The sequence below is a fragment of the Pelobates fuscus genome, chromosome 1 (assembly GCF_036172605.1).
Source record: "Pelobates fuscus isolate aPelFus1 chromosome 1, aPelFus1.pri, whole genome shotgun sequence".
In the NCBI taxonomy this organism is placed as follows: domain Eukaryota; kingdom Metazoa; phylum Chordata; class Amphibia; order Anura; family Pelobatidae; genus Pelobates; species Pelobates fuscus.
The window spans coordinates 160,368,382-160,656,739 of record NC_086317.1 but is presented as its reverse complement, the minus strand read 5'-3'; the positions used below and the strand labels follow the sequence as shown (position 1 = coordinate 160,656,739).

General features: G+C 44.0%; 1 protein-coding gene across 1 annotated transcript; it reads left to right on the top strand.

Annotated features, from left to right (window-relative positions):
* The first annotated feature begins 101,353 nt into the window (after nt 1-101,353).
* Nucleotides 101,354-280,898, top strand: CDK18 (cyclin dependent kinase 18). Its single transcript, XM_063451355.1, has 16 exons — nt 101,354-101,485; nt 176,674-176,813; nt 182,721-182,854; nt 188,820-188,948; nt 200,164-200,220; nt 203,477-203,591; nt 204,343-204,437; nt 206,432-206,494; nt 237,738-237,861; nt 253,917-254,037; nt 256,319-256,416; nt 261,840-261,945; nt 269,778-269,820; nt 270,741-270,831; nt 277,789-277,866; nt 279,125-280,898. Exons 2-16 carry the CDS (start codon nt 176,690-176,692, stop codon nt 279,157-279,159), a joined length of 1,413 nt encoding a protein of 470 aa, XP_063307425.1. The 5' UTR covers nt 101,354-101,485; nt 176,674-176,689; the 3' UTR covers nt 279,160-280,898.
* The last annotated feature ends 7,460 nt before the right edge of the window (nt 280,899-288,358 follow it).

The following is a 288,358-nucleotide window of genomic DNA, read 5'->3' as shown; positions in this document are numbered from 1 at the left end:
GTACTACTAGTGACAGAAAATGTATGCATGTAGTCCATTGACAAAATTTTACAGGACATAAAAAGTTTAGACATTTTATGTCCATTGTCAGAACATATAAAGTTTAGACATTTGGTGTCCATTGTCAAGACATACACCCTGTTCCAAATTATTATGCAAATTATATTTTTCTAATTTACCTAAATAATTGATGTAAATAACAGTCAGCATAATTCTCATGTTATCAACTATTAAGATTACAATTCAAATTTTATTGAACAAACCTCCTAATGATAACAGTATTTTTTTAAAACATAAAAAACGTACAATGCACTGTTCCAAATTATTACGCACAGTAAGTTTCAAAACCCTTTTTTAAAAATGTTTTATTCATTCTTTATTTTTGCAGTGCAGGATTATGGTTACATGCTCGAATAGAACAATATAAACTCGTGGTTTGTTATACAATAGCTGGAAAGGTTGCACCGTATTTTTATATATATTTAAATGGGTTGCATCAGTATGTGTCAAACGTTTCTGCAAATGAGCTCTCTCAAGTTATAGTGATTCTAGTGACAACATATTAGTCGCTATATGGTTGGGTGCCCACCAGGTGAATTAATCTCAAGATATTGGTCAGACTAGGTAACTGGCGGGTGTAAAATTAATGTAAAATAAAAAAAACATGCTTGGTGCATCTTATGAGCGTGATATTGTAAAACTTTCACAGGTCAGCTGTAAAACTTTGATTAACTAAGCACAGAGACGACCTGTCTACATAATTATAACGATTATTGCCTGACTATGGTGTACAAGCTGGGGTTCTGCTGGCTTCTGGGTAGTACACAGTCCACACTGGGGTTAGACTGGTACCAGGAAATTAGTTGCACTATGGGCTTAAACAGTGAGGGTTAACGTGTGTTTAAATGTGTAAAAGCATTGCAACTCGTGGTCCCATGTACTGCGCAACATGGAACTCACGATTACTGTTAAGTCCGGGTGGTTCACCCTACGCCCGATGCATAGAGGGCGTTGCTGGAATGATGGCCTGTGTGCAGGTCTCCGGCGGTGTCTCCTTGCCAGACCCCTATCTCAATGGGCCCCCATGGGCTGGGTGCTGTGGTGCGGCTGCGGAGCGTTGCGGAGTCTTAAATTCCCCCTGCATGGCATAGTCTCTTGGGTAGCGTGGTGTCTCCAGAGGGGACATGGGTAGTTGGGTGCGGGTGCCCCGCTCTCTGTGTTTATGCTGGGAGGCCATCTTAGATTTGCCCTGTGGGCCAGTTGCCCCAGTATGGCTTTCGGCTGGATCGTCTGCTTTCCATCCTCGCGTTGTGACCAGTGGGGACCGGGAAATCCCCCACCGGTCCAAATGGGGGGGGGGGTAAGCTGAAGAGAAGTCGTATAAGGGCTTTCGCGCCGAGGAGAGCGGCCGCCTCTCCCCGGCTTCAGTCTCAGTAGGCCTTATGTGTGTCTCCGTGTTCCTGGCCTTGACGGGCTCCGGGGTGGTATCATTGGATTCCGGAGGGCACCCCCGACGTGGGTGGCGCACTCCTGAGTGGCTTTGGGCTAAGTAGCCGCTGTTTAAGCCCCGTATTGTGCCCGCTCGGCAGGAGCTCGTGTCAGACGCGTCTGCACGGCTCGGTGGTCAGGCTCTGTCCCCCTCAAAACCCTTTATAGGTTGTAAAGAACTGAAAATTGTCATTTGTTGTGTTTGCAGCATATTTACTGAAATCAAAAGCTATTTCAATCAAACTAACAACATTTTAACAGGTCACGTTATATTTTAATATAGGACCCCTTATTTGATAGCAGCTTTACAAGTCTTGCATCCATAGAACTTGTGAGTTTTTGGACAGTTTCTGCTTGAATTTGTTTGCAAGATGTCAGAATAGCCTCTCAGAGCTGCTGTTTGGATGTAACTGCCTCCCACCCTCATAGATCTTTTGCTTGAGGATGCTCCAAAGGTTATCAATAGGATTGAGGTCAGGGGAGGATGGAGGCCACACCATGACTTTCTCTCCTTTTATCCCCATAGCAGCCATTGAAGCAGAGGTATTCTTTGCAGTATGAGATGGTGCATTGTCATGCATGAAGATGATTTTATTACGGTAAGCATAGTTCTTCCTTCTGTACCAGGGAAGAAAGTGGTCAGTCAGAAACTCCACATGCTTTGCAGAGGTCATCTTTACACCTTCGGGGATCCTAAAGGGGCCGACCAGCTCTCTTCCCATGATTCTGGCCCAAAACATGACTCCACCACCGCCTTGCTGAGGTCGCAGCCATGTTGGAACAGGGTGGCCCTCCACCAACCATCCACGAATCCATCCATCTGGACCATCCAGGGTTGCACGGCACTCATCAGTGAACAGGACTGTTTGAAAATTAGTCTTCATGTATTTTTCTGCCCAATGCAGCCATTTCTGCTTGTGAGCATTGGTTAGTGGTGGCCAAATAGAAGGTTTATGCACAGTTGCAAGACTCTGGAGGACTCTACACCTTGATGTCCGTGGGACTACAGAGGCACCAGCAGCTTCAAATATCTGTTTGCTGCTATGTAATGGTATTTTAGCAGCTGCTCTCTTGATCCGATGCATAAATCTGGCAGAAATCTTCCTCAATGTGCCTTTATCTGCACAAACCCGTCTGTGCTCTGAATCAGCCACAAATCTCTTAATAGTGCGATGATCACACTTAATTTTTAGTGAAATATCTTATGTTTTCATACCTCGTCCAAGGCATTTAACTATTTCACTCTTTTCGGCAGCAGAGAGATCCTTTTTCTTCCCCATATTGCATGAAAATGGTGCTCTGCTTAATAATGTAGAACACCCTCCTTTAGTAGTTTTTCCTTAAATTGGGCTCACCTGGCAATTTAATTATCACAGGTGTCCAAGATTGTTTTCAGTGATCAAAAGAGCCTTGAGACACAATGCCATCCATGAGTTAAACTGAAGAACAAAACATTTAATCTTTGTGACACTTAAATAGAATTTGCATAAAAATTTGGAACAGGGTGTAAGTTTTGAAGTATTATGTGTGAGGAGTGCAGTGTGTTGAGGGTGATGTGTGATTGTGTGTGTGAGGTGAGCTGTGAAGGGTGCTGTGTTTGTATGGATTGTGTGTGGGGAAGATTAATTAAATGACGTTAAAAATTTTAAAAAAATTTAAATAAAAACAAAACACAAAAAAACATTTTACCCATTTAAAATAATATTTTACCGTGCAGCCATTCCTAGTGGTGAGTGAACTCTAGCCCGCGGGCTAGAGTTCACTCTTGCAAGATCTGGAGCGTTGCCATGGTAACCACTCCCCCGGGTCCTCCACGATCTCCTTTCTTTGCCGACGGCCGACTTGTAACTGTTTGTGAGCCGTTGAGGGAGATCTTTGATGGACAGGATAAAGGCATCTGGTGCTCAGATAGTGCCAGCCTTCTAAGGGCTGACAGGGGAGATCCTGTGATCCTCCCTGCCTGCTTCGGCCCATTGGATGGCCCTAAGTTCATGGGCCATTTGATGGACTTGCAGTTCCCAGCCAGTGCAGGCAGCTGCAGCGACCGCAGAACCGACATTCCCAAATTATTGTCTGCTCTAAATAATGCATCTATAGTAAGTAGCTGGTAGTCCAACATATGTACACATAGTAGGCCTTGTTACCAGGTGCCCAGGCTCCCTAACGTTCCCCATATCAGCAAGAAAATCAATATAACTCAAACCATAATAGTGTCCAAGAAACGGCAGCAAACAATGTGCCCAACATGCGTTTCGGCGCAGAAGATGTGCCTTCGTGTGGGGCTCTGAACCGAGCATCTGGGATGCTTCAGTTTTAAACAGTTTAGAGATTTCTGGCATTAAAATCCAGCTGTCCAATAAAAGAACAGGAGGGAGTCCAAACATCAGTTTATAGAGAGATCCAATGCTGTATTGTTGTGGGTGGGAACAGAACAGCCTGGCACATCCACTCAATCTATGAGTAAGGTACACCCATTAGAACAGTCACTATAGAAGTGGGAATGGCTAACATAGCCAACCTGCTAACTCGGCGAGTGGGGGTTGCCCCATGTATAATATCCCCTGCCTCCAGTTTTTCACTTCTCTTTTCTTCGTTCCCTATTTTTCCATTTCCCTTCCAATTATGTAAAGAAAGGGATTACAAATCACATCGAGTCAGCATACAATTCATAATAATCATAGAAAAGTACTCTACTCAATGTAAACTGTAAGTAAGGTATGCTGTCTGTGACAGACCCCTTTTGAGAGTGACAGATACCATCTCGGAGAATTGTCGTTGTATTTGGATTATTGTGGATTTCGGGTACTTGTGGATCCGTACGGTACGCGCCGCCACGTGGAAAGAACAATGGGTCGCGGCCATTTTGACCGCATGGACTAATGACCGAACAATCACGAACTTTCCACACGACGAATGTCAACCTTACCGGTAACGTACGCCCATACTGGTCGACAGATCCAAAGTACCGAAATAGAGACACCGGATCCAAGAGAGAGTTTTTGTTTATGTTATATGGTTCCTGAGTAAATGGTGCGAACGTGTATCTAGCGAACGGCCCAACCGATCTAGGGGATTTTCACGTATATTGTTCCCCTAGATCTCCGTTCCCTAATACACGTAGCACATTGTATTTTTGTTATATATTGTGTGTATTATTAAACCTGTAATTTTTGTATAATATTCTGCTCGGTACAGTGGGAGTGACTCCCACTGTAAATGTATTATCTCCTCCGGATACGGGGAGGAGTTGTTGTACGGCATAAAAGCCCGAGTTGCAGAATAAACATTATTCCTACTTTGACCCTCAACACAGAGTCTCGTCTCGTGCTTGGAGGGGATGACCATTACTTGGATGTCGTAATTATGGGGAACCTGTTATGCTTTAGCTGACTTCGTGCTTGGGGGAAAGGACACCTTCTCAGCGGCGTAAACCCCTACTACACCGGGGTGCCGCTACAATTGGTGGCAGCGGCGGGATCGTTCTTTCACCCCAGAAGGACAGCTACCGAGAGCAATCAGGATGGAGGCCTACTACGGAAGGTTGAAACGATCTACCCTAAAAGACTTGTTGGAGAGCCGTGGTCGTTCGGCTAGCAACAAAAAGAAAAGAGACATTTTGGCAGAATTGGTCGCATTGGACTTAGCTGAACAGAATGGCGAACTGGGTGTCGAACCAAACCCAGAACCGGAGATCACCTTGGTCCGAACCCCGGAAGATGAACGATTCGACCACGAGGTGAGGGTAAGGTTGGCTCACTACGGACCAAACCCCTCACCTAGGATCGTAACCCAAGTAATTGCGGCGGTCGATGCCAACCGGCGCCAGACTTCAACCAGCGCCAGTCCAATTGCTGGGACTTTTCAAACTCCCGAGGAAAAGAGGAAAGTCCACTTTGCCGCTTTTAAAAATTTCGTAGAAACAGAGGGGGAGATTGACCAATACCTGGCGGATTTTGAGCGTCAATGTGCCCTACATAAAGTACCCTCCGAGGAGTGGGTTAAAATTTTGTCTGGCAAATTATCCGGACGAGCCAGTGATGCTTTCCGGGCGATCCCGGACCATGAGGTGGGAAATTATCGATTGGTCAAGGAAGCTCTATTGTCCCGATATGCAGTAACCCCCGAAGCATATCGGAGACGCTTCCGGGAATCCCGAAAGCAAACCGGTGACTCCTACACCGAATGGGCCTGCCGACTACAACGCACGGCTAGCCACTGGATGGATGGGTGCCAAGCTACCACCGCGGAGGAGGTATTACAATTGTTTTTGTTGGAGCATTTTTTTGAAAAGGTGGACAAGGAGCTCAGGGAGTGGATTCGGGATAGGCGACCACTTACCCTACCCGAAGCCGCCCGGCTGGCTGACGAATATGCGGACGCCCGAAAACCCGACCCCTCGGTCCAAAAGGCAGCTCCCCGAGTAGAAAGCCGCCCCGTCGGCCCTACTCCAACCACCTCCGCTAATCCACCTAGCTACAACACCCCCTCCCGCTTCGCCCAGTCCAGTGCCCCGGACCGCCGGCGGTGCCATAGGTGCCAACAGGTGGGCCACCTGAGAGACAAATGCCCACTAGATCCAGCTCGACAAGCTTCTTGGAGGAAGCCCGCTGAAGGGAACACCCGGCCCTTTACCTCAGGGGCCCATTGCATTGAAGCCCAGCCCCTGGGGGAAGAGCAATGGGAAATTTTGCACGAGGCCAACCCCCTATATGCGGCTGCCGTAGACAACCGTCAACATCACCGACAAACAGTCCGAGTGAATGGACAAGTTGTCAGTGGATTACGAGACACTGGGGCCACCCTAACCTTGATCCAACACGACCTGGTCCCAGAAAAAGAACACACTGGCCAAACGGTGGCCGTCAGAGTGGCCGGGGGTGCGGTGCATCGTCTTCCCACGGCCCGAGTGCATTTGGACTGGGGGGTGGGAGCTGGCCAAGTGAATGTGGGCCTGATGAAAGGACTACCAGCGGAAGTACTCTTGGGAAATGATTTAGCCCCGCTATTGTCCGCTTTTGCCCCTCAAGGCCCTGCTGGAGCCTGCCCTGTCACCACCCGGGCTCAGGCTCGTGCTATTGGAATCGGCCCGCCAGTCGCGGAGACCCAGGTAAGATCTAACCCTCCGACTGTGACCTTAGGACAGACCCCCTTAGACTGGGATACCCCTGAGACTTTTGGGAGGGAGACGCGGGAAGACGTCACTCTACGGAAGTATAGGGATAAGGCAGATAAAGGGGAACCGGGGACAGATGGGGAAAGCTACAAGTGGGTGGGGGATAGACTGTATAGGATCCCCCAGGAGCCCGCAGCAGGTAAAAACCCCGTCCCGCAGAAGCAACTAGTGCTACCGAAAAAATACAGGCAAGAAATCATGAGGATCGCTCACGATATACCCTTAGCTGGCCATTTAGGAGTACGTCGCACGGGCCATAGGATTACCCAGAATTTCTTCTGGCCAGGGTTTAACCGGGACGTGCGACACTATTGCAGAACCTGTGACACTTGCCAACGGGTGGGTAAGAGGGGAGATCGCCCGAAGGCTAAATTAATGTCGATGCCGATCATTGGGGAACCTTTCTATAGGGTCGCCGTCGACATTGTAGGCCCCCTAGCGCGACCTAGCCCGTCCGGTAAGAAATACATTCTTACTGTGGTGGACTATGGGACCCGGTACCCCGAGGCAGTACCCCTGCCGAATATTGAAGCTGAGACGGTAGCCGATGCCTTGGTTAAGATATTCACTCGGGTGGGGTTCCCTAAAGAAATCCTATCCGACCAAGGAACCCAGTTCACTGCCGTACTCACACAGCAGTTATGGAAAGTGTGCCACATTAAACCCCTGCTCAGTTCCCCGTACCACCCCCAAACTAACGGTCTCTGTGAGCGCTTTAATGGGACTCTCAAACAAATGTTGAGGACCTTTACGGACGGTTGCAGAGACTGGGAGAGATTCTTACCCCACCTGTTATTTGCGTATAGGGAGGTCCCCCAAGAATCTACGGGTTTTTCCCCCTTTGAGTTATTGTATGGGAGGAGGGTGCGAGGACCCCTCGATCTCATTCGGGACCACTGGGAAGGGGAAACCGAACAGGCAGGGACGCCTATTGTGCCATATGTCCTGGAACTCCGGGACCGCATGGAGCAACTCTCCCTATTGGTAAGGGAGAATCTCCAGGCGGCCCAGGGGCGACAGAAACGATGGTACGATAGGGGTGCCCGGCAACGACTATTCCACATAGGGCAGAAGGTATTGGTGCTAAAACCGGTAAAGGACAACAAACTGCAAGCTGCGTGGCAGGGTCCCTACAAGGTTCTAGCCCAACTCTGTGATACCACCTACCTTATTGCCAGCTGTGCAGATGAAAGGATCCAACGATCCTTTCATGTGAACATGTTGAAAGAATACCAAGAGCGACAGGAAGATATTAACGCTGTTTGTGCCCCAGCTACTGATGACCCCGAAAATTTACCCCTACCTGACCTGCTAGAAAGGGAGACTCACCCCGACCCAGTTAGCCTAGTGAAGCTGGGAGAGCGACTGAACCCTACGGAGCTAGAGCAAGCTAGACAGCTCCTATGGGAAAAACAGAGTACCTTCTCCCAGGAGCCCGGATACACCACCCTGGCCATGCACAAAGTAGAAACCCCAGGACAGGCCCCCCTCCGACAACCCCCTTACCGTATTCCGGAAGCCGTCCGGGACGGGATGCTGAAGGAAATACGGGAAATGACCCAGCTAGGGGTCATTGAGCCATCAGACAGTCCCTGGGCCTCTCCCGTAGTCCTAGTACCCAAGAAAGACGGAACCACTCGGTTCTGCGTCGACTACAGGCGACTAAATGAAAAGACTACCACTGACGCTTACCCCATGCCCCGGGTAGACGAATTATTAGATCGAATAGCCAGGGGTAACTATCTCTCTACCATAGACCTCTGCAAGGGTTATTGGCAGATTCCCCTGGCCGAGGATGCCGTCCCCAAGTCGGCCTTTGTCACCCCGTTTGGCTTATACCAATTTAAGGTCATGCCATTCGGGATGAAAAATGCCCCGGCTACGTTCCAGCGAATGGTGGATCGGCTCCTCGATGGCTTCCAGGAGTTTGCGTGTGCATACCTGGATGACATTGCGATCTACAGTGAGTCTTGGGAAGAACATTTAGTCCACGTAGGGGTAGTACTAGATAAGATTCGGGCCGCGGGCCTGACACTAAAACCCGAGAAATGCCATTTAGGAATGGCCGAGGTCCAATACCTGGGACACCGGGTAGGGTGTGGAAACCAGAGACCGGAGCCTGCCAAGGTTGAAGCAGTAGCGAACTGGCCCACACCGAATACCAAGACCCAGGTATTGGCCTTCTTAGGGACCGCCGGGTATTATAGGCGCTTTGTCCCTGATTATAGTACGGTAGCCAAGCCCTTGACTGACTTGACCAAAAAGAATTTACCCAGACAGGTCCTGTGGTCTCCCGCTTGCGAAGCCGCATTCCAATCCCTCAAACATGCTCTTGTTAATGCTCCTGTCTTGGCTGCCCCAGTACCTAACAAACGTTTCCTTGTACATACAGACGCTTCCATGTATGGACTGGGGGCTGTGCTGAGCCAGATCGGGGAAGATGGAAAAGAGCATCCGGTCGCATACCTCAGCCGAAAGTTGTTACCGAGGGAAGTGAGTTATGCGGCCGTAGAGAAAGAGTGCCTGGCCCTGGTATGGGCATTGAAAAAACTAACTCCCTATCTGTATGGACAAGAATTTTCCTTGGTAACCGATCACAACCCATTGGTATGGCTTAACCGGGTCGCAGGAGACAATGGCCGATTGTTAAGATGGAGCTTGGCCCTGCAAACGTACAATTTCACCATCAGCTATCGACCCGGTAAGCTAAATGGCAACGCCGATGGGCTGTCTCGACAACTTGACAATTCTCCGGATAAGTAAATTCCGGTCATCCCTAAGTTCATCCGAAAGGATCAAGCCAGGTCTGCCGGAGTGTACCACTAGGAGGGAGCCGTGTGACAGACCCCTTTTGAGAGTGACAGATACCATCTCGGAGAATTGTCGTTGTATTTGGATTATTGTGGATTTCGGGTACTTGTGGATCCGTACGGTACGCGCCGCCACGTGGAAAGAACAATGGGTCGCGGCCATTTTGACCGCATGGACTAATGACCGAACAATCACGAACTTTCCACACGACGAATGTCAACCTTACCGGTAACGTACGCCCATACTGGTCGACAGATCCAAAGTACCGAAATAGAGACACCGGATCCAAGAGAGAGTTTTTGTTTATGTTATATGGTTCCTGAGTAAATGGTGCGAACGTGTATCTAGCGAACGGCCCAACCGATCTAGGGGATTTTCACGTATATTGTTCCCCTAGATCTCCGTTCCCTAATACACGTAGCACATTGTATTTTTGTTATATATTGTGTGTATTATTAAACCTGTAATTTTTGTATAATATTCTGCTCGGTACAGTGGGAGTGACTCCCACTGTAAATGTATTATCTCCTCCGGATACGGGGAGGAGTTGTTGTACGGCATAAAAGCCCGAGTTGCAGAATAAACATTATTCCTACTTTGACCCTCAACACAGAGTCTCGTCTCGTGCTTGGAGGGGATGACCATTACTTGGATGTCGTAATTATGGGGAACCTGTTATGCTTTAGCTGACTTCGTGCTTGGGGGAAAGGACACCTTCTCAGCGGCGTAAACCCCTACTACACCGGGGTGCCGCTACACTGTCAAACATCCTGACGTTCATGTATAAGTTTGTATCAATGAAACTTACTTGTAATGATCATAAAAAAAAAAGATCCCTCTGGACAGCATATAAACAAACAAAATAAAACAAAACGGGAATATAAAGCAATTAAACCAAAATAGCAATCCCAAAGATGCTAATAGTTGCCACGTACCTAAAAACTAAAAGACCTAGCATCACAAACGCTAATAACAAAATAAACCAAAGTAATGAGAATAATAATTAACCTCATAAAAAATTCCAATAAACTATGAAAATATAAACCCTTCATTAAGTCCATTAGGTGAAAATATAAACCCTTCATTAAGTCCATTAGGTGTACGTGTGTTCAATTTATAGATCCAAAAACATTCACTATTTTTCAGAGTGATTTTAAGGTCTCCTCCGCTCTGCCCTTCTGTCTCTATCCCTGCAAATCTCAAACTTTTTTGGAGAGTCCCGATGATAGGCACATTGGTGTATTTTGGTTTTGTGCTGCGCTAGGCATGACTAAACCTGGGCACCCCCTAATCTAAATTTGCCCCACCCCAACTCTTCCTGGTTAAGAACCCACACCTTCCTCTTTAGACTCCACTTTTTCCTATTCCTTTTAAAGGGAATATTTTAGGGCCCTATAGTGCCCCCCACCATCCTGTTCTCCCCTCTCCCCCACTTGACAATGAAGGTGTTAAAACTCCTTCAGTCACTTACCTGAATCCAGCGCTGATGTCCCTCAGTGCTGGGTCAGGCTCCTCCTCCGCACTTACATTAGACTTCCCCATAGGAAAGCATTGTATTAATTCTTTCCTATTGGGATTTAGCAGACGCTGGATGTCTTCATGCACAGCGTGAGGATAACCAGGATCAATTAGGCGAAGGAGTTAACCCCTCAAGGTCATTATTGCAGTTTCTGAGAAACTGCATTAATTAAACTTGCAGGGTTAAGGGGAGTGGGACACTGCACCCAGACCACTTCAATAAACTGAAGTGGTCTGTGTGCCTATAGTGTCCCTTTAAGCACACACTCTAATAGGCAGACATATTTGCAGATACACACTGATAGTTACTTACACACACACACACACACGCAATGACAAACACACAGACGTCACTGACTAGCTGATTTGACACATGCATATTCCCCAACAGACACACACTGGCAGATACACACTGACAATCACACACACTCAATGACAAACACACAGACACAGGCACACTGATCTGACACACACTCATTCATTAACAGACACACACATGCACACTGACAGACACACACTCATTAAAAGACACACACAGACTCAATGACAAACAGACTCTTGTTGATTTGACAGACACACACACTCATACACTCACATGCACATACACACACTCAAATACACTCAAACTCACATGCACACAAATTTACAGACACACACACTAATTATTAATATTATAATACTTTTACATTTTTCACCCAGTTTTCCTACCTGTCGTTGGGGGCCCAGTGGGGCTGCTGTGAGAGCTGTGTGTGCGGCTGTGTTAGAATCAAAGGCGGCGAGGGAGCTGTAATCTCACTTGGGGGTGGCATTTTTTGCTGCCCCTTGGTCAGTGCCGCCCAAGGCAAAGGCCTAGTTTGCCTTGGGCTAAATACAGCACTGGATAGGCATTTATATGTCTTGCAACCAGGGTGTCCCTTTGTGAGGTCACAGAATGGACATGCTCAATGATACATTTCTCGAATGAGTGGAATGTTTTACCTACATATCCTACTTGGCAGGCACAAGTTAACGGATATATCACAGTTACAGTTAAAAAAACATCACAGTGTTACAGTTAACCAAATGTTTTACTTTGGATATTACTGATCTACTAGTGTTAGAGATGATCTTAGAACCTTTGCACAATGTATACAATTCTTAAATAAAGATTTACAAAAGAAAACAAAAACTCACGCTGAAGCTTATATTAGTGTGAATGACTACATTTCAGTACAAATTTTATTGCAGTTCACACTAAATGGATAACATTGTGTTTTTGTTGTGACAATGCCCTTTTTTTGTTTTATAATGTGTACTAGTTTTCCTATCTAATAATTTCTTTATCCAATAATGTCTGTTCATCCAGAAATACTTTTAATTGATGATAAAGGACAACTGTCAGCATAGAATAAGTTAGTATCTAACTTACCGTAACAATTAAAGTGCACCAACAAAGGGGGGATTTATGATTCAGCTTTGGTCTTTCACTGCTAGTAAAATGAACAGCAACAATTGTTTTAAAGGACAAGTGTCGGCATAAAAATAGGTCATGTTTAACTGAAAGATTGCACCAAGCATGGATATTTTACAAGAGTACCTTATTGAGCCCCCTGTACCCATATGGCTCTATTATTTCATTAAAGCATTGCTGTATAAAATTTCTACACCTGATGCAATCTTTCCGTTAAACAGAACTTATTTTATTGTCAACTGTTGTCCTTTAAAACAATTGTTCTTTTTACTGGAAGACCAAAGTTGAGTCATGCCTGTTGCTTTGCTGGTGCAGTTTAATTGCTACAGTGTATTAGTTGGTTGCTATAGTCTGTTTAGCACACTTGTAAGTTTGCTACATGCTGCAGTAAAAACCAAAAGCTGAGACTTAATATATTTTCTTTTGTTGTGGCACTTTAATAGTTGGAATACGATATATTATATATAATATTATAATTACAATGGTTGCCATTATGTGGTTTAATAGTGAGCTTGTAGGGGATTTTATTAACAGACTTAAATTTGCATTATGATGGGACAGCCCTTGGTAGTTTCTCATGGAAGTAGAACTAAATCTGCATTTCCTTCGGGACAAGTTTGTTTGAGTTAGCCTTTCAAAATGTTAATTTAAAAAATTCTATCAAAAAATTTCTATACTGTGAGTGTAGAGCAAATACTGTTAAATGTAAATTTTCTATAGTTGTCAAATATCTAGTTACAAATGTTAATTTAAACTACATTCAAATTGCATGTTGTAATTTATTTTGAAAATGATAATATACATATATATGTGGAAGGCATATGCCTGTAATCGTGGGAAGGATTATTAGTCTTATTTAAACCCCAATAATCCCTGCTTACCCGTCGTCACCGATTTCGGAAGTTCACTAGCCAAACAATTGTCCCGGATGTCAAACTTCCCGTAGCTCAGCCAGAACCAAACACAGGAGGTAACTATAATCCTTTACCTGCTAGATTTACTAACATCATTAATTCAGTACATCTGATTCCACAAAATTTAAAACGTGACATATTGGAAGGCAAAGTTGTTAATTTGGCTTCTCTCCTCATTGCTTCACAGGATATAATTGAAAACAGGTCATACATGTTTGACGATTTATCTGTGGTAATGAAGTCAAGAGACTGTAATATGGACTGATGCAGCAGGAGCCATGGGTTACGCTGGTATATTCGGCAACAGCTGGGTATATGATACCTGGCCACCAGAAACCTCTACCCTAGAGAATTTTAATAAGACCTCAGCAATGGTTGAAATCTTCCCAATAGTAGCTGTAGCCAACACATTGGGCAAATAATGGAAAGGTAAAGCAGTTAGGTGCTTTTCGGACAAGGTAGCGGCTTGTAACATTATTAAGAAAGGCCGCTCTCAATCCCTTACTATAATGAATTTAGTAAGAAAACTTACCTGGTTAGCAGCTAATCTACAGTTCTGTGTATATTGTATCCACGTACCAGGCGTTCTGAACAATGCAGCTAATGCTCTGTCACGTTCTAATTTACAGGAATTTTTTAGACTACATCCTACAGCGAACATTCAGTCCAAAGAACCTCCATAATTTAAATATCTAATCATGCTTAATTTAAATAGGTAGTTAAAACACAGTAGATCACTCGCACAGACTGGTTTGTCAATAAACACAAAAAAAGCTTATGCTAGAGCATATGATCTGTTTAAAAAGTTTGTGTCTGACTTTAATGTAATAAGTGTTTTTTTTTCTGTAGAATCCATGGTTGCATTCACAACTTTTTGCCACACCCAGTGGTGTATTTTAAAATGGTGCTGCCCTAGGTATGACAGATCTTGGGCACCCCCTTAATTTAAATGTACTCGCCCCTTCCAGCACACACTCTCAGATACACTGACATACACACACATACACTCACTGATTTGACACAATCTGACACACATACAATCATTTAGACACATGCTGACAGACGCATACAATCACTGATAGACGCATACAATCATTCAGATACACACATTCACTGGACACACACATTCACTGACAGACACACTCACACACATTCACTGAAACACACACACGCTCACTCAAATTCACTGACACACACTCACATTCAAAGACACACAAACACATTTCCCCACACTCACAATTATTATTATTTTTTTTAAATTGAAATCCACCCAGCCTCCCTACTTTTGGGATAGCTGGGTGGATTTCACCTGGGGACCAGTGGGGCTGCTGAGCAGGAAGGCGGCCAGGTGGGCGGGCGGTGAGGGAGCACTTTCCCCTAAGCTCTCTCTGCTCAGCTCCCTTGCGCGCCGCCAAGTGATGCCTGGAGTTGGAATATGACGTCATATTCCGGCTCACGGCATTACTGCGGGTCGTGCAAGGGAGCAGAGCAGAGAGAGCTCAGGGTAAAGTGCTCCCTCGCCGTCAGGCCGCCTGTCCCGGGGGAGCCCAAAGGTGGCCAGCCAGCCAGCTCTTGGGTTCCCATAAAATGAGGCAAACAAGGTATTTGGCTGGGCCTTGTTTGCCTCGGGGTAGACACATCCCTGGCCACATGTCTTTTAGACTAGCATACAATACCATTAAACTATACTTGACAGGCATACAACATTAGATGTTAACACTATACCCAAACAAAACTCCAATCTTATCTTCATATCCGGTCAAAAGCATACTGAAAGGTATTCAGAGACTAAAAATTCAAAAAACCCTTAAAAGACTTCCCAAAGACAGTAACATCTTTAGGAAGATCTCTGAATTATTAGATAAAAGCCCTTTCGACAATCCCACTAATCTGGTAATCAAGTCAGCAGCATATTTGGCATTTTACGGTTTCTTGAGGCCCAAAGAATTTTCTGTGGAAAAAGCATCTGACTTTAAGCCATGCCTTAAGCAAAAATACTTATCAAAGGTAAACGACCATTATGTACTGTCAATCCCTCATACCAAAACTAGCCAGACAGGCCCCCAAGTAGAAATTAAGTATTATCCTATTTTTTCCAAATGGTGTTCAGTACAAGCACTGGACAACTTAATTAAAAATCAGATAATACAAAAAACAGGTTACCCACTATTATCCCTTCAAGGGAAACCTCTTACCACCAAACGATTCATGCTATACATATGCACACTATTAGTCAGACTAGGCCTCAATCCAGCCTCCTTCTCAGGTCATTCATTTCGAATTGGGGCAGCCACAGCAGCTTCTGGTAATCATGTTCCGACACATATCATTAAGAATATGGGACGCTGGAAATCCTCTGCATACAACAGGTACATTCCAAACCCAGAGAAGGAAATCAGACTTGCTTTCTATAATATGTCTAAATAAATGTTACTTGTGGAATACATAAAAATAGTTTTCTTAAAGGATCACTATAGGGTCAGGAACACAAACATGTATTCCTGATCCTATAGTGTTAACACCACCATCTACCCCCCCTGGGCCCCTCATGCGTCCATAATATAGTAAAAATCTTACTATATTCAAGCCAGAAGCTGTATACTGTATCTGCATGCTGTTTGCCTCAGAAAAACAAGCAGTCTGCTGACATTATCAGAAGTGGTAGCCTGATCCAATCACAGTGCTTCCCCATAGGATTGGCTGAGACTGACAAAGAGGCAGATCAGGGGCAGAGCCAGCATGATTCAAACACAGCAGTGGCCAATCAACATCTCCTCATAGAGCTGAATTGAATCAATGAATCTCTATGAGGAAAATTCAGTGCCTGCATGCAGAGGGAGCAGATACTGAATCTCAGGATGCTGTGCACAGTGCTGCCCTGTGCTCTGCTGACAGCAGATCTGAGTGGATGGAGGCATATTATGCCTCCATCAACTCCGAAGTCCCTCTGGTTCACTCTGAGTGACTGCAACTGGAGGTGTTCCTAGCTTTCAATGTAAACTCAGAAAATACAGTGTCTACATGAGAAAGGGTGCAGGCAGCTATAGTTCTCACCTGAACAACCTAATTAAGCTGAAGTTGTTCAGGTGACTATAGTGTCCCTGTAATTTTTACCCTCCTTATTGCAGGTCTAACCTCTCGTCGGTTCCGGCACACCTCAACCGACTTTTGTGCTTATCGAATTACATTCATTTAATCACACGTCCCACTAGTATCCTGTACACAAATATACATATATATTATTTTTTTAAATTGACATTTTTATTTTTAATTTTTTTTTATTCTTTTTTTAAAGCTATAGTCTTGTTATCATTTTGGCATCATGACACATTGTTACAATATACACAGTTATTGTGAATTTAAAGAATGAAAAATTACTGCAAGTTCAGCTGTTATCATATTGAAATTATATTTCTACCACGGTATTTGCTTCAAAGAGATAAGTATATATTACATTGTTAAAATGGCATATCTAAAGCAGATAGCCTTAGTTGTATATTTCATAGAGGGTGTTGGAAATAAAGAAATGTGGCAGTAGTTCATTTATAAATGTTTTCAGTCCAAGTGTGTGTATGAATATATCCATTTATCTACAGTTGTAATCGAGATTATTCAACCTCCATTGAAAATCAAGTTTACTGTAAAATGTACAGACTTTCAGTTGTTTGCAATGAACAAATCAAACAAAAGCAATTGGAATAGCTCAATACAACAAATGCTTCAAGTGGTTTCCAAAAATGTAACTAAGCACATAAAGGCATGTACTAAACGCGGAAGATTTCCATGCCAGAACTCCAAGATGTACACACCTACTGACCCAAAACACAATATGCTGGCTTCAATATGCTCAAAATCATATATATAAGCCACAGAAGTTTTGGGATTCTGTTCTATGCAGCAAAGAAATAAAACTGTAACTATTTGGCCCAATGGATCAGCGGTATGTCTTGAGGAAGAAGAATGAAACATATGCTGAAAAGAACAACCTGCCTACAGTTAAGCTAGGTGGTGGCTCGGTGATGCTCTCGGGCCTCTTTGCATCATCTGATACTAAAAACCTGCAGCATGTGGGAGGCAAGATGGATTCATTGAAGTATCAGAAAAATCCTAGGAACAAAAGTCATGTCGTCTTTGAGGAAGCTAAAGCTTGGGCGTTTTTGGACCTTCCAACAAGACTACAATCCCAAGCCTATCTCAAATTCACCAAGGCTTGGTTGTAGAAGTCCTGCAAAATTCTACAGTGGCCATCACTTGACTTGAACCCCATAAAAAATCTCTGGTGAGATTTGAAGAAGGCGGTTGCAGCACGCAAACCCAAGAATATTACTGAACTGGATGCCTTTGCTCAATAGCAATCGGCTAAGATTCCTCAGGAAAGCCGACAGAAGCTAGTGTCTAGCTATACATCTTGTTTAGGTCAACAGCAAAAGGGTGCTCTACTAAGTACTAAAGATGCTTGCCATGAAGGGATTGAATAATATTGAGACTGGGGAAGTCATTATAAGTTGCATTTTCAGTTTAATTTGGGGAAACCACGTGAAGCATTTCTTATGTTGAGTTATTTAAATTGCTTGTATTTGATTTGTTCATTGCAAACAGCTGAAAGTGTAAATTTTGACAATAAACCTGATTTTCAAAAAATATATATATATACGGTATTTACCTGAATCTCATGCGCACCTTTTTTAGAAAATAAAGTTTCTAAAATTTGAATGCGCATTAGATTCAGGGCAAAATTTTACCAAAATGTAACCTCCAGGGCTGTGTTTCGTCCAGTTACTGGGGGAAATGACTGCCTGCTTGTTGTAAGGGTTCCTGAATGGCTGAAGGAAAGGAAATAGTGGAGGTAACCGGTCGGGTAACCCATGGTCCAATACAAGTACAAGGCCAAGTTGACCCTCCAGTGGTTACAGCAGAAAAAGGTAAAGGTTCTCGAGTGGCCTTCACAGTCTCCTGACCTTAATATCATCGAGCCACTCTGGGACTATGCAAGGCAACCAAAGACTTTGCATGACCTGGAGGCATTTTGCCAAGACGTTGCCTACTACTTTTGTACAGTTCCCCCCTACATATGAATGCTGGGGACTTATGATGAATTCAAAATATAGGCCACAAAAGCCAAACTAGTCAATTCTGTTTTCAGTTTGTCCTTAAATTTGAAATTTACTTTCAATTCACAGAGCAATTCTCACTTTAGTGAATAACCCTGTGTGTAAGTGTGTCAGTAAATTGTATGTCTAACCTTCACCACCACCCCACTATTATAGCAATAAAGACTACATACAGCCTCTACAGCCATACTGCTCCCAAACTACATACATGGCAAACTCGTCTGGGAATTTACAGTGTATCTATGACATTGCAGTTGGTTTGGGAAACATGCTTCTTTCTGGCTAGTCACTGGTCTGAATGTCATGTTCACTGTGTACCTTCACATTATTGGAATCTTCTGATACAGGGAGGACCAATTACGCGGTTGCTATGGCTATGTTGCCATGGTGCTAGTTTAATGACCGGTCTTTCTCTTTTTCCATCTTTTATTTGGTTGCTAAGCACAATTATTTTGATTGATATGCAGATTCTATGGGTGGAGAGACTGGATGAAGAGTCAAAATATCCATGCAATCAGAACATAACTTATGAGATCTCGTGATTGTGCTGCAGCCCCTAAACTACAGCAAATACAGATTCATAACTACTTCCAAAAGTCAAAAAGGGCGGGAGAATTAATATAACCATTACAAGAAATTACCACAAGCATCACTTTGCCCTAGAGGATGTTAAATTGGTCACGGAAAACAGATCTGTAAGCACTTGGTACTAGAAGTGTAAAAGGTGAAGCCACCAGGGCTTTTGCAAGACACTTGCACATAATGGATAAAACTATAACAGAGCAGGGTTCTGCTTTTTCTATGCACTGAAATACACAGTAAATTCTTGATTACCATACACAAATGCTCATCAAACCAGTCAAGGGCAGCAATATTTCACATTTGAAAGAAGGAATAAGATTTGCCTTACAGGAATGTCAGTTGGCTGATAGCATTCAACATGTTAATGAGGCCTGCGTATGAAAAATGCAAATCAAGGGAATTGTGGCATCATTCCATTTTAATAGGAGTTCTGCATAAAAAAGGACTGATAGTAATTTATATAAAACCAGTATAACACTAAGGAATACAAACTAAATAGCTCACTGTAGTGGTTAAATGGCCCTTTGTGCTGACCCCAGTTTAATATTATTTAGGTGTAGGGCCGGGGCCCAAGAACGAAATGCTGCCCCCCTACCCACCCCCACACCAACGTCCATTATGTTATACAAATACAAAAAGAAAAGTCCTGCGCTCACTCCCATCACTCCTGGGCGGCAGCAACGACTACAGTACACATCAGCTAATACATATAGTAAAACCAAATAATTTTTTTTACCTGCGCTCTCTCCTTAATCCCTACGTATATTTAAACCAGGGGTCAAGTCCTGGGGGGAAAAGTGTGGGAACTCCCCCTCCCCCCAAAAAACAAAACACTTGTATGCAAATATAAACGCGTGCACACACACATTCAGACACTCACAGACACACACATACTCAGACACACACAGTGGTGTATTTTAATTTTGTGCTGCCCTAGGCATGACTATACCTGATCACCCCCCTAATCCAAATTTACCACCCCTTCCTGTCAAGGGCGCACCGCTTCCTGATTAAGAACCCACCCCTTCCTCTTCAGACTCCACCTTTTCCTGCTCCTTTTAAATAAATACTATAGTGCCAGGAAAACAAAGCTGTTTTCCTGGCACTATAATTCCCTATAGTGCCCTCCTCCCTCATGTCCTACCCTCCCCCACTCGACACTAAAGGGGTTAAAATCCTATGGGTATTTAGCAGATGCTGAATGTCCTCATGCACAGGGTGAGGACGTCCAGCATCAGTTAGGCAACTTTTGGTCACCTAACCACCCGAAAGTCCCTCTAGTGGCTCTAGGTGGTGTTACCCCTCAAGGTAATTATTGCAGTTTCTGAGAAACTGCAATAATTACACTTGCAGGTTTAAGGGGACTGGGACACTGCACCCAGACCACTTCAGTGAGCTGAAGTTGTCTGGGTGCCTATAGTGTCCCTTTAAGCAAACTCTCTGACAGACACCCACACTGGCAGATACACACTGACAGTAACACACACACTCAATGACAAACACACAGACGTCACTGATTTGACACACACACATACACTGACACACACTCATTCATTGACAGAGAGACAAAAACAAACACACTGACAGACACACACTAATAGTCGCACACACACTAAATGACAAACAGACTCTCACTGATTTGACAGACACTTACAAACATACACTAACAGAGGCACATACACGCAAACATACACATGCATACACTAACAGAAGCACATACACTCATACACACACGTGCATACACTAACAGAAGCACATACACATGCATACACTAACAGAAGCACATACACTCATACACACACACGTGACTCATACACACATAGGTGCATACACTAACAGAAGCACATACTTTCATACACACACACGTACATATGCTAACAGACGTAAATACACTCATGTGTGACTCATACACACATAGGTGCATACACTAACAAAAGCACATACTCTCATACACACACACACATACATATGCTAACAGACGTAAATACACTCATACACACACACTGACACTAACACACACATACACTAACAGACATACACACACACATACACTAACAGGCACACACATACACTAACAGACACACACATACACTAACAGACATACACACACACTAACAGACATACACTAACAGACATACACTAACACACACATACACTAACAGACACACACACACATACACTAACAGACATACATATCTACAAATTATTAATATTATTAAAATTAACATTTCCCACCCAGCCAGCCTCTCTACCTTTTAGGAAAGCTGGCATGGATGGGTCCATGGGGTCCAGTGGGGCTGCAGTGAGGCGGGCGGCTCTCTCCCTGTCACACGCGGTGAGGGAGCTGTGTCCTCTCTGCTCCCTCTCGCCGCACGGGTTGTCTGCTGATGCAGGGAGCCGGAATATGACGTCATATTCCGGCTCCCTGCATCAGAAAACGGCGCGCGGCGAGAGGGAGCAGAGAGGACACAGCTCCCTCACCGCGTGTGACAGGGAGAGAGCCGCCCGCTGGTGGGGTCCTGCGTTCCTGCAGGACTCAAACCCTTGGTTAAACAAATGGAGGTCATTTAGTTACTCCAATGGCCACTGGAGGGAATGTATATTTAAACAAATGGAGGTCATTTAGTTACTCCAATGGCCACTGGAGGGAATGTATATTTAAACAAATGGAGGTCATTTAGTTACTCCAATGGCCACTGGAGGGAATGTATATTTAAACAAATGGAGGTAATTTAGTTACTCCAATGGCCACTGGAGGGATGTGTACTGTAGTCGTTGCTGCCGCCCAGGAATGATGGGAGGGAGCGCAGGACTTTTCTTTTTGTATTCACTTTTTGCATCACACAGCTAGGTTACAATGTTGCCGCCCATCCCGTGTGTTTTCTATTAAGGGTTAACAAGTATATAGGGGTGTATATAAAAAATACCCCTTTCTGTCTCATTAGAGATATTTTTGCCAGAAGCTCAAGGAAGCAAGGTAAAGGGTCAGATTAGGACCCGTCTAGGGGGCTCTGCCTTGACGTTGGCAGGCGGGCATTCCCTCCAGTGGCCATTGGAGTAACTAAATGACCTCCATTTGTTTAAATATACATAGGGATTAAGGAGAGAGCGCAGGTAACTTTTTTCCTTTGGTTTGTCCATTATGTTATGCAGTTTATGTAGTGAATGCATTGTGTGTGTGTGTGTGTGTGTGTATGATGGATGCAGAGTGTGTGTGTCATGGATGCTGTCTGTTTTTTTTGTGGATGTAAGGTGTATTGTATGCAGTATGTGTAGTGGATGCACTGTTTGTGTGGTGGGTGTAGTGGATGTAGTGTCTACGTCTGTGTAGTGGATGTAGTGTCTGTGTATGTAGTAATGTCTGTGTAGTGCATGTATAGTGTGTAGTGTTGGAAAAGTGCTGGAGGGTGAGTAGTTTAAAATAAATTGGTAATATTGGGACAGTGTGTAGGAAGGTGACAGTATAGGGGGCAATGTGTAGGAAGATTGTAGGTGGCAGGCTATGGGGGTGACAGTGTGGGGGGGCATGCTGTGAGGTGGCTGTTTTGGGGGTGCAGGCTGCGAGGGTTACGGTTTTGGGGGGCAGGTTGTGGGGGTAACAGTATGGGGGTGCAGGCTGAGACAGGCAATGGGGGGCAGTATGTGTCAGACTGTGGGGTGCATGCTTTGGGGGGGCAGTATGTGGTATATTGTGGGGTGCAGACTTTGGGCTGGCAGTATGTGGTATTTTGTGGGGGTGGGCTGTGGGGGTGACTTTTTAAATTTTTTTCTCCTCTATAAATAATTTGGGGTTTCTCTGGTAAAATGCTCTTAAGAACCGGATCATCTTGTAAAATATGCCAATAATTATTTACAATTTTATTTACTTTTTTATGATTTCCATGAAAACTGCAAATGAACAGGATGTTGTTATTACTCCATTTTTTATTTTTGTCTTTATATATTAGGAGGTTTTTTCTTGGTATTGTTAGAACCTCTTCTAAAGCAGCCTGAAGTTTGATTTCATCATATCCCTTTTGTAAAAATTTAGTTTTTATCCTGCCTGCCTGTGCTATGTAATCCTGGTTGTTTGAGCAATTACGTCTTATTCTTAAGAACTGCCCCCTAGGGGCATTTAATAGCCAGGGTGTGTGGTGGCAGCATTCCTTCCTAATGTATCCGTTCGCATCCACTTCTTTGAAATGGTTTCTCATAGTGATGCATGCATCTACTATATTGATATCCAGATCTAAAAAGTTAATTCCTTTTTTGCTGATTTGTGCTGATAAAATGATGTTCCATTCAATATTATTTAAAAATGAGATAAAAGCATCCAAATCTGTACCAGTGCCTGTCCAAATAAAAAATATGTCATCTATGAATCGGCGATAGTACACCAAGTTCGCCCCCCAGGGGTGTCCCTGGTATACAAATTGCTCCTCCCAATACGCCATGAACAAATTGGCGTAGCTGGGGGCGAACTTGGTGCCCATCGCCGTCCCTCTAATCTGAAGATAAAAGACATCATGAAACCAGAAGAAATTGTTGGTTAAAATTAAATGGATGCCCTCTAAAATGTAGTCTACTTGTGCTTCTTTAAAATTGTGTATCTTTAAAAAGTATTGCACAGCTTCTAATCCTATTTGGTGCGGTATAATACTATAGAGGGAGGTCAAGTCACATGTGATCAAAAAATTACCCTCTTTCCAAGTGACTTCTATTAATTTCAGAACGTGTATTGTGTCCTTCAAGTAGGCAGGATTACGAATTACTAATGGTTGCAATAAGTTGTCTAGGTATTCTGATACCTTCGCCGAAATGGAATCTATTTCCGATATGATGGGCCTGCCGGGTGGGTTTTCTTTATTTTTGAGTACCTTGGGGAGGTGGTAGTATACTTGTGTTTTGGGATATGGAGTAGATAGGTACTTTGCTTCATCTATTGTCAAGATTCCCTTTTCAAAACCCTTCTCAATATAGTCGTAGAATTTCTACTTGATGTCTTCAATCAGGTTTTTGTCCAATTTTTGATATGTACAGCGATCTGAGAGGATTTGTTCTGCTTCTTGCAGGTAACTCGACTTTGGGATAACTACTACAGACGCAACTAGAGAAATGGCAGCCCCTAGAAATCTCATGGTTAGGACGGGTTCAGACAATAAAGATGATGGCCCTCCCACACGTCCTATACCTGTTTAGAACACTACCTATTGCATTACCAGATACCCTACTTAAAAAATTCCAATCCTTGTTAACTCGTACATCTGGAAGAAAAAACCTCCAAGAATCCCACGTAGGCTCACATGGCTCCCACCGTCAAAGGGAGGACTGGGAACCCCAGACGTTAAAACCTACTATAAAGCATTAGTCCTAGCACAAGGCCTAGAGGTTCTAACACGCCCCATATCACCAGTGTGGCTGCATCTGGAAGATGCATGCATAAACCCTGACACGGTAAGGTATGTATTTTTGCTGATGATACTAAGATATGTAACAGGGTTGATGTTCCAGGAGGGATAAGCCAAATGGCTAATGATTTAGGTAAACTATAAAAATGGTCAGAGTTGTGGCAACTGACATTTAATGTGGATAAGTGCAAGATAATGCATCTTGGACGTAAAAACCCAAAGGCAGAGTACAGAATATTTGATAGAGTCCTAACCACAACATCTGAGGAAAGGGATTTAGGAGTGATTATTTCTTATGACTTAAAGGTAGGCAGACAATGTAATAGAGCAGCAGGAAATGCTAGCAGAATGCTTGATTGTATAGGGAGAGGTATTAGCAGTAGAAAGAGGGAAGTGCTCATGCCATTGTACAGAACCTCACTTGGAGAAGTAGAGACCTCACTTGGAGTATTGTATGCAGTACTGGAGACCGTATCTTCAGAAGGATATTGATACCTTAGAGAGAGTTAAGAGAAGGGCTACTAAACTGGTTCATGGATTGCAGGATAAAACTTACCAGGAAAGGTTAAAGGACGAGACAGGGGGGATATGATAGAAACATTTAAATCCTGCAGAATCATCTAAGTCCTGCAGAATCTTCTGAGCAGAGACTGAGCCCCTTAAAACAGCATTAACACCCAGCACTCCCAAGCAACCAAGTCCTGCAGAATCTTCTGAGCAGAGACTGGGCCCCTTAAAACAGCATTAACACCCAGCACTCCCAAGCAACCAAGTCCTGCAGAATCTTCTGAGCAGAGGTATCATCTTTGGAAGATCTACTCGAGAATTCCTGCATTACTGTTTCCTTTAAACTCTTATTTTAAAATTGTGTTCTATTCCATCTCCCTCCCTATACTATCACTACTTAATTGATAACTATATCTCCCATCCTGATCTTCTGTTTTCGTTTTTCTTAAAGCTGGTAAGATCATGTCATTTTATGTTCATTCTCTAAGACTCTTTGTTAATTGTTTGTTTAGCTAGTGTTACTACTCTCACTGATAATCTAGTCAATTTATGTTCATGGTTTATGACTTTAACCTATCTGATCCTTCCTATCTTTTTATCCCAAATGTTCTATCCTTTAGTTTTTCATCTCTAATTAATTACCTCAATAGCCCCATGTCTCCTCACCCCGTAATATTGTGTTTTATTTCAGTTTTTTTTTTCTAACCTCAGACCTTATATTTCAGACTGGGCCCCTTAAAACAGCATTAACACCCAGCACTCCCAAGCAACCAAGTCCTGCAGAATCTTCTGAGCAGAGGTATCATCTCTGGAAGATTTCCCACCCCTTGGTCATCAACTTACTTATAGATAGTGCACATCAGCTGGTTTCCTTAACACACCAATCAAGTCACTAAACCTCTCCTCACCTGAAATCATTTAACACACTGCATCCTTACAATGGTTTAAACACTCATTGATATTTGTGTGTGTTTGTATATATGATCTACATATCTATATACCGTATATACTCGAGTATAAGCCGAGTTTTTCAGCACATTTTTTGTGCTGAAAAACCCCAACTCGGCTTATACTCGAGTCAATGTCTGTATTATGGCAATTTACATTGCCATAATACAGACTGGGGGCTGGCAGCGAGTGCTTACCTCTCCTGCAGCTCCTGTCAGCTCCCTTCTCTTCCGTGCCGGTCCGTTCAGCACCTCGGTCAGCTCCCAGTGTAAGTCTCGCGAGAGCCGCGGGGTCATAGTCCGGTTCTCGCGAGACTTACACTAGGAGCTGACAGAGGAGCAGCACGGACCAGCGCGGAGGAGAAGGAAGCTGACAGGAGCTGCAGGAGAGGTAAGTGCTCCTTCCAGCCCCCTCCCCCCCACTGAACTGCCAATGCCACTGGACCACCAGGGAAGGAGAGCCCCCCTCCCTGCCATGTATCAAGCAGGGAGGGGGGCCGAAAAAAAATAAATTAATAATAAAATAAAATATTAATAAAATAAAAAATAATACAACAAAACAATTTATTAAAATAATAATAATAAAAATAATAAAAATGCCCACCCCCCACCAATGCTCTGCATCACACACACACACTGCACTCATACATACACACTGCACTCATACACACACACTGCATTCATACACACACTGCAGTCATACACACTGCACTCATACACACACACTGCAGTCATACACACTGCACTCATACACACACTGCATTCATGCACACACTGCACTCACAGTGGCGTACACACACTCCATGGGGCCCCTGTGCGAAACTGATCCGTGGCCCCCCCCTACCCTGACCCACTCCCCCCTGACTGTGGGCCCCCCCCGACACATACATACAGACACAAACACATACACACAACCCCGACAGACACATACATACAGAGACACACACGCAGACACATACATACAGAGACACACACAGACACATACATACAGAGACACACACAGACACACACATACAGAGACACAGACACACACATACAGAGACAGACACAGATACACACATACAGACACAGATACACACATACATACACAGACACACATACAGAGACAAACATACATACATACATACATACATACAGATACACACACATACAGAGACAAATACACAGACATACATACACACAGAGACACAGACAGACACATACAAAGACATACATACGGATACACACACACAGAGACACACACACGGATACACACACAGAAACAGACACACATACAGAGACACAAACATACATACACAGACATACATACAGATACACACATACATACACACACACACACAGACAGACATACACACATACAGAGACACAGACACACACATACATACACATATACAGAGACACAGACATACATACACACAGACACAAAGACATACAGAGACACAAATACACAAAATGTTTCCTACCATGTGTGACTTTCCCTGGGGTCCAGTGGTGGCTCAGCCTGATGGGAGTCAGAGTTCCCACTCTGACTCCCTCCTCCTTTCGGTTTCCTCCCGCGCGGGCTCTCAGTTTGCTGGGAGGAGTGACGTGCGGTCACTTCCTCCCAGCCGTGATAATGTAATCACAGGGGGCCCGGTCGCGCTCTTAAAGTGCCCAGCGCAGACCAGGCCCCCTTACAATCCATGTCCATCGGGTGGCCCTGACAGCATGGGCCACCCGATGGACCGCTTAACATGCGGCCCGGGCGGTTTGCTGCACGGGCCGGGGCCGCAAAGCGTGGCAGCTGCTACCCGGTCGCGGGGGTCCGCAGGGCGGCCGGGCCCCCTGGAGTGCTGGGCCCGGTCGCAGCTGCGACCCCTGCGACCGCGGTACGTACGCCACTGTGCACTCATACACACTGCATTCAAACACACACTGCACTCATACACACACACACTGCACTCATACACACACTGCATTCATACACACTGCATTCATACACACTGCACTCATACACACACTGCACTCATACACACACACTGCACTCATACACACACACTGCACTCATACACACACACTGCACTCATATACACACACACTGCATTAATATACACACACACTGCATTCATTATATACACACACTGTAAATAAACATTCAATTAATATCATTTTTTTAGGATCTAATTTTATTTAGAAATTTACCAGTAGCTGCTGCATTTCCCACCCTAGTCTTATACTCGAGTCAATAAGTTTTCCCAGTTTTTTGGGGTAAAATTAGGGGCCTTGGCTTATATTCGGGTCGGCTTATACTCGAGTATATACGTAATACACATTTTCTCTAATGTTCTCCCTTCTATTTTTCACTTTAACACTAACTTCTCTCATTACTAAAATATCCCTATCCTTTCGCTCACCTGTCCCTGGCAACACCATCATCATTACTTCCACCTTACTCCCCTCCCCTCTCTATTCATCCCATGCACTCTACACATACCTTTCCAGCCTATCTCCACCAACTCCTCTCAAATCCTCTACATACATACCCTCCTACAAAACTTTCAAATCCTACTCACCTTCACTTCCTTTCTATCCTTCTGCTCCTAGCAGCTGGTGATGTCTCTCCAAACCCCGGTCCCCTCTCAACAAACTCACCACATACTAACCCAAGGATCCACACTAATCTCATACCCATCTCATGTTCCTCTAAATCCTCCTTCAATACTGCCCTCTGGAACGCACGCTCTGTTTGCAATATAACAAAATCCACTGCTGTCCATGACTTCTTCATCTCTCATTCAATAGATTTACTAGCCTTAACAGAAACCTGGCTCTCCCCCTCTGACACTGCCACCCCTGCATCTTTGTCCTTCGGTGGTCTCCAACTTACCCACAACCCAAGAAACTCTGAATGTAAAGGTGGTGGTGTTGGGTTTCTCCTCTCCCCTCACTGCTCCTTTAAACCTCTTCCCACCCCCCCCTTCCCTCTCTTTCCCGTCATTTGAAATACATTCAATTCACTTTTCAACCCCTTCTCTGCTAACATTGCTGTTATTTACCGTCCCCCTGGTTCCCCTCTTCTCTTCCTTGACCACTTTGCTGCCTGGCTAGCCTATTTCCTCTCTTCTAACATTCCATCCCTAATTCTCGGGGACTTCAATATTCCTATAAACCCACCTTTGACCTCTGCAGCCACTAAACTACTTTCAATTACTTCCTCCCTCGGGCTATCGCAGTGGGCAAATTCTCCCACCCATGTAGCTGGCAATACCCTTGACCTAATCTTCACTTATGCATGTACAGTATCTAATATCTGCAACACTCCATATCCACTCTCTGATCACCACCTCTTATCATTTGCTCTCACGTACCCCCTCACCCAACAACCTCAGCCTAACCCCCCTCAACTCAGGAGGGACCTTAATTCTCTTGATCTCCAGCAGTTGTCAGCTGACATTCGTTCACAACTGCTGTCCATCCCTTCCCTCTCCTGTCCTTCACTGGCCATCTCCACATATAACTCTACTCTTACATCTGCCTTGAAAGCTGCAGCGCCACTCCAAACAAGCACCTCGAGGAGGACCCGCCCCCAACCATGGCATACTAAATCAACGCGCTACCTGCAAAGAAGCTCCCGTTGTGCTGAACACTCCTGGAGGAAGTCTCGCACCCAATCAGACTTTCTCCATTATAGATTCATATTGTGTTCATACAGTGCAGCCCTTGCCCTTGCCAAACAGTCCTATTTTTCCTCTCTCATTAGTTCATGTTCCCGCAACCCCAGGCGTCTCTTTGACACCTTTAATTCTCTTCTTTGCCCTGCTGTGGCCAGCCCCCAAACTAACCTTACTGCTGATAACTTTGCATGTTACTTCACTGACAAGATTGAACAGCTAAGGAAATAATTCTCCCCTCCTTGCCTTTCTGTTTCTCAACCACACATAGATCATGCCTTTCCTACCCTTCAGACATTCTTCCCAGTTACTGACCAAGAGGTGGCTGCTCTTCTTTGCTCCTCTCGCCCCACCACTTGCCCACTCGATCCTGTCCCATCTCATCTTATCAGATCTCTCTCCACTTGTCTCGTGCCTTCTTTAACACACATCTTCAACTGCTCTCTCTCTTCTGGCATCGTCCCTGCTGACCTTAAACATGCCACTGTAGTACCTATACTAAAAAAACATCCCTCGACCCATCCACCCTCTCTAACTACCGTCCCATATCCCTGCTCCCTTTTTCCTCAAAGCTTCTGAAAAGACTTGTCTTTACCCGTGTGTCTCATTTCCTCAATTCCAACTCTCTCCTTGACCCCCTTCAATCTGGCTTCCGCCCTCTCCACTCTACAGAGACTGCCCTTATCAAAGTTACTAATGACCTAATCACAGCTAAATCCAAAGGCCACTACTCCATACTAATTCTTCTTGACCTCTCAGCGGCCTTTGACACCGTTGATCATGCTCTCCTTCTTCAAACTCTTCAATCGCTTGGTCTCTGTGACTCTGTCCTCTCATGGTTTTCCTCTTATCTCTCCCAACGCTCATTCAGTGTCTCTTTTTCTAATGATACCTCCTCCCCTCGTCCTGTCTCGGTTAGAGTCCCCCAAGGCTCTGTCCTTGGTCCCCTTCTATTTTCTCTTTATACTGTCTCTCTTGGCAAACGTATTACCTCTTTTGGATTCCACTACCACCTGTACGCTGATGACACCCAGCTATATCTCTCCTCCCCGGACCTCTCCCCTGCCGTCCTGCAACGTGTCACTGCTTGCCTTTCTTCCATCTCTGACTGGATGTCCTCCCGCTTTCTGAAACTCAATCTCTCAAAAACTGAGCTCCTTGTCTTTCCTCCTCCTAATACTGATCCTCCTCTTTCGCTCTCCCTTCAAGTTTGTGGTACCAACATCAGTCCATCCTTGCAAGCGCGCTGTCTTGGCGTCATACTTGACTCTGGTCTCACCTTTGAGCCTCACATCCAGCATGTTGCCAAATCCTGTAGATTCCATCTTAAAAACATAGCCCGCATCCGCCCCTTTCTTGCACCAGATACTACCAAGGAGCTTGTCCATGCTCTAGTAATTTCCCGCATGGATTATTGTAACCCTCTCCTGATTGGTCTTCCCAAAAGCCGTACTGCACCCCTACAGTCCGTAATGAACGCTGCTGCTAGACTGATTTTCCTCTCTAGTCGTTTCTCTCACACCTCACCCCTCTGCCAGTCCTTACATTGGCTTCCTGTATGCTATAGGAGTCAATTCAAGGTACTAACTCACACCTATAAAGCACTGAACAACTCTAGCCCCTCTTATATCTCCTCACAGATCCATAGGTATGTTCTTTCTTGGTCTCTCCGCTCTGCCCGTGACCACCTCCTGTCCATTGTCCGCACCCGGAGGGCCAACTCGCGCTTGCAGGACTTCTCGCGGGTGGCTCCCTTCCTATGGAATAGCCTGCCTACCGCCATCAGACTCTCCCCTAGTCTTGCATCTTTTAAGAAGTGCCTTAAAACCCATCTCTTTAGGAAAGCTTATGGCCTCCAAGACTAACCCTTACCTCACATACCTGTCTCTTGCCCTCTCCTAAAGGGCAGCCCACCTTATTTGATTGCAAATTCCTGTCCCAATATGTTTTACACCCCATCTCCTATAGAATGTAAGCTCGATTGAGCAGGGTCCTCTTCAACCTATTGTTCCTGTAAGTTTATTTGTAATTGTCCTATTTATAGTTAAATCCCCTCTCATAATATTGCAAAGCGCTACGGAATCTGTTGGCGCTATATAAATGGCAATAATAATAATAATAATAACATAGTAAAGGAGGAGACTATATTTAAAAGAAGAAAAACTACCACAACAAGAGGACATAGTCTTAAATTAGAGGGACAAAGGTTTAAAAATAATATCAGGAAGTATTACTTTACTAAGAGGGTAGTGGATGCATGGAATAGCCTTCCAGCTGAAGTGGTAGAGGTTAACACAGTAAAAGAGTTTAAGCATGTGTGGGATAGGCATAAGGCTATCCTAACTATAAGATAAGGCCAGGGACTAATGAAAGTATTTAGAAAATTGGGCAGACTAGATGGGCCGAATGGTTCTTATCTGCCGTAACATTCTATGTTTCTATTGGAATTTTATGAATGGAAATGTGCTCCTTTAAATGTATTTTTAACTACAATGTTCTAAAAAAACGAATATTTGTTGATTTTTATGATATAATGTTTTATTATATTAGATTACCACAAATTGAAGTATGTCTTTTAAAAAATATATTATAAATTGATCTATGTCCTTTTAAAAAATTACCAGAATACCAGCAGGGTGGAATTTGTCTTGATATGTGTATGTTGGTAAAGGTGTACATGATAAACATATATGTGGGTTTCATACACACACTCCTTATGTATGGGTTTCATATACACAATCCTTATGTGTTAAACTGTGGATTGTATATTTATTAATAAAGCTTCCGTTCTCCAAAATGTGCCGACATACAAGCACGGTTCATATAGGGGCAGCTTATTATAAGAAAATAACACGAAGTTGGAACGCACTTGCGTTGCACCCGATCATAAATAGAACCCGGAAGAGGAAGTGACGTGAGGGAGTTGGAATGCACATTGCGTTCCAACAGCCCGAAAACGGAACCCGGAAGTGAAAAATGAACAGAGGGGGATCCTGGAATCACTGAACAAGCGGGTGATTTAAAAGACGAGAAAACCAGCGAGATACATAAAAACCAACTGAGGAATCCTGTTTTATCAGGTGAAACGCGTTTTGGATACTTTTGAAGATTTATTTGGACCATACAGCCGATCCAGAACCCTATCTGGTACATTTTAATTGATTTTATATTTAGTGTATTTTTTATTTTACCAATAAAGTTCTTTTTTTGGAAACAACTTCTCTGACCTGGCATCTCTACATTTCTGAGACGGTTAAGGGTGGAAAAAAGCAGAACACGGGGGCGGGGCCTGACAGCCAAGATGGCCGGTCGAGATTTCTAAGAGCTCCTGCACCAGCGGGTGCAAATACATTATTTCGGACCGAGACAATAGCCTCAGCAGCTCCTGGAGCTCAGAAACGGATGCGGAATCAAACGGGGAACTGAGGGATACCTTTCCTGACCCGGTACACCAAGCGATCTCTACAACCGGCCATGCGGCCTACTCCAGAGCGGGGCCTGGAGCCTGGGGGAGTCGGCCGATCCCCCGGCAGGGCGCACGCTCACATTCTTGAACCCATCTCAGCCCTACTCCCCCCCCCGGACCGGTGGGGGTTATCCCGGTCCTCGCTGGGGACGATAACCCCCACGACTCAGCCTGTAACCCAACGAACCCAGGATGCCCCTGAAACCGCTGCCGCAGTAGCTTCCGCGCAGCGCAGGGTGAGCACGGGGAACCCAAGTGACAACCACTCGGAACACACTGACTACGCCGCAAGGCTGGATGCGATCTTCAGGGCGTTTTGGAACAAACTCGAGAGGCGCTTACATCAGCGCACCACACTTAAACGTGGCACCCACTCACCTACACATCCATGTGGAGCGCATAAAATGGCCACTGCGACCAAACCTCTGCGCCCGAAGGGCCTGCAACACCGCCCAACCTCACACGCTAAACTGCGGGCTAGCACTACTGACCGGAGCAGCAGATCCCCCTATGGTCGGAGAACTCAACTGGACTGGGCACACACCCAATCAATAGCCCAGCACCAACACAGACCCGCCTGCCCACCTCAGCGAGGCTCTGCCAAACGCCAACCCGGCAAAGACCCACCAGCAGCGGCACAGAGGCGAGAAACGACAGGGAACAAGCTCAAGCCCGACAAGCTACGGAGAGACCGATCCCTGGTCACCAGGCCACACCGCTTATCATCAGATGCTCAAAACTTGACATGCCCCAGTGCGGGCAAAGACTATGCCCTACCGATACAGGGCATAGGGTGACTGTGGACTGTGACATGGATACTGCAGGGGGTTCCATCTTACTCTGCTGGATGTGGAACTGTTGTCTCACAACCTCATGTTGCCTCCTGTCTTCCTGGCACTCTGAGTCCAGCTAGGTCTCGTGGTGACTTACCTGATGTCCGGTAATATTTTATCAGAGGACTTGCTGAATGTCGGCTGCAACACACAGCCCCTACAGCTATAATCAACTGATCTCCTGTAATAAGTTGCAACACCTTCAGTATATTAATGTGTAATGTGTAATTGCCTGCAGGTCTCTGCTATGCTAGCCAATGCCTAAACGACCCAACCATCTGGCAGGTGCAGTCAATCCCACATAGGTTACGGTAAATATAGAACGCAATACCTGGCACCATAACAAATATGCCACACAGCTCATCAGCACTTAACGCCCATGAGAGCAGCACCCACGACATAGCTAATGACCCTAATACTGTTCGGTTAACCGCATAATAAGTTACCACCTGGTGTTCTTTGGGTAAATGTACTGCTCAATCCAGCCAAGCCAATCTAGCTGCAATCCACAGTGTAATGATACCTTCATTAGTTCCCTTCCAAGTTAATCTACCCACTGTGCCCCTATATACGTTATCCTGCCTATTACCTAAAAATGTGCAGCATGTTTTCTTCCAAGCATGCCCCAACTGTGCAGACATGTGTACCTAACATATTTTATTGCCATATTGCAGTTTAAAGACGTGCTGGGCTATGGATAAAAACTTGCCTCACCAAGCAATCTCTCTCCTGATGCTCATAGCAATGTGTAACAAGCCTACTACGTCTAGCCGCATAGTCTAAGCTATCATATTTTACCTATTATTTAAACGAGCTCAACGTTAACATTTTAAGTTACCCACCATTATTTCATGCCTAGCTGAACTTTTCAGTTGCAACTAAATGGTTAAAACCTGTTTAAGCATAAATATTAAAAATGTGCATGTTCCTCAAATGTCACTTCAAGTTTTAAACATACTGTACTGAAACTCGTCCATGATGTTGTGACCTATAGAAAGCTTGTTTGTGATTTTCATAAATGCACGACCAAAATAAAGATTTAAAAAAAAGAAAAAAGAAAAAAGCAGAACACTGCACAGAAGGAGGATCTGTACATCCTTTAATGGTCCACAGTTGCACACCATCGAGTCATATGAGGTTATGACTCCAGACTTGTGAGTGACACCACTCTTGCACATATTATATATTTTATCTGACAATACTGTATTGCACTATTGTTTTATAAAAAATGTTTACAGAACATCTACCACACAGCTATTTAAAAGCTCCATCTTATGTATGTATGCCATAGGGATACTGACCAGTCTCCTGGTACACAGCGCCATACACAGCAAACTGCAATGCACTGTGTGTTCTAACACCCTTCTGTCATGGTCAGCTTTACGTTTTTCAGTGATATGAGCTATAGTAGCTCTTCTCTAGGCTTTCAATATTATTTGTTCTGGATAACCCATCCATTATAGGTGACCTTTCATTTAGCAGGATACAAAATGGTAGATCTGATGCTGTTACTGAACACATACTTGAAAAAGCCCTGTGCTTCTTGGTTGATTGGGCTGATTGTTGGTACATTGAAGAACATTGGAATGCTGGCAAAATACTAGGTTTAATTGTAAAATTCAAATCAGCAGAGAACAACTGCTCTGGTGTAACAGTCACCTGGGGACTTATGTAATGGTTTACCAGGAGTTGGAGCCCAGTTGCAGGAGATGACACAGGAAGAAGGCAAAAACCAAAAGTTCAGTACAGATTAAGGGGAAATCCAAAGGCAGGGTCAGACAAGAAGCAGAAGTCAGGGCTGGCAGCGGAGTAACGTAGTCGGTAAAGCAGGCAGAGGTCAGAGTCCAGGAAACCAGTCAGTAGCGAAGCAGAGATCCGGCAGGAAACACCAAACAGGCAAAACATTTTTACAGGCTGTTAATTAGGTGCAGCTGACCCTAATTGGAAAAGGGTTGCAGGTGGATCAGTATTGCTTATTCCAGGCAAGGAGTCAGGAAGCAGAATAATGCAAACAGAAACGGAAGCCCCCTGGTGGCTGGAAGGAGGATCTTTGTAGTGCTCAATCTACTCTGTACACATGCTCGATTTTAAGTAGTTAGCAAGTTCTCTTGGAAACCCAGTGTTTGTGGTAGCTGGTCCGAAACAATTTGTTAGCCATTCTTGACACATTCAGGCTGGCCTATAATGTATAAGTTGTTACATCTGCTCTTCTTTTCAAGATCCTAGAGACATCCAAGAGAAAAGTGATGGTGGAATCATATTGAGTAAGGGCATGGTGCATATAGGAAATATCCTTAATGGAGAAAATTCCCTTTTCTACCTCTGTAATATGTTGAAACTGTGCAGCAAGCTGTGATAGAGTGGCTTCAATAGTTTAGGTAAATTATGTCAGTGTGGAGTGAAGCAGTGAAGCAGATCGGAAATAATAGTAAGTCACTCAAAAAGCACAGGAGATTGTCTAACTGATGTGTTCTATCTACGTGGTTAATTGGAGAACTGAGATGTATCCACTCTCGATGTATTGCTAGCTGGGAATACCCTCCACATCGGCTCTGGTCTGAGGGTGTATGTAGTTAAAGGGACACTATAGTCACCCGAACAACTTCAGTTTAATGAGGTTGTTCAGGTGAGTGCTACAGCTACCCGGAGCCTTTTTCTTGTAAGCACTGTATTTTCTGAGAAAATGCAGTGTTTACATTGGAAACTTGGAACACCTCTTGTTGCAGTCAATCAGACGGCCACCAGAGGGACTTCCGAGTTCAGAGGCCCTAAAAAGGCCTCTCGTCCGATGCATTCTGGGTGAATGCATCAGACGGGCTATCAGCACACAAAGCACTGTGAACGCGCTTTGTGTGCTGATAGCCTGTCAGCACGGCTGTGGGCGTGGCTTCAGCTGACAGCTTCAGCTGACAGCTGAAGCCCGAACCCACAGGGACGCTTACCGTCCACAATAGTGGTTGAAGGGGGGGGGGGGAGACCTACTCTCCTTCCCCCCCCGGCCCCCACCCCTGTGCGGCGGGTGGGGGCCCTAAAATTATCAATAAGGGGGGGACCTACTGTCCCCCCCCGGCCCCCACCCCTGTGCGGCGGGTGGGGGCCCTAAAATTATCAATAAGGGGGGAACCTATTGTCCCCCCCGGCCCCCACCCCTGAGCGGTGGGTGGGGGCCCTAAAATTATCGATAAGGGGGGGGACCTACTGTCCCCCCCCGGCCCCCACCCCTGTGCGGCGGGTGGGGGCCCTAAAATTATCGATAAGGGGGGGGACCTACTGTCCCCCCCGGCCCCCACCCCTGTGCGGCGGGTGGGGGCCCTAAAATTATCAATAAGGGGGGACCTACTGTCCCCCCCGGCCCCCACCCCTGTGCGGCGGGTGGGGGCCCTAAAATGATCAATAAGGGGGGGACCTATTGTCCCCCCCGGCCCCCACCCCTGAGCGGTGGGTGGGGGCCCTAAAATGATCAATAAGGGGGGGGGACCTACTGTCCCCACCGGCCCCCACCCCTGAGCGGTGGGTGGGGGCCCTAAAATGATCAATAAGGGGGGGGGACCTACTGTCCCCCCCGGCCCCCACCCCTGTGCGGCAGGTGGGGGCCCTAAAATTATCAATAAGGGGGGACCTACTGTCCCCCCCGGCCCCCACCCCTGAGCGGTGGGTGGGGGCCCTAAATACAAAGGGGGGGTGGACCCTAGTTAACCCTCCCCCCCCCCCAAAAAAAAAATATCTCCCTACCTACCCCCCTCACCCTAAAAATAATAAGGGGGGGGGGAACATTAACTAAAAATCTGTAAAAAAAAAATAAAATAAAAAGAGATAAAAAAAACTTACCATTCGATGTTTTCTTTCTTCTAAAATCTTCTTTCTTCAGCCCAAAAAAGGGCAAATAAAAATCCATAATAACCGACGCAATTAAAAAAAAAAAAAAACGAGCGCAAAAAAAATAATCCATCTTCACCCATGGAGGGCTCCGCGCAGACTGAGCTCCGCAGGGTGGGGAAGGCTTATAAAGCCTTGCCCCGCCCTGCAATTAGGCTAAGAACACTCTGATTGGTGGGTTTAAACCAATCAGAGTGCTCTTTGTCATTTTACAAGCGTGGGAAAGTTCTTTGGAATTTTCCCACGCTTGTAAAATGACACAGAGCACTGTGATTGGATGGATTTCAAGCCATCCAATCACAGTGCTCTGTGTCATTTTACAAGCGTGGGAAAGTTCTTTGGAATTTTCCCACGCTTGTAAAATGACACAGAGCACTGTGATTGGATGGCTTGAAACTCATCCAATCACAGTGCTCTGTGTCATTTTACAAGCGTGGGAAAATTCCAAAGAACTTTCCCACGCTTGTAAAATGACAAAGAGCACTGTGATTGGATGGCTTGAAATCCATCCAATCACAGTGCTCTGTGTCATTTTACAAGCGTGGGAAAATTCCAAAGAACTTTCCCACGCTTGTAAAATGACAAAGAGCACTGTGATTGGATGGCTTGAAATCCATCCAATCACAGTGCTCTGTGTCATTTTACAAGCGTGGGAAAATTCCAAAGAACTTCCCCACGCTTGTAAAATGACAAAGAGCACTGTGATTGGATGGCTTGAAATCCATCCAATCACAGTGCTCTGTGTCATTTTACAAGCGTGGGAAAATTCCAAAGAACTTTCCCACGCTTGTAAAATGACAAAGAGCACTCTGATTGGCTCAAACCCACCAATCAGAGTGTTCTTAGCCTAATTGCAGGGCGGGGCAAGGCTTTATAAGCCTTCCCCCACCCTGCGGAGCTCAGTCTGCGCGGAGCCCTCCATGGGTGAAGATGGATTTTTTTTTTTGCGCTCGTTTTTTTTTTTTTTAATTGCGTCGATTATTATGGATTTTTATTTGCCCTTTTTTGGGGCTGAAGAAAGAAGATTTTAGAAGAAAGAAAACATCGAATGGTAAGTTGATTTTATCTCATTTTTTCTTTTTTACAGGTTTTTAGTTAATGGTCCCCCCTCATTATTTTTAGGGTGAGGGGGGTAGGTAGGGAGATATTTTTTTTTGGGGGGGGGGAGAGTTAACTAGGGTCCCCCCCCCTTTGTATTTAGGGCCCCCACCCACCGCTCAGGGGTGGGGGCCGGGGGGGACAATAGGTCCCCCCCCTTATTGATCATTTTAGGGCCCCCACCCACCGCTCAGGGGTGGGGGCCGGGGGGGGCAGTAGGTCCCCCCCCTCATAGATAATTTTAGGGCCCCCACCCGCCGCACAGGGGTGGGGGCCGGGGGGGACAGTAGGTCCCCCCCTTATTGATAATTGTAGGGCCCCCACCCGCCGCTCAGGGGTGGGGGCCGGGGGGGACAGTAGGTCCCCCCCTCATTGATAATTTTAGGGCCCCCACCCGCCGCACAGGGGTGGGGGCCGGGGGGGGGACAGTAGGTCCCCCCCCTTATTGATAATTTTAGGGCCCCCACCCGCCGCACAGGGGTGGGGGCCGGGGGGGGGACAGTAGGTCCCCCCCTTATTGATAATTGTAGGGCCCCCACCCGCCGCACAGGGGTGGGGGCCGGGGGGGACAGTAGGTCCCCCCCTTATTGATAATTGTAGGGCCCCCACCCACCGCTCAGGGGTGGGGGCCGGGGGGGGACAGTAGGTCCCCCCCCTCATAGATAATTTTAGGGCCCCCACCCGCCGCACAGGGGTGGGGGCCACATTGATAATTGTAGGGCCCCCACCCGCCGCTCAGGGGTGGGGGCCGGGGGGGGACAGTAGGTCCCCCCCTCATTGATAATTTTAGGGCCCCCACCCGCCGCACAGGGGTGGGGGCCGGGGGGGGACAGTAGGTCCCCCCCCTTATTGATAATTTTAGGGCCCCCACCCGCCGCACAGGGGTGGGGGCCGGGGGGGGGACAATAGGTCCCCCCCCTTATTGATCATTTTAGGGCCCCCACCCGCCGCTCAGGGGTGGGGGCCGGGGGGGGCAGTAGGTCCCCCCCCTCATAGATAATTTTAGGGCCCCCACCCGCCGCACAGGGGTGGGGGCCGGGGGGGGACAGTAGGTCCCCCCCTTATTGATAATTGTAGGGCCCCCACCCGCCGCTCAGGGGTGGGGGCCGGGGGGGGACAGTAGGTCCCCCCCTCATTGATAATTTTAAGGCCCCCACCCGCCGCACAGGGGTGGGGGCCGGGGGGGGACAGTAGGTCCCCCCCCTTATTGATAATTTTAGGGCCCCCACCCGCCGCACAGGGGTGGGGGCCGGGGGGGGACAGACGGTCCCCCCCTTATTGATAATTGTAGGGCCCCCACCCGCCGCACAGGGGTGGGGGCAGGGGGGGGACAGTAGGTCCCCCCCCTTATTGATAATTGTAGGGCCCCCACCCGCCGCTCAGGGGTGGGGGCCGGGGGGGACAGTAGGTCCCCCCCCTCATAGATAATTTTAGGGCCCCCACCCGCCGCACAGGGGTGGGGGCCACATTGATAATTGTAGGGCCCCCACCCGCCGCTCAGGGGTGGGGGCCGGGGGGGGACAGTAGGTCCCCCCCTCATTGATAATTTTAGGGCCCCCACCCGCCGCACAGGGGTGGGGGCCAGGGGGGGACAGTAGGTCCCCCCCCTTATTGATAATTTTAGGGGGGCGCACAGGGGTGCACAGGGCGCACAGGGGTGGGGGCCGGGGGGGGAAATTTAAGGGCCCCCACCCGCCGCACAGGGGTGGGGGCCGGGGGGGGACAGTAGGTCCCCCCCCTTATTGATAATTGTAGGGCCCCCACCCGCCGCACAGCTCAGCTCGCGAACGCGCATTCCGCGCACATGCGCGGTAAAGCGCTCAGGTTCTTCATAGGGCGGCATTCAATGCCGCTCTATGAAGAACGCGATTGGTGCAGCGCAAAGCCATCCCATTGGGCCCCGCGATTTCGTCATTTTGACGAAAAAGGGGGCGCGGCCTAGCGGGGAGCTCGGCGCTGGAACGGAGGTAAGTTTTTAATATAAAAACACCGAAATTTTTTTTTTAATTAATGAAAGTTCATATAAAAGCAAGAAGGAACGCTGGGGGACCTGTCTTTCTTGCTTTTATATGGTGACTATAGAGTCCCTTTAAGGACTACAAACCTTCTTTGTAAAAATAGCAGGAGATGCCACAAGTGGTATAAAAATAATAAGCAATTTATTGTATCATATATTTAAAAAAGTAATAATAATATAATATAATATCTATACATAAAATACCACTAAAATGGCCAAAAAAGTCCAATGTCAAAGTCTCTTTCCTCACAAGGTCCCCAGGACGCGTTTCGCCGATCTGGCTTCTTCAACTGGTGTTTGGAGAAAAATCTTTGCTTCTTCTTTGGACCGGTTCCTGCTATAAGTACCCCTTCATGGGTACTGTGATTGATTTCCGGCTTGTTGAATCGCGGGCGTTCACCATGGAAACGGTGACGCCATGCGTTCCAAGCCTCGCTTTCAGTTCGTCTTTTGATCCGCCCGTCACTTCCGGTTTCCGTCTATGTGACGATACGTCATCGCTATGCACTCGGCACTCACGATCTCTGCATTGCCGGTTGGCATGGCAACGGGGGAATTGGTACACATAATGACATATGATTACATTCTTATATTAAACACATTTCCTTTATATCTTTTGAAATAAATGGTCTATCTTTCGCCTCTCAGTCTAGTATATTGCTCCTAAACTCCAACCTCTCCCATAGGGATATTGTTACCTTTATATATAGAATACTAATATTTAAAAAGGATTAGAGTTTAGTATGTGGGGTAATCCAGCCCCTAAAGGTTTCAATTAAACATATCTATATATAAGGAAGAATTAGAAATATTGTAGGGGATAGTACAGTCCATAAGTCCTCAGATTCAACAATACAATCGATAAAACCATTATCTACAAATTCAGCTGTGCTGATGTGCTGCATAAAAGAAAAAAGAATAGTGGTTTAAAAAGTTCTCAAATACGACCACAGGAATAAAAGGAGAGAAGGGTAGAGTCTGCATTCCCATTTTAAAAACCTGTCATCCTAAAATTCTTTCTTTAAAAAATGGCACATCTCAAAATCCGCATTGAGACCGTAGGGGATTAAGGTGTTTAATTTAAAAATCCATTCCATTTCGTTTTTACTCATCTTGGTATTTGTCAGGGTACCTGTAGTCTCTACCTCAGAGGAGGTGAGAGACTTAGACGTTTATCCTCCCAGAGGGGTTGTTTCTTCCGTTCCTCGCGGTTCTCTCGGCCATTTACAAGCCGACCGCGAGGGATCCACTTCCTTATATGACGCGACGCTCAGTAGTCGACGTCATGACGCCAACCCGGGTCGACCTGTCAGTCAAGCCCAGAGCACTAATCAGGACTCGTCGGGGGCGTGATTACCCTCTAGAATCAAGGTATAAAGTAGGCTTTCGGCATCTGCTCATTGCCCTGTCGTGGTTCTAGCCTGTCTAGTCACTCAGTGCTCTTGTATTCTAGTTGTCTCTTTGGTTCTGACCCGGCTTGTTTGTACTACCCTGTTTATCTCTGTTACACTTTGACTCGGCTTGTTTCTCGCTTACCTGTCCTCTCGTTCCCTCGACCTCGGCTTGTTCCTAGACCATTCTCTACTTACTCCTTACGACGCCATGGATCACAGAATCGACCAGATGGCTCTAGCACTACAGGCGTTACTATCTCGTTCTGGTAATCAACCAGAGGAGATGCGTAATACTTCTATCTCTCCTGTGAGTTCAGGTCTAGAGGTAGCCACTGTAGGTGCTTCTTCCCTTATCACTCCACCTGTACGTTATGGTGGTTCTCCAGAGAAGTGTCGTGGTTTCTTAAACCAAATAGGTATCCATTTCGAATTACAACCCCGCTCCTATCCTACAGATAGGGCGAAGGTTGGATTTATTATCACATTACTTGTTGAGAAAGCTTTGAGATGGGCCAATTCATTGTGGGGAAATGATAATCCGTTAGTATATAATTATAATGCCTTTGTAGCTGCTTTCAGAAAAACTTTTGACCCTCCAGGTAGAAAGGTCAATGCAGCTAGATTACTGTTGCGCCTTAGACAAGAAAACCGAACACTTGTGGATTATGCACTAGAGTTCAGGTCCTTGGCGGCAGAGGTTAAGTGGAATGAACAGGCTTATATAGATGTATTTTTAAACGGGTTATCAGACATAATCCTTGACGAGGTTGCTACTAGAGAGCTTCCTGAAAATTTGGAGGATTTAATTTCTTTTATTTCTCGCATTGACGAACGTTTAAGAGAGAGGCAGAACACTCGAGAGAGAAACCGTAGACCTTCCTTTAAACTAGCTCCTTCATTTCAAAGTTCTGAATCCACAACCTCACTTTTTCCAGAACCTATGCAGATAGGCAATACTCGCCTCTCAGAAGAGGAGAGACAGTACAGGAGAAGGGAGGGGTTGTGTATGTACTGTGGAGTCAGAGGTCATTTACGCCTAAATTGTCCTAATCGCTCGGGAAACGCTCGCACCTAAGTTTCTCTAGAGGACAGGCCTTGGGTGTTTCTATTTTGTCCTCTAATCTTAATTATAAAGATCACAGGCTTCTGCTACCCGTTTCTTTAACTTGGGAGAAGGGAGTACTAGAAACTATGGCATTGATAGATTCCGGAGCTGCTGAGAGCTTTATCGACCAAGTTTTTGTTACCAAACACGCTATCCCAACCCAGTTAAGGGAGACACCCTTGGCCGTCGAGGCCATAGATGGTAGACCTTTAGTTGAGCCTGTTATTTTCCGTGAAACCATACCCGTTAAATTAACTGTTGGTATCTTACACGAGGAAGACATATCTTTATTGCTTATTTCTTCTCTTTCTGTTCCCATAGTCCTGGGGTACCCTTGGTTAAAAAAACATAACCCTATTATTGATTGGGAATTAGGGGAGATAATCTCATGGGGTCAGGGTTGTCAGGACAGGTGCTTACGGACAGTGTCACCGCTTTGCGCAGTTAACACACCGATTAATTCTACCTACTCTACAGAGGTACAAATACCGCCCCTGTACCTGGATTTAAAGGCAGTATTTGACAAAAAGAATGCTGATACTTTACCTCCACACAGGTCTTTTGATTGTAAGATTAATCTACTACCTGGTACTATGCCCCCCAGGGGTAATGTATATCCTTTGTCCACTAAAGAGAACTTAGTCTTGGAGGAGTATATTCGTGAGAACCTTGAAAAAGGATTCATTAGGAGATCCTCCTCTCCTGCCGGGGCTGGGGTTTTTTTTGTTAAAAAGAAGGATGGTACACTAAGACCTTGCATTGATTATCGAGGTTTGAACAAAATAACCATTAGAAATGCCTACCCAATTCCTTTGATTACCGAGCTCTTTGATCGTCTAAAAGGCTCCAAGATTTTCACCAAGTTAGATCTCAGAGGGGCGTATAACTTGGTGAGAATTCAGCAGGGACACGAGTGGATGACGGCGTTCAATACCCGTTATGGGCACTATAAATACACAGTAATGCCTTTTGGCCTCTGTAATGCACCGGCAGTATTTCAGGACCTGATCAATGAAGTTCTTAGGGAATTTCAACATGACTGCGTTATTGTATATCTGGATGATATACTTATACACTCTAGAGAGATTGAGACTCACCACAGACAAGTCAGAAGGGTATTGCGCAAGCTTCTTCAACATGGCCTGTACTGCAAATTGGAGAAATGCAGCTTTGACCAATCCCAGATAAACTTTCTTGGTTATGTGATTTCTGGGGAAGGGTTTAAGATGGACCCGGATAAGCTCCAGTCCATTTTGGATTGGCCTTTACCCAGGGGCCTCAAGGCCATTCAGAGGTTTATTGGATTCTCCAACTATTATAGGCGCTTCATTAAGGGTTACTCTTCAATTATAGCTCCTATTACCAATATGACCAGACAGGGGGCTGACACTAAGAACTGGTCTACTGAAGCCCTTCTTGCCTTCAAAACACTCAAGGAACTGTTTGCTTCTGCACCAATTTTAGTTCACCCTGATACGACTCTGCCTTTCCTACTCGAGGTAGACGCCTCAGAGACAGGTATAGGTGCTATCCTGTCCCAAAGGTTAGGTGTGGATAAGCCCTTACATCCATGTGTTTTTTTTTCCAAGAAACTATCAGGCCCTGAGAGCAGATATGACATTGGTGACAGGGAACTACTAGCAGTTATCATGGCTTTAAAGGAGTGGAGACATTTATTGGAGGGCACCTTACATCCTGTTACTATTTTGACAGACCACAAGAACCTGTCCTATATTGGGGAGGCCAAGCGCTTGTCCTCCAGGCAGGCTCGTTGGTCTTTATTCCTCACGCATTTCAATTACGTGCTCACTTATAGACCTGGTTCTAAGAATTCTAAAGCCGATGCTTTGTCTCGACAATATGAACCTTCTGCGATATCTGAGCCGGTTTTGTCTTCTATAGTACCCAGGTGCAATATTATCGCCAACACGAGTCTTAAGATTCACTCTCCGTTGCTTGGTCAGATCATGAAGTTGCAGCATCTGGCGCCTAGACAGACTCCTGGGGCAAGGCATTTCGTTCCTCCTGAACTCCAACTGGAACTCTTACAGTGTTTTCACAACAGTAAGGCGGCTGGGCATCCGGGTATTCGCAAGACATGTTCCTTGATCTCTAAAGATTTCTGGTGGCCTTCTTTACGGAAGGATATTAGGGATTTCATCGGAGCATGTGAGGTCTGTATGAAGACTAAGCAACCTCATACGCTTCCATGTGGGTTGTTACATCCCTTGAACATTCCAGAGAGACCATGGTCCTGTTTGGCTATGGACTTCATTGTAGATTTGCCTGTTTCTAAAAAACAGACTGTGATCCTCACGGTGGTTGATAGGTTTACTAAGATGGCTCATTTCGTGCCCTTAACTAAACTCCCGACTTCTCCTGAATTAGCGGAGATATTCGCGAGAGAGATTTTTCGCTTACATGGGATACCTTCCGAAATTGTTTCCGATAGAGGTTCCCAATTTGTTTCACGTTTTTGGAGATCCTTCTGTTCTCAACTAGGCATCAAATTGAATTTTTCTTCTGCCTATCACCCTCAGTCTAACGGAGCTGCTGAACGTACCAATCAAAAGATTGAACAATATTTGCGTTGTTTTGTTTCTGAACACCAGGACGATTGGGTCGGTTTGATTCCTTGGGCGGAGTTTGCACACAATAATCTCGTTTGTGATTCTACTCGTTCCAGTCCCTTCTTCATGAATTATGGCTTTCATCCTTCCATTCTTCCCTCGGTTTCTCCTTCCCAAGGGGTACCGTCGGTTGATGTTCATGTTGCCAATTTGAGGAAGTTGTGGGATCAGACTCGACAAATTCTCCTACATAATTCCATGTTGTTCAAGAAACACACTGATAAGCACAGAAGGGCGGCTCCGGTTTTTGTTCCAGGTGATAGGGTATGGTTGAGTACTAGAAACATTCGTTTGAAGGTTCCTTCTATGAAATTCGCTCCTCGTTACATTGGCCCTTACAGGGTTCTGACTCGAACTAACCCAGTTGCGTATCGCTAGCTCTTCCAGCTGCCTTACGCATTCCTAACTCCTTTCATGTTTCTTTACTGAAACCGCTAGTCTGTAACAGATTTTCCTCCACTATATCCTCTCCTCGCTCTGTTCAGGTTGAGGGACAGGAGGAGTATGAAATCAACTCCATCATCGATTCTCGAATCTCCCGGGGGAAGTTACAATATCTTATTGACTGGAAGGGATATGGTCCTGAGGAGAGGACTTGGGTACCTCAGGAGGATGTACATGCTCCTCGCCTCCGCAGGGCTTTTCACTCCCGTTTTCCATCTTGTCCCGGTTCCTTCCGCCCGGTGGGCGTTTCTGAGAGGGGGGGGTACTGTCAGGGTACCTGTAGTCTCTACCTCAGAGGAGGTGAGAGACTTAGACGTTTATCCTCCCAGAGGGGTTGTTTCTTCCGTTCCTCGCGGTTCTCTCGGCCATTTACAAGCTGACCGCGAGGGATCCACTTCCTTATATGACGCGACGCTCAGTAGTCGACGTCATGACGCCAACCCGGGTCGACCTGTCAGTCAAGCCCCGAGCACTAATCAGGACTCGTCGGGGGCGTGATTACCCTCTAGAATCAAGGTATAAAGTAGGCTTTCGGCATCTGCTCATTGCCCTGTCGTGGTTCTAGCCTGTCTAGTCACTCAGTGCTCTTGTATTCTAGTTGTCTCTTTGGTTCTGACCCGGCTTGTTTGTACTACCCTGTTTATCTCTGTTACCCTTTGACTCGGCTTGTCTCTCGCTTACCTGTCCTCTCGTTGCCTCGACCTCGGCTTGTTCCTAGACCATTCTCTACTTACTCCTTACGTTAAGTCCGGCCATTCTAAGGTCCGGTATACGTACCTACCACCTGTTTGTACTCTGCGTGTTGGATCCCTGTCCCGATCCTGACAGTATTAAAGTCACCTCCTCTCCAACCTCTTTCGAATTTTTTTATACCTAAAAATTTGGAGTTTTTTGTTTCACAATTATAGTATCTTTTATAGTGTGCAGAAACGCTGTGGTTCTCAAAACCTTTAGTGATGTTTCTGCCATGCTCTTCTATGCGGATATGATATAATGCCCTTGTGGTTTTTCCAATATAGTATAATCCACAAGGACATATCATTAAATAAATTAAATTATTGGAGTAGCAGGTTAAAAGGTCTTTTATTTGATATTCTATTCCATCTTTATTTGTAAAGCTTTTTATATGTCTTTTTTTGTTTGTTGTCCTCCTGCATGCCAAACAGCTTCCACACCCATAAAAACCTTTATCTGTATTTAAGAATGTTCTGTTATTCTTTTTTTCTTTTATAAAGCTAGATGTAAGGGTGGTGTGGAGATTTTTAACTCCTCTATGGATAAAGTGTGGTTTTTCTGGGAGAAATTCCTTTACTGCCGGATCCTGTAGAAGGATGGGCCAGAACTTGGAGATTATCTTTCTAACTTTATGGTTATCAGTGCTGTAGTTGCATATAAAAGGCATTTCTTTTAAGTCATTTTCTTTTTTCTCTCTATATTTCAAAAGGCCTTCTCTTTCTATTTCCTCCACTTCTTTTCTAGTTGTTTCCAGTTTAAGTTCCTCATAGCCTTTATCTATAAAATCCTGTTTAATTCTGTCAGATTGTATTTCAAAGGTTGAGAGATCTGTGCAGTTTCGGCGTATACGGAGGAATTGTCCTCTAGGGACATTCTCCAGCCATGGTGAGAAATGGCAGCTTTCTCTCCCTATGTAGCTATAAGCTTCTACTACTTTAAAGTAGTTCCTAGTTTTTATCTCATTGCCTTCTATATATATTTCCAAATCTAAAAATATTATTTGGGACTTGCTCCAGTTGCTCGTGAGCTTTATTCCCCATGTATTATTGTTAAGGTGTTCCAGAAATAGAATAAGATCCTCCTCCTCTCCCTTCCAAATGAAAAAAATATCATCAATGTAACGGCCATAGGTGACCAAGTTCTGCCTCCAGCTATGTGGGCCATATACGAAAACCTTTTCCCAATGGGCCATGAATAGATTAGCATAGCTGGGGGCAAACTTGGTCCCCATGGCCGTCCCATTTATCTGCAAAAAAAATTAATCACCATACCAAAAAAAATTATTTTTAAGGATGATCTCTATACCTTCCATAATGAAGTCTATTTTTGTCTCAGTCATAACCGAGAAATTGTTAAGAAAATATTTCACTGCGTTGCATCCATACTCATGTGGAATATTGCTGTAGAGCGCAGAGACATCGCTAGTAACTAAAAAACACTTAGAATTCCAAATACAATTTTTAAAAATATTTAAAATCGCTATAGTATCCTTTATGTGCGAGGTAGTTTTTTTCACTAGGGGTTGTAAATGTATGTCCACGTAATGGGATAATCGGCTAGAAATCGAGTCTATCCCTGCAACTTTCGGTCTCCCCGGAGGATTGAGGGTATCTTTGTGGACTTTAGGGAGGAAATAAAAAACAGGGGTTTTAGGATATTTAATGTTAAGAAAATGATACTCTTTTTCATGAAGTATTTTCTGTTCTAGACCTTTATTTAAAAAATTTAAAAAGACTTGGTTCATATCATTACTGGGATTCGAATTAAGTTTCTTATACGTATGCTCGTCCCCTAAAATTCTCTCTGCTTCTTTGCAGTAGAAATCTATACGTATGCTCGTCACCTAAAATTCTCTCTGCTTCTTTGCAGTAGAAATCTTTAGACATTAAAACTACCGGTAAACCGGTAAACCGGCCGATAAAGGGGGGGGGGGGGGGATAGTTTTAATGTCTAAAGATTTCTACTGCAAAGAAGCAGAGAGAACATGGCTGGAGAATGCCCCTAGAGGACAATTCCTCCGTATACGCCGAAACTGCACAGATCTCTCAACCTTTGAAATACAATCTGACAGAATTAAACAGGATTTTATAGATAAAGGCTATGAGGAACTTAAACTGGAAACAACTAGAAAAGAAGTGGAGGAAATAGAAAGAGAAGGCCTTTTGAAATATAGAGGGAAAAAAGAAAATGAGTTAAAAGAAATGCCTTTTATATGCAACTACAGCACTGATAACCATAAAGTTAGAAAGATAATCTCCAAGTTCTGGCCCATCCTTCTACAGGATCCGGCAGTAAAGGAATTTCTCCCAGAAAAACCACACTTTATCCATAGAGGAGTTAAAAATCTCCGCACCACCCTTACATCTAGCTTTATAAAAGAAAAAAAGAATAACAGAACATTCTTAAATACAGATAAAGGTTTTTATGGGTGTGGAAGCTGTTTGGCATGCAGGAGGACAACAAACAAAAAAAGACATATAAAAAGCTTTACAAATAAAGATGGAATAGAATATCAAATAAAAGACCTTTTAACCTGCTACTCCAATAATTTAATTTATTTAATGATGTCCTTGTGGATTATACTATATTGGAAAAACCACAAGGGCATTACATATCCGCATAGAAGAGCATGGCAGAAACATCACTAAAGGTTTTGAGAACCACAGCATTTCTGCACACTATAAAAGATATCATAATTCTGAAACAAAAAACTCCAAATTTTTAGGTATAAAAAAATTTGAAAGAGATTGGAGAGGAGGTGACTTTAATACCAAGATGAGTAAAAACGAAATGGAATGGATTTTTAAATTAAACACCTTAATCCCCTACGGTCTCAATGCGGATTTTGAGATGTGCCATTTTTTAAAGTAAGAATTTTAGGATGACAGGTTTTTAAAATGGGAATGCAGACTCTACCCTTCTCTCCTTTTATTCCTATGGTCGTATTTGAGAACTTTTTAAACCACTATTCTTTTTTCTTTTATGCAGCACATCAGCACAGCTGAATTTGTAGATAATGGTTTTATCGATTGTATTGTTGAATCTGAGGACTTATGGACTGTACTATCCCCTACAATATTTCTAATTCTTCCTTATATATAGATATGTTTAATTGAAACCTTTAGGGGCTGGATTACCCCACATAATAAACTCTAATCCTTTTTAAATATTAGTATTCTATATATAAAGGTAACAATATCCCTATGGGAGAGGTTGGAGTTTAGGAGCAATATACTAGACTGAGAGGCGAAAGATAGACCATTTATTTCAAAAGATATAAAGGAAATGTGTTTAATATAAGAATGTAATCATATGTCATTATGTGTACCAATTCCCCCGTTGCCATGCCAACCGACAATGCAGAGATCGTGAGTGCCGAGCGCATAGCGATGACGTATCGGCACATAGACGGAAACCGGAAGTGACGGGCGGATCAAAAGACGAACTGAAAGCGAGGCTTGGAACGCAGGGCGTCACCGTTTCCATGGTGAACGCCCGCGATTCAACAAGCCGGAAATCAATCACAGTACCCATGAAGGGGTACTTATAGCAGGAGCCGGTCCAAAGAAGAAGCAAAGATTTTTCTCCAAACACCAGTTGAAGAAGCCAGATCGGCGAAACGCGTCCTGGGGACCTTGTGAGGAAACAGACTTTGACATTGGACTTTTTTTTGGCCATTTTAGTGGTATTTTATGTATAGATATTATATTATATTATTATTACTTTTTTAAATATATGATACAATAAATTGCTTATTATTTTTATACCACTTGTGGCTTCTCCTGCTATTTTTACAAAGAAGGTTTGTAGTCCTTAACTACATACACCCTCAGACCAGAGCCGATGTGGAGGGCTCTGGGTTTGTAAGTACATATTTTACTTTTTGAATATCACCACTGGAACCCACAATATTGCACCATAGATGTCTGTGTTTTGATCTAGAAAACAAGTGACAAAGGAACAACCACCCAAGAAGGGATAGGGTCGCCTCCACGGACCCTACAGGCGATTACAGTGAGCTATACATAATTAGCTCCTGAAAGTGTGAGTGGGCATATTTCCCCTATTTTTTGTACACTACTTATTCATATTACAGTATACACCAGTGGTAGTCAACCTTTTTTTACCTACCGCCCACTAATGCAACTTTTTGGTTGAAAAAATTTCCTTACCGCCCACCAGTTTTCGCGCAAATGCAGAATATTTTTTAGAAAGGAGGGTGTTTTACAAAAAATAAATGTACGTACATTTATCTTTTTATTTCTACTTAATGCAGGTTTATAAGGTTTTTAACTTTATAAAGTTTAATGAGAAAACAATAAAGTAAATTGAAATTACCTTTACTAGTGATTAATGAGATCCTTGAGGTTGATGCTGCAAGACTAAATATTTGATATCTGGTTCGATTTTCGTAAGGAACAAACGAAGGTCTCTTTCAGTGATATTCAGACGACTTCTCTGTTTGCGCATAATATGATTTCTCATATTATCTCTATGATTTTTCTTGTGCGTCAGCTCATCTCCTCTCCCTCCTCAATTCCCCATCCCACCTTTTTTTCCCCTTTTTTCTATTTTTTAACCTTCCTTGTAGCAATGCCCAGTAGGAAGGCTGAGCTAGGTAGCCCACTTACTATATAGTCCACTATAACAGACAGACACACGTACAAGACACACGTACAAGACACACATACAGACACACATACAGACACACACACACGACACACATACAGACACACACACGACACACATACATACACACACACGTACAAGACACACATACAGACACACATACAGACACACACACGACACACATACATACACACACACGACACATACATACACACACGACACATACATACACACACGACACATACACACACACACACGACAAATACACACACACGACACATACACACACACACGACACATACACACACACATACACATACATACACACACATGACACATACAGACACACACAACACATACAGACACACACGACACACATACATACACACACACACACGACACATACATACACACACGACACATACATACACACACACAACACACATACAGACACAAATACAGACACAGATACACACACACACACACATACACACACACACATACACATACACAAGACACACACGACACATACAGGAACACAGACAGACACACATACACACAAGACACATACACACAGACACACACAAGACACACATACCAACAGACAGTCACACATACATACACACACACAAGACACACATATATACAGACACACACACACACACACACACACACACAAGACACACATATATACAGACACACACACAAGACATACATACAAAGACACACACACACACACATTATATTTAAGTCACCCTCCTGTTTCCTACCTTTTAGATTCAGGAGGGTGACTTTCCCTGGGGTCCAGTGGTGGCTCAGGTGGATGGGAGTCAGAGTTCCCACTCTGACTCCCTGGTCTTCCTCCCGCGCGGCTCTCAGGGTTAGCTGGGAGGAGTGACCGGGGAATCACTTCCTCCCAGCTCTGCGATGTCATCACAGGGGGCCCGGTCGCGCTGTTAAAGCGCCCAGCGCTGACCGGGCCCCCTCACAATCCACATCCATCGGGTGGCCCTGACAGCATGGGCCACCCGATGGACCCCTCCATATGCAGCCCCGGCGGTTTGCCGCGCGGGCCGGAGCCGCAATTTGTCACGGCGGTACCCAGTCGCAGGGGTACCGCCGGCTCGCACCCACCCGCCCGGTCGTCAGGTCGTCAAAACCTGGAAATCCCTACCGCCCACCTGAAATCCTAAAACGCCCACTAGTGGGCGGTAGGGACCAGGTTGACGACCCATGGTATACACTATGTGTGGTTATTTTGCCTTTTGTCTTTAAGGTACAGCGTACCTCCATTAGGACTCCTGTATTAAAATATTCTAAGGTAGAGGTATTGCTTTATATTCCGCACTTTATATCACGGGTTACATAGTACTAGCGCTTCACCTACACCTTTCTATTTTAAAAATGTACATGTAGGTTAGGTTCCACACGGGGAATGCCAAATGAACATAGCACCACCCTCCGAGATAAATAAAATTGCAGTACATTTATTTTAATTTTTTTTAAATGCAGTTGAAGATCAAGGGATTTCGTACATTTAGCACTTCTTCTTTATCTGGAAATAACGTAAAATATATTGGGTAATATATTGGCCACTATACAATGATAATAAAGCCAAGAGTGATATATTGGCCACTATACATTGATAATAAAGCGAAGGGTGATATATTGGCCACTATACAAATAATAATAAAGCCCTTGGTACTGGATATATGCTGCTGCTGGGAGAAATATAAAGTAAAATGAGGAGTGGTCATACAGAGCAGAGGAGAGGGAGGACACATCTTTTTCTGCATTATGGCCAATGGGTTAACTTGGCACTGGCAGCACATAGTCCAAATTAAAGGGAAACTATAGTGCCAGGAAAGCAAACTCATTTTCCTGGCACTATAGCTTCCGCCTCTGTCAAGGCCCCATCCCCCCGTGGTAAATGTACAGAATATCGGTATCGGCTCTAAAAATTCAATATCGGTCAAACCCTAGTCCAGAAACTATTTATGCTGTCAGGGTTAGTCATCACTGCAGTAAGCTGGTAGTCTACCGTCTAGAAAGGATAAAGAGACTGAATCCCTCCTACATCTTGATTTTATTCCCAGTGTATTCCTAGAGTTGGCCTGCATGTGAAGTCACTGCCAGAAGCACATGGCTTAAGGAATCCTACACAGTAACCCTAGTGGTACCGCTAAAGCATTAAACTCATTATGCTGTCTTTTATGTCATAAATCATTATATTAATATCATTACACACACCAACACTACACACAAATATACACCCACATTTAAAGCCAACACTACATTCAAAAACACCTATGTATATAAATGCAATCATTAGAAACCCATCCCTGTATTAAAATACAGGGGTGTATTCAAAACCATTGCATTCAAACACCAACACTACACACAAAAGTACACATGCAATGAAAGCTAACCCTACATTCAAAAGCCCCCATGCATGCAAACGTAAGCATTGCATTGAAGTGCACCACTGCTTTCAAATGGCAACAGTACATACAAATACACGCCAACAGGCACACACACATACTTCACAAAAAACATGATGACAATCAAATGCACAAACACTGCTCACAAATACAACCCTGAAAGGATACACAAATGGTTGATCCCCAGCTGGCATAGCATCATGAGAGTTGTGCTAGAGGTAGACCTGACAAATTTCTTCTGTTAAGGCCCTTACTACATTGGGTCCACCACTTGCAGAGAAATTTCAAAGGTAAGTGTTCTGTTATAAATTAATCATTTAGAAGATATCCCTACTTGAGATGTGATGATTGAAGAAACTTTAATTCCAGAAGGTGTTATGAAATTACCCAGGAGGTTTGCTATCAGTAAAATAGCATCAAACCCTGAGAGTAACCGGAGAGGGAGAATTTTGAAACTGACACTAAACAATTAATTAGAATGAAGCATCTCAAGTAAAATGTTATCCAAGAGTGAAGTCCAATAAAGCATAGGAGAGGTTATTGGTAAACCTGCCTATAACGTCTATACAAATCAGAATGCTTGAGAATAGTTCACGAGTAATTAGCCGAAGTCTGATCACCGGTGAAACTTCCAATAATTTTTGTTTAAATTGAAATCTAAGAAGAGAAGTCTGTGTGTACATAGCCGAGGACTAAGTTCTGGGGAAACAGTCAGATTGAACAGGGAGAAGCTCTAAGAAGTATCAGCAATATAGGAGAAGCTGTAAATGATTTATGGACATGTGAAAAAGATTTCAGTGGTTTTAGCAGCAGCTGTCATGGAGTCCAATTTCCTTAAAGAACTTTTGCCCTCTTTATTTGCAGGCCTACCCGAACGTTAGTTCCGGCACACCACAACCGACTTATACCACATCTGACCTATACCTTTATTAATACTATTGCTCAGCTTATTGTCCTGACCACAAATATTAAGGTGTAGCCTGTAATTGTAGGAGGGGTTACCCGGCCTATAAACATTCGGGTGACCCCTCTCACTGGGTCGATACCACATGGTTAAGCCCTCCCACCACTCGGCTTTTTTCAAGCTATTCATTTGAATTTACAGGCCAACCCAAACATCAGTTTCAGCACACCACAACCAACTTATACCACATCCAACCTTTACCTTTATTAATACTATTACTCTGCATATTATCCCTGACCACAAATTAAATATATCGATACACATGATACATTGCAGTTTTATACAAATTGCAATTTTACCATTGCAGGGCTAACACACCTCTAGTAGCAGTCTTCCAGACAGCCACAAGAGGCCCTTTCCAGTTTAGAACCGAGTCAAACTCGGTTCTCAGTCAAATGCTGCTCATAGAGCAGCATTTTATTGGTACAGAGATTTTCCGCGCATGTTTAGTAGCCTCTCAATGGATTGGCTGTACATCAAGATTGAGGATCTCAGCCAAAGTGTCAGGACCTGTTGCGTTGTAAGCAGCGAAGTGAGGGAAGCACAGTATGTAAACATATATATATTTTTTTAAATAAAGACATGGGGAAGAGGGGCACATAAACTTTTAATATAGTAGTAGACTACAGCATGATGAATACACGTTTGTATTCCTAGTGATATAGCGCTCCTTTAATCTTCACTAAAATGGATTGGATCATTTGTGAACCCTTCAGAATTATCTGAATTAGTTGGCCTCAAATATGATTTGTATAGGCCCTAATAATAAAGCTAATTTTATTTAAAAAACAGAAGAAATATAAAGGAAAAATTAGTTATATAAATGCCATTCTGTTCTCCTGTATCGCAATAATCTTAATTGTTAAATGAATAGCAGTTTTCTCATTGTCATCTCTTGGGCTAGATGTTTTGTTTGTTTTAACTAGTTTTATTTGGAGAGAATAATAAACAGTAAAGTATATTGCAGTACAACAGTACAATTTCGTAGAATCAGGTTTATAGGCAAAATTAGTAACAGATAAGGTATATTCTGGTATAGGAATCGTTATAACAAATGTTGTAGATTCATTCAACTTTTCTTCTTGAACTCGAAAAATTATTTCAGTAATTAAGTCAGCAATAAAATGTTTACTTTTAGACTTCAATGTTAAAATCTTAGGATTTTTTGGGGGGCGGAGCTTAGCAACTGAGCTGAACAGTCGCATGGCACATGAGCTCCTGCAATTTCAGGCCCAAATCTACCCATTTGGCATCCCTTTCGGGGGATGTTGGTGACAAGAAAGCAGGATGGGCCGCAAGACAAAGAATCCCAGACCGGACAAACCGCGGCAGGGACCAAACATCGCCAAAATCCTGAGGCAGATACAAGAGGCATCTGGATCCAAAATGGCTGCCTACCCAGAGACCTATTTCGAGCTATCGGACGATTTCTCCTCGGAAGAAGAAGCAGCTGACTTACCTCCGGTACAAACACCAGTGCCGGTCGCCCAGAAAGCCGATGCCTCACCGGTGACGACGGCGGTCCTGAAGTCGCTTCTTGCAGACCTCCAGAAGACCCTCCAGTCGGACGTTGCCTCGCTCCAAGCCGACATTCACGGCCTAACAGGACAAATCGGAGCCCTGGCGTCTGCTACCAACGACCACACTAACCAAATACCTGCACTGCAACAAGCAGTACAGGGACTCCAGCAACAAAAGGAGGTATATGAGCACCGGTCTGCAGCACTTGAGGACGCAAGACGGGCCAACAATTTGAAAGTCCAGGGCATCCCGGAGGACACTCCTGTGGCCAAAATACCACATTTACTGCAACGCCTATTAGTGGCCCTGCTTCCACCACGGCAGGCTAAGACGGTTCATCTGGACGGCTTTTTCTGAGCCCCGAAACTGGCTAAAGTACCAACCACGGCACCTCGAGATCTTATCCTGCAGTTCACTGCTCACCCTATAAATTCGAAGCAATGGAACTATCATTCTATGCAGACCTCACTGGGTGCACACTTGCCTGGTGGAGATTGATCAAGCCATTTACTACACTGCTGCAACAACATGGCATACAATATAAATGGCAAAAGACCTGCACTCTGTGGATCCAGCATGGAGAATTCAAGCACACAGAAGCAGCAGCTTTGTTACCCACCCTGGGACTGCCGAAGGACTCTCTGCACCCCACTACGACCCAGGGAACTGCCTATCCAACTCATCAATGGAGCCCAGACAGGGTGACCCCCTTCGTCCCATGTGGATCCAAACAAGATCAGACTGTGTCAGCAACGACCTGAAACAGGCAGCCATGTAACAACACACCAGTGACACTCTGCTAATTTAAAATGTTATGTAGTTCTAGATGTTAGTATAACTAGTTATGCAAAATGTGCCTTATGTACACCACTGACCCGATGGTCCATCCACCATAATAATTTCTCCCCCCCACCTGACTTAATTTTATCAGGGCCCCCGCGACGCATACCGCCATAGCCAGGTGTAATACTAAATAGCACGATGTACGCCTCCTCCTTGAGGAAGTAGCCACTCGAAATTTATATATACGAAAGTACTGCCCTGGATGTACCACACACATAAATTGTACCACTGTATAAACTATGCCACATCCACACAAGGGCTTACTCTATGTCTTACTTACCACCAGCTTAACTAGGTATTTACTATGGATGACAGTTTACTATAGCTAATCTGGGCATGTACTTCCAGGTACTGGTTTAATCCTCTATCACTCAAAAAAACACAAAATGTGCAATGTATTACAAGCCATACCAATGTTAACAAATGTTTATTGTTCTGATGGCACCAGCTGTTACGGCTGTGCGAATCTGTCTGTTACCTCACGCACGACCTAAATAAAGAATTTAAAAAAAATTTAATAAAATAAAAAATATTAGGATCTTTTGTTTTAGAATAATATATATATATATATATATATAAAAACACAAAGTGTGAAAGAATAGACGTAAAAAGAAAGAGTTTAAATAAATATAGAATGTGTGGGAGAAATAAAGCATCAGAAGAGAGATCCAAGCATGGAATTTATTTGATCAATTCTTTATGAAATCCATACAGGTTATATAACTACTTTAACATGCTAGATGAATCAGGGAGGATCAGTTGCAGTCCTCAACTGACTTGATGAAGGGACCTCTATATATTGTTGTGACTGTTAAGCGTATCTGTAATTTCTTCCATGCTGTGAATAAATTGAATCTTGAACAAAAAGATTTCAAAACACATAACTTCATAGTCATTTCTTGGCAATATATTATCAAGCAGCAGTACAGATCTTTATGCATAGTTCAAGCGACTTTGAGTGTAAGCGAGGACGACAAGGAGTTGTGTTTAGGAGGGCTAGAACTGAGTTAGGGTTGATAGTTATCTCTAGGACTTCACTAATATAACTAAATACTTGTCTCCAGATGAAGATGAACTTGGTGTAGATACCAATGTGACATGCACTTATAGCTATTTTCCTTACCCTGAACTCTTTACACCTATTAAGAAATATAAAAAGACACTAAAAATTTAGCTATGTCTGACATTATTGGTAATGAAATGTAAGAAAAGCTCCAATGAATTCTCATGGTGGAGATCGCAGTGGAGATTCTTGGATTAGAGATGTATAACAATATATGGTCCGCAAATAAATGTATCTTGTAGTCAAGTCCACCATGATCAACCCCAGACATATCAAGGTTCTCTCAGATCGTGCTGGCCAAGGGTTTAGTATAAAATGCAAATAACAGAAGGTTTCCTTTTTTTTTTTTTATCTCAAATTTAGCAGAGACCAGACCCATAGCATTTACCCTTGTCGTATGTTTGACATATAATGAAATTAATTAATTTGTTTGGAAGTCCAAAGTGATGTATCACACACCAGAGAAAACTCCAATCTACATGATCGAAAGTCTTCTCTGCGACTAAACACGGTCTGGTGTTTTTTCCTTTAAGTATTGCATTGAAGACTTTCATGAGATGTGTAGTTAAAGGAACACTACACTTACATTCTCTCTCTCTCGGGCATGCAGCTCTGTGTCTCTAACTGAGATCATCAAGATCAATGATCTCAGCCTATACAATGCTTTTCCATATTTAGGCATTAAGAGGCTAGAGCACATGCACAGCAAAATGCTACACCAATCAGATGATCTCTCTGACATCATTTGTTTGAATTAGTGAAATTTTACTCCACGATTTCGCAGAAACTTGTGTCAGGGTATCCTTTAAAAATATTTAAATTTAGTTACTTCTAGACTTCCAGTTACTATCTACTTTTTCACTGTTATAAAGTAGTCATCAGCAAATTTTTCAACTACAAACTCTAGGGTCAATGAATAGTTCACGGATCCCTCTGAAATAACTGGAGGCTCTCTCTTTTCCACGTTTGTTTGCCAACAAGGTATCTGGTTTGTTGGCTTCTTTTTTTTTTTGAATTCTTTATTTTTGCGTGCAGTGTTAAATTACAAGTTTTCTTATTGACTTCATAACTTATGACAAAAGTTGTGATGACAGGTTAAACAAATAAGGTCAAGATGTGCTGCACATTTTTTTTTTAAAAGAGAACAAGCTTATTCATAATAAAGCTTTACAATAACATAGAGGACATAAAAACATGTGAATTGTCGGTGGATGGAACTAGAAGTAGGTAAAGAAATCGGTCATGTTTAATGAACAAGAATATTATAAAGTCTTAACCTTCTCACGGTTGCCAGTTACGTTTAACTTATAAGATATAGGCATTTCCAGCTGTCTATGGTGGTTGTGCAAGATGACAAACTATAATTAACTTAATGTATTATCGGTTGTGTGAGAAAAGCGTGATGCGAAGGAGAAGATATGGGCCAATAATTGAGTATACCTCCAGGCCTCGCTTGCGAGAGTACCTGTTGTATGATATGGGTAAGCTACGTGTCTGTCCCGGAGTGCGTAATAGCTGATGTTGTTTATTGCTGCGATTAGGGGATTCGCACAGTTTGGCACATATGTCTAGCTGAGTTAAGTTAACGTTTGTCGGAGGAGATAAAACAGGCTGGTGGCTCATTGAGACTCCATGACATATTGACTACAGTCTAACTGTGCTTGTCTATTGGTTTGGGTCTCGCTACAATCTGGTATATTTGCTGTCAGTGCACAGAAAGGCAAGGTATGTGCTAGTCAGGCTATTCGAAGACCATATTATTGCATATCAGTCTACATTGTCACGAAGAGTGAGAGTAGTACCCGTTTTGTAAATCGTCAACTTGACGATGAACATAGGCAGGACATGTTAAGTCATTGTGGCGAAACCAACCTCGCCACTGGGCCCTGGAGAAGCCTGTTTACTAGCCTCCTACCTACTGACTATGGCCCCTGGGTTATTTGGGGCATATTGTACTTTATATGGCGGCTACTGGCCCTTTAAGCACAGTGAATGGTATTTTATTGTACTGCTGCTGGCCCTTTAAGAACTGTCTGGGGACATATTGAGACTTTGGGTAACAATACCCTTTAAGACTATGGCCCCTGAAAACGTATGGACTTTTATTTGGTGTGTATGGCCCTTTAAGAACCGGCTGGGGACATCTTGTAACTTTGGTGAACAATGTCCCTTTAAGACTATGTCCCCAGACCTGTAAAATAACTTGTTCCTGGCTTTCCCCCACTTGGTTCAGTAAATAGGGCTTACTGAACCAAGTACCACACAGGCGGACCACCCAGAAGCTAAAGTGTGCAGGCAATTTACCTCCCAGGCTGTGAGGTTACTGCAGGTTAATTGCCGAGCGCTGGGTGGCCGCCATTCGGCATCCGAACACGTGGCGGCGGCCATTTTGGTCATTTGAATGCGGTCAGCGGTGTATGCTAAAGATTCTGTGGAACTAAAATCGGCTACACATTCTGCCGAACACCGCTGACCCTTACCTTCTCCCATACGGAACTTGCAGCTCCAGAGACTAAGTCCCGTTCGAAATGGGACTTAGTCATTTTTTCGCATGAAATTGACCGACCGCACAGCCCAAATCTATGGAACTGTTTTGGGCAGGAAATTGTGCTTGCGGTCGGTCATAAAGGACTTCCAGCTAACTTTTGATCCACTGGAGGGATTTGGCTGATTTTTGGAAGTGTTTATGTTTGATGTATGCTGAGTCTGAATATGCAACTTTTATTGAAATTGGATGTATGGTTTTAAAGTTACAGTGTGTATGTGAAAACTGTATTTTTATTGTATGTAATAATTGGTTTAACTGTTTATCTGAGGGGAGGGAATGTGTGGGTTGCACCAGATGTGTGATTGGTGATTTTATGCCTCCCCCTGGGTGTGGCCTGTAAGTGTACAAGTGTAATAAAAGCCAGGCTGGATGAGCCAGTCCAGAGTTCCTGTTTTAACCTCAAAGTGATGTGTCGTCTCATTATTGGGGGAAGGATTTATTGTATGCTGTTCCAGTTGACTGCTAGGAGTACAAGCCTATTCGTATGGTTCCTATTCAATGGTCTACAGCATTCATATGCTTGGGAGAATTTAAAGGTTTCTCGGATTCGGTGATTGTGGTGTCTGCCAGAGTGCTTGGAGTCCTCAGGAAGCACTGGGAGCATCCATTAACGGAGGTACCAAGTCGGGGTGCCAGTGGATCCGTTACAGTCATCACTTACAGTGCCTGCCAGGCAGCGTGAAGTGGGTCATTTGATGTTAGATGGGCTAAGTCGAGTATGGAAGATGAATGACTGAGTGAATGGTTTTGGTTTGCCCCATCGTGTTTTGTTATGTGTGCAGTTATCTTACAGGGTTAACACAAATGTTGTACACAGTAGAGTGTTTGTCAAGATTGTTATACGTTGAGAAAGTGAGAATGTTAACCCAGTTATTGTGAGACGAACATTATACCTGCCCACGTCACCAAGCAATATACCGGGTTTTAGCTATATCTGCATGTAGGCAATGTCCGAGGGTTAAAGCATGTGCAGCGGGTCATATCCAGCTAAGTTGGTCAGACACGTTAAATCTAGACACAGTAAACAAATTACACTACAACATTAGAGGATCGGCATTAAATGCAAGCTGTAAATGTCCCTGTGAGTTCAGTATCTGTGGTGAAGATAAGAGAGGCCCCCCCATCGGGAACTATAACATCCTCTTACGAGTTTAAGCATTTGAAAACATAAATAACATATTAAATCATATTAGAACTATGTGGCTTAATGGTATACGAGGAAGCGAATAATGAATAGGGTAGATCCAATAATTCACATAGCTATATGCAAAACATTGAAAAGGACCCCATACATTGCCTACCTCAAAGCTGCAAAGTAGGGGGTAACCCAGAGAAAATACACAGAAAAGGAGACCCTTGAAACAAGGGGATCCTGAGAAGCAACTTTGGACACGGAAAAGGCACTTGAATGCCCGGTAACAGGAAAGAGAGAGAGAGTAATAGGAGAGTGAACAGGTGAAAGATAATGAATCATAACCTGTACCCCCAACTTGCTTGATGTACCATACTTTTACAAAATAATAGTAAAAATAGATAAATAGCCCCACACGAGGACTATAGAGGGGTAACAAACAAAAGAACCCCCAAAAATATCTCTCCAATAGCTGCCTAGTATATTATGTGGATACAACCACCTCGACTAAGGCAAACACACTAGATACCTGCTACCGCTGGCAAACCGAAAAGTCACCTAATAAAAAACTATAAAGTGCTACCTAAAAGTGTGAGGCAAACATAAGAAAAAATAAATAAAGTGAAGGAAACGGTCGACGCGCGTTTCAGCGTGTATGCACGCCGTCGTCAGGAGCTAGTCAACCACTGTGTGCTCCCAGGCTTCTTAAGTATCTGACATATCGTAACCAAATGGCCTGCAGCTGATCGAGGCAAATTGAAAGTGTCGTTCTGTCCCACCTCCTATACCGCGTCATAGCCGAATAGTGGCTATGCGTTGGTGGATATGTGGGTCAATCATAAGGTGATCCCACGACGGATCCGCCTATCCTTATTACTGCACACACTCGGCGGCGGTCATAGGTTCAACAGCATGTCCGTCGAGTGTGGGCGGGCAAGGGGGAGGGAATACAGTAACTTGCAATCCGATCACCATGAATTCTTCAATGCTGGGCTGTCCAACTAAGTGGGAGTGTGAAGCTCCGTCAAAGAGGCGGGGCTTCATGTCAATCACTCAAGTCCGGAAAGAGAGGATTATTCACTAAACTAGCATATCGCACATACACCGATTATGGTGCTTAACGAAGGCTAATAGATAAATAAACCACTTGTGAGTGCCCACAATGGAAGATCAAATTACGACATCTAACCCAAGCTTAGAGGTAAAATGAATGCTGCAAGGCCAAGTTTATAGCTCCACTATCTTAGAAGGTTATAGTAATGCATAATGTGGGTTAATACATCAACCCCATATGCTTCAAAGAACTACGAAAAAAGAAAGAGAGAGGGGCCATTAGTTAAACTGCGTTAAATGACAATCCCTCAATTCAAGGGATAGTACTATTTAGTCAGACAAGGAGCTAGTGATTACACACAATGTTGTTCCGAAGAACAGATGACAAAAAACAAAAAAACTTTATTATTTACATATATACACCATTGCGCAGTCAGCAATTTAGGGATTTAAAAATAGTTATGAGAGGGTGACTAGCCTATTAACCGTGGATGTTATAGTACCCTTTAAACTATAAAAATGAAGTAAATGAGAACCCCTCATTGAGTCCTTTAGGGGAGAGTGTTTTTAATTTATAAATCCAATAGGACTCCCTTTGTCTCAATTTGCGGTCCCAGTCACCTTTGCGTTGGGGCTGGGGTATAAGTTCTATACCCATAAAACGTAGTCTGCTAGATGAATTAGCATGATGTATCTTCAAATGTCTGGAGATAGGGGTTTCCAATCTCCTTCTGACAGAGTTCACATGTTCCCTGATGCGGAATTTAAAGGGGCGGAAGGTCTTCCCCACATACTTAATTCCACATGAACACGTCAGAAAGTAGATGACCCCCTCCGTACGACAGTTGAAGAAAGATTGTACATGATGGAAATCGTGATTGGAACTGTCCGAAAACATCTTAGTGTCTTTGGGTATAAATTGGCAGGCACTACAGTGTCCGCAACCATAGTGCCTTTTTAAATTGCCAATTGGTCCAAAATGGCTAGGTACCAATAAGTCCCTAAGGTTTTTCCCCCTCCGAGCTGTAACTGACGGAAAGGGGAAGATCACTGATTTTAGTTGTTCGTCTGCCGTCAGGATTGGCCAATATCTGCCAAGAATCGACAGCATGGTATGCCAACCTGCATCAAAGGTTCCGATACAACGGATTTGGTGACTAATTATTGGATTGTTGTCTTTAAGAAGGTCACTTCTTTCTGACTTTAAGGCCCTTGAGTAAGCCCTTTTTAATACCCTGTTGGGGTACCCTTTATCTTTGAATGATTTTCTTAGGTTGGCTGCTTTGATTTTAAAATCATCCACCGTAGAACAGTTCCTGCGTAAACGCAGGTACTGTCCAGTCGGTATGCCAGCCTTTGAAGGGTAGGGATGATGACTCTGCCAGTTCAAAAAACTGTTTGTGGCAGTCTTTTTACGGAACAGGGTAGTGGATATGTATTCATCCTGCAGGGACAATGTAATGTCCAAGAAATTTAACTGTTTACCCCCGATTTCACTAGTAAAATGTAGATTTAAGTCATTATCATTAAGCAGTTGTACGAACTTATTAAAGTCTTCTGTAGACCCCAGCCACACTACCAGCACGTCGTCAATGTAGCGTTTCCAACAATATACCTGAGTCATATATTGGGTCAGACGAACATCTATTGACAGACTATGCTCCCAAGTACCCAGGTATAAATTAGCATAAGATGGAGCACAGGATGTGCCCATTGCTGTGCCAGCGATTTGGTGGTAGATGGTCCCATTGAACAAAAAGATGTTTTTGGTAAGTACAAAATTCAAAACAGCACATACAAAATCAATATATTCTTGAGCAAATTTGGACTGTTGTTGTATGTGGCTTAATGGTAGCCTAATGAAAGCTTTCTTGCTGGTTCGGGATAAGCTACGGGTAAGTTAAGGACCTCCGGCTTTGCCTTGGCGTCAGGTACCACAGTCGTCCGCATGCAACTGGGTTTATGGTCGCCAGTCTCAGTTTATGTAGTGACCGCTACGTATGGGTCGGGTGTTAGGCCTTGAGGTATGAATGGGACTGTTCTCGTTGGGTCCCAGGAGTGTGGTGGCGATTTGTTGCCTTGTTGGCCCATCTGGGTGAGGGAGTCCGGTGGTAGGCCCAAGGCCTGCAGTAGCTGCGCTGAGTCGGCTGGGTCCTGTATCTTGTGGGATTCTGTTCCCTGGCGGACTGTGAGCGTGTGGGAAGGCCGCCAACGGTATTGAAGGTCATACCTTCGGAGTAGTGCGGTGAGCAGTCGGAAGGAGCGCCGCCATGCCAGGGTCTCGTTCGAGAGGTCTGTAAAGAAGTTTAGTGTCATGTTGTTGAATTGTAGTGGTGTTTTGCCGCTAAGGGCCTTGAGGACTGTCATTTTGTCCTGGATGTTGCGAAAGGTGACAATTAAGTCTTTGGTGGCCGTGGTCGGCGCTCTTGGGGGTCCTGAAGATGCGTTCAGGGCTAGCGCTGTTTACCTGCGAGGGTACCAGTATGTCGGCGAGCAGTCGTTCGACTATCTGTGGGAGCTCTGCATCGGATATTGCTTCCGAAACTCCTCGTACCTTCAGGTTGGTACTCCGCCTAGCGTCCTCATATTCTGCAAGGCGTAGGTCATGGCTTCGCTGTTGTGTTTGCAGGTCGCTTACAGCCCGCTGGAGTTCCCCAATATCTCTGGTGTTGGTTGTGGATGCCTTTTCGAGGGCGCCCATGCGGGTCGTCAGGCCCTTCAGGTCTCCCCGTACCGCTGTGATGTCTTTTTGCAGTGTCGTTTGTAGGTCAGTGAGTAGTTGTTTTAAGACCGCTGTAGTTACCGGGGCAGAGTCCGGGTCGGATTTGTGCTGCTGTAGGGGTTGTCCCGCTGCGGGTGGGGGTAGGTACTCTTCTCCGGAGAGGTCATCAGAGAAGTCAGAGCACCCTCTGTGGAGCGCCGCCATATTGGACCCACTTGGGCCTCGTGCCTGTCTCCACATTTCCCCAAAGGAAGCCCCGGGGACGGTTTGTCCGTGATTATTTTTCTCGTTTTGCGGCCCATGTTGTCTGGGACACGCCGGGAGCCTTGGTTTATGTTTTGGGGGTTGTTGGGCGGGTGTTTTCCCCCGATTTTCCTCGTTTGTAGCCCGGAGCTCTCGAGTAGTGCGTCCGCTCGCTCTGGCAGTTAGGCTCCGCCTCTTGTTGGCTTCTTAAAGACGAGTCTGTTTACTCTCTGTAGGTTTTTAATAATTGTGTCTGATTCTAGTTTGTTAAATTCTATCTGTAAATTAGATTTTGCAAAATACATGGGTCTAGCGTATTTTGATGTATTTCCTTGAGTTCTCTGGGTTTATGCATTAAATTGCTTATCTTATCTTGGACCTCCAGGCATCACTTTAAGGTGTTTAAGAGGTTTAGAATTCCAGTGGGAGAACCTATGTGACATTCTGGGTGTTCTGTCAGAAATGAGATCTGAAATTGCATTAAAGTCACCACCCACCAAAAGAAGGATGGGGATCCTATGGCAAGAGATATGCAAATGATTTCTGCAAAAAACTTGCTGATAACTTGTGGATGACTCAAGACAAGGTGCAACAGCAGTAAAAGAAAATTAATGTAAATAAAGCTCCGGGGCCTACTGGTATACATCTACGAGTACTTGAGGAGCCAAATGTGGAAATAAGTAAACCACTGTATTTAATCTTTCAAGATTCTTTTCTTTAAGGAATTGTACCGGAGGATTGGAGGAAGGCATATGTTGTTATAGACAATAAATTAGGCAACAATATGCAATGTCAATCGGCATTTGCTAAGGCGAGTATGGTATTGTCATGTATAAATTGGGGCATAAATTCTAGGGCTCAAAATATAATTTATATTTATAAATCAATGGTAAGACCACACCTTGAATATGCTGTGCAATTTTATAGACACCTGTTCTAAAGAAGGAAATCATGGCACTAAAAAAAGTGTTGAGATGGGCTTCAAAATTGACAAAAGGTATAAAACATTTAAGTTATGAAGAAAGGGTAAAGCATTCAAATCTCTTTAATAAAAGAAAATAGGAGGAAAACCACTATTTCATATGCACAACACCCTGTGTTGAAGAGAATACCTAACAGTATTTAACACAATGTCCAATGGTTGGGAGTATAATAAAAATCTAAAAAAAAATACATGGTGTAACCTAATAAAATACAATATAAAGTGAGTAAGTATATGGTTGAACTCACAAATATGGAGCCGTGCCAGGCTCTATGTTATCAGCCTCAATGTGCCAGTACTGGCTTCGGTAGATGTCCACAGGTAAGGCAAGTAAGTGAGATGTAGTATCCAAAAACAATTGATTAGAGAAAATATAAAATCAGCACACAAACAAAAGCAGTGTGTAATAACAAAGATATACAAAGAAGTCCTTATAAAATACAGCATAAAATATGCGTTTCAACATAGAAGTCTTCCTCAGTGCCATGTTGATAGATGCTGGTTGCTTTCATTTTGTATGATTAAGTTGATTGTCAAAATCAATTCACCTGCCGATATACTTCCGGGTCACGTGGCACTTCTGGTCACGTCCGTACGTAAGTGGATAGCGCACTAGAAAGCCAAAAGTGTGTACTAGAATATTTATACACAAATGGAAATAAATAAATCCAAATACCATAGAACATGCTATAAAGGAGATCTTTATCCAGACGCCTCTGAAAAGAATAAAACTCATATAGGGCAATATCGTACTGGTAAATATCCCAATTTCCAAATATGTATATACAAGTAGTTAAATATCCTACTCACGATCTAGGCACGAAGCAGCGATGAGTCAGGGAGGGGACGGGGAACCTGGTAACCCACGCAGCCTGCCCAAGATGGCTGCCGCGCAGACCCCTTGACAAACCCGCACGAACCAGGCGGCCCAGACCTGGGGAGAGGCCTTTGAAGCCCGATTTGAGGCAGTCTGCCAGGTCTTCTGGGACCGCCTGGCTGAACGACAGAAGCCACATACCCCTCCTGAGTCTCGGAGGACAGGTGAAGTGATGCCTTTTACCTGCCCCCCTTCTGGGCCGGGAGCCCAACAAGAGATTCCTCCAAGGCACAGCCCAACCACCCACAGGGCGAACCGCAGACCGGCAAACCTCGGGGCCCATGATCCTGCAACCCAGAGCAGCAGGTTCAGCGGACTAAGTGTAAGGGCTCCCAATGCAGCCCGGAGCAGAGGCCACAGGAAACAGAGGCAATACAAATGGCAGACCACACACCTGCGTCACGGACTGCACTATCAGACCTGCCTGAAGCCCATGGAAGAACACAGGACCGACCGCCCAACAGGCATCACACGATCCTTGAGGCCCACTAACAGCACAGACAAAAGGAAGAACCAGGGGCTCACAGTCCAACAGCCTCACTCACCACTCCACGACAGCTTCACACCACGGCACCCTAGGCGGAGCAGCACCTTTGCAAGCGGGCTATGCCATCAGAGGGTCCACGCTCAGAGAGGTCTGCTGCGCACACCGAAAGGATCCAGAAACCACAAGCAAGGTGGGGGTCCGTTCCGGAGCCCGGGCGGAGAAACACAGGAGCGCATCAGCACCCAAGATTGGCGGGGCCCTCACACAAGGCTAAAGGAACTCCCGCTATTAAGTATTTGCAGCCTCCCACCTCTCGGCATCGGCTAAGCGGCCCACAGAGACACCCATGAAACACATGCAAGGCCTTGGATACCAAATGATATGCGGACACTCATGTAAGGACAGACACTCCAGCAGACATTGTTTTTTTTTTCATATTTTTTCTTTTTTCTATTGGTCAGCCTGTGTCCACAGCTGTCAGTCAGTTAATCTCCTAGCGATAGCATGTTTATACATAACCATAATCGGTCTTTGCATACTCTAGCCCTAGCTACCTAACCTGATTGTTTTAATCTAAATGTAGCTTCCCCAGTGACGACAGACACCTGATCTATATGCTTTGTTGTGTTCTTGCTATGACTCTTACTCTCTGCATGCTTCTATCATACATAAACACGCAGACACCATCCTGACTATTTAGATACCACACATATTCATAAACTTGAAGCAACATTTAAGCAGGTTATAGACCTTCACACAGGGATGAATGTTGCCGTACCAGTCTGTTCCATACTACTTACACAGACCATGATAGACCAAGCCCACACAACTCTTATACATAGGGTCTGGATCACGCACTACAGCTTCTCACACACACGCTAAGACCCGCAAAACATTACTAACTACCCTTCTCAAATATAAAAATGTGCACAGTTACTCATGCCATGCAATTGTTTGTACTTGTCTACTAAATTCCTGGCGATAGCTGTTGTGGCATTGCTAGAAAAATGTTACCTGTGTCATCTATGCACGAAAAATAAAGAATAAAAAAAAATAAAAAATATCCTACTCACATTTTAATGAGCCTGCATTCAAACTGGCTCAAGTATATAGGCATGAGTAGGATATATAGATCAAATCCTTCAATTGATGTATTCCTCCCCGATATATTTGGGTATTGAAGAGCAAAAAAAAATAGATATTAGGAAAAAGATCCAAACATTTATTACAAAAATAAATAGTAAAATCTTACATTCAAGAAGTGTAAATTCAGCACAATCAGCACAACACGTTTCGGCTGGACGCCTTCATCAGGTGCATACAAAACATATTTCACTTGCCCCCTCTTTTAAACCCCACATTCGCGGCAAAAATTAATTAAACCCCGCCCACATTCATTGCGTCGTGTCACTTCCGGTGACCGGAACTTCCAGTTTCGGTTGTTCCGTCTTTATTTCTCTTCCGTCTTCTTGTTACATCAGGAAGTGTCCCACTTGATTAGGGTGGTCTCTTCTTCACATTATTCTTTTAATCAATGTTATCTAGTCATAATACCGGAAGTATTCCGGCGGCCATTTTCGAAGTGGTAAACATGTGATATATAAAGAGAAATACATATAAAATATCAGTATTATAAATAGAATATAAACATAGATCACAATATTAATGGTATTTATAAAAAATGTATATATATATATATATATGTTGTAAAAAATATGTGCATACCCTCCACCATTATTAGAAAGCAAAAGCACAATCAAATATAATTACAAATCTCAAAATCAATTTTCTTCTGCAGATAAAAGTCCCAGAAAAGGGGGGGCGGGGCCGGGCGGCCATGCTGACAGGCTGCAGGTCACCACGGCTCCTGAGGAAAATGGCTATTTCTGGCTAGAAACCGGCCTCCTAAAGCTGGTAACACCCTGGAAACCCGTGGAACAAGACCCTGAAGTGTCCCAGTGCAGCTGGAGCTCCTGAAACTGGGTGATTCTGGGTCCTGGTGAGATGCTCGGGGACTTGGGACTGAGGCCTACCCGGGAGGGGAGTGGGGCGGACGGCCGCTGCCTCGCTTTACGTCCCGGCCACTACTACCAAGCGACCGACCTGGGGCCTGCCCGGCTCCGTTCACCCCCCCCCCCCCTTTGGACCGGGGGGGATATCCCGGTCCCCACAGGGGAGATGGCTGTCTGGCTGATCCGGAGCCGCAACACCGGAGCGAACCGGCTCACCCTCTAAGATGGCCGCCAACACAACTGCCCCACATGGCATGGGAGGCAGGGGACCTAAGCTACAAGAACACAGTACCACACAGGACTCCCCAGTCCCAGGACCAAGCTGCATGCTCCTCCCCAGCATAGGAAGTCGAAGCTGCATTTGAGCCATCACCAGGAACAGCAAGCACCTCGGAAATGCCCGACACGACGAGCTCACTTACCCCACCATAAGGTCCCAGGGTTCAAAAGACCGCAACACCCTGCTATGAGTCAGATTCAGACCCTGCTAGCAGACCAGCTCCATCTAACTGGCCACGGACCCAGAGACTCACTATACCACGACAACCTGCAGGAAAGTGAGGTACCCCTGACAGACATTGGCTGAATGGGACCCCAGACCAATACTGCCAGGGATGCATTGCAGAAGCCCATGTGGGGCAAGGGGAGAAAGCGCAGAGCAAAGTACCTACCAGACTTACAACAGAAGTGTGTAACCCACTCTTTCTTAAGACTCCACTCCCAGTGGTATTTTATCTATGTTCTATGCCTCATTTTTGTTCTATAATCCACTGTTAGCATTGACATACTACTACTCAGTTGTAACAAAGCCTACTTACATGTATCCATGCGTTAATTGTGACATCGATATAATAGATTATATACTGATTAAGCCTAAACACAGTTTGTTTAAACTTACTCTTAGAAAAGCAGATTACTTAAGCCTGACAACAGAAAAAAAAATGTGCCTGTTAATCTTATGTCCCACATGTTTAGCTGGGAAAAGCCTGAGGTCTGCTTTCGGGGCACCTCATGCATGCCTGTACCATTTATATGCACTACAAAAAATAAAGAATTAAAAGTCCCAGAAAAAAATTTAATCATTAAGAAGATGCTCTTCTCCAGCTCCTTAATGATTTTATATGGAATGAAGACTACTTACTAGTCACTTGTGACGTGAGTAGTCTATACACTATCATCCAGCATGAAAAGGGCTGTGAGGCTGTGAAATTCTATTTAGAACAATCTCAGTTTTTCCAACAAGATCAAATACATTTTATCATGTACCCCCTCTGAATATTGCCTACGTGTTCAAGCATGCAGGTTTTGAGGTCTTCTGGTTGTCATTCCTACATACTGTAGGCTGCACGGGCTCCAGAGGAGGTACACAACATTATTTGAGTGACAGGTCAGCACATTTTGAATTTTATATTTCTTTTTGGTAATATTCGAACTAAACTCAAACTGTTTAGATTTATTTAGACTAGTCCTTTTACACGCTGTACACATTTTGCAAGGATAGAAACCTTTGGATAGATTAAACATATTCTGTTTGTGTTGGTCTTTGATAAAGTTTCTAGCTAATTTATTTTTCATATTTTTTGCTCCCTTGAAAACTATGTTGGATTTGTCTCCTAAAATACCCTTTAAATCTTTATCTGCCTGTAATACACACCAATATTTATTAATATTTTTAATACGTCTGGAATCCTAATTAGGATCCAAAATGGTTGGGATCCCTTTTATTATATCGCTTTTATCATTGATTGGTAAATCACTTTTATAGGTAAGGAGACTATCTCTACTTAATGATCTTACTTCCAATTTTAGTTTTTCAAGGGTTTGAGTCTTATAATGCTTGTCTTTAAAATGATTGGTTAAAATACCAGCTTGAATATCAAATTGGTTGACGTCACTACAGTTCCTCAATATTCTAATATATTGTCCTTTAGGGATGTTGTTCAGTCATGGTGGATAATGGCAACTCGATAAATCAATATAAATGTTGACGTCGACCTTCTTAAAAAAATTTGTGTTTTCTGTATAAATTTCTAAATCTAAAATGTGTATCTTTTCAAAACGATACTCACAGGTTAAAATAACAATCCTCTGATTGGAATTTAAGAACAAAATAAAATCCTTTAAGAGGTCCTAACTGCCCTTCCAAATAAAGAAAATGTCATCTAAATACCTGCGATAGAGGACCAAGCTCGCACTCTAGACGCCTTGTGTCCCTAGGATAGATTCCTCCCAAAAGGACATGAAGAGATTGGTGTAAATGGGTGCGAACTTGGTCCCCATCGCAATACCCACCAGCTTAGGAAAAAAAATGACCATCAAACCAGAAATAGTTATTGTGCAAAATAAAATCTATACTATCCATAATAAAATAAAGTTTTGATTTTTTTTTAGTAAGCTGTGATGTCACCAGTTTATATACCATCATTTCACATAAATTAGGCTGCGAAGCAGTGAGACATTTTTTAACCAAATATTCATACCCTCCACTACAAATTGACTTTATTATGGATAGTATAGATCTTATTTTACACATTAACTATTTCTGGTTTGATGGTCATTTTCTTCTTCAGCTGGTGGGTACTGCGATGGAGAGTTTTTTATTTTGGAGTAACCAACGGAGAAGAGTCCCTGCTAGGATTAGGGCTCCGCTACACTCCCCAATGTGTGTTCAGAAACATCTCCTGAGTACAGTGATACCACCCGTGTATATGTGTTCAGCAACATCTCCTGAGTACAGTGATACCACCCATGTATAGGTGTGTCAGGTGTTCTGGGGGCTAAAAGACCTTATTTGGAGGGTGCGCATTCCAGTTTTCCAACTTGGAATTTTCACAGCTGATCATGATGCCATGTCCTATTTGGGACATTTGTGAAGCCTGCCAATGTAATTTACCCCCATCAAACCATATATTTTTTTAAAAGTAGACACCCTAAGGTATTTGAAATGGTGGTATTTTAACACTTTCCATGCACTAATTCTACCACCAGTCTTTGTCAAAGTTTTGGTTAGTCATTTTTTGTTATTTTTCTCTCACATTGTACTTTAGGCATGGATTCTCAGTTCCTTTTATGTGTTACTGACAAAGAACACCCCGATATGTATTCAGCAACATCTCCTGAGTACAACAGTGCCCCCAATGTAAACGTTTTATGGGTTTTTACACTTACAGGGGTCAAATGTAGGGCTTTCCCCTTTTCCATATTTGCACATTGAAATATGCCAGATTGGTTTGCTGGGCCTATGTTGCCTTTGAGATGGTATGGCAGCCCAGGGATACAAATTCAGGGAACCCCATCATGGTATACCATTTTCAAATGTAGACAACCAAGGGTATTCACAATATGGTATTAACAGTATTTTGTAGTAGCCACTTAGTCACAAATGCTGGCCAAAGTTAGCGTTATTATTTGCTTTTTGCATTTTTTTAAATAAAAACTGCACTTTTACTGGTGATATCATCGTGATAAGTTTTACTTTTTAAAATACTCATATTTGTGTTCAGCGAAGTCTCCCGAGTATAACAATACCCCCCATGTAAAGTTTTTATTGTGGTTTGGAAAGTTACAGGGTTAAATATAGGGCTTGCCAATTAAATGCTCTGGACTGTCTGCCTGGGTTGTCATGCAGGTCCCTCAAATTATAATTAATATACTCAAATAATTATGTAGTTAATAGTTAAATATATATGTAGAATGTGTGTATATATATATTTGTAGTCAGGGACAAAGGCAGAGAATTAAATTAATCGGTTGTGTCATGCTGAAACCGACATTCGGGTAAGCCTGTATAAATAAAGAGGGCTCACCAAATAGATGTTTTTTAAAGGGTGAGATGGTGAAGACAGCTCTGAAGTGAGGGCCGGCTAGGTATTTAAGCCGGGTATCCCCTCCCAAATATACATGGAATTAAACGTAATACTTGTAGTCGGGTAAAAAGGCAGAGAATGAAATGAGTCAGTTGTGTCGTACCAAAACCGACATTCGGGTAAGCCTGTATAAATAAAGAGGGCAAAAGGTTTCAATGAAAATACACACTTGATTGCATTTTATACAACATATTATGATACCAAATTTTTAAATGCTTGCCATAATTCTAATTCTGGTTGTGGGATATATCTAACACATACAGAGGATTTCCATCTTCCTAGTTTTCTGATTATGTGAACAGGTATGTTCCTGCTTGATGCGGCTGAAGCAGCTCCTATCCTAAACGAATGCCCTGAAAATGCTGTAGGGTCAAAACCTAATTTCAGGAATAGGGTCCTAATATACAGCATGGATTTGGTTGTAGTTAGGGGTTGCTCATGTAAGGATAGTAATGGTTTATTGCTTGAATTAGCTGTGAAAGTCTTATTATATTCACTTAAAACTGAGACCGGCACCATTTGTTTCCTGTGGGGTAAAATGGGATTTCTACTGCCGGACCTGTTTGGTTAGCTTTGCAGTGTTTGATGATAATCTTGTAATGATCTCTGTTTTAATGAGATCTCTGAATTTCAAACATTGTAGTGCCTCCGCTGAGGAACCAATGGTAAATTTGTGGGGGTGTAGGAAACCATAAAAGGCAATGTAAATGGCTGCCTTAATAACGGAATTAACCTGGGAGTCGAATGGTTTGCTGTCTAGCATGTCGAATAGGGCTCTAAACCTATGACTGTCAATAGGTTGTCGTTTAGGTGTGTGAATGAGTCCTACCCTTTGAATACCCTTCAGTATAATTTTATAGGACAAGTGGATATGAATGGTTTGTAGTCTGGGTAAAGAGTTTTATGGTATTGTATGAAAGTTTGAGGGAAAGGTGGCAAAAGGTAGCGAATGCCACCATTGTATGAACGGAGTATGAAGTTGGAATCAGATATGCAGTAGTGAATCTATTGAACAGTGTCATGGCTCTGTCGTAATTTTTTTGTGTATTATGGGACAGTGCAGCCTGTGCCAGCCAGCTGCTGTGCTCCACTATGTGTCTAATCCTAAATCAGGGCTGAGAATGCCGGAGTACTGCAAGGAAGAGGTCTGGCTGTTGGGTGGAGGTTGAAGAAAGCCTGCAATTGAGAGAGGGATGAATCGTTAGCGGCTTAGTTATGACAACCCGGAATGTGCTTGCATACCAGGAAGAATTGTTTTGTGGCAGCCAACCATGTCAACCATTTAATCAGCTTCATGATAATGAGTGATGAGGAGCGGCCTTTGTTGATATCACAAGCCACCACATTATCTGAGAAACGTTTGACAGACTGCCCTTGCCATAATGCCCCCCAAGTAAATGCGGCTGCCACAATAGGATAGACTTTAAAGAGAGCAGATGTCTCCTGAAATGATGGTAAGTTAAAAGCCTCCGTAGGCCAAACATCCCTCAACCATCTGTAACCATAAATGGCAACAAAGCCTTTGTGTGCAGCCGCATCGGTCCAAATAAATGGTGAATCATCAGACAATGGAGGTACAAACATTGTTGCCACGTGATTAAATCAGCTCTGGTGTTTAGAGCCAGAGTAATCCTGCTGTGGCTATCCGGGGCCCCAGGTAAGAGGCACAATAGCCTAGAAATGAGGGACCGACCCTGACGGATGATCCGCATGGCAAAGTTAAGAGTGCAAGTGTTTTCGTGAACAAGCTCCAATCCTCAATTCATGCACGTCATTTTTGATTCTCAGGAGTGTGGTGGGTCAGCGGTCTTGCCTTGTGAAAGTGGAACCCCTGGGAAGGAAAACAATGCCTGTGCCTTGTTCAGGCTTTGTGGAACCAACGACCCATCTTCAGTTGCCAAGAAATCATCCAGGTAGTGGATCACAACAGGACATTTGACTATATTGAGGAGGAGCCAACATAGTGTCAACAAAGACATCAAAGAGCATCGGGCTGATTTTGTCCCCAAAGGTCAACCTGGTAGCAGAGCAGTAATTTTCTCTCCATGTTTCTCTCCATGTAGATGCCATTTATTTGCAAATCATTTTTTTTATTAATTAGTTTGAATGTGTTTTTCATATCCATCTTAATAAGCCATGCTGCCCTGACCATCCGCAGTATGGCTAGAATGGCGTTACCTACTGAAGCCTAATGGAGAGAAAATTAGAGGGAAGGAATTAGAGAGTTGATGCTGCGAATAACAGAATAATGTGCAGAGAGGTCAATAATCAGTCTCTTTATTGGTGAATCTGCTAGTAGCAATGACAATAGGATTGGTGCGCCAGTTTGCAAACGGGGGATTGTTGAATGGACCTAGCATGAAACCCTGTGTGATTTCTTGCTGTAAGAGCTGATGTACGGTGTTGGGTTTGAGAATTGCTGATTGGTGGTAACATTCCAGTGATCCTGCTGGTAGCGTGACAATACCGGTGTGAAAACCCCATGCTCAAGAAGTCCACCAGATGAGATGAGGGGTGATTTTTTAGGTAAAACGCCAGGTTGTCAATATTAATCTCTGTGCGTAATTATTCGGGGAACAACCTATATGGGCACATAGACCTAGCGTGAGCTCGGAAGCATAAGGAACAGATGTGCAACAGACGGCAAGCGCTGAAGCCTCAAGTGCCTACAGAGACTACAGATCTGTGCCTTATCGAGGAACACGATAGATCTGCCAAATTTATCCTTCAGACCATGTTGTTTGGGTTTGGAGCTATCAGATGAAGTCCGACTAGTGGTAGAAGAGTCAGCTTCACTGGGACACAGATTGGTGGAGTGGAATATGGAAGCACAAATGGCACATGACGGGGGTCTGAGCCCTGCAAAGTGGCGACAGAAAAGTTTAGTATCTAACTGGCTCCAGTCCGAAGGAAGGTTGAACAGGGCCAGTGCTGCCGCCGCTTTAGCAGAAAAAGATCTATGATTGTCATAGAATGCATGACCACCGTATTTATGCCCCAAGTCCACCAATTTGTGTAGATACAGATCCATCTCCTCTCTACAGTGAGGATGTTGTGAGCAAATTACGTCCCGATAAAGACCAAATGTCAATACAAATTCTGGAATGGAAAATTTTTGGTTTAACCTCGGATCTCTGGCTTTGAGAACGACTGAAATGTAACCGTAGCAGAACGTTTTGCTCTCAACTATGTCTTGGGAAGTGATAAGCAGAGATACGAGGTTAACATCTTTCCCGTCCAGAATGTCTTTACGCAGGACAGTGGACACTAGGTGTGACAGAGTGATAATAAGAGTGGAGATGGCTGTGGGAGGTTTAGTTAGACTAACGTTACCCTGAGAGCCTGAATGGGGAGCTAGCGACTCAGGGGAGACAATAGCAGTAGAAGGGGCAACCGCAACAGGGGTTTCCAATTTTTCAAGTCTCTGGTTGACCAAGTGCATGGAAGTCACATAGGATGAGATCATGGAATGCATTTCGGCTAAGTTTTCAGCAATGCTCCAGTGAGAGCAGGAACTCGATCCCGGTTGCCTGGCTGAGCTGACAATAAACGATACAGCTCTTCCTTCCTGGCCGTAGCTGAAAAAGGGATGCCTCGCCTACGTAGTTCAGCTGAAATTTTTGGGATAGTCCATGAACTAAGTAAACCCGGGGTAGCAGGGTCTTGAATCTCCGTAGGGGAGCTCGGTCTGGCCAGTGTGACCATTGTACAGCAGGGGGGGGGGGGGAATCTAGATCTTCACCAGTGTCAGAAGCTTGAGACATGCTTCCGAAGGCGAAGTAATTACCTACGTGGGGGAGGAGGAGGCCCTGCTAGGTGCCAACTGGCATTTAAGAGGCTCTATCTATGATTGGGTCAATGAATGAACTAGGGATCGACTGATATTGATTTTTTAGAGTCGATACCGATAATCGGTGAACTTTCAGGCCGATAGCCGATAACTTACCGATATCGATATTCTGTACATTACCATTTAAAAAAAATAAAAATATGTCTACACAAATCTACTGTTAACTGAACATGTTTATTATTTATTTATTTGCAAATCATTTTTTTTATTAAGGTAAATACACAAAATATACATGTTTTCAAGAATATAAGTGTGTGTAGTGGATGCAGTGAGAGTATTTGATTAGTGAATGCAGCGTGTGTGTGTGTAGTGGATGCAGTGTATGTTTGTGTAGTGAATGCAGAGTGTGTTTGTGTAGTGAATATATAGTGAATGCAGTGTGTCTGTGTAGTGTGTTTATAGTGGATGCAGTGTGTGTGTGTGTATATAGTGAGTGCAGTGTGTGTTTGTGTAGTGTGTATATAATGAATGCAGAGTATGCGTGTTTGTGTAGTGTGTGTATAGTGAATTCAGTGTGTGTGTTTGTGTAATGTGTATATAATGAATGCAGTGTGTGTTCGTGTAGTGTGTATATAATGAATGCAGTGTGTGTTTGTGTAGTGTGTATATATAATGAATGCAGAGTGTGTGTTTGTGTAGTGTGTGTATAGTGAACGCAGTGTGTTTGTGTAGTGTGTGTATATAATGAATGCAGTGTGTGTGTAGTGTGTGTATATATTGAATGCAGAGTGTGTGTTTGTGTAGTGTGTGTATAGTAAATACAATGTGTGTGTAGTGTGTGTATATAATGAATGCAGAGTGCATTTGTGCAGTGAGTGTTTGTGTAGGTATGTTAAGTGTGTAAAATGGGGGAGGGGCACATTTTTTTTGTAACTTTTAATAATAATGCATATATATGATTTAATTATAAGTGTATTTTGAGATATATGTGTATATATCTCAAAGTATACTTATAATGAAATCACATATATGCATTAAATATGTACAATATATTATAAAATGATTTAATTATTTTATAATATATTATACATATAATATATGTATAAAATATATATATATATATATATATATAGTGGCAAGGTCAGAGAGGCTTTCTATGTTAGTAATAGATTGGAGCGCTCTCTATTCCCAGCATGATTGGGTTAATTGGTGGCAGTCACCCCTTGAATGTTATCAACCAGGTGAATGTAATTAACCAGCACAAGGGTTTTAAAAGGTTAGCATCTGAAGACATCAGGGAGTCTAACAGCTGGGAGAGAGGAGGTAGTTAAGTCAGAGACTCCGAGAAAAAGGTACTGTGTGAAGACCATCCTGCCACAAGTGGTGACAGAAGTGGCGTTAGCTGTTTGAACCCGGTATTAACATGGAGGATGTGTTAAAGGCCTTGCTGCATGCTACCACAGTGTAACAGGAAGCTAACCGGCTGATAACTGCTCAAATGGGGGCTGTGTTGCAGGCACAGCAAGAGGACAGGACGGTCCTGAAGGAGATTGTGCAGCAACTCTCAAAAACTACCAGAGAGGAGCAAAACAGCGGTTCAAAGCCAATATGTGCAAATCAGTATCTGCAAAAGATAACGTCGCAAGATGAAGCATATCTCATTGCTTTTGAGCGAACTGCTTTTAGAGAGCAATGGCCTTATGCTCAATGGGCTGGCATAGTTGCACCTTTTCTGCTTGGTGATGCTCAAAAAGCTTACTTTGACCTAGAGGAAGAGGCGGCTGCGAGCTATGAGGTTCTTAAAGCAGAGATTCTTGCAAGGACTGGCGTGACTCCAGTGATCCGGGACCAAAGGTTCTACAATTGGAAATTCCAGGAACAGAAGGCACCCAGGTCACAAATGTTTGACTTGATTCATCTGGCAAGGAGATGGTTAAAACCAGAGAGTTCAACACCTGCACAACTAATTAAGACATTAGTTTTGGATCGGTTCTTGCGAGGATTACCCCAAGGTCTGCGATAGTGGGCAGGACAGGGTAGCCCTACCACTTATGATTCAATAGTGGCGCTGGTTGAAAGATATACAGCAGTGAGAGAGTTAAAATCTACAGCACCACATACAGTACAACAGAACCAAGGACTGATTCCAGGCTCAGAGACCTTGAACTATGGCACAATTCAAAAGCCTTTGATACAGACCAGGAGAACCCCAGTTACCTGCTTTGAGTGTGGGGAGCTAGGACACATAAAGGCTGTGTGTCCACATTTGCAAGAACCTATGGAATGTGGGTATAATTCTGTAAATGAGGACTTTTGTGGACTGATCTGTTTGGTGGGGAAACATGCATATATGATAAAACTGTTTTGTTAAATGGGAAGGCAACCATGGCTCTTGTGGATTCAGGTAGTGACATTACCCTTGTGACAATCAGTTTGATTCAGCCTTCTCAATTGATCCCAGAAAAGAAGGTTAAGGTACTTTGTGTGCATGGCTGTACTGTATCATACCCTACTACCTCTATAAAAATAGGCTATCTTGGCCAAACATACCCAGTATTGGCAGCAGCAGGGCCGGCGCGTCCATAAGGCGGCACAGGCGGCCGCCTTAGGGCGCACCGGCTCTGGGGGCGCCAGATTTCAGTGACCGGCAGGAGGGAAGCGCTCCCTCCTGCCAGGTCACCTTCTGGATCCCCGGCGGGCGGCAGCGTTCTAATGAGAGGCTGCGAGGGAGCTCTAACCTGTCTGCTCTGCTCCCTCGCGCGCCGTGTGCTGATGCTGCGGGAGCCGGAATATGACGTCATATTCCGGCTCCCGGCATCAGCAGACAGCCCGCGAGGGAGCAGAGCAGACAGGTTAGAGCTCCCTCGCAGCCTCTCATTAGAACGCTGCCGCCCGCCGCACGGAAGCCCCACTGGACCCCAGGGACACATCCACACCAGCTCTCCAGGTAGGGAGGCTGGGTGGATATTAATATTTAATTGTGTGGTGTGTCTGAAAGTGTATGTGTGAGTGTCTGTGTCTGAAAGTGTATGTGTCTGAAAGTGTATGTGTGAGTGTGTGTTTGTCTAAATGTGTGTGTGTCTGTGTATGTGTTTGTCTGTGAGTGTGTGTCTGAAAGTGAGTGTGTGTGTCTGAAAGTGTGTGTGTCTGTGATTGTGTGTGTGTCTGTGTCTGAAAGTGTATGTGTGAGTGTGTGTTTGTCTAAATGTGTGTGTCTGTGTATGTGTTTGTCTGTGAGTGTGTGTCTGAAAGTGTATGTGTGTGTGTTTGTCTGTGAGTGTGTGTCTGTGAGTGTGTGTGTGTGTGTGTGTGTCTGTGAGTGTGTGTGTATGTGTCTGTGAGTGTGTGTGTATGTGTCTGTCAGTGTGTGTATGTGTTTGTCTTTGTGTGTGTATGTTTTTCTGTGAGTGTGTGTCTGTATGTGTTTGTGAGTGTGTGTATGTGTGTATGTGTTTGTGAGTGTGTGTATGTGTTTGTCTGTGAGTGTTTCTGTGTGTGTGTGTCTGTGTATGTGTTTGTCTGTGAGTGTGTGTGTCTGTGTATGTGAGTGTGTGTATGTGTCTGTGTGTGTCTGTGAATGATTGTATGAATGTGTGTGTGTGTGTGTGTGTGTGTGTGTGTTTGTGAGTGTCTGTCAAATCAGTGAGAGTATGTTTGTGATTGAGTGTGTGTCTGTCAATGAATGAATGAGTGTGTGTCAGATCAGCGAGTCTGTGTCTGTCAGTGACGTCTGTGTGTTTGTCATTGAGTGTGTGTGGCTGTTAGTGTGTATACACCACTGAGTGTAGCGTGGCGGAGCGGAGCACAGTACAGGAGCTTCTGTTTCCTGTACCCGGCCAGACTGAGAGGAGGTTCTCACTGAGAGAACTGTCAGTCCAGCCAGGTACAGAAAACTGAAGCTCCTGTAGAGGGTCTGCTCCGCAACGCTACAAGACAGGTAGGAGGCACACCAGGAAGGGGAGTGTGACCGCTAAGAGAGTGGGGGTGCACCAAGGGACAGAGAGGGGAGGAGAGAGAAAAACCAAGGGACAGGGAAAAGAGGGGGAGGGGAGAGGAACACTAAGGGACGGGGAAGAGGGAGGGGCTGGTTAGGAGGCACATAGGTGAAGATGTTAATTTTAGAGGGGGGGGGGGGCGGAAAAATTCATCTTCGCCTATGTACCCAAAAATCCTTGCACCGGCCCTGGGCAGCAGTTGTGCCTAAATTGCCACATGCTCTTATTCTCGGGCGCAATTTCCCAGGCTTTGAAAGCCTTATTCAGACACAGTGTGAATCCATAAGTGAGAGCCCTTTATGTATTTTTCCATTTACACACCCTGACTTGTTTTATGATCAATTTAAAAGGCGCAAGTCTAGGCGTTAACGAAAGGAAGATAAGCATAGGGGAACTATGAATTTACAAATGGTTTTGATTAATGAAGCTAAGAGTACTGAAGGTGTGGTCTTACCTAGTACAAGTACTAATTCCACACCTTCAACTGAAATATTCATTGAATCCCATGTCCAAACCCTACAACAGGTTAATATTGAGGACTTGGGCATTGGTTCAAGTCAATTTGGAAGGGAACAAGTTAATGACTAAACATTGCAAAATGCCCGTAACCAAGTTATAGAAATTAATGGTACTATGGTTGATGGGAAATCCAGAGAGATGTATCCCCGTTTCATTCTTAGAAATGACTTGCTTTATAGAGTGATCAAAGATGAGGGGCTAGAGATTGAACAGCTTTTGGTACCCAGATCTTTCAGAAGGAAGGTGTTAGATCTGGCTTATTCTCACTTATTTGGGGGGCACCTGGGGGTTGAAAAAACTCAGGAAAGGATTCTAAGGAGATTTTTCTGGCCTGTGGTATATGAAGAGGTCAAGAGGTACTGTGCCTCATGCCCAGACTGCCAACTAGCAGCCCCAAAACCTCACTTAAGAGCACCACTAATCCCATTGCCTATAATTGAAACCCCTTTTGAGCAAATTGCTATGGATTTGGTGGGACCATTGGAAAAGTCAGCTAAGGGTAATCAGTACATTCTGGTTGTATTGGATTATGCCACACGCTATCCAGAAGCTATTCCGCTTCGCAATACTGCTTCCAAAAACATAGCAAAGGAATTGCTCCAGGTATTTTCTCGGGTAGGGTTACCAAAAGAGATTTTAACTGACCAAGGTACCCCTTTTATGTCCCGACTAATGAAAGAGCTATGCCAATTATTGCAAATAAAAGCCTTGAGGACATCTGTGTACCATCCTCAAACCAATGGCTTAGTAGAAAGATTCAATAGAACCCTAAAACACATGTTGCGCAAGGTTGTAGGTCGAGATGGGAAAAAATTGAGACACTCTCTTACCATACTTGCTGTTTGCTATTCGTGAGGTTCCCCAATCTTCTGTAGGGTTTTCCCCTTTTGAGCTCCTTTATGGTAGACACCCAAGGGGAAGAATGGGAAGAACAAACAGTACCTGGAAAGAATGCGATTCACTATGTAGATCAACTCAAAGAGCGCATTACACAAATTTCTCCAATAGTCAGGCAATACCTGGAAGAAGCTCAAAGGAGCCGACGGTTATCTACAACCGTCAGGCAGTAGTAAGGTCTTTCCAACCTGGGGACCGAGTGATGGTACTTGTTCCCACAGCTGAGAGCAAACTCCTGTCTCATTGGCAAGGCCCGTAAGAGGTTATTGAACAAGTAGGGCCAGTAAACTATAAAATTAGACAGCCTAATTGTAGGAAAGTTGAACAAGTTTACCATATAAACTTATTAAAGCCCTGGAAGGATAGGGAAAGCTGTATGATTGTTGTAGACGAATCCCCAATTGTTGACGTTAGTATATGCGCTGATCTCACCCCTGAACAGCAGATGGAAGCCAAAGAAATGATATCCAAAAATAAAGATGTATTTTCTAGCATTCCTGGCAGAACTAGCAAAATCTGCCATGACATTATCACAGAACCAGGAATTACAGTAACATTAAAGCCCTATAGAATTCCTGAGGCAACAAGGGGGGCGATACAAATGGAAGTAGCAAAAATGCTTGAACTAGGAGTTATTGAGGAGTCACATAGCCAGTGGTCTAGCCCCATAGGTTTAGTACCTAAGCCAGATGGGTCAGTACGTTTTTGTAATGATTTTAGAAAACGTAATGAACACTCTAAATTTGATGCCTATCATATGCCCCGAGTGGACGAGCTTATTGAGAATCTGGCACAGGACAGGTTTCTAAGTGTTCTAGACCTAACAAAAGGATATTGGCAGATCCCGCAAACAAAATCAGCTAAAGAGAAGACTGCGTTTGTGACCCCTGAGGGTCTGTACCAGTATACGGTCTTACCATTTGGGCTTCATGGAGCCCCAGCAACCTTTCAGAGGTTAATGAACAAACTGCTAAGACCTCACTCCAGGTATGCTTCAGCATACTTAGATGATGTAGTCATCTATAGCCAAGACTTGGACTCACATTTGGAAAAGGTAAAAGCAGTATTAAACCGCATAAGGAAAGCTGGTCTTACTGCTAATCCCTCCAAATGTTCCATTGGTTGTATGGAAGCCAAATATCTTGGCTATACTGTAGGGAGGGGACTGGTAAAGCCGCAAATGACTAATGTTGAGGCAGTTGAAAATTGGCTACGCCCTCTAAGAAAGAAGCAGGTTAAAGCTTTCTTAGGAATAGTTGGCTATTATAGACGCTTCATTTTCCACTTTGCAACCCGAGCTGCCCATCTCACTGATTTGATTAAAGCAAAGGCGCCAGATACAGTGAAATGGAATGATAATGCAGAAACGTCTTTTACAGATTTGCGTACAGCTCTATGCATGCACCCCGTTTTGGTAGCCCCAGATTTTAAGAAGCATTTCTTTTTGCAAACCGATGCTTCCGATGTAGGCCTGGGGGCGGTACTATCTCAGATGATTGGTGATGAAGAACCCATTTCTAAGTCGCAAGTTACTGCCAAGAGAGCAAAACTATGCGACAGTAGAAAAAGAGTCTAGCCATTAAATGGGCAACAGAAACATTGAAATATTATCTATTGGGCAGATCTTTCACCCTTATCACTGACCATACTCCACTACGGTGGATGCAGAACAAAAAAGACAAGAATGCTTAGGTCACCCGTTGGTTCCTCTCTTTGCAACGATTTAAATTCTTTGTAAAGCACAGGGCTGGTCTACTGCATGCTAATGCGGATGCATTATCTAGAGTGCATGACTTTTCGGCTAAGGCCGCTTCACACACCAGTGTTAAGCTGGGGGGAGGATATGTGGCAAGGTCAGAGAGGCTTTCTGTTAGTAATATATTGGAGCGCTCTCTATTCCCAGCATGATGGGGTTAATTGGTGGGAGTCACCCCTTGAATGTTATCAACCAGGTGAATGTAATAACCAGCACTAGGGTTTTAAAAGGTTAGCCTCTGAAGACATCAGGGAGTCTAACAGCTGGGAGAGAGGAGGCAGTTAAGCCTGAGACTCTGAGAAAAAGGTACTGTGTGAAGAGCCTGGCAATCCTGCCACAATATATATATATATATATATATATTAGTTTTTTACTTTTTAGCAGCCTGGGGGACTGCCTGACAGCTCCATAGTCTCCTATTACGGCCAGGGGCGTATTAGCCGCGAGGCAAACAAGGCAATTGCCTTGGGCGGCATTTTCCAGGGGGCGGCAAAAAACGCCGCCCCCAAATGCCCAGGGCAAATGCCTTGTTAGCCTTGTGGCTAACTGACAAGCCCTCTGGGCGGGCGATCTGCTGGGCGGCGCTGGCGGGCGGCTTGCGAGGGAGCACTTCCTCTGAGCTGTCTGCTCAGCTCCCTCGCGCGCCGCAGAGTGAGGCTGGAAGGGGGAGCCGGAATATGACGTCATATTCCGGCTCCCAGTCTCACTCTGCAGCGCGCGAGGGAGCTGAGTAGACAGCTCAGAGGAAGTGCTCCCTCGCCAGCCACCCGCCAGCGCCGCCCAGCAGCCACTGGACCACCAGGGAGAGAGGACCCCCCCCCCCCCAGCATTCCCAAAGGTAAGGAGGCTGGGGGGGGGGGGTAAATAAAAGTGTGAGTGTGTGTGTGTATGTGCATGTCTGTTTGTGTGTGTGTGTTAGTGTGTGTGTGTGTGTGTGTATGTCTGTTAGTGTGTGTGTGTGTGTGTGTGTCTGTTAGTCTGTGTATGTCTGTTAGTGTGTGTGTATGTCTGTTAGTGTGTGTGTGTATGTCTGTTATTGTGTGTGTGTGTATGTCTGTTATTATGTCTGTTAGTGTCTGTTAGTGTGTGTGTATGTCTGTTAGTGTGTGTGTATGTCATTGTGTGTGTATGTCTGTTATTGTGTCTGTGTATGTCTGTTATTGTTAGTGTGTGTGTGTGTGTCTGTTAGTGTGTGTGTGTGTATGTCTGTTAGTGTGTGTGTATGTCTGTTAGTGTGTGTGTATGTCTGTTAGTGTGTGTGTATGTCTGTTAGTGCGTGTGTGTATGTATGTTAGTGTGTGTGTGTGTGTCTGTATGTCTGTTAGTGTGTGTGTGTGTGTCTGACTGTGTGTGTGTCTGTTAGTGTGAGTGTGTGTGTATCTGCTAGTGAGTGTCTGTTAGTGAGTGTGTCTGTTAGTGTGTGTGTGTTTCTGTTAGCTAGTGTATGCGTATCTGTCAGTGAATGTGTGTGTGTGTATTTAGAAGGCGGGGCGGGGGAAGGGTTGGGTGGGGGTGGCACGGGCAGGCGGGCGGGGGGCGCCTGAGTTTTGTCCTGCCTAGGGCAGCACAAAACCAGGATACACCACTGATTACGGCCACGTGATCACATGGCCCTGGAGGGCCGGAGCTGATGCAGGGGGACTGCTGGGGTCTCCGGCAGTCCTCCCTGACCGTGATCGCCGGTCTTGGTATTGCTCCTATTTGCAGTGTCCTTAACAACTGTTTTTTGTTGGACGTACCTAGTACGTCCGCAGTCGTTAAGGGCATATGTATTTATAACTGTAGCGTTACTTACCTTGTCCGGGGGCTGGCCGAGGTCCTCTGTTGACGGTGGGCGCTGACCGCGGAATGCGGTCACGTGTCCCGCCTAGCTCTGAAAGCGCGCCGCGCGTCACGAGCACACTCTTAAAGGGGAAGTGGGAGCCGAAAAGCAAAACGGTCTCCCATTGGCCCCTGTCACCCCTACACTCCCCATACTTTCACATTTTGGGGGCGTGGATATGACAGGGGCCAATCAAGAATAAATTGAAGGTATTTAAACTTACCTCTCCCTTTACTCCCTGCCCTACCGTGGTTTCTATTGCAGTTCCCTTTAGCGCTTGTTGTGTTCAGTTGTGTTTCTTCGTATTTGACCTTGGCTTTGTTTCTGACTACGTTATCTCTTTATCCTTATCTGTTCTGTTTGCCGGATGGCTGTTTACTGTGTACCAGACCCCAGCTAGTCCTAGTTTACGCTGTCTCTTTGTGCTCTTGAACTCGGATCATTCCTGACTCTGTCTCCTCTCATATACGTCGAGTCCAGCCATTCTAAGGTCCGGTAGACGTATCTCTCCTCTGTGTTGTCTTTTGTTGAGTTGAATCCTGCGAGTTGGGGTATATTTTCGTTACATTACGATAGGGCCATGGACCCCGCAGATTTAGCTCAGCAGATGGCTTCTCATGAGGCTAGGTTTGTAGAGCAGGACCACCGTATGGATCAGATAGCTCAGGCTCTCCAGACGCTCTTGTCTAGAACTATTCCTGCAACCGCACCTAACCCTCCTACACCTCTTCTTCCCGAAGTATCAGCTATGCCTAATACTTTGCCCCATTTAACACCCCCTCCCAGGTATGGAGGGGAAGCTAAGACATGCAGAGGTTTCATTAATCAAATAGAATTCCACTTTGAGATGTATCCACGTTCCTTTCCCACTGAAAGGTCTAAAGTGGGGTTTTTGATGCATCAATTTACTGACAGAGCACTTGAGTGGGCAAATTCTATTTGGGAGGCCAATGGACCTAAGGTGCATAATTTCAATAGTTTCCTTACGGCTTTCCGTAGAACGTTTGACACAACTAAAAGGTCATAGAATGCCCCCAGAACATTAATGAGAATCAAACAGGGCTCTAGGTCTGTGGCTGACTATGCCATTCAGTTTCATACCCTTGCTTCACAGGTAGATTGGACCAACAATGGGTTAACTACTGCATTTATGGAAGGTTTATCTGACACTATATTGGATGAGGTAGCAGCTAGGGAGCTTCCTATTGCATTAGAGGACCTTATTGACTACCTCATTGATATAGATAACAGAATTCGTGACAGGCTCAATACCAAGAACAGGAATAGACGTTTAGTTACACCTAATAACCCCAAAGTTGATAAACCTGAGAGTTTCAGAGTATCTGAGGAGGAACCCATGCAATTAGGGGTTGCCAAACTCTCTGATACTGAAAAATTGCATAGAAGAAGGGATGGACTCTGCCTATACCGGGGTAGGAGAGACCATATGATAAAAGAATGTCCAGTGCTTCCGGAAAACTCTCGCACCTAAGATCTTATAGGGGACTGGCCTTGGGTGTGATATCTAAGTCTCCTAAATTGCCTCCTAACCGTTTGCTTCTCCCTGTTTCTCTTCATATGGGAGAGAGTTGTATAGCTGAAAACATACTAGCCTTGGTTGATTCCGGGGCTGCTGAGAACTTCATAGACTCTGGTTTTGTTACGAAAAACAACATTCCCATCAGAGAGAGGGAGATACCCTTGGCCATTGAGGCCATAGATGGTAGACCTTTAAGTACTCCAGTTGTTACCCATGAAACTGTACCATTATTCATGTATACAGGGGTTTTACACTTTGAAACTGTTCAGTTCCAGGTTATCACCTCTGCCTCTTCTCATATCGTGTTAGGGTACCCATGGCTACGTTCTCACAATCCCATTTTCGACTGGGAGTCGGGGCAATTAAAATCATGAAGCAAAGCCTGCCACAAATCTTGTATGATTAAAGTCACCCCTTTAAATTATATTAATGTTCCTACTACTCCTCCTTTGTCTACTGTTATACCTCCTCAGTACTTGTTTCTCAAGACTGTATTCGATAAAAGGGAGGCTGATAAATTACCGCCTCACAGACCCTATGATTGTGCTATCAATTTATTGCCTGGCCCTATACCTCCAAAGGGCAGGGTGTACCCTTTATCTATTCAAGAAAACCGTATCATGGAGGAGTATGTTAAGGAATCACTAGAAAAAGGGTTCATTAGGAGATCCTCTTCTCCGGCTGGAGCGGGGTTCTTCTTCGTATCTAAGAAAGAAGGTGATTTAAGACCGTGTATCGATTATAGAGTTCTAAATAAAATCACTATCAAAAATGCATACCCTATACCTTTAATCACAGAATTGTTTGAAAGGCTGTAACATGCTACTGTATTCACTAAATTGGACCTTAGAGGTGCATACAATTTAATACGTATTAAGAAAGACCACGAATGGAAGACGGCATTCAACACTAGATCCGGTCATTACGAGTATACTGTTATGCCATTTGGTCTTTGCAATGCCCCAGCAGTATTTCAAGACTTTATTAATGACGTCTTAAGAGACTTTATTCACACATTTGTAATTGTGTACTTGGACGACATACTGATATATTCTACAGATTTACACACTCATCACAGACATGTCACAACAGTCCTGAAGACCCTTCTTGCTAATGGTCTTTATTGTAAACTAGAAAAATGTTTATTTGACCAATCCGAAGTCCAGTTTTTGGGGTATTTGATTTCCGCCAAAGGTTTTCGTATGGATCCCCAGAAGCTTTCTGCTGTCATAGAGTGGCCTCTACCACAAGGTTTGAAAGCCATTCAGCGTTTTCTTGGTTTCTCTAACTATTATTGACGCTTTATTAAGGGTTTTTCTTCTATTGTAGCGCCTATCACCCGTATGACAAAAAAGGGTGGTAATACTCGTGTCTGGTCTCCCGAGGCACTTCAGGCTTTTGAATTTCTTAAAACTACATTCGCCTCTGCACCTATTTTACAGCATCCTATCCCCTCACTACCTTATATTCTTGAAGTTGATGCTTCTGATATCGGGGTAGGTGCTGTTTTGTCCCAAATAGAGTTGCCCGAAAAGCCATTGCATCCTTGAGCTTCTTTTCTAGACAAATGTCCAAAGCTGAAAAGAATTATGATGTGGGTAATCGCGAACTTCTTGCCATTATCTTAGCTCTTAAAGAATGGAGACACTTGTTAGAAGGAACTAAGGATCCTATCCTCAAGAACCTATCCTACCTTGGTGAAGCTAAAAGATTATCTTCTAGGCAGGCTAGGTGGTCACTGTTTTTGTCCCGTTTCAATTATATTATTACCTATAGACCAGGTGATCGTAACATTAAAGCAGACGCTCTGTCCAGATAGTTCGAAACTGCTGACAAACAGGAGATTGATGTTACTCCTGTCATCCCCCCAGACAGGATAATAGCTACTACTATTTTGTCTATTTCTTCATCCCTCTTGCAGGCCATACAGGCGAAACAAAGCATGGCACCTAGCGAGAGGCCTATTGATAAATTGTTCGTTGACGTTCCCGAAAGACGGGATATTCTGTCGTTATATCATGATACTAAGACTGCTGGACATCCTGGTATTTCCAAAACGATGTCAGCTGTTTCTCTGTATTTTTGGTGGGATTCCTTATGCAAAGATGTCACTGACTATATAGGTGCTTGTACTACTTGTATGAAATCTTCTCGTAGAGTTCCTTGTGGGCTTCTGCATCCGTTACCCATTCCCGAGAGACCTTGGTCTAACCTATCCATGGATTTTATTGTTGAATTACCCCCTTCGAATGGTTACACAGTTATCCTGATGATAGTAGACCGGTTTTCCAAAATGGCTCACTTTGTGACTCTTCACAAGTTGCCCACATCCAGGGAACTAGCTCTTATCTTCGCTAGAGAGGTATTCCGTTTACATGGTATTCCTGTATCTATTGTGTCTGATAAGGGTAGCCAATTTATTTCCAGGTTCTGGAAAGCCTTTTGTTCAGAAATGGGTATTTCTCTCTCATTTTCATCCGCTTACCATCCCCAGTCTAATGGAGCTGCAGAACGTGCCAACCAGTCTCTGGAGCAGTACCTTTGTTGTTTTGTGTCCCACCATCAGAACAATTGGTCTGACCTTCTTCCTTGGGCTGAGTTTGCCTGGAATAACGCCACTCATGATTCTTCCGGCAAAAGCCCTTTTTACGTTGTCTATGGCCAGCATCCCGTTGTTCTTCCGGCTGCATTCTCCTCACAGGGCATGCCAGTTCTGGATGAGCATTTGGCTGGTTTGCGTAATACTTGGGAGCAGGTTCAGCATTCTTTGGTGGATTCCGCTGCTCGCCAGAAGGCTCAGGCTGACAGGCATCGCAGAGCGGCTCCTTCTTATGTTGTGGGAGACAGGGTTTTGCTTTCCACGCGGAATATTCGCCTCCGGGTGCCTTCTATGAAATTGGCTCCCCGCTTCATTGGTCCTTATCGTATTCTGCATAAGGTTAATCCTGTTTCATATGCCTTGGGCCTTCCTAAGAATCTGCGTATTCCTAATGTCTTTCACACCTCATTGTTGAAGCCTTACGTACGCAACCGCTATACCCGGCATACTCCCCCTCCCCTTCCTGTCTCTGTGGAGGGTCATGAGGAATTCGAGGTTTCTGCTGTTCTTGACTCTCGTTTCCTTAGGGGTCGACTTCAGTACTTGGTGCATTGGAAGGGTTATGGGCCTGAGGAGCGCAGTTGGATTTCAGCTGATGCTGTTCATGCTCCCTGCCTTGTGCGTTCTTTCCATTCTCGTTTTCCTGTCAGACCTGGCCCCACCCGCCCGGAGGGCGTGTCCTCAGTGGGGTTACTGTAGTGTTACTTACCTTGTCCGGGGGCCGGCCAAGGTCCTCTGTTCCCGGCGCGCTCAGAGCACCGATGACGGCGGGCGCTAACCGCGGAATGTGGTCACGTGTCCCGCCTAGCTCTGAGAGCACGCCGCGCGTCACGAGCACACTCTTAAAGGGGAAGTGGGAGCCGAAAATCAAAACGGTCTCCCATTGGCCCCTGTCACCCCACACTCCCCATAATCTCACATTTTGGGGACTTGGATATGACAGGGGCCAATCAAGAATAAGTTGAAGGTATTTAAACTTACCTCTCCCTTTACTCCCTGCCCTATCGTGGTTTCTATTGCAGTTCCCTTTAGCGCTTGTTGTGTTCAGTTGTGTTCCTTCGTATTTGACCTTGGCTTTGTTTCTGACTATGTTATCTCTTTATCCTTATCTGTTCTGTTTGCCGGCTTGCTGTTTACTGTGTACCAGACCCCGGCTAGTCCTAGTTTACGCTGTCTCTTCGTGCCCTTGACCTCGGATCGTTCCTGACTCTGTCTCCTCTCATATACGTCGAGACCGGCCATTCTAAGGTCCGGTAGACGTATCTCTCCTCTGTGTTGTCTTTTGTTGAGTTGAATCCTGCGATTTGGGGTATATTTTCGTTACAATAACATCATTCCAAATGTATTTTGATATAAATATATATGTATATAAATATGAAAATACAGTTAGAACAAATTTAAATCAGTATATCCTTTTTTTGAGATTTAAATAAAAAATAGATTTTTTTCAATTTATTACAAGCCAGCTATTCCGGTCATGTGATCGCGAGGACACCATGATCACATGGCACGGGAGGGCCGGATCACGCAAAGAGGGTCTGCCTGAGCTCCCAGGTAGACCTCAGGATCGCGATCGCCGGCAGCGGATCGCCAGCAATCAGGTAAGTGGCTATTTGCTATAGGTCGTTGATGATGATTTTTTTTCAGATGTACCTGGTACGTCCGAGGTCAGGAAGGGGTTAAACAGCATTTGGATAAATACTTGCAATGACATAATATACAGGGATATATTTTATAATTAGTGGGGTAATAGCTTCTTGAGCCAAGGAGATATCCAACTGCCATTGTGGGGTTTTCATTCTCCATATTTTCATTAGCCCATATTCTTTTCTGTTGCTCTTTTTCCTTTCTCTGCTTGCCCTCTCCACTAAATTTGTACACAGCAGAAATTTGGTTTACCTAGAAATATGTTTTGGTGAGGATGAAGTAAGTTTCAGTTTTGACAACTTTCATCAATGCAATTTTTTCAGGAAAAACATTTGGGACTTGTGCCCAGTATTGCAAGGACAGGGGCGGACTGACACCTCACAGGGCCCTCGGGCAGTGGGTGATCAAGGGCCCGCCCTCCTGGTTTTCTGGCCCCCTGCTACTCTTCTCCCCCTTCTTTCTGCTGCTTTTACACATATATTATGTGTAGGCTGCCCAGCACACAGAATGGCTGCGTGAGAGCCACACATACCTGAGGTGGGAGCAAAGGTGGGTACTGGGGGCAGAGATGGGCACAGGGGGGCTGATGTGGGTACTGGGGGGCTGAGGTGGGAGCAGAAGTGGGTACTGGGGGCTGAGCTGGGTACAGGGGGGCTGAGGTGGGAGCAGAGGTGGGTACAGGGGGGCTGAGGTGGTAACAGGGGGGCTGAGGTGGGAGCACAGGTGGGTACTGGGCACTGAGGTGGGTACAGTGGTGGGTACTGGGGGCTGAGGTGGGAGCAGGGGGCTGATGTGGGTACTGGGGGCTGATGTTGGTACTGGGGGCTGAGGTGGGAGCACAGGGGGGCTGAGGTGGGAGAAGAGGTGGGTACTGGGGGCTGAGGTGGGCACAGGGGGGCTGAGGTGGGAGCAGAGGTGGGTACAGGGGGCTGAGGTGGTAACAGGGGGGCTGAGGTGGGAGCACAGGTGGGTACAGTGGTGGGTACTGGGGGCTGAGGTGGGTACATGGGGGCTGAGGTGGGAGCAGGGGGGCTGATTTGGGTACTGGGGGCTGATGTGGGTACTGGGGGCTGAGGTGGGAGCACAGGGGGGCTGAGGTGGGAGAAGAGGTGGGTACTGGGGGCTGAGGTGGGCACAGGGGGGCTGATGTAGGTACTGGGGGCTGAGGTGGTTACAGGGGGCTGAGGTGGGAGCACAGGTGGGTACAGGGGGGCTGAGGTGGGAGCAGATGTGGGTACTGGGGGCTGAGGTGGGTTCAGGGGGGCTGAGGTGGGAGCAGAGGTGGGTACTGGGGGCTGAGGTGGGTAAAGGGGGGCTGAGGTGGGAGCAGAGGCGGGTACTGGGGGCTGAGGTGGGTACAGGGGGGCTGATGTGGGTACTGGGGGGTTGAGGTGGGAGCACAGGTGGGTACTGGGGGCTGAGGTGGGTACAGGGGGGCTGAGGTGGGAGCAGAGGTGGGTACAAGTGGCTGAGGTGGGTACAGGGGGGCTTAGGTGGGAGCAGAGGTGGGTACTGGGGGCTAAGGTGGTTACTGGGGGCTGAGGTGGGTACAGGGGGGCTGAGGTGGGAGCACAGATTGGTACTGGGCACTGAGGTGGGTACAGTGAGGCTGAGGTATGTACAGGGGGGCTCAAGTGGGAGCAGAGGTGGGTACTGGGGCTGAGGTGGGTACAGTGGGATCAGAGGTGGGTACTGAGGCTGAGGTGGCTACAGTGGGATCAGAGGTGGCTACAGTGGGATCAGAGGTGGCTACAGTGGGATCAGAGGTGGGTACTGGGGCTGAGGTGGGTACAGTGGGATCAGAGGTGGGTACTGGATCAGAGGTGGGTACAGTGGGATCAGAGGTGGGTACAGTGGGATCAGAGGTGGGTACTGGGGCTGAGGTGGGTACAGTGGGATCAGAGGTGGGTACAGTGGGATCAGAGGTGGGTACTGGGGCTTAGGTGGCTACAGTGGGATCAGAGGTGGCTACAGTGGGATCAGAGGTGGCTACAGTGGGATCAGAGGTGGGTACTGGGGCTGAGGTGGGTACAGTGGGATCAGAGGTGGGTACTGGATCAGAGGTGGGTACAGTGGGATCAGAGGTGGGTACTGGGGCTGAGGTGGGTACAGTGGGATCAGAGGTGGGTACACTGGGATCAGAGGTGGGTACTGGGGCTGAGGTGGGTACAGTGTGATCAGAGGTGGGTGCTGAGCTGAATTAAAATTATTTGAAGCTTACCTGTGCTGTCTGCCAGGCTGCTGCAGCTCCATATCTTCCGGCTGCTCTTCAGGCAGGGCAGGACGTGATGTCACTTCCTGGCCCCGCCTCTTCCTCCTCACACAGCACCGCGGCTGGAGACCTGGCAGCAGGAACTGAATACTCACTGCCAGGTCTCCCTGAGAGAGGGTAAACGGGTGAGGGGGGGAGGGGGTTAACTACAGAGTGATATGCTGCAGGGGCCCTGCAGCATATCACTGGAATAACGGAGGAATCATGTTTTCTGGCTGAGGAGATCTCTGATCTCCTCAGCCAGAGCATGACTGTGCTGCCGGGCCCCTGACTGCCTCGGGCCCTCGGTCCATGACCGATCTGCCCGACCTGTCAGTCCGCCCCTGTGCAAGGATGTGCACATGATGCAATAACATAGCATGTTCCTCCCATGTAAAGGGTATATGGACACCAGGAGACTGAGAGATACATATAAACCAGTCCTGCAAGTTATGGGCATGACAGGAAAAAGCTCTCATTTAAGTTCTTTCTCTCTTAAAAAACCCAGTGCAATAGTTCAGAGCAGAGTCTCCAGCAACAGATGACATGCAGTTAGGGCTACTTGAACCGTATATTGTCCTGTGTTCATGTATCTTTTTAAATCACATTTATGGACAGCATGTGATACAGTAAGTAGAATCAAAATTTATAAAAAAAAATGTTTTATTTAAATCTATTTTTCATTTTCCCCCTAACTTCGCTCATTACTAAAATATCCCTATCCTTCTGCTCACCTGTCCCTGGCAACACCATCTTCATTACTTCCACTTTACTCCCCTCCCCTCTCTATTCATCCCATGCACTCTACATATACCTTGCCAGCCTATCTCCTCCAACTCCTCCCAAATTTTCTATATACATATCCTCCTACAAAACTTTTAAATCCTACTCCCACCTTCACTTTCTTTCTATCATTCTGCTCCTAGCAGCTGGTAAAGTCTTTTCAAACCCCGGTCCCATCTCAGCAAACCCACCACGTATTAACTCAAGGAACCACGCCAATCTCATACCCATCTCATGCTACTCTTCCTCTAAACCTTCCTTCAATACTGCCCTCTGGAATGCACGCTTTGTTTGCACTATTACAAAGTCCACTGCTGTTCACAAACTCTTCATCTCTCGTTCCCTAGATTTACTAGCCTTAACAGAAACATGGCTCTCCCCCTCTGACACTGCTACCCCTGCATCTTTGTCCTTTGGTGGTCTTCAACTTACCCACAACCCAAGACACTCTGAATGTAAAGGTGGTGGTGTAGGGTTTCTCCTCTCACCTCACTGCTCCTTCAAACCTCTACCCACCCCCACCTTCCCTCTCTTTCCCATCATTTGAAATTCATTCAATTCGCCTTTTCAAACCCTTCTCTGCTAACATTGCTGTTATTTATTGCCCCCCCCCCCCCCCCCCCCGGTTCCCCTCTCTTCTTCCTTGACCAGTTTTCTGCCTGGCTACCTCTCTCTGATCACCACCTCTTATCGTTTGCTCTTAAGTACCCCCTCACCCAACAACCTCAGCCTAACCTCCCTCAACTCAGGAGTAACCTTAATTCTATTGACCTCCAGCAGCTGTCAGCTGATATTGATTCACAACTGCTATCCATCCCTTCCCTCTCCTGTCCCTCACTGGCCATCCCCAAATATAACACTACCCTCACCTCTGCCTTGAACACAGCAGCTCCGCTCCAAACATGCACCACGAGGTGGACACGCCCCCAACCGTGGCATACTAAATCAACACGCTACCTGCAAAGTTTCTTCCATTGTGTTGAACGCTCCAGGGGGAAGTTTCGCACCCAGACAGACTATCTCCATTATAGATTCATATTGTGTTCACACAGCGCAGCCCTTGCCCTCGCCAAACAGTCATACTTTTCCTCCATCTTTAGTTCAAGCTCCCGCAACCGCAGGTTTCTCTTTGACACCTTTAACTCTCTTCTTCGCCCTGCTGTGGCCACCCCCCAAACTAACCTTGCAGCCGATAGCTTTGAATGCTACTTTACCGACAAGATTGAACAGCTAATGAAAGAATTATCCCCACCTTGCCGTTCTCTTTCTCAACCACACGTAGATCACGCCTTTCCAACCCTTCAGACTTTCTCCCCGGCTACTGAACAAGAGATGGCTGTGCTTCTCATTTCGCCTCGACACTTGCCTGCTCGATCCTGTCCCATCTCACCTTTTCAGATCTCTCTCCCTTGTCTTGTGCCTTCCTTAACACACATCTTCAACTGCTCTCTCTCTTCTGGCATTGTCCCTGCTGACCTTACATATGCCACTGTAGTATCTATCCTGAAAAAAACATATCTTGACCTGTCCTCCCCCTTCTATCGTCCCATACCCCTGCTCTCTTTTTCCTCAAAGCTTCTGGAAAGACTTGTCTTCACTCGTATGTCTCACTTCCTCAATTCCAACTCTCCCCTTGACCCTCTTCATTCTGGCTTCTGCCCTCTCCACTCTACTGAGACTGCTCTTATCAAAGTTACTAATGACCTAATCGCAGCTAAATCCAAAGGCCACTACTCCATACTAATTCTGCTTGCCTTTCTTCCATCTCTGACTGGATCTATCTCTCTAAAACTGAGCTCTTTGTCTTTCCTTCTCCTAATACTGATCCTCCTCTTTTGCTTTCACTTCAAGTAAGTGGTATCCAGTCTTGACGTCATACTTGATTCTTGTCTCACATCCAGTATGTTGTCAAGTCCTGTAGATTCCATCATAAAAACATAGCCCGCATACGCCCCTTTCTTACGCAAGATGCTACCAAGTAGCTGGTCCATGCTCTAGTAATTTCCCACATGGATTATTGTAACCCTCTACTAATTGGTCTTCCCAAAAGCCATACTGCCCCACTACAGTCTTTAATGAATGCTGCCTCCAGACTAATTTTTATCTCATCGGTCCTCTCACACCTCACCCCTTGGTCAGTCCTTACATTGGCTTCCTGTATCCTATAGGAGTCAATTCAAAGTGCTATCCTATACCAATAAAGCACTGAACAATTCTAGCCCCTCTTATATCTCTTCACAGATCCATAGGTATGCCCCTTCCGCTCTGCCCGTGACCTTCTCCTGTCTGCTGCTCGCACCAGTATGGCCAACTCACGCTTGCAGGACTTCTCGCGAGTGGCTCCCTCCCTATGGAATAGCCTGCCTACCACCATCAGATTCTCCCCTAGTCTTCAATCATTTAAGAAGGGCCTTAAAACCCATCTCTTTAGGAAAGCTTATGGCCTCCCATAGTAACCTCTACCTTACATACCTGTCTCTTGCTCTCTCCTAAAGGGCACCAATCTACTCTCTCCTCCAGCTCTGCTTCACTCCCACCTTATTTGATGCTATGACTTGTCCTAATGTGTTTTATACCCCACCTCCTATAGGCTGTAAGCTCGTTTGAGCAGGGTCCTCTTCAACCTATCGTTCCTGTAAGTTTTCTGGTAATTGTCATATTTATAGTCTAACCCCCCCTCTCATACTATTGTAAAGCGCTGCGGAATCTGTTGGCGCTATATAAATGGCAATAATAATATTAATAATAATAATAAAATGCTGCAGGATATCTTCGTGATTATGAGCTGATATACTTCCTCCATCTCTTGAAATGTACAATCTGTAGCACTTTTCATGTGCCTTATATCTATTAAAAGTAATGTGTGTGTCCTGTGAAGCAGTGTTGGGTCTGGCATTACTAATTTAGAGTGATAGGCTGCTGTTCAATGTTGAATGGACGTTAATTAGAAGCAGCAATGGTCACTGGGGGATCTTTTCCTTTACTACTACGTCATATTGTATAGTGCTGCTGCAGGGTTCAGATTTCTTAATTCTGTTCATCTTCGGGAGAAACCCCATATCATCAAAAGGCTCGTCCATTTACCAGTTTAATTTGTTTTGTGATATGTTCATATGGCAGTTCAAAGTTACAGAATTTGGAATTGTCAATCACCCAAAATTCAGTCAACTTGCAAGCCATTTGAAATCAAATGCACAAATTTACTCTCCACCTGATATCCCTTATCTTTTTAATGGTTTGTACACCACCTTTTTATTCCGATTATATCGCCATCTGTCTTCTATACTTTCCCCGTCCACAATCTTATTCAATATTTTCTATTATTTCTCCCTCCAAATTTCCTCTGTACCTATCTCTTGTCCGTGTTTTTTGTTGTTGTTGTTGTTGTTTTTAAGGCAACAGACACATGAATAAACAAGCAACAGACACATGCATAAATAATCTCCAGCACAAGCCTTCCTCAAGGGTGATCAGCAGGAAGGCTTGTGCCGAAACATTGGGGTCCCTATTATCTCCTGCTCTGAGTCAGTATGCCTATGGTTTCATTTATATATGAGTTTATTGTATGAGCACTTTATATAGATATTTCTGTAGATACATATATGTTCTTTACTGGGTTGTATGCTTGTACTGTATAGTTGCACTTTGTGTTGTATGCTTTCACTTTTGCATGATTTTACAGTTATATTGTATGAATTAATTTTTTTCTCATATGCAACTATCTTTGGTGTGCTTTGGGTTTATTATATTGATATTTGGACCTGGTGGGGAAACAGGTTTATCTCATTGAGCACCCAACACTTTTCTAACTGTATGTTTCACCACAATACCCATACAGTTGAGCACTTACTTTAATCTTGTATGCACCCATTGAGCAGTGTAACCGGGGAAGATAGCCTCTAGGTGAACAAAGCAAAGTATAAAGTGTAGAGATGAGGTGGGTAGGATGGTCCTTCGGCGTACACAATGTTCCAAACTGAGTGGCCACAGTACATAGTACATATGTACACAGGTAGTGCAGTGTGCCACCATATCTTCTAGTGCAGTCAACTTACCCTCTGCAGAGCATTCCAATCTGAGATAGTAATATATACATTTCAGCAAAGTGAAGGTGCACAAATTTTTCAGCACAATATTCCATTGCTAACATGACTTCTTCGTTCTACTTCAATGTTTTCCATTACCTTGTCGTTCCGTTTTCACACTGTTATTCACATTGTCCTCTTTCCCTTTTTTCTCCTGCACTTTCTCCCTTCTTTACATTGTATTTCACCTCTTTCTTTGCTCTACCTCCTTCTTCTACATCTCCGTGCATCTTTCCCATCGCTTTTTTTTAATAAAAAACATTTGGAGAACAATTGGAGATAAAGGAACATTTCAGTGGTACTATGAGCTCACATAACTCTCCTTGTTCTTTAACTCCATGCAGGACTGAAATGGAGCAGTGACAGAGCTCTGTAAAAAGCTGCCAGACAAAGCAAATACTTGTTAAAGATATACGGCAATACACCCTGCAACAAGCCATTTCAGAAGAGAGGCATTGAATACTTTGTCCCAGAGATTGTGAGCCCATCGGTCACAAACTTTTGCGGTTGTGCATTCTTATTCAGCTAACTGGATGTCTACACTGTAGAATTGTACCTTCCCCCATTCTGGCTTAAAATAATATTCTATTCTAAGGTTCTATTTTATTCTATTTTTTATTTTATCTTATTAATCCCCAACATAAGTTTCAGGGTGGTGTGCGGTCTACAATACATAGTTGTTGAATGTTTTTGAAATTATTAGCAAACATCAGTGAACTCATTAGCAGAGGGCACTGTCTGCAATAACACTGCATTCTTCTTCGTAGAGAATAGGAAATTGGGATCATTCACTAATTAGCACAATGTAACATAACACATCACTGTCTCACATTTGTCACATCAGCACCCACTTCAATTCGCTGATGACATTCATTCAGAATGATCTTGCAGCAGACACACACATCTGTCCATTCACACAGATCTGCAGGTGCTGAAATACAGCTAATATTTTAAGAGGATTTTTTTGTTGTTGTGTTTGTATTTCTATTTCTCTCTTGCCAGATACCTCCTCCCCCTGACACTGGCACAGCCCCTGTGCTGCCCAAATCCGTCCCTCCAAAGACAGGCAGTTGCCTGGCATGTCACCAAAGATTTAAAAAGGGAGGAGTCACAGTGACACATCAAGAGCTTGGAAACAGAAACAGCCAGGAGGCTGGGTTTCTCTTGGCTGTGTGTGCAAGGCATTTGCCAGCTCTCTTGCCCGCTGTGAGGTCCTGGGCAAAGGTGGACTGGGGGGGTGGTGCATCTTCCAGCTGTGAAACAGCACAGAGCACACTAGAGGGTGAGTGTCTCTTCAAATAGATTACTAGCTTGACAATAAATTGTAAACATTGCAAAGGTAAACTAGAATTTCTGTTAAAGGGACAGTGCTTATGTTTTGTTTGGGTTTTTTTTTTAATGGAAGATTGGAAGGTTAGTGATTGATGTGTGTTTTCAGAAATATGGTATGTACTTGTAGATGCATGCTAGGGTCTGCAATATTACAGACCTGCATGAATTTTCTGGTTAAAGAAAAAAAAAATACATTTTTTTTTTTTTAAAGATGCAGTCAGGTGTCATGCATGTGTGTGTAAAATATATACACATGTATAGTCATATATGTCAATGTCATCATATTATAACATGTAAAACAATAACGTACATACATACTTCAATGGAAAAAAAAGAGTAGAACATTTTTTGTTTATTTATGAATTATTATTTTTTTACTATATCTCTAATACTCATATATCATTTTTTGCACAATAAATTGACAATGCATTTATTTGTATTAGAAAGTTTCCTTTCCTCTCCATTTCTATGTTTATGCAATCCCCCCATACATAATAATGACAGTCTAAAGACGTCTGCCCACACGCTTTACTAGGTGTACACAGGCCACTTTAAATCATACAAACAGACTGCATGCAGATGCTTGAGCTTAATTGGGGGCATAGATTTATCAAGATGAACCTGCCTCGCAGACATTTTTAGCAATGCAGAATGCAATCACTCAGTCCTTTCCCCTAACACCTTATCTATATACATACTGCTATTTATACATAGACACTTTAATATAGCTAATCACCTTCATGAGTGGGCGAAAGGCTTACGATGATGAGCGGTGCTAGTTTTTATATACAATATATATATTATATTCACACACACCATAAAATACACGGAGTATACCAATAGTTCTCCATTAACTTATCTTTAAGACCTGTTACAGTTATTGAAAATGAATGATTGTGTAGAATGAACATGGGTATTACTGGAAACCAAAATCTCACTTTCACATACGGAGATGAGAACCAAAGAACAAGACAATTGGAGCATATTTTTAGATTGTAAGCTTTTGCCAAGGGCCTTTTCTACCTTCTGTACTAGTATGTCTCACTTTGTCAAACAGAGTTTGTTATACCCATTCACACATTGCTAGAGCTATATATAAATAAATGCTAAAATAATGCTGCAAGATTCCTGCCAGAGCACATTAGATACTTTAAGCAAAATGTGGCCATGAAAACCGACATCTCTAAGCTAATAAGACATCAGATGCTCTGCAATCAATGGATGCATCCACCTCCTTCAAATTATTACCTTTCAGTCTTTGATATAATCCTCTCAGAACATGCAGTGAGTAATGTTTAACCCCTTTAGTATTTGGAGAAACACTTTCAAAAGATTCTCAGGGTTATTTACTGGAGTGCACATTCAAAGTGAATGTCAAATTTAAGGTCAAAATAGCCAAACTGGCAAAATTCTCTGAGTCACCTATGCTTCCATTCAACTACTTTGGCCTTTAATTTGAAAATCACTTTGAATTCCCACTGTAGTAAATAGCCCTGTCTGTTTTATACGCAGCTAGGTTTATTTGTATTGCTTCAGACTGCAGCGATTACATTCCTAATGGCAGAGTTTAGCCACAAAAAGGCTAAGCTGTGACTACGGTGGAGTTTGACAATTTCTTTCAATTCGATATTTTTGCCCACATTTTTGTCTCATTATTTTTAATTGACCCAGAAACAAAACAGTTAACATTATGCTGGCGGTAGATACTGTTGTCTATTTAAAACTAGAAATTACTTAAATTCTTATATTTGACAGTTAACACTCTATTGTCAGAGGTATCTATAATGCAGAGCTATTCACATTAACCCTTACTGTGTAAATGAAGCTTTAAATTATACCACAAAAAAAATGCTTCCAGTTCATGTATCGGAGGGATGGGTCAAAAATGTTTTTTTTTTTTTTTTTTTTTGCATGCTCTATGAATGACTTTATGTTACCCTTAGGGTAAATCATGTGCGTCTGTCAACAGCTTCAAAGCTTCAACTTAAGGCAAATTGTGCTGTTTGGCAAAAGATTTCTAGTGTATTTCTCTCACTTTAACCCTTTGTATAAAGCACATAATGCAATAATCTTGGCAGTTTTGTTGTTTGTTTTGTTTAGCAATTTGTTTATAAAGCCTTTTTGCTACTCAAAAGTATACTTTTGAACTAGGAAATGTTTTAATCATGGGAGAAATATTTTTGGGAAAAAAAGAAAGAAAGTATTAAGTATAAAATATAAAAACAGAGGGAATCACACGAACAAAGGTAAAATGTTTCTGATTTCCATGAAATAGAAAAGCTAATTAATGTGGAGAAAATGTGCTGTCAATACTGGTAAAAATATATTTATCAGTATTCGAAGAGGAAGCTTTTTTTGGCTGCTGCGCTTAAAGACTGGTCATGTCCATTTATTTTCGACACGCTTGATACTATATTTATTGTTAGCAGTGAATTTTTCTTTTTTTTTTTTAAATCTTCAGAATGTCTTTATAACCTTCTGTCCGCTGTGTACCTTTACTTCCTGTCAGGCTCATTACTAATTAACAAGTGCAGCTGTATTACTAAGTAAGAATCAAAGCAGACGGCTCAATTCACAGAGAGCTGATTTAATCTTCATAGGGGTGCACAGCGTTCTTTTCAAAACACGTTAGAGGTGGGCTGACTGAGGTCCACGCAGCTGCAGGTCTCTTCCTATTTGATCTTAAGAGCACAAATGCAGTGCTGTACAAGATAACCTAAAACATACCTGTGCAAACAGTAAAATGAGTAAATATTACAGCGTGTGCGGTAGGATTGCTGAAACATAATGAATGTTTCTTGTACCTTTTCACGAGGGCCTGTAAACCTTTACATCAGGCCTGTCCAACTTGCGGCCCCCCAGATGTTGCCGAACTACAACTCCCATGATTCTTTCAATGAAACAGTTAGCCAGGGAATCATGGGAGTTGTAGTTCGGCAACATCTGGGGGGCCGCAGGTTGGACAGCCCTGCTTTACATCATGTTAATTGGCAGCACATGAAGCACACCTTCAGCTGTCAAACACTGTGTAGAATGTTATGCTTAAAGCACCACTGTAGGCACCCAGACCACTTCAGCTCAATTAAGTGGTCTGGGTGCCAGGTCCCTCTAGTGTTAACCCTGCAGCTGTAAACATAGCAGTTTCAGAGAAACTGCTATGTTTACACTAGGGTTAATCCAGCCTCTAGTGGCTGTCTCATTGACAGCCGCTAGACGTGCTTCTGCGCTTCTCACTGTGAAAATCACAGTGAGAAGACGCTAGATGTCTATAGGAAAGCATTGAGTAATGCTTTCCTACGGACTGTTTGAATGTGCGCGCGGCTTTTGCCGCGTATGCGGCGCTGACGTCAGGAGAGGGAGGATGATTCCCCAGCACCGAAGGAGCCTGGCGCTGGATAAAGGTAAGTGTTTAACCTCTTCAGCCCAGCGGGAGTGGGACCCTAAGGGTGGGGGGGGGGGACCTAAAGACCATATAGTGCCAGGAAAACAAGTTTGTTTTCCTGGCACTACAGTGGTCATTTAAAGGGACACTATAGTTACAAGAACAACTACAGTTTAATGTTGTTGTTCTGGTGTTTATAGCCTGTCCCTGTAGGCATTTACATTGGTGCTTAGTAACACCCCTTGTGGCAGTCACTCAGACAACCACTAAAGGTGCTTCCTAGTCCGAGGCGCCGAATGCTCCCCATAGAAATGCATTGATTCAATGCTTCTCTATGAGGAGATGCTGATTGATGCTGATTGATGCAGAGTGATGCTTTGCCACACATGCACGATAGCCTCCCAATGCTTTCCTATGTGAAAGCATTGGATTTGCTGAGATTGTCAAATTTGATTATCTCAGCCATGGAGGTAAGGAGAGAGGGGCTGTGGACTATAAACAGTGCTTTTAAAACTACAGTGTCAGGAATACATGTTTGTATTCCTGAACACTGTAATGTATCTTTAATAATTTCTGGTTGATGACCCAATTGATTCCCTATCAGCACTATTTGAATTAAAGGTACAGGCAGCAATTTTACCTAAACATCAAACTGTACAAGTGTCATATCCTGAAAAACGCAGTGGATCTGGCATCTTTGGTGGCCACAGATACCAAAGCTAAAGCTGCAATCCTAACCCCATTTTTCCCGGTAACTGTTAGTTCCACATGTCGGTAGGGACATAAATTACTCTGCTCAACAGTATGTCTATATCATTCTTGGCAATGCTATTCATGTACATCCCAACATCAAATAAAATGTATTCAGGTAAGTATGGTTCAAATCCTTGCCACAGTAACATTGGGATTCTAATATTAATATTATTATAATAACAGCAACCTATCACAGTGTGATACATGTGAAACTCAGGACGCTGGCATCTTCTCACTGTGAAAATCAATGAGACAGCCACTAGAGGCTGGATTAACCCATATGTAACCATAGCAGTTCTCTGAAACTGCTATGTTAACAGCAGGCAGGGTTACCCTAGATGGACCTGGCACCCAGACCACTTCATTGAGCTAAAGTGGTCTGGGTGCCTATAGTGGTCCTTTAAGCAATGATACTTAACCCCTTAAGGGCACATGACAGAAATATTCTGTCATGATTCCCTTTTATTCCAGAAGTTGTGTCCTTAAGGGGTTAAAATGCTAGCAGAATGCTTGGTTGTATATGGAGAGGTATTAGCTGTAGTAAGAGGGAAGCACTCTGTGGAAACGGTACTGACCAAGTATCCAATGATCTACTCGCTGCAAAATCTCATGGTCACTACTCTATCCTAATTCTCCTTGACCTTTCTGCGGCTTATGACACTGTTGATCATCAACAGCTTCTTCTCATCCTCCGCAATATCGTCTACAAGATATTGCTCTCTCCTGGTGCTCCTCCTACCTCTCAAAGCACTCTTTCAGTGTTTCTTTCTCTGGCTCTGCTTTTTCTCCCCAACTCCTCTATTTTGGTCCCCCGCAAGCTTCTGTCCTTGGTCCCCAACTGTTCTCTATCTATACTACCTCCTTTGGTAAACTCATTAGCTCCTTTGGCTTCCAATACCATTTCTATGCGGATGACACGCAAATCTATCTGTCCTCTCCTGATCTCACCCCGCCCCTCTTGACTAGTGTCTCTGACTGCCTCTCTGCTATTTCTAACTGGATGGCTGCCCACTTCCTTAAACTCAACTTGACCAAAACTGAAATTCTTGTCTTTCCTTTCTCTAGTGTTGCTACTCCTGTGTCTGTCTCCCTCCAAGCCAACGGTGCTACCATCAGCTCCACCACTCAGGCTCGCTGCCTAGGTGTTCTCTTTAACCCCGACCTCTCCTTCATGCCTCATGTTCAATCTATCGCCAAATAGATTCCATCGCAAAAACATTGTGCACATCCGACCCTACTTAACGATGCGACTAAGGTGCTGGTCGATTCCCCTGTCCTTTCTTGCCTTGACTACTGTAATCTTCTTCTCAGTGATCTTGCTTAATGAATGGGGTGGCGAGGCTCATCTTCCAGTCTGCCCACACCTCCCACGCCTCACTCTTCTGTTAGTCTCTACATTTGCTTCCTGTAAGATATAGGGCTCAATTTAAAATTCTAGTTCTTGCTTTCAAATCTCTACATAATGCTGCTCCCACCTATCTATCCTCCCTCATACACAAGTATGTCCCGTCTAGGCACTTACGCTCTGCTGAAGACTTACGTCTATCTTCTGTCCGTACTCCCACCTCTGATGCTCGCCTTCAAGACTTCTCGAGGGCTGCACCATTCCTGTGAAACTCACTTCCCTCCTCCGTTAGATGCTCACCCAGTCTCCACGCCTTCAAAAAATAATTAAAAACCCACTTTTTCATAAAAGCGTATCAATTAAACTGTTAATAGCTCCCGACTGATTCCTCTCTTGCAACAGTCATTAGTCTAATACTATCCTTACCTTTTGTGTCACTTTACCCCACTCCCTCTATCATGTAAGTTCATTGAGCAGGGCCCTCAACCCCTCTGTTCCTGTGTGTTTAACTTGTCTGGTTACAACTACATGTTTGTTCGTCCACACACTGTAAAGTGCTGTGGAATTTGTTGGCGCTAAATAAATAATAACATAATAATATTAATAATACGTGCTCATGCCATTGTACAGAACACTGGTGAGACCTACTTGGAGTATTGTACACAGTACTGGAGACCTTATATCCAAAAGGCTATTGATACTTTGGCAAGAGTTCAGAGAAGGGCTACTAAACTGGTTTCATGGATCGCAGGATAAAACTTACCAGGAAAGGTTAAAAGATCTTAACATGTATAGCTTGGAGGAAAGACATGACAGGATGGGTAGGATAGGAGGGGGCAGCAACTGTGGCGTTAACTCTGAGTTTTATGTAGGTCTCGTGCCATTCAATAGAGAACATATACTGCTTGCATATCAAACTGATCCCACCTACTGGGCACAGTAAGCATGTGGTCTGCGACTGGCTTAGACTTGTCAAAACTCTAAGAATATTCAATTAAACATAGACGAATGTAAGTTTTAACATAAAATAATTCACAATTGCTTAAATCCCCGTGCAGATCATTCAATCCCAACCCTCTTATGTTATATCGCCTCTCAACAATTCTTTTAATCGTCTAAGCACTAGTAAAATAGTTTGCAGTAGACATTTATCCTCCTCAAAGGAGTGTAAAGAGATCACCTTTCCTCCATCATAGAAGTCCTGATATCTCCGAATTCTGGCATCCTTAATTTCCCCAAAATAAAGAGTCACAAATTGCAGGGGGAATCCTCTGTTTTGTAGAATAGGGGAGATAGCAGAACTTTAAGGAGAGCCAGGGAGCAATATTATCTAATGCCAAGAAGCCATTAAGAAAGTCTAGGAATTGAATGCTTAGAATCTATCTGAAGGGTTTGCTAACCATGCAAGAAACTGCAGTAGGTATCGGCCTGTAAGTTCTGATCTTTGATTGCCATCAGAGATATGCCACACATGGACATTGGCCATCTGGCAGTAGCATTTTAAGTGAGGCAACCTGTCATGGCCGTTACCTGCGCTGCCTGTTTCTTCTGGTTTGACGGACTGTAGCCACACACCCCGGTCTCATTGCGCTACATAATGCGACCGCGCCAGGCAACAGACGCTGGATTAATGAACAGCGTACCGCGGAATTAAACCGGCTGCAACTTTTCTCTACAAACTTACCTGTGTACCGAACCGGACTCGTAAACGACTAACCTCCTTCTCCTTCCTCGACCACGGCTAGCACTTGACTCCTCTCGACCTCTCTCCACGGAACCACCCCGGAAGGCACTCTGGAACCAACTTCAACTCCTCTGGAAGCTAAGTTACCTCGCTGTATTATACGAACTTTCCCTGACTACTGAGCTCAAGCTCAGCCTGCTCACACATCCTCCTATCGTTATAGGAGTAATTCCTAATCAATTACCTTTCTACCTCCATATGAGATGTTTTCTATCAATTAAGCTAAAACGAATCTCTGCAAGTTAAATCTACATTGCTTCCTTCATATTATTGCTTCAATTCAATTGTATAAATTAATCTAAGAATCCACTCAACAAACTTGAACCATTTAAAGATACAGTACCTGTGTTTCTTCAATCAAATTTATTAAAGACACAGTATCAGTTAACTCCCTGGTGAACTGTCATCTCTTTATTTCCTCAAATCCTCACATTCACATCTAATTAATCAGAAATCTGCAGTTGAGCTCCTTCAAACTCTATGTGAACGTGACACAACCCCTCCAACTTGTCTTTTTTATATGCCATGTTTCATGCCTCGTCCACTATAAAAGAAATATTTAGCCTTTATCATGTATTTCAGGTCTAGCCTGCAAATAGTGGTTGGCAGGTTCTAAAAGTGGTATAATAATTTAAGGTATAGTATCACTTTGACACAATGAGTTCTTCCAGTCCATAAAACTGCATACCTGTCTCACGCTACCAGTTGCAATATGAGAGAAAGGAAGAGGAGGATGCTGATAGCATGATCCCAAGGTGTTTTAACCCAATACCCTACAACCGGAAATTTTAAACTGAGTCAGCGCCCCTCTCTCAAGCTGTGACATAACCTTTGCACATGAAAACTATGTAGTAGACATTCTCTCTTAAAGTTTAAACAACTGTCCTATGGAGTCAGATGGGTAATTCAATGAGTCCAGAACATCATCTGAATGCAACGCCCATTGTAAGTGAATGCTCACCTCAAACCCTTTAATCACATGATGTGTTCAAATACTATAAAGAAATTGTGATAAGACTAGGGAAGAGTTGACATCTGTCTGTAGCCTTCAACAAAATTGAAAATAGGACCCCTATCCCTAAGAAGATACTTTTAATAAATAAGTGGTAAATCCCAAGTGTTCCAAAATTGAACTCCATTCAATCAATTTACTAACAATGAGATGTTTTTTTTTTTAATAAATTGCCAACCAAGCAAGGCAAAAGATATATTTTCACATTGTTATATACTGCCACTCCTGAATAAAATCCATAAATAAAATCTAGGTGTCTAGGTGTATAAGGCTAGGGGTCTAATTGGACAGTAATCGCGTTTGCAAGTATTTTGGAATCTTAGCTAAAGCGGAATAGGTTGATAGTTTTTTTTTTTTTTTTTTTTAAATTCTTTATTTTTCTTGTGCATTGTATTACAAAACAGAGTATTCTGTAACGCCACAACATCGGTTACAGGCATTTCAGCAACATACATGGTCATGGCAAAGATAAACAGCACATTTTGTTTTTATAAGTAGATATAGCACGCTAGGAACAATGTTAAACTAAGGAACATGGTAAGTGCTCGTTTGTGACACTCTTCTATTTTGTTGGGTCACGAGTGGACCAACATGCTTAAATTGTGAAACATCATATATTGTCAACTCGCTCAAAAATAGGTAAACAATGCTTGAATGGAAAAGATATGCATATAAGACATCTTAGCGTGATTCCCCCCATTCAAAGAGGTCTATAACATTTGCGTCAACATTAACTTTAACCAGGCTGGTAACCACTAGGGGTAGGGTAGACTCTTCGAGTACTATCAGGAATATATGTGAACATTAATCATGGTTTGAGCCTACGAGGTTGGTATTGCCTCTAGGGCTGAGTGGGTGCGTGGGCGTTGCTTATGGCATAAATACTATGTGCCCTATGCCATGTGTGTACCCTGTGAGATTATCAGGAGAGTTAAATAGCAACATAGCAATAGAAGCGCTGTGTATGTTAATTGCTTGACAAAAGTGCACCTAAGCCCCTAAGAGCATATCAAAGGAGTTAAACACATAGCAAGGACTACACAGTTTCCATTTTGTTAGTCAGGCTTAATATATCAATGAATAGATATGGTAGTCACATCATTTCACGCGGGCTATATGACAAAGAAATCTGCTTATGTAAGGTACTGACATGTTAGTAATAAAGAGAAAGGGTGGTGATCTCTTAACTGGGCTAGCCTATTATCACCAGTAGCTGACATGAGTGAAGCCTAGTGTGTGCTCATTAGCCTATCCTCGTGGGTATAAAATCAGGGTATACATATGTAGACTTGAGCAAGATGTGTTGTTGCCACTGAAGGCTCTGGGCATCCCATTGCTATTATGCTGTATATAGGTGAGTATTGTAAAAAACATAGAATAATTAGCAATAGGCAAGATGACATTCTTGGTTGTAGGCGTGGAGCATACATGTTAGATAGTCTAGTATGCAGTGTCCATGGTATGAATCACGGAGCTCCAGCCTAGTGTCCTGCATCTGGATCAGCCGATTCCCATCATTGGCAGTGTTTGTACCTGCTTAGATAAGTCCATCTTCTCCTGCTGTCCTTGTCGCCGGCCCCCGGTTTCTGCACAGGCCCGCATTCTGCCCCCGCTAGCTAGGTTGTTCATGTCCTGGTTGTTGGCATTTGTAGCTTGGTGTCGGCTATGCTGTTGGTGCGGATTAGTCAGTTTCATGGCTCTCCGCTCTGAGTTCCGGTAGCGGGTGTTTGTCCTCTGGAAAGCGGGAAAGCGTGTGAGCCGTTTTCGGCGATGCCGTCCAGGCCGCTTAATCCTCTTCTTAACCCGGCCAGGTCCAGTGTGGGGAGTGTTAGGAGGTGAGTGTAGGATTGAGCTTTCACTGCGTCCACCTTCCGTGTGCCGGCTCTGCTTGTTCAGTAGCCGTTGCCAGAAATCAGCCAGGATCTCCTCTAGCCGCTGTAAGGTGGTTTCCAGCGGGCCTCGTGTTGGGGAGGCATTTAGTGCATCCGCCATTTTGGCTGGTGTAACTAGGTAGGCTTTGGAGTTCAGGTCACTTGTGGGTCGTTAGGTACCCTCTTAGTGGGAAGTTTTAGCCTGTGTGTAGGTGCCGTGATGTCCCTCAACGGCAAGGGGGGGGGACTGGAGCCCCTTCCACCTCTATGTGCCCCAGCAATGTAGGCAGCAGGGAGACCGGCCGTATCGCCTCTGCTGTACCCACGTGCAGGCCCCAAAGAGGCTTCGGGTTATGACCGGCTGTCGAGTGGTGAGATGCCTTGCAAGGTGTCTCTCGTGGTTGCAGAGTGACCCTAGCCATATCGGAGCTCGTTTTCTCGAGTGAAAAGTCGTTTTTTCTCGTTCATTAGCTTTTTCTGTGCAGGAGCTCACTCCGTGTGCGACTTGTCTGTATGGCGGTCAGGCCCCGCCCCCCGAATAGGTTGATAGTTGATTCGTGACAGGAAGTCGACTGTTTCTGAGCCAGCTTCAGAAGAGTTAAGTTATGTATAAAATCATTTTATTTTTGCTCATAATTCAGTGTTTTGTGGGATGAAGGGGGCGGGGGGACATATTTATAAAGCTTTTCCTGAAGGGTAGCAAGAGCCTCTGCAATTTTAGTGTGGTTAGAGGTTATCACCCCAAATTCACACCTGGTAGCGGAAATAATTAGGACCACCCTCTGGTTTTCCCCATTGATTTAATATTCTGAACTCTTAGAATTTCATTTTCTAAAATACTTAAGATTTTACACTGCTGTCTGTTATTGTTCTAAAAAAGATACAGAGACTGTCCAACAAAATTAATTACGAGAACGAAATTCATTAGTTGTGAGAACAAGTTGTTCAAATGTTTACCCAGAAAAAGAGAAGATAAGATTACCATATACTATTCAAGGTCAGCACAATTTTCTAGCGCAGATGTTGTAGACTACATCACCCTTGATGCTTTGCCAGCATTATGGCTGTAAGAGCATTATGAGAGATGTAGTCTACAGCATCTGGTGTTCCGAAGATAGTCTACCAATGCTCTATATAGAGTTTCTTCTCATAGAGTATTCTAGAGCTGAGAAGAGTACATCCCTTATGTCATCTTTACAATAAGGGCAGTTAGGATTTAGAGCTTACTAAATAGTCATATTGACAGACACATGGAGCAGATAAAACAAAAGTATATAAATAGAGTATACATAGACAGTTGTGTTAATTAAATTAAAGACTGTCCATTTTTCTGCTTATGTAGTGTCCGCAGATTGATACAATCCTGTCAACCTTAAAGGGACACTCCAGGCACCCAGACCACTTCTGCCCATTGGAGTGGTCTGGGTGCCAACTCCCACTACCCTGAACCCTGCAACTGTAATTATTGCAGTTTTTATAAACTGCAATAATTACATTGCAGGGTTAACTCCTCCTCTAATGGCTGTCTAGTAGACAGCCACTAGAGGGCACTTCTCGGTCTATAGCACCGGTTTTGTGAGGACCTCCAGCGTCTCTAAAATCCCCATAGGAAAGCATTGAAAGCATTTTCAATGCTTTCCTATGGAGAGGTCTAATGCGTGTGCGCATGCGCATTAGGTCTCCCCCCACCAGCGGCCGCACATGCAGGTTCGGCGGGGGAGGAGTGTGGGCGGACCCGAAATCTCCGCCGAGGGACATCGGCGGGGGTCTCAGGTAAGTCACTGAAGGGGTTTTCACCCCTTCAGCAACATGGGATGGGTGGTGGGAGTGAGAGGGGACCTGCAGTGCCAGGAAAACGGTTTGTTTTCACCACAGGCTCCGAATGCACCACAAATCACCACAGGCTCCGAATGCAGTCCCCCGCAACCTCATTTTTGTCAATCTTTATTTTATTTGTGCATAATAAGAACACATAGGTTTGCACTGCCACGACAGCTGGTGCAGACAAATTCGTAAACATATTATAACATTGGTATGGCATCGATAACATAGCACATTTTTTGTTTCTAAGTGTCAAAATTATGTGATTGCCTAAAGCGATTCAACAGGATTAATTGGGCAATGCTGAGGCAGTGTCAATAACAGTGTGATCGGCATACCCTGTACTGGTTGTTATTTCAGGCTAGGATAGAACGATTGCTCAGTTGCTTATTATTTAATACAGGCTAGGACTAGGCTATGGCATGTAAAAACTGAACAGAGGCGAAGTAATAGGGTTCTGACAACGTTAATTGCATCAGGCTAGGTTTAGTGAGTAACTCGATTAATATGAGATGGAGCCTATACATCAACATTGCGCCTTGCCATATGTGGTGCTTCAGTTGTTAAGCAATTAGTTACAAGCGCTTCCCTGGACCCAGATCAACTAGCAATGCCTCCCTCCTCCCGAGATAAAGACACAACAGTATTAGCTAGTTAAGTGCAGATTCCCATATTCCTGACTAGTAGCTGGTAAAAACGACTGAGTTACCCCTTTATGTTGGCAGTCTCTTATATTTAGACAGTATTGTATGCTTGCCGCTGGTATTCAAGGTTGCAGTCATGTTCATGTTGCACCGGTTGCTCCGGTAGGAGTAGTAGTGGGGGCGCCGGATTATCCAGTGGGTTGTGGAGCATTGTTGTGCCCATTCGCTTGTAGCCTTGTGGATGTTGTCCGCCCGTTCCGCTTTGCGGCTTGGTGGAGAGACTGTTGCTTTGGGTCTCAGTGCCGGTAAGAGGGTAAAGTAGCGTTGTCGCTTGTAGGTCATATGAGTCTCTGCATTATCGGTGCCCCCTGTGAGTTTATTGCAGTCCAGATGTAGGTTGGTCGTTAGTTGGTGGCGCGTTCTCACCAGGGGTGGCTGTGAGTGGTTAGCCTTTCTTTGCTTGGGTGCTTTGCTTGGTCGCTATAGTAGTGGCTTGTTGCTTGCCATAATAGACTGCGGACCAGCTTGTTCCCAGAGGTCGCATGGCTCCCTTCTGGCTCGGGGAGAAGGCATGCCCTCCCTCTGGCCTCTGCGCTTCTGTCAGCCCCCATTTTAGGTGAGGCGTTTGGGCCACGAGGCTGGGTGGTAATGTGCCTGGCCCCGGGTTGCGCTGTCTCGGTCTGGTTCCCGCGGTGCGGACCGGGATCACCCCCACCGGTCCAGGGGGGGGAACAGGGCCAGATCCACCTGGTTGCCGTCCTCTGGTTGGATCCGTTTGGCAGGATAGCGGAGCAGCGGCCGTCCGCCCCACTCACTGCCGGAGTAGGCCCCAATTAGGGCATCAAGGGTCTCTCCTCCTGGGGACTGTAGCTCGGGGAGCCAGCCTCACCCTGGATCCAGTGTCCCCTGTACCCTGAGGACAGGCGCTGGCGGTCCTTGGTATGGATAAAAATCGTCGTTTTATGGCTATTTAGTTAGTAATGTGTAGGAGCTGAGCTGCCATGCTGCCTTCCAGCTCGGCGGTCCGGCCCCGCCCCCCGCAACCTCATTTTAAGGTGCCAAACGCTAACAGATAAAATTACCCTAATAACCCCACGACCATACCCAGAGTCTCCTGAACCAACTAATCTATTTCTAGATGCAACCTAATGCACTAAAAGACGCTCAAAAGTACTTCCTACTATACCTATTGAAATAGACTGCCCTATACCAAGCGAAAACTCCTCTGATGGCCACTCTCCGAGCCCTAAACCCAGCGGAGTGCAGCACGCTCTAAGCTGTCCCCCCACCCCCTGGACCGGTGGGGGGCATCCCGGTTCCCATACAGGCATACCCAGCACCAACTAGCCGGCTACAAGAAGTCATCCAGCGATGAGATTAAGCAGCTGCCGTCAATCCTAAAATGGCGGATAACCCTGACACAAGCGCCTGAAACAAATAGCGATGTCACTCCAGAACACGTTTGAGCGTCTACTCCACAATGTAGACAGGCTTTTTGCAAACTTCTGGGCAAAGCTAGAGGCCCGTGACATGGAGACACCGCGCCAGAACCGAGAGGAAGAGCAAGGCAGAGTGCAGCGGGAGGTGAGCGGGCCCCCACAGGACGAACTCCCACGTCAAACACCTGAGAACTCACGTACAAGTGGACAACCCCTGGGCTCCAGGCCATCAGGGGCATACTACCCCGGCGCCTGCCGCGGAGACTGATGCTACAGCAGAAGCACCGGCCGTACCTTACCACAGAGAAACTTGGCCTCAAGACAGAGAACCCAAGCCTGTGGCTTCGAGACGAGGATCCGCACTATGTGCCGGGATGGAGGGACCACATGATTGGCTCCTGCGATGCACAACATATGGACAGCCTTAATTCACCCCCAAGTCTGGGCATAGGCTGACACTGAACTCAAGGCACCCTCACTCTGACATATACATACCAGAGAATAAGTATTTCATGCCTCCTTCTTTGTGTTTCATTTATTCTCCTTTGTTTTCCGTTTTACAAGACCTCTCACTTAGAATCTGTAATGATGCTGTCGCTAGGAATCCCGTGATAACATGCAGGTTGTAGCTACCAGCCGCACAGAGCAGGACTTAACTAGCTGAACACCCAGTGTAACATCCATGCCTCTTCATACAATTTGATATATTTCTTTACTTTGATTTATAAATTGAAGATCAGTTGGGGTGCCCCTTAACACGCCCCAGCACTCTGTTTTAGAGGCCTCTTGAATCATCTCTATTTTGCTTTAGCCCATCCACACTAGGCTGTCAATGCAAACACAACCTGGGTCCCGTCCTAGGCTTGTGCATATGCTAAGTGCCAACACTAGTACGGTGGTTCTCTTGGCTTGAGTAATTCATAGAGGTGCCTAGCATGCTCCCTAATATTAACCTGGCTCAATTTAAGTGTAATCTATACCATGGAATTGTTCCATCTAAGCCTGTAGTCACACGACTCACAATATCAGCAGTGTCAATATGACTCAATACCGACTCTATAGTATTCTATAACTGACCCTGAGATTTTTCTTGAAATTATCGTATTATATAATATAAAATGTGCATTGTTAATACCTGCCTAACACATGTTTATGTATGTTGAATTGACGGGCGAGCAAACGCTGTTGTGGCAATGCAAGTCTAATTGTTCTTTTGCAAGCACAATAAAATAAAGAATTAAAAAAAAAAAAAAAAAATAGGATGGGAGACTAGAATTACAAACCTTGTCCATAGTGAGAATTTCACTAGAACACAGCAGTCATAAACATATAGTATGCAAATAAAAAAAATACAGATTACATGATATACTGCATCATATAATATTCAAGTTAAATTTAAAAAACACATATATGCATATGTACAAATATGATTATAAAACAAAGTAAAGATATATTGCCTTTTATATGTCTATCACCGGTTTTGCAGAACAGAAGTCGACAATCTCATTTAAAGTTTAGCAGCTGGGCAAATCTATTCTGGATATGGAATAATCAATGACAATAAGGGATTTTGTCAGTTTCTCTTTATGAATAAATAGAAAAACTTGTGTCCAGGGCTTCCTAAAACTCTTGTCCCATTGTCCCATATTTTTTTTTGATCTCCTACATTGAGAACAACTCTTCATGTGGGATCACGTCACAGCATGCATCTTCGTGCATGCCTGAACCCCAGTACAGCATTCATACCTTCAAATTTTGATCGTAATGCAAGAAACAGAATCATCGCCTGCTTAACATTTGTCTCTGGGTTCTGTACCCAGGTTTAACCATTTGGTCTTTAAGGCAGCACCACTACTTTGAAATGCATGTTCTGGGTGTGCCCTCAATTCCCATTTTAATTTTAATCTCTTTAACATTGCACAGTAATCTTGGACGGCAGTGGCGCAGTGCACATAGCACATTGTAGGTAAATAATGAGATTGCTTGCAGAAGTTGTCAATGCCGTGGTTTCTCAAGCAACCCCATACATATATGTCCTTGCACTGTGTTGAGAGTACAGGCCTTGCAATCAACAGAGCTGCATCACACTGCACGCTGCTTAGCTGGTAATGCATGGAGTGATGGCTCATTGTGCAATATAGAAACTAAAAACATGTTCTTCCCATTAAAATAATAGTCAGATCGTATCACGTACATTAAAAGTATTGCTTTCTTTCTCTGCTAAACAAGTATGTGTAGTGAAACAGTCTACCAGACTGTTGGCTTTCCCCAGTTCTAGCTAGTTCTACCTTCTTCATATTAACTCTATAATCTCACTAGTTCACATTAGAGCTATTCCAGCCTTATTGTATGTGTATAAATGATAAAAACGTCCTTATGTGGCATATCACATGTTTATTTATAGTAGTTCATTTGCATAATAGTCTGGGTTTACGACTTCTACCTGGAATCAGGTTCTATATGTCACAGTGTTTACAACCCTTATCTCGCCAGCCTTCCTCAATACATCATTATCAAAGTCACTTTCATCTGGTGTAATAATAGACTGCTGCAGTATTTACCATAATATAGAAATGTGTGCTCTCTGTTACACCATAGACCAGGGTTTCCTAATGCATTTTTCCCTTGACACCCTTTGACATGGTATAGCAAAACTTTGGAACCCCAACAAAAAAATGTGTGCCATAGAGTAGGGCAGCGCTAACCTTTCAATGAGCAGAGTGTAATGTTCTCTTTTGCTGGCAAATTCTCTTTATATCTGGTTTAATTGTTGACAATTCTATTCGCATGTCTGCAGTTGTGTCAAGTCGATTTCGATACTTGGTTTTTGTTGCAGAGTAAAGCGAGAATCCAGTTTCACTTAAAGGGACACTATAGTCACCCAGACCACTTCAGCTCAATGAAGTGGTCTGGGTGCCAGGTTCCTCAGGTTTTAACCCTTCACATGTAAACATAGCAGTTTCAAAAAAACTAGAGGCACACATACAGACAGACACATATAGACACACAGACAAACACACATACATACAAAGACATACATACAAACAGGCACACATACATACAGGCAGACACACACATACTTACAGACAGGCACACAGACAGACACATACACACATACATACATACAAATACACACACACAATATTTAAGTCACCCTCCTGTTTCCTACCTTTAGGTGCAGGAGGGTGACTGGGGTCCAGTGGTGGCTCAGGTGGATGGGAGTCAGAGTTCCCACTCTGACTCCCTGTTCTTTCTCCCGCGTGGGCTCTCAGTTTTAGCTGGGGGGAGTGACGTGCGGTAACTTCCTCTCAACTCTGTGTGAGCTCATCACAGGGGACCCGGTCGCGCTGTTAAAGCGCCCAGCGCTGACCAGGCCCCCTGACAATCCATATCCATCGGGTGGTCCTGACAGCATGGGCCACCCAATGGACCCCTTGGACGGCGGGTCCGGTGCTTTGCCGCAAAAGATAATGGCGGGTACCCGGTTGCAGGGGTACGCAAGGCGTCCGGGCCCCCTGGAGTGACGGGCCCGGTCGCAGCTGCGACCCCTGCGACTGCGGTATGTACGCCAGTGACTAAAGGGGATTTAACCCCTTCAGCCCGGCGGGAGGGGGACACCTAAGGATACATATTAGTTTTTTGCTTTTTTCACACAAAAACAAATATGAATGCTAACTTTGGCCAGTGTTTGTGACTAAGTGGCTACTAAAAAAGACTGGACATAACCCATTTGCAATACCTTGAGTTGTGCACTTTTGGAAATGGTATGCCATCATGGGGGTAATTCTCATTCCTGGGCTACCACACGGTCCCATAGGTAACATTACTAATTTGGCAAATTTTAATGTGAAAAAAAAAAGAAAAATGAAAGGTGCTATATTTGACCCTGTAACTTTCCAAAACACTGTAAAATCTGTTAATGGGGGGTACTGTTGTACTTGTGAGACTTTGCTGAATACATATATGTGCGTTTTATTGCAGTAAAAGCTAACAGTATTATGACATTTACAGCAAAAATGTCAGGCGTAACTACAATTATTTTTTTAAATCTTAATTTCTCACAGTTTTTAAAATTAAAGTGATTAAGTAATTAAAGCCCTGTTTCTCCTGAAAAAAATTATATATAATAAGTGTGGGTGCGGGGGGCGTGGCCTGGCCGCCGAGAAACATGGCAGGCTAATCCGAGAGCTCAGTCTCAAACAACCACAATCAGCACACTAAGCGACTAGCGAGGGCGAAATATGGGCCGCACAAAACGCCCGGAGGGCTCCCAGACACCCAGGAGCAACCCCACCAACTCTCAAGCAGGTCCCATGGATGACTACCTGCAAACTCCGGCAGCCATGACACGCGAGCAGATGGGCCCAAAAATGGGTGATTACCCGACCCGTTCACGGTCCCTGGAGGCAGAAAGCCCCACACTCGCCGACATCAGCGCAGTGGCATCCCAGATGGTCACAAAAAATGATCTCCAGACCCTATCGGACACCTACACGCCGCAATCCGCTTTCAGGTAGCGGCCCTAAGGTCCGAGATCACGGCGCATGGCGGCAGACTTCAAAATCTGGAGGAGACTGTACGAGAGACGGCGGAGAGGGCAGGAACCAACACCACTGCGACCACCAGACAGGGGAACATGCTACTGGCCCTGCGAAGACAGACAGAGGACCTAGACAATAGGGGCCGCCGCTCCAACATCCGCGTGCACGGACTGCCCGAACCATCCACCGAGGAAGACGTGGAGGCAACGCTGAAGGCCTTCCTCCGAGAAATACTAGGAGCTGACATTGCCGGATAACCTAGCATTTGACCGAGCACACAGAGCAAACAGACCCAGGCTAGCAGACAACACTCCACAAGACATCATCTGCTGCCTGCATCACTATAAGCACAAAGAAAAAATAATGCTGAAGGCATGCTCTAGGCCGTTATGGAGATTCCACCGAGCGGACGTGGCCTTATTTCAAGACCTATCACCGCTCACACTCGATGCCCGCAGGGCCCTGCGCCCCATAACGTCATTGCTCAGAGAGAGAAATATCCCTTCTGCTCTACTTGCAAGACACCAAAATGACTGGGTGCCCCTGCGCGGGCCGGAGGAGTGCCCGGGACTCTTGCACCACATGGTCCTACCACCCACTGAAAGAACAGACCGTTGGAGCAGAGACCAAGACCCCAAACGCCACGACAACAGCGATGCCGTAGGGGAGAATCGCCAAGGCGCTCCAACACCCGCAGGCACCTTGACCCAGCAGAACCCCCCCCAGAGAGACTGTGGTCAACCCTATATACCCGAGAAACATGCAGATGCCAGACGACTGCAACTATCACCAGGAACCCAGATAAGTGACACACTAATCACACTGCACGCACTGAACAAGGGGCTAAAGGGTAAGGGTTAAAGATGATAACATAAGTCTCATGAAACTAACAGAACTATACTGCTTTTGGGGTGGGGGGACTGTCGGGAAGACTGGGAGACATAAGACATGGACACTGCTCACACCGGAGCAAACAGGGTCAAGGACAAAAGTTGCTAATGCTTTAATCTTTTACTGATTTAAAGTTCTAAGGTTTAAAGTTTACATGGTTTGACATGGCACACACTAGAGGAACCCACAAGGGCCCCAAGTAGGTCCACTGATGAATCCCAGGATACCAGAATGGCAGTAATACAGCTACCACTGCTAATGGGCCAGCCAAACCCCCAGTTTGTCGGTGTATGTGTGCTGACAGCAAAACATACCGGTATATCAGAAATACATTCTACAAATCTATATGTTAGTCATTATACTATCACATTGTTTCATAATAACATATACAGCATGGTATAATGACTAAAACCTGCTACACAGGCAGCAAAGAAATGTGTCTCCTCCCCTGCTTTGTTTCTGGCAGTATTGGGGGCCTGTTGACAACGATACCTCTTTACACATTGCAATATCTGATTTTTATTTCTAGTTTTAATGAATTTTTTTCCGTAGAGACACCCGATACCCCCACATAAGCACAACCCCGTAAGGCGAAGCAATCTCCCAGAACCCTATCCTAAAGACCTCTATGAGAGCAAAAAGTAATGGCAGAAAATAGGAGGGAAGCCTGGGAGAATGACCACTGCTGAAGCACCTAGGGCCGCAACGGGTAGGGGGGCGGAGGGGAGCCAACGGAGGAAGGAACTACAACCAAAAGAAGAGAAGAGAAGGGAAGGGAGAACACCACTACAGATAAAAGCAGGGGAAATAGCAAGGTGACAGAGAACATGGTTAGTGCAGCCACCCACGGCACTCTGAGACACTAGACGGACCGAGAGACCACAGACACCCTCAGACCCTGCTGCCCCCTACTCCAAGAGACATCGCGAAAACGAGACTCAGTACAGACTAAAGAATGGGGACGACTTAAGGCACGGGACACTACAGCCACACCAAAATCAAGCCCAAACTACTGGACATGACCAGCAAAAGAGACCACATGCACAAGGGGACCCACGCAACACACCAAAACTGGACTGCCTCAGAAAATCACTAAGACCAAGGGATCACACCCGAAGCTACACTCCAAATTACTACTAATGTAAGACCCTGCTATACGGACTTCACAAAAACAAACATACTAAACCCTCAAGACCAACTTACAGAGCCTTAGTGTACAACACGTAACTAACCATCAATGAGACAGACAACCCACGGAGACCGATATACCTAGACCAAACACTTTTCACTCAAACACACCACCACATTCTCAGTGGTATACAAAACAAACGGGAGGCCACAACCCCGACCTAAACCTGCGTAGACACAGACTACCGGGGGGAACACTGCCTTGCTGCCCTAGTTTACACTAAGTGGCGGTTTGGCTTTGCCATCCAACCCGGTTACACAGGTACCCTATCTCTATAGGGACCACTACCCCAGACACCCACAAAACAAACCAGGCAGCAAAGCACCAGCCCACAACCGATATAATCTACCTGCAATGCCCATAAGAGACCCCCAAGGAATCGGAGACGGGAGATAGGCGGACGCAGGGCGCGAACGCGGGAGCTCTGGGGTAACCCTTACTAAACCCTTCTACTACCCCCCCCACTCTTTTTCATTCTCTTGCTCCCCATCCTCGTCCCGACAGAACATCACAACCCACTAACACAAAATGGCATATACACCCGCACCATTTCATATAATCACACAAAACTGTAGAGGCTTGAACGTGCCCGTAAATGATCTCACCTCCTACAAAACTTAAAGCGCCGCCGAGTATCAATAGCCCTCTTACAGGAAACGCACCTCAGAGACACTGACACTCACAGAATACAAAACAAACATTACGAAACCACCTACAATAGTAGCCACCCAACCACACGAAAAGCTGGTTCTTCTAAGCACCAACCTACAATTCTCACACTCCAAAACGCTCAAAGACACAGACGGCAAATATTTCTTCATGAAAGGAACGATCTCCCAGAAAACCTATACGTTCTCCTCAATACACGCCCCGAACGCAAACCAGGTCAAGTTCCTACGTAAAACGCTTCTGAAACTAGCAACCTTCACAGAAGGCATTCTAATACTAGGCATAGATCTTAACCTTTGGACCCAATAGCAGACACCTCCACTGGGCATAGCACAGTAACACAAACCGCAATCAGAAAACTCCGCAGGACGCTGCTGCATATGAGACTGGTAGATACGTGGCGAGCGCTCCACCCAGAGGACCGAGACTATACGCATTACTCGACCCTCCACAGGAGATACTCACGTATAGACTACATTTTCATCCAACAAGAGGGACTCACCCACCTACAAAACGCCGACATCAGATCGACCCCATGGACGGACCACAGCGAAACCTCCATACTCCTAGACTCCCCCTTGTTCAAGCCCACTAGCACGTCATGGAGAATGAACAAATCGCTCCTTCTAGATGTGGCAATCCAATCGCAATTGACCGAACATCTGAACCAATACTTTGAAGAGAATGCAACGGCCGACATGTCACAGATAACACTCTGGGAGGCATATAAGAGCGTACACAGGGGACAATTTATAAGACTTGCATCGCGTAAAAAATGGGACAACCTCAAAGCAATCGCAGACCTAACGACCCAAATAGCGAGACCGTTCATTAACAAAGTCAACTAGCCGCCCACTACAGGGAACTCCTGACAGCGCGCAGACAACTTACGGAGCTCATAGACCGCAAATACCACAGAGCACTACAGCGCTCGAAGGCCTTCTATTACATACATGCCAATAAAAGCGGCAGACTGCTAGCACGTATGATAAGAGGGCAGCAAACGAGAGCCCAGGTACCAACACTGCGAACCTCAAAAGGATACCTCACACAATTCCCAGAAGAAATAGCAGAGGAATTCCGCACATATTACACGTCACTGTATAACATCCACACGGACCGAACGGACGGGAATCAGGAAGAAGCTACCAGAGCAGCGGAGCAATACCTGCAAGGATTCCAACCAGAGGCGCTCACGAGAGAGAGGCGGAGGCGGAAGCACTCGAAGCGCCGATATCTGAAGAGGAAGTCTGACTAGCAATCAAGGAGACGAAGAATGGCAAAGCACCCGGCCCAGCCGTTTTCCTGGCTGGATACTATAAGAAATTCGGAGACATCCTGATTCCCCGACTGACCGCTGCGCTAAACCAACTGCAGGAAGGAGACGGGCTCCACTCAGAAACAATGGCCGCCACCATTTCAGTCATACCCAAACCAGGTAAGAACCCAGAATGCTGCAGCAACTACCGCCCCATCTCGCTCCTTAACACGCCTACCTCCCGAGGCTGATCCATCCAGATCAAATGGGCTTCATACCGGGGAGAGAGGCCAGAGACTGCACCCTGCGGACGTTTACTATCCAGCACCTAGCACAAAAGGAAAACAAGAACCTGCTACTGCTCTCCACAGATGCAGAAAAGGCGTTTGATCGGGTAAAATGGCACTTCATGTTGGCAACGCTCGCCCAGATAGGGCTGGGGAGAGGGATGCTCACGTGGATTAAAACACTGTATCGCAACCCAAACGCGAGGATACGTGTCAATGGAGCACTCACAACCCGCTTCACCATCCACAACGGCACCAGGCAAGGATGTCCCTTATCCCCCCTGCTCGTCGCCCTAACACTGGAGCCATTCCTAGACAAGATTTGACAAACGCCCAACATCCAAGGATTCCGATATAAAGAACAGGAACACAAGGTGGCAGCTTACACTGACGATATGCTCTTTTTCGTAAACAACCCAATGCAAACGTTACCTGCATTAATGGAAGAGTTCGAAACATATGGCCGAGCATCAGGGCTCAAATTGAACCTTACGAAATGCGAAATCCTGCAAGTCTCAATCCCAACACCGGATTGGGACCAGATCAAACGGAACTTCCCTTTCACGTGCTGCGAAGAGCAGATGAAATACCTAGGAATATGGATCCCACGTAAACAGACCGAGATATACACAAGGAACTACACCCCGCTCCTTCAACAAATTCAAAGAGGAATCATGACTACATCTCTTGGCAGGGACAAATAGCGGTGGTAAAGATGAATATATTGCCAAGACTCCTGTACTATTTCAACACCATACCCTGGCATATACCACCAGACTTCTTTGCGACAATGAAATCAGCGGTCAGCAGCTACATCTGGAAAGGGAGCAAGGCGCGACTCAGCCACGATAAACTATGCCTACCCAAATCATGGGGTGGACTAGCACTGCCTGACTTACGAAAATACTACCACGCAGCTGTCCTACAGCGGATAAGGGACTAGCACACAGCCCCGAACCACAAAAGATGTGCAAAACTAGACAGGGAAAGCATGAACGGTACCCTCCACTCGCAAGTGTGGCACCAAACTCGGGGAGAACTACTAAATATGAGTAAGACCTCACCCATAACACAAACACAAAAAACATGGGCTATAGTGAGAAAAGAATCCTATATATCCCCACAACCGAGCCCACTGATCCCACTGACACACAACACAGCTCTGGGAGGCGGCCTACCGAGAAGTGCATGGCCAGAGGCAGATGGAGAAGGATATCTGCCTCTGAAAGAGGCGCTGAACAACACAAGACTAAAGAACCTACGAGAATGGACCGAGACCAAAACCCGCTCACTAATGCATAGATTCCGCTACGCACAGCTAAGGCATTTCTACTATAATATCCCAAACAGACAGGCAGTACATAGAGACACGACATGGTTCGAAAACCTGTGCGTTGATGCACCTGAAGCAGATGGGAGAGTTTGTGTACTATACCAGCGAATGCTAATAGGCGACCGGGTCAGAAACATAGCTTACAAGAGACAATGGGAAGACCTCACGGACAGAACATACAGCGATGCACAATGGGAACATAGTTACATAGCTGAAAAGAGACTTGCGTCCATCAAGTTCAGCCTTCCTCACATTTGTTTTTTGCTGTTGATCCAAAAGAGGGCAAAAAATCCAGTTTGAAGCACAATTTTGCAACAAGCTAGGAACATTTTTTCTTCTTGACCCCAGAATGGCAGTCAGATTTATCATTGGATCAAGCAGTTATTACCCTACATTGAAAGATTATATCCTTGAATATTCTGTTTTTGCAAGTATGCATCTAGTAGCTGAACATCTGTATGGACACTGATAAAACCACTTCTTCAGGCAGAGAATTCCACATCCTTATTGTTCTTAAAAAACCTTTCCTTTGCCTTAGACCTTTCTTCCAGTCTAAACGCATGACCTCGTGTCCTATGTAAAGTCCGGTTTATGAATAGATTTCCACACAATGGTTTGTGTTGGCCTCGAATATATTTGTATAATGTTATCATATCCCCTCTCAGGCAACGTTTCTCTAAACTAAATAGGTTTAAATTTGTTAACCTTTCTTCATAGCTCATTTGTTCCATACCATGTTCCATACTACAACATAAGAGCTCGATCAGCTCAAAATACCAGGAGGCCAACTTTAAACTGATCTCCCACTGGTACTGCACACCCGCGTTACTACACAGGATATTCCCAGGGACCCCTGACACATGCTGGAGGTGTGAAGCCCACACGGGAACAGTACTACACATCTGGTGGGACTACACTAAAATACAACCGTACTGGGAACAAATCCGACAAGAACTGAACTAGATCTTAGGTGATATACCAGAACTCAGCATTGAAACCGCACTACTCCACTTCACGGACAAATCCGTTGCACAATACAAGAGATCCATTATGAGACATCTACTCAATGCGGCTAAAGCCTAATCCCAACGATGTGGAAAAGCACACAACCATGCATGATTGCGCAATGGCACCAGAAAGTTGAAGAAATCCACACAGCGGAGGCAAAGAACGCAGACTTACAGGGACGAAGCACTAAACACACAGAACTATGGAGGCCATGGTACATGTACCTAACACACTCACGAGCACAGGGAGGGAGGAGACGCGACACAAGAGAAAACGGGGCACACACGAACAATGCATAACATAAACAAAGCAACCTCCCTCAGCCCCCCACCACCCCGATTTACCACAGGGCTCCTGCGGGAATGACCGGTGGCAACATAACCTATCCCGGCCCCCTTGGGAGGTCAGATTGTGAAAGCACCGAATAAGACCCTAATCACGCAGGGACCGGCGACACAGGAGAAGGGGAAAGAGGGTAACACACCTGTGGGGAAATAACCCACAACCTCTAACATACCTTAACCACAGTAGCACTACCTCACAATAACAGAAGAAAAAGACAGAGAAGTCAACCAAATAGACGGAAACATTGCACTAGAAACAACCCCCAACTACACACACAAACTGGAAAAACTCAAACCACGCACTGAACCACACACATAACGCCCTGAACTTTGTTGAAGAAGATAAGACCCATACTGAAGTAACAGGGGCCAAAAGAGGGACGACATACCCTTGCCCCGAACCACATACAGCCCTACGACACAAGAGAATTTACTGCACCAACAACCATTGAGACTGTGACGACAGCAAAACCTAAGCATACAACCCTAGGCTAACAGAGGAGCAAATCGCAACACGACATCTGCACACTGTTAACCCGAAAGGTAAACTACTAAAGACAACCACCCTGAAATTGGTAATGATGACTTACAAATCGGCTTTTGAAGGCCGTAAACAAGATACATACCTTGCCAAAAAAAATAAAAATAAGTGTGGGTGCACTTAATATGAAAGAGGTGAATTACGGTTGAACAGACATTTTTGTTTAAATTTTGTTTTGATCAGAACGTGTACTATTGACTCCGTCCTGAAGGGGTTAAACTGAAAACTCATGAGAGTGCTATTATCTTACAATTTTTCAATTTTTTTGCCTGACAAGCACTGGGCGAAACAGCATAAATATATGGAGTGCAAGATTCTATTTCCATTATATATATATATATAGACAAACATATCTACAAATGTATATGTAGATTGAATTAGCTGTATTAGATGCCAAGATGCCAAAATACCAGAGTATTGCAGTATGCAATGATACCCTTTTTTATTGGAGTAATATAATATTTCAAAGACAAGCTTTGGAGAGTTCCCTCTCTTCCTCAGGTCTGAAGCAATACCTGAGAAAGAGAGGAAAACTCTCGAAAGCTTGTCTTTGAAATATAATGTTAGTCTAATAAAAAAGGTATCATTGCATACTGCAATACTCTGGTATTTTTACACATGTATACATATACACGCATATATATATATATATATATATATATGTTAGTGCTCTATAAATGTCAGTAATAATAAGTATGTATATGTATTATATATACACACATATCTAAAAGCACATATGGGATACATATATGATAGAAAAATCAAGGTGTTTTCTGCAGAGAGCATAATAAACTACAAAACCAAAGGTCAAGTGCTTTATAAATGTCTACAGAACCCCCAAATAATGTTATTTTCCCCTTGCACATATGAAATAAAATGTGACTAGAAGAAGTGAGCTATGTTTCATTGTACATTAGAGTATTTAACAATTAGTACAATCTGCCCAGAATTATAAGTTCTACATTGTGGCTTTGTTTTTGTTAAATAAACATTACACAGTGTAATATGTCATGTGTTGTACATCTGAGGCTGTAATTACTTAATTTTAAGACCTGCTAAGGAACAGCTGATTGTTATTATGTCCTAATATGTAAAACCATAGAATTCAAAGAGGGTGCTCTTTCTTTCTCCCGTGACTGTGTATACCCCATATACCAACAGGTGTTTATGGTATATATAGGTTTGCACTTGGCAGCAACTTAATTAAAGAAAATACATAAATCCCCATAAGAAAGCATTAATTCAATGCTTTCCTATGGGGAAGGCATAATGCGCGTACGGCGCTCGCTGTGCATGCACATTAGGATCCCTCATAGCCGTGATTTAGCAGGAGCCCTAGCTGGAATTAAGGTAAGTGTTAAAAGGGTTTTTAACCCTTTCCATGCCGGGAGTCGTGGAGGCAGGGGGGATAGCGATCCTTTACTTGTGTTTATGTATAGAAAAAAGGCATATCTGTGACTATTGTGTTTGCGTGTGTAGATTCATTTTGAATGAATGTGTGCATATGTTCATGTATTGCATTTGTGTTTAGTGACAGGAGTGTTGTGGCTTGTATGTTGCAAGTGTCTGCATGTAAATTTTTGTCGGTGACTAGTGTGTGAATGAAGGATACATTTATGTAGCAGCGTGTGCACATAGGGGTATATTTGTGTGATATTTCAGTGTGCCCACATGCATTTTTATTTATATGTGTTTGATTAATAATTCTGAGCATATATTTTTTTCCACTTAAAGTCCTGCATTCATGTATCTCTCTCCATCAACTCCATGTTTCTGTCTCTCCACATTCTCCTCACCTTAGTGCATCTCCCCAATCCGCTGCAAATCACGTGCCTCTCATCAACTGTTTTATTATGATATATTGTTCATAAAGTGCCACCAAATTCCGCAGCACTGTACAATAGGTGGACTAACAGGCAACTATTTGCAACAAGACAAGTTGGGCGCACAGGAACATATAGTTTTGAGGGCACTGCTCAGACGAGCTTACATTCTAGAGGACTACATATAAAATACACTTAGAATGCGGTCACCTCTAGTCTGGTGCGTCCCTTTAAACATTTTATATTAGCCTTCATTGGGCCCTTGTTCGAAATCTGTCCAGAGGCTCAGTCTGTTTTTCACCCTTCCTTATGTTCTAGATAAGGAAGAGCACTGGTTACTCTCCTAGAGGTTTCTCCATTAATCAGAGTAGGAACCATTGAGTTTAACCCTTTACATACTGAACTGCCATCAATGTGTCACCTTATATTATAAGCTGGATGCTAGAATTAAAAAAAGAGAATTCATGTATTTTTAAAAAAAAAAAATTCTGCTTGTGCAAGAAGTCTTATCAGAAAACATGTGGTTGGAGCAGCTGAGGTGTGTAATGATCGATTTGAAAATTCCCAGTTGCCAGATTTAATCTGTTACACATATTCAATGATGTAGTTACACCCTGAAGAACTTCACTAATGGTGAGATAGCATTAAATCAGAAACAGATTACAATAATCTACATGCTCTACCTTGAGGGCTCTTAACCGATGCTATGATATGTGGTTTGCTGTAAACATGCTATTAAGGAAAGGAGATGAAGCACAACCAGTGCAAGTGCCCAAATCCCATAAAACCTTAATAGAGAGCATTAGTAAACTAATGCTGTTGCTCTGGTAACAGATCTGCTGAAAATCAATGGCCTGGTTGGCACATGGCAATGCAGACGTAAAAGGAGCAAGGGCACAGAAATAACTGCATTCGACGTAAATACATTATTCACAGATTGTACCAAACAACAAACTAAATGTTTAGATGCTAGATCTACCAGAAAAACCAAAAACGTGAATAACACGTATTCCTTATTTACACCGAGGTATCAAATATGTGTACATATGTAAGAAAAAAACAAAAGGCCTGTAATGATGTAATATTGTATAAATACACAACATAAATTAACAGTAAATGGTGACTAATGAAAACTCACATTTAGTAGAGCTATATGTTATACCCACTGACCTCCTTCCAATATTGTATAGCAGGTTGTAAAAAAAGGGCAGTGTCACCCTGAATTTGACAATATGTCTACAAAGTTGGAGCCAGTCATTTATAGGCTCCAAATGGAAGTGAGCACCTACCTGTTGATATATAATTTATTAAGTTTAGTACCTATACAACACCTAAGTTGTTTTACATTTTTCTTTGTCTCACACCGTACAGCTGTACAAAAAGGTTGTGTTGCCGCGTTAAAGAAGACCCTGTGTTTAGAGCCTATCTCCATAAAAGGCTCTGCTAAATGTGAGTTTCAATTACTCACTATTTACTGTTAATATGTATTGTGTATTTATACAATATTGCACCATTATGTGTTTTGTTTTTTCTTACATGTGTACACATTTTTGGTATCCCAGTGTTATTCACGGACTTTTTTTGATGGGTCCAATCACCTAAACATTTCATTTGTATTCGGTATTTCTATATTTGTAGAATTTTGGGGAGTGACCACGTAGAGTTAAAGCTATCCTACCTATTAATTTATTATTACTCAATTGTTAAGTGTCTTTCTTTTTCACACCTATTGTATTTTTCATTATTTGCAGTTTGCATGTAATTAACCAAGTTTAAATTTGCATTTTGGAAGCACTTTAATAAGAACAAAAAGCGGTATTAAAAGATGTCAGGATAACACGCAAAATGTAGTCCGTATTTAAAGTTGTTCAGGACTCCATTACGGAAACCTGAAAGTGTGCCCCATTTTAAGGACGTCAAACACCAGCAACAAAAAAGTTGTGGCTCTTGAAAGTGGTTCTGATCAAGGCCGGCCTTAGGGGTGTGCGAGCTGTGCTGCCACTCAAGGCGCCATGGGAGCAGGGGGCGCCATGCAGCTCACACATGGCCGGCCGGGATTATTAAAAATAATAATAATAATATTGTGGTGGGGCGGAGCTTACTGTGCGGTGAGGCGGAGCTAAACATATGACAAGGCGGGCTAAAGGTGATGGGTAACTGCTGCAGGGGAAGCAGGAAGGATTTCCTGCTTCCCCCAACAACCAGTCTCTAGGAGCTGCACTGCCTCCACTACTCCATAATTAACAGAGGTAACTAACAATGTGTGATTGTCTGCTTGTGTGTGTGGCTGTCTGCCTGTGCGTGTGTGTCAGTGTGTATGTGTGGCTGTCTGCCTCTGTGTGTGTGGATGTCTTCCTGTGTGTGTATGGCTGTTTGCCTCTGTGTGTGTGTGGATGTATTCCTGTGTGTATGTGTGTGGCTGTCTGCCTCTGTGTTGATGTTTTCCTGTGTGTATGTGTGTGGCTGTCTGTGTGTGACTGCCTGCCTGTGTGTATGTGTGTGGCTGTCTGTGTGTGACTGCCTGCCTGTGTGTGTCTGTCTGCATGTACGTATGTGTATGTAAGACTGTATGTGTGGCTGTGTGTGTGTGGCTGTCTGCCTGTGTGTGTGTGTGTGACTGCCTGTGTGTGTGTCTGTGTGTATGACTGTCTGCCTGTGTGTGTGTGTATGTGTCTGTCTGCCTGTGTGTGTTACTGTCTGTCTGCCTGTGTGTGTGTATGTGTGTGTGTGGCTGTCTGCATGTACGTATGTGTGTGCAAGATTGTATGTGTGGCTGTCTGCCTGTGTGTGTGTGGCTGTCTGCCTGTAATTGTGTGTGAGTGTGTTTATCTGCCTGTAACTTTGTATGTGTGTTACTGCCTGTACATGTGTGTTTCTGCCTGATCCTGTGAATGTGACTATCTGCCTGCGACTGTGTGCAAGTGGTGGATGACAGTGTAAATGTATAACTGTGTGCATGTGTGCACATAAATCTGCAAAAATATACACTTGCATTTACACATAGGCCTAAATGCATATTTTTATCAGAATTAAATACCTATCACACACAGCCAATAAACCCAGCACAAATATCACATACACGCATATCACACGGGGGCGCTGTGAAGATTTTTTGCACAATGCACCTACAGGCTTAAGGCCGGCCCTGATTCTGATAATTCCTAAACCTTTTCACTATTTAATTATAACTATATGGATGATACAATTCCCAGTTTGCTAAAAATAGTGGCTTGGACCTTAAAGGAACACTATAGTCACCTAAATTACTTTAGCTAAATAAAGCAGATTTAGTGTATAGATCATTCCCCTGCAATTTCACTGCTCAATTCACTGTCATTTAGCAGTTAAATCACTTTGTTTCTGTTTATGTAGCCCTAGCCACACCTCCCCTGGCTATGATTGACAGAGCCTGCATGAAAAAAAAAACTGGTTTCACTTTCAAACAGATGTAATTTACCTTAAATAATTGTATCTCAGTCTCTAAATTGAACTTTAATCACATACAGGAGGCTCTTGCCGGGTCTAGCAAGCTATTAACATAGCAGGGGATAAGAAAATCTTAATTAAACAGAACTTGCAATAAAGAAAGCCTAAATAGGGCTCTCTTTACAGGAAGTGTTTATGGAAGGCTGTGCAAGTCACATGCAGGGAGGTGTGACTAGGGTTCATAAACAAAGGGATTTAACTCTTAAATGGCAGAGGATTGAGCAGTGAGGCTGCAGGGGCATGTTCTATACACCAAAACTGCTTCATTAAGCTAAAGTTGTTCAGGTGACTATAGTGTCCCTTTAAAATATTTTATTCAGATTTGTTAACCCCTGCCCATCACAAAGAAAATATACATTGCTGTGCCTATTTCATATATCCTGGATGATAAATGAAGGGAGTGAGAGGATGAGGCTTGAGAGAGTGATGCAAGGTGAGTTGAGGTGGTTTGTATAATCTGGTGATTATTTACAAACATGATCTCTCCTCCCTCCCTCACTTTAACACCTTAACGCTGTTACGGCGTTCCATGCCGTCGCACTTTAAATGGTCTTTAAAGCCGTTGCGGCGGCATGGAACGGCTTTCTGCCCCAGGAGCCAGGAGGTACTCACCTCAGCCGCGATCCTCTTCTGGAGGGCTGCCTGACAGCCCAGGCAGCCCTCCCACGGCAAATGAGGCCCCCGGGGGCCATGTGATCGCTCTCAAAGAGCGATCACATGGCCCCCTATAGCTGGCTATGGATCTGCCAGCAGGGGGGCTGTCTGAAATATCAGTTTTTCCCCCTGCTGGTAGGAAGAATAAAAAAAAAAATTAAACATGTGTAAAACTAAATTAAAACTATTTATATATATATATATATATATATATATATATATATATATATATATATATATATAATATGTATATATATATTATATATATAATATGTATATATATATTATATATATAATATATATACATATTATATGTAACGTCATATAAAGTGTATTTTAATACTAATATAAGTATATATATTAGTATTAAAATACACTTAGAATGACGTTACATATATATAATATGTATATATATAATAGATCTACATATATATATATATTTATATATACGTATATTTAAAATAATAAATAAATAAAAAAAATTAAATATTGAAACAAAATGTAATATAAATTATATATCCATATGTAATTTCATTCTAACTGTATTTTGTCATTAATATATATATATTGGTAACAAAATACACTTAGAATGCAATTCTATATATATCTATCTATATATAAAATACAAATAACCGCAAATATATATATATATATATAGATAAATACATATAATTACAAAAAAGATTACATTAGTATACACATAGAATTGAAATACATATATATGTATATATATTAAAATTCTACATGTATATTTAAGTAACCTTTTAACATAATTATGTGATTTAATTAATTAAAATTTGATTGACATGCCTGACAACACAGGGAGAAAGTGTATATAATTTAATTCGCAAGCACTATATTTGACCCTGTAACTCTCCAAGACACCATAAAACCTGTACATAGGGCTTACTGTTTTACTCAGGAGACTTCGCTGAACTCAAATATTAGTGTTTCAAACTGTTAAATTGTATTACAACGATGATATTTTAAGTAAAAGTGACGTTTTTTGCATTTTTTACAAACGAACGGCACTTTTATGGACTATATTATTGTTGTAATATGTTTTACTGTTTTAAAACACTAATATTTGTGTTTAGTGAAGTCTACCGAGAATAACAGTACCCCCCATGTACAGGTTTTATGGTGTTTTGGAAAGTTAGAGAGTCACATTGCATTTCCTTTTTTTCACATTGAAATTTGCCAGATTAGTTATGTTGCCTTTGAGAGCGTATGGTAGCCCAGGAATGCGAATTACCCCCATGATGGCATACCATTTGCAAAAGTAGACAACCCGAGGTATTGCAAGTGGGGTATGTCCAGTCTTTCTTAGTAGCCACTTAGTCACAAACACTGGCCAAATATTAGTTTTTTTGCTTTTTTCACACAAAAACAAATATGAACGCTAACTTCGGCCAGTGTTTGTGACTAAGTGGCTACTAAAAAAGACTAAACATACCCCATTTTCAATACCTTGGCTTGTCTACTTTTTCAAATGGTATGCCATTATGGGGGTAATTCTCATTCCTGGGCTACCACACCATCTCAAAGGTAACATTACTAATCTGGCAAATTTCAATTTGAAAATGGAACGTTCTATATTTGACCCTGTAACTTTCCAAAACACCATAAAACCTGTTAATGGGGGATACTGTTGTACTCGTGAGACATCGCTGATTACAAATATGTGCATTTTTTTGCAGTAAAACCTAACAGTATTATGACATTCACAGCTAAAATGGCAGACGGAAATACAAATTTTAAAAAAAATCTTATTTTCTCACTTTTTTTTAAATTTTATTCATAATAAATTATGTTCCATATATGAATAGTTATTGATAAATTAAAGCCCTGTTTCTCCTGAACAAAATGATATATAATAAGTGTGGGTGCACTTAATGTGACAGCGGTGAATTACGGTTGAACAGACATATAGCGCAAATTCCAGTTTTTGTTTACGTTTTGTTTTGATCAGAACGTGCACTATTGACTCCGTCCTGAAGAGGTTAAGCTATTCTGAGATATCAAGTAGGTTTATGGAACAACATGAATGTACAGTCTGCAGGAGTCAGAATTTCCAAAAATCTTTCCCATATATAACACTCGAAGGCCAACTTCATAAAAGCATTGCCATGGACAGTAAAGCCTGGTATAAATGGCTTGGTATAGCATAATTACAACAAATAATATACTTGTGAAAAATCCCAGATCTTGCCTATTTTGATTTTCCTGATACAGAAAGCTATAAAAGCAGATTGTAGCTGCTGCAAATTGAGATGGACCACTGCTGGAAATAATATTAATTATTTGGCCCTAGCAAGTTAATCCACCTATCTATCCCCAGGAGCCCATACAAAAATGGAAACAATTGGAGCCCTGAGAAACGCACTCTTTTGTTATTCAGTATATGTGGCATAATTTATACTTCATTCATTTTAAGGGCATGATTGTTATATTAGTGTGATTCACCCTGACTATATTCTCTGTACCATGTCAATCAATCCGGATACTCCAAAATCCCTATGTTGGACTCAGCCTGCTTTATTTCATACCTGCTCTATTAATGCAAACATAATAATAAAAATATCAAGTAAAACATGCTGCGGCCTTATAAGCATCCTCTGTAAAAGGAAAGTGTTCTAACTGTAATATTAAATGTGCACACATTTCCCACACTATTAGATAATTAATGTATGTATGATATGGTTATTATCTGAAGCAGAAGCACTTCACATATAGCTGCAGTGTCAGGAAAGGCTATTTCTATTATTCGGCCCTAAGAGCCAGCCTACCATACCAGCCGCCCACTCAAAGAGGAAATCTGATTATCTCCACGCAGTGTCAAAAACGCTTTTGCTACACACTTTGTCAGGCGTATATAACACTTTCAATTAATATAGGATTTCCCTCTTGGTTGAGAGTTGAGCTCTGAAAGAGGTTTCACCCCCCCCCCCCCCCCCCCCCCACCTGTGCCCTCAATGCCATTTCACAAAACTACCAGCCAGTGGGGCAAATCAGCTTAGTTAGTTGAGTTACGTTAATGGTTTTTTTTTTTTTGGTAAAAATTTAGCCCTGTAACGCAAACTGCTGGCTTCCCCAGATGCGGTTGTGGGCAAACAAACCTGGAACTTTAGTTATACTAAAGCCTGCCAATGTATTCCTTCTTCAATACACAGGTGCTTTAAAAATGGTTTTATCAGGAATATATATAAAGTACAGGATATTATTAGGGTGACCACATTTACAATAACAGCATTAACCAAGTTACCCATTCTTCAAGTGTAATGTGATATATTCTCAAATCATGTATAACACAGACTTAATATTAATAATTTTGTCAAACACGATATGTAATAAACCCTCCAGATCACCAGAAAGTAGGGCTCTGTCACCCGGAGTCAGTGGGTAGGTTTATGGACAAGCTTATACCTTCCCTTTCCCAAATTCAGACCAACTGAACACCTTAATTTAGGAGTCACTCTATGCACCATATTCACTAGGTGGGTAATAGTAGTTGTAGAGTATAGAGTCTTTGAATGCATGCATTAAAATGTTTTTTTGAATGGTTTAAACACAACACTCTCATTCTCGCAACACATATAGGTCCTTCTGATGTGGCTTGGCTACTGCATGTAAACTTCCTCGTTATTCTCTTCAACTTCACGCATTGGGCAGACTAGATGGGCCGAATGGTTATTTTCTGCCGTCACATTCTATGTTTCTATACAGCTGTGGTAGGCTGAGAGTGCTGGAATAACCAGTTATTAGCCCTCTCATGCTATCACTTTTGTCTGAAATTGAATTGGCTAATGTGGAAATCTGCTTCACCTCAGCTCAGGAGCAGCAGAGGAGCTGAGTTGTAGGCAATGTGAGAGTCACATTTTTATCAAACCTATAAATGGAAGGAGCATCAACCACTGACTTTTTGAATTATTACCACTACAAAAAGTTGTGTTGGTTATATAATAATGCCCCTATTCCCAGTCTTACAGGGGTTTCAAATAAACTTGAGAAATCAGAGCCGGTACCGCGAGCCATTACTGAGGAATGTGGTTCTATTTCAACTGTCAAAAGTAAAGATAAATAAGTCGATGGGGCCTAAAGGAATACACACAAAGTTATTAAAAGTGCTTAGTGGTGTACTAGCAAAACCATTAACAGATTTATTTAACCAATCATTGTTAACAGGAGTAGTCCCAGAAGAGTGAAAGTTAGCGAATGTTGTGCCCATTAACAAGAAAGGTAGTAGGAGGAGTCGGGCAACTATAGGCCAGTAAGTCTTACTTCAGTAGTGGGGAAAGTAATGGAAACTATGTTAACCCGTTAAGGACACATGACATGTGTGACATGTCATGATTCCCTTTTATTCCAGAAGTTTGGTCCTTAAGGGGTTAAAGGATAGCATTGTTGAACATCTAAAATCACATGGATTTTGACACTGTTGCACATAGAAGGCTTATCAGTAAACTGCAATCTTTAAGTTTGGATTCCAATATTATTGAATTTGTAAGGCAGTGGCTGAGTGACAGGCAACAGAGGGTGTTATAGTGAATGAAGTATATTGGACCCATTCTCTTTAATATTTGTATTAGTGATATTGCAGGAGGTCTTGATGGTAAGGTATGTCTTTTTTGCTGATGATACTAAGATATGTAACAGGGTTTATATTCCAGGAGGGATAATCCAAATGGCAAATGATTTAGGTAAACTAGAAAAATGGTCAGAGCTGTGGCAGCTGACATTTAATGTGGATAAGTGCGATGTAATGCATCTTGGATGTAAAAACCCAAGGGCAGAGTATAAAATATTTGATAGTCATAACCTAAATGTGGGTGACCCACTGTCTGTCTATTAATTGCAGTTTCTTTATACTGTATGTGTTTTTCCCATTCTTTCGTTTATTATGCCCGCTCCCCATTCGGGGAGGTCCACAAAGGAAATCCATTCACCTTCTGAATAGGGACCACCCCTCGTTTAGAATGTTACATTATAACGTTCACACCTCGCTACATAGGTGTCAAACTGCAAAGGTAAACAATTAATGAGTGCTTCCCTGGGTGGCCGCCATTCGTACAGACGAGCGCCACCAGGGGGAGCATTTGTGGATTATTTCTCAGCTCGTTCGTCTCTCAAACGAGGACCTCCTCGATGCCCCATTGGAACGTTCAAATATTCACACCAATTAGTCAGAATGTTCGCACTCGCAACATAAGTGTGAAACCGCAAGGGAAGTAATTAATGAGTGCTCCCATGGGTGGCCTCCATTTCGTATAGAACGCCGTCCAGGTGGAGCATTCGTATCCCGAAAGGAGATGCTTCCCTTGCTGGGTTTCACACAGGGACCTCGCAAACGAAACCTGGTCGAGTAAGGCACAGCTGTGAGGTTCCCTGAGGTTGGCGGGCTTGTCGGTGCCTGCAGGGACAAAGAGACCAGCTCTTTTGCCACGGGCGGGCTTTTCTGTGCCTGGGAGACAAAGGGACGGTCCCTTTTTCCTGCGCCTGGACTCCCAGGCACAAAAGCTCCTGGGGAGAGGACCCCCTGGCGGCTAGTGTGGGAAACCCTGTTATTACAGTGGCGGTCTTTGGGGACAAAGGGAACAAAGTCCCAGGGAGGATCTTGGGATGTGACCGTGTCTGTTTGTGCGAGAAACCCCTTGCACAGGGTTATCCATGCGTGGCCAATAAAGTGTTGTTGTACCTCCAGGACTGTGTGTCGTCCAGTTACTGGGGGGGGAAATGGGTCTATTTGTACTTTACATGGTTCCTGACTGGCTGAAGGAAGGGAATTAGCAGAGGTAACCAGTCGGGTTACCCATGGTCCGCTATAGGGATCGACCGATTATCGGTTTTACCGATATAATCGGCCGATATTCGGTATTTTCGGAAATATCGGTATCGGCCAATAGGGATACCGATATTGCCGATAATACCTCCCAGGACCGCCAGGCTCATTACAAGCCCGGCGGTCCTGGGGGGGGCGGGCAGCAAGCATTTACTCACCTCCCTGCAGCTCCTCCAGCTTCCCAGTGTAAATCTCGCGAGACCCGCGGCCAGCTCTGACGGCCGCGGGTCTCGCGAGATTTACACTGGGGAGCTGGAGGAGCTGCTGGGAGGTGAGTAAACGCTTGCTGCCCACCCCACTTCCCTCCCCTCCCCCAGCTAAGCCAATGCCACTGGACCACCAGGGATTAACATATCCCCCCTCCCTGGCATGGCAACAAGCAGGGAGGGGGGACAACAAAAAATAAATAATAATCATAATTAAATATATTTAAAAAAATAATAATTTAATATAAAAATTTAAAAAAATGTTTTTAATAAAAAATGCCCCCTCACACACACACTATTATTATACACATACACTACACAAACACACTGTGTATATAATTCAGTGTGTTTGTATAGTGTGTGTATATATAAGGCAGTGTGTTTGTATAGTGTGTGTATATATAATGCACACTACACAAACACACTGTATTATATACACACGCACACTACACAAACACACTGTATTATATACACACACACACTATACAAACACACACTGCATTGTATACACACACACACTATACAAACACACTGAATTATATACACACACACACTATACAAACACACACTGCATTATATACACACACACACACACACTATACAAACACACTATACAAACACACACTGCATTATATACACACACACTACATTATATACACACACACTGCATTATATACACACACACTATACAAACACACACTGCATTATATACACACACACTATACAAACACACACTGCATTATATACACACACCCTATACAAACACACACTGCATCCACTACACACACACTGCACAAACACTGCATCCACTACACACACATACACAGCTCCCCTGTCTAAACACACTGCATCCACTACACGTGGCATGTATATTTTGTGCATTTACCTTTAGAAATAGTTTTTTATTTTCCAAAATGGTAAATGTACAGAATATCGGCAAATTATATCGGCTATCGGCCTGAAAGTTCACAGGATATCGGTATCGGTATCGGCTCTAAAAAATCAATATCGGTCGATCCCTAGTCCGCTACACTCAACATCTGAGGAAAGGGATTTAGGAGTAATTATTTCAGATGAATTAAAGGTAGGCAAACAATGTAATAGAGCAGCAGGGAATGCTAGCAGAATGTTTGGTTGTATAGGGAGAGGTTTTAGCAGTAGAAAGAAGGAAGTGCTCATGCCATTGTACAGAGAACTAGTGAGACCTCACTTGGACTATTGTACGCAGTACTGGAGACCGTATCTCCAGAAGGATATTGATACTTTGGAAAGAGTTAGAAGGGCTACTAATTTGTTCATGCATTGCTGGATAAAACGTACCAGGAAAGGTTAAAGGAACTTAACATGTATATTTTGGAAGAAAGATGAGACAGGAGGGATATGATAGAAACAATTCAACACAGTAAAGGAAGAGATTATATTTAAAAGAAGAAAAACTACTACAACAAGAGGACATAGTCTTAAATTAGAGGGGCAAAGGTTTAAAAATATCAGGAAGTATTACTTTACAGAGAGGGTAGTGGACGCATGGAATAGCCTTCCAGCTGAAGTGGTAGAGGTTAACATATTGAAGGAGTTTAAGCATGTGTGGGATAGACATAAGGCTATCCTAGACTTAAGATGAGGCCAGGGACTAATGAGTGTATTTAGAAAATTGGGCAGACTAGATGGGCCGACTGGTTCTTATCTGCCGTGAAATTCTATGTTTCTATTTTATTTTAGGCAAACACCTAGGGTTAGATGAGTATGTGTCTGCCCCAACCAACCACTAAAATTCGAAATAGTTCTGTCTTGCATCAGATCACAGATTAAAGGCTAAGACTAAACATCCATGGAAGGCTCATAATGTATCAGGCAGAACAATTAAACCATGTATATCTGTCAGGTTAAGGATATGGTTTAAGCAGGCCTGAAACAGCTGCCAGTAGTCTCTCATTAATAATGAACAACATATGCAGGTAATTCACAGGCACCCAGTCATGTTCAGGCAATACACGGGAATGCAGAAATGGTGCATGCGCAAAAGGAGGGGCTGCAACCTGTAAATCAGCTGTGTATCACAATAATATATATTTATCCGTATATAGTACAGACACAATCAGCAGGTAACTCTTTGGCTGTGAAAAAGCAACTCCTTCAATTTTATGCCAATTTTAAAGGCTACTATAGAACTAAAAAGCATATTTCTGACTGTTTTTTTGTTTTGTTTTTAAAAGGATAGCTGTTAATGTATGTAGCTATATGTGAAGCTGAATACGAATGTCCCATATATATGTACACGTTCTTGTACACAGATACAGTATCTCAGTTTGTTGAAGTCAAGTAAACCTCATGTTCCATGCATGCTTCCTGCCAAGGACTTGTCACAATTAGAGTCTGTTCAGTGAGCTGAGGATACTGGGAAACGGATCTGAGATCCCAGGTGTAAACTGCTAGGACACATGCATATAGAACTGGCACACCAGACGGACTCTTTCCCAAGCATGCTGTTCCTATGTGTGAGGCTTTATTTGCATATGACAGGGGGAGCAGATGGGAACAGGATTTAACTCTCAAACTCACTTTAGTCTGACTGCGTGTTAAAAAATAATACAAATAAAGCATTACCTACTTATCTGTTGCCCGGCTGAATACATTCCCAGACATTACTAAAATCACTGCCTATAAACAACAAGGATTTTATATACATATGGTTTTAAATAGACTCACATTTTACTAGCACTGTTATTTATTTTAACATTTTCAAATACATTTATTAAGTCTGCCTATCTTAATCAAACATACTTTAGAATATCGCAATAGCCCATTTACAGGCTGCCACCTTAAATGACTCAAAGTACTATGATCACCAAAGCTGTCTGTAGTGGTTATAGTGCCATAAGTCACTGGCACCCCAACTGTAAGTAGTCAAACCATTTTTGACTTCTAACCAGGGATCTATGGTTAGCCATTTCGACTACACTGGAGAGTCAATAGTTCCTAAGCAGGGGTTTCTGTTAGCTGTCCTGGACTAAACTCTGCAGTGCAGGGCTAGCTCATTGGCTGAGAGCAATCCGCCTGCAAGCAATAAGTTACCCTTAAGCCTGGCACAAACCTAAATTTGCAGAATTTTGCCTTGACCTGTTATACCACTTGATCCCGACAACGTCACAGGGGCATCAGTCTGGAAAAAAGAGTTCCTTGGCTGCCATTCTTTGGCTGAGAGTGGTCAGCTGACGCTGTCGGCCAATGAATGGCGTCTGGATCCTCTGTAGAAGCTGAAAGCACATCATCTATAAGGGTAGGAACCTGAGCCCGATGGGAACCCAGGTGCCCCATTACCAGGGAACCGAGCTTGGGTACTCTTGGCATCATGACCACTACAGTGCTTATGATGCTTGAAGTAACCATTAATTCCTGTGCCTATTGCCCTTCATTTGTATACAGTCTTTTTACTGTTATGTCCCACTCATGTATTTTCAGTCACTCACTCTGCAGCTTCTCCCACTCTCATGTGTCCTTCTAATGGATCCTACCAATTCCAAACACAATCCTCCCCTTTTACCCTTGTCTTTATTTCCTTAATAATCTTTATTGCTTTTCTTCACCTACTCTTGGTAATCCGATGATATTGAAGCAATGGATGAGAGTGGGATTTACGGAGGGCTGTTCCTGGCTGCTGTATTACTCTCAGGGCAGGCTAAGTTCAGTAGCACACAGCTCTCCAGAGTGGCATTGCAGCCAGGAACAGAACAGTATAAATCAATGTTCTCATACACTGCTATAGTTTTACCAAGGTAAGGAGGAGGGGAGCTGGACCATTTTGAAAGAAAATTATAACCTAGGTATCCAGAATGTTTTTTTAAAATGCTTATGTACCCCACATCCTAAATAAAAAGAAAATATGATGCTCACACATCCGAATAGCTTGATTAAAAGGTTTACCACAAATGTAAGAGGCTCAGTGTAGGAGAGATTTTCTGTCCAGTGAATATGGCATTGGTTAAAAAAAAATAAAGGGGCACTATTGTTACCGGAACAACTACAGCTTATTGTATTTGTTCTGGTTAGTATAGTCAGTCACTGCAGCATTTTTGCTGTAAACACTGTCTTTGTCAATAGAGGTGTCCCTATGCAGTAAATTAAACACTGCTTTTTTCCTGCAGTCACTCAGACTGTGCTGGGCAGCAGTTATGATCAGTGTCTCCATGCTCGACATGCAGACGCTGAACTATCCCCATAAAGATGCATTGATGCATTGTGGAGCACCAGAATTGATCTCACCCGTGATTGAATAAAGGTGAGTAAAATACTTTTTTAAGCGGGGGTAAAGGGGAGGCAGGGGGCTAAATAGGGGTTTTAACAATATAGGGTCAGGAACACAAGGCTAGCACACAATTACTGCTTGCACCATAAACAGAGAAATACACTGTAGTGGTTATTGTGCTTCAAATATCCATGTAAGGATTCTGCCTAACTTCAGTAAAGATGATGCACACAGCATATAGGGCAAATACTGCATAACAAATTAACCTGTACTAAAATCACCGGCCAAAACAAATCACTTTTCTACCAAGTATATCAGAACTAACTATCTTTCACCAAATCTAGTAAAAAAATAAATTAAAAAAAATGGAGGATTTGCATCACTATATATGTTATTAAATTGTGAAGAGGACTGTCCAGGGGTTATACACCCAAAATATAAATAATATTCTTTTAAAGGGACACTCCACATACACTTTATGTGTCTAGATCCTGTCATATTTAGGAGAGTTTATAAAAGATTCAGATTTCAATAGAAATAGGCACTTTTATATTCAGGAGCAAAAATACCACAGCCCGGCTGATTTTCTTCCACTTTGGTCAACTCTAAGGAGCTTACTGAAGCAGCAAGTGTACTGCACTAGCGCACACCTGCCTTTCTCAATTTTCAGTAAGTTGTATTACAGCTCATTGAGAAGCACTGGAAAGCCATGGGAAGTATTCCTAAGGACAGACTTTCGAGGAATGGATTTTCCCTCTAAAAGAGTAGAAATAACATAGAAATAAATTAATGTATCTTTTAATTGGGGGTACATCTACTACATTGATCATTAAAAAAAAATAATTTTAATGAAGCGTTCCTTTAACCCCTTAAGGACACATGACGTGTGACATGTCATGATTCCCTTTGATTCCAGAAGTTTGGTCCTTAAGGGGTTAAAGTAGTCCTGTCACCAAAAAAAATAGGGACCATTTTGTGTTATGCTAAAGCTTGACCAAAGGTGGAGCTTCCATCATCAAGTTTTGTCGATTTCCCAAGCTGTGACTAGCAATTCTTATGTGATCTTGCTGTAATTGAAGTACAAGGCTGTCAAACTCAATCCTCTTTTTGGCATAATAACATTTTAACGTTTGCAGTGTTCCTTTACCCTTATGAGTGCCAGGTGAATATAAACTCACATTTTTATCCAGAGACAAATTTAATTCTTATTAAAGTGACAGCCTAGTTAGGTATGTTAGGTAAACTCAGCATTGTGGCCTTAATGGCTAAATGTGCAGGTGTTTTTGTCTAAAGTTGGCATGACTTAACCCCTTAAGGACCAAACTTCTGGAATAAAAGGGAATCATGACATGTCACACATGTCATGTGTCCTTAAGGGGTTAAAGGGACACAGTAGACACTCAGACCACTTTAGCCATTGAAGTGGTCTGGGTGCAAACTCCCATCACCCTTAACCCTGAGCATGTAATGATTGCAGTTTTTATAACCTGTAATAATTACCTGCTAGGGTTAACTCTTCCTCTAGTGGCTGTCTGGTAGACTTCGGGTGAATAGGCGACGCTGTCCCTTCGGATTTCCAGCGTCACCGGAATCCCCATAGAAAAGCATTGAATAATGGTTTCCTATGGGAAATCCTAATGCGAGCTTAGCCATTGGGGTGCATGCAAATTAGGTCTCCCCTGCCGGCTGATGTTGGCGGAGGAGCAGTGTGGGCGGAGCTGTGCCAGGTAAGTGACAGACAGAACCCCTTCTAGTTTCCTTTAAGAATTGTACGTTTCTCGTAAATTAAACTTCGCTAGTTTTAAGAAAACTGGCACCTAACTTTTTTAGCTGTCTCCTAGATTCCAAACAAATTTGTCAAGCTCTGTTCTAGTGGATTTATTGCAAACACTGAAATGTTAAAGGGACACTCCAGGCACCCAGACCACTTCTGCCCATTGGAGTGGTCTGGGTGTCAACTCCCACTACCCTTAACCTTGCAAGTGTAATTATTGCAGTTGCGCAATAGGTCTCCCCCGCCAGCTAGTATGTTCCCTGCTATGCTATTGTTTTTCAAGATGCAGGGAGACAGGGAGAAGCAATCTGTTGAGAGGCCAATGTGGGGACTCAGATGTCACACCCAAGGCCAGTCCCCTATACAGTCTTAGGTGCAATAGTTTTCCGGGCGCACGGGACATTCCTGTCGCAAAGGGCCCTTCCTACCACAGTACAGGCAAAGTCCCTCCTTTCTCCTATACAATTTTTCAGCATCAGAGAGTTTAGCAACCCCTAATTGCATGGGTTCCTCCTCTGATACTTTGGAACCCTCGGGATTAGCAAGGAGTATTAAGTGTAACAAGGCGTCTATTCCTAGTCTTTGTATATAGCCTGTCACGAATCCTATTGTCGATATCGATGAGAGGGTATAGGAAGAGCCCTGGCCGCTACCTCATCCAATATAGTTTCAGATAGAATTCCATGAACGCAGTAGTCAGCCCATTGTTGGTCCAATCTACCTGTGAAGCAAGGGTACGGAACTGAAAAGCATAATCGTCAACAGACTTAGATCCTTGTTTAATTCTCATTAACGCCCTGGCGGCATTCTTCAACCTTTTAGTTGTGTCTAAGGTTCTACGAAAAGCCGTAAGGAAGCTATTGAAATCATGCACCATATGTCCATTAGCCTCCCAAATAGGATTTGCCCACTCAAGTGCTTTATCTGTAAGTTGGTGCATAAGAAAACCAACCTTAGACCTATCAGTGGGAAATGAACGTGGATACATTTCAATGTGGAATTCCACTTGATTAAGGAATCCCCTGCATGTCTTAGCATCCCCTCCATACCTAGGTGGAGGGGTTAGATGTGCAGAAGCATTAGGCATGGTAGATGTGTCTGGTACAAGGGGTGCAGGAGGAGCTGGTACAGGTACCGGAGCCGTTCTGGATAAGAGTGTATGGATGGCCTGAGCCATCTGATCCCTACGATGATCCTGCTCTACAAAACTAGCCTCATGAGAAGCCATTTGCTTTCCTAAATCTGCGGGGTCCATGGCCCTATCGTAATGTCACGGTAGTGTACCCCAACACGCAAGATTTAGTCCAACAAGAGACAAGATAAAGCAGATATGTCTTACCGGGCCTTAGAATGGCCAGACTCGACGTAGTACAGAGAAGTGACAGAGTCAGGAACGAGCCGAGGTCAAGGGAACAGAGAGACAGCGAAAACAAGAACTAGCCAAGTTCTGGTACACAGGAGTCAGAAAGCCGGCAAACAAGACAAAGCAGGAATAAAGAGAAAAACGAAGTCAGATACAAAGCCATGGTCAAGCACGAAAAAAACACTACTGAACGATACAAGCACTAAAGGGAACTGAATCAGAAACCACGATAGGGCAGGGAGCTAAGGGAAAGGTGAGTATAAATACTCCAGTGTTCAATTTGATTGGCCCCTGTCATATCCACGCCCCCAAAACGTGAGTGTATGTGGAATGTGCAATGACATGGGCCAATGGGAGACCGTTTCACATTTCGGCTCCCACTGTCCCTTTAAGAGTGCGCCCGACACGCGCGGCACGCTCTTTGAGCCAGGCGGTGCGGCCGGCCCCCGGAGAGGGTAAGTACCGCTACAAAAACAGGTTTCCAAAAAACAGAGACTGCACTCAGCTTCCCAGCACCACAATTACTATATTAACTGTACTGAAATTGTATTTATTTATAAACTATGTTACCAGGAAGGATACATTGAGATTTGGAGTTAGTGATAATAATATTAATAATAATAATGCTTATAGTGTCCATTTAATATTAACAATACAATTTTAGATCTTTTTCTATACGGTCTTGGTTACGGGACTATGATAGAGCGCACATCGTAAAGGCAGAAGAATGGAGACCTTAATAACAGTAGAATAACAAGTACTCGGTCTATAAGTCCTTCGCTGGTAAGAAAAGTACAGAGAAAAGACACAACACACCACCACCTGTGGGGAATACATCTGCATAAAAAAGCCATTCTGGTGCAAAGTTCTGAAACTGATGTTGTCACCATGGAAACCAAAAGTATGTTCCACCCGAATGCACCATTTTTAGAACTTTGTCCCACAATAGAGCTTTTTACACCATCCCCCCGTGAGTTAGATAGTATACAGCAATATATCTATTGCTCAACCATACTCACAATCTAAGGAATATTCAACAGCACCTATAGATATATAAACGATATAGCTCTAAGAGCTAATTACCTCATGATACAGCTAGGAACTGCCAGAGAGAACATGAGTAGGTATATCATTATTTGCACACAAATAAAATGATGATGAACAGCAGATGCACATAAATCTTCTCATCTGCAGACACTGATGTACTTCAATCCACCCCCTAGCCCCCTACCCACAGAAATGTAGGAAGGTAGAACAAGGGAGAATGGGTTTATTTATAGAAGTCAGCAGCAAAGAGGCAGCACGTGACAGAGGAGGCATCACATCTCTGACTTAGGTGTGATGTAACACCGGTCTGATCAAATCATAGGCAATGACATCTCCTTGTTAACCCTGCTACATCCAAAAAAGCCGGTTCTGCATGCAAATGGCTCAGCTATTCATTTACAAAGTACCTGCCTTCACAACAGTGATAACGCGCACTGAAACATGCCAGATAACCTCTCCGCTTTGTTTAAAAGTCGTGATAAGGTGACCTCCACCAGTCAGCAAAAGTCACCCACACTGGGAACCTATTGTGCATAATCATAAACTTATCAGAGAGCAGGCATTTTCAAATAAAGCTTATGTAATGCAGCACAATTCTAATACATATTAACCCCTTAAGGACACATGACGGAAATATTCTGCCACAATTACCTTTTATTATAGAAGTTGTGTCCTTAAGGGGTTAAGATTGAATAAAATGTTTGTTCAACCCATGCCACACCAGTTCTAACATCTATTTTCTGTCACTTGCCCCATCATAAATTCCCTAATTCTTCACCAGGGGTGGAAATTCTTATACTATTACCTTGCTGATGGATATATAAAGGTCAGGCGGTTCGAACTATTTTTTTCCTACATTTTTACCTGGAGGTCACATTACCGTTTGAGAGTTTACATCTGTGTCAATGCAAAGTGCAATAATTTTATTAAAGGGACACTATAGTAAATTAAGTGGTTGGGTGCAGTGTTCCTGTCCCCTAAAAGAGACACTATAGTCACCAAAACAACTTTAGCTTACTGAAGCAGTTTTTGTGTAGATCATGCCTTTTTAAATTTCACTGCTCTATTTAATGCCACTTAGGTGTTTAATCTCTTTTGTTTCTGTTCATGCAGCCCTAGCTGCACCTCCCCTGGCTGTGCATAAAAAAATGGTTTCCTTTTCAATCAGATGTAACTTACTTTACGTTTTTATCTCCTGCTCTATACATTTAACTTTAATCTCACACAGGAGCCTCCTGCAGGGTCTAGCAAGCTTATAACAGACCAGGAGATACAACATTCTAAATTGACACTGTGCAATAATGGAAGTGTAAACATTAGATGACTCTTCACAGAAAGTGTTTAGGAAGGTTGTGTAAGTCACATGCAGGGAGGTGTGACTAGTGCTGCATAAACAAAGTAATTTAACTCCTAAGTGGCAGATAATTGAACAGTGAGAGTACAGGGGCATGATCTATACACTAAAACTGCTTCATTAAGATAAAGTTGTTTTGGTGACTATAGTGTCCCTTTAACTCTGCAATGTAAACAATGCAATTTATGGAAAATGCAATGTGTACATTCCAGGGTTAAGTCCTCCTCTAATGGCTGTCAGTAAAACTCGGTCATGTGACGAATGTGTAAATACTGCTAGGGAAGGGAACACACTGATTGCCAGCCTCCTCCCTCATGACTATGGCCCTGGGGTGTATTGCCATTTAAAAAGACTATTTGGGGCTTATTGGCTTCTAAACGACTTTTTCTGCCCATTTGAATCCATGGGAAAGTGTGTCTCTTCCCCTCCCACGTTTCCTGTCTATTGTTCTCCAGCAGGGCATTGTCCCGGGCACAGTGTTTTGCCCCTCCTCGGTCTCTCATCAGCTCTTGCTATGTTTTAACCCCATGGCGATTTGACTGTGTTTGTGGTATCTAAGCGCTGTTCGGATATAGTGAGCGCTCAGATCCAAGCCATCTGGGGATAGGTTGAATGTGGGGGTTTTGTTAAGTATAATAGGAATTATGTATTTTTATGTGTTTTTACTGTTGTTGTGAATAGAGCTATTTTCTGTATGCTGGAGGTAATTGGCTTACCACACCCAAGCCATGCTTGCAGATGGTCACAAAGGGACATCCAACTAACTTTTGATCCACTGGACCAATTTGTATGATTTTGACGTATGTTTGTATTTGGAGTATGCTGATTCTGAAAATGTAATCTATGTGAATGTGATATATAGTTTTAGAGTTATGAATATTGTTTAAAACTATGTATTTTCCTGCCTGTGATAATTAAGTTAGCCCATTGTGTTCAGTAATTATATCACAGGCAGAGGGCAGTGTATTGTATGTATTGATTGGTTGTACTTGAAAACCCTGTGGGCGGTACTATGTTTGTTGAATGGGCATAAAAGCAGAGTGTGTGTCATTAAAAACCTGAGTTCTACTTCACCCTCAATCTAGAGTCCTGTCTCTTATTGGGGGAATATGCTACAAGGGATAGCTATGCTTGTCATACTCCCTTGCTAAATCACTACTAAGCTCTTGTGAAAGCTTGTTCCTGCCTTGCTCTCTGGAGGAGTCTACGGTGGTTATGGTGCCTGCTGGAGTGCTTGGAGCCCTCAGGAAGCGCTGGGAGCATCCTTCAATGGAGGTACCCAGTCGGGGTGCCAGGTGATCCGTTACAGGGTGAGCAACACAAAAAGGTATTCCTGACCCTATAGTGTTCACCATTTAGGTGGCTTGCCACTCCTTAGCCCCCTTATAAAAGGTGAAAACTCACTTTATTTCAAGCGCGAGGTCTGACAACACTGGCCCCGCCCCTGATCCACCTTGTAGCGGATTGGTACCGGGCTGTCCCACGACATGTATGAGAATAAGTGTATTTGGTCATATGGCTGGTTTAATGTGTATGTACATGTATAGAAAGCATGGTATCCGGGTATAATGACAGTTAAATGTATGTAAAGAATTGTATTCCTCTAGTTGTTCGGTAGAATCATTCAAATAAAACAAGGGAATGAAACTACCGAACAACCAGACCACCCAGGAATGAGTGTGCCTCCAATTACCGTTTGCAACAATGTTGCAAACAGGTAATTGGCAATCAGTGCAGTGTGGTCTTTGTCCTCTGGGTGGCCGCCATTCGGGAAACAAACACGTGGCGGCGGCCATCTTAAACTACCGAACAGCGGTGTTTTGCCGTCGAGTGTCTGGAACTAAAATCGGACACTTGACTAGGCAAACACCGCTGAGACCTCTATACTTCCAGAAATTCGTATGGAAACTACCGAATGACCCGCCGTTCGGTAGAAAGAGCCCCATAAACAAGGGAATTCATTCAAACCCTCTCCAGGCTCTATAACACAGGCAATTCGCCTGTTTTCATTCCCTTGTTTGCGGTCGGTCAAATCTTTGGAACCCCATATCTCACGAACCATTCATCCGAATGGGCTAATTTTTAAGTATGTTGGTCCCCCAGAATAGAGCTATCTGGGGATGTTGGATTTGTGGATGTACCCCAAGTATTTAGGGTACATCCAAAACTCGGGGAAAACTGTGTACACAATAAGGGGATTATGATGCTAGAGGAGGGGAGGAGATCTGTGGGAGGTTACTACTTAGAGATTGGATAATGTCTTAAGTGTTAGAACCTCCTCCCTTGCATGGGAGAGGGCTTTATAAGGAACTGTGGAATAAAGCTTGTCAGTCTACTCCTGAAACTGTGTGTCGTCCAGTTATTGGGATTGCGATGGGGATACTGCTGTATTACTTTACCTGCTGGAAACCTTGCCTATGGACTTAACATCACCTTGTTCCTGAGCCTCACTGGAATCTCTAGTGGAGAATAGCTGTGCAAGATCGGCTCTCCGCTACACACCTCATGGGTGACATCATCAGAATTGCAACTTATTTAGCCAATCCAATGCTTTCCTATAGGGAAAGCCTTGGTTTGGCTGAAATCTGCATATGGGGGAGGGGCCAAACATCAGTTTAGCCAATCAGCACTTCCTCATATGGAATCGATTCATCTCTAGGAGGAAAATTCAGGGTCCCCATGCAGAGCGTGGAGCCGCTGAACGGAAGTGCTGCCTACTGGGATTGCTGCCAGGAAGCACCTCCAAGTACTGTGTACTTAGGGGGCAATGTAAACACAGCTTTCTCTCTGAAAAGATAGTGTTTGCATTAAAATGCCTGCAGTCAAAGATTATACTCACCAGAACAACTACATTAAAAGGACACTATAGTCACCAGAACAACTACAGCTTAATGTAGTTGTTCTGGTGTCTACATTAACCCCTTAAGGACAGACGACGGATATATTCCGTCATGATTCACTTTTATTCCAGAAGTTGTGTCATTAAGGGGTTAAAAAGCCTGCATAGACAGGCAGTAAATGTAAAAGGGTCACTCCAGGCAGCCCTTTTTACTCACCTGGTTCCAGCGCCTAAGAGCTTCGTGAAGCCGCGCCCCCTATTTCGTCAAAATGAAGGGAGCAATCAGACGCTTCCTTCGCCACACATGCGCACATACTTCATAGGGCGGCATTCATGCCGCCCTATGAAGTCCTGAGCGCACTACTGCACATGCGTGCGGTGTGCGCGGCCGCGAGCTGAGCTGACTGACAGCTCAGCTTGCGGTCTTTGCCCGCTCCCTCTCCTCTGCTGACAGGCAGGAGAGAGAAGGCGCGCACACAGTGCCTTCTCTCTCCTGCACATTTCAGACGTATTTTAATACGTCTGACGTGTACATGGCCTTTTTAGGGCCATACATGATAGGAAGTCCCTCTGGTGGCCGTCTAAATGACGGCCACTGGAGGTGTTCCTATCAATCAATGTAAACACTGTATTTTCTCTGAAAATACAGTGTTTACATTAGATTGATGCAGGGAGCTATAGATCATACCTGAACAACTACATTAAGCTGTAGTTGTTCAGGTGACTATAGTGTCCCTTTAAGCTGTGGTTGTTCTGGTAACTATAGTGTCCCTTTAAAAGTAGTTTCAGAAGAAGGGTAGATTCGGTCTCAGTAATATAATTGGCTATACAATAAATAATCTGCTATTTAACAGACAGACTTCCTTTTTGCCATTTTACAATTTTCTAAGGTTTCTGATCAGGACTGTATACTTATCTTGAACACCACTCAAATGAAAAGATGTTTGACCAACGCAGGACCAGGGCCGGCCTTAGGGGTGTGCGAGCTGTGCGACCGCACAGGGCGCCATGGAGCAGGGGGCGCCCTGCGGCCACACAGCTCACACAAGGCAGAACATTTTTTATTTTTTTTTAATTTGCGGCAGAGCTTGGCAGGGGCGGGGCTTAGCGTGCGGCGGGGGCGGCACTAAAATGCCGCCTTATTGCTGCAGGGGTAGCAGGAAGGAGTCCCTGCTTCCCCCCACGACCAGAATCCAGGAGCTCCACTGCCTGTCTGCCTCCACAAGGAACAGAGGTAACTATGTGATTGTCTGCTTGTGTGTGTCTGTGTGTTTGACTGTCTGCCTGTGTGTGTGACTGTGTGTGTGACTGTCTGTGTGTGACTGTCTGCCTGTGTGTGACTGTGTGTGACTGTCTGCCTGTGTGTGTGACTGTCTGCCTGTGTGTGTGACTGTCTGCCTGTGTGTGTGTGTGTGTGTGACGGTCTGTGTGTGTGACGGTCTGTGTGTGTGTGTGGCTGTCTGCCTGTGTGTGTGTGTGCTGTCTGCCTGTGTGGCTGTCTGCCACTGTGTGTGTCACTGTCTGTGTGTCTGTGTGTGTGTGTGGCTGTCTGCCTCTGTGTGTTTGGCTGTCTGCATGTGTGTTTGTGTGTGGCTGTCTGTGTGTGGCTGACTACCTGTGTGTGTGGCTGTCTGCCTGTGTGTGTGTGTGTGTGGCTGTCTGCCTGTGTATGTGACTGACTGGGCAGACTAGATGGGCCGAATGGTTCTTATCTGCCGTCACATTCTATGTCTGTGTGTTTGTGTGTGGCTGTCTGTGTGTGATTGCCTGCATGTGTTTGTGTGTGGGAAGGGGGAAGGAGGGGGGGGGGAAGGAGTGGGGGAGGGGGGACGGGAAGGGGGGGCGCTGTGAAGATTTTTCGCACAGGGCGCCTAAAGGCCTAAGGCCGGCCCTGCGCAGGACTTTGAGAAACCATACTGCAATCTAGCCTTTATTGTACAATTCAGGTCCGACCTGGCTCCAGATCTCCCCAGGGAAATTACCAGCATCACGTATAACAAGCTGTTTTAATTTGTTTAGTTTTGTATTTCTTGTTAGGTGCACCCATCTGGAGTGCTTTACATAGATTGAAAGTAACAGAGAGAAAGAGAAACAATATAGTCATCAATATAGGCATCAAACATCATATCAAACATTAAAATCAGACTCCATTAATATTGATGAGTGGGGAAGGACAAGTTTTATGTGCAAATACCTGCTCCCTCCCCTCGTTTCCCCCCAAATTTTCTTTTCCCTTTGATGTAAATGGGCCTAGGAGTGACTGTGCTTACTATACATATTATGGGTTTGCTCCCCTCCAGACAGTTTATAATCAGCATAATGGGTAGAGCGGTATGTATTTTGGTGGACTACGCTCACACATTTAAAAAATGTAAAACCTGTTCAACTTGCTGCTTTAATTAGCTGTCATCTTCCTGTCTGTTTCTGTAGGTAAACAAGCAAACAGTGTAAAGTGCACGCAGTGCAAAACAAAGTGAACCAACCCCAAAATTAAGTAGTATAAATGACAATACTTTCCTTAAAGGACCACTCTAGGCACCCAGACCACTTCAGCTTAATGAAGTGGTCTGGGTGCCAGGTCCAGCTAGGGTTAACTAATTGTTTTATAAACATAGCAGTTTCAGAGAAACTGCTATGTTTATCAATTAGTTAAGCCTTCCCCCTAATTCTCTAGTGGCTGTCTCACTGACAGCCGCTAGAGGCGCTTGCGTGATTCTCACTGTGAAAATCACAGTGAGAGCACGCAAGCGTCCATAGGAAAGCATTATGAATGCTTTCCTATGTGACCGGCTGAATGCGCGCGCAGCTCTTGCCGCGCGTGCGCATTCAGCCGACGGGGAGGAACGGAGGCGGAGAGGAGGAGGAGAGCTCCCCGCCCAGCGCTGGAAAAAGGTAAGTTTTTACCCCTTTCCTCTTTCCAGAGCCGGGCGGGAGGGGGTCCCTGAGGGTGGGGGCACCCTCAGGGCACTCTAGTGCCAGGAAAACGAGTATGCTTTCCTGGCACTAGAGTGGTCCTTTAACAGCCATAGGAAAAATGATGGAGCAGAATGACATTAATAAAAAAGACGAACAACGAGATCTCACCAAGGAGAAAAATGTGTTTATGTATTTATTGAATGTAATAGTTCTTATTTAGCGTTCTTTTCCAGAGCCCTTTATAATCTATGCAAAAAATAACATTGGTGATAATACAGACGGGGGATAAATATAAACATATGCAGTACACCAATACTTTGATTGAAGTTCGCACACAGTAGTAGCTCCAAAAAAGTGCCACAGGTAAGTAATGAAAAAAGTGCACAATTTATTAAAAAATAGATAGAGGAAAAAATATAACAAAAATTTCAACAACTAGTAGCCCACCTAATAAGATGCGAGCTCCAATATGTGCACCAAAAGCCAGTGTGCAACTGATATGCACATTCAAATAGGTGGAAATTAAACACCCTGCACCCAAACAAAAAAAAAGGCGGTGGGGGAGCAGGGAAAGGCAAAAGGTAGCTGGAGAGAGCAAAATCTACTAGGAGGGGAGGGGGAAAGAGACACTGGAGAGGGTTCCAGCATTCCAGCACACCTTCAAGGAGGTCCTGGACACGTTTCGTGCCTGTCTTGGCACTTTCTCAGGAGATAAATATATAGACACAAAAAAATGAGAAGAGAACCATGCCTGTGAGCTTACAATCTAGAGGGGAATTGTACAATAAGACAAAAGGGTGAGGGGAGAAAATAAAATTGTGAACTTAACAGAAATGTATTGCGGACACACTGAATATGAGGAAATGCTATGCTCGAGCAATGCTCGACAGTCACTAAGCTTTGAATGTGGAGAAAACAGAAGACAATCAGTATACAGTAAGTAAAGTATAGAATAGAGACAAAGAGTTTGGTTGATAAGAAGCACCTAGAGATAAGGGAAGGTGGCATTGAAGACAAACGTGCATATTGCAGAAGGGATTGACATGGTCAGGTCATGTGCCTGGAATGAATTTAAATATGGAAGCATTGCATCTTGGGGACAGGAATAAACCTGGGTGGTTACTGCACTGCTGGGAATCTGCAAATAATGGGATGGATAATACAATCAGATATGATGAGCTATTAGGGACAAGAGAAGGACTTGGTTAGGAAGTAACTGGTAGTGGTTCATCAAGAGGTGTACCTTTAGAAGTTTGGGTAAAGATGAAAGAGGGGTGAGAGATTGTATGTGGGGAGGGAGCTTGCTGCAATGCATAGGCGTGCACAGCCTATTGCATAAGGGTGTGCACCCAAACACACATGCCGCGTGTGTATATATATATATACATACACACACAAACACATACACTGCTGTGTGTGTGTGAGGGTGCTGTGTGTGTGTGCAGGCGCTGTGTGTGTGTGTGTAAGGGTGTTGTGTGTGTGAGGGCACTGTGTGTGTGAGGGTGATGTTAGTGTGTGTGTGTATGTGTAAGGGTGCTGTGTGTGAGGGTGTTGTGTATGTGTGTGAGGGTGCTGTTATAGTGTTTGTGTATGTGTAAGGCTGCTGTGTGTGTGTCCTGTATGTGTGAGAGTGCTGTTAGTGTGTGTGTGCTGTGTAGGGGTGCTGTTTTGTGTATTGTGTGGAGGTGGGGGGACCGTTTAGTTAATAACCCCCCTCCCTTATTTCCTTTTGTAGGGAGGGGGGCCGTGCTGCTGCCATCCCTGGTAGTCTAGTGGTGAGTGAACTCTAGCCTGTGGGGATATAGTTCACTCTCGCGAGATCTGAGCGTTGCCGTGGCAACGCTCCGACCTCGCGAGAGGAACCCGGCGGAGATGCTGGTAGAGCTCCCCAGTCCTTCTCCTGTCTCCCTCCCTGCCTGTGAGGAGAGGACGGTTTGAAGTGAGTGAGCAGAAGTCAGCAGAAGAAGGAGAAAGGCTATGGAGAGATTTGAACACAAGGGTAAAACATTTCAAAATAAACCTCTGGCATAATGGAAGTCAAATGAGCTTTTGAAGAAGACCACTGGTATGAGCATACAGGGGCATGTTAAGGAGTATTTGAGCATTTAAACCATGCCTGACTGCCTATCACTGAAAAATTAGCCACCTTGACAGTGGATCCTGATAAAATGATCATGAGTCTTTATTTCCTAGCGACTGTTCCTAAAGGTAGATCTTCCCATGTACTATTGGAACAGTTGCAACGCGATAGCGACGAGACTGAACTTAAAACCAGTGGTCTAGGGTGGTCTGACCGTGATCTAAGATGGCTGCTTAACTTTTCTCTCCTCCACCACCTCGAGTTATTTTGGCCAAAATCCCAACCTTTATTTGTACCATAGGCAAGACACACCGAGCATCGGGTTCCCAGAGTGCTACTGATCCCAAAAAGTTGTCTCTTACCCCCTCCCTGCCCCAGTACCTCTTCACGTCATCGGACCTGGCCTCCCAGCTCCTGTCAGGAAATATCTCCAGCTCTGGAAGACAGGGACTGGGGAAGACTGCTACAAGCCCTACCCACGCGTTCTGACTCGGTGGCTGCCAACAGCACCCTGCAGGCCTCTATCCGTCTGGATATCCAGGCCCTTCAAGTTGACATCCAGGGTCGCATGGAGGCCACATGCAACCAGCTCTGGTCAGCCTACACTCAAGCCGGGGATACCTTGACACAGCAGGACGACATACTCATGGGGCATGGCGTTACATGTGGCAGATTTGGACAAGCAGGGGAGGCCTCACGAGATTGAATCCGACCTTCCACACCTACAGACCATCCTAAAGGAGATTTTCAAAGGTCTCCTGAACAGGGACCCCACCTCCCCACTAGAGCTCATGAGGGCCCATTGCGCTCTGCGCTCGAGAGATGCTGTGTGCTGCCTGGAGGTATTCACGGCTGCTCAGACTCTTGACCTGCAATCTGCAGAAACCAGGTACCGCTGGTGACCACACCAGAGTAACCCGTGGTGGTGCGCACCCATGCAGATTTCATGCACCTAGGGACTATTATATCCATCCCTCCTCTGAACATGAAGTGGCTGCACCCTGCAGAATTCTACCTGCCCGACTCACTATGGCCTTCGGGTTTACCCCAGAGGGAAGGATGACCCCATCAAGCGACCACCCATGCTGCTGAGGTTCCATCTTAACTTGGGCTTGATGACTGCATGGGACACTGGTTCTGACACGCTGACCGCACGCACCTGAGAATGTAATTGACCCTCCCAGAACTTTCACTTTCACTGGTCTGATAGAGCAATCAGATACCTGGGGACTTGGCTATCCCAAGACTTCACCCAACTATATCAACTTAACTTCACCCCCATGCTTAATAACTTCAAGAAGAACCTGGAAGAATGGACGCTACGTCCTGGCTTGGACGTATCGCTGTGATAAAAATGAACCTCTTGCCTCGCATTCTGTACTTGTTCCAAATAATACCCATTCAGATCTCAACAGCATACTTCACGTCTTTAAGGTCATTAAAGACGTGAAGTATGCTGTTCAGGCTAGCACAAACCAAGACTGAAATACCAAATACTAACAAGACCGAAAATTGAAGGTGGACCTGCAGTCCCTGACTTTCAACTCTACTACCGGGCCTCTCACCTACAAAGAACGTTAGAATGGGTTAAGGATGGTGTAGTCAAGCCATGGAAGGAGATTAACCCCTTAAGGACACATGACATGTGTGACAGGGCATGATTCACTTTTATTCCGGAAGTTTGGTCCTTAAGGGGTTAAGCAAGTCAAAACAGGTGGCTCTCTGAAAGCAATAACATGGATGAGCCCAACAGTAGGAAGGCGTATTTCACATCACCAACCTTTGGTGAAGGCCACCCTGGAAGTGTGGCACAGAACGGCCTCCAGGATGGGCCTCTCTTTCTTTCCCTCTCCCCAATACCCACTCAGGAATAACACAGAATTTGCTCCGTTCACCACAAACACACATTGACACCACAAACACACATCTAAGTCAGACACATGATGGCAGAGGACAAAATCAAACCCCTTAATGACTTTACGGACAGTCCACACACTACCTTCCTACACAGACTGAAATATGAACAAATACGACGTTCGAATTTCTGGGTGCAGATCCAGACCCACTTTTACATGCAATCTCCCACATATACCTACTGCTCATACATGACAGGAACCTCCCATCACCTCCATACCTGGGCAAACGGGAAACAATGACTAGAGACACTTTCACAGAACAATGGGTCAAAATTTACAATCTAACCCACCACGGTGCACTGGCAAGCAAGACCCAAGAGACCGCATACAAGGTACTAACTTTGTGGTACAGAACCCTGCAATTTCTGCAGAAAATTAACCCAGAGGGCACGGGAGACGAGGAAGGAACCACTAGGGAACGGAGTCAAACTTAGATGAGAGTCTCGGGTCGCTGGTTCAGTTGGTTCGGGGGTTGACTCCCCTATGCATTATCTTGTCACTCCTAATCAAGTCACCACATGAGGAAGGGTACAGAGAGAAAGTAATGATTGGGACCTACATGGGAACTAACCAGAAGACAGTTAACTGGGCCATCTGAGCTACCACCTTGCTAGAAGGCACAATCATTGCATTACCTTAGGAATTAGGGCTTAGACCAGGGGTAGGCAACCTACGGCACTAGTGCCATGCACGGCACTCGAGGTGTCTTTCCACGGCACTCAAGGCTGCTAGAGCCAAACAGGGTCTGGCCTATCAGGAGTCTCAGTGAAACTTCAGATATCTGCTAATACAAAGAGGTAGTGAAGGACAATCCTCAATTTATGCATTGCAGCACTTAGAGGAAGTGATCACAGATCACTTCCTCCCAGCACTTGTGAATGGGAATCCACACTGTAGTAGAGCAGCCCACAGCTGATGTTGCAGCTCCTGTCCTTGACCTGTACCTGCCCAAGCTGGTCCCCAGTGGAACCCACCCACACTGCTAGATATACACAGACCTGCAGAATAAACCTCCCCTCATACAAATATGAACAGCCCACACCCAAACATACACACAATCCCCACAAACGCAACACCACTAACAATCTACATACATGCACACAATCCCACATGCAGCCTCTCACATGCAAAACCCTAAACAGCCCCCACACACTACCTAACACACAATTCCACAAGCAGCCCTCATACACAGCCCACATTCATATGTATCATACACGATACCATAAACTACTAATGAACATATACAATATAACAGCTCATATACGCACAAATACAACGATGCAAAGCAATTACAGTATATATAACACACACCTCAATTTAAAAAAAAAATAGGATCGGCAGGGCCGTTTGAAGGAATTTGGGGGCCCCAAACAAAATGGACATTACTCCCCCCCCTCCCTCTTTATGTTCTTCTCACCTCCCCTGTAGCGTGGCCGAGCTCAGGGTGCACTTCCTGTCAGTCCGGCCGGGAACAGGAAACTGAATCTCACGTGGTACCCGGCCAGACTGACAGGAGGAAGAGGAGCTCGGCCACGCTACAGGGAAGGGGAGGTGACGAGAGAGGTAGTGCTGCAGCCGCCTGAGGCCCTCTATAGAGCGCTCAGACGGCTGCAGCCTTATTGGAAGCGCCGGCCCTGCTTGGGGGCCCGGGCCAGCTCGTGGCCCCAAGCAATTGCTTGGTTAGCTTGCCTGGTAGCGACGGGCCTGAGGATCGGCACGCTACGGGACATCACAATCCTATATCGGCACAGTGCTGCTAAAAGGTTGCCTACCCCTGGCTTAGACTGTTCTGTCACTTTAAAAATAACCCCGATAACTGCACACAAGCACAAAGCTCAAAGCAGGCGTAGGCAACCTTCGCACTCCAGATGTTTTGGACTACATCTCCCTTGATGCTTAGCCAGCATTATGGGTGTAAGAGCATTATGGGTGATGTAGTCCACAACATCAGGAGTGCCGAAGGTTGCCAATCCCTGCTCTACAGTATGCATACTGAAATCACCCACACTGTTTGAATTTATGTTTCTTATGTTACTTTTCATGATACCTGTGATTTACACAAGCAATTACATTGTTTAAACATTTGATTTGCTTATCGTGGCCATATTATTGAGAGAGAATACAACTATTAGGGACCTGCGTGTCCTACTATTTTGATATAAAATCAAATAAAACTCTATTCACAATAAATGAGAAGTCACCCCCTAGAGGTGGTTTATTAAATTAACCATCACGATGTATAGCAGTGGATCCCAACCCAGTCCTCAAGTACCCTCTACCAGTCCAGGATTTAGGGATTACCCAGTTGTGTGTAAGGTGTTTTTAGAAAAAGAAAAAAATAACACTTTAGACACAACATGGGAACCCCTGATCTATAGTGGGTATGGAACCTTACATAAACCAATAGTAATGGTTCCCCCAGGGCGTATTGACAGTCAGTGTAGGTTTATAAACTTCAAAATAAAAATTTAAAAAGGAAAGAAAATTGTAAAATAAAATAAAAATGCAAGGAAAGGTTTTTTTACTGTAAGAACAATCAGGATGTGGAATTCTCTGCCTGAAGAAGTGGTTTTATCAGAGTCCATACAGATGTTCAAACAGCTACTAGATGCATACTTGCAAAGACAGAATATTCAAGGATATAATCTTTCAATGTAGGGTAATAACTGCTTGATTCAAGGATAAATCTGACTGCCATTCTGGGGTCAATAAGGAATTTTTTGTCCTAGCTTGTTGCAAAATTGTGCTTCAAACTGGGGTTTTTTTTTGTTTTGTTTTTTTCTCTTTTGGATCAACAGCAAAAAACAGGTGTGAGGAAGGCTGAACTTGATGGACGCAAGTCTCTTTTCAGCTATCTAACTATGTAACTATGTAACTATGAAAAATAGTTATGCAACACTAAATAACATATATACTAGTATAAAAATCATTATGAGCACCATAATGAATATACAAAGTGAAATAAATGATATTGTGGGAAAAATAAAAGATTTTCCCCTATTAAATAAATAGAAGGCTGACTGTAACTGATCACCTGGCACCCCTACTGGGTACCTCCGTTGAAGGATGCTCCTAGCGCTTCCTGAGGGCTCCAAGCACTGCAGCCGACACCATAACCACCGTGGACTCCTTCAGAGAGCAAGACAGGAACAAGCTCTTACAAGAACTTAGTAGTAATATAGCAAGGGAGTATGACTAGCATAGCAATCCCTTGTAGCAGATTCCCCCAATAAGAGACAGCACTCCAAATTGAGGGTGAAGTAGAACTGACTCCACTGAGCGTTTATTGCTGCTTTTATGCAGGATTTTACAGGTTAGACAACACCCACTGGACCTTGTGGGGCACCGACAATACAGTTACAGAAACCAATCATACACAAGATGACAATAGAGCACACCCAGCAGTTACAGTGAATTCCTCCCCTCTGCTTAGGAGATAATTGAGTTAATTAACTGTATCTACTCAATTATCTCCAAGCTGAAAAGTAAATTTTTTTTATATTTTCATAACTTCTTGATTTTATATTGTACATAGAGATGTCCCGAATAGTTCGCCACGAACTAGTCGCCAGCGAACATAGCTTGTCCGCCCCTATTCGTCATCATTGAGTAGACTTTGGCCCTGTACCTCACAGTCAGCAGACACATTCCAGCCAATCAGCAGCAGACCCTCCCTCCCAGACCCTCCAACCTCCATGACGAATAGGGGGCGGACCGAACATCGCATATGTTCGCCCACCGCGGCGACCGCGAACAAGCTATGTTCGCCGGCGAATAGTTCCCGGTGAACTATTCGGGACATCTCTAAGTGTACATGCATAAAACTTATATTTTAATAACCAGTATAACTTGGGGACAAACATATCCAAAATTCGTGAAAATCCATTCAGGGGTTCCAAAGATAGTAAAAAGTCCCTTTGGACCGACCGTAAGCACATTTTCCTGCCCAAAACAGTTCCATAGATTTGAGCTGTGCGGTCGGTCTATTTTACCCTGAAGAATCTTCGAACGGGACTTAGTCTCCAGCCGCAGTGTCGAATTGGAGTAGAAGGTACAGGTAAGCGGTGTTCGCGCAATTGGGTAGCCGAAAATAGTTCCATAGATTTGCCGGCACACACCGCTGACCGCGTTCAAATGAATCAAAATGGCGGCCACTTCGACTACTTCGGCTGCATCTGAAGTGCCAATTCAAAACTGCAGGTCTTTTCCCACGGTACTTAAAGGGCCAGAAACAGTCTTTTACAAGTCCATGAGCCGAAATAAACGATTACTGAAGGCAAAACAACAAATAGTCTGAGTTCATATATATATATATATATATATATATATATATATATATATATATATATATAAGCAGTTGGCAATTTTCGCAATTCGGAACTTCGGCAATTCGGCACTTCAACACTTCAGAACTTCGGCACTTCAGAAATTCGGCAACTTCGGAACTTCGGCATTTCGCGACTTCGGCACTTCTATTACAGCCGCTTAGTAGATAACTCCCTAATTCCCAAATTTACTAATACTAAGTAAAAATGACTTAGTATTAGTAAATGTTGCCCCTACTCGCTATACCGCGAGTAGGGACATGTCTAGTAAACAGGACCTAATATCCTCCCCCCTGGCCCCCACCCCTGAGCGGGGGGTGGGGGCCCTCAATAGTAATGGGGGGGACCTAATTCTTTGGAATTTTACCACGCTGTGTAATTTGACTCATAACTCTCTGATTGGTGGATTAAGTAACCAATCAGAGAGTTATGAGTCAAATTACACAGCGTGGGAAAATTCCAAAGAACTTTCCCACGCTGTGTAAAATGACACAGAGCACTCTGATTGGTGGATTTCAAACCAACCAATCAGAGTGCTGTGACAGGTAAATGTAGAGACTTACCTGTCAGTCTCTTCATTTACCTGTCAAAGCACTCTGATTGGATGGCTTAAATCCACCAATCAGAGTGCTCTGAGCCTAATTGCAGGGCGGGGCAAGGCTGTATAAGCCTTCCCCCGCCCTGCAGAGCTCAGTCTGCGTGGAGCCCTCCATGGGTGAAGTAGGATTTTTTTTGGGCGTTCGTTTTTTTTTTTTTTTAAATTGCATCGGTTATTATTTGGCCTTTTTTGGGGCTGAAAAAATAAGATTTTAGAAGAAAGAAAACATCGAAGGTAAGTAATTTTTATTTTTACAGGTTCTTAGTTAAAGGTCCCCCCCTCATTATTTTTAGGGTGAGGGGAGTGGTAGGGGGACCATTTTTTGGGGGGCTGAGGGGGTGACTAGGGGTTTGGGGACCCCTAGTCACCTGGGGGGGACAGGAAAAAACTTTTAGGGCCCCCCACCTGCTGCTCAGGGGTGGGGGCCGGTGGGAGGACAATAGGTCCCCCCCTATTGGTATTTAGGGCCCCCACCCGCCGCTCAGGGGTGGGGGCCAGGGGGGAGGACATTAGGTCCCCCCCTTTATTAGTATATAGGGCCTCCACCCACCGCTCAGGGGTGGGGGCCAGGGGGGAGGGCATTAGGTCCCCCCCCCCCTTTATTAGTATTTAGGGCCCCCACCTGCCGCTCAGGGGTGGGGGCCAGGGGGGAGGACCTTAGGTCCCCCCCCCTTATTTTACTGTAGGGCCCCCACCCACTGCTCAGGGGTGGAGGCCAGGGGGGAGGACATTAGGTCCCCACCCTATTACTATTTAGGGCCCCCACCCGCCGCTCAGGGGTGGGGGCTCAGGAAGGGGGACCACAGGCTGCTCACTGTTTAATAGACATGCCCCTACTCGCAGTATAGCGAGTAGGGGCATAATTTACTAATACTAAGTAATCTTTAAACCAATTTAGGTATTTCAGCCTTTTAGTAGAATTAGGGAGTTATCTACTTATTCATTCCTGTCATTACATTGACTGGCCAAGTAACTTACATTTTATATGAATGGATGTTACTTGATTGTTGTAAGTGTTGCAAATGCTTACAGCGGAATCCTGGCTATGTTTGTATACTTTTTATTTAAAATTTTTCTTCTTTCACTGGGTAAGTATATTAGTACTTAGGCAATACTGTGCTTCGGAACTTCGGCACTTCGGCAACTTTGGAACTTCAGCACTTCGGCAAATCGGCACTTCAGCAATTCAGACATTCGGAAGTACCCGAATGTCCGAATTGCCCGAAATTCATCCGAATTCATATTCGGACCGAAACGAATTGCACATGTCTAATAAGCAGCCATTATACTGGTTAACTGGGGTGTTTGTGTTACACGTTTTGTTACACTGACTATGTAATACATGGTGAACAGCCTGGAAGCTGATATGTAAGGGATCGTTATCATGAAACTGGTGTAAGTGTCTTCTCCAGAGTGAATTTAATTTACTTGTAGAATTCAGACCTGTTTTGACAATATATATTTTTTTGTATGTTCACCTGATCAGATTAATTACAGCTGTCAAAGAACATTTGACAAAATCATTAATTAGCACCGATTTATTAGAAACCGTACTTACAATCCATTTTGAAGGTTTTATGTAAGGGCACACCTTGCCATGTGATTGTGTAAACCAGGACTTAGTGACAGGTAGACTCAATAGATGGCCATGAGCCAAAATATCCACATGGTTATGTACCCGTCCTGCTGTCAATGATGCTCTAGGTCAGTGATGGCGAACCTATGGCACCACAGGTGGCACGCCGAGCCCTCTCTGTGGGCACGCGGCCACAGGTCCGCCATCACTGCAGAATAGGCGCCTGCCTGCCCGAAACGGCAGGCGCCTATTCTGCTTCTGCTTCCGGGTCGGGAGGCAGGGGGAGGGATCTGTGTAGCAGCTCCCCTGTCCTCCCGCGCGATGCTGTGTGGAGCGTTGCCGAGCGTTACCATGGCAACGCTCCACACAGCATCGCGCGGGAGGACAGGGGGAGCTGCTACACAGATCCCTCCCCCTGCAGTACTTACCACCACCGGACCACCAGAGATGGCTGTGTCCCCCACCCCCCTTCATTGAAGGTAAGAAGGAGGGGGGTGGGATACTAACACACCACCCCTACCCCCCCAGAAGTACCCCTACCCCCCCAGCAGCACCCTACCCACCACAGCACCACCCCTACCCACCACAGCACCACCCCTACCCCCCACAGCACCACCCTACCCCCCAGCAGCACCCTACCCCCCCAGCAGCACCCTACCCCATCAGCACCACCCCTACCCACCACAGCACCCTCCCACCCCCCCAGCAGCACCCTCCCTACCCCCCACAGCACCACCCCTACCCCCCACAGCACCACCCCTACCCCCCACAGCACCACCCCTACCCCCCAGCAGCACCCTCCCACCCCCCCAGCAGCACCCTCCCACCCCCCCAGCAGCACCCTCCCACCCCCCCCAGCAGCACCCTCCCACCCCCCCACCCCCCCAGCAGCACCCTCCCACCCCCCCAGCACCACCCCTACCCCCCCAGCACCACCCCTACCCCCCCAGCACCACCCCTACCCCCCAGCACCACCCCTACCCCCCAGCACCACCCTACCCCCCAGCACCACCCTACCCCCAGCACCACCCTACCCCCCAGCACCACCCTACCCCCAGCACCACCCTACCCCTACCCCTACCCCCCCAGAAAAAACCCTACCCCCCAGCAGTACCCCTACTCCCCCACAACAGTACCCCTACCCACACACAGCACCCCTACCCCCCACACACAGTATCCCTACCCCCACACAGTATCCCTTACCCCCCACAGCACAGCACCCCTCTCACACACATACAGCACCCCTACCCCACACACAGCACAGCACCCGTCCCACACACACACACAGCACCCCTCTCACACACACACAGCACCCACCCCACACACACAGCACCCACCCCACACACACACACAGCACCCACCCCACACACACACCCAGCACCCACCCCACACACCCAGCACCCCCCCCACACACCCAGCACCCCCCCCACGCACCCCCCACACACACACACCCAGCACCGCCCCACACACACACACCCAGCACCCCCCCACACACACCCCCCACACACACACCCAGCACCCCCCCACACACACACCCAGCACCCCCCCCCACACACACCCAGCACCCCCCCACACACACCCAGCACCCCCCCACACACCCAGCACCCCCCCCCACACACACCCAGCACCCCCCCACACACACACCCAGCACCCCCCCCACACACACACCCACACACACACCCAGCACCCCCTCACACACACACCCAGCACCCCCCCACACACACCCAGCACCCCCCCACACACACCCAGCACCCCCCACACACACCCAGCACCCCCCCACACACACCCAGCACCCCCCACACACACACCCAGCACCCCCCCCACACACACACACACACCGCACCCCACACACACACACCCAGCACCCCCCCCACACACACCCAGCACCCCCCCACACACACCCAGCACCCCCCACACACACACCCAGCACCCCCCCACACACAGCACCCCCCCCACACACACAGCACCCCCCCACCCACACTGCACCCCCCCACCCACACAGCACCCCCCCACCCACACAGCACCCCACACACACACAGCACCCCCACACACACACACAGCACCCCACACACACACACACAGCACCCCCCCCACACACACACAGCACCCCCCACACACACACACACACACCGCACCCCACACACACACACACAGCACCCCTCATTTACACACACAGCACCCCTCATTTACACACACACAGCACCCCTCATTTACACACACGTACCCCCCCGCACGCACACGCACCCCCCCCACACACACACATGCACCCCCCCACACACACACACGCACCCCCCCACACACACACGCAATTGTCGTGTTGGCACTTTAAGGAAAAAAAAGTTGGCATGTATTGCGGTTTGGGCACTCGGGCTCAAAAAGGTTCGCCATCACTGCTCTAGGTGAAATCACTTTAGAAAGTATGGGTTCAAATGGAAGCTTTGGCCAATAATATTGCAGAATAGGTAATAAAACGAATAACTTAATCATTCTTGGCTAGTCTTTGGCTGGTTTCAACTGAGTTGTACTGGCATGCACAGTTACAGGCACATTTATTAGGTTATCCTTTGTTTTGGAAAACAGTCTGAGTATCTGCTTCAGTCTTATAGTCTCCACACGTCAGACGTATTTTAATATGTCTGACATGTACAAGGCTTTTTTAGGGCCCTACATGATAGGAAGTCCCCCTGGTGGGCGCCCTCTGAAGTCCTGAGCGCACTACCGCGCATGCGCGCGGTGTGCGCGGCCGCGAGCTGAGCTGACTGACAGCTTTGCCTGCCCCCTCTCCTCTGCTGACAGGCAGGAGAGAGAAGGCGCGCACACGGTGCCTTCTCTCTCCTGCACACGTCAGACGTATTTTAATATGTCTGACGTGTACAAGGCCTTTTTAGGGCCCTACATGATAGGAAGTCCCCCTGGTGGCCGTCTGAGTGACGGCCACTGGAGGTATTCCTATCAATCAATGTACACACTGTATTTTCTCTGAAAATACAGTGTTTACATTAGATTGCCTGCAGTGAGCTATAGATCATACCTGAACAACTACATTAAGCTGTAGTTGTTCAGGTGACTATAGTGTCCCTTTAAGGGGGGTATTAAGATGCCACCTTCAAATCATTGCCATTTAAACTAAATCCATGTTGGCATTGATTTTTTTTTTTTTTTATATACTTTATTTTTCAGTGCTTAGGGTTACAAAACAAGCTTGTTGTGCCACAACAGCACTTCCAAGCGAATGGGAGAAAATACAACAAACAATATCATGGCAATTAATAACAGCACAATTTTTAGTTGAAGAGACAGGCCGTTGCCACTACAACCCTGATAAACATGTGGGGAGAATGATATATAGTAGAGAAAGGGATTGTCCCCATGGTAAGGAAAATTCCATTGGGTGTGAGCGTCAGATCAGAAAAAGTGTCCACCAAGCCAGATAGTAATTAAGATGGTAAGACAACAGGTCAATATAAACAACTTTTATGCAGGCAGGGTTGTAGCCTTCTGCAGGCGATAATGTGTTTAAGAATGGCAGGTTCTGCTAGGCATGTATGTCAGGACTGCGAACAGTGATACACACAGATATTAATCACTGTACTAATGTTGATAAAGTCTGTAGCTCAGCACATAAACTGCCCTTCATTAGTAACTAGCTCAGCCTATGCCAGACATATAATGCACATTGACCCAGGTAGAGTGGTCACAGGTGACCCGTTTAACCATACCCCCCTGCCAGTCCCCAGCAGAAGTGTATTTTAGCTTAGCCACTTCACGTGTGTCCTGTTGAGCCACATGCAGAGCCTTATCCCGAGGTATGCTGCCGGATTTCGCCGCAGCACAACGAGTATGGGCCATCCAGGCGTGTGTGTGATGTGGTTTGGGTTGTCTCATGCTGATCAGCGACTCAGGGGTGCAGCAACACATAGTAGGACCGGGGCGCCGTCGACTATGCCATTTTTGAGGCACCATCTTTAGTTTCCCCGCCACCAGCACTGTGCCAGGAACTCACTCAGCGGGTTTCAGCTTAACCTTGCCCTGTCACGGGTCAAAGTAGAGTGCTGCTGCAGTCATCAGACTCTGCGGTCGGTGGTGGGTGAGGACATGAACTGTAGGAGCTTGGGGGCAGCCGGCCACCCGGGCCCAGAAATCTTGGCAATACTTGTCGAATCTGGCCTCGAAACTCCGCACCTAATCCTGGCTCCCTGGGTCTGATTGCTGTAGTGCAGGCTTTGTTGCGGCGGCCGTCTTTGCTCCGCCACGTTGCCTTACGAGTAGCAGAAAACAGGCTATCCGCTTGTGGTGTGGTAAGTGTGTCCAGTGGGGACCGCGATAACCCCCACCAGTCCAAAGCTGGGGGCGGGCAGCGGGGTTTCAGTGGTTGCACTGCGAGGTGTGCGGTTCCAAGCGGGAGATCGCCCATCTCTACCAGCCGTCGGATCCACAGTTTCCGTAGACCGCAGGTCCAGATAACAGGATAATATAAGCAGGAATCGTTATTTTGGTGGACCCTTAGCGTCCACTTCAGTAGAGATGCCAGCTGTGCTGTATTTTGAGCAATTTGCCTCTTTTTTTTGCAGATTTGGTTGTAATCAAGCTTGGTTTGGCACGAGTTTCTAGAAATCACGTCTGGCCAGCTTGCAGGTCCGGCCCTGCCCCCCCGTGGGCATTAATTTCTAAACACTGGACGCCCTCTTTGTCATACAATAATATTAAACCTGAGTCAAACCACAATTTTGATTAAAAACTGGCACCAAATTGGCACCATTAACTCAATTTCTTTCTTCAATGGGGATTTCTGAATAATTAACCAAGGTTTTCCTATATTGAAGCCGACTTGGCCCATGCAAAATGTCATAGATTTGAATACGCTGGGGTCCCCCCTATGTCATCCAACAACATTTTGCCTGAGCCAAACCACGTTTCAAATAGAAAACTGGCACCAAAGTGGCACCATCAACTCAATGCATTTTAATGGTGATTTATGAATAAGTAACCAAGGTCTTCCTATATGAAAACCACATTGGCTCACCCAAAATGCCATTGATTTTAATACCCATGGGCAACCCTCTATGTCATCTAAATACATTTAGCCTGAGCCAAACCAAGTTTCATATAAAAAAAAAAATGCCACCCTGGGTCTGATTGCTGGCACCAGTTTTTAAACCATAATTCATTCATTTTAACTTTATCACTTATATTTGCTAAGCAATATGTTACTTATGTGTTGTATAATCCTGCAAGGCAAAACACTTTTACATAGGTTAATATATCAGTGATTACTGTGTGATATCATGGTACAGGATCTTAGTTTGAAAAGTGATTTTGGAAGTTGGGTTGAGATTATAAATACATGTATTAATGTCTGAGAGGTGCACTAAGAAAGTACATCTTAAAGACAAACCATACTTTTTATGTTAAACCCTTAGATTACCAGAGAACATTGAAGGGACTTCCTTGCAACAGCACATGTAAGGACCCTTGAATGGTGGTACATCTAGTATGTTAGTGTTTTTCTTAAGTCTACATAAATAGAACTTATTCTGTTATTTATATCAGCCCCAGATTATTATATACAGGTACACCCACCCTCTCCCAAACCCCCACTTGTGTCTCTCTTTCTAAATCTATGCCACAGCTTTTCTGTCCTCCTCGCCTGACCTCCTACTTGTCTTCCCCCCACTTTTATCTCTCCGTCCTCCCCCCTGTGTATCTTACTTGTTTTTCCTGAAATTAAGTCTTCTGCTGGGTGCTGTTAGCTACAGGTTGGGGCACTGCTGTCTGCAATTGCTGAATGTAGCACCCATGCGGGTCCAGTGAGTGAAGGGGGCAGGATTGTCATGTAAATTCCTATCCCCCTCCTCTCTCCATACACAGCACACATTGACTCACAGCATAACCCTACTGGCCAGTTCCAGTACTCATAACTATCTCAGGGAAATATACAGCCATTTGCATTGTTGGATTTTTTGCAATACCGGTGTGGCATCCAAATGTGAGTTTGGATTTACTATATATTGTACCATTCCCCTTTATGACAGAGTTACACTATTAGTGTTTTCTCTTCTTTTTTCTGTTTTATATACTACTCGAGATATATATATATATACGATTATATACCACTTTTATATACCCCTCCTGTATATGTTGAGGGGTAAGCCTTTGATTTAATTTTGTAGCGCTGCACTCCCACTTGGTTGTTTTAAGTGGTAGGTACATCACCTAAACACTGAGTTTTGTTCCTTCTGTGTTCTCTTTTATGCTTTGGGTTTGTGGAGTTCCCAAGTGTTTAGCAGCTATTACACGTCACGATTCTATAAGCGCCTATATATCACATTTCTGTGTGTTTCAATTTCACCCCGGCTACTTCATTTCATTGCAGTGGTCTGGGTGCAATGTCCCTGTCCCCCTTAGTCCTGCAATGTAAATCATTGCAGTTTTAAGACTTAGAGTCCTTTTAGTGGCTGTCAATCAGACAGCCACTAGAGGCACTTCCTGCTTGCTAAGCAACTTTTGGTTGCCTAACTGATGCTAGAAGTCTTCACGATATGCATGAGGACATCCAGCGTCGGGTAAATCCCCATAGCAAAGCATTGCTGCAATGGGGAGTAGCTGAGTGCCGACCCAGCACCGTTTTTTTAACTTTTACAGTGCTGGGAGGGGGGACGTGAGTTAGGTGGATGGCCAGCGGGAAGTTTAGTGTAAGGAATAAAGCTTTGTGTTCCTTACAATATATAATCCCTTCAATGCATTTGATAGATTTTGGATGCATTAATATGCTGTATTTTTTTCATGTTTAAATCTTGTAGTTTTTGCACAAAAAAAGATAAATGTTTTGCAGAATTCTGCACCATAAGTGTTCCTCCTTAGCCACAACCATCATACCCGAAAGACTCCTTTATCAAAACTATGCACACAGTCTCAGCACCAACAGCACTGAGTGAGTAGCTTTTAACTTACACCCTGTCTGCAGACTTGACTGCTGACCCCGGACCAAAATCCCCCATCACCCATTGCCCAATAAATACACAACACCTTTTGTATGGGTAAGGGCAACAGCCACAGCTTTATTAATAGATTATCATAGATTATCGCCAGCGTCCACAACCTGTCAGCTGTTGGGGGATAACCAACAGACAGCTCTATCAAATGACCTACAAGTCCGGAGCAGCCTGCCCCCGCCATCAGCTCTCAGCAGGCTGCGACTCCCCAAGCCGCTTGGGCACTTTCTTCCAAACCTCTTCGCTGGCCAGGACTACCGCGAGCTGTGACAAACAAAGAAAACAACAGCACACAACCAACAGCAACACCATCATAAACATATTTTTGGGTGGGCGGGCGGGAAGCTAGCAACACTACACCTCTGCCCGGGAACTGGTGAGTACCCTCCCCTTTCTCCCCATCTTAATGTCCCCCATGTGCCACAATGTATCCCCTTATGACCCAACCCCTTATCCCTGCCAGCAGTCATATCCTCCCTTCTTTAAGATTTCCAGGGAGGTACTGTTAGAGAAACTACAAACAGGTTCTGATATCCTTACAATATGTCTCCCGGGGTATCCTCGCTTTTTTTTTTTTTTTGTTGTGCAGGTGAGTACAAGCGTATTCATACACCACAACAGCGTACATTTCTGGTTAAACATGGATAGGTTAAACAGTGGTATATAGATTTTTGCACATTTTTGTTTTAAAAACATACTTAGCTAGGCAGACATGTCTAGAAAATAACAATCTGTATGAGATCAAACGAGCGTGCAGCTTCCCAACAGCAGTGTTCATACTTAAGAAGAAAAAAATAAAATAAAAATTGAAAGTAACTAACAGGGTAACACAGGCTGTGTCGGAGAGTGGTGAGGCATTGAGCGTGAACATAACTTCAGGCGCAATTTGTATAGCAAAGTATGGTCGCACCTAGTGTGTCAGTAGGTATGCCATTGTGAGCGTTTATAAAAGCAGTCTAGGTAGCTGACCTATTGTTTGTCTGAAGGGTATGGTATAGTTTGAGCACAATAGAGAGCACTTCAGTGGTTATTAGGCAGCACATTTGTGAGTCTAAATTAACATGCAACCGGTTAGGCTGGTCAGAGGGTTGTGGACGTGCTAGATATAACAAGGCTATACATAGTATATTAAAAATTATACAAATATACATGGCAACTGAAGAGCAATATTATGAGGGGAAAGAAGCTGCGGGTACCGGCATTCATATAACAAGCGTCCCTTCACATATAGCTGACTCAACCTATTCCCGTGGCCGTCAGGCTAAGTCCAGAGCCCCCTGCGAGGGAGCCAGAGTCTCCAGGCTTGTCCCTCTGACTCCTTGTGTCGGCTTGCACAGGCCTGCCACTCATGGGGTAGGCAGGATAGTCGGGGTCGCCGTGCTTTCCATATCTCGCTGACGCCTGTCTCCTCCGCCTTCCACCCGCTTTCACTGCTTTGCTGGGGTGATTTTCTCTGTGTGTCTGCAGAGCTCCTTTTCACATGGAGGCTTGGCTATGTGGGTCCAGAAATCTCTGCATAGCTGTTCGAACCGGGCCTCGAAGCTCTGCACCCAGTCTAGATTCTGCAAGCTTGCCTGTTGTAAGGAGTGCCTCTGTATGGCGGCCATCTTTGCTCCACCATGCGGTCTGGGATTTTACAGTTGACGAGCTGTTCAGGTTTGTTGCTTGCCCAGTGGGGACCGGGATAACCCCCACCGGTCCAAAGGGGGGGGGGTGCAACGGGGTGTCTGTGTCGGTACCTCGAACCGCGTGATCCCCAGCGGGATATCGGACGTCTCCCCCAGCTGTCGGGTCCGCAGTCCAAGTAGACCGCAAGGCAAGGCGGCTGCTTTTCTGGCAGATTTAGTGGATTTAATGGTCGTGCTGGCAGGAGCTCACAGAGACACGTCTGGCCAGCTTGCGAGTCAAGCCCCGCCCCCCGTATCCTCGCCTTCTAATGCGGGTTGTTTTGTAGTTCAAATCATTCAGTGCTGTGTCAGTGGCTGAGCTGTATACATACCGTTGATAAGGAAGTCTTTTTTTTAGAGTAATGGCTTGTGGCTAAAGAGGCAGGCTTTTGGTGCAAAAAACTATAAAGATTTAAGCATGCAAACAAAATCCAGCATATTAATGATGCCAAGACGTATCAAATGCATTGGTGCCCTTAGTGTCCCTCTAAGTTTACGATTCACTTTCAACCCTGTTTGCATTTTGGCATTGTCTTCCAAACATACTGTTGTTTCTAATGAACTCTATTTTCTTTCAAATCTAGCACTTCTAATTCTCAGTGTTTTGCATTTATTTTGGTATGGGTTTCACTAGAAATCAAATTTACATTACTGATGGCCAGGCATGTAAGTGAGATTCGGCATAAATGCTGGATATATTTACTGAGTGTGGATAACAAATTCCAGGGAAACAATTTCCAGAAAAAAAAAGCAGAAGTGACTACACCTAGCAGGGATGTGCTATGAAAGTTAACACTTGCTTGGCCAATGGACACACATTCTGTGACTGCTCTCAGAGTAGCTAAACAATGATATCACAGAATAAAAGTGCCACAATATTAGCAATCCAACAATAAAAAAGGGAGAACATGCTAAGATTAAAGGATCACTATAGTGTCAGGAAAACAAACTCGTTTTCCTGACACTGTATAAACCTTAGGTCCCCTCCTCCCGTGGCACTGAAGGGGTTAAAACTCCTTCAGCCACTTAATCCAGCGCCTCCCTCGGCGCTGATGACCTCTCCTCCCCCGCCGACGTCAGCTCCCGAGTGGAGTGGAATTTTCGCATCCAGCTTCGCAGAAGCGCCTCTAGCGGCTATCAGGAAGACAGCCACTAGAGGCTGGATTAACCCTGCAATGTAGACATAGCAGTTTCTCTGAAACTGCTATGTTTACATCTGAAGGGTTAAAACCTGGGGGACCTGGCACCCAGACCACTTCATTGAGCTGAAGTGGTCTGGGTGACTATAGTGTCCCTTTAATTAATGTCAAGTTTGATTTTAAAATGCTCAATAGCATCATGTAACTCCTATCACAGACAAGCAAACGTACGGTGAAAAGTTGAAACAAAAATGTTTATAAAAGAGAAATAATTTAACTTTGGTTGAGATCTCTCTACTAAATATGATGCTTTTATGTTGGATTCATAGATCTTTAGATTGTAAGCTTATGGTCTCTCTAGCAAAGTACTCTGTATAAAAGGACGTCAGGGGCTAGATCTCCATTCACAGGGCAGGGCCCTCTTTAACTTTTGTATTGATATGTTTAAATTGTACTGTCTATTTCCCAAACTGTACAGCGCCGCAGAATATAATGTACCAGCAATAATAATAATGATAATAATAATAGAGAAAGAGCACCCATTATAGCGGAGTTATATAAGCAGGCATAAATGGAGCCACATCGTACACAGCGCTACGGAATCTGATGGCGCCATATAAATAGTAAAATAATAATAATGTGTTCTAATCTGAAGAACTAGCAATCTGATTACATGTCTTCAGTTAAATGGTGTCTTGATTTGCAGAAAGGGGATAATGTCGAATCCCCCAATATAGAGAGATAAGACACAGATAAGCTATTGAGCAGATGCATACTCCCACATAACTGTTCCTTACCAAGCCAGCTTGTACTTGCTCCCTCTCTAACACTGGTCCCTTGCTCTCTCTATGATGCTGCTGCTATCTCAAGTTACCTGCAACTTGTCATCTCTCACCTTACTTGTTGTATATACTACACTGCAACATTTCACAGTCTGACTCACTGCTTCTACTCGATGCGGTCTCATTCACTGAGCCTCTGTATAGTCGTAATCCCTGTTCTCCTGACATGCCTTGCTTGAACGTTAACTAAATATCTGTGTCGTGGCAAGACAAGCTTCATTCTGCGGTGTATATACTGTCTGCTCTCCTTGTCATTAAGACTCCTCTCCCTTCTTCCTTTGCACTCAACCCCCATCTCTTTCTCTCTCATACAACCTGTCTCTTCCTCTTATTTCCCTTGTCTCTGCTCTCACACACTGTTCCTCCACTCTCTCGCCCTCCTAGGAGCTAGCCAGTGATCATGAACAAGATGAAAACTTTCAAGAGGCGATTCTCTCTTTCAGTCCCAAGGACGGAGACCATCGAGGAGTCACTGGCAGAATTTACAGAGCAATATAACCAAAGGAACAGCCAGCACACCGAAGGTAAGTGACCTTTTACAGAACGGGAGTCACAAATCAATATAAAACTGCAGGTTAACATGAGCAAGGCATGATAATGCAGTTGGTACGTGTTCATATGCAAGATATTGTACTCTGCAGTGCCTGCATGGGAAGGGTTAATGTTTTTGTTTATAAGTCAATTGAATTGCAAATGATTCTAAGAACATGAAAATAAATCAATTTATAATTAAAATACGGGGCAATGCATTAGCCATCTGTGATTGTCATTTAGATCAGTCTGTTTTTGCATGTCACATTCGTTACCTACTGAAAAAAAGCACTGAATGTTAAAAAACAGTGAACACTCACAGAATCGTGAGCATTTGTGGACAGTAAAATGTCTAGCGCTTGCCATATATACACAACCGATTGATATTATCACTGCGCAAAACTATTTTTGTTGTAAAAGTAAAAGCCACTAGATTAAAATGAACTATCAGATTTTTTTTTATTATAAATAAATCTAAAGGGTTTAATGTGTCATGGCCTCTTACATGCATGTTAGTGCATTTCCTTCATTACCCTTGTTCCATTTGGGAAACCATCATTTTTTTTATTCAACCAAAGTCCATACTAGTAATTGAAAGCTAGTGTGTTTTCACAAATACAGATGTCATACGTAAATATCTGCCATCTGAAAAAAATTAGCTCTGATCTGGTTTCAGGCAATCAGACTTCCCAGATATGTCCGATATGTGGACCTAAAGAGCATGTAAATGTGTCTGTGACCACACAGAGCAACGGTAAGCCAGAAAAGGCTCTGAAAATAGGTATTTAACAATTCTGTGTTCCAAAATAAGGCAAACAAATATTATTTCTTAACAATATAAAAAAATACAAAGGTTTCCCTTTAACATAAAATAAATGTAAAAGCTGGAAACGAGCCACGTCAAATGTTATTTTAATTGGTTTACTTTGCATCCATTGCACATCTACAAATGGGAATACTTACCTAATTTAAACCGCAAAATAGACTTCCAAACTTGGAAAACTTTCTTTAGTACAAAGCAAAGTAAGGAACATTTTTAAATTCTTACAAACAGCATGATGACCTATAAAGTCAGCACCTGTAATTATCCTGTAAATAGCTCTGTGGAACGTAATTTTTTATCTATTAAAATAAAATCATATTTATTTAAAGCAAAACTACAAGCTGTAGTAGTTATGGTTTCAGGAGGGCCCCGGAACCCCCTGTTGTACTAAGTAGTTAACCTGTTTTTGAATGCTTAGACTTCTTACCTGGTGTGCTGTCCACCAAGATCTGCTCCCCACCTCCATTACTAAAGGTAAAGAACCGGATGCTTCTAAGCAGGAACTTCTGTAGGCTCTCCTAAGCTGCAGTGGTTATGGTGCTTGGAGAATTCCTTTTATGATGTACCTTTTTCATGATCAGGAGATCAGCTTTAAAGCAACTGTCAACGTTAAATTGACACTGTAGACACGTTAACGGTTTTATATTATTGAAGAAGTTATAGTGTCTTGCGTCCTTTTATTTAATGTTAAATGAGAGTCCCTATCGCTTCTGTGCTGCTTGGGCTAATGAGGAAGCATTTTCCTGAGCAGCAATGGTTGGCTGTGCCTGGCCAATAGTGTCAGCTGACTGCTTTCAGCCTATAACAACTCCCATTGCTGGTATAATTTGATATGTCTATAAGGAAGTGTGTATAATCTTTGCCTTGTCTATACGTCCAGTAGGAGCCAGACTGTGGGCAGCCATGGACCCTCATACCCTCATAGCCATGGACCATCATGTTAAACTGCTCAAAATGGTTTAACACTGAATTATTATTATGTTATTATTTATATAGCGCCAACAAATTCCTCGGCGCTTTATAGTGGATGGACGAACAAACATGTAGTTGTAACCAGACAAGATGGACACACAGGAACAGAAGTGTTGAGGGCCCTGCTCAATGAGCTTACATGAATGGAGGGACAGTGCCAAAGGACTCCAAGTACTATAACTAATTCAATGAGATGAAATTGCCAACACTGTCTCTTTAAACCAGGGTTGCATTAATCAAAACATAATTATGAATAATCTATGACTATGTGTCATTTTGGGATGAAAATCCACAAAGTAGCTTGATACACACTACTAACATATGTATCTGCAAAATCACAGGAAAGAGTAAGAGGAAAGTGAGCTTATATACGCACATTTTTTATATACTCACAACCCCTTCAATGATAGAAAGGGGGAATATGTGTTAAATTTTTTTCCCCTTTAAATTCACACTGACTCACTAGACGTGTGCCTTCATTAGGTACCTTGTACCTTCATTCCAGACACTTTGAAAATCTATAGAGATAATGTATAAGGAGGAATCATGCTATTAAAAAATAGAAATCTGGATATTCAACAAACCCACATTGAAACCAAATGTGGGGCAGCTCCATTCACTATATTTTAAGTGTGTTAATAATCAAGAAGGCATTGAGTGTACAATCCCCAGTCACTGCCCACTTCCTAGAACCCCTAAAACCAAGAGTCATAAGTTCTATCCTATACTACTTACCCAATGAGTGGCAGAAGCTACATTTAGGTATTATCACAGGAGGTACTACTAGGCATAGGCAACCTTCGGCACTCCAGATGTTTTGGACTACACCTCCCATGATGCTTTGCCAGTATTATGGGTGTAAGAGCATTATGGGGGATGTAGTTCACAACATCTGGAGTGCCGAAGGTTGCCTAGTAACTACACCGCTTGGCTATTAAGGTACTACCCCAATAGGAAGGGAATAGGGGAGGAGGTTAAGAGGGCAGGAAGGGACTGGGAATTTGCTAACTTTCTATGAATAGCCTTCTATAAGGAAGCATATCAGCATTTTGTATTATTACAGAAAATAATATGTTACCTTTAATAGCCATGTTTCTTATACGTTATATACGTTAATACATCTTTTTGTGCTTTTGCTGGCTTACCTATGTATGATAGGCCATCTAGACAAAATCACGACTTTTCTGTAGATTCTGTAGGTTGTAGATTACTTTGAGATAGTACACTAGCTTTTAATTACCTAAGGTTTTTAGTTGTATAAACTTGGCTTGTGACCAAAGAGGAATTAAAGATGGCCGCCACCACAGAGCAAGGATAACCCAGGAAAAGCACAAAAAAGAGGTATTAACTTATACAGTATGTATGCAATACAAAATATTGCACACATAGGTTATGGTATGTAATAAATATTTATATTTTATTTTTATTTATTTTTTTATATTTTTTTTATTACATTTTTCCTTTACCCGTCACCCAGAATGCATTGTCTGATTCAATTTGGGGGTCATACAACTGTCACCTATGGTTATTAGGAGTCCTGAAGACCTCTGCTTAATTATTTTTACTTTTTTTTTTTTTTATTACTGTGTCTAAAGAATGAATATGCATTCAATCACTTAATTGTTTAAGAATTAAAGATTGATTTGACGACGAATTGCTCTGAATAGTATTGCCTGAATGTAGTGAATAAATGTGTTAGACTCTTAGGAATAACTATCCCTATTCCAATAAATAGGGTATTGTGTAACTAATCATACCTGTCAATTAGCCATAATGATTTTTCCCATGTTATCAATCCTTTTAAACTGGTTCCTTTCGTTGGGTTACTTTGCTAGAAGACACATACTGTGCCATGCTGTATTACTGTAATTAAGGGACCTTGCTAATAGATTCAGTGCTGTAACTTCGAGTTCAGCACTCCTTCTTTGTCCCCCGAAGCCCCCAGGACATTCCTTTGTTCACTTCCTTGCATCAAAAGAGGTGAAGAGGGCAGCATGGGCAGATACTGGCAGTGACAGCACCCGATAAATTGGCTTTCACAATGTACAGTGCTGAGAGAACTGAGATACAGATCCTTAATTAGAGAGGGATCTTGCAGGGGGCAGAGCTGTGTAGCGTGGGCGAATGGATAACAAGAGCAAAAAAGCATCAAACACACAGAGGGAGCTGCCAACCAACGGTACTGTCTTAGAAGATGCTCATTATCTGCAGGACGTTTAGGACGGAAAATCCACAAAGCATATTCTTTTATTCTATTAGCGTTCCATTCCCTTTTTCCTATCTAAAATTTTCTGGTCATGTGTTGGCCCCCTTCACTTCTCTTTTTCTATAATGTTTTATTTTGAGCTACTTTTTTTTTTTTTAGCAATGCTTTCTTTCTTACTTATCCTCTACGCCTCTTGTCTCTCTTCCATCCTGACATTCTTTACCTTCTTTGGCTCATATTATGGATATTTTTTGTTTCTTACACTAAGAAAGATGCAGTGGCAGATAGACCTGGGCATCACATATGACACACTTTTATGCTGACCTATAGTCCACTGGGATTTTGCCCAGATCTTCAACCTGAATAATATACATATAAGACATATAGGAAGCTCAACTCCAGTAGGTAATCCCCTGTGTTATAAACATGCACTATTTTTAAAGCAGGGTGCTAGAATGGGTTAAAAACCTTGTTACCATATCAAGATTATACATACAAATAGAAGAAACCCCAGCACACCATTTCATGCAAAAATATTTATTGAATTAGATACAATATATCATGTCATAAGTATACAATCAAAAGGGCAATAAAGATAAAGTGCACAGTATCCACACCTTAATCCACATAAATAAAGTGCAACAAGGTCACCTTCAGAAACTGTATACTGACCTAGGGCTGGAGACAAAAATACCCAAACATTTCGGCCACCGCCTAGATCACAGGAGTCTCAAGCTGAAGAATCCAACCTAATGCGCATGCGTGTTAAGCGCCGCAATTGCATTACAACTATCCTATAGGAAAGCATTGTATCGGTGCTTCCCTATGGGCTTTTAGCTGAAGCTGGATTTCCTTATGCAAAGCGACCAAAAGTCGCCCTGACAGCCCGGAAATGCTGACTATCTGGTAGACAGCCACTAGAGGTGGAGTTAACCCTGCAAGGTAATTATTAGTTTATCAATCATTATAATTGCATAGTTAAACTTACAGGGACAGTGCACCCAGACCACTTCAATGACCTGAAGTGGTCTATGTGCCTAGAGTGTCCCTTTAATATTGTTATTTACTAAAGTGAGAATGGTTACCAATTCAAAATGAATTCAGATTCTAAGGCATACATATATTTAAGTTAAGCCATGCAGAGTTATTAACTAAAGTTAAAATCATTGGAATTCCAAGTGAATTTCAAATATAAAGCCAAGCATCTGTAATTGCACATACATTTTATTTTTTTTGCCAGATTGCATTCAAAATTTACAATCACAAGCTTTTGGTTTATTCTTTTTTTATCTGCTAGCTATGTATCATATGTGTCAAAATTAATTATATAACAAACGGACCTATGGCAAAAGGGTTAAACTCTTAACATTAGAGGTACACTATAGTTACCAGAACAACTACAGCATATTGCATTTGTTCTGGTGAGTATAATCAGTCCCTACATACCTTTTGCAGTAAACACTGTCTTTTCAGAGAAAATGCAGTGTTTACATTACAGCCTAGAGATTCCTCCATTGGCCACTCCTCAAATGGCTGCTAGATGTACTACCTGGGATAGTGCTGCACAGTGAGCAGCACTGCCATTCAGTGCCTCCACCCTCTGCATGCAGACACTGATTGATTCAATGTATCTCTATGAGAAGATGCTGATTGGCCAGGGCGGCATTTGGCACTGCGCGCCTCCTTGCCGATCTCCTGTGGGAAAGCATTGGATTAGCTGAGAACAAATTTAAATGATTTAACAGTTGCTTGAGCTGATGTATTCTCTCCATTCACTTGTAAAATATCAGAAAGACAGATTTATGCACTATTATTAAAAAGTAGTGTGAATCAATAGGCTGAAGTGGATAACATATCTATTGTTTCAACAAATGTTTAATTTGTTCATTTTCTTTTGAGGACTTGGCCATTCACATTTGCAGCTGTCACACCTGAGTCCAGGAAATGCTGCAATTTCTCCAGTAGACGGAGAGGGTCTGTCTCCCACCTCACTGAGTTACCGGAATGCAGCCCACCGTAGACTCTCCATGGAGGTAAGTAATCCTGCAAGAAGAAAACATGAAGTGTCCTACATACCTCCCAACATTTCAAATGGATAGTGATCGACAATTAAATTTTAGGGGTAACAAGGGGTAATAAGAACAACATATCTTATTTACACATATTTCTAAACATACTTATTGAATTGAAAGACACATTCCTGCTGTGAGTATTATTGCTGTGGCGCTCTTTTATACACATCAACAACATGGAGCGCCTAGAAAAGAGAGACATTATGATAGAAAATAAGGGACTGTCTCTCCTAGATAGGGACACTTGGGAAGTATGAAGTGGCAGAGTGATAATTTATTCTTCAGCAAATGTTGTTGGTCTCTGGCTCCCATAAAGACTTGCACATGATGAAAGCTGTACTTGTCTTTGGCTTTATACTTGTGTTGATTGTTTCTGATTGTTTGATGCTGATCTGTTCAGCATTTTATTTCTTTTTATGAAATGAGATAACATCAACAATTTCTTTGCTACGGCAAAAAGATGGTAGTTACAGTTTGGCTAGCCGTGGACAGTAAGCATTTCTCTGTAGCTGGTTATGCATGCCTGAGAGCATCATGGGATAATTACTTCACCCTGGACATGTAAGGGCTGCAGACGTAACCGCGTTACTTACATTTCTTCACCCTGGACATGTAAGGGCTGCAGAGGTAACCGCGTTACTTACATTTCTTCATCCTGGACATGTAAGGGCTGTTGCGTTACTTACCTTGCTTCCTCTCTTATGCCAGTAAACTTCACCTAAGAATGTATGCAGTGGAGAAATAAAGTTACAGTTTCACTTTAAATGCTTGCTGTGCATCCTTACAGAAAAATACATTTATCCATTACACAGAACTGACTTTTTTTTAAGCAAAAAAGGAAACACTGCATTACTACTTAACTATTTAACCCCATGCTTAACTAACATAGCTTTATTTTCGATGTTTGCCAGAACCACTACAGCTTAATGTAGTTGTTATGGTGTCTTTAGCCTGTCCTTACAGTTTTTTCTATGTAAACACTGTCTTTTCTCTATTGGCTGTCACTAAGAGGGCCACTAAAGTGCTTACTATCTCAGAAGTTCTCTGGGTTTAGCTCATTGGCTGACAGCAATCAACTGACAATCTCAGCCTACGAGCTAGCTCTGCATTGCAGGAGCTTCAGATCTTTGTAGGTGGTGAGGGACGCCTGATTTTGCCCAAGTAAGAAGGCATACCATATTAAAATAGTTTGACTACTTACAATTGAGAGGGAGCCCTGCTGTAGTGGTTATGGTGCTCTGAATGTTTCTTTAAAGAATATGGGATCTCATTTTTTGCAAAGAACCCCCTGTAATGTCTGTTGGACCCCACGGCTGTTGGCGGTGGGGAGGAGAAGGGGGGAGATCTACACACCTCATGTTCTTATCTTCTCTCACTTAACTGGTATGCCAGAACCATGTCAAGCTTTTTACAAGATGGTGGGATCGTCTAAAGATTTTGTGCATAAGCAACACGATATTATAAGTAAGAGTTGTCTTTTAAGCAATCTAAATCATTCTTTAACCCTTTAGTGACTAATTTTTTTCCAAGATTCTGTAAGTGACTGATTTATGGTGAAACTAACACATGGCAAAAGTGCCAAAACACATCCAGGGGGGTATCTTTTTGTCCCCCCAAAATGGTGTGGTATCAACTATGTTTTATGGGTGTATGATAGGGGCTCTAAATGTTGCTCATGCTGGCTACAGCAACTCAATGTGAGGCATAAGAATAACTAACAAAGCAAAATTGTGGTTTGTCAGTCCTTACTCTTGTGTGTTTAACAGGATTCGGATGAGCAGGGCAGAATCAAGAGAGTATTGGCAGACTGCTTCATGTCTGCGGCATCCAGAAACACCCTGTTACATGCTAAATTTGGCATGTGCAGGAAATCCCAGTGGATTTTAATGTTGGCATGGTACCAAAGTGGTTGTATTCCTGGCAGAGTGCCAGGGAGGCTATTGCTAGACTGCTTCACTAGTAAGGAGTCCAGCAGTAGTCAAATCTCACCGAAATTGCCGAGACCTGATTGGGGAGCTTGTAAACAGTGGATGTATCCTGCACATTCCACGTACATAAGTGGTGGGGACATATATGATATATTCACCAGCATGAAATTGATAAGGCAAAATTAGAGTCTTATGTTTTCAAATTAATTGAAAAATGTGTTCTGGCTAATTTAGGCTACATAACCACTTGGCGTTCATCATCACAAGACCATTTCACCTCTCATGCCAAACTAGAGTGTAACAAATCAAGTGTACAAATATCCACCTCTAAAGATGGCACACAGAAATGGACAGGGAATTTGCAAAAAAAAGTAGTATATTTGCAAACTGATTAGAAAGATACATTTCGAGGGGGAAATATTAATGTAAAAGGAGTCTGGAAACAAGAATAGGGCATGAACACAGTGAGTAGGGTATAGAAAAATTGCACAGAGCAAAATCCAGCCTGATACCCCAGAGACCCGAACCAAGACATACTGTCCTTTGGTGCGACCACCAACCTTTAATGGTCCTAGCAAACGGATGGGGGGGAATATATATAACCTTTATTATTTTTGTCTTAAAAAAAGGATCCAATCCAATAACATCAATAGAATACATAACCTTTATTATCTTAATAAATAGGAGACAAATCATAAAGTTCCATGTTTTAAGTTTAAAATTAATATCTAGCTTAATGTAGCCCAAACTAAAGGATGTCAGATAAATAGAACTCTAGTATAACCAGTTACATAGATAGTCACTATATCAAATTATATCCTTTACTACTAATATTTTGTATTGATAGCCTTAGGATGCAGTAAGAACAGGGGAGCAAGGGATTTAGGATAGGTGCCCTCGAAGGCACAGAACAGGAATTTATAGATTTATTAGTATATTTCCCCCTCTCCCATCTTCCTTTTTTCTCCTCCTCCCCCTCCCTCTTTAGCTTCTTATTATTTTTTGGTTTTGATTTAGTATTTATTTTAAGCTTTCCCTATTTAGCAGCTCTACCCATCTAGGGAGTCACTTTTTGCTCCAATGTTCGTGGACTTTCTTTTATCTGATATTTAATATTTTGCTATCTCTCTTAGGGTACTAAAGGATATAATTTGATATAGTGACTATCTATGTAACTGGTTATACTAGAGTTCGATTTATCTGACATCCTTTAGTTTGGGCTACATTAAGCTAGATATTAAGTTTAAACTTAAAACATGGAACTTTATGATTTGTCTTATATTTATTAAGATAATAAATGTTATGTATCCTTTTGATGTTATTGGATTGGATCCTTTTTAAAGGCAAAAATAATAAAGGTTATATTTTAACTGCTATCAGGCTGGATTTTGCTCTGTGCCATTTTTCTATAGTATCTTCTCAAAATTCAAATCATCCACTCACACACTAATAATTATGCTATGTCCTCTGTTTCCACACAACATATACGTCATTTAACATATTCATGGATGCACTAGATAATTTAGCAAATAGTCATGTCTGGTTACATACATCCCAAGTTTCCTTATATAGGAGGTCCCTAGTTTTGCCCTTTTTGGGGATTTGAAATGTTGGGAAATATGCTGTTATGGCTTGTATCTTACTTTGCATCATACCCCTTCTCTGATCCCCACCACCCTTCATCCTCATCTCATAACTCAGAGATTATGTGTTCATAATGCTACTAATGCCTATTCATTCTAGTGCAGTTTAATTTGTTTTATTTATTTTTTTATTTAAGACTTCAGTATATCCCAAAGCAATTTGTTTAAAGTGACACTATAGTCACCCAGACCACTTCAGCTCAATGAAGTGGTCTGGGTGCCAGGTCGCCCAGGTTTTAACCCTTCAGATGTAAACATAGCTGTTTCAGAGAAACTGCTATGTTTACATTGCAGGGTTAATCCAACCTGCAGAACGTCCATAGGAAAGCATTGAGAAATGCTTTCCTATGGACTGTTTGAATGTGCATTCCGCTCCACTCAGGAGCCAATGTTGGAGTGGGAGGAGAGGTCACCAGCGCCGAGGGAGCCCGGCGCTGGATTAAGGTAAGTAACTGAAAGGGGTTTTAACCCCTTCAGCGCCAAAGGAGGGAGACCCTGATGGCGGGGGGTCCTAGGGGAAATATAGTGTCAGGAAAACGAGTTTGTTTTCCTGACACTATAGTGATCCTTTAAGTACAGGTTGCAGGTACACAATACATTTTATATCCAACCTACAACTCTGTAATGTCCACTCTTCATATAAATATATATTTTTTTTATTCTTTATTTTTCTTGTGCATGTATAGACAGTTAACATTTCCCTTGCGATGCCACGATAGCATTGGCAAGTTAATTAGAGACATTTGGTTAGACATGGCATACGATTTGACAGCACATTTTATAATAGTATCAGGCTAAAACTGGAAAGGTTGTGTCACAAGATGAGGTACAATTTTAAACAAGAAAAAGCTTCAACATTAATAGTATGTTCTCAGTGTAAAACAGGCTTAGTCGTTTGTGTTACTAAAACATCAGCATGCTTATTTATGTCATTAAAGCATTAACATTACTATTAAGTATGAGTTAGACAAGCTATTCCACTGGTATCTGACACAGATTTTTAAGATGTTTAGGCCTATGCTAGGCAAGTGTGTCATGTCTGAGTCATGTAGCTAGTGCCTGTCAAGTTAGTTGGTGCCACTGGGTATTATGAGTGTAATAGTTTGCAGGCAAATATTCAGTGTAGTCAAACTAGCCTAGCTGTGTTATGGCTGGCCCCTATCAGTTAGACCGCCACACTGGTTTATGTGCCCCCTAGCCAATGCCCACTGAGGGGGAATCCCTGCAGTCCCTGTTATCAGCGTTCGTTATTGAGCCCCCCCACGGTGTCCAAAGGCAGTCCGGTGAGGTCATCGATAGGCTCTGCTTCCACTTCACGGTCTCGTGCTGGAGTGAGGATAGGTTTGTGGTGTGGATAGGGTAGCTCGGGCGCAAGATGTCGGTTCCATGCTTAGGTGAGTGTTTCTTCCGACCCCAGGCTTGTAGAGGGGCCCGCTCTGTAGGTCCACTGCTTTGGGCATTCCTGGGGGTCAAACTCTGTACTCCCCCCGAGCGGGCAGGGGCCCGGAGTGGTGCTGTACGCTGCCTGCATTTGTTTCCACGCTTGTTGATGCTGGAAAGAGCCTGCATCTCTGGTGGCTCTCGGTCCCGGCAGACAGGGCGCCATGTGAGAAGGCTTTTGTGCGTTTGAGTCCCTCCGATTGGGTTCTCGCTGTTTCAGCAGTGCAGCGGGAGGGGTAGGTAGCTGTGGTCTCATGCTGAGGCGATGCCAGAACTCCTGGCAGAGTGCCTCAAACTTGGGGTTAAACGCTTCCCCCCACTGCCGGATCTCGGGGCTTGGTCTGCTGTGCAGGGTATCCACTGCTGCGGCCATCTTGGCTTCACCAAACGGCCTTCAGGGCGTCGTTTGCGTTGCAGTCAGATGGTGGCTCTTGGTTCCCAGTGGGGGCCAGGATAACTCCTGTCGGCCCGGGGGGGGGGAGGGAGACAGGGCTTCTGAAGTGAAGCACCACGTGGAAGGCACTGTCTCGAGAGATCGGCCGCCTCTCGCCGCAGTCAGCGCTCGTCCAGGTAGACCTCTGAGAGGATTACAGTTGCTGCTCGAGATGGAGGTCCGAACCGAGTCAGACAGCTCGTTCCTGGCTTACTTGATTGTCAGTTTGTAGCTTGGGATCCCGTTTAACAGGGATTTCTGCCCAAAACTGCTTGATTTTAGCTCGATATAGCAGGAGCCTGAGAGAAACACGTCCAGTCTTCTCAGGCCCTGCCCCCCTATTACATTTATTTTTATGGCATGTTTTGTCTGTTCTAAAGGTTTTTTTTTTGTGTGTATTTTAAAGCCAGATATGCTTTCTGATATTTTGGTGCCCATATTGTGCTGGTATTTTTAAAGTAATAATTTTTTTTGCTGTGAAGGATGTCAGCAAGAGGCTCTCTCTTCCTATGGATATCCGCCTACCTCCAGAACTCCTAGACAAGCTGCAGATCAATAGTCCAGAGGATGACCAGAAGCCCTTAACCCGACTTTCAAGAAGAGCATCCTTGGTAAGAAACATATTTATTCATTTTGCATCAGATTTTCAAATGATCACAATTTGTTAGAAAAACTTTTCAAATGATTTAGTTACAAAAATTATCGTTCACTTGGTGACTACTGCAGTTAAATCCAGTAGCGGAACTAACATAGAGAGTGCCCGGGTGCAAGAATTGTTTTGCTCCCCTTCCTATTGCAAGGATGGGCAAATGGTAAATACCCATATGTTGTACCACAAACCATTGCCAACTGGGGTTCTACCATTTGCCCATCCTTGCAGGGTTGCATTTAGCACTGAGCAGTGTTTGAATGTTAGCATGTTTTGTATGAAGCATGTGTGATTTATGTACTGTTGCCATTTGTAAGCAGCAGTGTACTTTTGTGTAGTGTTTGCATTTGAATTTAGAGGTGTATTTATATGTAATGTTGGTATTTAACCCCTTTAGGACGGAGTCAATAGTGCACGTTCTGATCAAAACAAAACGTAAACAAAAACTGGAATTTGCGCTATATGTCTGTTCAACCGTAATTCACCTCTTTCATATTACATGCACCCACACTTATTATATATCATTTTGTTCAGGAGAAACAGGGCTTTCATTTCATATCAAATATTTATATATGAAATATAATTTATTATGAATAAAATTTTAAAAAACTGTGAGAAATTTAAAATGTAAAAAAAAAAATTGTAGTTCCGCCTCACATTTTAGCTGTAAATGTCATAATACTGTTGGGTTTTACTGCAAAAAAAATGCACATATTGGAGGGGGCGTGGTCTGCAGCCGAGCGAGCTGGACGTGTCTGGGTAGAGCTCTGCTGCAACCACGGTGCCAATAGCCTACATTAGCAGAGACTGACCTTGGAAACTATGATACCAGGTGGGGGAAATGCGATGGACAAAAGGACTCCCCGAAACCAAAAGAAAAAACCAACGGAGACGGTCTCAGTACCCGAAATGTTCGCGGCCTCTCGCGCCATGAGGTCGAGCACCCAAGATGGCGGACGAGAGGGCCCGGGCACACCCCGTTCGCCCTCGAGCCCAGCGAGCGGAGGAGCTATGGGGTCTGCAGAATCCGACACCAGTCAGATCCTGGCAAAGCTGGCTGAAGTCCGCAGCTACCTGGCTACCGAGATGGTCCGCAACACAGCTGAAGTTAAGGCTGAGATACAGGCTTTAGGGGTGAGAACGGAGACGCTTGAGCGGCGGATGGAGTCCACTGTCGTGGCCCATAACGCCGCAGCTGCCCAAATCAACCACCTAACCTCTCAGCTATCCCTTGCAAGCTATGCAATCGACGATCTTGGGAATCGTTCACGGCGCAACAATATCCGCCTTCGAGGACTGCCGGAGCAGGAGGGGGAAGGATCCCTGAGCGATGTGGTCTTGGGGATTTTTAAACCGCTTCTTCCTAATATCCCCGATCATTTATGGGCATATCGAGCGGGCGCACAGAGCGCTTCGCGCCAAACGGGCGGATGACCGGCGTCCCAGGGATGTACTCATCAGATTCCTTTCCTACCAAACGAAGGAGGCCCTGATGAAGTTCGGCAGAGACCACCCGATTGTCCACAACGGGGCAGATCTTGCTCTTTTCCAGGATTTGACCCCTCTGACTCTACAGCGACGTCGGGACTGGCGCCCTATTACCGAATTGCTGCAGCGGCACTCTATTAAATATGCCTGGGGGCATCCCTTTCGGCTTCTGGCCTTCAGAGATGGACGCACCAAAGTTTTATTTTCAGATGGCGACCCGGAGAGATTCCTGAGTGAGCTGGGGATCCGGACCCCTGAGGACTTCGCGGTTCCGAAGGGGCCAGGGGAGGTCCTGCCTGCCCTCCCCCGAGAATGGTATGCGGCGGCGGATTGAGGTGATTGGGGGTCTCAGCTGTTCACCCCGAGCTGTGGTTTGAGGTCCCAGATGGCAGGGTCTCACGGGTGGGTACATATTGCTTGGGAGGGGGGAAGCTGGATCCCACTTGGCGGGGACTTTCCTTCTTTGATGGGGGCTATGGTAGCCGGGCTCTTGCGTAAGGCTCTAAGGGGCTTTTGGTTCACCCTTGCTGCGGGTGGGATTGTTAATTCTGGGGAGGGTTAGGGTTGCTCGCTATCCCCGCCCGTGGCTCTGTTGCCCGCGATGACTTTCTCAAAGGGGCCCCTTCTATACCCATTGTTCCACCTGACCCGAAGCCGAAAATTGTTTCGATTATTATGGGATATTCGGGGTCTGGGGACTTATATGTACTTTTTTCGTTATGGAAGGGCTGCGGGAATATTGTGGGGCGGCGGGCGGCGGAGGTCATGTGCAGTTATTCCCTTTCCGAATGCTCTGTCATTTTCGGTTATATCCCGAGCTAAACTGATGTGTTGGTGTTTTAGTATGTGAGGGGTTAGTGGCCGGAGGGGATTGGGGCCCTGACAACTGGGATCATATAGACAGCATCCTTGGCTTTATGGGATGCCCCTATTGCAGGTGGGATCGTGGCCTCGGGAGGGGCGGGATTCCACGCTCTCTCTGAAAATGGCCCTGATATTCTTCATATTAGTCTGACGGGGCCCCTTCTCTGCCTTTTACTATAGCATGTTCCCCCGCTCGACTCATGTATTTTTGCTGGGTCTCGGGGGACCGGCGATTGCTGTACATTGTTTTTTTTTAGTATGTTTCTTTGTTAAGAGGGGTTGCGGGATCGTTGGCGGGGCGGCGGGCGGCGGGCACTGTCAAATGTTTTTTGTTCCAAGTGTGTCGGGGCTGGTTGAAGATGCATTTTTGTTTAACTTGAGGCTGTATATGCTAGGCTTATGATGCTGGTGGGGGATGGGGCCGGGGGATCTGATAGTGGATCGTTGTGGTAGTGGGCATTCTCTGATTCGGAGCCCGGCCACGTCTCCAGGAGACTGACTACCTTCCCGGGCACGGTGCTAACCCTCAGTATCTTATCCCTATTATCCTCGTTCCGGGGCCCGTAGACTCGGGGGATGGGGGCCATGGGCCAGTGCCCCGGCTGACGGCCCCGGGGAGGAGGGATTCTTCTTCCGGCCTGAAGTGTATGTGTGTGCTCTATATACTCCTTTTTTGTTTTTTCTTTCTCACGTGATGCCTTCTAATGCCAATCCCTTCGCATGCAGTCCACACTTCCTTATTGATACCTCTGGAGGTGGCCTTAGACCCTGATGGATTCTCCCACCCTCACAGTGGGGGGACCTGAATCGGAAAGTATAACATGTCAATTTCACTTCCGACCTCATGACACTTCACACACAAATTGCTACATGTATACATAATACCATTTTGGATGCATGATCGTAGTCAGGTGGCCACCATCATTTGTATTTGGTAACACTGTATCCCCCCCCCTCTGCTGTTGGTTGTTGCCGGAGCAGGGGGAGGGGGTAGCGGATTTGCCGGCTGCCCCCAGGCACCCTTTTTAGTGCCCCTCCAATGGGGGGCGCGACACTGGGCTACGCCCTGACGCGACCCGAAAGCTTCCCACCCACCGTTTGGTATCTCCCAATTCTAGTTGATTTGTTCTCTGTCTCCAATTTAAATGTGATTGGCACCCTAGGGGTGCCCATCTTGATTGGTCTATGTTCCTACTTCTCTGGGGCCCAATTGGTGCTCTGGAGAGGTTTCAACATATACCCCGTATTGTCCTGGCAATAGGTAAGACCAGGCTACTGTTTTTTTCATTGTTACTCTTTACATTTTCCATTCTCTCACCCTACCCTCCTATCCCTAGTTCGTTCCTTTCTCAACCCCACTTTCCCTCTCTACCGCCCCTGGGAGGGGCAGCCATTGGACCCACTGTGCTTCCTCTAAGTCAAACCAGAGCGGGATTGCCAGATAAGACTAGCGTGACCTTCCACCCATCGTCATGCCGTTAAAGATTTTGTCTTTAAATGTTAAGGGACTTAATGCCCCGAATAAAAGACGTCTCATGTTCCGGGAACTCAAACGCCTCAACCCCGACATAGCGTTCCTACAGGAGACGCATCTCCCACAGAACGCGAAGTTTGCTTTACGAGATCACACGTTTCGGATTGTACACGAGGCTAGGGCCCTAAATAAGAGGAATGGAGTAGCGGTACTTGTACACCATAGGTGCCCTATCCGGATAGGGACCGTGACATCGGATCCGGCGGGCCGATTCTTAGTGCTTTCGGGGAGTTTATACTCCCATACGATCCACCTCCTTAATATATATGCCCCTAACGACCCCTCTGCCGAATTTTGGGACTCCATGGCCCGAACGGTTAATGAGCTGCCGCATGGAATGATTATTGTGGGGGGTGATCTCAACGCCACTCCATGTCCAGCTGTCGACCGGAGCCAGGGGGTGGGTTACCAAGGTCGCATAGGAGGGGGGGACAAGATAAACTGCTTCGCACGTTATCCAGCGCACTGGCCTCCTGGACATCTGGAGGGCTCATCACCCTGACGACCGCGATTATACCTTTTACTCTGCCCCCCATGATACATACTCGAGGATCGACGTATTACTGGTCAACTCCCACCTGGCACCAAAGGTCTCGGACTCCTCGATTGGATCTATTACGTGGTCGGACCATGCTGAGGTCACATTGTCATTAGATAATTTGTGTACTGCGTCTCCGTGGTCTTGGAAATTGAATACCTCCTTGCTACAGGATCCGGCCGTAGTGGAGACTATCCGTATGGAATTGTCCGATTACTTCGACAGGAATGTGGTGCCTGATCTCCGTCCAGCCACGATATGGGCCGCCCATAAAGCGGTAATACGGGGTATATTTATTCGTGAAGCCACTTTAAAGAAAAAACGCAAAATGCAGTTACTGTCGTCTCTCTTAGAGGCTTTGGGCAAAGCTGAGGAGAAGCACAAGACCGCTTCGACCGCTGATACGCTAGCGAATGTACAGGCGCTGCGTTCCTCAGTACGCGAGACGCTTCTGGACGATACAGCCAGAGCTATGGTATGGTCCAAGAGGACATACTACGAAAAGTCCAACAAAATGGACACGCTTCTGGCACGATCACTCCGCCCGAGACAGGGATACTCCCACATCACTAGGATCAAAGACTCCGCTGGTAAGTACCGCACCGACCCCACTGATATCGCAAAGATTTTCTCGGAATACTACTCAGCACTATACAACCACTCCGGGGGGGGCGGCAGCGACCAACAACAACGCGAGACGGAGGACACTAGGATATTCTTGGATCAATTGGCACTGCCAAGGCTTGATCTAGTAGCTACAGCTAACCTGGGAGCGCGAATCACGGCCGATGAAATTGATGCGGCAATCTCCACGCTGAAAGGCAACAAAGCCCCTGGACCGGATGGATTCGACGGCGGCTATTATAAAGTCTTTCGGGAAACTCTTACACCACACATGGAGACGTTGTTTAACGACCTCATGGAGGGGGGGGTTCCGGATAGAGACATGTCGCTGGCCGACATAGTCCTCTTACCGAAACCGGGCAGAGATGACTCGATTCCCGAGAACTTCCGCCCGATCTCGCTGATCAATCATGATTCTAAAATTCTGGCTAAGATCTTAGCGACACGCTTGAACCCCTTCCTCACGCACTTAGTCCATCCGGACCAGGTGGGTTTTATACCCGGCAGACAATTGTATGAGAACACTCGGCGCAATATCGACCTTATTTGGAGGCAAGCAACCAAAGGGATCCCTACCCTGATCCTGTCGCTTGATGCCGAAAAGGCCTTCGATAGAGTTAAGTGGCCCTACTTATTCGAGGTCCTGCGGCACTTTGGCCTACCTGACTCATATATCACGGCAATTCGGGCTCTGTATACGGATGTTCGGGCGAGGGTCCGGATAGCGGGATCAGGGGCACTACCTTTCACATTGGGCAATGGCACCAGACAGGGCTGCCCTTTGTCTCCCCTGCTATTCGCCCTCTCGCTGGAACCCCTCCTACAAAAGGTGCGTAACACGCCCGAAATTCAGGGAATTTCTCTAGGGAATAGGCGATATGTGGTCTCCGCCTTTGCAGACGATGTATTGTTGACTCTGACGTCTCCGAAAGAGTCGATGGATGCTTTGGCGGCGGTTCTGGAATCCTACGGTAGCCTGGCAGGCTATAAGGTGAACCTGCCTAAATCGAGTGCGCTCCCTATTTGTATGTGTGACCCTGAAGTTGCGTACGTAGGGACTGTGCATGATATTCGCATGGAGAAACACCGTCTCAAATACCTAGGGATACACCTGACAGCAGACCCCGCCCAGTTATTCAGGCAAAATTACACTCCCCTGATCCGCACTCTGATATCTGACATGGAAAACTGGCAGGATAAACCGATCTCATGGATCGGTAGGATCCACGCTGTAAAAATGAATGTGCTCCCCAGGATTTTATTTCTGTTTCAGGCCCTTCCGGTCAAGCTGATTAGGTCTGACTTAGGGGCACTGCAACAGGCGGTGGGGAAGTTCATATGGCAGAACAGGAAACACAGGGTCTCCCGTAATGTCTTGTACAGAGCACGGTCGAGGGGGGGCCTGGGATTACCTAACTTCTTTTTCTATTACCTAGCGGCCCAACTCTCGCAAATCGCGTTTTGGCACTCTCCCCCGGATGAGAGAAGATGGGTGGATTTAGAATCGGCTCTTATGGGACCTGATCTCCCTCAGTTCTACATCTGGGTCCCTCGGGACCAGAGACCGATAGCAAAAATTGCTTGCCCGGCCATAGCGAACTCGGTGAAAATATGGGATGCCACATCGGTCAAATATGGGCTATCCCCTCGGGAATCCCCACTGACTCCCTACTTGAGGAATAAAGCCTTCACCCCAGGATTGGATGCCAGGGCGTTCAAAGGGATCGAGAGTACGGGCCTCCAGCGTCTATGCCAACTCTACGAGGGCGGAACACTTCTTAGGTTCGAAGATTTACAAACTAGAGCGGCCCTACGCCCATCGGACTTTTTCCGATACATCCAACTTAGGGACTATGCGCAGACTTCGGCAACTAAATTATGCGCGCTCCAACCACTCACCTTTTTTGAAACCCTATGCCTTAAGGAACAGTTCCCAAGGGGCCTTATCACAAAATTGTACGCACACTTGAGTACCTCCACTTCGGAGTGGGGGGAGCTTACGTATATAGCCCAATGGGAAGCTGACCTTGGCGAAGAGTTGGAAGGGGTGGACTGGCAGGAGATTTGGGAAGCTGCGGCGACCTCCTCTATATGTGTAACTATGCAGGAACAAGCATATAAAACCTTGTTCAGGTGGTACACCACCCCGGTAAAGCTCTGTAGAATGCATAGGCTATCTACGGATGTATGCTGGAGAGGCTGTGGGCAAAAAGGAACCTACTTGCACATGTGGTGGGAATGCCCTGTGGCCCAGACTTTCTGGGGGCAGGTAGCGGGGTTATTGAAAGATATCTTCGGCAGGGAGGTAGGGCTTGACCCATGGGTATTCCTCCTGGCCCGGCCACTGGAGGACTGGACCAGGACTGAACAAAAGTTAGTCCATAGGGTGATTCTGGCGGCAAGGCGGGCCCTTGCGCAGGTTTGGCGTCAACCCTCAGCTCCCTCACTTCGCATGTTGCTGCAGAAAATCAAGGACAATTACCTCATGGATAAACTCACTGCAAAGGTCAGGGGCACGAATGCGAAGTTCGACAGAATATGGGCACCTTGGGTAGATAGTAACTTAGGAGATTAGGATCCACGGGAGCTGGACCTGTCTTCTCCTTTTTGCAGAGACATGGGGGCTTACGCTGGGACACCACCAGGGGGCGGACAGCCCCTTGGGGGTTGTGCTGCCCACAGGCGGGCACAGGGAGGTTAGGTCAGGACCACAAGACATGACTATTTATTCGGGAGCTTGGGGCTCTGTGACTATGCCAACCCCTCCCACACATCTTTCCCATCTCTTCCCCCCCCCCTTCCCGTCCCCCTCCTCCCCTTCTGACTCTTCTCTTTTTTCTCTTTTCTTTCCCTATTTTCTTTCATATTCCTAGTTCAAGTTCTTCTATGTCTTCTACTTCCTTTAATATTCATGTGTATGGCTACACTACATCCACCACGATTTAATGAACCCCGCCCCTGTACTGTTTGGATAGGGTCACTATAGCACGGATTACCGATCACTGCATATAGTCACGCCATTTAGCACCCCCAGACACCGGGGAGGGGCGGGATTCTCAGATATTTTGGAGGATCTGCTATTATGTGTTAGTAAGCTTTGACTTATGAACCTCTACTTCTGGCAGGATGGCCATACCAGATCTCCTTGATTTTTTATATATATTGAAAATTGGAAGGACACCGCTCACATATCTGGAACGATTCAAAGACGATTTGCCGAATAAGTTATCAATCTTGCTAAACACTTGTGTTTTATTTTGTATATCGTACCTTTTCCATGCCTAAACCCATGAATAAGTCAGATATGTGATGTTTGTATTAATATTGTTTGTATTAATGGTGTTCAACCTTGTTGAAAATAAAGAATTTAAAAAAAAAAAAAAAATGCACATATTTGTAATCAGCGATGTCTCACGAGTACAACAGTACCCCCCATTAACAGGTTTTATGGTGTTTTGGAAAGTTACAGGGTCAAATATAGAACGTTCCATTTTCAAACTGAAATTTGCCAGATTAGTAATGTTACCTTTGAGATGGTGTGGTAGCCTAGGAATGAGAATTACCCCCATAATGGCATACCATTTGAAAAAGTAGACAACCCAAGGAATTGAACGTGGGGTATGTTTAGTCTTTTTTAGTAGCCACTTAGTCACAAACACTGGCCAAAGTTAGCGTTCATATTTGTTTTTGTGTGAAAAAAGCAAAAAACTAATATTTGGCCAGTGTTTGTGACTAAGTGGCTACTAAAAATGACTGGACATACCCCATTTGCAATACCTTGGGTTGTTTACTTTTGCAAATGGTATGCCATCATGGGGGTAATACTTATTCCTGGGCTACCATACGGTCTCAAAGGCAACCTAACTAATCTGGCAAATTTCAATGTCAAAAAAATGAAATGCAAGCCTTATATGTGACTCTCTAACTTTCCAAAACACCATAAAACCTGTACATGGGGGGTACTGTTATTCTCGGGAGACTTCACTAAACACAAATATTAGTGTTTTAAAACAGTAAAACATATTACAACGATAATATAGTCCATAAAAGTGCCGTTTGTTTGTAAAAAATGCAAAAAACTTTTACTTAAAATATCATCGTTGTAATACAATTTACCAGTTGTAAACACTAATATTTGAGTTCAGCGAAGTCTCCCGAGTAAAACAGTACCCCCTATGTACAGGTTTTATGGTGTCTTGGAGAGTTACAGGGTCAAATATAGTGCTTGAGAATTAAATTCTCTGCACTTTCTCCCTGTGTTGTCAGGCATGTCAATCAAATTTTAATTAAGCAAATCACATAATTATGTTAAAAGATTACTTAAATATACACGTAGAATTTTAATATATATGCATTTATAGGTATTTAAATTCTACGTATATACTAATGTAATCTTTTATGTAATTATATGTATTTATCTCTCTATATATATATATATATATATGTGCGGTTATTTGTATTTTTTATATAGATAGATATATATAGAATGTCATTCTAAGTATTTTGTTACCAATATATATATATTAATAACAAAATACAGTTAGAATGAAATGACATGAATATATAATTTATTTAAAATTTTGTTTCAATATTTTATTTATTTATTATTGTAATTATACGTATATATTATATATATATAATATATATACATATATTATATATATAAAAATACTTTTAATTTATTTTTTAACATGTTTAATTATTTTTTTTTACACTCCCCACCAGCAGGGGGACTGTCTGACATTTCAGACAGCCCCCCTGCTGGCAGATCCACAGCCAGCTATAGGGGGCCATGTGATCGCTCTTTGAGAGCGATCACATGGCCCCCGGGGGCCTCATTTGCCGTGGGAGGGCTGCCTGGGCTGTCAGGCAGCCCTCCAGAAGAGGATCGCGGCGGAGGTGAGTACCGCCGAGGTCCTGGGGGCTTAAGCCGTTACGGCGTTCTATGCCGCCGCAACGGCTTTAAAGCCCTTTAAAGCCGCGACGGCATAGAATGGAGTTAAGGGGTTAAATGCAGGCATACATTTGTGTGTAGTGTTGATTTTTGAATGCAGGAGTGTATTTGTGTGTAGTGTTGGTGTTTAAATGCTGAGATGAAGGCACATATACACACTCATGGATACAAATACACACACACATACAAATACACAGACACACCCACCAACAACATCTAGATACAGACACACAGATACATATAGTGACACACATTCAGATATACAGATACAAACACTGACACATATACAGATACACTGACACACAGATACAAACATGGACAAGTACAGATACACAGATTGACACACTTGCAGATACATAAATACAAACACTGACAAAAATGCAGATATACAGATACACACACTGACACACATGCATATACACAGACACACACAATGACACACATGCAAATACACAGACACACAATGACACAAATACAGATACACAGGCACAAACATTGACACACATAGAGATACACAATGACACGCATACAGACATACATGATTGTAAGACACACACTGCATATTTTCTACCTTTTGGGTGCAGGTGGGTTGCTTCTGCTGGCTGAGGCTATTGGGAGTCCGAGTCCACCTCAGCCCCCTCCTCTTCGCATCTTCCTCTCCTTCCTCTCCGGCTCTCACTTCCTCCAGTACTGGCTGCATATAAGAAAGAAGCCCAATCACACTGTTTAAGTGCCGCAGCATACAACCGGAACTTGAGGTCACATGCCCACCAAAGCAATCGCACCTGCCCTAGTTCCGCCACTGGATAAATCATTTCAAAAGGTGTTGTTTTTTCTAACAGATCATGATCATTTGAAAAGCTTATGCAAAAGAATCAAACTGAGGCCTTAGAGTCAAACCACTAAATATCAAATGTTGACATACTTGCAGAATTTACACTCATCCTGGCTATGAACTACTCTGTAACTATGTTAATTCTCCATGACAGTGTAAAAGGTATGCTTTAAGGTACTTTGAGTTGGAATCATTCACTTGTTTCTTCGTTGAGTGTTTGGTTGTCTGAGAGTAATATTCAACCAACTACTGTATTGGACCATATTCTGTTTAGTAACAATTTGAAATCTAGGCATGCAATTTTTGATTCTGTGAACTAACTACTATCTCTTTCTTGCAGTCTGATATTGGGTTTGGAAAATTGGAAACGTATGTCAAACTAGACAAACTGGGAGAGGTGAGAATAGATTTTGTACATAAAATAATGGAATTGTTACAATATAAATGTGTCATAAGCGTGAGCAGCATTGTTTATAAAAGTGTGCACCAGAGAATTCTTTCCCCTGTGCTATCTTTAAAAAAAAAAAAAAAAAAGTTTCATTTTTTTTCACATTACAAAACAAATTTATTCCAACACATGGAATCAGTTACAGATCAAGAAAAAAAAAAAAAACACAGCAAGGTTTCAGAATGGAACAATTATTCAAATTCAGTCTTACAAACATGCATTCCATTACAAACTCTGGAGTCGAAACATTCCCGTGTGCTATCTTTAATGTTATATAAGGTGAATATTTATTAAACTCATCTGTGTGGGGTGACTGTGATTTGTGGACAAACACACATATGCACAGACTTTTATTAATATCCAAAATTCTTGCACACCATTTTATTTAATTTTTTTTCCACAATGAGATCCTTTTCTTACAATGAGAGGAAGCTGGTGTGGACCCTCATCCCTGGTGTCCAGCGGTTTGCTGCTGGGATCTCTCTACTGATTGCCCAGCTACCTGCAACTATGTACTGATGCCGGGACTGGGGTGACGTCACATCCCGACATCCAGTCTCATGAGTAGATGAAAAAGCTGGATGCTCAGTGCAGAAAGATCCCAGCAGCTGTCTCAACGCCCACTCTGCAGCCAATTACTACAGCAACAGATCAGGCACCTGTATGCAGTACCTCAATCAGCAATGTGCCAGGAGGCAGGTGCCTTCTCTGGCAAGAGGGGAGTACTATGAGCAACTCTGTCTCCTGTCACCCAGGGGGTACCTACTGGGTGTGATAGGAGAATGAGAAGGGAGGAATGGTTCAGAGTGATAGGAGTTTGGGGAGACACGGTGATGGGGTAAGAGGGGAATGATTTGTTTGTGCTGCAGCTAGGCTTTCTGGCTGCGTGAGGGTATGTATGGGCACCCCGGCACACCCTATGCGCTCATCTATGAAAGTTGTTTCTTCTGTTATATGGCGTGTGCTGTAGATCACATGCAGGCTAATGTTTTTTTTTTAAATACCCGGTACTGAGAAGATGATATATGTAATGCTTTCGAATTCTCGGTGGTTAAATAAACACCTCTAACTAGATAATATGAATATTTGGCAGCGATGGCTAATCTATGCAACCCCAGACATTTGATTTGCTAAACCTCATTGCAAACACATTTTGCAGTCAGTAAGGTATTGAGACTCATCTGATCCCAAAAAGCAGTTTTAACCCTAATGAAGAAGTTGTGCACCTTTTTTTTTCTAATTTAAACGGACATTTAAATGTAGAGTCTAAGAGATATTTTGGTTTATTTACTAAGCTCTGAATTTTAAATCCAAATGACAAAATGAAGACAGTGATATTGGATATAGTGAATACTGAAACACGTTCTAGCTCAACTCCAGTCACATGTTATAAATTTTAGCCTGAATTTTGCCAGTCAGAGTTCAGTTTGCTGCAGTTTGGAGTGAACTGCAGTGAATAAACCCCTGTGATATTAACTGACATGGTGGTACTGGCTCTCACCGAAGGGTCCTGCCACCTAAAAATTTGGGTTGAGAATTTTTATTTTATTTGAAAACTAGGTCTCTTGGTGTTTTAGCTGTACACAGGAAACATGTGGGCCAATAAGTGAATACAGGGAGTGCAGAATTATTAGGCAAATGAGTATTTTGACCACATCATCCTCTTTATGCATGTTGTCTTACTCCAAGCTGTATAGGCTCGAAAGCCTACTACCAATTAAGCATATTAGGTGATGTGCATCTCTGTAATGAGAAGGGGTGTGGTCTAATGACATCAACACCCTATATCAGGAGTGCATAATTATTAGGCAACTTCCTTTCCTTTGGCAAAATGGGTCAAAAGAAGGACTTGACAGGCTCAGAAAAGTCAAAAATAGTGAGATATCTTGCAGAGGGATGCAGCACTCTTAAAATTGCAAAGCTTCTGAAGCGTGATCATCGAACAATCAAGCGTTTCATTCAAAATAGTCAACAGGGTCGCAAGAAGCGTGTGGAGAAACCAAGGTGCAAAATAACTGCCCATGAACTGAGAAAAGTCAAGCGTGCAGCTGCCAAGATGCCACTTGCCACCAGTTTGGCCATATTTCAGAGCTGCAACATCACTGGAGTGCCCAAAAGCCCAAGGTGTGCAATACTCAGAGACATGGCCAAGGTAAGAAAGGCTGAAAGACGACCACCACTGAACAAGACACACAAGATGAAACGTCAAGATTGGGCCAAGAAATATCTCAAGACTGATTTTTCTAAGGTTTTATGGACTGATGAAATGAGAGTAAGTCTTGATGGGCCAGATGGATGGGCCTGTGGTTGGATTGGTAAAGGGCAGAGAGCTCCAGTCCGACTCAGACGCCAGCAAGGTGGAGGTGGAGTACTGGTTTGGGCTGGTATCATCAAAGATGAGCTTGTGGGGCCTTTTCGGGTTGAGGATGGAGTCAAGCTCAACTCCCAGTCCTACTGCCAGTTTCTGGAAGACACCTTCTTCAAGCAGTGGTACAGGAAGAAGTCTGCATCCTTCAAGAAAAAACATGATTTTCATGCAGGACAATGCTCCATCACACGCGTCCAAGTACTCCACAGCGTGGCTGGCAAGAAAGGGTATAAAAGAAGAAAATCTAATGACATGGCCTCCTTGTTCACCTGATCTGAACCCCATTGAGAACCCGTGGTCCATCATCAAATGTGAGATTTACAAGGAGGGAAAACAGTACACCTCTCTGAACAGTGTCTGGGAGGCTGTGGTTGCTGCTGCACGCAATGTTGATGGTGAACAGATCAAAACACTGACAGAATCCATGGATGGTAGGCTTTTGAGTGTCCTTGCAAAGAAAGGTGGCTATATTGGTCACTGGTTTGTTTTTTTTATGTTTTTGAATGTCAGAAATGTATATTTGTGAATGTTGAGATGTTATATTGGTTTCACTGGTAAAAATAAATAATTGAAATGGGTATATATTTGTTTTTTGTTAAGTTGCCTAATAATTATGCACAGTAATAGTCACCTGCACACACAGATATCCCCCTAAAATAGCTATAACTAAAAACAAACTAAAAACTACTTCCAAAAATATTCAGCTTTGATATTAATGAGTTTTTTGGGTTCATTGAGAACATGGTTGTTGTTCAATAATAAAATTAATCCTCAAAAATACAACTTGCCTAATAATTCTGCACTCCCTGTATGTACCTGAACATTTTTTTCTTGCAGGGCACATATGCTACGGTTTTCAAGGGACGCAGTAAACTTACAGAGAATCTGGTAGCTCTTAAAGAGATCAGACTTGAACATGAAGAAGGAGCACCTTGTACAGCCATCAGAGAAGGTAGGAGGGAAACAGTGGAATTCATAAAATGTAGAGATCTATTGCAATCACAATAGACGGGAAGACAAGAGGAAAAGATAATATTAAACAATAGGCAGTTGTTTAGGGCCCTAGAAGAAAAATGCTTCAGACACATCTTTGACTGTCTTTAAGATGTTTATATCCTCCCTGGGGCACCATCTTCCTGGCGTGCATTGGACACTTACAGTCTTAAATAAGGTGTAATTGTCTGGTATTGAACTCTCACTGCTGTAAAATGATAGCTGTGAGCATTAGTCATTGTAAAGTACACAACAGATTCTTTAGCATTGTATAGAGCTGACACAGGCAACCCTCGGCACTCCAGATGTTTTGGACTACACCTCCCATGATGCTTTGCCAGCATTATGGGTGTAAGAGCATTATGGGGGATATAGTCCACAACATCTGGAGTGCCGAAGGTTGCCGATCCCTGGTATAGAGCTAGATGTAAATATTGTTGTGTGAAGCATGACAGGGAAGCAGTCTCCCGAGGAATAAGACGTGACGATGAAGTAGAGGGAATATTTAGTAAGCAAAAAAATTGTGGAAGCAGACCAAGCATCAAGCAACAGTTGATGAAATAAAGAAAGGGATATATTAGATAGGAATGGCGATAGAGAGAAGATAATGAATACATTGTTTAGGGGATTCACTTATAGCAGAAAAGGGAATTTATCATTGCAAAACAAGTGACCTCATAGTCTGACCTTTGACTTCTGGTATTCCCTAGTGTCTCTTCTGAAGAATCTGAAACATGCTAACATTGTAACACTGCATGACATCATCCACACGGAGTACTCGCTCACTCTGGTCTTCGAATACCTGGTAAGGAAAAGACTCTTCTGGGGTGTTTCAAAAGCCTGGAACACTAATCTCTACAGAGTGTTATGGGAATAAATAACTCCAAGTATCATATTTTAAGCTACAAAAGATTCAGTGCCTTGACCATGGAGCTTAATCTCTTCCCCTAAACTGATATAGGACGAAAGATCTATTTTCAAAGGAAGAAAAATTGTTCAAAGTTAATTTTTCCAAAACAGGAAAAATTATTTTTGCTCCAGAATAGCACATGTTATTATGCAGGCCATGGCCCAAACCAGAGTGAAATAAGACATGTGCTATGAAGGAACACGCCATTGCTAAAACATGACTGGTGTCCGTGCCCAGTTGCACATGTTCAGCATTCTGTGAGAGTTGTGGAAACATGATCTTTCATAGTTGCTTGGATACGTAGATAAAACAGAACAGTATAATTTACTAGTGGGAGAGGTCAGAGGGTACATCTATATATCTTGTTTTCCTACCTTCAAGAATGTTGACCACCATTAAACTATTATTTCTTTAGATTTATTTTCTTTTAATGGCTCTCAAATACATATATAGTGGCATTACCAAACCAATAATGACATGCTTACCATTTGTCAGGTGATTTGGTTTGTACCAGTAATCCCTTCAATTCACACAATTCTTAAGATTTTCATGAAACATATTTATGCAGATGCAAAGAGTACTGAACTATTTTAATATAGACGAATCATGACATCTTATGTAACATGAACTCATGAGCTTCCTGCACTTACAAGCTTACAGTCTATATTATAACTTGTAAACAGTACAACTACACAGGAATTAAAGGATCTAATTCTCTGGAGGCACAGGCATTCAGATGATCTCCAATGGTGCTAGTCGTAAAACAAGATGGATGCTTGTCAATATCTTTTATTTAATAAGTTGCTTAATAATTTAAGTCACTGTATGTAGTGCTGAAAAGGACACTCCACTGCCCAAATACAAAATAAATAAGTCACTGTTTAATAGATATACCCCAAATTTAATTATGCATTTTTTTCATTGGGGATATATCTAAAAACAGTTTGCAAATCTTGCATTTATCTTGTCTGCAGCCTTTACAAGCCCTCCCCTTCTAACCCCGCCCAGACTTTGCAAGGGAATTGCTGCCTCTGGAGTTTAGCTCCACTGAGCCAAACAAACCAGGAAGTAACAGCTTCAGTTGTCTGCTTGAAAGCCAAGGGGGTGTTACCAGGTTAATTTATGAAAGTGTAAATTTCTATTGAAATCTGCTCTTTTTGCAAAATGAAAAAAAATAGGACACACTCCTCACACATAAAGCTTTTCAGCAAGCTGAATGATATTCTATCCATCCTTCTTCTGGCAATACTCTTATTAGTAATTACTCTATAGAGGACAATGAATAGCCATATCTTGTGAGACCTCAAGGAAGAGCCAACACCAGCTTCCTAAATTAACAACTCCACAGAACTCAGACTCACTCTCTGACTGTTTATTGTATCCAGTTCCAGCTTACAAAGATCACAGCATACAGTAACATAAACATTACACAAAACTTTCACCAATTGGAATACAGAACAGGGCACATGAAAAGAACTACAAAGCAACAAAGTGATTCCTTACACTAGTTTCCACCTCCCCCTGTGCCAATACACCATGGCAGCAAAAGGTTATCTTGATTGGACCCACTGTCCCTTCAGAGCAATCTCTGGGTACATCAAGCACAGCAGGTGGTCACTCACAGTGCAGCATTTAACTTGATTAACCCACAGAATACATTTCACACCTAACTATACTTAATAGTTTATAGAGCTGCTGCTCTCTGTTGACCCACAGCTGCATATATAGACACACACTGAACTCTGTATAATGCAGGTACACAATACACAGATGCCTGTAATACAGAGATACCTAAGCACATATATGGTGCAGAGAGCTTGTGGCTTGCTCCACACAAATCAAGCCAACCATCACAATATTGTATGATGCCTTTTTGTCTTCCTTTTCAGGACAATGACCTAAAACAGTATTTGGATAACTGTGGCAATCTCATGTGTATGCACAATGTAAAGGTGAGTAATCTAGTGGGAAATCCACAAATCTAGAACATTTAAGATATGTTATGTTATCTTTGTCCATGAATGGTTTAATTTCCCCGGTTATCTCTATTAAAGTGCTACTGCTTCTATAATCATAACTTGGGCTGTTACATGACCAGAGAGTCCCTCGCAGCAGTAAGGTTGTTTAAAATTATATTTTAAAGGATTTAAGTCTACTTCCTCAATTTAAAGTATACTGATAGTGTGCTAATCACCCAGAATGGGAAACTGAAGAGGAAGTGCCTTCAATATGTCTCTACCATCAGTGTCCTTTGGATCTAATGGTACTTATCTATCTTTAATGCTGATAGTGAATATAACACATAGACAACCAAATATTGTAATAGAATAGTAATTGCCGATTTTGCCTCATACATTTCTATCTGCATAGGAGGTTGATAACACTTGTGTAAATAAATTAACCCAACAATGCACTACCATTGGTGACAGTTCCACATTAAAAAAAAAAAATCTTTATTTTTTGTGTGCATAGGATAACAAGCATGCAGCACCACAACAGCAGATGTAGGCAATTCAATAACATTCAATGAAATGACAGATTAAGTAGCACATTTTATATTTGGTAACGGTAGTAGGCTAGGAATCCTTGAGTAAACTATAAAGTAGCTAGTATGCATGCTGAAATAGTAGTTCTGCTTAGAACTTAAGGCATGTTGCATAGTATTTTTAAGAAAACAAGATGTCCAGCCATAACATAATAAACTAACATGTCTTAATGTAATATATATGCTATTCTCAGAGCTGAAGAATCATCAAGACATGGTGAGTGTAAGAAAGTGAGCTTAGGTTACATTAGTGTGACACAAGAGTCGTGTTACCACTGGGATGTTAGTAGACAACCTATAATTACGCACTCGTGGGGTTATGGCCAAGGTTAATTAATTGTGCCCCTGTCCCCCGAGGTTGCGGAGTGGGGTGTGGGGGGAGGAATGAGTGTGTTTAAGGCAGACGGGCCCTTCATGGTAATAGTGTGTGTTGGCTGAACATGTGGGTGGCCCTCTGAGGTCGATTTATACAGTAGCGTCAGGAGCATGTTAATATAACAGTAGAAAGTTATTCAGTGCGGAAAACAAGATTGCCTATGGGGCAATCTAAAGTGCAATATCATACTAAAAGGTAAACTAGCATAAACAGTATTGATATAATTAAACAAGCAACGATATGTAAACACGGTCATATTCAGGTTACGGTGTCCCGTTCTCCTTCGGGAATAAAAGGAGGTATGTTGTCAAAATCCCAGACTTGTCGAGGTGGTGTCACCGGATCCGGTATTGGTAGGCCCAGGGCCTGTAAGCATTGCGGACCCTCTGAAGGGTTAGTATCTTTGTAAGATTTTCCATCTTTGGAGCACACTAGCACTCTTGAGTTAGTCCAACTGTAAGGAAGGCCAGCAGTTTGTAGGGGCTGCGTGATGGGGCGCATTGTTTTTCGCAACATGAGTGTGGCCTTGCTGAGATCCTGGTAGATGGTAAGTGAGTGAGTCTCGAACTGGAGTGGGTTTTCCCCTGCAGTGCCTGTAACAGCCGTTGTTTGTCCGCATAGGACCGGCAGCAGAGTATAATGTCCCTGGGAAGAGTATTTGGCGTTTGCCGGCGTTCAGCCACGGCCAGAGCCGGCTTCTGGGATTTGTGGCCCATCGTGGGTTCTGGTATATCCCAAAGTAGGTTGGCTGCTTGTGGGGCCATGTCGTAGTCGTCTCCTTCCCAGGAGGTAATGTCCGGTTGCCGCGGGAATCCCGCCCGGTAGGCCCGGGGCACTCTGCGCCGGGTTTTCTTGCCCGTTGTGTATATAAAAAAGCATCCATAGTAACGGTGCACGGTCCCCAGTGCAAATATTGCTGGTGCGTCCCTTGATGCTGAGCGGTTCGCCTGTTAAGAGCTATTTATCGGTCGAATAACAAGTAGCTGGGTGAAATGGTGTCTGCTCCTGAACGCCGCTAGCTCCGCCCCCCGACAGTTCAACATTTTATCTCTTGCCCAGTTAAAAAAAAAATGCTATTTCTTTGCAGATTTAAAGCAGTGTCAATGCCCTAGGCATTACCATACATAACTACTATAGCATCATATGCACATGCACAGTACCATGAGTATCCAAGGAAAATTAAAAAGTGAAAACCATTCACAATTTGGTAGACAAAATGATCAAATGAAAAGTATCAAAATGCTCTTAAATAGCCTAAGTGGTTTACTTTCTACAAAGGTCTAGCTTTAAAACCGTAATACTTCCCTTGCAAAAGGTGTCCAATAACAATGACAAATGTATTTAAATCCTTGACATATTGGGCGTTTTAGCATTCAGGACTAATATGTTGAGTTATTTTTATTAGTTGTGCGAGTTTTGTAGAAATTATTAAGATCAAACAGTGCAATATATTTTTTATTTTTACTTTTTTCAAGAAAGCTCTTGCGAGCAGTAGTGGAAATATTCTTTAAGGGGTTAAAGTGAGGGTAATATGTTTTTTTGACCAATAGAGTTGAAGGATAGTTCTAGGGTTTAATATTAGGGTTATAAATTCAATGACTGACAGGGATGTGTGGGGTGTTATACATTATGAATAGGCTTAATGGGAACCCGTCATGGATTCTTAAGGTAGTACGAAGACCCCAAAGACATCAAATACATTATATATCACAGAGATGGATGATGTATTTACTGTAAAGTTTCTAGATATAACTCACCTTTCCTCTGTTCCATTAACGCCATTTCTTCGGCTTCCTGAGTGTTACTCTTTTTGTAACACCAACTTCCGATCCACCTGATCTCTTCTGCTAGCACAATGTATAGGTAGAATTTGTTCTTTAAAAATAGCATACATTCTATACAACAGGACAGGTACCCTTTAAGTATATAATAATTTTTGAAGCTGAATAAATTGTAGCTTAAACATTTATTTTTGTCAAGTATTTTTTTTGTGTGCAAATTGCACTGGGAATTGTTTTATTTTTTTGGCTTTTGAATGCAAGTCTTTGACAGACAAATATAACTTACATATGAATTCCGGGCTTGAAATCCGGGTTCGGATTTTCGAAAAATCTGAACTGTTTTCCCATTAGCAGGATGCAGTCAAATAGTTATAAATTCTCAGGGGCATGAGGGTTAATCCTGTGTCAGCTGGCCAAAAAGACCCCCATATTACTGTAAGGGAGATTTTACACGTCCCTATGTTCCCACCAGCCATGCAGCTGGTAGAGGCATATCTACTAAATGTATAAAACTAGAGCCTGAGCGGCCATCTTAAAATAACGGGAAGGACACATTCCTCCTCACGTTACAAAATGTGGGCTGGACAGATTAATCAAATCAAATCAAATAAATTCTTTCCTGAGTTTTTTCAACCCCCAGGTGCCCCCCAAATAAGAGAGAATGAGCCAGATCTAACACCTTCCTTCTGAAAGATCTGGGTACCAAAAGCTGTTCAATCTCTAGCCCCTCATCTTTGATCACTCTATAAAGCAAGTCATTTCTAAGAATGAAACGGGATACATCTCTCTGGATTTCCCATCAACCATAGTACCATTAATTTCTATAACTTGGTTACGGGCATTTTGCAATGTTTAGTCATTAACTTGTTCCCTTCCAAATTGACCTGAACCAATGCCCAAGTCCTCAATATCAACCTGTTGTAGGGTTTGGACATGGGGTTCAATCAATATTTCAGTTGAAGGTGTGGAATTAGTACTTGGACTAGGTAAGACCACACCTTCATTACTCTTCGCTTCATTAATCAAAGCCATTTGTAAATTCATAGTTCCCCTATGCTTATCTTCCCTTCGTTCACGCCTTGACTTGCGCCTTTTATATTGATCATAAAACAAGTCAGGGTGTGTAAATGGAAAAATACATAGAGGGCTCTCACTTATGGATTCACCCTGGGTCTGAATAAGGCTTTCAAAGCCTGGGAACTTGCGCCCGAGAATAAGAGCATGTGGCAATTTAGGCACAACTGCTGCCAATACTGGGTATGTTTGGCCAAGACAGCCTATTTTTATAGAGGTAGTAAGGTATGATACAGTACAGCCATGCACACAAAGTACCTTAACCTTCTTTTCTGGGATCAATTGAGAAGGCTGAATCAAACTGCTTGTTACTAGGGTAATGTCACTACCTGAATCCACAAGAGCCATGGTTGCCTTCCCATTTAACAAAACAGTTTTATCATATATGCATGTTTCAGTATGTTTCCCCACCAAACAGATCAGTCCACAAAAGTCCTCATTTACAGAATTATACCCACATTCCATAGGTTCTTGCAAATGTGGACACACAGCCTTTATGTGTCCTAGCTCCCCACACTCAAAGCAGGTAACTGGGGTTCTCCTGGTCTGTATCAAAGGCTTTTGAATTGTGCCGTAGTTAAGGTATTTGAGCCTGGAATCAGTCCTTGGTTATGTTGTACTGCAGGTGGTGCTGTAGATTTTAACTCTCTCACTGCTGTATATCTTTCAACCAGGGCCACCATTGAATCATAAGTGGTAGGGCTACCCTGTCCTGCCCACTGTCGCAGACCATGGGGTAATCCTCGCAAGAACCGATCCAAAACTAATGTCTCAATTATTTGTGCAGGTGTTGAACTCTCTGGTTTTAACCATCTCCTTGCCAGATGAATCAAGTCAAACATTTGTGACCTGGGTGCCTTCTGTTCCTGGAATTTCCAATTGTAGAATCTTTGGGCCCGGATCACTGGAGTCACGCCAGTCCTTGCAAGAATCTCTGCTTTCAGAACCTCATAGCTTGCAGCCGCCTCTTCCTCTAGGTCAAAGTAAGCTTTTTGAGCATCACCAAGCAGAAAAGGTGCAACTATGCCAGCCCATTGAGCATGAGGCCATTGCTCTCTGATAGCAGTTTGCTCAAAAGCAATGAGATATGCTTCCACATCATCTTGCGGCGTCATCTTTTGCAGATACTGATTTGCACGTATTGGCTTTGAACCGCTGCTTTGCTCCTCTCTGGTAGTTTTTGAGAGTTGCTGCACAATTTCCTTCAGGACAGTCCTGTCCTCTTGCTGTGCCTGCAACACAGCCCCCATTTGAGCAGTTATCAGCCGGTTAGCTTCCTGTTGCACTGTGGTAGCATGCAGCAAGGCCTTTAACACATCCTCCATGTTAATACAGGGTTCAAACAGCTAACCCCACTTCTGACACCACTTGTGGCAGGATGGCCAGGCTCTTCACAATAAACTTCAAGTGCAACAGTCAGGATAAAATAGTACTGCAGTTTGTCACTTTCCACAATTTATACAAGGTTGTGCTCTCCCACAAAATAAAACAAAAAGAAAATAAATCCTACTCCAACTTGGAGACTTACTAAACAACAGTATTACTAACTATCCAACTGGCCAGCTAATCTAGTTCCCAGTTTTAAACAAAATGAAATACAGCACTTTTAGCAGGTTTCTCACAGTACCTTTTTCTCAGAGTCTCAGGCTTAACTACCTCCTCTCTCCCAGCTGTTAGACTCTCTGATGTCTTCAGAGGCTAACCTTTTAAAACCCTAGGGCTGGTTAATTACATTCACCTGGTTGATAACATTCAAGGGGTGACTCCCCCCAATTAACCCAATCATGCTGGGAATAGAGATCGCTCCAATCTAGGGACTCCCTTCACCAATATGGCGATCAACCAACCACATCGGCGGCACACCACTGGGACGTGGCAAAGGTCAAGTCATTCACCCTGATGAGAGCCAAACCGGCTGCAGCTGCCAACAGTGGACAGTAAAAGACCGGCACCACTCTCCCTAACTGCCCGAGACTCACCCACACAGCGATCCAAAGCCGATCGGACTTTGCCTTGAACTAGTATCCATTTTTTTTTTTTTTTTTTAACCTCATTATAATCTTACAACTTCACAGTCCAGACAACATGCCCATTAACCCAACCACAGGTCATCCCCATTATGGCCACAGCTGGCCCTAAGCCAGGACCACATACCCCCCTACCTCCGACACCATAGACCCCAACGACCGCTTCCCGTGGAAAGAGGGAGGGGTCAGCAGAGTACAAACCATGACCGGCTGATATATGCCCCACGGCAAAGGTGCATCGGCAACAAACATTAGTCAGTGGGACATCGCCTCCCTAGCATAATACCAGAGATTATTATTACTTTTATGTTTCCCTCTCTTATAGCACCACTACAATGTCTCCTGAATTTCTCCTGTATAGATGCAGGTGTATACCACTCAAAATTCTTACCTCGCACCTAAAACGTGCACACTCCTGCCTAACACGGGCCACAACACTACCACAAACTGTAGGGTGGTTCTTCTAATGCCGTCTAGATATGAGGTGGCTCTGCAAGCCTACTAAACCTACTAAACCTACTAAACGCACACAGACGTGAATAAAGTAAACGAGGCCCCAAAGGCACGACAAGTGGCACAACCACCACATCTAGATAACGTCTGGTGCTCTCAACCTAGGCTAGCTTAAGTTCCTATATCTGTTAAATATGTTAATATATCTGTTCAACTGGTTTAAGCAATATACAACACGTAAAAAAAAGTTCTCCGCATTCCATGTTTATGCTATATTTAATGACAATCGCGCTTGTGACAGCTATTGTGGCTATACACGCACTGCTGTAATCTTATGTACAACAAAAATAAAAATGTTTAATTTTTTATTTTTTTTTTAAAAGCTAAACACCCTGTAACAATCTAATACAGTACCCCCCCCTCCCCCCCCCCCCCCCCCCCCCCAAGTAAGACACAATAATCAGGATGTTTATTCAACAATCTATTTAAAAGTTGATATAATTTGGAGTCAGAAAACCTATGGCTATATTTTGATAAATAATTTTATTATGGTACAAATACAAACATGACAATGTGGTTTAAGGTCACATTTCAAGATAATCAGGATTATAAAACTATTTCTCTTTATGGAATCAGCCACACCTAGTGTCAAAGGGTATTAATGTCAGTTTCATTTTTATTTACAGTCTGTAAATAAATGATGGTTTCATCATTTTTATGAGCCAGTGATTGTAACTTGAATTATATGACCTGTGAAAACCATTATCTGATCAATATTTATTTTTATTGCATGAAGCTAAATTTGATACCCAGCAATATACTTCTATGTATATATAATGAACGTATAAATATAACAATAGAAGACAGACCTGTTTGGCTCAAAACATTCAAGTGATTTATAGTTAAAAGGACACCATAGTCAACTTGATGTAATTGTTCTGGTGTCTACTGCCTTTCCCTGCAGGCTTTTTAGTGTAAACACTGCAGACCCACAGAACAGAATCCCAAAATGGCCGTGGCTTATTTACATGATTTTGAGCATATTGGAGACAACTTTTCTTGTGCTTTTGGGTTAGTAATGGTGTACCTCTTGGAGTTCTGCCATGGAAATCTTCCTCGTTTAGTACGCGCTTTACTGTGCTCACTGTGCTCACTGAAACTTCAATGCCTGTTGCCACCAAGTCTTGCTGCATATCTTTTGCTCACTCAGGGTTTTTTTACAACCTGCCTTCTCAGAAATCTGTTTCCAGCCATTGCTAGCTTCCTTTTTTTACCCAGGTAGCATAACCTCTGTTCCTTCAACTTTAAACTTGCAAACTCAGCTTCCAACGGTGTCTTTGGGAACATTCCGTTGCTTCACAAACAAGGAACCGGATACAAAAAGTTAGCGAAGTGCGATGATCTCTTCTCTTAACTTTGTGGACCATTCTTTTGACTTAAAAACACATACAGGTCTAATAAGCTATGAAGACCCAAAAAGGTCCCTAATGATACAGAAAAAAATTATAAAAAAATCAAGAACACAACTTTATTAATTATAAATAAAGGAATAGAATAGAATAAAAAAAATGTGGATGTACGGATAATAGGAGAGGGGGAATGAGGGAGGGAAGTCCACACAGCAAGAGCCTGAACACTACTCACTGTGAGGATTAAATATATACACACTATTAGAGAGGGCCCGCACTTGGAAGTAATACCTACTGGTGACTATGATTGTATTGATCAATGCAAATGGAAAGCATAGATAGGGCTACTCTTAGAGATTGTGCCTGTGAACCGTTCTACTTTAAAAGTTACAGACAAAAAACCTCAATTGTAGCCTATCAATTCGTTATACATTTGTTATTGATGTGATGAAGTAGTGGAACACGGCAATAGGATAAGCTTGCTTAAATTAAATGGAAACTATCTCAAGTTCAATAGAGACTATGGTGCTGTGATGAAGCTGTATTCACGAGGCTTTGTTGCTAACCTAAGTATTCATAACTAAAAATCACTACAGCTAAGCCTGAAATGTTCCATCCCACCACCGAGTGCTTTTGGTGGCCGACTTTAAAAAGAGAGGCATCCGCCTGATCTTCACAATGCACTGTTGCCGATTCCAGTTAGTGCCAGGGTAGATGAAAAGTAAGACTCTTGAATTTGGGCAGCTTTAGGCTGATACCATGCGAGCTCTAGAAATGCTGTCTGTGCCGGATTGCTGTGAAGCTTCACGATCTTGTAGCTATCTTGATCTATCAATCTGGCAATGTATACAACCAGCTGCATGCATGTGTTTGGGGAGCTTGTTCAAAGCCAGTGATTCTACTCCAAATAAAGCTGTGTTTAGAAAGAGAACATAAATTAAAGGGACACCATTGTCACCAAAACTAATACAGATAAATGTAGTGGTTCTTGTGTGTATAGCATTTCTGAGCAGGCTGAGCACTGTAGATGCTGCCTTTTTAGAGAACACCTCTAGGTGCAGTCACTCAGACAGCCAGCAGAGGTGCTTCCTAGTCCAGTGCTTTGCATTGAGAAGCTGAACGTTCCCCATAGAGATGCATTAATTCAATGCATCCCTATGAGGAGATGCTAATTGATGCAGCAGGGCATTAGCCTCCCAACGCTTTACTATGGTGAATTGTTGGATTGGCTGAGATTATCAAGATTGATTATCTCAGTCGTGGAGGCAGATATGAGGGAAGGTTATACTTATTTACCATGCAATTTGAGCCGGGTATCTAAAAAGTTAGTTAAACACTATAGTGTCAAGAATACATGTTTGCATTCCTGACCCCATAGTGTTCCTTTAAGGGCAGGAATTAAAGTGTTAATGTGTAACTCACTTCTGAAACGGTTGTATGTTGATATAGTCAGATCCTCTTACGACTAAAGTGACATTGAGTTATTTTCTGATTACTGTATCCATATTTATGATCCTGAGATTAAGAATTCTGTAACACTTTATAGAATAAAGCATAGAAGAAAAAAAATATGTATTCATGATGTGTTTTGAGAATTTCACATTTTAGTCCATTAAGCCTGAAACGGAAAAAAAAAATCTATTTTCCCTGGTTGCTTCCTGACAATCCACAATTTAAAAAATAAACTGTAAATTATTTACACAAGGTCAAGTTGTCCTATTATACAATATCCACACCTCTTACCTAAAAATTGTCTCTGACATAAAAATATAACAGCCTATATGTTGTATTCATATTTTAACACACCATATGGCAGACAGTTATGAAGAGCTTTTTAATGGTTTTGAACAGCTCTGCAAAGCAGAGAAAAAAATTCTCACATACAGTGTCCTATGCAGATATTAAAAGCGATTACATACAATTTTCTATGATCACATGTACTGCCTGCTGCAGATATAAATGATGCTGGACGCAGTGGTGTATTTAGAATTTGTGCTGCCCTAGGCAGGATGGTGCTCGGGCACCCCCCCTAATTTTTTTTTTGTGAATTACATTTTTAGTCAGGTTTTCAACAATATACAGACAAACAAGAATAAGTGTCTCAAAAGTGATTCGGTGAAGTGATTCAGGTTTCAATAAATGGCACATGAAAGTTGTCGGATACAGTACTAGAGAGCCTTGATAATCGATATACCAATACAGGGAAACACGCAGGTTTCCAGGTTAATACATGTAAGGTTATGTTTTCCATGGTACAGTGGTGATCCGCAGGGTTCCAGTCCGGCTGTGCGGCCCGCGAGCTCGGGGAGGGATCCCCAGAGTTTGGGTAGGTGTTACCAACGCCCTATGGGTCTGGATGATCCCGTTTCCCGGTCTGGGCCAAGCCTATATCCTCAGTTGCTATGTTTAGTGGATTAGTCTCAGACGTCCCCTCCTCAACCTCCACCCCAGGCCACCCATCCCCCTGGGTTCTCCCTACCTCTCTCGATGTACTAAGTGTGGTGTATTGTGGTCAGTCCCTGTCCCACCTACTCGTCTGTGTGGTCTTTGTCCTCTCTGTATGTCTGGTCAGTCTTTTAGGAGTGTTTGGAAGTCGGGTTTCGCTTTGGTCAGTATCCAGTGTGTCCACGTCGTCATGTATGACTGTTCTCTCCCCTCTGCATGTGAGGTAAGCTCCTCCAGCGTCCTGAGCTCTTCCATGCGCCTGAACCAGGCGGATACAGGTGGCGGGGTTCGTTGTTTCCAATACAGTGGGATTAGGCTTTTGGCGGTGTTTAGTATCCTGATCGTCAAGGATTTTTTATAGGTTGAGCTACGGGTGGTGGTGTGGTGCAGGAGGAAGACTGTTGGGTCCAGTCGGGGTGGTGTGTCAGAGAACCGTGTGACAATCGCGTGGATCGCTGCCCAGTAGGGTTGGATCAAGGGGCATGTCCACCAGATGTGGAAGAAAGTGCCCTGTGCTTTCTCACATCTCCAGCAGTTGTTGGTGGTGGTAGGGTCATAGGAGTGGGTGGCCTGGGGCGTGCGGTACCAGCGGGATAGCACTTTGTATGCCGTTTCCTGTATGCCACTGGATATCGCACAGTGAAGGGAAAGGGTACAGATCTTTTCCCATTGGGCTGGCGAGAGTATGGCCCCCAGGTCCGTTTCCCATTTACCCATGTAGCTCGGTGGGGGTAGCCTCCTCGCTTCCATTAGGAGGCCATAGAGCGTGGACATCCCCCTGACCAGTGGGTCTGGGTCTTGGCAAAGCGTTTCGAAGTCCGTGAGTGGCCTGTGGGCATGGACGTCCCTAGTGGTGGTTAGCAGGTAGTCTAGTAGTTGCCTATACTTGAACCGCGTCATGAACGTCGGTCTCTCTGCGGTCATCAGGGACTCGAGCCTCCGCACCGTGCCGTTGGTGGTGGCATGGCAGAGTCTGGGTAGTGGTTTTCCCAGCATATGTTGGAACGGGCCAGCGTCTAGCCCGGGTGGGAAGGCGTCGTTGTGGGTCAGCGGGAGGAGTGGGGAAATGGGCGTGGTGAGGGAGGGAGGAGGATGTCCCCAATTTGTGCCAGACCAGCAAGGTCGCTCTAATTAGGGGGTGTGGATTAGCCAGCTGTCTACCCTGGTGGTGATCTAGCCATGGTAGGAGCCCTATCGGCCTGGTTATCTGGTCTGACTCTACCTCCTTCCACAGCTTGTGGACCCCTGTTTTGGACCATTCCACTATCCTTTGGAGGTGTGTAGCTTTATAGTAGACCTGGAAGTCTGGGAGGGCCAGGCCCCCCTTCCGCTTGGGTAGCGTGAGTGTGTTGTGTTTGACCCGTGCCTGCAGGTTGTGCCATGTAAACCTGAGGGCCATGGAGCGCAGTGTTGAGAAAAAAGCCTCGGGTATGTGGATTGGGAGCGTCTGGAACAGATAGAGCACCCTGGGTAGGATGTTCATCTTCAGCACTCCAATGCGGCCAAACCAGGAGAGATGGACCTTGGTCCATTCCTCCAGGTCTCTTCGTATAGTGGTCAGGATGGGTTGAAAGTTAGTGGCGTAGAGGTGTGTTAGGTCCCTCGGTATGGTGGTGCCTAGGTATTTAATGGTAGTGTCTGACCATTGGAATGGGAGTGTGTGTTTTAGGGCATCTGCTCTGCTGGGGGGGATCGAGACATTCAGTACTGAGGACTTCGTGAGGTTGATTTTGAAGTTAGAGAGCTGACCGTAGAGTCAATATTGCTGGCATGGATGTTTCGGGTTGAGTGACATAGAACAGCAGATCGTACGCAAAGGCGCCCACTACGTGTCTCGTCTGCCCTACTTGCAGTCCTCGTATGGTCGGGTTGTCTCGGACTGAGTTAAGGAAAGGCTCTAGTGGCAGCACGAACAGTAGGGGGGACAGAGGGCAGCCCTGTCTTGTGCCGTTCCGAATGGGGAACGGGTTCGTAAACGACCTGAGCTGTGCCGTGTGGATTAGGTCAAGTGTTCGAATGGTGTTGTCCCGTGCTTCCCTCTGTGAATCCTGTTTGGTCTCTATGCATGAGGTCAGGGAGGTAGTCTTGTAGTCTAGAATTTTTGTGAAGAGTTTGAGGTCACAATTTAGCAGGGAGATAGGCCTGTAGCTTGCACAGTGTTCCGGGTTTTTGCCTTCTTTTGGGATTAGGGAAATATTGGCCGCTAGAGTCTGTGTGGGTAGTCTAGTTCCGTCTCTAAGGGCGTTGAGGGCAGACAGGAGGTGCGGGGATAATATGTCTGCAAATTTTTTATAGTACCTAGTGGGTAGACCGTCAGGGCCCAGGCAAGTTCGTGCGGTGTGATCGGTTCGTCTAGGGCATTCGTGGCGTCTCGGGGGAGGCGCTTGTGAATGCGTGTGTGTAGATATTGTCTGGTCTCAGGCAGGTCGTCCCCCAAACGCGGTGGCTCCCTGTCAGGGTGTATGGCGTAGAGCCCTGCGTAGTATTCCCGTATAGCCGCTGCCATGTCTCCAGGGAGGTGTTTTAGGCGCCCGTCTTTGTCGCGGATTTTAGGGATGTATGATTCTGCCCTCTTCTTGGCAATCATGCGGGCCAACAAGGCACCGCATTTGTTAGCGTGTGTATGGAAGAAAGCTTTGGAGCGCAGGTGTGCCCTTTAGTAGTTCGTGTTCATGATGGAGGCCAGCTCCCTGCGCAGTGTCAGTATTCTGGCCCCATCACTTTGGAGACTGGTTAGTTTGTATCTGGCCTCCACCACCTGTATGTCCGCGATTATGGCCGCCAGTCTAGCTGCCTTCTCCTTTTTCATGGCGGCGCCTTTGGCGATTAAGTAACCCCGTATAACGCATTTGTGAGCCTCCCACACGCAGAGGGGTGTCACGTCAGGGGTAGTGTTGTCTGCGAAGTATTGGGTGAGTTTGGTTCGGGTTTCCGTGGTCACTATCAGGTCGCTAAGTAGGGCTTCGTTTAGCTGCCAGTTACTGCACGTCGGTTTGTAGAGGGGCGAAGTCAACGTCATGGTAAGTGGTGCGTGGTCCGACCAGGTCGCGGTGCCTATGTTCACCGTCTTGACATCTGTCAGGTAGTAGTGTTGCATGAAGAAGTAGTCCAGTCTAGAGTACGTCTTGTTTGGGTTGGAGTAGAAAGTAAAGTCCCTATCGTCAACACCCCCCCTAATTTAAATTTTCCCCATCCCTTCCTGTCAAGGCCGCACTTTGACTGACAGACGCACACACTCACTGATAGATGTATACACTCATTGACAGACACACTCTCATATACACTGACAAACAATGACATGCACACACTCACTGATTTGACACACTGATAGACAGACATACACTTACTCGGACACACACACACTCACTGACCGACGCACGCACTCAGTGACCGACACATACACACTGACCGACACATAAACACACTCACTGACAGACACATACACACATTCACTGACAGACACACACACTCACTCAAATTCACTGACACACACTGAAACACACACTCACATTCTCTGACACACACACACACACTCACATTCACTGACACACACACACACACACACATTTCCCCCACTCACAATTATTATTATTTTATTTTTTTGAAATCCACCCAGCCTCCCTACTTTTGGGATAGCTGGGTGGATATTTCACCCGGGGTCCAGTGGGGCTGCTGGGCAGGCAGGCGGTTGGACGTGTGGGCGGGTGGCGAAAGAGCACTTCCCCTAAGCTCTCTGCTCAGCTCCCTCGCGCCGCAGAGTGATGCCAGGAGCCGGAATATGACATCATATTCAAACTCCCGGCATTACTGCGTGTCGCGCCAGCTCTTGGGCACCCATGAAACAAGGCAAACAAGGTATTTGCCTGGGCATTTGGGGGCAGCGTTTTTTGCAGCCACTGCCGCCAATGTGCATTAGGTCTCCCCGGCCAGCTGACGTCGGCGGGGAGGAGTGTGGGCATAGCCTGACCAAGCGCTGAGGGACATCGGCTCTGGATTCAGGTAAGTGGCTGAAGGAGTTTTAACCCCTTCAGCCTAGCGGGAGGGGGGCTCCGAGGGAGATGGGGACCTATTGACCCTATAGTGCCAGGAAAACGGGTATATTTTCCTGGCACTATAGGATCCAACACCTTGATCAGCTAATTTCATGTACATGTTGGTCAGTGTTGTCATGTTGGTCAAAACATCAGATTTGTTACATTTTGTCCCATACTTATTTAACAGCTTCAATTCCACAAGATTTCATTGTGATGTTATTTAGGTCTGAACTTTGATTAGACGATTCATAAACATGTTTTTTTTATTGGCTCATTTTTTTTATTGTGTAACCCACTTTTGCTTCACTCTCAGTTTATGCTGATATGGTCCGACATATTCTTTAGAATCATTGTGCAAATTATACATTGTGCCAGGACTGCTCATTGTTACCAGGCACTCGTTACCAGTCAAACCAATTTCAAATAATTTGACACTTGCCTGAGTTGTTTGCGCGTATCTGGTCCAGCCTCCTCTTCTGATATGTCTAAAGGAGAAATTCCCCTTAGATAGATAAATCAAATTGTCCCTGTTTGAATGGAATTAATTTTCTAAGAGTGCCGGCTGATGCTCTCAACAAGTGAATTTCATCTAAGTTTGGACAGAGATGACATCACTAAACTGAAAGTGGAACGTCCTCATTAGTGATATCAGAAAGGGAGGCTGGATCAGAGGAACCTGGGGGAACCAGAAAAGTGCCAGGACATTTGAAAACAGTTTGACTAGTTAACATGTAATGTAATCAGTACTCTCTAGGCACCATAGCTACTTCAGCATACTGCAGTGATTATATTGAATCTAGACTGGTAATTCTCTGTACAGGTTAAAGTTTTAATTGCATACACCTGCAGTTAAACATTTATATTATACACTGTCCTATGATGATATAAAGGTTGACCAGATTTATTTGCGTGACCAGATGTAACGGTTACTCTGACAAGTGAACGGCAATTATTGCACACAACAGGGATATTTTTTATTTAAACATATAAACATATCTCTGTTCATGGGACCCAGCTCACTGATTAATTCACAAAAGCTTTTACACCACAGCTATGGAATTTCTATAACGAAAAGTTGCGCTAACAAACCTTTTTCTCAGAATTTATGGTTTTAAAGAGGAGTGCCCTGTTTACCTATTATTAAATCTGAGCCTAGCTTTCACAGGTGTGTTGGAACACCTATAGTCACCTGGTGTGAGAAATATGTACTAGGTTGCAAAGGCTTGTATTCCTCTGTCAAAATAAAGCTGCTTTTGGATGTGCTATCAGGTAACCTTAAAAGAGAGCCATATTATCAGGTGGTGGAATAAAAAAAAATATTTTACCAAAGACGCTTTTAACAAATGTGTGGATAAAAATATATCACGCTTTTAGAATTCTTACAAGGTCACAGTGTATACACTGTCACGGAGCACTGAATGTAATGCTTTGTACAATATTAAATATCAGTTTTCTAAATGAAAGTTTCCTTAAGTGTATCTATGTAATCTTTGGGTGATAGGTGCAGTGTAGGATTATCTTGTTACTCTGCTAAAATCTTAATAAACTGTCCCTCTATGCCCCCGTGACACAACGGAGGCTAGAGAAACACTGGTTGCTTTGAACGCTTTGATTGTTTATTCATTTTATTGTTAATAAGTGCAACAATCTGCACATACTGCAGCAGCTCTATGCCCCTCCCCCAATGTTATGGTCTGGGCAATGTTCTGCTGGGAAACCTTGGGTCCTGGCATTCATGTGAATGTTACTTTGATGTATACCACCTACCTAGAGATTGCTGCATATCCCGTACACCATTTAATGGCAGTGGTGTTCCCTGATCGCAGTGGCCTCTTTCAGCAGGATAATGCACCCTGCCTTGAGAAACATGAGAAAGAGTTCAAGGATTTGCCTTGGCCTCCAAATTCTCCAGATATTAATCCCATTGAGCATCTGTGGATGTGCTGAACAACAAACATGATCCACGGACACCCCACCTCACAACTTCCAGGACTTAAAGGATTTCCTGCTAATGTCTTGGTGTCAGATACCACAGGGCATATTCAGAGGTCTTGTGGAGTCCATGCTTTTGACACATCAGAGCTGTTTTGGCAAAACCGAGGGGGACCAACACTATATTGGGCAGGTGGTTTAAATGTTGCAGCTGATCAGTGTATACTAGTATGTTTTATTTCAAACAAGCCCCTACTACCTAAATTTTCATCCACACAATGTGCTAACGATTTCACTAGCAAATATATAGATTTCCCAGAATGTGAGGTTTTAAAATTGTCTCCCCCTCCCTCTCTGCTAAACAGATTATCAGCATGTAGGCACTGCCGACGTCTGCATACAGGCCTGCCTAGTGCCTCACCGTCCTCATGGCTTCAGCATTGAGACTGCCCATAAGTTCTGCGCTGTCCCCATCTGCTCTTGTCACCGCTGCCATCTTTACAGAAGATCAGAAAGGAGGAGTGCAGGGCATTGGGAAAGCCATCCAATATTCAATGCTGTCCTATGGGATTTTGAGTGATGCTGGATGTCCTCATGCATGTCCTCATGCATAATATAGCACAGAAGGAGTTAAAACTGCAATAATTACCTGCTCAGGATTATGGAACCTGGGGCAGTGCACCCAGACCACTTCAATGAGCTGAAATTGTCTGGGTGCCTATTGTACCCCTTTAACATTTGCCCTGCTCCCCATCTATACATATGCCACATGTCCCACATCTACACATCAGCCTTATTAGATTTGAAAATAGGTGTAAATTTAGATTTATATATTGATTGTTTTTCGAATAGATGCCGCCTCCACACACCAGGCAGGGGGCATTGAGAATTGTCATGCTCTGGCAATGGATAGTTGTGCTGTTAGAATATTATGTAGAAGGAGCTTTGTTACTGCTCTAGGGTATGTGACCGTTATAATTTGGATTGACTGTAGTGTATAACTTCCTAGAAGTTGAAAATGTTACTACAGGTTCACCAGATTTGCAATACTGTGCCCTCTGCTTGGCCACATCTCCAAAAAGTGCATTAGGAAAGATTTTATGAAAACGTGAGGGTACCATATACCATCTGTAGATCGTCTTCCTGTGTAAGGGCTAAGGAGCACATTGTTGTTGGCACATCTTAGAATTTAGATATCTGTGCGCAGATATCAATCTATAGCACACATCCCATATGAGTTTGGAAAAGTCATAGGGAGTGTCCAAAACAAATATTGTAATCTTGGTAAGATGGACATTTTAACCGTTGCCATGTGACCAACCAACATACGAAAAAAGATGGACTAGGTGTCTAGCGATCTACAGGTCTTTCAGGTCTGTGTATAATTTTGTTCAAAGAGGTCAGCATATTTTTTTGTGATTGTTAGTCAAAGGAGAAATCAGATCGAAGTTGGGTTTGGTCACTCTTTGGAAGGGTGAAACACAAAGCTTTTGAGACCTCTAAGGGAGGGCGGGTGGTGGAGGAGAGACCACTAGGAAGGGTGGGGGGGGTGGAGAAGAGACCACTCGGGGAGGGGGGGTGAGAGGAAAGACTACTAATGGAAAGGGGGGAGGAGGGGAGAGACCACTAATGGAAAGGGGGGAGAAGAGGAGAGTACACTAAGGGAGGCTAGGAGTAAAGTAGAGACCACTGAGGGGGGTGGTGAGAGGAGAGACCACTAATGGGGTGGGGGAGAGGAGAGAAAGCTCACAGAAAGCTCTATGGGGGGGTAGGCGAGAGCACTAACGGATGGGGGGAGCACCAAGGGACGGGGGCGGGAGGGTAGGAGAGAGCACTAGGAGACAGGAGGGGAGAGCTCTAAGGGACGGGAGGGGATAGCACTACAGGAAAGGGGAGATTACTAAGGGACAGTGGGGCAGGGGAGAGCTCTAAGGGACAGGAGGGGGAGCAGTAAGGGACAGGAGGAGAGAGAGGCTGAGGAAGGGAAAGTGAAGCACAAAGGGGCTGGTAGGACTCAGCCCCTATCCTACCCCACAAAATCTCTCTTCCTCACTACACACACACTGCTTCCCTATACATACACAGAAACACACTAAGCATTCCCTACACACCCAGAAACACACCATGCTTCCCTTACAGACAGAGAAACATACAATTCATACATTACACACAAATACAATGCATCCCTTGCACACATACACAGAAACACACAATACATCCCTTACACACACATACAAACACACAATTCATCTCATATACACATCTTGCATCCCTTACACATACTAACACAGATTCACACAATGCATCCCTTAACCCCTTAAGGACACATGACGTGTGTGACATGTCATGATTCCCTTTTATTCCAGAAGTTTGGTCCTTAAGGGGTTAAACACAAATAGAAACACTCAATACATCCCTTACACACACACGCTGCATCACCTACACAAACTGGTATCCCTATACACTACAATAAATAAGCACACACTTTAGATCCTCTACACTAACACGTAACACTTCCCCTACACACTCCACTCCCTGTGGGCAAAGGCATGGGTGGAACATGTAGGCGAACTTATGGGTGTAACGAATATATATCCCAACTCGCAGGATTCAACTCGACAAAAGACAACACAGAGGAGAGATACGTCTACCGGACCTTAGAATGGCTGGACTCGACGTATATGAGAGGAGACAGAGTCAGAACCAATCTGAGGTCAAGGGCACAGAGAGACAGCGTAAACCAGGACTAGCCGGGGTCTGGTACACAGTAAACAGCAAGCCGGCAAACAAAACAGATAAGGATAAAGAGATAACGTAGTCAGAAACAAAGCCAAGATCAATACGAAGGAACACAACTGAACACAACAAGCGCTAAAGGGAACTGAAACAGAAACCACGATAGGGCAGGGAGTAAAGGGAGAGGTAAGTTTAAATAGCTTCTAAACTAATGTGATTGGCTCCTGTCATATCCACACCCCCAAAAAGTAAGTGTATGGGGAGTGTGGCATGACAGGGGCCAATGGAAGCCTTTTGACAATTTAGGCTCCCACTGTCTCTTTAAGAGCGCGCCCGAGACCCGCGGCGCGCTCTTAGATTCAGGCGGGACACGTGACCGCTTCTCGCGGTCACTGCCCGCCTTCCTATTGAAGCCGTCGGATGAGCCGAGCGCGGCTCGTGCAGCAGCAGGGCCGCACGCGGCTCGAAGAGAGGACCACAAACGGCCCCTGGATAAGGTACGTAACGCTACAGTACCCCCCCCTGAGGACACGCCCTCCGGGTGGGTAGGGCCAGGCCTGGCAGGAAAACGAGAATGGTAAGAACGCACAAGGCAGGGAGCGTGAACAGCATCAGCTGAAATCCAACTGCGCTCCTCAGGCCCATAACCCTTCCAATGTACCAAGTACTGAAGTCGACTCCTAAGGAAACGAGAGTCAAGAACAGCAGAAACCTCGAATTACTCATGACCCTCTACAGAGACAGGAGGGGGAGGAGGAGTATGCCGGGTATAGCGGTTGCGTACGTAAGGCTTCAACAATGAGGTGTGAAAGACATTAGGAATACGCAGATTCTTAGGCAGACCCAAGGCATACGAAACAGGATTAACCTTATGTATAATACGATAAGGACCAATGAAGCGGGGAGCCAATTTCATAGAAGGCACCCGTAGGCGAATATTCCGCGTGGAAAACAAAACCCTGTCCCCCACAACATAAGAAGGAGCCGCTCTGCGATGCTTGTCAGCCTGAGCCTTCTGGCGAGCAGCGGAATCCACCAAAGAACGCTGAACCTGCTCCCAAGTATTACGCAAACCAGCCAAATGCTCATCCAGAACTGGCATGCCCTGTGAGGAGAATGCAGCCGGAAGAACAACGGGATGCTGGCCATAGACAACGTAAAAAGGGCTTTTGCCGGAAGAATCATGAGTGGCGTTATTCCGAGCAAACTCAGCCCAAGGAAGCAGGTCAGACCAATTGTCCTGATGGTGAGATACAAAACAACGAAGGTACTGCTCCAGAGACTGGTTGGCACGTTCAGCAGCTGCATTAGACTGGGGATGGTAAGCGGAAGAAAATGAGAGAGAAATACCCATTTCCGAACAAAAGACTTTCCAGAACCTGGAAATAAATTGGCTACCCCTATCGGACACAATAGATACGGGAATACCATGTAACCGAAATACTTCTCTAGCGAAGATAAGAGCCAGTTCCTTGGATGTGGGCAACTTGTGAAGAGACACAAAGTGAGCCATTTTGGAAAACCGATCTACTATCATCAGGATGACGGTGTTACCATTCGAAGGGGGTAATTCGACAATAAAATCCATGGATAGGTTAGACCAAGGTCTCTCAGGAACGGGTAACGGATGCAAAAGCCCACAAGGAACTCTACGAGAAGATTTCATACATGCACAAGTAGTACAAGCACCTATATAGTCAGTGACATCCTTGCGTAAGGAACCCCACCAAAAATATCAAGAAACAGCTGACATCATTTTGGTAATACCAGGATGTCCAGCAGTCTTAGTATCATGATATAATGACAGAATCTCCCGTCTCTCGGGAACATCAACAAACAACTTATCAATAGGCCTCTCGCTAGGTGCCATGCTTTGTTTCGCCTGTATGGTCTGCAAGAGGGATGAAGAAATAGACAACATAGTAGTAGCTATTATCCTGTCTGGGGGAATGACAGGAGTAACATCAACCTCCTGTTTGTCAGCAGTTTCAAACTGTCTGGACAGAGCGTCTGCTTTAATGTTGCGATCACCTGGCCTATAGGTGATAATATAATTGAAACGGGACAAAAATAGTGACCACCTAGCCTGCCTAGAAGATAATCTTTTAGCTTCACCAAGGTAGGATAGATTCTTGTGATCCGTAAAAATGAGGATAGGATCCTTAGTTCCTTCTAACAAGTGTCTCCATTCTTTAAGAGCTAAGATAATAGCAAGGAGTTCACGATTACCCACATCATAATTCTTTTCAGCTTTGGACATTTGTCTAGAAAAGAAGCCACAAGGATGCAATGGCTTTTCAGGCGATTCTCTTTGGGACAAAACAGCACCTACCCCGATATCAGAAGCATCAACTTCAAGAATATAAGGCAGTGAGAGGATAGGATGCTGTAAAATAGGTGCAGATGCGAATGTAGTTTTAAGAAAGTCGAAAGCCTGAAGTGCCTCGGGAGACCAGACACGGGTATTACCACCCTTTTTTGTCATACGGGTGATAGGTGCTACAATAGAAGAAAAAACCTTAATAAAGCGTCTGTAATAGTTAGAGAAACCAAGAAAACGCTCAATTGCTTTCAAACCTTGTGGTAGGGGCCACTCTATAACAGCAGAAAGCTTCTGGGGATCCATACGAAAACCTTTGGTGGAAATCAAATACCCCAAAAACTGGACTTCGGATTGGTCAAATAAACATTTTTCATACGGGTGATAGGTGCTACAATAGAAGAAAAAACCTTAATAAAGCGTCTGTAATAGTTAGAGAAACCAAGAAAACGCTCAATTGCTTTCAAACCTTGTGGTAGGGGCCACTCTATAACAGCAGAAAGCTTCTGGGGATCCATACGAAAACCTTTGGTGGAAATCAAATACCCCAAAAACTGGACTTCGGATTGGTCAAATAAACATTTTTCTAGTTTACAATAAAGACCATCAGCAAGAAGGGTCTTCAGGACCGTTGTAACATGTCTGTGATGAGTGTGTAAATCTGTCGAATAAATTAGTATGTCGTCCAAATATACAATTACAAATGTGTGAATAAAGTCTCTTAAGACGTAATTAATGAATTCTTGAAATATTGCTGGGGCATTGCAAAGACCAAATGGCATAACAGTATACTCGTAATGACCGGATCTAGTGTTGAATGCAGTCTTCCATTCGTGACCTTTCTTAATACGTATTAAATTGTATGCACCTCTAAGGTCCAATTTAGTGAATACAGTAGCATGTTTCAGCCTGTCAAACAATTCTGTAATTAAAGGTATTGGGTATGCATTTTTGATAGTGATTTTGTTTAGACCTCTATAATCGATACACGGTCTTAAATCACCCTCTTTCTTAGATACGAAGAAAAACCCCGCTCCAGCCAGAGAAGAGGATCTCCTAATGAACCCCTTTTCTAGTGATTCCTTAACATACTCCTCCATGATACGGTTTTCTTGAATAGATAAAGGGTACACCCTGCCCTTTGGAGGTATAGTGCCAGGCAATAAATCGATAGCACAATCATAGGGTCTGTGAGGCGGTAATTTATCAGCTTCCCTTTTATCGAATACAGTCTTGAGAAACAAGTACTGAGGAGGTATAACAGTAGACAAAGGAGGAGTAGTAGGAACATTAATAGTATGTAAAGGGGTGACTTTAATCATACAAGATTCGTGGCAGGTTTTGCTCCATGATTTTAATTGTCCCAACTCCCAGTCGAAAATGGGATTGTAAGAACATAACCATGAGTACCCTAACACGATATGAGAAGAGGGAGGGGTGATAACCTGGAACTGAATGGTCTCAAAGTGTAAAACCCCTGTGTACATGAATAATGGTACAGTTTCATGGGTAATGACTGGAGTACTTAAAGGTCTACCATCTATGGCCTCAATGGCCAAGGGTATCTCCCTCTCTCTGATGGGAATGTTGTTTTTCGTAACAAACCCAGAGTCTATGAAGTTCTCAGCAGCCCCGGAATCAACCAAGGCTAGTATGCTTTCATTTATACAACTCTCTCCCGTATGAAGAGAAACAGGGAGAAGCAAACGGTTAGGAGGCAATTTAGGAGACTTAGATTTCACATCCAAGGCCAGTCCCCTATAAGGTTTGCGAGAGTTTTCCGGAAGCAAAGGACATTCCTTTACCATATGGTCTCTCCTACCACAGTATAGGCAGAGTCCGTCCCTTCTCCTAAGTAATTTTTCAGTATCCGAGAGTTTGGCAACCCCTAATTGCATGGGTTCCTCCTCAGATACTTTAACACTCTCAGGTTTATAAACTCTGGGGTTAATAGGTGTAACCAAACGTCTATTCCTGTTCTTAGTATCTATATCAATGAGGTAGTCAATAAGGTCCTCTAATGGAATAGGAAGCTCCCTTGCCGCTGCCTCATCCAATATAGTGTCAGATAAACCTTCCATGAACGCAGTAGTTAACCCATTATTGGTCCAATCTACCTGTGAAGCAAGGGTACGAAACTGAATAGCATAATCAGCCACAGTCCTAAAACCCTGTTTAATTCTCATTCATGCTCTTGCTGCATTCTTTGACCTTTTTGTTGTGTCAAAAGTTCTACGAAAAGCCGTAAGAAAACTATTGAAATTATGCACCATAGGTCCATTGGCCTCCCAAATAGGATTTGCCCACTCAAGTGCTTTGTCAGTAAGTTGATGCATCAAAAACCCCACTTTAGACCTATCAGTGGGAAAGGAACATGGATACATCTCAAAGTGGAATTCTATTTGATTAATGAAACCTCTGCATGTCTTAGCTTCCCCTCCATACCTGGGAGGGGGTGTTAAATGGGGCGAAGTATTATGTAAATTGGATACTTCGGGAAGAAGAGGTGTAGGAGGGTTAGGTGCGGTTGCAGGAATAGTTCTAGACAAGAGCATCTGGAGAGCCTGAGCTATCTGATCCATACGGTGATCCTGCTCTACAAACCTTGCCTCATGAGAAGCCATTTGCTGAGCCAAATCTGCGGGGTCCATGGCCCTATCGTAATGTAACGAATATATACCCCAACTCGCAGGATTCAACTCGACAAAAGACAACACAGAGGAAAGATACGTCTACCGGACCTTAGAATGGCCGGACTCGACGTATATGAGAGGAGACAGAGTCAGAACCAATCCGCGGTCAAGGGCACAGAGAGACAGCGTAAACTAGGACTAGCTGGGGTCTGGTACACAGTAAACAGCAAGCTGGCAAACAGAACAGATAAGGATAAATAGATAACATAGTCAGAAACAAAGCCAAGGTCAATACGAAGGAACACAACTGAACACAACAAGTGCTAAAGGGAACTGAAACAGAAACCACGGTAGGGCAGGGAGTAAAGGGAGAGGTAAGTTTAAATAGCTTCTAAACTAATGTGATTGGCTCCTGTCATATCCACACCCCCAAAAGGTAAGTGTATGGGGTTTGTGGCATGACAGGGGCCAATTGGAGCCTTTTGACAATTTAGGCTCCCACTGTCTCTTTAAGAGCGCGCCCGAGACCCGCGGCGCGCTCTTAGATTCAGGCGGGACACGTGACCGCTTCTCGCGGTCACTGCCCGCCTTCCTATTGAAGCCCTCGGATGAGCCACGCGCGGCTCGTGCAGCAGCAGGGCCGCGAGCGGCTCGAAGAGAGTGCCGCGACTGGCCCCTGGATAAGGTAAGTAACGCTACAATGGGTTGGTCTTATGGGCATACTCACTGTTAGGCCCTGGGGGCCCAGACCGTGAGCTGTGCAAAGGGCCCAAAAAAATGGAGCTGCCCAACGTTCCCCGAGAACATTGACTTTTGTGACCACAGTTACAAACAGCCGCAGAGAGCCTGTTCTACACCAGACCAGTGGAGCCAGAATGCAGCCAGAGCTCATCATCAGCCTCATCTGGTTGTAAATAGGCAATCTAGAATATCATTTGTGGCACTAATCTCTAATTTACCTCACATTAAAGGGATACTATAGTCCCTACAACCACTGCAGCTAAATTAAGTAGTTCTGGTGTCTATAGCCTGTCTCTGCAGGCTTTTTAATGTAAACACACACTGTGTGCAGCACTGGCGTTAGTTAATATGGCCAGTTTTTTTTATTTTGACTAGGGCGTCAAAAATCCTTGCACCGGCCCTGTATATATAGATACAACAGTTTATACAATTATATATATGATTACTGTATATACAATTAAAGCAATACTTGTTGTTAATGATGCAGAGGTTCTACCAGTATATTCCTAATTTCTGTTGTGGTAACTGGTCAGTCTTCCACTGGGGAGCTGGGTGAAGTTGTCGGGAGTCAGAGATCCACTTCGGCTGGATAGGATGTCTCAACACCATGCTGGCCTGGTCTTCTGTGCCACGTGGCTTTGCACCTGTGGCTCTGGCCACAGGAACAGACGCTCGGTTCGTCTTTTTGGTGTATACTTTTGTCCTCTGTGGGTAGATATCTGTGAGGGAGAGTGTGCAATGGGTCTCGCCTCCATATGCTGCTATCAGCTCATAGAAGCATCCATTTTAAATGTTTTGACTACTTTTAAAGTTTGTCAGGGCACTCTTGACACAACAAGCACTTTAGTGGCTGTAGTGGTAATGATGTTTAAAGAGTTGCTAGAACCACAGACCTAGAACATAGCTCACAAGTTAATTCCAGATCTCAGCTAGTGCAGTAAAATTGTTGGATAATGTGGGTGGGATTAGTGGGCCAAAGAAGATAGTGAATGAATATTAAATAACTTTGACTGTGAATAAACAACACGGGCCAAATAAACAAGGTTTATGTGGGCGGCAAAAAAACGAAAACTTCAGTTTTCATAGAAACGTATGTTTATTTAGAAAAGTATAGTATAAAAAAGTTGCCTAACTGACACTGGACGTCCTCACACTCATAGGTCGTCAAAGTAATCAAAAGAGTGAATTTATTTTAAGAAGACTTGCCTTTGCATATAACTAATGTTTCAGTCAAACTACCTTGACATACATAAGAAAAGTTTGGTAATGGGACTGAAATGGTGAATGTATGCTGTTGCACAGCTGTAAAAAACAAATTACGTTATCTTGTTTATTTTGAAGTCCTATGAGTGTGTTCTTCACCCTATGAGTGTGTTCTTCACTTTTGCTTCATCACACTTTACGATCTCAACCAATACCATGCTTTTCCATAGAAAAAGCTGCGTGGCCAATCAGCATCTCAATGGGGAGTGTTCGGCAACTCAATTGCAGACCCAATCTAACATACTTCCCCCCTCCCTTAATTGAATACACTGGCCCCCTCCCTCCCTGAAATTAATACACAGTGCCCCCCCCCCCCCACTGCTCCCAATTTAATACACTGGCCCCCTCCCTCCCTCAAATGAATACACTGCCCACTCCCTCCCCCAATTTAATACACTGCCCCCTCCCTCTCTCAAATTAATACACTGCCATCCCCTTAATTTAATACACTGACCACCTCCCACCACTCTAATACACTGGTCCCTCACCCCCCAATTTAATACACTGCCCCCTCCCTCCCCTAAATTAATACACTGCCCCCTCTCCCCAATTTAATACACTAGCCCCCTCCTAGAAAACCTAGTTCATGTTTTTCTGAAACCTGGATAAATGAATACATATACTATATTCCTATAGCAAACCGATAAGCTAGACCAGAGTGTGAATTAATGTCTCGCCCTCAGGGGGTTAAATAGGAATCTCTTTAAAACAGGACAATGTTTCCTGGGGAAAGACGTGTGATAAACAGCTTGTGGATATGATATGTGTCATAAAACGGTCTCACTCATGAGAATAACTAGTGTGAATTACATGTGTTTTGACGTTGTATACTACAGAGATTTGCGTTGGCACTTTTAGTTTATCTTGTAGGGGGTTTTCTCACTAAATGTTCAGTTGTGATGTGCTGACAAACCACTCACTAAATTCTGGCCAAATAGACACATTAAAAATAATTCTGTATCTTGGCTGTATTGCCCAACTTATTCAAAATCTTACTACTTAATGTTACTTACCCCCAAAGTTTATATCGTCATTGTTATTTACGCACAGCCTAAAAAACGTTATTTCAGATGATGTTTTTTTGTTTTGTTTTTTTAAAGAAAAGCAAAGCTGGAAGTAAATAGTAAGCTATTTGGGGAAACAAAGGGCTTTTTGTATAGTACTAAGATTTGCCTGTGTGATGGGATAAAATCAGGTCTTGGCACTAAAATGAACCGAAAAACATTGAAGGGATGTGCAACGATGAAACAAACATGTTATTAGTTATTTTGACTAAAGTGTGGAAGAGACAGTGTCCTGTGTAACTATGCAGAAACCTCTCAATGCACATCTGTATACAAGCTTCCAATCTAAAAGTGATACTCCGAGCACCATAACCACTTCAGTGATTTGAAGTGGTCATGGAGCATGCAGGCTGTATGTTTAGCATTTTGCTTTGAAACTCACTGCTCAATTCTCTGCCATTTAGAATTAGATAGGAGTGTAGTTTTAATGTTAAACAGTTTGCAATAGATATCACTATACAATGTCGCAAGCAGTATTCTGAAACACTGTGACTGGAGAGCATTTGTAAGACTGGAGTTTAAAAAACCCATGACTCGGGGCACCTCCAGCTGTCAAATCTAAAAATATTATATATGATTGTATTTTTTGCTTTGAGCCCTGGAACAAACTCCCTAATGTTCATGCATATTATCTGTTTGATTTTAGTTGGGAAAATATCTCTTGCAGCCATTGCTTGCCTTAAGTCTTCCATCTCCAGCAGGACTTTGCATCAGCAGAAAGTGCAGCTTTATTTAAAGTGGTTTTGTCACATTCCCCAGCTGTTATCTCCCTTGAGCTATATATTTTGATAGGATTTGTGTGATTATTTCTCTCCATTAATGTATTCCTCCCTTTGTGAACGCTGAGATATCCTGCTAGGCTAGGTTCAGATGTATCAGTGAATAGTTATAGACTCATTCTGCAGTATTTAGTCAGCCATACAACATAATTCTTTTTTGCTGAGGTTAAATATAACTAAATTAGTTGATATTTCTAAAAAAAAAAAAAATACAAAATACAGTGTTTGACAAATGTGGACATGAAATGTATGACATTTCTGAAGAACAATGGATGAAGTTATTATGAAGGCTGAACACCATCTTAACCCCCCTTCCCCCTCCCGTGGCATAGTTACCAACATTTGAAAAAACTTCCAACAATTACTACCTTAAAAATGTACCACACTATATTATACAGAGAGCAGCACTATACAGGGAGCACTGACTGTCCCAGGATATTATACACACAACCATGTATTATACAGAGAGCAGCACTATACAGGGAGCACTGACTGTCCCAGGATGTTATACACATAGACCTGTATTATACAGAGAGCAGCACTATACAGGGAGTACTGACTGTCCCTGGATATTATACACACAGACCCGTATTATACAGAGAGCAACACTATACAGGGAGTACTGACTGTCCCTGGATATTATACACACAGAACCGTATTATACAGAGAGCAGCACCTTTTATTGTACAATCTACACTAGGAAGTGGAAGAGATGATTAACCCCTTAAGGACCAAACTTCTGGAATAAAAGGGAATCATGACGTGTCAGGCACGTCATGTGTCCTTAAGGGGTTAAAGAACGGGGTCTCTCCTCCTCTCCCCCCCCCCCCCCAATATCCCTTAATGAACTCTCCTTCTCTCACTCTCCCCCCCCCCCCCCCCCCCCCAGTGTCCCTTAGTGGTCTCTCCCATCCCTTCCCTGTTGTGCCTCCTACCTCTGTGTAGCGTGGATGGCCGAGGTACTGGAGTTTCTGTTTCCTGTACCCGGCTGGACTGACAAGAAGCGCTCACTGAGAGAGCACTTCCTTTCAGTCCGGCTTGGTACAGGAAGCTCCTGTACAGCAGTCCGTGCTGCCCAGCCATGCTACACAAAATGACCCGGTAGGCGGAAGCGCTGTGCGCTTCCCTCCTGCCGAGTCACTTGAAATTTGTGCCCCCCCCGGGCTGGTGCGCCCTAGGCGACTGCCTAAGTCATCTATAGGAGGCGCTGGCCCTGCGAGGGAAGAAATTAAAAGCACATGGCCCAGCAAGTTGCCGGGACTGTCCCGGGAGAGTAAATTGCCCGGGATAGACTCAAGCTTGCCGGGACTGTCCTGGCAAAAACAGGACAGTTGGCAACTAAAAAGACCTCCATTAACCCATCCACACTGTCTACTTCTCTGCCCACAGTGATTAGGAAGGCTTGCCTTGTGCACTGTTGGGTGGCTGTCGACCATTGCGAGTAACAGGGACACAGTTGGTACATCTCACATGATCGTCTTTTGAAGTGTTACTTTATGGCCAACATAATAAATGTTATGAAGGCTAAAGTTTCCCTTTTAAAAATTTTATTTTGGAAGGTCATCTCCTGGGAAGATATAAAGCTTTTTTTATTTCAATGTATTATGGAGTCCATACATTCCTTTTGGAAGATCGTGCCATTTTCTGGAGCCTTGTTTTATTGAGCCCTTACACTATTTTTGGAATAATATGCCTTGTCTTATTAAAACCATCCCTTGTTTTATGGACATTGTGTATTATTTTAAGAAGTATTGGTATCCATGCTTGGTTCTGTAAAGCTACATGTCATTTATGCAGGCTGTCTGGTTTTAGCAACATAAACAATCACATGCATTTTAAAAAGTAATTCATTCTATTTTGAAGTCACCAAAGTCTGCAATTGTGGATCAGAATTACTCTTATGAGAGTTTTATTGAGTTTGGTCTCATCACATCTTACTTGGCACCTTGCATATCCTCACAAAGAGACTTCAGTTCCAGTATTTGGCTGGTTTCTGGTCATTTTTCCTTTTGGATTAAAATCCTGTGCTTTGGTTTAAATAGCTATGTTTAAAACAGTATTCCATTTTAAATCCAATGCAATCTTGAGATTACTGTGGAAACATGATTTCTCCGAAATACTGTTCCCAGGGCAGATTTTTCCAAAATATTGACATAAAGATAGATTGATAGGTGAACATGTACTAGGGGGAAATGATTCAATAAGGTAGTGCATGGTAATGTTTAGTGTAGTGTGTAAGGGTACTTGGAGGGTTAAGAGGAAGAGTTTACAGTAGGGATCCTTACAGCAGAGGGACATAGGGATTAGGGTCCCCAGACTGCCCGGTAGTGATCGTTGCATAACCCATTCATTATAGGAAATAATTGCACTTGTGATGTGCAGTACAAAATTCTAGACTATGAACTCTCTATTAAAATAGCATGTGTATATATACACCAGTGGTGGAGCTAGAGCTTTTGCGGCCGGTTGCGGCACTGAGTTTGCCGCTCCTCTCAACCTGGCCTCATCACTAAGGTGCTGCTGTGCCAGCCGCGCTGTAAGGAATACAGTGAGCAGGGATATGACATGACATATCCCTGCCCCTCCACACAGCCTTTGGCATGTATATTTGTAAGTATAGGAGTTTATTTGTGTATAGTGTTGGCTTTGGAATATATAGGTGTATTTGTGTATAACAAGCATGTCAAACTCAAAGTCTAGCGCGGGGCAAATAAACAAGGTTTAAGTTTATGTGGGCCGCAAAAAAAACCTACTTACATTTTCATAGAAACATAGGTTTATTTTGAAAAGTACAGTATTAAAAAATACCCAGTATCCCCCTCTACTAAACTACAGCACCCCCTCTTCTAAATTCCAGCCCCCCCTACTAAAATCCAGTCCACCCCCTTCTACTTAATCCCAGTCCCCCCTATATACTAAATTCCAGCACGTCCCTTTAGCCAATTAGCAGACTCCACTTACATTGTCGCTGCCAGTATGCGACTCCGGAGTCCGGCCTCTGGTATACCCAAAATGGCGCAGTTCGCACCCTGTGCCACAGTGGATCTTCCCGCTACTTCTTGAAACCCTGTGAAGGTGGAGCATGTCCACGTCACGTCGGAATGTGACGTGGCGTTAAGTGCTTCCGAGCACCCCCAGGTACTCGGACACACTTACTGACACACACACACACTGACAGACACACACACTCACTGACATACACACACACACTGACCGACACACACACACACACACACTGACATACACAAACACTCACTGACAAACACACAGACAGACATACTCACTGACAGACACACACACACTCACTCACTGACAGACACACACACTGACAGACACACACATTGACGTTGTTTCTTATTTCTGTATCTCTAACTAATCTTGAAAAAAAAAAAGAACCAATAAACAAAGATTGACAAAAAAAAGAAAAAGGCCAAAATATCCTAACTGAAAGCATAGCTGAGAGTTTTTTCAGTTTAGCTATTTTGTCTTTAAATTTCACTTTGAATTCTTGCTTTAGTTAAAAAAAAAAAAAACAGTGCATTTTTTTCTCAGGAGCTGACTTAATTTTTTTCTGTACCCCCAGATCTTTATGTTCCAGTTACTTCGTGGTCTGTCTTACTGTCATCGCAAGAAGATTCTGCACAGAGACCTTAAACCACAGAACCTCCTAATTAACGAAAAAGGAGAGCTGAAGCTGGCAGATTTTGGTGTGTATGTTCTTGCTCTTTTTTGAGCACAAAACTCACAGATCTGTGTGGATGGCCCTGCTCAAAAAAAGCATGCATTATATAAGTGTAAACTGCGGAAGTTTTGATGTGTGAAATCCCATATCCATGCATCCTCTGTCCGGATGACCTATGACAGGAATTTGTGCATGCCTAGGAGTTTCCTGTGAATCCATTACTGATACCGGAGAAACTGACGGAAGCGAAGCACAGAGAGATGGACACAGGTTTCTTCAGGAAGGAAGAGATTCTTTATTGGATCACCGATCGGGACTCAGAGGGACTAGCGTCACCAAAATACCACAAGTTCTGAGCCCCGGACAATAGTGCAGGCTCCTTATATAGGCACATAACTCCTCCCATATTAAGCTCCACCCGCACATTCTCTTGACCAATCAATACAAGTAAGAATTAACTTCCTGCTTGACCGCATGGCTTGTCCAGCACAATGGAGGAGGGGAATACTACATCCTGTATTCTTGCACATGCTCCGTACACTACTGATCGTATCTTGCCTCGTGCAACCAACTGATCGATACGTCAGCATATGCACGTACACATGCCACGTGGTAATCTCGGCCTACTAAATTTATTTTTACCGAGATTCCACCACATTCCCCCCTTTGATGCCTCTTGATATTTCACAATTACTTGAGGCATCATTTAACCTTAGTTTGCATACACCGCAAGTTACCTTGAACCAGACCAGACTTAACTTATGATGTGAATCTTCAACACTCATCTTCCTGCATTGGTTCTCCCTGATCTAGAGCCTCATATTTATAAATTGCCATTATCTGTGCAGCAGCCTTCCTCTCTGCTATATTTTCTATCAGGCTTTGCACGGACCTAACTACTAAGGGTATAAGACACGGCAGGAGTAGACACAACATTAAAATCAGTAGGACTCCACCTACCACTGCCTTAAGCCCTCCAAACCACTCATACCAGCTACCAAACCAACTACTTGGATTATACCCTTTCCATACCTGAGTAGGCACATGCGCTAGTTTAACCATATGGCTAGTAAGCTCAGCTATTGCTTGCCCTTCGTCATCTATTTGAAGACAGCAATTGCTCAGGTTAAACTTCCCACATACACCTCCCTCTACTGCCAAAAGGTAATCCAAGGCTAATCTATTTTGGTAGACTGCTGTCCTCATCCTGGTATTATGCTTCGCTAGAAGATTGAGCGCTTGTGATGTCTCGTTAGTAATAATCTCAACCACCGCCTGTAATCTTATAATACGGTTGAGCATATAAATAGGGGTTCTATAACCAAAGGTACCATCTTCTGCCCACGTGGCTGGCCCATAATAATCTATAATACGCTGGGGAGGCCATTCATCATCTTCCCAGGCGCCTATCTCTATGGGTCCCCTTTTCTTCCTATGATTCACATCATACACTTTAACACCTAAAGTCTCACCTGTTTCAATAGGTAACAAGAAGAAGGATGGTTTGAGCATACCCAACACACATGCCCCTTCCCAGTCCTGTGGCAACTCCGAATAGGCTTTCTTACCACAGATCCAGTACAAATTTGCTGGGGCTCTCCAGGTAGATGTGATGGATAAATAAAACCACACATCCTTTAAATTGGCGTATCTAGCAAACGGGTTAGGTGGTTCTGAGACATTTGAAGCCGACCACCAAGTTGTATTCTTTGTATCATCATCATAAGCTTTTTGCCCTAGACAAGTTAATTCTCCTACAGAAGTATTATACATTATTCCTTTCCTTGCTATGCAAACATAACCTATGATGGAGGTCTTTAATCTCCACTCAGATTTACCTCTAACACTCATATGATAATCGGCTTGTGTAGATATTAGTTGGTCAACTGCCTCAGAACCGGACATTACCTCCTTTGCTTCCCAAGGCCATTGGTCTCCCATGTTAGTACCTCCACACACATAGCAGTTGGTAACATTAAGACTACCGGCAATACTTTCAGCTAAGTCAATGAACAGGTTTTTAGCATTATGGGGATCTTATTATCTATGCTCATCTCTTCATAAAAGGAATGGTATACTTGATGAGTTTGGGAGGATACCGTATCAGTCTCTATCCCTATAAACAATACTGTCCCAGGATCTAAACCCGTCCCGTATATTTGAAACCCAAATAAATTGCCATACTTGTCTAAGAACTTATCGGGGTTATTTATAAGTATATGGACTGGGTTGCATTCCATAGACTTACAATATGGGCTGGTAGGCAACTTAGTCACTATCATGTCTTTGTCTACTGTCTGTCCCCAAGTTGCCCACCCCACACAAGACCAATATGGGCAAAAGTTATAGTCTTTATTTGGGCATCTAGGACTGACATATTTATTTTTACTACTGGGACAAATATATTTATCATTAGACCCATACGTCCTCTCCCATCTAAGATCCCCACATACATTCCACGGCTTTCTACCACTTGATATCGCCTTACACGCATCAAATAGCAGAACACCCGAAGAATGTACGGATTCTAATACTGTCTTATTAATTAGGGTCCCCTGAGGATCTCCATTCCTGAGAGTCAACCAAATTGTACGGGGTTGATACTCTGGACTGAAGCACTTAGGTTCTCCTATTCCTAAATGGCACACACTATAGTCTATATTTAGGTATCTACATCTCGATACATCTCCTTTACACTCGTATTGTGAATGCCAAATTAGGGTTTGGGAAATATGGTTGCCTGTTCTTGTAGTCTTAATGCATACCTCACAGCTAGGAGTGTCGGTACCTCTACCTTCCTGAATATAAAAATACACATAAATAAACATTATCATCAACACATCTTTCGCCGTCATCCTCAGTCTTCGTCCGTGCGAAGGCACCTCAGCTTCCAGGATGTAAGGGCTGCAGGGAATGGAGTTCTGCTCGTCTTCACAGGAGTCCCTTCGAGACTTTCCCTGGCTTATATACTATACGTCGGTGGGCGGACAGGCTTTATTATGGCCTTCTCACTCACGCACCAAATCCCAAAAATAATAAAATTTTGTAATCCACAATAGTTCCTCGTTACTCCGACTGAGTCGTGCGTTTTAACCGGATCTTGCAGGGATTCTCTGGATCTGCTGTAACTTGCCAAGAATCGACTGCTGCTGGTTTAACCCTGGAGTGATGTATCCACGGAGTCACTTCGGCTACTTTTATTGCTGTAGGGGTAGACAAAAGAACAACATAAGGACCTCTCCACTTGGGCCCTAACGGTACATTATTCCACTCTTTAATCCACACTTGGTCTCCTGGATGGTAACTATGAACTGGGGGATAAATATTCACAGGTAATCTATCTTGTACCCATTTCTGTACCTCCTCCATAGTCTTACCCAACTCTACAACCTGCTGCCGGGTAATTCCTTCTCCCAACTGACTCAAGTCCCCCCTTAAGTTACCAAGTACGGGAGGTGGTCGCCCATACATGATTTCAAAAGGAGAGAGGCCCATCCTTCTGGTAGGGGTACTGCGGATTCGCAATAGAGCTATGGGTAAGAGAACGTTCCACTTAAGTTGGGTTTCCTGACACATTTTAGCCAACTGATTCTTAATAGTTCTATTCATTCTCTCTACCTTACCAGAACTCTGGGGTCTATATGCTGTATGAAGCCTCCACTTTATACCAAGCATATGAGTCAGTTGTTGTAGGCACTGATGAACAAAAGCTGGACCATTGTCCGATCCTATAGAACAGGGTAGTCCATATCGGGGTATTATTTCTCGTAGCAGGAATCTCACAACTTCTCCTGCTTTCTCTGTACGAGTAGGACATGCTTCTACCCAGCCTGAATAGGTGCACACAATTACCAGCAGGTAACGATGTCCACCCGACTTAGGCATCACTGTAAAGTCAATTTGTAAATCGGACATGGGGAGTCCCCCCATAAACTGGACTCCTGGTGGCTTTACTGGTCCTTGTCTTGCATTATTTTTAGCACACGTTACACATCTTCGTACAATGGCCTGAGTCAAGTTGGACAATCTTGGTATGTAGAAATGTTTTCTGAGAGATTCTTCTGTGCTGTCTCTCCCAGAATGTGTCCCGTTGTGATAATTTTGGACAATTTCTACCGCTAGTGATGCTGGTATGACTATTCTTCCATCTTCTAGCTGATACCACTTGTTCTCCAAATACTTTCCTGGTTCAGTCTTTAACCACTCCTCTTCTTGAGCTGTATAGACTGGAGTCCATTGGGACAGTGGAGTTGGTATAAGAGCAGCTATATGCCCCACATATTCCTGTCTTCCTGATTCAGCAGCACGCTTAGCTGCACTATCTGCCATCCGATTTCCCTTGGTTACATCACCATCTCCTCTCAGATGCGCTCGACAATGTATGATACCGACTTCTTTCGGCTCCCACACTGCTTCCAATAGTTGTAGGATTTCAGCTGCGTATTTGATTTCTTTGCCTTCTGAATTCAGTAGTCCTCTTTCTTTATACAAAGCTCCGTGGGCATGAGTGGTTAAAAACGCATATTTGGAGTCCATGTAGATGTTCACTCTTAAACCTTCAGCCAATTGTAACGCTCGTGTCAGTGCTATCAATTCTGCCTTTTGTGCTGATGTTCCTTTCGCCAGTGGCCGAGCTTCTATCACCTTGTCTATTGTTGTCACTGCATATCCTGCATAGCGGATCCCTTCTTTCACATAACTACTGCCGTCGGTATAATATTGAACATCAGGGTTCTGGATGGGAAAATCACGAAGATCTGGTCTACTTGAGAATACTTCATCCATTACTTCCAAACAATCATGTTGACTTTCAGTAGGTTGTGGCAAAAGGGTAGCTGGATTTAAGGTGTTTACAGTCTCTAAATGCACTCTTGGGTTTTCACACAACATTGCTTGATACTTGGTCATACGGCTGTTACTAAACCAATGATTTCCTTTGTAATCCAACAACGTCTGTACTGCATGTGGGACTCGTACATAAAGTTCTTGACCCAGAGTGAGTTTATCGGCTTCAGCTACTAGCAGGGCGGCTGCAGCTACGGCTCTTAGACAAGGTGGAAGTCCGCTGGCCACTGCATCCAATTGCTTAGACATGTAGGCAACAGGTCTTTGCCATGATCCCAAGTACTGTGTCAATATTCCCACAGCCATTCTTCTTTGCTCATGTACATACAGGTAGAATGGTCGTGTGTGATCAGGTAGACCTAATGCTGGGGCACTCATCAAAGCCTTCTTCACATCTTCAAATTCCGTTTGCTGTTCTTGGGTCCATAAGAAGGGGTCGTGCTCTGTACCTTTGATAGCTGCATACAGAGGTTTTGCCAGTATCGCGTAGCTGGGAATCCATATCCTGCAGAAGCCTGCTGCCCCCAAGAATTTTCGCACTTGTCTTCTATTCTTGGGTATCGGTATTTGGCACACAGCTTCTTTTCTCTCTGGCCCCATAATTCTTTGACCTTCAGAGATATGGAATCCCAGATATTTGACAGTTGGCAAACACAACTGAGCCTTCTTTCTAGACACCTTGTATCCTGCCTTCCAGAGAATGTGTAGTAGATCGTGCGTTGCTTGCTGACAGATTTCTTTTGTAACTGCTGCTATCAACAAGTCATCTACATACTGTAACAATACACACTCTCCTGGGATGGACTCGAAATCCAGTAGATCTTGACTTAGAGCTGAACCAAATAGGGTAGGTGAATTTTTAAACCCTTGGGGCAGTCTTGTCCAAGTCATTTGGCGTTTTGAGCCCGTTACAGCGTTCTCCCATTGGAAAGCGAAAATACATTGACTTTCTGCGGCAATTCGGAGGCAAAAGAAGGCATCTTTGAGGTCTAAGACTGTAAAGTAAGTAGCCCCGCCCGGAATTAAAGCAAGCAGGTTATATGGATTGGGTACAACTGGATGTATACTAACAACCGCATCATTGACTGCTCTCAAGTCCTGCACAGGTCGATACTCATCTGTACCGGGCTTTTGAACAGGCAGCAATGGGGTGTTCCAGGGGGAAGTACAGAATTTTAGGATACCATACCGTATGAACTTATCCAGATAAGATTGGATGTTCTTCTTAGCCTTCTGCGGGATGTGGTATTGTCTTAGGCTTACTGGATAAACCCCAAGTTTTAGTTCAATTTTAATAGGTGGAATATTGCGGGCCAGTCCTGGTGGGTTGTTCTCTGCCCAAACTCCTGGTATGTTGAATAAAGACTCATCACTCCTAGGGTTTTGGCTAGTCAACGCTGTATAAAGTCGCCACTCTTCTTCCTTTGGTACGGATAATGTCATAATACCTGAAGGTCCATTAAACTTTAAGGATGTTGTTCCATTTGGTAGGAACGTAATCTGCGCTTGTAATTTTGATAGCATATCACGTCCCAGCAATTGGACTGGACATTCAGGCATATAAAGGAATTGATGTTTTACTACGTGGCCTCCCAATGTACAGAGTCGACTTTTAAGAACCGGTTTTTCAGCACTTCTTCCAGTTGCTCCTATTACAGTAATAGTCCTTCCAGATGGAGGAGCAACTAGATTAGTCACCACTGAATGTTCAGCACCAGTGTCGATCATGAACGCACTCCTTTTTCCCCCTATTGATACATCGACCATAGGCTCCGCTCGACCAAGGGGGATGGAGCCCGGTCGGTATCAATAGTCCTCCATGACCGTGTCAGCCAATCCTACAAAGTCCCTGCCTTCTCTATCGCGGGACCTTTGCGCTGCTGGGATATACCTATCTTCCCTAACACTTCCTCTGTTCCCATTGCTCCCTCTATTACCATTACTCCCTCCGGGGCCTCCTCTACCTCTCGCTCTGCCTCTAAAGTTTCCGTAACCTGCCCTGGGTTGGTCTCTCTCGTACTGCTCTCTTTGTGGACATTCGTTCCTCCAATGCCCTTCTTCCTTGCAATACGCGCACTGATTCCTACTCAAAGGCTCCCTACTCCATCTACTATCGCCTCTATCTGGGCCCCGTCTATCTACGCCTGCGATTGCTACCGCTAGCATGTCTGCCTTTCTACGCATCTTGCGCTCTTCCTCTTTCTTACTTTCTGTTTCCCTATTCATATATACCTTATTCGCTACCTCCATTAGTTGGGTGATGGACATACCTGCAAACCCTTCTAACTTCTGTAGCTTGCGCTTAATATCTCCGTAAGCTTGGCTGACAAAGGCGGAGTTCACCATTCGGGAATTATCTGCGTCTTCCGGATTAAAGGGGGTATACAAGCGGTATGCCTCCAATAATCGGTCATAAAAGACACTGGGCGCTTCATCGCTTTTCTGAATCACCTCAACTGTCTTCGACATATTAATGGCTTTCTTTCCTCCGGCTTTCATGCCAGCAATTATAGCGTCTCTATAGGCTCTGAGTTGAACCATATCAGCACCATTTACATTCCAATCGGGATCGGTGTTGGGATAATGTGTTGCGGCCCATGCTGATGGATTGGCTTGGTTTAAAGTACGGGCTTTATCCTCTAGCGCTTTAATGGCCGCTTGATTAATTCTTGTCCTTTCCTCATTGTTGAACAAAGTCATTAATAACTGCTGGCAATCAGCCCATGTCGGGTTATGTGTCTGTACTATTGAGGTGAACAGATCAGTCATAGCTTGTGGTTTCTCAGTATACGAGGAATTGTGGGTCTTCCAATTTAAGAGATCGGTTGTCGTGAACGGGACATATACGAAGACTGGGTCAGCATGTGCCATTTGGCCTGCGGCATCGATATAGGCTGACCCAGGATTCAGACGAAGAGGCATCTGATAGTGTTTTAATTGTTGGGTACCGGTCAGTTGTCGGGTTTGTATGGGGCTACGTGGAGGGGCGTCAGTTATGGGTTCCAGTCGGGGAGAAATAGGGTATGGGGATGTGGGAGCTTGGTTTTGGGAAAAGGTTGTAAATAAAACACTTCGAGTCGAGCTAGAAGAAGCTTGACCGGAAGTCTGAAGTGGCGCCAAATCAGGATATTCGGATCTAATGGGGGTTGGCTCTGATTCCGGAAGGGGAGATTTAGTACGAGAGGGGGTGGATTCTGTACTGGAGGAGGAAGCGGAAGTGGATGAGGGTAATGAGGGAAGGGTTGCAGGACTTCCTGCATTTGCGTCACTTCCTCTTAACGGAAAGTAAGGGGGCGGCAAAGCGATCTCGGACTCAGGGGGCGTGTCCAAAATGGGCCTAACACCAGTCCTAGTGGACAAACAAGTCCTAGCTACCATGAGGCGACATTGCTCCTCGTGGCATGTCTGAAGCCATTTTGGCGAGTCATTTACGGCCTGTCTCCAACAATCAATATAAGGAAACTGGCCGTAAAGTTCAGGCCTACCCGATACAGCCACGTGTAAGCGCTGTACCAGAGTTGGATCCAAACGGCCACGTGGCGGCCATGTCGCAACCAAAGTAGGCCACTCCCTAGTACACAAAGTGACCAAACGTACAGGAGACATTTTAACCCCAAAATCACAAGTTTTGAATCCCTTTTTAAAATTCTTTACCATACAACCTAAGGGATCCGGAATCGTTGACTGCGACGCGCCCATACTTATCAATGGAACGTCGTTGACAACGAATACTATGCACGCGTACTATTCAACAATCACACCCGTTTCCTCTGGCAACAGCACCACGTGGTACGGTTACCAAGTGAAACGTATACAATAACACAATAAAACACTCAGGGAATTCCCGTACACACACAGCTGTTACACCAGTCACTAGATAATCAATATTATGCCCTTTGGCGAAACTATACAGTCACCCACGCTATAATTCTCTATATACGAATTACCCGTCTATAACACACCCCAGTAACATCGTCTTTTACAAATAGCGGTTACAGTACGGTTAGCATAGGTCAAAGCACAAGTTAAGGTCACAATACAATTATTAGTGGTTATGGTGTTAAACATGCAATGGACGACAATTATTAGTACTTATATACAGTGTCAGTAAATATACAGGGTTATGGTACCGTGCACTATAATACAGCAACACACTATTAACACTCTCGCTAGACGGCTGAGCTCGCGCTATCTAACAAGATATACACTTTACTAAACAATCTTTATCACATTTACAATTCCCAACTAAACTATTGGCCAGTACCTTGATGGACTACCTAAAACTATATACACCCGTTTTGGTTAGCCACACTGCCCAAGCACCACATATAGCGAGCTAGAGGACCGAATTTACACAGGCGCCTCTTAGTCGATTACTATCAAAAATCTAGTGGGTTCCAAATTTACACGCCTTCCCACTTAGCCAAGATAGGTTGAGAGCTAGCGAACCGAATTTACACAGGCGCCGCTTAGTCTCCCGGTCCCTCCGACCTAGCGAACGTAATATACACCCTAGAACGCTAGTCTAGACAAGACACCGGTGTCCGGCTAGGGCTATTTACACAGGACCCCGCCTGACTAACCAAATCAAACGGTCTGACTAAAGAGCGTTCGATTGAGCGGTGCGCCTTCGCTCCTTCCCTCCGACAGAGGGGGCAGATTCCATACACAAATAACCCCTTATGGGCCTACCGCACAATCGGTATACCCCTAGTGGGTCTGCCGTCTAAAACAGCAGTTGTCTTACCTCCTCGTTCCTGAACCTGAGTTCACACTCATCGACGGGGACACCCCAGCACTTCTCACGTAGAGGCCGATGATCTCCTGGACAACAGACCAGTGGCGCCGAGATGAAGGGAGGTCCACGCAGAAGTTCAGGGGTGCAGCCGTAGAGAACGTGGGCAAAGATAGACCGTCTCACGCCTCTGCCTCTCAGCTACCGTTGAACGATGAGCTTCCCGGCCAATGCACCAAATGATACCGGAGAAACTGACGGAAGCCAAGCACAGAGAGATGGACACAGGTTTCTTCAGGAAGGAAGAGATTCTTTATTGGATCACCGATCGGGACTCAGAGGGACTAGCGTCACCAAAATACCACAAGTTCTGAGCCCCGGACAATAGTGCAGGCTCCTTATATAGGCACATAACTCCTCCCATATTAAGCTCCACCCGCACATTCTCTTGACCAATCAATACAAGTAAGAATTAACTTCCTGCTTGACCGCATGGCTTGTCCAGCACAATGGAGGAGGGGAATACTACATCCTGTATTCTTGCACATGCTCCGTACACTACTGATCGTATCTTGCCTCGTGCAACCAACTGATCGATACGTCAGCATATGCACGTACACATGCCACGTGGTAATCTCGGCCTACTAAATTTATTTTTACCGAGATTCCACCACATTACCACTTATGACAGCCACAGTGTGTTATGAAAATCATGAACATTGTCTCATCTCAGACCACAGGCGTTTATAAACTCCTTGAATACCATTTGTACTCGGTATGATCTGGCAACCTAGTCAACCCCAGATACTGCATCCCACTGCATTGTTAATTTTGTCAACTAACAATTTTAGTAAAATTTTAGTCAACTAAAATTGTTTAGAATTAACCGACTAAACATAGACTAAACCTAAAACAGTTAAAATGCCTAAAATACAACTAAAACTAAAATGGCATTTTAGTCAAGACTATGACTAAATTGTATTTTGCCACTAAAATTAACATTGCACAGAGGGGCTGTGGAAGGGGCAAAAGAGACAGACTAGGGATTGGGAGAGAGACACCAAGAGGACACAAAGAGGAGGACAAAAAGAGACACAAAGGGGCTGGGGAGGGGCAAAAGAGACAGATAGAGGCTTTAACTAAACATTAGATTTTAGTTGTGTCGTTAAAATCTACTGGAGATTTAGACTAAAATACGACTAAAACTAAAACAATTCAGATGCCTAAAATACGACTAAAACTGAAATGGCTTTTTAGCCAAAGACTATGACTAAAACTATATTGAAATCTGCCACCAAAATGTACACTGTCCCACTGGGAATCATGCCCGTGTGGAGAATCCTGAGACAGCAGGCCACAGGTCCATGCACAAACCTACACAGTACTGGGCTAGCTAAGGCACAATGCTTGGCTGCTGCCTTACCTCTGCAGTACTCTGCCAACAGACACTATGAGAGTACTCTGACACCCCAATGATGCTGCCACAGATGGTGTTACACTTCCAGCACCAGAGGGTTTGAACTCCGTATGTGAGTGTTTCACTGTGAAGCATTGCATATACAGACTTCAGGCACCGTGACCACTTCAAATCACTGCAGTTTTCATGGTGCATGGAGTAACCCTTTAAGGCACAGTATTGTGAAGCGATAGATAGGCAAGTGTAGAGGAAATATATATTTTATATCTTTTTACTGAAAAGCAATTATTTTAGTACAATGTATTAGTCCTTAAAGTGAAACCATGTTAATCATTATAGGAGAATAGTGATGTCCCGAACGGTTCGCTGGCGAATAGTTGCAGGCGAACATAGCTTGTTTGCGTTCGCCACAGACGGCGAACATATGCGATGTTCGGTCCGCCCCCTATTCGTCATCATTGAGTAAACTTTGACCCTGTACCTCACAGTCAGCAGACACATTCCAGCCAATCAGCAACAGACCCTCCCTCCCAGACCCTCGCACCTCCTAGACAGCATACAATTTAGATTAATTCTGAAGCTGCATTCTCTTTTTTTTTTGTGTTTGTGTTTATTATACATTATCCTCCATAGCCAGTAACCTGTGTTTATTATACATTATCCCCCATAGCCAGTAACCTGTGTTTATTATACATTATCTCCCCCATAGCCAGTAACCTATGTTTATTATACACTGCTGGACCACTAAAATGTGTTTTAACACAACAGAAAGAGAATGGAGCTGAATGGGATTAGTGTAAGCAAATAGTTCTGGAAATGTCCATTTGCAGGAAGGCTCACCGAGAGCCAGATTACCTGTTAGGCGGCAAAGGCCCCTATCTGAGCCTGGAGCTCCAGCACTGATTGGGTCCCCTCCACCTCAAGCAGACAGGAAGATCAAAAGGTCTCCTTACCAGGTCTTCAAAACTTCTTCCCTGGTGGTCAGTGGTGCCGCCGCAGTCCATTGCGTTTCCAGTGCTCTGTGAGGCAGTCAGAGTGCAGGCACTGAGTTTCCCAGTCTGTGCTCTGACATCATTACTCAATGCTGAGCTGGACGGAATTGCAAATTCACACACAATGATACACACTCAGTCATAAATGCACAAACACAATCTCAGATACATAATGCGCCTTCACATACAACACTCAGCCACTACACACACTCTCGTGCACATAGAGTCTTTTTTGGATCTGGCCTACACAGGCTATTTGTCTGACTTGTTCATTCTCAATTTTCTCTTGTGCTTTGTTTTGATTTGTTTGCAAATGTCTTAGGTTCCCCACTAGATGATAGGATAATGCAGACATGGACCCCATGCTCACAATGCCTAAAGGGGTGTCGGCTGCAGTACACTGACAAGGGTTGGTGATGAGTTAAATGATTGTCTCTGGTTGCTGAATTTCTCATGCAGAGGAACCTAGCCATGGTTTCAGATCTGGACTGCCATTTAGAGTGGGATTAATCGGATAGCAAATGGTTCAGCGTCTCTCTGTAATGGCAGTTGAGCAAAACATTAGTTTGAGAATGAACCAGGATCCCAGTAAAGGGCAAACTAATTGAGTGGTCGTTGCACTCTTTTTTGGTTTGCTTTTTCATAAATACATTACTATACCAGAATAACATTTATTTTGCGTGCTCTAGACCTCTTTCAATATGCAGTTAACCTGTCGTACTGTTTGTAATGGCCCAAAGTGAAAACAATTTAAGAGATTTGTGCTTCATTTTAGGTAAATAACCATTGTTAACGTTAAGTAAGAAGTAGTGCTTATTGACATTACACACACATTAACCATAACATGCTAATACTGTTAATGGTAAAACAGCTATGGATCGATGCAATCAGTATGACTACATTTCCAAAGTAGCGTTTGTTATTTAGCTTTTGTTGTTTTTTCAACTTGCTTTCAAAAACCATAGTTTTCATGTTGTTTTAACTTAAGAAAGCTACTCTTTCAGCTCCATCGCACTGCCCTCCTGTGTTGGCAATCAACCGCGCAGCCCACAGCCCCTCCACTATCCGAAGGCCTCCCACCAGGCACTGGATAATTCACTATCAAAGAAAGGTTAACAGCGGTGGCATGAGAGAAAATAGGAGAAAAACATTGAAATACAGCCTGTGGGAAGTACTGACGCTGGCGGATGCAGTGAGGGCTGCTTGATTGAGTAAAGAATGGATTTACAAATGGGCACATGCTGATTGCATTGATCCAGAACTGTTTTATGTCAATAGTAAAGAGTGTGGGTAAATTAGTAAGTTCACATCATCTGAACTCTGTAAAATTTCTATCTAATAAATATGGCAACCTTATTTATAGGAAGCAATGAGTGTATGAGACAATGCTTAATGAGATAATGCCCTTTCTAGAGAATCTTGTATATCTTACTTTTTATAGTTTGATCTTCAACATATTTTCTGTGCAAAATGAGTGTTTGCATGTTTGGTGATAAAATGGTACCCAAGCCCAGGCCCTTTCTACCATGCACATATTGCACATAGTAATATAGTTTCTAGGTTTGAAAGAGACTAAAGGCCATTAAGTTTACCCATGAAGCCCAATTTTTATGTTGTTGATTCAAAAGAAAGCAAAAAAATACCCATGAACATCCTCTACCTATTTCAGACGCTCCCTATTCGGATCCCGACAGTGTACTTCACATCCCTCCGATCGTTAATGATAAATTACATATGGGGCTCCCAACGCCCTAAACTGCGTTACCAGATATTGACTAAATCAAAAACAGAAGGGGGGTTGGCAGTTCCTGAGTTTCTCTTATACTACCATGCAACACACCTACAAAGGGTGATGGCATGGGCTAAGGACTGGGTGGCTAAGTTATGGAAAGACGTTGATCAATCCCAGACGGGGGGATACTTGACAGCACGAACATGGATGAGCCCCAAGGCAAGGTCGGGCCAGCAACCATGCATTAAGGCTACTATGGAGATATGGCACAGGTTAGCACCTAGGCTAGACCTAGAATCGTTCCCACCTCCTCTATACCCTATTACTAACAACCCTGACTTACACCGAGTTATGGAGGGTAGACCATACACATGCTTCTTTCCTCAATGCCAGCTCCAAGTTTGTCACATGTTCAGAGGGCGTAACCTTAGGAAACTGGACGACTTATTGGGGGGATCCACAGGGACCTTCTTACACAAACTCAAAAATTAACAGTTGAGCAGGTTCCTCAAGCAGATCCCCAACAACCTGACTTACATAGGACACTGACTTCTTTGAACGACAATGCACTGACCCTGACCTGCAGCCAAATGCTGTATCCTTACTGTATTCCTCACTTCACACACAATTGAACATCCCAACTCCTGGTTGCATGGGGAAGTGGGAGATCACCCTGGGGGAAACCTTTACAGTAAACCAATGGGGGAAGATCTGTGATTTGGTACATCACTGCGTGCTAGCTAGCAAAACCCAAGAAACAGCATATACTCCTTACACTCTGGTACAGAATGCCTCACCTGCTCTGGATGGGAACTGCTAGCGATGGCTGAACTGCACTAGAGAACTTCCTGCACGTCTGGTGGGACTGCCCTAAAATTAGGCCCTTCTGGTTGGTGATTAACACAATCCTACATAAATTCTCTGACAACCTCCCACCCTTCCGACCAGCCCATTTTCTACTACATCACACCACCACCCCAACGGCTAAATACAAAAAATCAATGTCCATCCAAATCTTAAAAACAGCTAAACAAGTAGTCCCTCTCTACTGGAAAAAAGAGACACTCCCTCTGCTGACATTGTGGCTCGCAAACCTGACATTCATGGCCCAAGGACACACCCAAACTTATGCAGACATCTGGACTCATTGGCTGAGGGTCACATATCATGCTGACTTTCAGGTCCTGCTGACATACAGGATTGATGGCCCGGTATATTATATTCCTGATAATAAACCGGTTAGCTCCTAGCAGTTTGTATTGGTGCTGTATATATTTGTATAGTGCTATCATTTTTTCTAAAGAAAACAAATCCAGTCCTTTTAAAGGATCACTATAGTGTCAGGAAAACAAAGCGGTTTTCCTGACACTATAGTGCCCTCAGGGTCCCCCTCCCGTGGCGCTGAAGGGGTTAAAACCCCTTCAGCAGCTTACCTTTATCCAGCGCCGTGCTCCCTCGGCGCTGGTGACCTCTCCTCCCCGTCCGACGTCAGGTCCCTAGTGGAGCGGCATGCACGGCAAGTGCCGCGCGCACATTCAAAGAGTCCATAGGAAAGCATTTCTCAATGCTTTCCTATGGACGCTCTGCGCGATGGATGCAGCCACTAGAGGCTGGATTAACCCCAAATGTAAACATGGCAGTTTACATCTGAAGGGTTAAAACCTGAGGGACCTGGCACCTAGACCACTTCATTGAGCTGAAGTGGTCTGGGTGACTATATTGTCTCTTTAACCTTTCCTAATAACTAATGTTGTCCATCCCGTTACTAATTTTGCAGCTGCACTTTTTCTATTTCTACAATATCCTTCTTTAAAACAGGTGCTAAAATTGCACCGCATATTCATTGTGGGGTCTTACGATTGATTTATGAAGGGGCAAAATTATATTTTGATCACGTAAATCTCTCTAAATAAAACACTGTATTCACTTTAACAGCAGACTGGCATTGCATACTGTTGCCTAGTTTGTGATCTACAACTGTTCCCAAATCCTTTTCATTTAATGTTATCACTAACTCAACCCCATGTTATGCTGTTAAAACTTAACACTTATCCTTTCTAAAAACCCAGACAAATATGTTACGTGCTAAGTGGCAGATTATTATAGTGAAACATTTACGTAAGAGACTAAAAAAGTTGAGTTGACTGTTCTATATTTTGCTAATGTTTTGCTAGATGTTAATTAAAACTAAATATGTAATGTGCATTTCTGTGTGTGTGAGTATGTATAGACATATGTAGAACATAAATATATGCATTGGTAAATCTCTCTATTTGGAGAAATACCACGTTTCATGTTTTTCAGTTGTTTAACTATAAAGACAGCATGTCTGAAACATTACTGTAATTCATCTTTACAGGCCTTGCGAGAGCCAAGTCAGTGCCCACTAAAACATATTCCAATGAAGTGGTGACACTATGGTACAGACCCCCAGATGTCCTTTTGGGCTCCACAGAGTACAGTACACCCATAGACATGTGGTGAGTGAAGGGTGATAAAGGGAGAAAAATAGTAATTGAACTGGTAAAAAATACTAATGGTATCAATAAGCAGTGATTTGTAAAATGTACAACTACTTGTGTCATTCAAGGAATTTACAATCTCATATTCGCTATGATATGAGACACACGATGGCTACCAATGAGCTCTTAATTATGTCTGTTTGATTGCAATTATACAATTTTTATCATTATCTGGTGAAAAAGGATTCTATCCCTTTTGTTAAAGTCAAGTTTTGGTGATCACAATCTTGTTGCAGTTTAGTTATCAACACTTAGCAAATTCAACAGTACAAATTACTTGAATACACATTTTCTAACAAATGACCATAACCCCAAATGATGTTATATTGTAAATAAAACACCTTCCCTGAACAGACAGCATTACCTTATTCCTTATTACCAATTACACTAATTAAAAGGCAAAAAAGCTCTGTAACTAAAATCTAAAATAGCAAGATCAATAATATAAATGCACATGCACACAATATCTGAAAAGTTAATTTAGAGGTACCTTAAAGGACCACTATAGTGCCAGGAAAACAAACTCGTTTTCCTGGCACTATAGTATTAATAGGTCCCATTCCACCCTCAGGGGTTAAATCACTTACCTTTCTCCAGTGCCGGGCTCCCACGGCGCTGGGGATTCTCCTCCTCCTTCGGACGTCATCTGCTGAATGCGCATGTGCGGATTGAGAATACTTTCCTATGGACGCTGGCGTCTTCTCACTGTGAAAATCACAGTGAGAAGCGCGGAAGCGCCTCTAGCAGCTGTCAATGAGACAGCCACTAGAGGCTGGATTAACCCATATGTAAACATAGCAGTTTCTCTGAAACTGCTATGTTTACAGCAGGCAGGGTTAACCCTAGATGGACCTGGCACCCAGACCACTTCATTGAGCTCACGTGGTCTGGGTGCACACTGTTCTGATTTAGCATGGAGCATAACACCTTAAATCAGAACTGTCACATCTTTGAAAATCACCTCTAACTTGTGTTAATATTTTTTTAATGTAATTTGATGTTTTCTTTTAAATTATATAGAGATTTAGCAAATTACATGACAATCCAATTCAGTGCAGACAAGGCACTCAATACAAATGATAAGAGCAGAAACATAGTATTAAAGGGACACTATAGTCACCTGAACAACTACAGCTTAATGTAGTTGTTCAGGTATGATCTATAGCTCCCTGCAGGCAATCTAATGTAAACACTGTATTTTCAGAGAAAATACAGTGTTTACATTAATTGATAGGAATACCTCCAGTGGCCGTCACTCAGACGGCCACCAGAGGGACTTCCTATCATGCAGGGCCCTAAAAAGGCCTTGTACACGTCAGACGTATTAAAATACGTCTGACGTGTGCAGGAGAGAGAAGGCTTCTCTCTCCAGCCTGTCAGCAGAGGAGGGGGGCAGGCAAAGACCGCAAGCTGAGCTGTCACTCAGCTCAGCTCGCGGCCGCGCGCATGCCTGGAGGGCACTCAGGACTTCAGAGGGCGGCATGAATGGCGCCCTCTGAAGTATGTGCGCATGTGCGGGAAGCCACGCATGCGCACAAGGGAGTAATGACGCTTCCAAATGGAAGCGTCTGATTGCTCCCTGCTCGCGCACGCCTATTTCGTCATTTTGACGAAATAGGGGGCGCGGCTTCACAAGGCTTCCGGCGCTGGAACCAGGTGAGTAAAATCCTCTGCCTGGAGAGTCCCTTTAATTTTTCCTCTACTCTTCCACTACTTATGTTTAATGGCAGTAAAGGGCAACCTTTATAAGAAAGATCGATGGGGTGCACAGCTCTAAATGTGTAACAATAAAGATGTTACTTGAATTAAATTGTTGGAGAGGTTTTTTCCCACCATAACTTTATTCATGATTAACAAAAATATAAAAAGCAAAATAGGTGCAGGGTGTGTAGTAGCATGCAAAATTAGTGTTTGCGTGTTTGTTGATTAAACAGTACCCATGCCCAGGCCCTTTCCACCACGCAAATATCACACATAGTTACATAGTTGTCTAGGTTTGAAAGAGACTAAAGTCCATCAAGTTCATCCATGAAGCCCAATTTTTATGTTGTTTATCCAAAACAAAGTAAAGATTAGAACTGTACAGGAATCAATCATAAATCTTTTGCGAAAATAAACTTTTACTGCCGTAAATTTAAGGGATTGGTATTTTACTCACCCTGGTGTGAATTAAAAGAAGCTTATTAAATTGTATCTATGCTTTTCGTAGCAATACTGTGAATATGGGTCTTTCTTACAGGGGAGTTGGCTGCATCTTGTATGAAATGGCTACGGGAAGGCCTATGTTTCCTGGTTCCACTGTAAAAGAAGAATTGCACTTAATTTTCCGGCTGCTAGGTAAGACTGCACTATTCTAATTTACCACTGGGTGGTGCTAGAGCATGCAGTTTAACCATGTATGGATTTAGAACATGTTTGATCTGTAATATTATATTGAGATTTCTCTTGTCATCAAGTATCATAATAAAACAAATATGGGGGCGGGGCCGAGCCGTCGAGCTGCATGCAGGCCATCTTGCATAGCTCCGGTTATGAGGCCCTGAAATATGCTAAAATGCCTCTCACCAAGCGCTTATCAGTACACTTTCTTACCGGAGTTTGGGGGGAGGACATTCCCAGCTCCCATTAGATACCCTTTGAAGCCACTTATGTGGCTCGGCAAGCTTTGGACCGAGGACCTCAGCGGGCCTACGAGGAAAACTACAAGCCTAATGCCTGATCCTGGAGAAGTGAGATACCACGGCAGACAACTTTTGGCTCCAACGGAGGGGAATCAATACATGAATGTCTGAACAAGCTCCAGCAGCGGCCCCGCTCCCCCCCCCCACCGGTGGGGGTTATCCTGGCCTATTAGCGGCTGCACTGTTACAGTTCCCAACCCTGATCGTGCACCAGACAAAGCAGTTAGCCCCCAGATTGCTCCTGATGCTGTTACCCAACATTTTGGATGACGGGGCGTGGGGGTCCCCATCACTGTCAGAGACATACTCCCCCAACGCTTAGAAGCCCTGGAGGGCTATCGGATCGCCGCCAGTACCCACGAGCTGCTCACCTGCTGCCTGTAAGGAGCCTCTACCTCTTGGTTTAGAGGGGGGCCTGGAGAGTCCCCATCACTGTGAGCCCTGCTGGGGGCGGGTTTCTGGACCTGCGGCAGACCGGTAGCTGCGGAGCTGGATGCTCCTCGCCCTGGAGGAGTGGCCGGTGAGGGGTGAGATGCGTGGAGGCCCTTGCTACGATCTACAGGAGCCTGCTGATGCAGTGGAGGTGCAGGAGGGGGTCGGTCTGTGGGCTCTAAGGGGGGGGCATGGACTGGCGGAGACTCCGAGTGCCCGCTGTGCCGCGGGAGTCCAGGGGGGAAGCACTGAGTAACGTGGGGAGCCGTGTGGTGGATCCGAGTCCCCAGGGGCCCACGCACTGAACTCTGAGTATGTTTCTCTGGCGGCTGGGTACTGACCCTCTGCCCTTTGCAGATCGTCCAAAGTTTATCTTTTTTCTTTTAATGACTCCACAGTTTGCCCGCAAGTCGAATCTCCTACATCCCAGACTGCAGTGTGGTGTTTGCTGCATAGACGTGCTTTACTAAGAAATCCATCCCAGCGTTATTGGGCAGTTACTCATGTGAGGGTCAGTCTGTTTAGATATAAGCAGCATGTCAAGTATAATTAACTCACAGTTAAACCACTGTCTAGCCAGCTACATTTTACAATACCCAAGACAGACCTGTCTTTATGTTTAAGCTTCATCTAGAAATGAATACCTGTCAAAATGGCGGAAATCAGACGCGTAGCTTACATACTCCCTTCACTGACACTACTTTAATTGTCAAACCATCAGCTTACATAACCTGATTACAAACGTTAACTGCACCTACTGCGCAAAATTATAGAAATACAGTTCACCCTAGTAAGCTAATCTCGCATATGGTTGCGCACTGCGTCTCACTGCCCAGATAGCTTGGACTCACAGGTCTCCCACAATGCATTACTTAAACATGAGTGGTATGCGCGAAATGCAGACTGGCTAGCATACTTATTTCTTGCAATTCGCTACCTTATAAAAAATGTGCAGTGTGTTACCATGCCATGCCTTATTACAATGTCGTTTATTGTTATACCAAGTTTACATGCTATTGGGGCATGGCACACGCTTCTGTAACTGTTTTCTCCTTCTGCACTCAAAAATAAAGAATTAAAAAAAAATATATATATATATATTATTAACATTATCAATGTAATAATGTATACTTTAAAAAAATGTTTTTCTTTATTTTGAGTGTGCAGAGAGGCTTACACAACTGGATAGAGATATTTGGTGCATAATAAAATGAGCGATTACAGACTGATAATTAGAGCACTGACCACTGAGCACTCCTAACAAGCTGCACGTTTTTAAGGGGTAAAGTAATAATCAAGAAACACAGGCTAGCCATTTGTGATAATGCTCTAAGAAGATAGGTAAAAATGCTTAAAACTGGCTAAACGTAAGGCTAGCTAGACAAAAGACAAAGGCTATGAGTATTAAATTAAATGCTAATTATGAACATGCTAGACCACCGGGACTGCACTCAGTATCTTTTTGGTGTAGCTATATGAGTTTATAAAAATAAAAGGAAAAACAGCGGGTCAACATAGACAGAGAATTATGACAGCTATGTAGAGAGCAGGCCTCAACTAGTTGCATGGTAGGTCAGGCGAAGTGCATGGCATCTGCTGTCACCATGTAGCTCTTAGGCAGCTTCTCGAGTCTCAGGATCAGCCGATCCCTGCGAGTGGCATGGTTGGTGTGTAGACAGGAATGTCCATGTGTGTAAATGTGGAGCCGTGCCAGAGCTGGGCTCTCCTCCATCCCACGGAGTGTGTGTGAGCTTGCACCGTCGTTCCACAGTCTTGTGCTCTATTGATGGATAAGTCCGTTCCACCTTGGGGTAGACACTGCAATTCCCACCAATCCAGTAGCTCCAGACACAGTAATTCATGTCACTGAGGGCTTTGGGCAACTTTTGATGTTGTGGATAACCCTCCATGGGTGCGAGATGAGCACCGGGTTAAATCCCTGCGAGGCCCTCAGCCTGAGAGTGTGGTATTGGGCAGTTGATCGTCCGGAGCCTGTATGCGGATGGGAAGGTCGGGATCTCTGCTTTGGAGGCTTGTGTCTGGAGGTCTTCCATGAAGCCAGGCCTGGCTTGAGGCACGTTTTGTCGGGCGGTAAGTGTTGTGGCTCGTTTTCATGCTGTCCCCTATCCTCAAGCTGCTTCTGACGGCTGTTTAGCCTCAGCCAGAAGTTTGAGAATATTTCCTCTAGCCGCGCCATTGTTGTCACCATCAGGCTTCCAGCAGGGGAGGTAAGCTGTGCGTCCGCCATATTAGGACGTGTTATAATATAGGCCCCGAGTTCCTCGGACGCCTGTGGGGACACGCTTCCACCAGTGGTTTAGCAAGTAGTTGGATATCCCTCACCGGCAAGGTGGGCTTAGGGTGCCGCCTCTCCCCTGTCCACCTTCGCAGGTGGGCTGCAGTAGTTGCATCAGGTTTAGACCACCCGTATTGTGACGGGAAGCTGTAAAAGTAGGCACGGTAGGTAGTTGGTCGTCCCCAGTATCACCAATGCTAATTTTCTCATGATGAAAGTCAGTATATTTAAAGGGACACTAAAGTCACCTGAACAACTTGAGCTTAATGAAACAGTTTTGGTGTATAGAACATGCCCCTGCAGCCTCACTGCTCAATCCTCTGCCATTTAGGAGTTAAATCCCTTTGTTTATGAACCCTAGTCACACCTCCCTGCATGTGACTTGCACAGCCTTCCATAAACACTTCCTGTAAAGAGAGCCCTATTTAGGCTTTCTTTATTGCAAGTTCTGTTTAATTACGATTTTCTTATCCCCTGCTATGTTAATAGCTTGCTAGACCATGCAAGAGCCTCCTGTGTGTGATTAAAGTTCAATTTAGAGATTGAGATACAATTATTTAAGGTAAATTACATCTGTTTGAAAGTGAAACCAGATTTTTTTTTCATGCAGGCTCTGCCAATCATAGCCAGGGGAGGTGTGGCTAGGGCTGCATAAACAGACAGAAAAAAAGTGATTTAACTCCTAAAAGACAGTGAATTGAGCGGTGAAATTGCAGGGGAATGATCTATACACTAAAACTGCTTTATTTAGCTAAAGTAATTTAGGTGACTATAGTGTTCCTTTAATGTTTTTCTGTATTTAGATACAGAGCCGGGGGCGGGGCCGGGCTGCCATTATGACTGGTCGCATGCAAGAGAGGCTCCTGATGGAGCCCTATAAGCTGAAATATGCGGCTCCTAAGCTAAACTGAGCCCGGAATAATGCCAAAAACATTACATGGCCGTCGGTGCTGCAGCAGACCCCGAGCTCGGGAGTTTTTGGAGCCCGGTAGGGTGAAAAAAAGACTTTGGTGTCTGCGGCCTAATCGAGGAAGGAGCGAGGTGGACGTCCGCCATCCTGCTTTCTTCCCCGGCTATCACACACCGGCTCTCTGATGTGGTCCTGGTCCCGTTCCCCCCCTCCCTTTGGACCAGTGGGGGTTATCCCGGTCCCCACTGGAGGGCCAACGACAGTAGGGAGGGGAACGCTACAATTTAATCCACACCCAGTCTCCCGCGCTCTGGAGCTAAAATGGGCGCCACCTAAGCCTACACGAGAATGCCCGCGATGAGCAGCTTACAGGCAGAACCCTACGGAGGCTGTGAAAGGATCCCTGCCTCCCCTCACGGGCTCCACGGTATAGAAAGGCCTACAGCTGAAAGAGGACTTTCGGCAGAACCAACCCGCATCCCAGCACAGACGCTCGGGCAACCACTCACCCAAGCCAAAAGTCTTGAGCAGAACAAACCTCACATCGCCGCTAGATCGGAGAATGCCAGATAAGAGCCTGTGCTGCGACCTGAGACAAGCAGAGCAGAGATGGCTGGGTTTACCATTGGGCTTAGATGCCTTTTCCTATCATGCTTAGCCAAGCCGGTAGAGGGAGGGGTCGGAGGGGTGACCCAGACCAGATAAACTGTATATGAGCCCTTAGCATTAACCCCTTCCTCCCTATATTCCATGACAAGTCCCCAGTGGCATACTAACTACTCTCTTACCTAATCTGTTTACTACTCCTCAATTTAGAACATGCTTAGGCTCCTACAAGTGTTTTTGTATATAATATGCAAGATTGAACCTACAATGCATGACTTACGAGCCTAGTGTAAATTATGTAGCAAGCCTGCTATTCGACGTTTACTCTCAGTTTAAATTTCCTTAACTATTTTCAAACGTACAATACTCCTGACATGTTGTGATTACCCTCTGAAACACTGCTTGTGCAAACTAACTGACATGTTACTGCTCAACTATAAGCTAATGTAATGCAAACGAACACTCTTCTTACGTTAATCCAACGTATTTCTGAATGTTGTTTTAAAAGAAAAAAAAAGTGTGCTGTTATCTGAACTGTCATACTAACGTTTATCATACTGTCATAACTACGCTTTGCAAAGCTGTTGTGGCAAGGCAAGCGTGTACTGTTAACCTGCGCACAACAAAATAAAGAATAAAAAAAAAAAAAAGATACAGAGCTCACATGAGGTGCGACCATGCGGTATGGCAGTGTGGCCTCACCCCCAATAATGTATACTTTTAATTACCCAATATGTGCATTATTATTTATTATTTAGCAGATGTTTGACAAAAAGATTGTATTACTTGTGTTTAGATTAGGTGTATGTGAATATAATACCATTTCTGTCTGCAGGAACCCCCACAGAAGAGACATGGCCTGAGATATCTGCTAATAAAGAATTTAAAGCATATTGTTTCCCACAGTACAGACCTCAACCTCTAAAAAACCACACACCAAGGTATGGTACATCAGCACATTAAAGGAACATCCCAAGAACCATAACCATCACAGTAGGTTGTAGTTGTTATGGTGCTATGTCTTGACACCACACTGTGACGGTTTGACTTAACTGAAATCATGGTCTATGATCCGCACCTTCTTCTACGGCCAACAGAGAGCTGGAATCTCTTTTGGTGGTGCAGATGGGGATCAGCTGACGCTCTCAGCCAATGAGTTGTCCCTGCACAGTAGGTGCTTCCAGCTCTCCAAATTACAAAAAGGAGGCATGGAGCAGGTCCCAGCAGTCCCCAAGTATGAAGTCAAATCGTTCTAAAACTGTTTGGCTCCTTCTCCTTACAATGGGATCGATGGTTTATAGTGTTTTTAATGTTCCTTTAAATATATTCTTTCATAAGATGTGAGCTAGAGAACCATATATTTTTGCCTCTATATATAACTATATGTAGTTCAATGTATATGCTCACTGTATTAGACTACAATAACAATTTGTACTATGTGAACCCCTTAAAGACAGAGGCAATTGTCTGAACCAAAGTTCTGAACCAAAACCAAACCTGGAATTTGTGCTATATGTCTGTTTATATGCCCTTTAGAAATCTCAGGGTCCCCTAAAATAAGAATTGTCTGAGCCCCTTCTAGATACATATTCCTTACAACTCACACATAGATACACACATAAACTTTAAAAAATACACAGTCTTCAATAACAAAAACAGAAACACACTGCTAGACACCCATACATGCATACAGGTGTATGGAGGCTGTTTGTGGTGTTGCATGTGTAGGAGTAGCTATTTGTGGTGTTGTATGTTTGTAGGATGCTGTTTGTGGGGTTGCATGTGTGTGGGTGGCTGCTTGTTTTGTTGATTGTTTATGGTGATGCTTGTGAGGCTGTGTGTCACAGTCACACAGTCATGAATGCACATGTACAGGTGGGTTCAGACATATACATAAAGGCACAGGAAAGCAGACAAATACAGACACATTCATATATTCACATGCATATAAAGGCAGATAGACATTCACGGGATGATCCGCCATCCCTGCAACCTAGCGTGAGGTTCCCATAATCTACTTTCACTTTACGCTGTGCACTTTTACTGCTCTAAAACACTCATATTTGTGTTCAGCAATATGTCTCTCATGAGTACCCCCCATGAAGAGGTTTTTTTTTGGTTTTGGAAAGTTACAGGACTTGCAAATTAAATTCTCTGGAATTTCGGTCTGGGTTGTCGAGCAGGTCCCAACCTGCTCGGAATTTATCTAATATGTAATGGGATGTAGAAGAAGAGGCAAAGTTGGTTGAGGTGTGCCGAAACCAACGTACGAGTAGGCCTGTAAAAGAGAGCCTACAAAGGTGAATTGTTAATATAGATAGGTGTAGGTGGGTGGGGACAAACAGCTTGCACGACAAAGGTAAGTGGGGGGTAGGGTTTATATAGGATATAGGATCATAACTCCAATTCAGGCCAAATAGCCTTCCAACTTGTGCTCGGAATTTATCTAATATGTAATGGGATGTAGAAGGAGAAGCAAAGTTGGTTGAGGTGTGCCGAAACCAACGTACGAGTAGGCCTGTAAAAGAGGGATTCAAAGAAAACACACTTTATGCAAGTTTATACAGCGTGGGTACTGAAAGCTTGTGAGGAGCTTTTACTCTGATTGAGGTATATATGTAACTGCGCTGAGGATTGCCCGTGGCCCCGACACTTAGTGATGTAGACTGGGGTGTAAGAGCTTGAAGCTGCTGATGCAGCGCTTTGTGACAGAGAGGCCGGCGAAGGAAGCCATGATGTAGCTCCACCTTAATGGATGGTTTAGACGTGAAGTAGTGGATTATGACTGATAGTGTGTGGTTGACCTTGGAGACGTAAAGCGGAGTGACAGCATAGGAGGTTTAAGTAAGATACTTGATTTGTAGGTTTGGAGAAAGAGGCAAAAAATAACCATATTTAACTGCAAAAGTATTGATTCAAGCAAACTCTAATTGTGACATGTACAATATACAAGGCCCTGGCGTGAGTGATAGAGTAGTCGTGAAACTGCGTGAAGCGAGCGCACCTGTACGTGATGTAATTGTGTGCTTAGTCTAAGATTAGCTCATGGAATGGTGGTATCCCGGATGATATGTAGTGGATCATAGGGAGTGCCTGAAACAAGACCTTAAAATGAGAGTGTGCGAGAGTGTCAGCGGCTGTGTAGTGGACACCAGGAATGTGAATGTAGACCAGAAAGAGCTGAGGGGTTTTCTGCCTGCCAAATCAACCTGCGAATCACCCACAGTGGCGGTGAGTATGACCGCCCTTGCTAATGAAATCGCAGGCTGCGGAGTCGTCAACTGCATTCAACTGCCTTGTCGGTCCAAAGATGACCCAGAGTGAGGGAGGCCACCACGAAAGGGTAGATCTCCAATGTTACAAATCGCTATTTGTAACTGGCCCTTTAAATGGAAAATTGCCCTGCTTCCTTGGATTGTGGAGAAGCCTATTTGCCAGCCTCCTTCCTCATGACTATGGCCCCTGGAAGATTGTGCCCCTGATAATGTATTAACTTTTATTGGGTGTGTATGGCCCTTTAAGAACCGTCTGGGGACATATTGTGACTTTGCTGAACAATACCCCTTTAAGACTGTGTCCCCAGACCTGTAAAATAACTTGCCCCTGGCTCTCTCCCACTTGGTTCAGTAAATAGGGCTTACTGAACCAAGTACCCCACAGGCGGACCACCCAGAAGTTAAAGTGTGCAGGCAATTTACCTCCCAGGCTGTGAGGTTACTGCAGGTTAATTGCCGAGCGCTGGGTGGCCGCCATTCGGCAGCCGAACACGTGGCGGCGGCCATTTTAGTCATTCGAATGCGGTCAGCGGTGTATGCTAAACATTCTGTGGAACTAAAATCGGCTACACATTTTGCCGAACACCGCTGACCCTTCCCTTCTCCCATACTGAACTTGCAGCTCCAGAGACTAAGTCCCGTTCGAAATGGGACTTAGTTGTTTTTCCGCATGAAATTGACCGGCCGCACAGCCCAAATCTATGGAATTGTTTTGGGCAGGAAATTGTGCTTGCGGTCGGTCATAAAGGGACTTCCAGCTAAATTTTGATCCACTGGAGGGATTTGGCAGATTTTTGGAAGTGTTTATGTTTGATGTATGCTGAGTCTGAATATGCAACTTTTATTGAAATTGAATGTATGGTTTTAAAGTTACAGTGTGTGTGTAAAAACTGTATTTTTATTGTATGTAATAATAATTGGTTTAACTGTTTATCTGAGGGGAGGGAACCTGTGGGCTGTACTATGCTGTTATTGGTTAATTTCATCCTCCCCCTGGGAGTGTCCTGTGTGTACCGTATCCTAATAAAAAGCAGGCTGGGTGCTCCACTCCTGAGACCTCTTCTGACCCTCAATACGTAGCCTTGTCTCGTTATTGGAGGGAACTGCTATATCACACTGGGGATTGCTATGCTCTGCATATTCCCCTGAGCTCTTAATCACTTAGCTCTTTTAAGAGCTTGTTCCGGATACGCTCTCCAGGAGGAGAGATCTTCCCCACACGGTCCTGAATGCTGAAGGTTCATTCCAGGGTGGAAGGAAGACGGCGCGGCTCCAGTTAAGCTACGGCGGTTGTGGAGCCTGCGGTGGTTGTGGTGTCGTCTGCAGTGCTTGGAGTCCTCTGAGAGCGCTAGGAGCATCCATCAACGGAGGGTACTCGGTCGGGGTACACGGAGCTCCGTTACATCCAACAAAGTAGAGGTCCCTCCAAAGGCCTGCAAGGCATCCGACTCAGTGGGCCAGGCGTCCCTAATGAGTGGTTGCCAAAAAAAGTCTGCAAACCCTGTGTGTGCTGCTGAGTCTGTGTGAATTGAAAGTGAGTGTTTTGAAAGTGAGGGAATGACCGAAGAGATCCCAATCCATGCGGGCAAAAAACTACTCCAATTGTGTAAAACTGCCCTGGCTGGATCGCCCGAATGGTTGGGCAGGGGTTGGTATCTCGTGGAGCAAATTTAAGTAGCCCAGGGACAAGAGACCAACCCTGCAGAATGATACGCACAACAAAGTTGAGGGGCCTAAACCAGGACTGAAGCCCCCTCCTATTGTGCACAACACTCCGCAGGAGCAGGACAAATCCATTCCTAATGCGGAACAGAACGTCTGGGAGGCTGGCTTGGAAAGTAGTGGAGTCCAATACTATGCCTCAGAAAGCAAGCCTGGAAGAGGGCACGACTGAAAAGGACTGGAGCAGATGAAGCGGATGTGTGATACCCTGTATGTAGTGAAAATAGCATACCCCAGCATTAAAGTCATAGCTCGCCCGCACTTTGCCCGGAAATTAATGGTCAGCCCCGCTTGTCCTTCTGCCCGCCTCCCAGTCTAGTGCGTGGGATGAAGGGGTGGTAAGAGGGACTAAACAGTTAAATTTGTGACAGACCCAAGAAGCCTGGATATGTTAAAAGCATAGTGATAGGTACCGGGTTCTCGGGTGTGTGCCGAGAAAGGGAAAAGACATGCGTGGGCCTAACGAGGTTGTGCGTAATATTAGGAATTTAGTATGAAAGGTTGTATACTTTATCCCTCGTATATTAGAAATTAGACGCATGTAATTGCCCAAATGTGGGGCCGAAATTGACGTAAGTAACTGCCCAAATGAGGGGACGGAATTGCCATAGTGCCCGTAGTGGGCCATGTGAAAGCATATGGAGTGAGGGCCATATGTAGAGGTATTGTAGTGGAAGGCAGAGTGCTTAATGTTAGTCCTGAGCTGCTGGGTGGCAAAATAGGGTTGTATGAGGGGTATGGATGTATAGAACGAACAAAGAAGGGAACGAACAAAGAAAGGGTGAGAGATTCCATCGGAGACCCAGGCCTGACAGGTGTGCTGGGTATTTCGTCCAACAGTAGACCGATTATTGGGATGGATTCTTGTGACATTCTGAAAAGAAATAATGATTTGGATAAGTAAGGTGTCGTAGAGGTGGGGATGAGACCTCCGGAGAACTGGCCTGCTAGCTAGTGCCGAGGCAAAGAATTAACCTAGGACCAAGTGACAGGTGAGGCCCTGCTAATGCCAAGTGGCGGTGAGAGGCTCTACCTATGATTTGAGCCGAGGGGATTTTGTGGCCACCAAACGAGGTGGCAGGATGTTGGCCTCTCGGTGACAGTAAGATTCAAAACGTGTGGCCGTGACTTGGGAAGCCCTAACTGTAGCCCAAAGAAGAGCGAGCGAGGTGGCTAGCTATGATTTGGTCATGGGGCTGAACCTCCGTGTATGAGGTGGGGGTGTAGACCTCGCGGACCGCAGTATTATTTGGGAAAGCTAGGGCCAGCGCCTAACCCTGAAAGCCAGTTCTCAAACCTGACGGGGCTTGTCTCTAGAAAGGAAGTATGTAACGTATGTAGATACTGACCTCGAGTGTTTGTCCTGTATATTTAGACAATGCTCAGGGCGACTTCAATATATATGTATAAATATATATATACTGCGAAGAACAGGTCCAGTCCAGGACCCTAGGGGCAAAAGGATGCTAGTAGGCCTGAGGCGTGCCACTGGTATACCAAGTGTAAAAATGTAGAACGTATGGAAAGGAGTGTAACAGCGAAACTGTAGCGTAAGAACCAGTGTAAGCTAAGGGACCTGAACGTTGGTCCAAATATTTTGAGACAAGCCCCTGGATTCCCACAAATGTGCATTATTTGTGAAAGATACGAAGGCAAAGTGAGGCCTTAGAAGGAACGTAATCGTAGTGAGTAAGATTAATAATACCTGATACTGAAACGTCAGGGACCAGGTAGCCTGTTGGTTTGTTGATGGCGTAGTGAATCTGCGACATGGTGCAGGTCTAAGTAATGATATGTAGAAATGATAAACAAATTTAACACATTAATATAATAGTATCATGGAGGGTGAGGCATCTTTAGACCTGGTGTGTTTGAAGTTAGAACCCACTGTGGGAGGTGGGAGGGGATAGTTTAAAAATTCCATGGAGGCTGAATGAGGCCTCAGGAGAAACATAAAAATTTTAACCTTTTCTACCTGATACCGAGAGACCGGATTCTGGAACCACCTCCTGGAGTTTTCTTGAAAAAGAGTAGTAGAACCTAAAACACGTTCATTATTTAAAAATAAGGAACCAGAATATAGTGTTTTTAATATAAATAGAGATTTTAGAAATAAGAACTAATGAACAAATTGAGTGTGGAGCTGGATAAATTTAAGCGGTTTGATGGGCTTGACCTATTGACATCAAAAAAGCGTAAGGGAGCCAACTGTGTCTTTAAGAGAATGCCCCTGGGGATTTAGGCATAATTAAATGTGACTATGGGTGATGAATAGTGACACTCTGATTTAAGGAAAACGTAGGGAGAACTGTGTACATATGTTTTATAAAAGGAACAAATTTGAGGAACATACTTAAAATTATACAAATAACTGCATAAAACCTCATGCGTACGGTTAATGAAAGTGCAAGAGGGATATAACAGGACCGCATGTGATAGATTAGGAAAAACTAAAAGCTAGTAAAACAGCCGTTCGTACGTGTTTCGCTAATAAACGTATGTAAGAAACAGGCGAACGTAGGTGAGTATAAGCGGTCGGTATTTAATACTAACGAAAGAAAAATGAACGAGTGTGTACTCTGCGGTCGGGTAATAGCCGCACGAACGCAGAAGTACACGAACAGCAGAATTATACGAACGGGTAAGTAATATTGGGAGCCTATCCCCGCGTTTTTAGGCCCGAACGTGGAAAATAGCTGAACGCTATTTCCCACGTTGATGCTTACGTGTGCGTGCCGGTCCCGTGACCGGAAGCAAGAAAGTAACGAGTAAGGAATACAGCAGGGCAGCCGGTGGACGAGCCCAGAGGTCGGCGGCAGGAGCTGCTGAAGACAGAGTGTTTGTTCGAGGCAGGACTGGCGGGAACAACGACCGGAAGTGCAGGTAACTATGGAGACAAACAGCTTGCACGACAAAGGTAAGTGGGGGGGGTAGGGTTTCTATAGGATATAGGATCATAACTCCTCCCACAAATTCAGGCCAAATGGCCTTCCAACATATATAACTACACTTGAATGAAATTATATATATTTATATAAAATTTTATATATACCGTATATACTCGAGTATAAGTCGACCCGAATATAAGCCGAGGCACCTAATTTTACCACAAAAAACTGGGAAAACATATTGACTCAAGTATAAGCCTAGGGTGGGAAATGCAGCAGCTACTGGTAAATTTCAAAAATAAAAATAGATACCAATAAAATTACATTAATTGAGGCATCAGTGCCATACTGGGCAAGAACCACCCTGTTTGTTCTCCTCACCTCCCCCCTGTTTGTTCTCCTCACCTTCCCTTCCCTGTAGCGTGGCCGAGCTCTTCTCCGGTTCCCCCTATTTCACCTTATAGGAAGCGCCGGCCCTGCTCACTCGAGTATAAGCCGAACGGGGCCTTTTCAGCATAAAATATCTATATAATTTATGTATAATTATTATGTTTTATTAATTATGTGCCTGGCAACTGAGGCAGAGCAACTGTAGCCAATCATGCAATCCAAGTCATGTGATTGCGGTGTCATAGTGATCACATGACTTAGATCGGCTCTATTGGCTGCAGAGTGTTGTAAGTAGGGAGGGACCGATCATTAGGGTAAACTATGCCGGCCTAACGGTGTCTAAGCCCTCCTTTTGTAGGACGGCATAGCATGCCCTAATTTTGGGAAAAGGCGAATATGTCAAAATCTGTGCCCCAAAATAGTTAAATATGGTATTGATTTACACAGTAGTGGCCTGTATTTAAGATGTAAATAGTTTTTTTGTGTGTTTTTTTTTAGACTGGACTCAGAAGGTATTGATCTACTGAGCAGCTTACTGCTGGTAAGTGAGTTGAGAAAATGTGTTAAGATTCTTCAACTGAATGCTTTTCATTTTATTCACATAAAATGTGGTCAGCTGTGCTAGGGACACAGACTGCAGCTCTGATATATACAGTCCTTACATTTTGAATATTCATGTTTTAAACATTATCACATGCTTGAAGCAAGATTGTATGCACATTTATCTTGTTCACTTGCTAATAAAATAATAGCTCAGCTGGTAAATACCTCCACCATTATATCCCCTTAGCTTTAAGACAGTAATGCTGGTAAATAATACTGATCAAGGAACAGCGCACACGTAAAAAACATTTTTTTATGTGTGCGCTGTTCTTTAATCTGTAATATGTATGGATTTTGGTCTTTTTAGCACCATTCTGCAATTCCTTTTTGTCTTTACTAAGTAATGCTGGTAAAATCAAGTCACAGGAATCTCAAAACATCACATGCTTGACAATATATGGGATATATCATATATAAAACATGTTGCAAAACATTGCTTCATCAGCTACTGATTGCTCTTTCTTAAAGGGACACTCCATTGTTAAAAATGCATTTCTTTTAAACATTAGAGTTATTCTTTATGTGTTAAATTAATGCCCCCCAAGTGTGGCAATTGCTGCACAGCACCAATCCACTGCATCTCATAGAGACGTCTTCACTTCTGCTGAATACAGTAGGTCAATCCCTCCCATCTGTCCTCTTAACATTTGAGCGGTATTATGTTTTTAAAAGTACCAACTGTTCGAGAAACCTTAAAATATGTACAAGGGGACATTCAGTTAACACCTTACAAGGGGACATTCAGTTAACACCTAAAACAGTTTATGAAATGTCCCTTTAATCTAATATTTTCCAAAAATAATAGTGTCACTTTATATGAGAAATAATTGAATCATGGTATTGCTTCTCTTTTTACAGTATGAGCACAAGAAGCGGATCTCAGCTGAAGAAGGTTTCAGACACCCTTATTTCAAGAGCCTTGGCGAGAGAGTACTTACCCTACCTGACAGTAAGTCCTTCATGGTATCTGAATAAGTGACATACTAATATTAATTAACAACATATTAATGTATATTAATACACCACTATATCTATTGAAAAGGATTTATCAAGCCAAATCAGGCTCTATTCTGGGGTCTAAATGTTGAGAAACGTTCTGCTGGTTTTGCCCCACCTGTTTTATCCTTGATATATCTCCCATACTATGACGATAAGATACACTTGTTTGTTTACTGGATCTTAATATGATTGCTAAATCTGTGCGTATATGTAAACTTTGTATTCATTGTGTTTCATTTGTTCCACTCCTCCTCTTTTAAAGCCTATAGTCTAAACTCCAATTCATTTAATTTAAAACCAGAGATTGAACAGTGAATATTTAGAGTGGGATTTCCAAAACATGATCATTTTAAGGTAATTGGACAAAGACTAAGTGGGTTAAAAGAGCTGGTTGAAGCACAGATGTGTATCTTTTCATAGTTACATTAGTTATAGACTATTGCACATCAATTAAATGGTTATTAAGGCATGTGGGTTTGCAGCAAACTAGAATTGACAAGGGAAGTTTATAAAAAAAATAGCAGTTAGGTTAATTAATCGAAAACCTTTCCACTTCAGACACTTTGGTCTTAAGTTTGCATTTCTGGTTCTATGAATAAACCCTCCGGGTATTATCTGTTAAAATATGTGTATTCTTACTGTTGTAGCACCGCCATTTTTCACACTGTTGATGGCTTACTTGTTTACCTGACAGCTGACTGTCACAATACATATAACTGATTTGCAACTGTTCTATCTCATGTGTCTAAAATTGTAGATTATGCTAGCTTTAGTGTACCTATAATCTTAATTTTATTAATGACAGGAGGCGAGTATTTGCTTAAGTCTCTCTTTACTAGAACTCCACAGCAGCACAGAAAACAACCAATCAGAAAAAAGTTAGGTACTATAAAACTCCCCTCCCCATGCATCATTTCCTCTTTCAAGCTGCGACAAAACAGAATAAAAGGCAGAGAACATCATGGGGAAGAAACGAAGTCCTAGGTACGATGAATATAACGATGTCCACCATCCAAGTGTAACCGTCAATCTAGATAGTGTTGATGGACTGTAAACTGAAACGAGAGAAAAACAGAATCGAACAGGTTGATTATCCAATGAAATGTACTCTGAATAAACATGTAGGTACCCAAAGTAGCAACCAAATTAACCTAATATGTAAATATCCCAACCCTACTTATGGAAAAAAACAGACATAAGGAACAAGCGACAGGTAGCAGAGACAACAAACAGAGTTGTATACTTACCTGATAATCTAAACCGTAACATTAAACAAGGGAGGGACAAGAATGGGTGGGAAATACTCGCCTCCTGTCATTAATAAAATTAAGATTATAGGTACACTAAAGCTAGCATAATCTACAATTTTATAACATGACAGGAGGCTTCGTATTTGCTGTTTCAACGCTCAGTTCACCAATCCAACGCTGTTTGTGTCGCTGGTAATTATTCCAGGAAATATCAGAGTAATCCTAATCGGACATTCCAAATACGATAAATGACAGCCGACGGGTCAAAGAAGATGTCAACCGACGAAGTATCTCAAATACGGAAAAAGGCACCCTCCGCCGGTAAATCCATTGTACGTGGTGTAGCAACCTGTTTCCTAGAAGTCGGTCCATGAGCTGGTAATCTGACCTATTAGCTACCTTCCTGTAGTAGTATAACTTCGAAATCCGATCTAGGACTTAGGGTCGCGAGAAGAAAACTGACACCAAGTCACAACTCATGATCCGTAAGGCGGTTCCTCCGATCGTGCCAGGGCCATTCGGCGATGCGGCCTTGCAGGGAGATCTCCAATCTCCAGGAACGCACCGAAGACCACCACCAAAATCGCAATAGTAACCGAGGAGGAACTTTCGTACCTTCCTGTCCTACCCGGTGGGGTGTCTCAACCAAGCATAAATTCATAATGCAGGCGAGAGTGTGGCCAAACCAGCCGTATACTAAGTGATTCCAACATCCCAAACGGGCTTGGTAAACTTCGGACGTCGTAGAGAAAAGGCTCCAAAGGACGTCCATTCAGGGTTCCGAACTGAACTTGAGTGGAGGAACGGTGGTCGACTATTCTGGGGATAGGGAATCCCGGAAATCTTCAAAGGAATGGGAAGTGCAAACAGGAACGCAGATTCCCATCCAGAAATGCCCCCGTCCAAGAGTGAAAGATGTCTGTGTAGGAGTCGGGGTATACCAGGTACCACCATAAGGTCTCGTAGGTCTCCTCGACGATAGTTGAAAAGTAGGGAAGCGCGAATCCAACAAAACGGCTCCTGTGAGGAATAACTAGAGTATAGACGGGGGTCCTCCATCTCCGAACCCTGATCACCAGGATTCTTATTCGAGAAGCCGGGGCAGTCCTGCCAACTTATCCCAAGATCTGATGACCGTGAAGGTCAAGACAAACCGGGTTATCCGGTCTTACCATGTGAACATACGTACAATTTTTACCCTCAGAGCGGGTAATGGGCCCTCCTAATCCTGTTATCCGAGTTGGGCAGAGCCCGTTTGCTCCATGAAGGTCCCCGTATCTCCTGCCACTCAATTATGGGAGAAACTGCCTGAGCAGTTGTTCACAATGGACTGGATATCCAAAAACAGAAAGCAATCCTCTGTTTTTTTATGGTGCAGAATATTCCCAAAACCTGCACTCACATAATACCTGAGTTCCATCCGATAGCCGTACCATCTCCAGGAATGTGTATAAATAAGAGGGAGTCACCCCTCGTTATACCTCTGTGAGAATATCCCTCCATTACAGTAGATAGACTAGAGGAATCCAGTCTAAATATGGATATCTCGCATGACCAGGCAGTCCTCTATATCGAAATCAGGAGCACGGACGTCAGATCTACTGGAATGCAGGAGGGACGCCCCTCCATGTAGTCATCGACCTCTGGCACAGGTACAAGTCTGTGTGCTGAACAAATGGATGGCACCGTAGAGCGTCGAGTGTATGAGAGAGCCGCGCTCTCTACTAATGTGATCAAATAACGTGCCAACGTCCGGCTGATAGCCTGAGCGGGCCGCACCCGTAAATAACCAAACAGTAGAGTCTGCATCCGTGACCGTTCCTCTCTATGAAAATGTTTTCTCCAAACATGACCCCTGTATCCAGCTCAGTCTCTGGCTGAGGTTGAGGGAGGGCTGCGCCCTCCAATAACAAATCAGTGTCCGGTTCCGTATCTGAGAGGGTTCGCTCTCTGCTCCAGAAGATAAAATATTCTCGGATCGAAGAGATGGAGGGCCGCACCCTCCTGTGATCCAAGCTAGAGTCCCTAGAGACTCAGGGTGACCAACTATAGGGTACACCAAATACGAGTATCAGCATAAGGCTGAGGGAAATCTAAGGGAAAAACACTGGAAAAACTATCAACTGACCGTCCAGATCCCGTGCGCGCGCGCGGGGTCCAGGCGGACCGTTGGTAGTCTGGGGAAAGCTGGAGACGTTCTCCGCAATCCACGAGTACCCAGGAGGTCGGAGGAGGTCGAGTCCGGCCTCTCGACGACCCGAGCGAAAGGAAAAAGAAGTCACGAAAACAAAAAAAGACAACAAAAACGTAGATACGAGAAAAAACGCAAATTCTATCTCAGCTAGAAGGCAAAAAGGCAGGCCAGAAGGCAAGACAAGTAAGCCCCACTGAACAGGGCCAGGAGCTAACCTCGCGCAGGGATAACTACCGATAGCTATCCGGATACCGGGAGGCAGATACGAAGTTAGTTGATAAAGACAAGGAAAAAACACTGCGTTCTCCTGTAGGTGTCTGAGTACCGGTCCTTGCCTGTGCAAAGTTCTCCTTGGAGATGTGCCGTCGCCGGATTGGCGCAATCCGCGGATGTGTGTCCGGGGTCTTCATAGGAAAAAACTTGCCCTTCAGGTCTGAGGTTTAGGGCCTTCACCCTACCTGTCATATCCAGATGGCCGTACATTGGTGTCCTCTTGGATAGTATGGCAATGGTGCCTGTCCGGACACCTGCCTATTTCCATGTCACTGGTGGGCACTGGTTTCTCCTCAGTGGTATTCCCCCAGGCCTGCGGCCAAAAGGGATAGAGCAGGCCCAGCGGGCCAACTAATGGACACAGAGTAGTTGGCCAAGGAAATAGGCACCGACATAGTAGGCCATAGAAATAGGCACCGACATAGGAGGCCAATAATTGGGGCACCGGCATAGCAGGCCGTACTTATGGGCACAGAGGCCGTACTTATGGGCACAGACCTAGCAGGTCGTTCTTATGGGCACAGACATAGCAGGCCGTTCTTATGGGCACAGACATAGCAGGCCATTCTTATGGGCACAGACATAGTAGGCCGTTCTTATGGGCACAGATATAGTAGGCCGTTCTTATGGGCACAGACATAGTAGGCCGTTCTTATGGGTATAGACATAGCAGGCCATTCTCATGGGCACAGACATAGCAGGCCGTTCTTGTGGGCACAGACATAGCAGGCCATTCTTGTGGGGCACAGACATAGCAGGCCATTCTTATGGGCACAGACATAGCAGGCCAATCTTATGGGCACAGACAAAGCAGGCCAATCTTATGGGCACAGACAAAGCAGGCCAATCTTATGGGCACAGACATAGCAGGCCAATCAATGGGGCACAGACATAGCAGGCCAATCAATGGGCTGAGTGATACCAATATTATTAATAACATGCATTTATATACAGCGTCTTCCAATTCCGTAGCGTTTTACGGTGGGTATCGAATGAGTAACGAGGACCTCTGAGTTCGGGTAGAGGTCCCCAAAATTGTAGATCCTCAGGGCATTTTGTGACATAGGGCCCTTAGGCAATCAACCCTTTAGGCAGCGTAATGCTGTCTGAGTAACTTGAACCGGGACTGGCAGTCCCTAAATGCCCAGCAGGCAAACAGCGGTATCCCAGCTGTATTGGTATAAGCGGAAGTTGTCACAGTGATTACCATGTCCCTGAAAGTAAGATACATAGAGCGATACTCACCTTAAACTGTGAATTGGTATGCACAAGCTCACACAGAACTGTTTGATGACTCAATCGTAAATATAGATACCATCATCATCATCTCTGAAAATATTGAATAGAATCAGTGTAGACTGGTATTCCAGATCCAGGTCTGTTAACACTATATGTATGCCATGGGCAGTGAGTTCATACCAGAGTAGTCTCCTCAGAGACCCCATAGCTGGACCCGAAAGGCTATATACTGCGAGGCACACTAATCCAAGCTCACAATACCTGTAACTCACAGGAAACCGCGATATACACTGTCAGCAAAACTACAGTATCCTGAGATATACACAGCAGTCAAACTCACCGCAATATGTGATATACACTGTCCGTAAAAACACGCAGCAATCTGCGATATACACTGTCAGTAAAAAACACCCAGCAATCTGAGATATACACTGTCAGAAAACACCTAGTAATCTGACATACACTGACAGAAAAACATATAATAATCTCACATACCCAGTCAGAAAAACACACAGTAGTCACATATATACTGTCAGAAAACACTTAATAATCTCATATACCCAGTCATAAAAACACACAGAAATCTCGTATACACAGTCAGAAAAACACCTAGCAACCTCATATACACGGTGAGAAAAACACATAATAATCTGATAAACATAATCAGAAAAAACACACAGCTATCATATATACACTGTCAGAAAAACACATAGTAATCTGATATATATAGTCAGAAAAACACACAGCTATCTCATATACACTGTCAGACAAACACATAGTAATCTGATATACACTGTCAGACAAACACATAGTAATCTCACATACACTGATAGAAAAACGCATAGTAATCTCATATACACTGTGAGAAAAACGCATAGCAATCTCATATACACTGTGAGACAAATACACAGCCAGAAAATAAGAGCTGTCATAGAAAATCAGAAGTCTGACCTATAAAAAGCCCTAAAGCTCACAGCAAGCTGTGAGATCAACACTAAATAACTATAGTGATATATGTGGAATGTGGAAAAACTGCTGAGACCCGCCGGGGAATCTCAGCAGGGCAACAAACGCAGAGATCCGACCGTGGAAGGAGGAGGGGCCGTGAGCAGGCACCCCTTTCTCCAGCCGGTCGGATCCACGAGGCTGAGGGAAAACCCGGCCGCGGCGAGGCGGCCACGTGCGTGAGCAGACCCGGTCGCGGGTTGCTCGCGTCTGACCGCGAGGAACCCCGGGCGCCGGCAGTCTCACACCAGAGCTCGGGGAGTCAGAGGAGGCAGACAAACGGCTAGTCTCCTGACACCCCGAGCAGAGCGCCCGCATCCCCACAGGGGAGGGAAACTAGTAGAATGGCGCCAGGGAGTGGAGAGGAGGGGAAAACAAACAACAGGGATCCCCAGGGGCTCCCCCGATACCACAAACATCCCCAATGACACAGGGGAAACGAGCAAAAAAAAAAACATGCAGAAGTCATGAAGCAGAAATAAAAGCAAAAACGGAAAATAATATAAAAAACAATATGTATATCAATAAAATATGGATTCAAAATAATTAAATGACCAAAAAATGTACATAACATAGGTATAACTAAATGCTATAACATAAAAATATATATATGAAAATACAATATATATATAAGCAAAACAACATGACTAAAATAACAAATATACACCCTAAATAAATCATAATAAACCCAAAGCCACCAACTAATATTAGCAGGAGGCAGAGGTACTCTGACCTGTACTGGTGCGGAGCAGCAAAGAAAGAGGAAATGATGCATGGGGAGGGGAGTTTTATAGTACCTAACTTTTTTCTGATTGGTTGTTTTCTGTGCTGCTGTGGAGTTCTAGTAAAGAGAGACTTAAGCAAATACGAAGCCTCCTGTCATGTTATAAAATTCCTCCTTTTAATACCATTGTAAGACCTAGAACATTCTCTAATTGTTTTACAGCTACCTCAATCTTCACTCTTAAAGAAATTCAACTTCAGAAGGACCCAGGTCATCGTGGATCGATTTTCCACCACACAGGTACCATATATGATTACAATGATACACAGAGGGGCTTGATCTTGTGGGTGATGGATAGAAGATATCATAAATGATCAGGATACAATATACAATATATAGACAAAATTATTAGGACACATAAAGTCACAGAGTGGGGTCACCGAGTGCTGAGGTGCATGGTGCAGTGCTACGGAATTGCTGGCACTATATAAATAATAAAATAATAATAATGGTGCCAACGCTCTGCTGAGTCCATAGCTGAAGAGTCCCTAACTTCGACAGGCATTCATATTAGAAGAAAAACTGTGTTCACCAAGTGCAATGTCAAGCATTGTGTAATGTGGTGTAAAGCACACTGGAAACATGTTCTGTGGAATGATGAATCACGCTTCTCTGTTTGGCAGTCTAATGGGCGAGTCTAGGTTTAACGGATGCCAGGAGAATGTTACCTGCCTGGCTGTATTGTACCAACTGTAAAGTTTGGTGGAGCGATGATGGTATGGGGCTATTTTTTAGGGGTTGAGCTAGGCCCTTTATTTCCTGTGAAGGAAAACCTTAGTGTTACTGCATACCAAGACATTTTGGACAATGCTATGCTTCCAACTTTGTGGGAACAGTTTGAGGAAGGCCCCTTTCTATTCCAGTATGACTGTGCCCCAGTGCACAAAGCGTCCCATAAAAATACAATTGGATGAGTTTAGTGTGGAAGAACTTGACCGGCCCGCACAGAGCCCTGACCTCAACCCCATCGATCACCTTTGGGATGAACTGGAACTGAGATTGTGAGCCAGGCTTTCTCGTCCAACATCAGTGCCTGACTTCACAAATGCTCTACTGGTTAAATGGGCAAAAATTCAAACAGAAACACTCCAAAATCTTGTGGAAAGCCTTCCCAGAAAGGGTGAAAGTGCAAAGGGAGCATCAACTACATGTTAATGTCTATGTATCTAGAATACAATGTCATAAACATCCCTGTTGGTGTAATGGACAGGTGTCCATATAGTGTATTTTATTCCTATAGAGAAGAGTGCAGCCATATAAGAGTCCAGAGATACTGATAAGCCTACAACATACAGTATAACCTGAAAGATCTAGAAGCTGTAAGAACTGATCACTACTCCTACACCTTACTAGGTCTGCCTGTGTTGTATTTTGAAGTTCTACACATACTGGGAGTACTACATATAGATAGGTTTACTATGCACAAACAATCAGTGATATATACAGTTTATTAACATGTAAATTGTTTACATAATGAAATTATCTCTTCTCTCCACAGCCCGTGGGAAGACCAGAAGACAGAGTATATTTTAAAGCAAAACAGAATTGTGATTTAAGATAACTTTTACTTCTCTGCTACTGAGACGCCTGCACTTTGAGTATTAACTTTAATTGAATTAAGCTGCAGAGGACCTAGTGCCAAATGTACTGTTTTTTTGTAGGGACCAATGTAAGGTGCAGGGACCAGAGGAAAGTAAAACCCAATATCTCTCTATTTCACACCCCACAAATGCCTTATTAACATTTCCATACAAGTAGGGTAGACTAAGCTAAATGTCACCATTGTCCTTAGTGCACTTGTCTTTTCCTTTTAATCAGAGGTAGAATCCATAGCAATGAATTGTACAAAGCTATATCCTGTATCACACTTCCTGTCAAAGTGGCTGACAGGACCCAACTTTCATTTCGATTTTTAACATCCAATTTTGGACCCAAACCTGTAAAACAAACTGTTTTACCTCAAAGAAAAAGGGTGTTATGTAGATCACATATTTATAGATCTCTCTTGTTTTTGGGGTACGTTTACATAATTCAGAGGTACAATTTCTATATCACTCACAGCCATCTTAGTTTTCCTTTACAACATGTTTCCATACCTTTACTAGCTGATAAAATCGTTATTATATAATTTTGGGGATATATAGCTCCTTAGGATGAACGCTATCAAGCTGTCAGGAGCTGTAATAAGAGTAGCATATGAGTTACAGTGGCTGTGGTGCTGTGGTGCTGCCTCATTGTAAGGAGTCAAATTGTGTTAGAAGCCGCCCCTCGCACCCTTTACAGCTCAGTGAAAACCAGAAGCTCCTATTCAGCTCTCCTCAAACTTGACAAAAAATATGCAGAGTATGTTCATCCAATTGGAAATAACCTTTATACTGAACTTAAATAATATTGACTACAAACTGGTTTTCCTTTTAAAGAATTATGTGCAAATACATAATTCTGTTCCAACTACCTGTGCATACGGAGATCATCACCATTGTCGCACTCTTTGTTAGTGTAGGCTGAGGTTCTGTACTGTTAGTCTAAAACTTGTGTATAAAAAAACAAATACAATTCATAAGAGGACCATCCTATCACATACATAGATGCAAGGGTATAAGAATATGTATGGGCTACATAAGTGACTCATTAATGTAGTTTGATGTGCCCCCAAACTCTTGTGAACTGTATATTATTTATTATGATGTTATTAATTCAAAGCTTAATTATGGTCCTTGTTATCCAGGAGGCTTTAGTAAGTCCAGTTGTATGGAAATGTACATTAAAGTGTATTATAATTTACACATATAAACAAGCAATCATAGGACTCCTTTACAAAATAGGTTTATCCATTGTACATGATGTCCTGTGGCCTCTTCTGCAAACACACTTCCTTAACTATATTGTACCCTCCTCTCCCCTAAGGGTCCTGCACTTTATAGTAGCACTTCCTGAGTATATCTTAGAAGTCTCCTACTGCTGCTCTCCTGTCTTAGAAGAAAGTGTGAGTGTGCCATGTGATGAATTGCTAGTTTTGCATTAATCTGATGTGATCTAAAAAAAAAAAAAAACAACAAAAAACTGTAAAAGTGAAAGAGTGAAATATAAACTTATAATGTGAGCCTCCTGATCTCTAAGTATAGAAGTGTGGGGACTACAGGAAGACCTCCAGAACTCCACTCCCCCAACCCCTATTCTGTGCCTGAGAATTAGCAGCGCTGCCTGATTGTGATTATTAATGGTTTGTATCATAACTAAGCAGCAAAGTATAATTGTGAAATGTGTTTGTATGCGTGTATGAATATATATATATATATATATATATATGTATGTATATATATATATATATATATATATATATATATATATATATATATATATATCTATATATTATACACAGTTGTATGCTAAACGCTATTAAAAAAAAACTGTTTGACTTTCCGAATGAATACTATAGAAAGATGTAATATATTTATATATACATATTTAAAGTTTTATTCTTAAAGATTTATTAATTTAAAAAAAAGAAACTACAGGATTCCAAAGTGAAAACTATGACTTGGGTTTATTGAGCAGTATACAGAAATACATGTACTTGTGTTGCAAACCCTATGTGAGAATGAACAGGTGATTTATTTAACGTCTGTAATAATTCTGTACTTGATAATATGACTCTAGAAAATAATATGTTTGCAGGAGTTTTTTTTTTTTGTTGTGGTTTGTTTCCCCGCCGTGGATAAATCTAAGCTTTTGTTTTCAAGAGAAATGCTTTTACTGAAACGATATGACAGAGATTGTACTCCAAAAACTCCACACAGAATGTTTTCTACTGATATTTAGATTATTTTTTTTTTGTATTTGACATTCTGTGACGACCTCTATTGACATTGCATAAAAATTATTTGTGAACTGTGAATGTTACAGAATAAAATTTAAATAAAACATTATTTGCAGAATGTGCATGGATTGCAAACAAAAAAAAATGCTTTTCATTCTCTTAATTATAAAAGCGAATTGCAACTGATTGTTGGAAGACATACTTTTTCCTGTGTATTTGCAGTGACAGGCTTATTTTACATCTGAAGTATTTGAAAAATGTGTATACAATATTTATATACTTATTAAAGAATACTAATCTCAAGAGGTATACACTACACAGTGGTGAACCTGGTTTAATTTTTCTGTTTTGTAGTACCTCACAGAACTTTTCTCGGCCATCAATGTATTTCCAGCCGAATTAGACGCAGCACATCTGTGAATACGTGTGTAGTCTCCAGAGCTGGGTTAAGGTTGCCCAGGGTCCTAGGCAGGATGCCAGACTGGGGTCCCCAACTAGTACCCTGGGTACTCTTTTGAGAGAGTTTTGTGTGTCTGACGGCTGAGTGTTGCATGTGTGTGGGGGTGGAGTGGAGTGAGAGATGTATATTGGGGAGGTTGAGTGTGTTCGTGTGTACTGGTTGAGTGTTGTGTGGTGGCTGTATTTTGTGTGTGGAGCCGTCTTGGTGTTGTGTGTGTGTGTGTGTGTGTGTATGTGTAGGAGAGTCGTGAGTGTAATGTCTGTGTATTGACTGACTGTGTGTGGGGAAGTTGTCCTACCCCTGCTTACCTTGTAGCTGTAGGGGGTCTAATCAATTGTGGTCCAGTGGATGCACACTTAGTAGCTGTATTCCTGGTGGGAGTGCATTGTAGTCTGCACTTCTATAAGATGCAGGTCACTTTAAGAGGTTTGTTCCTCGCAGTTCCAACGCTCAGTCAACGCTCAGTCAATAACTTGGCATGCTAGCTGAGGTGCTCTGAGTCATTGAGAAGTGTTGTGGGAGCGTGAGGAAGCTTTTAAAGTGACGTGCAAACCACAATGAATACTCCAGCATTTGAGGGGACGCAGAACCACATAAGAAGATCTTCTTTTTGTCTCAATGAGGGCCCCCTTACAACCATAGCAGAAGCTCCAGGCCATACAGGGGATGGGATAATGAAAGACCTTTAGAGATCTTCACAGGACGCTGAATGTTGTAGTTTCATTACATTTATAAAACATATAGTGTTTTCAAGATTACTATAATTTATTCTAAGCATATAATACTGTGAAAATAAAGCTAGCCAAAGCTTCTGTTTTGGTCATGGAGCAATCAATCTGCATATGCAGTGATTCTCGTTGACTCTATGCCTATACAGAGATATCTTCACTTTTGTGCTGGAGTCTAGTTCCCCCTCAAACTGGCACTCATGACTGAGATAGGTCGGAACTCTGTTCTGGACTGCCTAATATTAGTTATGTGCAAAAACTACATCTGTTGTCAGCATGCTCTGCGTGCTGGTGACAGACATAATGAAATTCCTTACTTGCAGGCATGCTAACAGTGAAGATGTGTTTTGGACCGCTGCATCCTGCTGGCCTGAAAACAGTCTCACGATATCCCTGAATATTAAAATACTCCCTCCCCAGTGACAGCCCTCTATCTGACCATAGCTCTTTGATTAATCCTCCTCCCCTCCCTGATGTTGTGGCGTTGAGAAAAAAGAGTTGTCCCTCCTTAATTTAGTCTATGGAGTTGCCAGCAGGGGACTGCCTGAGCTGTCATATATTATATATGTGATGTGGATTAATTTAGAAATAAACAAAGATGTTTAAATGTCTATCTGTTCCTGTCCAAATCTGAGATGATTAAATTGCGTATACGCAGAAGTAAGTTCACACTGACACATGCAGTTCAGGTTAAAAGCACTTCAGAAAATTTAATGGCATCTGGTTAGAAAACAGGTATACAGACCCTTTTAAAGGCAAAATGACATCATCATTGAATATCAGATAATAACAAATAAACATCATTAATTGGATTAAATGTTAAGTGACTATATCAGTGTCCACCCATCAATATTATTAATTGGCTCAGGGATTTGAGTGACTAGCTAGGTGTCCTCCCACCGGGAGGTGGTATTGTTCTGGACACGGGTGTGGACAGAAGGCTCAAGCGCCATCTTTCCCAGCATGAGGTTTACTCGGTGGAAAGGGGGGCTTGAGCGTCATTTTACACAGTCAGTGATGTCAGGTCTTGTGGTCAGGTGCAAGGTTCTCTTATGAATAGAACATTTCATTAGTACAGTGTTCTCATGGCCTTGGCTCTGGCCTTGGTTATACTTTGTTGCATGTTACAGGAGATTCAATAATTCCGCAGTCAGCTATGTCTTTATAGAAAATACAGTCTCTGTTCATTGTATTGAATGTTGCTGGGAAACTCTGTCATGTAATGTAGTTTGAAATGGATCAAAATGGAAGATCTGTCAGGTAATGAGGACAAAATGGAGGGTCTGTCACAATGTGAGGTTAAAATGGAGTTAGTACAATAATTCAATACAAGTTCAATAAAGATTTTTTTAATAATTCTACATCATATGTATAATGTATTATAAAATAATTAAAGCATTGTATAATAAATTATACATATATATGATTTCATTATAAGTGTACTTTAGTATATATACATATATATCTCAAAATACACTTATAATGTAGTCATATATATGTATAATATATTGTAAAATGCTTTATTATTTTACAATATATTATACAAATATAGGAAATAAAAGTGTGTGTGTGTGTATATATACATACACACACACGTATTATATACACACGGAATATATGTATATATGTGTGTGTGTATATCAGTGGCAGATCCAGACCCTGATCTCGGGAGGGGCACTTGTAGATTATTTAAAGAAATAATCCAGACACAATAACCACTACAGCTCAGTGTAGTGGTTATGGTGTCAATAGTGCCGTGATCCCCTCCCAGAGTAAGTAGTCAAACCGTTTAAGAACAGTTTGACAACTTACCTGAGGTCTGCTGGGAAATGGGGCTGTAGTAGGGCGTAGGAGCAGTGGTGTGTGTGAGTGGTGCAATGTGTAAGGGGTGCAGTGTGTGTGTGAGAGGGACAGTGTATGAGCAGTGTGTGTGTGTGAAGGTTGTAGTGTGTGAGTGAGGGGGACAGTGTATGTCAGGGATGCAGTGTATGTGTGGGACAGTATGTGTGTGTAACAGTTGCAGTGTGTGTGTGTGTGAGTATTGTAGTGTATGTGTGAGTGTGGACAATGTGTGTGTATGGGACGGCAGTTTATGGGGGCAGTGTGTGTATGTATGTAGAGTGTGTGTATGGGGGCAGTATGTGTGTATGGGAGAGCAGTATGTGTGTAATGGGGGCAGTGTGTGTGTATGGGGGCAGTGTGTGTGTATGGGGTCAGTATGTGTATGGGGGCAGTATGTGTATGGGGAGCAGTGTATGTGTATTGGGCAGTGGGTGAATGGGGGGCAGTATGGGGGCAGTGTGTGTGTATGGGGGGCAGTGTTTGTATGGGGGGCAGTGTGTGTGTATGGGGGCAGTATGTGTATGGGGGGCAATGTGTGTGTATGGGGGGCAGTGTATGTGTGTAGAGTGTGTGTGTGTGTGATAAGGGTAGGGGGGCTTTTTTTTTTTTTTTTTAAATAATATATATATATATTTGTATTTAATTAAAATAAATATTGATGTCCCCCCTCCTTTCTTACCTTTATTGATCCTGGTGGTCCCAGTGGGATTCCCTGGTGGCCCAGTGGGGAGAGTGAACTCTAGCCCATAGCTCCAGGGCTAGAGTTCACTCTCGCGAGATTTGGAGCGTTGCCATGCCATGCCATGTAACCGCGGCAACGCTCCGTGCTCGCGAGAGGAGGACCCGGAGGAGCTGCAGGTAAGAGCTTCTGGGTCCTCTCTCCCTCCCCTGCCGGCTGTCAGCATAGTGCCTGCGGACCGGGGAGGGAGTTCTCTGATCTCCCCTCCGGTCCACAGGCACATTGCAGGGCTAGCACCTGCATGTGCTGGCAGGGGAGAGGGAGACTGTCGGTTTTCTCGGGGGGGGGGGAGGGGGGGAATGCCTCATTGCCTCCCCCCTAGATCCGCCACTGGTATATATATATATATATATATATATATATATATATATTTGTGTTTAGGGCATAGAAAGCCGTAATGACAGTATATAACATAACTTATACCATATAACAAAATCGAAAATATGAACAGTTGGTTGTGGTGTGCCGATATACTGACGATGCGGTAGGCCTGTAATAAAAGAGGGCTCACCCTGAGTATTATTGTTAGTAAAGGGAGCGGTGGGAGGGGTAAATCACCAGACCAACAACGGTAATGAGGAGGGGTCTGGCGATCCTTAAGTAGGGAAATTATGCCTCTCCTACAACAACAGGCCCAGCCTTCCATTTGTGTTCAGGGCACAGAAAGCCGTAATGACAGTATGTAATTTATATAACTTATACCTTATGAGAACATAGAAAGTATGAACAGGGGGGCGGAGCCTAGCGTCCGGACAGAGTGGTCGTGCTGTGCCTCGGCTCCCGCTACAACCGACAATTTTCGGGGATAATCCCCCCAAATATCGCCACGAGCACAACTGGAAGGCTCCTAATATGTTGGGGACACTCAGGGGTACCGCCCGGTACCAAACTCTGACCAGCCATCACCCGGAGACCGAGCAGCACACCCAGAGACCTACCGGAGATCGGACGGCAGGGAGACGGCCGCTCCCCAGCCTGACCGACCCGGACAAAGATCCCTCGATAGAGTCAACTCCTACCCCCCCCTATGGACCGATGGGGGACATCTCGGTCCAAACCAAGCGACTGGATTAACGAGCACGACCAAAGCATGCAGCCCTGCACACTGCAACATCAAGACAGCCTACCGCATGGTAAATCCAAAATGGCGGCGTCAAGCAATCCTCATGTATTGAACCGCTTACCTAAAACAGGGGAGCTCTGCAATATCCACCACCGCATAAACGCAGCCTTTGCAAGTTTCTGGCACAGGTTGGAGCAGAGGCTTCAAGCGTCGATGGTGAGCAAGCCACCCGAACCGGCAACATACCAACCGAACCGACCTCACGGTGTGCAGAGAACAGCACAGCCGCGACCAAGGCCAGGCCGCAAGCATGGAGCGAGAGACACGGGGAAGAGGTGTCCCACTCCGGGCACAGCAAATACCCACAGGCTAACCGCGAAAACACGCAGCCCGCCCAGGCCGGAGGCCAGGAGGGTAATACCCCCAAAGCATCGGCCACCCTGCAGGAGGAACGCCCGCCGCTGGTGGCGAAAGAGATCCGGCACCAACTGCACCCACAATGGGATTGCCTCGACCTCATGGAGACATCGAGCCAGTGGTCAGAAGATGCCACCCTCAAAGAGGGCCTGGGGCTGGAGGGGGCCCGCGCCCTGTGCTGACCTTTCCTACACTTGGGACTATTCAACATGTGCCTTGCCAATGCCGACTGCAGGCATAGGGTGACTCTCATTAACTATCACTGCTGCACAGCGACCTAGACCGCTGCCACGCCACCGCAGCTACGCAGTTGCAATGGACTATGTCCTGATAAACTTCATGCCTGACCTCTCTGAGACAGACAACCGATCTTGATGCAATGTACTGTTATGTCTATTAATAATGTGTATCTCGCTTAGCATTTTACCATGTACAACACGCGCATGCCGTATAACTTGTTGCTGACCTAGGTTAACCCTTTAAAGCGATTCAAAATGCTCACACTTATAATTCAGCGCAGGTAGCCTAGCGCAATTAATATGCATGCTGTAAATCACAACAGTTCACCCTATCCCCCAGAGTTGCACTAGCGCAGTTAACTAAGCACGGGTAAACGCCACCCGCCCAGTTCATCCAGATGAAACATTTTTTCTCACCATACTTAACCTCCTCACGAGTAGCGCATCAAACGTATACTTGGGCTAGCATGGCTAACGTAACCAGCTCAGTAACCTATTGTTAAATCTTCGGGAATGACAATTATTCTCATTATCATTTTATTGCGATGTTATTTTGTATATCAAACCCTGAGAGCCAAGCCTAACCAGAAGCAGCGAATAGGGTCGCTTTCAATCTGACGGTTACTGATTGTACAAATATGTCTACTATACTAGTTTTGTTAAACATCAAGTATCCTCTTTGAATTAACATGATTCACTACTGTTATCAAGCTTGTACCCCAATGTTCTTTAAAACACAAAATATGGCAATCTTTCTGCGGAGTGCACTATGTACCTTCTTGTTACTATTAACCTGTGTTACCCTGCAATGCCTCCTCTCTCTATTCTGTACCCCATAACGCATGTGCCATAATAAAAGAAAGATTTAAAAAAAAAAAAAAAAAAGAAAGTATGAACAGTCGGTTGTGGTGTGCCTACTCCGACGATGTGTTAGGCCTGTATTAAAAGAGGGCAAAGAGAGTATACCATACAAGATTTACTTCAGCCTACAATTTGACAATCATATAGCATATATCACATGTTCATGTTACAAAAAGCTTCACGTATTTCTTGTATTGGATGGGGTATGTATCTGGTATATGCCGATGAATTCCACTGTCCCAGTGTCTTGAGAATATGTACCGGTATGTTTCTGTTTGAAGCTGTGGTGGCTGCTCCAATGCGGAAGAAGTGTCCTGAGTAGTGGGATGGATTAAGGTCTAACCTTGCAAATAATACTCTAATATAGAGCATGAATTTACTAGTGGTGAGAGCATTGCCGTGTAAGGTAAACAAAAGTTGGTCAGGTGAACCAGGAACAATGGTTAGGAATTTATCTAGTACTTGTCCCAGGCACCATTTGTTGCCGGTAGGGTAATAGGGGATCTTTACCAGTTGATATTTTTGGTGTGCTTTTAGTGTGGTTGAGGCATAGTATATAGTGA

What these genes read in the sequence shown, in the direction of transcription:
- CDK18 (XM_063451355.1), top strand. Translation starts at nt 176,690, where the DNA reads ATGAACAAGATGAAAACTTTCAAGAGGCGATTCTCTCTTTCAGTCCCA. An exon ending in ACCGTAGACTCTCCATGGAG is followed by an intron (nt 182,855 to 188,819) that starts GTAAGTAATCCT and finishes TTTGCTGTGAAG; the next exon opens with GATGTCAGCAAGAGGCTCTC. An exon ending in TTGTACAGCCATCAGAGAAG is followed by an intron (nt 203,592 to 204,342) that starts GTAGGAGGGAAA and finishes GGTATTCCCTAG; the next exon opens with TGTCTCTTCTGAAGAATCTG.